The 288358-nt window shown below is 45.3% G+C and overlaps 1 protein-coding gene across 2 annotated transcripts; it reads left to right on the forward strand.

Moving 5' to 3' along the window:
* Nucleotides 1-341: 341 nt before the first annotated feature.
* Nucleotides 342-129567, forward strand: CFAP99 (cilia and flagella associated protein 99). 2 transcript variants are annotated; one of them, XM_075848965.1, is made up of 17 exons: nt 342-442; nt 921-1126; nt 20821-20931; nt 51899-52043; nt 52274-52374; nt 59040-59152; nt 59671-59845; nt 63263-63343; nt 75235-75303; nt 78238-78321; nt 83882-83970; nt 86344-86548; nt 89170-89311; nt 91678-91829; nt 92645-92850; nt 127948-128110; nt 129216-129567. In XM_075848965.1, the coding sequence occupies exons 3-17, from the start codon at nt 20821-20823 to the stop codon at nt 129375-129377; spliced, it is 1998 nt and encodes a 665-aa protein (XP_075705080.1). In that variant the 5' UTR covers nt 342-442; nt 921-1126; the 3' UTR covers nt 129378-129567. The 2 variants fall into 2 exon arrangements, with proteins under 2 accessions (XP_075705080.1, XP_075705083.1); XM_075848968.1 differs by lacking the exons at nt 342-442; nt 921-1126; nt 51899-52043 and having other exon boundaries at nt 20849-20931.
* The last annotated feature ends 158791 nt before the right edge of the window (nt 129568-288358 follow it).

The raw sequence follows: 288358 nt of genomic DNA on the forward strand, positions 1-288358 counted from the left end.
CTGTACCCAAAAATCTATATATTATATGTGCCATTATAATACAACTCGACCCGCAAAAAACAAGCCCTCACACGGCTATGTCGATGGAACATTGGAATGCGGCAATGAAAACACAAAAAAGATTGCTTGGTCAAAAGGGTTATCCGGGAAGTTCATTTTTTTTTTAGTAGGGTCTGGAAATGAATTAAATAAAAGAAAAAAGCAATACTTACCTATCCTTGTCCCCGGTGATCCAGCGGCACTCCTGTGGTTGTTTACATGCAAGTGGCATGTGACCACTGCAGCCAATCAGAGGGCTCAGCGGTGACGAATCGTATTTCTGGCATAATGCCAGAAATACAACATATGGCCACTAAGCCCCACTGATTGGCTGCAGCGGTAAAATGCTACGTGCATGTAAACAACCACAGGAGTGCCGCTGGATCACCGGGGACAAGGATAGGTAAGTATTGCTTTTTTCTTTTATTTCCAGCCCCTATAACCCCTTTATGGCCAAAATAGGCCTGGTCGTGAAGGGGTTAAAGATGCTTTCTGGCTGGCATTATTTTTGGGGGCACTCTCTGGAGGCTACTTCTATGGGGGCACTCTGGTCGGCACTATTTATGGATCACTCTGCCTCTGTTTATGGGGGCATTGTTTATGGCTCTGTTATGGAGGCACTCTGACACTGTTCTGGCTGTGTTTATGTCGGTTGTATCAGCAGTCATTGAAGGCAGAGCTTTAGCTTAGATGCAAATGTGTATTTCCCCTGAAGCCATTCAGAATGTAATTGTATAATAAGTGGCATTTTTTTTAATTCAAGCTAGAAATGACAGAATCCTAGTGTAAATCCAACTTTATCAACAACTAATTCTGACAAAAAAAATAGCAGCTAGCTCGCATTCCACCAATCACCATGCTCTATCTTTTCCGGTTGCTAGGGAGGCGATCAAACACACGGAGGGTAACCAGGCCGAGTTGAACTCTGGGAAAAGTAGTTTTCCTCTTTGAAGAAACCCTATTTAGAATGAGAGCGCTGTAAATGTTAGGACTACAATACCCAGAAGTCAGCGCACTGCATTACAAACGGCTGCTCAAGTCCCGTAGTGTTCCGAGGTCCTAAATAAACAGCGAATATCTCCAAAAGGTAAGTCGTGATGTTGACTCTAGTTTATACATGTATGGTCATCAAATGTCTCTACTCAGACATTACTAGTTGCGCCCACCTCTGTGTGCCTGATCTGTTTCTGGAAAAGCTGGGTGACAAACAGTATAATTCACATTGTGCTTGTCTCTCAGCTTTCCTTCATACCTGAACTTCACATCTTTATATGTGGTGGATGCATCACTGCGTGACTGGGTCGGTTTGTTTTTTCAGGGTTCTAGGAAAGCTGGGTGACAACCCTTTTTGGAAACTGCAATAGTGATTATTGGCAGGTGCAACAAAAAAAAGTTACTGATCTAAGGTTAAAAAATATGTTTCACAGCGGAAAAGACGCTACTATAGAGATAAATGTGGGCCATAATCTCTGGGTCAACGCCAGCGTGATAAAATGGTTAGACCGCCCACGTTCAGTCACAATTTATTCATTTTTGCCTCTCCGCATATCAGCAGCCATAGCTTTTTTATTTTTTCATTGACCTGGCTGTATGAAGTCTTGTTTCATGCAAAATAAATTGTATTTTTTTCCTGAGCAGTTGTGGTACGAATAAATTACTGTGTAATGTATGTAATTTATTTTTGCAGTGTAAATATATATATATATAAAAAGTGATATTCTGAATTGTTTTTTGGATTATTTTTCATCCCGTTCATGATTCACGCTAAATAACCTGTTAAACTAATTCTTCAGGTTATTACGGTCGCGTAGATACCTAATATGTGTAGGTTTTTTGTTTTTATGTAATGTATGGGTAATAAATATATTTTATACTAAATAATTACTATTTTTGTGGACATGTCTTTATTGTTTTATTTTTTTCACAGGTTTTTTTAATCCCAGGAAGAGATAACTTTTTAACAACTTTTTTTAAACTTAGAATGTAATAACCTAACAGCAGGCATACAGAACAGAAAGTCCCGGGTCCTTTCTAGGTCCCCAGGGCTGACTGCAGAGGGCTCCCCCAGTCTCTGATTGCGGTGACGCGATCAAAGAGGGGACTCCTCTTTGATCATGCCACGGTCACGAACCGCAGTGAACAAATAGTAAGGGCACATTCAGACGTGGTGGAATTGCTGTTGAATTCCGCGGCGGAAGGTCCGCAGTGGAATTCTGCAGCAGCCGTTTTTTTTTCATTTCTTTCTATACAATTTTAGGAAAGTTAGTTCAGACGTTGCAGAAAATAACTTTGCGGAAATTAGGCTGCGGTGCAGAATTTTCCCTCCGCAGCATGCTCATGACGTTGCGGAGAAGAAAAACGTCCCAAACGTCCCAAGAAGTGACATGCACTTCTTTTTCGCGGGCATCTTTTTACGCGCCGTATTTTGACAGCGACGCGTAAAATTAAGCCTCGCGGGAACAGAACACCGTAATTCCCATTGAAAGCAATGGGCAGATGTTTGTAGGCGTATTAGAGGAGTTTTTTCAGGCGTTATTCGAGGCGTAAAATGCCAGAATTAGTTCTGAAAACACTGCGTGTGAACATGCCCTAACTGTTCACTGACTCACCCATAGAATCCGTAGAACAGAGGCAAAACAAATTCTCAGCTTCACTGAGAGATCAGATTACAGCTGCACATAGAAGTCTTTGGAGAGGGGAAGGGGAGGAGGGAGCATCTGAAAGGGACACACACACACACACACACACACACACACACACACACACACACACACACACACACACACACACACACGCTGCTGCAGCTTCTAGTAAGGGCCAGTTTACACAGAGTTTTTTGACGCGGAAACCGCATCGGAAAACGCGTAAAAAAAAAACCAGAAAATGCCTCCCATTGATTTCAATGGGAGGCGGAGGCGTTTTTTTCCCGTGAGCGGAAAAACCGTCTCGCGGTATAAAGAAGCTACATGCCCTATCTTCGGGCGTTTACTTCTCTGACCTCCCATAGATGTCAAGAAAGCGTATTTCGTGAGGCAGAGAAAGCGTATTTCGTGGCGTTTTTTGCCCGCGGCGCTCAATGGCTACGGGCGAAAAACGCAGAGAAACTCGGCGTGCAGACAGAACAAAATCTGCCTCAAAATTCCAAACATAATTTTGAGGCAGATTTTTCCGCCTGCAAAAAACTCAGTGTGAACCCAGCCTAAGTGTTTTATCTCATTCCAGTGCTGGATTCACAGCTACACTGCTCATTACTTCTGTATAATCTCCTCCATGCTGCTTCTCCTTAGCTGCCATGATGTCTCCCATACACAGCACAATCTCCTTCCCCTCTGAATTCAGGGAACATTGTGAAATAGAGATAGTGCCAAAAGGAAAAAACTGCTGAAAAATGCAGAATACAAGTCATATAATGGCCAGAAATAGTGTTATTCCCATACCTGCCAACCGTCTAGGATCCGGCGGGACAGTCCCGATTTCTCATCGATGTCCCGCTGTCCCGGGCGGTCTGTAAATGTCCAGCTGGGCCCTGCATCAGAACACCTGATCGCTGCTGACTGCAGCAGTGATAAGAAGAAGGCAGGAGTATTGCGGCGATGTCCTCACTGGGATCGATGCCGGCCCGTGAGTGGACCAGTCCAGTCACCTGACCTGTCACCTGACCTGTCATCTGACCTCACCGGTCAGGCGACTGGACTGGTTCACTCCCGGGCCGGCAGTGAGAACGCCTCTGCAAGACTCCTGCCATCTTCTGACGGTGAGTGATGGGGCTATTCACACGACCGTTTTTTTGACGGCCCGGGAAACCTGGCTGTTAAAAAATGGGACATGCCATATTTTCAGCCGCTTACACGGCCGCCCGTCTCCCATAGAAGTCTATGGGGCCGGGTAATACACGGCCATCACCGGATGTGTCCCAAGTGACGGCCGTGTCTTCCGTTGCTCGCGCTCTCTCTCCTCCTCCTCCTCACAGTCAGAGTGCATGTGAGGAGGAGGGTATTTTTTTGCTCCCTGTAGGAGTCGGAATCCCCAATCCCCGGCCGGGGATTGGAGATTCCGCTACAGGAGAAGTGAGTGACTACACTGTCCATATATGGACACAGCGACGTCACTCACTTCTGAAGCGTAATCCCCGACCCTGTGGCTGGGGATTCCGCTACAGAAGAAGTGAGTGACCACACTGTCCATATATGGACACAGCGACGTCACTCACTTGTGAAGCGGAATCTCCGACCCTGTGGCTGGGGATTCCGCTACAGAAGAAGTGAGTTACCACACTGTCCATAGATGGACACAGTGACGTCACTCACTTGTGATGCGGAATCCCCGACCCTGTGGCTGGTGATTCCGCTACAGAAGAAGTGTGACCACACTGTCCATATATGGACACAGTGACGTCACTCAGTTCTGAAGCGGAATCCACGACCCTGTGGCCGGGGATTCCTCTCCAGGAGAAGTTCGTGACTACACTGTCCATATATGGACATTGAAGTCAGTGACTTCTCCTGGAAGGTGGGGGGATGGGTTCAACCTACAGGGGGCTGTGTGCCATTACCTACAGGGGGCTGGGTGGCATTACCTACCAGGGGGGCTGTGGCATTATCTACAGAGGGCTGTGTGTGGCAACAAATTTAAATGAAATTCATCCGATTCTAAAACGGACAGGGAAAAAAACGGATGAAAAACGTGTCAAAATCGGCCGTTAAAAACGGCAACACGGCCCGGAAGAATCGGAACAGATGCAAAACGGCCGGGAAAAACGGCCCAAAATGGCAGTTTTTATCGGCCGACACTCGGACCCTGTCGTGTGAATAAAGCCTACCCATACCGCTCTCCGCTCTGGCGGCAATGTGGCACCTATAGGGGGAAAAATTATTTTTGTGTAAATGGATCTTTAGGCCGGGTTCCCACGGGACGGATACACTGCGTAAAAACCATGCTGCGTATCTGACCTGGAACCTGCAGTACATTCCGTCCGAAAAATCGCACCACATTTTTCGAACTGAATATCCACTGCGGAAGAAAGCCGTTCATACTTACCCCCTCCCTCCTCTGACGTCCGCTCCGGCCTCCCTGAATGACGTTGCAGGCCACGTGACGCTGCAGCGGTCACATGGGATGAAACGTCATCCCAGGAGGCTGGACTGCAGGAAGAAGGAGGGCGTTCTGGATAAGTATAGTTTTTTTTTTTTTACGGAGTTGCGAGTTTTGCAGCGTAATTGCTGCGATTACGCCGCAAAAGTCACAACACTTGGCTTTCTGTTGCGGGTTCTGCATCCCCATTGAATTCAATGGGGAAAACCGTCAACGGAAAATCAACAAAAACGCAGCATAAATTGTCATTCTGTGGATTTAGACTCCGCACCGCAGGTCAATTTATTAATGTTGACGCTGCAGGTTTTTTCCGCAGGGTGGGCATGAGATTTTCTAAATCTCATCCACTTTGCTGCTACTGTAAATGCTGCGGAATTTTCGCACAGAACTCCGTTGCGGTAATTCTGCAGCGTTTATGCTACGTGGGAACCCGGCCTTAGGGTTTTGAAGAGCAAATCTGTCTATTTTTGCAGAAATATGGGCAGGAGAATATTGTCAGATTTGCTATTTATTAGTGTGGAAAAGTTGGATGACAACCTCCGTGATACGTAGCTGTAATGGATGTCACCCAGGTTTCCCCAGAAATATATAACTAGACTATGTTCACATAAGCATTATCTGGAACGGAGTCATGACAGATTTCACGGATCCGTTTCCAATGGGGTCCGTCAGGTTTCTGTCAAGGTTCCGGTATTTTTGACCGTATCAGTAGTACAAGTACACATATAGATAAGGGGCCGCCTGTAAACTGATCTTCTTATCACCGGGTTGCAATGAAAGACAGAGAGCCCGGAGTCCACCAAAATATTGTTTTCAATGCGTGCTGTAGAGTTCATTACAAGCCGGGAAGACGATACCCTGGCAGCTAACAGATTAGAGAAGAGACAGACAGCGTGTGGGCTGCACGTGGGCACACTACAAGGAAAGAGGAGATCAGATGGCACGTTGGTTTTCTAATATAATAGAAATACACAAAACCAAACATAGAGAAACTAGAATATCGGAAAAAATAGGGTCAAGTTCACAGCAGAAAGAGTTCAGCGGACGTGCGGATCAGCAATGTTCTTACTAAGAATTATTAGGCTGCGTTCACATGGTACAGATCGGAGGCAGAGGCTTTGGGATCTCTAAAAGATCCTGTTAACACAATGCGGGGGGCCTGCTGTCTTTTAGTTCAGCCTGCACTTGTCATATCTGTCTTCATCCGAGTTTTGTGACATTTTACCCACATAAAATAGCACATAAAAGTCTACGATTATATTTCCCTATAGGCGCAGTTTTAGGGTATGTTCACACTGCCTATTTACGGACGTAAATCGGGCGTTTTTGCCCCGAATTACGTCCGAAAATAGCGCCTCAATAGCGCTGACAAACATCTGCCCATTGAAAGCAATGGGCAGACGTTTGTCTGTTCACACGAGGCGTATATTTACGCGCCGCTGTCAAAAGACGGCGCGTAAATAGACGCCCGCGTCAAAGAAGTGACCTGTCACTTCTTTGGCCGTAATTGGAGCCGCTATTCATTGACTCCAATGAATAGCAGCGCTAATTACGCCCGTAATTGACGCGGCGTTTAAGCGCCTGCACATGCCGGTACGGCTGAAATTACGGGGATGTTTTCAGGCTGAAACATCCCCGTAATTTCAGCCGTTACGGACCCCCGCCGTGTGAACATACCCTTAGGAACATTTCCTATTAAAGGGGGTTCCCAATAATCAATATTTTCGGCCGCTCCATGGAAATGAACGGATCGGTGTTCAAGCATTTATACCTATGGGGCTGCCAGGAATGTCAATGTAAGCCCGTTCTCATGATCAGCAGGGGTCCCAGCGGCCGGATCCCCACCAATTACATATTTATCACCTGTCCTGTCCTGTGGATAGGTAATAAATAATGATTATGGGAAAACCCCTTTAACCCCTTCCCTCTTTAGCCACTTTTGACCTTCCTGACAGAGCCTCATTTTTCAAATCTGACATGTTTCACTTTATGTGGTAATAACGTTGAAATGCTTTCACCTATCCGGGCGATTCTGAGATTGTTTTCTCGTGACACATTGGACTTTAAGATAGTGGTAAAATTTGGTCGATACATTCAGTATTTAATTGTGAAAAACACGAAAATATAGTGAAAAATTGCAAAAATTAGCATTTTTCTCAATTTAAATGTATCTGCTTGTAAGACAGGCAGTTATACCACACAAAATTGTTGCTAATTAACATCACCCATATGTCTACTTTAGATTGGCATTGTTTTTTTAACATACTTTTATTTTTCTATGACCTCACAAGGCTTAGAACTTTAGCAGCAATTTCTCACATTTTCAAGAAAATTTCAAAAGGCTATTTTTACAGGGGCCAGTTCAGTTGTGAAGTGGTTTTGAGGGCCTTATATATTAGAAACCCCCAAAAAGTCACCCCATTTTAAAAACTTCACCCCTCAAAGTATTCAAAACAGCATTTAGAAAATGTCTTAACCCTTTACACATTTCACAGGAATTAAAGCAAAGTAGAGGTGAAATTTACAAATTTCATATTTTTTGGCAGAAATACATTTTTAATACAATTTTTTTTATAACACAGAAGGTTTTACCAGAGAAATGCAACTCAATATTTGTTGCCCAGTTTCTGCAGTTTTAGGAAATATCCCACATGTGGTCGTAGCGTGCTACTGGACTGAAGCACCGGCCTCAGAAGCAAAGGAGCACCTAGTGGATTTTGGGGCCTTATTTTTGTTAGAATATATTTTAGGCACCATGTCAGGTTTGAAGGGCTCTTGCGGTGCCAAAACAGTGAAAATCCCCCAAAAGTGACCCCATCTGGGAAACTAGACACCTCAAGGAAATTATCTAGGGGTGTAGTGAGCATTTTGACCGCACAGGTTTTTTACAGAAATTATTGGAAGTAGGCCGTGAAAATTAAAATCAACATTTCTTCAAAGAAAATGTAGGTTTAGCGATTTTTTTTCTCATTTCCACAAGGACTAAAGGAGAAAAAGCATCGCAAAATTTGTAAAGCAATTTCTCCCGAGTAAAACAATACCCCACATGTGGTAATAAATGGATATTTGGACACACGGCAGGGCTTAGAAGGGAAAGAGCGCCATTTGGCTTTTGGAGCTCAAATTTAGCAGGAATGGTTTGAGAGGCGATGTCACATTTACAAAGCCCCTGAGGGGACAAAACAGTGGAAACCCCCCACAAGTGACCCCATTTTGGAGACTACACCCATTGAGGAAATTATCTAGGGGTATAGTGAGCGATTTGACCCCACAGTTTTTTTGCAGAAAATATTGGAAGTAGGCCCTGAAAATAATAATCTACATTTTTTCAAAAAAAATCTAGGTTTAGCTAATTTTTTCTCATTTCCAGAAGGACTGAAGGAGAAAAAGCACCACAAAATTTGTAAAGCAATTTCTCCCGAGTAAAACAATACCCCACATGTGGTAATAAACGGCTGTTTGGACACACGGCAGGGCTTAGAAGGGAAACAGCACTATTTGGCTTTTTTAGATCACATTTAGCAGGAATGGTTTGCGGAGGCCAGGTCACATTTGCAAAGCCCCTGAGGGGACAAAACAATGAAAACGCCCAAAAAGGGACTCCATTTAGGAAACTACACCTCTTGAGGAATTCATCTAGGGGTGTAGTAAGCATTTTGACCCCACAGACGTTTCATAGAATTTATTAGAATTAGGCAGTGAAAATAAAAACAGTCCTTTTTCTTCAATAAGACGTAGCTTTAGCGCAAATTTTTTCATTTTCTCAACAAATAAAGGAAAAAAAGAACCCAAAATTTGTAAAGCAATTTCTCCCGAGTACGGCAATACCCCATATGTGGTCATAAACTGCTGTTTGGGCAAACGGCAGGGCTCAGAAGGAAAGGACCGCCATTTGGAGTGCAGATGTTGCTGGATTGGTTTCTGGGCGCCTGTGGGCCCAAAACAGTGGAAACCCCCCAGAAGTGACCCCATTTTGGAAACGACACCCCTCAATGCATTTACCAAGGGGTGTAGTAAGCATTTTAACCCTGCAGGTGTTTTGTAGAAATTAGTGTTCACTCGATGTTGCAGAGTGAAAATGGGATTTTCTTCCATAGATATGCCAATATGTGGTGCCCGGCTTGTGCCACCATAACAAGACAGCCCTCTAATTATTATGCGGTGTTTCCCGGTTTTAGAAACACCCTACATGTGGCCCTAATCTTTTGCCTGGACATATGACAGGGCTCAGGAGTGAAGAGTACCATGCGGAGTGGAGGCCTAATTTGGCGATTTACAGAGTATTGGTTCACAACTGCAGAGGCTCAGATGTGAAATAATAAAAAGAAACCCCTGAGAAGTGACCCCATTATGGAAACTGCACCCCTCAAGGCATTTATTAAGAGGTGTAGTGAGGATTTTCACCCAACAGGTCTTTTCCATAAATGAATGCGCTGCGGATGGTGCAAATTAAAAATTTATATTTTTCCCTAGATATGCCATTCAGTGGCAAATATGTCATGCCAAGCTTATGACACTGGAGACACACACCCCAAAAATTGTTAAAAGGGTTCTCCCGGGTATGACGATGCCATATATGTTGAAGGAAACTGCTGTTTGGGCACGCTGTAGGGTTCAGAGCCGAGGGAGCACCATTTGGCTTTTGGAGAGCGGATTTTGCTTGGTACTAAATTTGTTTGAGTATTGCTGGTGTTTTATAATGTGGGGGTACATGTAAGCGGGGCGGAGTATATAAGGGGCATAGTCAGGTGGTATGAAAAAATAATAATAATCCATAGATGTGTGTTACGCTGTGAAGCAATCCTTTCCGCACAGGCCGGTGTCGCACTGATAAATGGTGTAATTTCTTATCCCCCTTTTGGTCCACACTCTGCACCTTTGTAGTTTGAGGAATTTTGCTGGGAAGTGTTGTCCTGGTATAATACGGGCACCGTCGCTTCCAGCGGATATGTTTGGGCCCTCCCTTTCCTGGTTCCCTAATTTTAGGTCCTTGAAAAATCGCCTCTTCATACAGAAGAAATGTTCCCTTCGGGCACAACTGCATATTTTTTTATTTCCTGACTTATTGGAGCCATAACTAATTTTATTTTTCATAGACGTAGCGGTATGAGGGCTGGTTTGTTGCGGGACGAGCTGTAGTTATTATTGGTACCATTTTGGGGTACATGTGACTTTTTGATCACCTTTTATCCTATTTTTTGGGATGCCAGGTAAACAAAAAAATGCAATTCTGGCACAGCTTTTTTCGGTTTTTTTATACAGCGTTCACCATGCGTTATAAACTACATGTTAACTTTATTCTGCGGGTCAGTACGATTCCGGCGATACCTATTTTATAGCACTTTTTTATGTTTTACAACTTTTTTCACAATAAAATTACTTTTGTAAAAAGAATGTATTTTTTTTCTGTCGCAAAGTTGTGAGAACCATAACGTTTTAATTTTTTTGTCGACGGAGGTGTATGAGGGCTTGTTTTTTGCGGGACAAGCTATAGTTTTTATAGGTACCATTTTTGGATACGCGCGACTTTTTGATCACTTTTTATTCTAATATTTGTAGGGCAAAGTGACTAAAAAACAGAAACTCTGGTAACGTTTTTTACGTTTTTTTTACGCTGTTCACCGCGTGCAATAAATAATACAATATTTTGATACCTCAGGTCGTTACGGTCGTGGCGATACTAAATACATATGGTTTATTATTATTTTTCAATAATAAAGGACTTGATAAGAGTAAAAGGGGGATTGTGTTTTATTTGATTACTTGAAACTTTTATTGTTTTCAAACTTTTATTTTTTGCACTTTTTTTTACACTTTTTTACACTTTTTTATACTTTTTTTACACTTTTCTTCAAGTCCCACTAGGGGACTTGAAGGTCCAACGGTCAGATTTTTTTTTTTCTAATACATTGCACTACCTATGTAGTGCAATGTATTAGATCTGTCAGTCATTCACTGACAGCAAGCCGATTAGGCTTCGCCTCCCGGCGGGGCCTAATGGGCTTCCGTAATGGCAGAGCAGGAGACCATTGTGTCTCCTGTTGCCATAACAGCAGTCGCCAGTCCCGATTGCCTGTCAGGGCTGGCTATCTGCTAGTAACCGCTACGATGCAGCAATCGCTTTCGATTGCTGCATCGAAGGGGTTAATGGCAGGGATCGGAGCTAGCTCCGGTTCCTGCCGTTACAGGTGGATGTCAGCTGTACAGTACAGCTGACATCCACCGCTGATGACGCCGGATCAGCTCCTGACCCGGCGCCATCTTGCCGGCAGCTACGGAAGCCGATCAGGCTCCGCCGCCGGGCGGATCTCGACCGGCTTCGGTGCTAAGCAGACCGGGAGGCCAGTATTAGGCCTCCGGTTGCCATTGCAGCCACCGGAACCCCGGCAATTTCATTGCTGGGGCACCGATGAGCTGCAAACACCTTAAGTGCAGCGATCGCGTTTGAGCGCTGCACTTAAGGGGTTAATGGCGGGGATCGAAGCTAATTTCGGTCCCCGCCGTTACAGTCGGATGTCAGCTGTAAGATACAGCTGAGATCCGGTGATGATGGCACCGACTCAGTTTCTGAGCCGGTGCCAAACATTTGACGTACATGTACGGCATTTTGCGGGAAGTCAATGCTTTCCATGACGTACATGTACGTCAAATGTCGGGAAGGGGTTAACATACAGTATACATATAGTTTTATAGACGATGTAGTGTCATATTTCTGCCTCCACAGCCGGCCATACATTTCACATAGCTGTCGGATGAACACTCGTTCGGCCGACAGCTACTCCTCCCGACCCCACATATACATACAGGCTCGGCTCGGCATGTGTTCCCAATAGGGAGAAGGAGTAAAGCCATTGTCAGACATTTCTTGCAGCGACTAATATTCTTGAAAACAAAAAGAACGGGCAATTTTGGAAGCCAACATGCCGACCCTTCTCTCCCCCAACTTCTGCCATCGGGGAAAGTCGGGACACCGCCATATACATTAGAGGGTCGGCCAGTCCCTCAGAAATCGGTGGGTTCGGATAACCTACATCTAATGTGCACGGCCACCTTTAATCATAGTGTCTCCTGTATAGACGACACGTCGCAGAATGCAAATTACCAGAACAAGAATCAGCAGATAGTGCTGGGAGATTTCAGCTCTGAAGCCGACAGAATTATGAATGCAGCTCTGGAGTATACTACAGAATGTAACTCAGCACAGTATATGTAATGCAATGTATTTACAAAGTTACTCAAATGTTTCATTCCATAAGGAAACCGAAAAATGTTGGATGGAACATATACTTGAAAGGTGTTGTTCAGTCTTGCGCAAATAAGGTTAGGGCTAAGAGGCAACTTTGGCTGTCATACAGGTTGCGCGTCCTAAGATCGCTGTGTCGCGCTGCATACATTGCGGTAATGTAAGAGAATGTGGTCGGTTTACGACCTGCAAGTTGCCGTGACCACAAAACTACAGTCGCAAGAAGTCCAGGGGAATTGGGGTTGCGGCAACTTACGGATCTCAATTGTGAAGGGGATGTATAGCCCTAGCCATCATTGTTTCATGAAAAGTCCTGCAACCTTCTTATATAATAAGTGTTTCAGTACATCACACTTTTCAATGAATTTGCTTGCTGTCAGTGAATAAAAACATTCTTGTTTATACAGTCGTATTAATTCTCACAGATGTCGGTTTTCTACACTTCTCTGCTATACCTGCCACCTTGGCAGCTAAACCTATGCATATTATACCCATCATGCTTTACATTTGCACACTTCACTGAACATACACCGTGTTCCAAATTATTATGCACATTGGATTTAAGTGTCATAAACATTTAATTATTAGTTTTTCAATGAAACTCATGGATGGTATTGTGTCTTAGGGTATGTTCACACGGCCTATTTACGGACGTAATTCGGGCGTTTTTGCCCCGAATTACGTCTGAAAATAGTGCCTCAATAGCGCTGACAAACATCTGCCCATTGAAAGCAATGGGCAGACATTTGTCTGTTCACACGAGGCGTATATTTACGCGCCGCTGTCAAATGACGGCGCGTAAATAGACGCCCGCGTCAAAGAAGTGACCTGTCACTTCTTTGGCCGTAATTGGAGCCGTTATTCATTGACTCCAATGAATAGCAGCACTAATTACGGCCGTAATTGACGCGGCGTTCAAGCGCCTGCACATGCCGGTACGGCTGAAATTACGGGGATGTTTTCAGGCTGAAACATCCCCGTAATTTCAGCCGTAACGGACGCCCTCGTGTGAACATACCCTTTGGCTGGGTTCACACAACCTATTTTCAGACGTAAACGAGGCGTATTATGCCTCGTTTTACGTCTGAAAATAGGGCTACAATACGTCGGCAAACATCTGCCCATTCATTCGAATGGGTTTGCCGACGTACTGTGCAGACGACCTGTTATTTACGTGTCGTCGTTTGACAGCTGTCAAACGACGACGCGTAAAAATACAGCCTTGTCAAAAGAAGTGCAGGACACTTCTTTGGACGTTTTTGGAGCTGTTTTCTCATAGACTCCAATGAAAACAGCTCCAAAAACGGACGTAAAAAACGCTGCGAAAACGGCGCGAAAAACGCAGCGAAAAATGCGAGTTGGTCAAAAAACGTCTGAAAAGCAGGGTCTGTTTTCCCTTGAAAACAGCTCTGGATTTTGAGACGTTTTTGGTCACTACGTGTGCACATACCCTTAGGGTATGTTCACACGTAGTCAACCAAAACGTCTGAAAATCCAGAGCTGTTTTCAAGGGAAAACAGACCCTGCTTTTCAGACGTTTTTTACCAACTCGCATTTTTACCAACTCATTTTTTTACCAACTCGTTTTTGGAGCTGTTTTCATTGGAGTCTATGAGAAAACAGCTCCAAAAACGTCTGAAAGAAGTGTCCTGCACTTCTTTTGACGAGGCTGTATTTTTACGAGTCGTCGTTTGACAGCTGTCAAACGACGACACGTAAATAACAGGTCGTCTGCACAGTACGTCGGCAAACCCATTCAAATGAATGGGCAGATGTTTGCCGACGTATTGTAGCCATATTTTCAGACGTAAAACGAGGCATAATACGCCTCGTATACGTCTGAAATTTGGCCGTGTGAACATACCCTTAGGGCTCTTTGAATCATTGTAATCAATCTCAGACACCTGTGATAATTAGTTTGCCAGGTGTGCCCAATCAAAGGAAAACTTCTTAAGGCTGGGTTCACACGACCTATTTTCAGACGTAAACGAGGCGTATTATGCCTCGTTTTACGTCTGAAAATAGGGCTACAATACGTCGGCAAACATCTGCCCATTCATTTTAATGGGTTTGCCGACGTACTGTGCAGACGACCTGTAATTTACGCGTCGTCGTTTGACAGCTGTCAAACGACGACGCGTAAATGGACTGCCTCGGCAAAGAAGTGCAGGGCACTTCTTTGCCACGTAATTTTAGCTGTTCTTCATTGAACTCAATGAAGCACAGCTCAAGATTTACGAGCGTCTCAGAGCGTCTCAGACGCCTCGTAAATTATGAGGAGGAGCATTTACGTGTGAAACGAGGCAGCTGTTAACAGTCTGTCTTTTCACACGTAAATGCCTCTCATCGTGTGAAGATACCCTAAGAAGGACGTTCCACATTATTAAGCAGTCACAGGTTTCAAGCAATATGGGAAAGAAAAAGGATCTCCCTGCTGCCTAAAAGCGTGAAATAGTGCAATACCTTGGACAAGGTATGAAAACATTGGATATTTCAAGAAAACGTAAGCGTGATCATTGTACTGTGAAAAGATTTGTGGCTGATTCAGAGGACAGACGTGTTCGTTCAGATAAAGGCATAATGAGGAAGGTTTCTGCCAGACAAATTAATAGGATTAGGAGAGCAGCTGCTAAAATGCCATTGCAGAGCAGAAAACAGGTATTTGAAGCCACTGGTGCCTCTGGAGTCCCGCGAACCTCAAGGTGTAGGATCCTCCAGAGGTTTGCAAGTGTGCATAAAGCTATTATTCGGCCACCCCTAAACAATGCTCACAAGCAGAAACGGTTGCAGTTGGCTCAGAAATACATGAAGACTAATTTTCAAACCGTGTTGTTTACTGATGAGTGTCGTGCAACCCTGGATGGTCCAGATGGATGGAGTAGTGGAAGGTTGGTGAATGGCCACCATGTCCCAACAAGGCAGTGACGTCAGCAAGGAGGTGGCGGAGTCATGTTTTGGGCTGGAATCATGGGGAGAGAGCTGGTAGGCCCCTTTAGGGTCCCTGACGGTGTGAAAATGACCTCTGCAAAGTACGTAGAGTTTATGACTGACCACTTTCTTCCGTGGTACAAAAAGAAGAACCGTGCCTTCCGTAGCAAAATTATCTTCATGCATGACAATGCACCATCTCATGCTGCAAAGAATACCTCTGTGTCATTGGCTGGTATGGGCATAAAAGGAGAGAAACTCATGGCGTGGCCCCCATGTTCCCCTGACCTCAACCCTATTGAGAACCTTTGGAGCATCCTCAAGCAAAATATCTATGAGGGTGGGAGGCAGTTCACATCAAAACAGAAGCTCTGGGAGGCTATTCTCACATCCTGCAAAGATATTCAAGCAGAAACTGTCCAAATACTCACAAATTCAATGGATGCAAGAATTGTGAAGGTGATTTCAAAGAAGGGGTTCTATGTTAACATGTAACTTGGCCTGTTCAGTTTTTTTGGATTGAAAGTGCTTTTGATTTCTGTAAATATGACCTCCTGATGCTGCAAATCAACAAATTACCATTTTAGTCTCTTTACAACCTTTAAAATGTTGTGATCTCGGTTGTGCATAATAATGTGAAGCATTTTGAGTTTTTTACTTCTAAAAAAAAATCTGTTATCATTAGGAGATTTGTTCAATAAAATTTGCATTATACTCCCACGGTTGATGGCTTGAAGATTATACTGACTGTCATTTGCATCGTCTATTTAGGAAAATCAGCGAAAAATAACATTTGCATAATAATTTGGAACGCGGCGTATGAGAGCTTGAGTTGTTTCACAAGGCTGTGGAAATGATGAAATGTCTTCATGAGTTCAATGTCATCATTTATTTACACTTTGTTATTTGGTCGTCATCAATACGAAAAAGTCATTTTGTTCAAATACGACAATTAAATCGGTGCCATAATGCAGTAACGCAGGTAACATGGGCCATCCCCACCGCCAGTTACTGCAGATCTTGCGCCATTACTCACTTGCCGCATTACTTGCTCCCGCCTTTCTGCCGGCTCATTAGTTGTGGTCCAGTATTCGCAGGCAAAGAGACAATTATACAGTACATCACAACCCCCGACCGGATCAATGACCGCGACCGTCATCATAGGTTAAGACTGTCATATTCACTGTGGACAGGGATGGATGGTGTTTAATTACACGATAGAGAACATTGTGCTCAACTGCGCCATAAAATCCATTTATTCTGTAGTCACACAAACCACTTTCTTGCTTGGGGTCCTTGCATTAGCTTCAATGGTCGTGGGCGAAAAACACTGAAAAATAGATGAAAATTCCTGAAGAAATTTTGAGGCAGATTTCTTCTGCCTGCAAAAAAACCCTGTGTGAACAGGGCCTAAGGCTGGGTTCACACTACCTATTTTCAGGCGTAAACGAGGCGTTCTACGCCTCGAATTACGCCTGAAAACACGGCTCCAATACGTCGGCAAACATCTGCCCATTCATTTCAATGGGTTTGCCGACGTACTGTGCCGACGACCTGTCATTTTACGCGTCGCTGTCAAAAGACGGCGCGTAAAATAACATCCTCGTCAAAGAAGTGCAGGACACTACTTGGGACGTATTTGGAGCCGTTTTTCATTGAATCCAATGAAGAACAGCTCCAAATTACGTCCGTAATTGATGCCTCACAAAACACTAGTACGAGCACTTACGTCTGAAATTACGGAGCTGTTTTCTCCTGAAAACAGCTCCGTAATTTCAGACGTAAATGCAGTTATCGTGTGCACATACCCTAAGGGTATGTTCACACGGCAGTGTCCGTAACGGCCGAAATTACGGGGCTGTTTCCAGGAGAAAACAGCCCCGTCATTTCAGCCGTAACGTCATGTGCAGGCGCTTGAACGCCGCGTCCATTACGGACGTAACTGGAGCTGGTTTTCCATGGAGTCCATGGAAAACGGCTCCATTTAAGTCTGAAGAAGTGACATGACACTTCTTTGGCGCGGGCGTCTATTTACGCGCCGTCTTTTGACAGCTACGCGTAAATATACGCCTCGTGTGAACAGACAAACGTCAGCCCATTGCTTTCAATGGGCAGATGTTTGTCAACGCTTTCAAGCCGTATTTTCTGACGTAATTCCAGGCGAAAAACGCCCGAATTACGTCCTTAAATAGGCCGTGTGAACATACCCTAAGAGTTGATAAGTGCCAGATTATCAAATATGCTAAATTATCTGACAGTCGGATGAATTCTGCTGTTAGTCCTATGAAATTCCATATCATACTCTAGTACGGATTATCATTTTTCGGGCAAATTCTGCATAGATTTATTTTACCGTACTGTACATTTCACTTAGCGAATAAAGGCATTTCACTAAAAGATTTGGTGGTGAACATGTGGTAATTTCAAGTACAGTAAAATTCCTTTAATCCGGCATTAATAAGGGGTAGTTCACACAGAGTTTTTTAGGCACTGATTTTGATGCGGAAACCGCGTCGGAATCAGCGTCAAGTAACGGTTGAAATCACCCCCCCACTGATTTCAATAGGCGACAGTGGCGTTATATTCCCAGGCCGATTTTGGCCACTCGCAGGGAAGAAAAAGCGGCATATCCTTTTTTGCTACTGTTTCTGCCTCTGACTTCCTATTGAAATCAGTGGGAGGCAGAAAAAAACGTTTCTGAGTTTTTTTTGCGGCGTTTCTTGCTTGGGGTTCTTGCATTAGCTTCAATGGTCGTGGGCGTAAAACGCTGCAAAAAAACACTGAAAAATAGATGAAGGCAGTTCAAAATTTGCCTCAAAATTCCTGAAGAAATTTTGAGGCAGATTTCTTCTGCCTGCAAAAAACCCTGTGTGAACAGGGCCTAAGAGGTGATAAGTGCCAGATTATCAAATATGCTGAATTATCTGACAGTCGGAGGAATTCTGCTTTTAGTCCTATGAAATTCCATATCATACTCTAGTACGCATTATCATTTTTCGGGCAGATGTTTTTCCTAATAGTTTATCTTGGCTCTTACGCAGTGTTGGATTATCAGTCTGTTTGGATCGTCGGAAAGAAATTTATCTTTGCCTAAAAGTGTGGTAGAAATAAAAAAAATTGTGAATGACAAGCACGAATAGTAACAGGCTCTTCTTCCGCTGTGAGAAAATTTTGACCAAAAATTTGATTCCACAATTTTCTTTTCTTATATAAATAGACATTGAACCCTTTCATATGTGGCCACTGTTGTGTTTTCAGCTTCAGATGCCCTAAAGAATAATTATTTGTCCCTGTGGATTTCTAAGCAGGGGCCCGAAAATGTTTACACCATTGCATAACAATACAGACTGCCAATTGTAGATGGCGTGCTGGTGGAGCGGATCTCTGCATGCCACCTGCACTACCACTCTTGTCCTGCAGCGCAAGATGGCCACTGCGTCCCAGCCCTAGAATGAGGATATCTTCAAATATACAGTATATAATATACAATGTATCATTTTATGTCTCTTTAACCCCTTCCTATCCTATGACGTACATATACGTCATGGGAGCTCTACAGTTGCCCCAAAATGACATAAATGCACGTCATAGTGATGGTGCGGGCACAGCTCGCAGGTGCCAGGGGTAGTATAAAGCTGACACCTCGCTCTAGGGACCAGGCGGTAACAACGATCCCAGCTGTTTATCCCCTAAGACACCGAAGTCAATGCTGTAGTTAGAGGGAGGGGAGGCGATCACTGGGTGCCGATGGTTATATCGCAGCTGGGAGCCTAATAATGGCCATCTTAGCACACCTATTAGTTATGCTGACAGACATATAATACACTGCAATACAGAAGTATTGCAGTGTATTATATCAGCGATTAAATGATCACATAGCCTAGCCCTCTAGTGGGACTAAAAAAAGAATGTAAAAAATAAATGTAAAAGAGGTTAAATAAAATGTTTACATATATATAAAAAGTATACATAATTTGTATCCTTTATGTCCCTAACAACCCAAACTAAAGAAGTTACGCGGGCTCCGTGCGCTAGTATACAGGCTCCGTGCACAGGTCCCTGCTGTGTGCATGAGCCCCAACAGCCTAAGGCATCAATTCATCTCATGGTCAACTAATGATAAGCGGGGGCGTAAACATTACACAACCTGTTCTTGTATTTATACCTGATTGGCTGTTCTGGAAACCAGAAGTAGTAAAAGGGAGGTGCATGAGTTTACATATTGCGATAGGGCCCCATAGCAAAACTGCAATGAGTCTTCAGTACAAATGCCCTTCGGTCATATCCTAAGGATGCCAGTGAGATTACCTTTGGCCACATGAGAATGGCTGTTTGGCCCATAGCGGCTATCCCTGCTACTCCTGTGATTTTTCCCCAAAATAAATCCATACATGTTGTATGCTTCGCTCAAGGCCAGTAATTTACATTATCCAGGGGTAAAATACCCCAAAAATACCCCATGCTCCTACTTTAAATTTTGATATAAGGCTAGGGCTTGGTCTGCGAACAGCATGCACCATCATTTATTTTATTGTTATAAACTTACTCTCTTCCTATAGCGCCCCCTATGGGTAGCTTCTGTTTTAGCACATATGCCTTCTCTGCTCTTTACCGCTGGACATGCATGTTCTGTTTTTTTTTGCCAGTGGGATCCCTGCTGATAAGCAGGCTATCCAGTCATCAGCAGCTTCTTCTCTTTTTGTCAGAGAAGACGCCTGGCATCCACGCCTGGCATCCACACCTGGCATCCACGCCTGGCATCCACGCCTGGCATCCACACATGGCATCCACGCCTGGCATCCACGCCTGGCATCCACACCTGGCATGCCCGCCTGGCATTCACACCTGGCATCCACGCCTGGCATCCACGCCTGGCATCCACACCTGGCATCCACGCCTGGCATCCACACCTGGCATCCACGCTTGGCATCCACGCCTGGCATCAATGGCTTCTCTGACATTGTAGAAGTCGTCGCCGATGACTGGATAGCCTGTTGACCAGTAGGGATCACTCTGCTGCTGAGGATGATGAAGAGACAGTGAAGAGCACACATCGTAGTCAGGCTGAAAGGGCATGAGCAGCAACAGTAGGGGGCGCTAGAACAAGAAAATAGTTGAATAACTTGGAGTAGCAAAAATGTTTTACTAGGGTGTCAATTTGAAGAATGTTAATTAATGCATGTTCTGACATCCTAACTACAAATTGATTTGTGGGATAAACCACTAGTCACCCCGTTGTGATAATTGCAGCCCATATTATATCTACATAAAACCTGGGCCCCTGCTATGAGTTTAACTGTTACTGCATTGTTTTACTGACAGGGAAAATGTAACTTAATTTTTAGTGATAATAGTATGATAATGGCGGCAATTATGTTATTATACTGCAAAGTGCGAAGGCGATAAAAGAAAGTGTCACGCATCACGCTGCAAAAAGTTACAACAGTTATTTGCGCATTTCAGTGTTTCAACGTCATAGCGATGAATTACGGTTTAATGTCAGATTTGTGTGTTTACAGATGACTCATTATGGCCGATGCATTAACCTGATAGTCCGGCTCCTTAACAAGTATAATCCAAACGATCAGAGTCTTGAGCATTTCCTGGAAGAATCTGCAGAAGATTTGCAGGTAAGAGTATCAGCTCTGTTATATCTAAGGCCCTGTTCACATCAGGTTTGGGATGTATGTTAAGCTGTACGCCGGCCCCACGGAGGCCTCTGTCGGAAAGTATACATCAGTATACCTTTTTATTTTAGTTATGGAATAGCGTAGTAGGCTACACTATTCCATCCAACAGGAAACCTATGGGTGACGTATGCCACTGTATGGTATACGGCACAGGCACCGGTTAAAGTGTAACTAAACTTTTAACATGTCATAGTGACATGTCAAAAGTTTTGATCTGTGGGGGTCTGAGCACTGAGACCCCCATCGATCTCTAAAACGAAGCGGCAGAAGTGCTCGGGTGAAAGCTGTACCACTTTGTTTCTGATTGGTTTTCCTCGAGCGAGCGGTGTACGGACTGAAAGACTTTTTCTTGAGCCCGTACACTGCTCCAAGGAAAGCTGTTCACTGCTCATCCGAGCGCTTCTGCTGCTTCGTTTTAGCAATCGGTGGGGGTTTCAGTAGTAATAACCCATGATGAATCAGAGGTGATTAGCGACATCACTGATGGGACAAAAATATAACCTAATCTTCTACAGACATGGGTGACTGGGGCGCCCGCTCCCAGATACTTCTCAGACCTTCTTTGTGTAGAAATAATTCTACTATAGGGTCTCAGCATGACAAACCTTTATTTTTTAAATGAAGCCGGCCTGGCGATCAACTAACACTTAGCAACTCTCCACTCTAGCTCATAGAGTGGGGGTCCTGGGACACTATTATGCCCCAAAAGGGCAAATGGCAATCAAATTAAAGAAAAAAAACAGGATATTTGCCAGGGGGTAAATAATAAAAGTACTAAGCTTGCTTGCTGAAAATCATGCATCTGTGTGAAGATACCCACGGACCTTTGATCTGCAGGCACTGTAATATTAAAAGCTTCACTACAGTCTTTCTAGGATCTTTTGCACTATTCCTTGGCTTTAGGGTGTGACAAAAGCAACTCACGCTGTGACTGCCAGAGAGAGGGGAGGAGGGAGGAGAGGGAGTAGCAAGATCCAGCCCACTGACCAAACAACCCTTCCATCAATATGACCAACACTTCCAGCTTCTTAACCTGGTTGAGCTTGAACAGAAAGACCTAATTTTTAGTCAGAGTTACACTTTAGCGGCACAAGCCCAGGCTCGATTGGTGGATTTGAGCTGTTCCAGTATGGGGGTGGTGGAGCAGATACTGGGGGCAACAGACACGAAAGGGCTTATATCTTTGCTATATGGCACGCTGCTTCTCAAATTCCTAGGGGATCCGATGGCAGAGGTCAAATGTAAATGGGAAAGGGATGTGGGAACATTGACGGAGGATGAGTAGGAGGAAATACTGGAATCACCGAAAGCTCTTTCCATAAGTGTAGCGCATAGAAGGTCGCAACTCTTTCTTCTACATAGAGTATATAGAACGCCTAAGGTGCTTTGGCAAATGCGGCTTAGATCAACGATGGAGTGTCAGAGATGTTCGTTGGATGGGGCGGATTTGAAACATATGTTCTGGAGCTGCCCGAGGCTGTACGGGTATTGGGGGGAGGTTAGAGGAATGGTGACCCGGGTGTATGGTAGAGACTTTCCGCTGGACCCTAAGATATTTCTGTTGGGCTGTATGGGTGGGGTGGAAGAGGATAGAGCTGAAATACTGTCTATTAAAAAAGTATTATATCACGCAAGGAAACTGATTGCAAAATACTGGTTGCAAGTGGATCCCCCTGAGGTTTCTGAACTAGTGAGTTATGTTAATCATACGGTATCTTTGGAACAAAGAATCTATATGAAACGTGGGGCACTATATAAATATGATAAGCAATTGTAAAGGATCTGCCAGACACAACTTCTGTGTCGACGCCCATAGGTAATCAGTCTGCACCTGCTTCTATGTCTCTGAGACTGACTCCATCTTCCACCACCCAGGATGGCAGGCTTAGGAGTGGGAGAACCTATCACAGCCTGGCCAGACGGAGCTAGCTCCCGCCCTCTGTCTATTTATATCTGCCTTTCCTGTTCCTCCTTTGCTTGTGATTCTTCTCTGTTTGTTTACTGGCCCTGCTGCAGCTTCTTGAACTACTGACCCTCTGCTTGTGATTGACCTTGGCTTTTCTGACCACTCTTCTGCTCTGCGTTTTTGTACCTCGCTCATTTCCTGGTTTGACTCGGCTCGTTCACCTCGCTTGTTGCTCACGGTGTTCCCGTGGGCAACTTCCCCATTTCCCTGGTTTCTTTGTACCCTTGTCTGTTTGTCTGTCGTGCACCTATTGAGTGTAGGGACCGTCGCCCAGTTGTACCCCGTCGCCTAGGGCGGGTCGTTGCAAGTAGGCAGGGACTGAGTGGCGGGTAGATTAGGGCTCACTTGTCTGTTTCCCTACCCCGACATTACAGCAATGGTGCAAATGGACACACTACTATGGATCGGCAAGTCATTATGAGACTTCTCAGACTGAGGCGGCAAGGGAGTCTGCTACGTAGGAGGACTGTAGAGGGGAAAGGAGTGGGAAACACCAAGGAAAAGGAAGAAGAACCCGCGGGGTTAGGGTTGAGTGAGGGGGTGGGAAGGGGAGTTTATCTTCGGAGGTAGAAATTTTAGTGGAGATGTGTGTATAAAGTGTATAATGTACTGTATATACTGAGACCAAAGAGATGTTGTTGTATATACTGTATATTTTCTACTAGTGATGTACTATACCGGCTAATGAATGTATGTTATGTACTTTTAATAAACAGTTGTTTCATTAAAAAAAAAAAAGAGTTACACTTTAGGAAATGGCGAATTATAGCGACCAATAAAATACTTGCTTTAAATCGGTTGTCTAGTTTGGACAGACCCTTTTTCATAATGTAGTTCCCCTGGTGATGATTCTGCTGTTTGGACCTTTAGCTGCTATAATTATGAAAGTAAATCTTATTCATCCTATAATCACAGCTATGGAACTTTCTAGTACAGTTTTCAATACCTCTGCTTGATGTCAAAGAATAGCATTTTACTGTGTCGGCTACCCTGGTTATTAGCGGGGTGTCCTCTCGGGGACAACTTCCTCATTAACCTAAATAATACTATAATAGGACATTTTAAAGGGGTTGTCTAAACCAAACGGCTGAAAGGTGTTGTCCGACGGCCCATACAAATAACTCCCCCAAAACATGTATATAATTCCCCTTATGGTACTACATAATTTCCTGAAAGAAAATAGTAGTTTAGTGCCATTAACTTACCCATGATATCGCGGCACAAGCGCTCCTCTACTTCCGGGACTTAGTGATTCAGCTTGCGCTGATAAACTACATATCCCATCATGCTTTTCTTAGCTGACTGCTGCCTATTCCCCGCCAATTCCTTCCCTCTGATAGGCTGTGCATGCGGCCGTGACTAAGTAGGGGAATGGCTTAAGATAGCAGCAGTCGCATTGCCAGGCCCTCTAGGTCACCTGATTGATGATGCGCCGACACCAATAATAGGAGAAGAGAAGGCAGAAGTCACGTGGGGCTGTGTCGGCGCGTCATCATGTAGAAGGAAACTACAGAGCTTCCTGCATCACGTGATTGGGCTTTCGAGCGGCGTATATTGGTATATAAGTATATTGGCATATAAGTATATTGGTAAGTCACTTGGATTCCTATTCTAGGAATAACAGTGGGCAGTTTTAGGTCTCCGGATAACCCCGGGGTTTTCCGGGCGCAGAACGTTTTTAATAAGAATATTGGTAAATAAGCGCATATACATAAAGCGAGAAATATATTTATATATACACAATCAGTGGTGTAACTACCGCTATAGCAGCCGTAGCGGCTGCTACGGGGCCCGCAGCATGAGGGGGCCCATGACACCCGCCGGCACGGGCCCCCCCATGGCCGGAGGCTCCGCTATGGCTGCTACAGCGCGACGCCACTGAAGGGGTTGTTCCTACAAAAGACATGCATCCCCTATCCACAGGATAGGGGATGCATGTGTGATCGCTGGGACGCCCAGCGATAAGGAGAACGGGGGAACCTAAGTCCCCCGAAGTTCTCCATGACAAACCTCGGACTTCCGGGGTCTGTCTGCAGCTCCATAGAAATTAATGATGCACTGGTCGCACTTGTGTGCATGCGTGTCCAGCGCACCTTTCATTTTTATTGAACTGCGCAGACTCCGGAAGTCCGAGGTTAGTCATGGAGAACTTGGGGAGACTTTCGGTCCCCCGTTCTCCTTATTGCTGCCAGCGATCACACATGTATCCCCTATCCTGTGGATAGGGGATACATCTCTTTTGTAGGACAAGCTATGGGCCGTTTTTATTTTTTGGGGGGGGGGGGCTATATGGCATTATCTACAGGGGGGTTCTGTATGGCGTTATCTACAGGGGGGCTGTATGGCGTTATCTACAGGGGGGACTCTGTATGGCGTTATCTACAGGGGGGACTCTGTATGGCGTTTTCTACAGGGGGGGCTGTATGGCGTTATCTACAGGGGGGGTCTGTATGGTGTTATCTACAGGGGGGTCTGTATGGTGTTATCTACAGGGGGGTCTGTATGGCGTTATCTACAGGGGGGACTCTGTATGGCGTTATCTACAGGGAGGACTCTGTATGGCGTTATCAACAGGGGGGACTCTGTATGGCGTTATCTACAGGGGGGGACTCTGTATGGCGTTATCTACAGGGGGGGTTGTATGGCGTTATCTACAGGTGGTTCTGTATGGCGTTATCTACAGGGGGGGTTGTATGGCGTTATCTACAGGGGGGCTGTATGGCGTTATCTACAGGGCGGGGGGCTGTATGGCGTTATCTACAGGAGGGGCTGTATGGCGTTATCTACAGGGGGGGACTCTGTATGGCGTTATCTACAGGGGGGGTTGTATGGCGTTATCTACAGGTGGTTCTGTATGGCGTTATCTACAGGGGGGGTTGTATGGCGTTATCTACAGGGGGGACTCTGTATGGCGTTATCTACAGGGGGGTTGTATGGCGTTATCTACAGGGCGGGGGGGCTGTATGGCGTTATCTACAGTGGGCTGTGTATGGTGCAATCAATAGGGTGCGCTGTCTGGTGGAATCTATAAGGAGGCACTATCTACAAGGGGGGGGGGTTGTGTGATACCCAGCGAAGGCGGGCCCCAGTCAAAAGTTTGATATGGGGCCCAGCCTTTCCTAGTTACGCCCCTGTATACAATAATAAAAAAATATTCTATACCTAGAAGAACCCATTAATGACCTTGGTTTCAGTAGACACGAACTTGTGGTTGGTTGCTGTGTAGTAATGAACACGACATACCTAAGCAATACATGATTAACTGAGCCGGTCTGTGGCGCAGTGACGTCTGTTCTTGCACCAGTCTGGTATGTACTGAATGCCAACTGGGCACAGAATTTTGGCATATGAGAAAATCTTGTAAGATGAAGTGCTTGCTGTGGTGCGGTTGAGTTTTTTCATTTCTTCTTACATCCCGACACTATTACTGGCACAGATCTGGAGATATTACTTTTGGGATGTTTCAGAAGAAACACTCCTTACAATGTCATATTATCTATCCTATGCCCATGAAGGACTTTCCTGCCAATGTGTGGTGCCCGCACACTCTTTTCAGAAGGATTGCAGAACTATTGTTCACCACTCGCAAACTTTGATTTCGGGGAGGCTGCACAGTGGGTACTCTGAATGTCCACAGCTTTAAAGAGATTGTCCGGGACGGGGCGGTTTTTATACTGATGATCTATCCACCGGATAGGTCATCAGTATATGATAGGTGGCAGTCCGACACCCGCACCCCTCACAGATGAGCTGCCTCTGGCACCGGAAGTTTTCCAGTGGTCGGTGCCGGAAGTGGTCGGTCCCTAAGGGCATGACCACACGTGGCGGATTTCCTCCGCAACTGTCCGCATCAATGCCGCACAGAATCTGCGTTGCAGATTCTGCTGCGGATCTGCACAAAATGTGCAGTACATTGATGCGGACTAGCTGCTGCGGACTGCGGGAAAAGTGCTTCCCTTCTCCCTATCAGTGCAGGATAGAGAGAAGGGACAGCACTTTCCCTAGTGAAAGTAAAAGATTTTCATACTTACCGGCCGTTGTCTTGGTGACGCGTCCCTCTTTCGGCATCCAGCCCGACCTCCCTGGATGACGCGCCAGTCCATGTGACCGCTGCAGCCTGTGCTTGGCCTGTGATTGGCTGCAGCCGTCACTTAGACTGAAACGTCATCCTGGGAGGCCGGACTGGAGACAGACGCAGGGAGTTCTCGGTAAGTATGAACTTATATATTTTTTTACAGATACATGTATATTGAGATCGGTAGTCACTGTCCAGGGTGCAGAAACAGTTACTGCCGATCGCTTAACTCTTTCAGCACCCTGGACAGTGACTATTTACAGACGTCTCCTAGCAACGCTCCCGTCATTACGGGAACCCCATTGACTTCCTCAGTCTGGCTGTAGACCTAGAAATACATAGGTCCAGCCAGAATGAAGAAATGTCATGGTAGTAAAACCAATACGCTCCGCAGCACACATAAGATCTGCAGACTTCATTGCGGAATTTTGACTCTCCATTGAAGTCAATGGAGAAATTCCGCCATGAGTCCGCCACTGCTCCGCAACAGACAGAGCATGCTGCGGACACCAAATTCCGCTCCGCAGCCTATGCTCCGCAGCTGAATTTTACGCCTCGTCTAAACGAACACTGCTAAATTAAAGTGTAAGTCAATGGACAAACGGCTCCGCTGCGGATTAACGCTGCGGAGTGTCCGCAGCGGAATTTAAGTGAAATTCCGTCACGTGTGAACCCAGCCTTTGAAACAAAAATATTTTGTTTTTACATCGCCACATTCTACAAGACATAACTTTATTTATTTTTCTGTCGATGTCGCCATATGTGGGCTTGTTTATTGCGGGACAAGATGTCGTTTTTATTAGTACTATTTTATGGAATATGGAACTTATTTTTTTTACTTTTATTATTATTTTTTTGCAACGCTTCTGCAATTACGGACGGCTACGATGCACATCCATAGCCGTCCGTAATTGCGCAAGCACCCATAGACTTCTATGGGGAGTCTGTGCCATAACAAGTCCGGACAAGAATAGGACATGTTCTATAATTTGCGCATCATTTCTACGTCACTGACACCCATCCGTAAAAATTTGGAAAGGTGTCCGTAGCCCATAGAGATGAATTGGTCTTTAATAAAAGTCCGTAATTACAGATGAAAAATACGATCATGTGCATGGGGCCATCAGGGCAGAAAACTGGCATGTATGCTACCTGGGAGACCACATTTAGATACTGACCCAGCTTAGTAATAAGAGCCTGTAAAACCATGATAGTATACATTAGTATTGCAGTATATAGTGCAAGCGATCCAATGATCGATGGTTCAAGTCCCTTAGGGGCACAACAAAATTCAGTTCAAGATTTTTTTAAAGTACAAAAATATTACTAGTTAAAACAAAAAAGTTTTCCTATTTTTTTCCTAACGTTATGATAAAGAAATAAAACATTAATATAACTGGTATCGCTGCTTACGTAAAAGTCCAAACTATTAAAATATAATGTTATTTAACCCGCACGGTGAATGTCGTAAAAAAATAATAATATAAAAATGCCAGAATTGTTTTTTTTTGGTCACATTAGCAACCCCGAAAATCGAATAAAAAGTGATCAAAAAGTCACATGTACTCCAAAATGGCACCAATAAAAACTAAAGCTCGTTCTGCAAAGAACAAGCCCTCATAACGCTCAATTGATGGAAAAATAAAAAAGTTATGGCTCTCAGAATGTGGCGACACAAAAATGTTTTATTCTTAACAGATGTTTTTTTCTTTGTAAGGGCATGACCACACGTGGCGGATTTCCTCCGCAACTGTCCGCATCAATGCCGCACAGAATCTGCGTCGCAGATTCTGCTGCGGATCTGCACAAAATGTGCAGAAAATTGATGCGGACTAGCTGCTGCGGACTGCGGGAAAAGTGCTTCCCTTCTCCCTATCAGTGCAGGATAGAGAGAAGGGACAGCACTTTCCCTAGGGAAAGTAAAAGAATTTCATACTTACCGGCCGTTGTCTTGGTGACGCGTCCCTCTTTCGGCATCCAGCCCGACCTCCCTGGATGACGCACCAGTCCATGTGACCGCTGCAGCCTGTGCTTGGCCTGTGATTGGCTGCAGCCGTCACTTAGACTGAAACGTCATCCTGGGAGGCCGGACTGGAGACAGACGCAGGGAGTTCTCGGTAAGTATGAACTTATATGTTTTTTACAGATACATGTATATTGAGATCGGTAGTCACTGTCCCGGGTGCAGAAACAGTTACTGCCGATCGCTTAACTCTTTCAGCACCCTGGACAGTGACTATTTACAGACGTCTCCTAGCAACGCTCCCGTCATTACGGGAGCCCCATTGACTTCCTCAGTCTGGCTGTAGACCTAGAAATACATAGGTCCAGCCAGAATGAAGAAATGTCATGTCAAAAAAGCAAGACGCATCCGCAGCACACATAACATGTGCATGACAGCTGCGGACTTCATTGCGGAATTTAGAATCTCCATTGAAGTCAATGGAGAAATTCCGCCATGAGTCCGCAACCAGTCCGCCACAACTCCGCAACATCCATTGCATGCTGCGGACACCAAATTCCGCACCGCAGCCTATGCTCCACAGCGGAATTTTCCGCATCGTCTAAACGAACCCTACTAAATAGAAGTGGAAGTCAATGGAGAAACGGCTCCGATGCGGATTAACGCTGTGGAGTGTCCGCAGCGGAATTCAAGAGCAATTCCGCCACGTGTGGGCATGCCCTAAGGGGTCCTCCAGGAGCAAAATCCACAGCCAGAGCATTGGCGACACTCTTGCTGGGAATTACACCGTCTCAATGCTCTTAACGTCACTGTCCATATATGGACAACAATGTCAGAGGCTCCTCCTGGAGGAGAATTCCTGGCCAAAGTTTTGCTTGAGATTTGACCGGAAATTCCGGCATCTCAAAGCTCCGAAACGTCACTGTCCATATATGGAAAGTGACATCAGGAGCTCCTCCAGAAGCGGGAGCGAAATCCCCGGCCAGAGCGTTGCCGAAGCTCTGCATGGGATTTTGGCATCTCAAAGTTCCTAACGTCACTGTCCATATATTTGGACGGTGACGTCGGAGGCTCCTCCAGGAGCGGAATTCCCGTCTAAAGCGTTGCCGACGCTCTAGCCAGAATTCCGACATGGGAAAAAGTGGTTTTATTTTATTTTTACTGTAATCTTTTTCTTAGTTTTTTTTTTCATAAACTTTAACTGGTTTACATATTTATTTTTTTTGTCCAACTAGGGGGCTTCACTTTGCGATCTTTTGATTGCAGATATAATGCTTTGGTATACTTAGTGTACAAAAGCATTATTGCCTGCCTGTAAAACTGACAGGCAATCTATTAGGACATGGCTCTGGCATGGCTATCATAGGCCCCGGCTGCTATGGAATCCCATTGGCGCCTAGCGATCGCGTTGCGAGGGTGCCGATGGGGTGATAGCTCCCTCCTGAAAGGGGTGTCACTCCTGAAAGATCTCCCTTTGTCAAACACATTAGATGCCGCGGTCACATTAGATGCCGCAATCGGAGTGCTCTACATTTCCGTCAGATGCGGCAGAAGTCTGGCTGTGTATAACAGCCGTGCTCCTGCCTCTAATCTCGTGGGTACAGTGGTAGTACCCATGAGATCAGAGTGATGGATATATTCGTCACGATGCGGGAACTAGCACCTGCTTGTAAAGGATATATCCGGCTCTCGTGGTTAAAGGGTTAAATTGTCCAGAATGTGACGTCAGAGGCTCCTACAGGAGTGGGAATCCCCAGCAAAGCGTTACCAACGCTCTGGCTGGGCATTCTGATATCTCAAAGCTTTGAACGTTGGGGTAAGTTCACGCGGTTAACAAAATACGGCTGAAAATATGGAGCTGTCTTAGACTGGGTTCACACGAGCATGTTACGTCCGTAATGGATGGAACGTATTTCGGCCGCAAGTCCCGGACCGAACACACTGCAGGGAGCCGGGCTCCTAGCATCATAGTTATGTACGACGCTAGGAGTCCCTGCCTCTCCGTGGAACTACTGTCCCGTACTGACAACATGATTACAGTACGGGACAGTTGTCCCGCAGCGAGGCAGGGACTCCTAGCATCGTACATAACTATGATGCTAGGAGCCCGGATCCCTGCAGTTTGTTTGGTCCGGGACTTGCGGCCGAAATACGTTCCGTCCATTACGGATGGAATACGGCACATACATCCCCATAGAGAATGCGAACATGAGCCGTTCGCATTCACTATGGTGTACGCCGTCTGTGTGGAAACGGCGCATGCGCCGCTCCCACACAGTCCAAATGGAAGGTCTTCGGCCGTGCGACATCCGGCGCCATTTTCTTGTGGACTGGAAGCCGCGGCCGGACAGTAAGATGACTACTTCCGGTCTCATGTTCTGAAGCAAGCACTAGGAGCGAAGGGAGCAGACGGAGCGGCGGCAGCGGCGACGGCAGGAGCAGGTAAGTTATGTTTGTGTATGTTCGTGTTTTACTGTTTGATTACTACTGTATGTAAGCCTACTACACTGTGAATTCGCTCAAAAAATGGCGGCACACCGTGTAGGAGGTTTGACCGTTCAATCCCCTCCTTTCTCCTGGCACTAGCCAGGATAAGGGAGCGGGGATTCTGAGAGCTCACTAGAGCGAGTGTGTTTACACCAAATTTGCAGCATAAAGCAATGTGGTTGCTTTACCACATGCCAATGCTGCAATTTTGGGAATTGCTCCCTTTAGTGACCAGCACAGGGAAATGTTATAAATTAGAATCTAATTTATAATATTTCCTGACTTGTGAAAAAATTAAAAAAATTATAACAATGTCTAATTATGTATACAACTGTTTAACTAAAAAAAAATAAAAAAAAAATTTCTAGCGACATTCCCTTTAAGAGCAGAGTATTGTTATATTAGATTGTAAGCCCATAGGAGCAGAGTGTTATATTAGATTGTAAGCTCTTAGGGCTAGTTCACACAGAGTATTTTGGCGCTGCTTTTGACGTAGGAATTGCGTCAGAAAAAGTGCCAAAAATCGCCCGAAATCGCCTTCCATTGATTTCAATGGAAGGCGGAGGAGTTTTTTTTTCCCGTAAGCGGTAAAAAACGCTCGCAAGAAGAAGAGGTGACATGCCCTGTCTTCAGGCGTTTCCGTCTCTGACCTCCGATCAACATCAATGGGAGGCAAAGATCGCGTATATCGTGGCAGTTTTTTCCTAAGGCACTCAGCGGGCGAAAAACGCAGCGGAAAAACACGGCAAATATTCTACCAGCAGGTCAAAATCTTCCTCACAATTTCTGAAGGGGTTTTGAGGCAGATTTTTCCGCCTGCAAAAAACTGTGTGAACAGGGCCTTAGCAGCAGAGTGTTGTTATATTAGATTGTAAGCTCTTAGGAGCAGAGTGTTATATTAGATTGTAAGCTCTTAGGAGCAGAGTGTTATATTAGAGTGTAAGCTCTTAGGAGCAGAGTGTTATATTAGAGTGTAAGATCTTAGGAGCAGACTGTTATATTAGATTGTAAGCTCTTAGGAGCAGAGTGTTATATTAGATTGTAAGCTCTTAGGAGCAGACTGTTATATTAGATTGTAAGCTCTTAGGAACAGAGTGTTATATTAGAGTGTAAGCTCTTAGGAGCAGAGTGTTATATTAGAGTGTAAGCTCTTAGGAGCAGAGTGTTATATTAGATTGTAAGCTCTTAGGAGCAGAGTGTTATATTAGATTGTAAGCTCTTAGGAGCAGAGTGTTATATTAGATTGTAAGCTCTTAGGAGCAGAGTGTTGTTATATTAGATTGTAAGCTCTTAGGAGCAGACTGTTATATTAGATTGTAAACTCTTAGGAGCAGAGTGTTATATTAGATTGTAAGCTCTTAGGAGCAGAGTGTTATATTAGATTGTAAGCTCTTAGGAGCAGTGTATTGTTATATTAGATTGTAAGTTCTTAGGAGCAGAGTGTTATATTAGATTGTAAGCTCTTAGGAGCAGAGGGTTATATTAGAGAGTAAGCTCATAGGAGCAGAGTATTGTTATATTAGAGTGTAAGCTCTTAGGAGCAGAGTGTTATATTAGATTGTAAGCCCTTAGGGCATGTTCAGACGTGGCAGAATTCTGCAGACACTGTCCGCATCAATGCCGCACATAATCTGCGTTGCAGATTCCGTTGCGCCTTTGCCTAAAAAGTGAAGTAAATTGCTGCGGATTAGTCCTTGCGTATTCAGGTGAAGAGTACATCCTGCTCTCTTGTAAAACATTCCATCCCAGTCTGGCTATAGACCTGGAAACACATAGGTCCAGCCAGAATGATGAAACATCCTGTTCGTGAAAGCAATCCGCAACGCAACACACATAACATCTGCGGATTTCATTGCCTAATTTTGCAACTCCATTGAAGTCAATGGAGAAATTCCGCCACATGTACGCATCAAGTCCGCAACAGCCAGTCTATGCTGCGGACACCAAATTCCACACCGCAGCCTATGGTCCGCAGCGGAGTTGTCCGCAACATCTGCACGAAGATAACTAAAAAGATGTGGAAACCTATGGACAGACTGTCTGCTGCGAATTTCTAGTGCGGACTGTCCGCAGCGGAATTCCACAGCAATTCCGCCACGTGTGAACATGCCCTTAGGAGCAGAGTATTGTTATATTAGAGTGTAAGCTCTTAGGAGCAGAGTATTGTTATATTAGAGTGTAAGCTCTTAGGAGCAGGTTGTATGTGTCGCTTTCTCTCGGTTGTCGGCTCTCCTGAGCTTATAATTCTATTACGATTTTCAGCAATATTCAGCAGCATAGATTTGATCCAGGGTGATATCCGATCGCCACTTGTGGGGTCAGGAAGGAATTTTTTCCCCCCCTGAGGTATAACTCTCCGGGGGGTTTCTTCGCCTTCCTCTGGATCTCCGGGTCCAGTGGCTCTCAGCTCAGTACAATGGTGGACTAGTGATAATAACCGCAGCAAGTTCTGTGGTCCCCACCGTGCTGACCTGAGAGTCACTGTGATCCTTTATGTAATGGTATAAAGTGTCAGCAATATTTACATGACACTGCTGCTAATTTTAATTATAATAAAATAAAAATGTTAAAAAATGTTGGAGTTTGTTTTTTGTCTGGAACACAGTATTTTCTCTACACACAGTAACCATGATGAGTATGATCACCGCCACGCCGTACTCAATGGCAGAGGCGTAGCTAGGTTCTCCAGCACCCGGGGCAAAGATTCAGTTTGGCGCCCCCCCCAACCCTCTTTCCCGACATCTCCTTCCCCCGCGCCATGTTTGTTTTCTCTACCAATCGACGTGTCATTTCTTTTTATGTAACGCGAGCATAAAATTATTTCACAAGCAATATGGTTCTATACTCAACACCAGAACCAAGCTCGGTACATATATACAGCCCCAGAACAAATACAGCTCAATTTAGTGCAACCCCTGCCGTATAGGTGTGTACGGCGTAATACCTCAGCTCCCAGCATAGCCCGAACAATGATAAGGATATGCTGGGAGATGCCGTTTCACAAAAAATAAATCCTATCATAATCATACCACCCATTATCTCGCTGCAGATCATACAGTGACTACAGTGCTGATTAGAGGCAGAATGAACATTTACATTGAGTGACTCACTGGTGACGTCTCAGATTCTAGTTCTTTTTCTCCATTTGGTCCAGACCTCTATGATGAACTCTCCCGGTCCATTTCTGCAGTTTGCCGCTCACATGTCTTCAGCTTCTCACTTTTCCAACATTTCTGCATCTATAAATAAATATAAAGTTATCATTATACCACATACTACGACCCTAAATATAATAGCGCCAAACACTGCACCTCTAATTATAATAGCACCATACACAGTGTCCCACACACACACTCTGCCCCCTGTAGATAGTGCCTTCCATAGAGCCCCCTGTAGATAGTGCCTGCCATAGAGCCCCTGTAGATAGTGCCCCCATATAGACCACCCCTGTATATAGTGTCCCACAAATAACTCCCCCTATAGTGCTCTACAGATAGCCCACCCCTGTATATAGCCCCCTGTAGATATAGCCCACCCCTGTATATAGAGCTCTACAGATAGCCCAACCATGTATGTAGCCCCCCTGTAGATATAGCCCACCCCTGTATATAGTGCTCCACATATAGTCCACCCCTGTATATAGTGTTTCACAGATAGCCCACCCCTGTATATAGCCCCCCCTTGTACATATAGTCCACCCCTGTATATAGTGCTCCACATATAGCCCACCCCTGTATATACTATATACAAGGGTGGGCTATCTGTGGAGCACTATATACAGGGGTGGGCTATATGTACAAGGGGGCTATATACAGGGGTGGGCTTTCTGTGGAGCACTATAGGGGGAGCTATTTGTGGGATACTATATACAGGGGTGGGCTATATCTACAGGGGGACTATATACAGGGGTGGGCTATATCTACAGGGGCACTATATCTACAGGGGGACTATATACAGGGGTGGGCTATCTACAGGGGGACCATATCTACAGGGGGACCATATCTACAGGGCTGGGCTATACACAGGGCTGGGATATACACAGGGGGGCTATATCTACAGGGGTGGGCTATACACAGGGGGGCTAGATCTACAGAGGGGGGCTATATACAGGGGTGGGCTATACACAGGGGTGGGCTATACATAGGGGGGCTATATACAGGGGTGGGCTATATACAGGGGGAATATATCTACAGGGGGCTATATCTACAGGGCTGGGCTATATACAGGGCGACTATATCTACAGGGGGGGCTATATACTGGGGTGGGCTATCTATGGAGCACCATATACAGGGGTGGGCTATATCTACAGGGGTCTATATACTATATAGCCCACCCCTGTATATGGTGCTCTATAGACAGCCCACTCCAGTATATAGCCCCCCTGTAGATATAGTCCCCCTGTATATAGCCCCCCTGTAGATATAGTCCCCCTGTATATAGCCTAGCAGATACAGTCCCCCTGTATATAGCCCCCCTGTAGATATAGTCCCCCTGTATATAGCCCCCCTGTAGATATAGTCCCCCTGTATATAGTCCAGCAGATATAGTCCCCCTGTATATAGCCCAGCCCTGTAGATATAGTCCCCCTGTATATAGCCCAGCCCTGTAGATATAGTCCCCCTGTATATAGCCCAGCCCTGTAGATATAGTCCCCCTGTATATAGCCCACCCCTGTAGATATAGTTCCCCTGTATATAGCCCACCCCCTGTAGATATAGTCCCCCTGTATATAGCCCCCCTGTCGATATAGTCCCCCTGTATATAGCCCCCCTGTAGATATAGTCCCCCTGTATATAGCCCAGCAGATATAGTCCCCCTGTATATAGCCCAGCCCTGTAGATATAGTCCCCCTGTATATAGCCCAGCCCTGTAGATATAGTCCCCCTGTATATAGCCCAGCCCTGTAGATATAGTCCCCCTGTATATAGCCCACCCCCTGTAGATATAGTCCCCTGTATATAGCCCACCCCCTGTAGATATAGTCCCCCTGTATATAGCCCCCCTGTAGATATAGTCCCCCTGTATATAGCCCAGCAGATATAGTCCCCCTGTATATAGCCCAGCCCTGTAGATATAGTCCCCATGTATATAGCCCAGCCCTGTAGATATAGTCCCCCTGTATAAAGCCCAGCCCTGTAGATATAGTCCCCCTGTATATAGCCCACCCCCTGTAGATATAGTCCCCCAGCCCACCCCCTGTAGATATAGTCCCCCTGTAGATAGACACCCCCCCCCCGTAGATAAAGTCCCCCGTGTAGACAAAGTCCCCCCCGCAGATACAGCCACACTTCTATTACAATAAAAAAAAAAAAATTCAAACTCACCTTAATCCCGCTCCCACGCCGTCCGGCAGCCATGGAGACCTGCTCTCTTCTGCGCAGGTCTCCAGGGGGTTGAACACAGCGTCTATGAAAGCCGCTGATTGGCTGGGCAGGATGACTTTCCCTGCCAGTCAGTCAGCGCCTTTCATCGACGGAAGCGTCACTGGTACAAAAGGTACCAGTTGCTTCATTCGTGGAAAGGCGCTGAATGGCCGGGCACGGAACGTGCCCGGTCATTCATTGCTTCTAATTGTACCTGTGTCCTTGCGACACAGGTACAATTATAATGCAGGAGGAGGTGGCGCTGGCGCCCTACTCTGAACTGCGCCCATGGCACATGCCCCGCTTGCCCCCCCCCTAGCTACGCCCCTGTCAATGGAAAACGACAACATTACTTCACCGGTGAGGCCTAGTTCACACCACATTCATTTGCCTATGTTTGACATATATGCCTGAAGAAGCTCCCAACATATGCGTTAAAAGTAGGCTGTGACGGACGCGCTAACCGTGGCATCCAACCCTAAAGACTATAATAGTACATCCTAAACTGAGACATTATGACCTGGAGTCATGAGAGTTCATGACATATCCGTTAAACTAATACCATTATAGTCTATGGGTGACGGATGTAACTATCAGGCACTATCAGATACTGTCACCCATAGACTAATATGGAATCGGTTTCACATATACATCATGAAAATGTATTTAAAAGCCTGTGTTGTATACGTTAAACGTATGTTTGTGACGTGTGCCATACAGTCTTCGTCAGAAAAAGCGTGGTGAACAGCAGCACACGTCTCCCAAGTTTCAATCAATATGTTCTTTTATTATTCAAACATCCAGTAAAAAAATGGCAACGTTTCGACCCGTGACAAGTGGAGGGTCTTTATCAAGCCTAACAATGTGTCTAACAGGGTGAGTTTAAAGAGGCTCTGTCACCAGATTCTCAAATCCCTATCTCCTATTGCATGTAATCGGCGCTGCAATGTAGATAACAGTAACGTTTTTGTTTTTTTTAAAACGTTCATTTTTGGCCAAGTTATGAGCTATTTTATATTTATGCAAATAAGCTTTGAAATGGACAATTGGGCGTTTTTTTTCCAGTTATGTCCAACTGGGCGTGTATTGTGTTTTTAACTGGGCGTGTTCACGTGTATGACGCTGACCAATCAGTGACCAGTCAGCATCATACACTCCTCTACATTCATTTACACAGCAGCGATATGCAGCCACATACACAGAGATTAACGTTAATCGAGTGTCCTGATAATGAATACACATGACCTCCAGCCTGGACTTGATGTGTATTCAGAATCCTGACACTTCTGACTCTTTTCTTTGAGATTTCCAGCAAGGGAAACGAAATCTCGTTTACCTCCGTATTCTTGCGAAATTACGCGTGGCTTGCTGGAATCTCACAGAAAAGATTCAGAAGTGTCAGGATTCTGAATACACATGACGTCCAGGCTGGATTTCTTGTGTAGTCACATATCATAGCCGTGCCCTACCGGAGAAGATAAACATCTGGCAAGAAGCAGTGAGGTATATATGGTTTGGCTTTGATAAAACACTTGCTCATGTATACCTTATTTATGGACCAGGATCTGGATATGTTTAGGTTTGGAGCATCCTGACCGCTGTGCACAGTATAATCTGGTTTCCAGCAGTAGAACAGAGCAGAAGAAATAGTGTAATTGCTCCTGCGGGACATCTTAATCATTTTACAGTACATTTTTTGTATGTCTGCCAGCGGTGGAGTGACATTCATAATGACTCATTTAATTGTGCACTTGAAGCCTGCGCGCTCGTCTCATTTACAGCGAGCTTCAGAGTTGGAGATCTGATATTAGAATGTCAAACAGATGTAATTTAGAATCATAAATCTGTCACTGGTAAATCCAAAATATAATTGAAATCCTGACGAACATCTGAATCATCTGCTGTTTCCGAAATTCGAAGTATTTCTTTGTCTAATGACAGATGTTTAATCCACGTTCTCAAGGACTGAGCGAGGTGCTCGGCTGGATGTGATATACAGCTGATTACAATGTGACATCAGTTCTTATGTTATTAGTCAATGATTTACTCATGGAATATCTAAGGGCTTGTTCACATCACGTTTATGCTCTCCGATGATTTGCGTATACGCTTGAATATAAAAAAATATATACAATGAAAAAAGCCCTAATTTTACGCGTCGCTGTAAAATACGGTGCATAAAAAGACGCCCGCGAATAAGAAGTGCATGTCACTTCTTGGGACGTTTTTAGAGCCGTTTTTCATTGACTCCATTGAAAAACAGCTCCAATAACGGCCGTAAAATACGCTGCGAAAAACGCGAGTTGCTACAAAAACATCTGAAAATCAGGAGCTGTTTTCGCCTAAAAACAGCTCCGTATTTTCAGACGTTTTTGGTCACTGCGTGTGAACATACCCTTACTGAAATGACAGACTTGGCTCAGTATTGTATATGCTATAGACAACCTACAGTGTTAATGGGGGTTTACAGGATTTTTATATTGATGGTCTAACCTTAGGATAAGTTGAGATCAGATGGGTGGGGGTCTGACTCCCCTTCGCGCCCACCGATCAGCTGTTTGACAAGTGGCAAGTGAACAAGAACAGAAGTTTGACTTTAGACTCTAAGGCCTCATGCACACAGCCATATTATTGATCTGGGTTTTACGGATCTGTAAAATGGTGCCAGATTAAGGTTGGTGGAGGCTCCTAGGCAAAAAATGTATTGGCTGCCCACACCCCACCTTTGGTACCCGGTCCTCACCTGACCCCTAGCGCAGGCACATATAGGCATACCACCCTGTTTTTCACAGAATTTTCCCAAGAAACAGACCTCAAACGTGGGGGAGCACATGCAAATATGCCCAAAACTGGGTGGTTTTGTGGGCAATTGTGGGGGGATTAGGGGTGGAGCTTAATAACGTCCCGCAAATGGGGATTGAAATGTTGGGAGGTATGCATATAGGAGGGTGGCCTGGGATGCGTGTGGTCCTCTCCACTGCAGTCTGCGGGAGTTATGGAGATAGCCGAGCCACTTAGGCCCCGTACATACGTTCCATATCTTCATCCTCGTTCACAAGAAATAGAAAATTTCCAAGTGGATTTCATTCTATGCCACGTAAAACAAATAAGTAGCATGCTTAATTTTCGTAGATTCTGCACGGAATTCCATAATTCGGATTAGCCCCATTTAATGATTTGCGAGAGGGCAGCTGTGATTGACAGGTGGGCGTTTATCCCGCTCAGCACATCGATTAATGCTACCAAAAAAAGGGGGTTCCCTTTGTAATGTCCCTGTCAGGCCTGGCAATGCGGTCACCAGGGCTGAAGGTTTTACACTGACAGCAGTAGGCTTTACAAACGCCCTTCTGGGTTTTCAGTAATAATGCTTATTAGGGTATACCTTATTAATATATGACATATAGTTGAATAAAAATCTTTAAAAATAAAAGTCCCATAATAATTGAAATAATTAAATTTACAATTATACAAATAACACAGCAAAAGCTATAATAAGAATTTATTTTTTTTAAATCATTTTTATTACGTGTTTTTACTAGTTTTAATGGGTTTTAAATAAGCAGGCAAACTGTTCATTTGCAATGTACATAAATAATTTATTAGTGTCGCATATTTATGAATGCTGCATAACAGGCTGTCCAAGTTGAGGGAACAATTGGCCTTGAAATCAGAAATACGTCTATGTGCAATTTTAAAGAGGTTTCCCTGAAGGCCGCTGTATGAAGATGAAGCGTTGCTTTCTAATGAGATTCACGTTCTAGAAAAAAATATTTAATCTTCTCGGCCCATGAAAAGAATAACATAAGTGAAGACTGACGCACTCAGGCACAGTCAATGGAGGGAGAGACGGATGGTTATTATTGGTGTTATGATGTACAATTATAAAAAAAATATATGGAATAAAATAAAAATGTTAATACATGACACAAGACTCTTTTTTAATTTTTTTTATTATTTTTTTTTTAGGGGAAACTGATTTGCCTGTGTGGTTCACATCTTTGCATTCCACTTTTGGGGGTATAGAATAACTATATAGTAATAAAAAAAAAATCAATGCAAAACAGTTTATAACATTCCACATTTAAAATCGACATAAAATATTGAGTAACTTTGTGAAAATAAACTTTTTACATAGTAGTTTTCGGTTCACAGGTTTTCCAAGTAAAGTACATTTATTAACTAAACACATTAATGTGTTACTTTACCTAAATAATTGCTTACCAATAAAGTCCTATTAAATGAAAACTTCTGCCCTCGACTCTAGTGGGTACTACACTACGGTGGTTGGCCAAAACTACAAGCAAAGGAAAGTATTTGTAAAGTACCTCAATCATTTATGTAGGTTTAAAGTAATCTAACTGTAAAGGATCTGCCAGGCACAGCTTCGGGGTTAACTCCCATAATTAATCAGTCAGCACCTGAATCTACATCCCTGAGACTGACTCCAGCTTCCACCACTCAGGCTGGCAGGCTTAGGAGTGGGAGAGCCTATCGCAACCTGGCCAGACTCAGCTAGCTCCCGCCCTCGGTCTATTTAAGCCTGCCCTTCCTGTCCCTCGGTGCTTGAGATTCTTTTCGTGTGGTTTCCTGGCCCAGCTACAGCTCCTTCTATTTTGTTCCTGCTCCATACAGACCCTGGCTTACTGACTACTCTTCTGCTCTTCGTTTGGTACCTCGCACACTCCTGGCTTGACTCGGCTCGTTCACCACTCTGGTTGCTCACGGTGTTGCCGTGGGCAACTGCCCCTTTCCTTTGCTTGTATTCCCTTGTATGTTTGTCGTGTTTGTCGTGCACTTACTGAGCGCAGGGACCGCCGCCCAGTTGTACCTCGTCGCCTAGGGCGGGTCGTCGCAAGTAGGCAGGGACAGAGTGGCGGGTAGACTAGGGCTCACTTGTCCGTTTCCCTACCCCCCGTCATTACACTAACATTGTCTAATAGAAGTACTAACATAGCAGACCTGGGGACCTTCATTAGGCCCCCAGCTGCCATGACAACCCACGATCGTATTGCAGGAGGTCCGATGGGGTGACAAAGGGGCCTCCCCTGTCTAACAACTTAGATGCCACAGTCGCTATTGAACATGGTAGCTAAGTGGTTAAACATCTGGAATCAGTGTTATCTCTGATCCCAGCCGTTAGAGCAGGGTGTCAGCTGTAATATAGAGCTGACACCCGCTGCGCAGTGCCAGCCTTAGATTGGATGTTCTGTGTTGTATCTTCTGTTGGAACCCCTTCTCCATATGATGTTTTATCATAGTGTACAAATAACCATATCAAATACTGACTAATTGTAAGTGCCATATATTGCCATACGTTGGCCAAATAACACTTCCATACAGTTCCCTAATAAGCAATACTATACAGCCACCATACACTGTGAAAAATAATATACTGTACATTGCCTAAGCAAATAAATACCCCCATACAGTGCTCACATACGACAAAAATACAACATTGGGTAGATCACTTTACTTAAAGGGACACTCCGGCCAAAACAAAACTTTCCCATGTGTGCCATTATGGTATTCCATGTGTCAGTCTCTCACGTGTTATTTATCTCTATATATCAGACTGGGATGGTTGCTTAGCAGCAGAGTGAATCCAGCTCGGTGACGCGCTTTCTCTACTTGAGTCTATGGAGATCTATATGTCACCCATCACAGGCTTCAGCACTAGGTTTGCACAGGGGGGGGGGGGGGGGGACAGAAACTTCTATCATCAACCACCACTAATACTTAGACTGGTTCCTGTCACACATGTATAATGTAGAAGAATATAGTGCAGCCTCCCTGTCTGTATACTTATGGTTTCTCAGCTTATTTAGGAGAATAGAGAAAGAGAATGATAATCAGTGTCCCCCAGCATGCAGAAATGGTATAGTCTTTAGTTGGTCATGTGATGCTATGCTGAAGCATCATGGGATTGATAGCAAAGCAGAGAGGAAGAGAAAGCTGAGGAACTCTAAGAATCAAGGTGGAGGCTTTTTTTAGAGCACAGACAAGGCAGCAGTTCAAAACGTAAGTACAGAATACATAAAAGAAATGTAGAGTGTGGTATACAGCCAGGTGGGGGTGCAGACATGGAAAGTTGTGTTTCCACTGGAGGTGGAGTTTCCACTGGATATTCTTTAAATATGAGCTTTAGAACAAGATAAACTGAGTCTCAGCAAACACAATATTTCAATTCAATAATATATGTAACATATACAGTACGTCTTGAAGCTAAATAAAAGCAGCAAATATCATGGTCGTATTCATACAGCTCTAAGTAGCAGTATCTTTACAAATCTTACCACTCCACCGCTTTTCTAAATTCCAAGCAGATATCACCACCAACTTCTTTCGTCCTATGTCCTACTCAGAGGAAGTACGGATCCTCACTAAGGACAAACTTCCTCTAGTGCACGCAAAGCACTGGAAAGACTAATGAGCAGGACAACTCTCAATCCTGATACCATTTAACCGTGTTAGTCAGGGGTATCATAATCCTGACGAAGCCGGAATGGGCGAAACTAGTCCGGTATGATCCCGGAGTCCACATAGTTTTGCAATGATTTGCTAAGAAACAAGTATCTATCTTGTAAGTTTTTTTTAAAATAAATGCGCAAATATACCTTTCAAGCAGATTCCACCCAGCGGTTGTTTCTTTTTCCTATAAATTCCTCCCTCACGGCAACGAACCTGTTTTAATGGTATCAGGATTGGGAGTTATCCTGCTCTTTGGCCTTTCCAGTGTTTCACGTTCACTAGAGGAGGTTTGTCCTTATCCGTATTTTACCAGAAAAAGAGAAAGGCAAGTGTTGCAAATGCATCGCTCACATAATACCAACATACAGTCAACAAATAACAGATCCACGAGTCATTTAATAACAGTGCTATACAATTCATAATAATATTTCTGGTGGTTATAAATGCCCCTGGGGCGCCCCCTTTCAGCAAGGAGGGGCTGATGCGGTCTGTGCAGTCTCATATGTTGCACACCCCTAAGGCTGGCTTTTGGCCTTTGTAGAAACTAGGACATACAAAATTATAGGGATACTGTAGCAGACATTTTTTGGACAATGGGGCTGGTATTTGTAGCGTCCATGACCGTGGACCGTCGGTATTACTCCCCCCTGGTGGCTGCAGCCATGGATCTGTGAGCACTGGCCCGCATCTCCTCCCCAGGAGACGCCAGCGCTCACTTCCGCTCCGGTCCGCTGTGTCCCGTAGGGTGCGCGCACGCTTGTGCCCAGCCTCAAAGGGCCAGCGCGCGCACATGGCAATTATCATTAATTAGCCCATGATCATTCTGGACTATAAGAAGGGCCCTGCCCCTATGCTCATTGCCTGAGCGTTGTTGTGTTTTCCTATGTTAGTCTTGCAAATGGTCCCTTAGTGTTATCCTGTTCCCGTTGTTCCCGTGCCCTCCTACCTGTACCCTGTATCCCGTGCTATTTGTTCCTGTGCCTTAAACCTGTTGGAGTCGTGTTGTGCCACCGGTTCCGCCTGATGTTTTACCCCACGTCTGGTGTCTGCTGTTAAGGTCCCATCTGTGCCTAGCCATTGCTACTGTCTGAACCACTACAGGTACCCTTGTGCTTGGACTATTTATGTATTGACTTGGTACTCTGTTGGCCAACTGCTATCCCGCTACGTCGGTACGGCCCAATGGGCCCACATACCCACAGATCGTGACCGTATTATTATAAGGGCACTGTTACAGGCACTATTATAAGAGCACGGATGTCGTTTGATTGGCATTAAGGGTATGTGCACACGATGAGAGGCTTTTGCGTCTGAAAAGACAGACTGTTTTCAGGAGAAAACAGCTGCGTCGTTTCAGACGTAAATGCTGCTCCTCGTATTATGCGAGGCGTCTTTGACGCCTGTAATCTTGAGCTGCTCTTCATTGACTTCAATGAAGAACGGCTCAAATTACGTTGCAAAGAAGTGCCCTGCACTTCTTTGCCGAGGCAGTCAATTTACGCGTCGTAGTTTGACAGCTGTCCAATAACGACGCGTAAATGACAGGTCGTCTGCACAGTACGTCGGCAAACCCATTCAAATGAATGGGCAGATGTTTGCCGACGTATTGTAGCCCTATTTTCAGACGTAAAACGAGGCATAATACGCCTCGTTTACGTCTGAAAATAGGTCGTGTGAACCCAGCCTGAATGTTTATTTTTGGGACTGTTTGGCATTACTATTTGGGTTGTGTGGGGCTCTGCAATTTATGGATTAAGTAGACCATGGGCCCTGGGCTGTTACCCAAACTTGGGCCCCCCTTCCTCACCGCCGCCCTGCCGCACCGTAACTATTTTTAACACTACTTTTTTGGGCAAGCATTAACAGTGTTACGATTTCCCTTGTCACAGGGCTGTGTCCCTACATACTGACAGTATCACACTGTGCTAGGACACATCCTCCTGACAAGGGGAATTGTCTATCAGTCCTGGACTGCAGAAAGACTTTTTGTGAAATACAAGGATTTCCTATAATAAACATGTCAGGAGAGGTGACAGATTGTCTATAAATCTAGTGACTCACAGGTGACGACGTAGTTTTTTTCCACTTCTCCATCCAGTCCAGACTTCATGACTACTTTTCCCGGCCATGACCCATTTCTGCAGAATTTGCCACTCAGATGTCTTTGGCTCCTCACTTTTCCAACATTTCCACACCTATAAACAAAGATAATATTATCATGGTGCCACACACTGTGCCCCTAAATATAATAGCACCAAACACTGCGCCCCTGAATAAAATAGTACAAACACTGTGCCCCTAAATATTATAGCACCATAGACTGCGCCCCTGAATATAATTGTGTCAAACACTGTAGATAGCACCACACACAGCCCCCTGTAAATAGCGCTATACAGTCCTCCCCCTCTGTAAATAGCGTCACATAGCCCTCCCCCTCTTGTATATAGTGCTACACAGCAATCCCCCTTAGATATAGTGATACACAGCGCTCCCTTCTATATAGTGCTATACAACAATCCCTCCTTGTATATTGTGCTACACAGCGTCTCCCCCCTTGGACCTGCAGCTCTTGTAATTGCTTAGTATAATGTCCCCTGTAGCTGCCCCCACAGTATATTGCCACCCATAGCTGCCCCCACAGTATAATTTCCTTCATAGCTGCCTCTACACAGTATAATGCCCCATAGATGAGACACAGTATAATGCCCCCATAGCTGCTACACAGTATAATGCCCTTCATAGCTGCCTCTACCCAGTATAATGCCCCCATAGCTGCAACACAGTATAATGCCTCCATAGCTGCAACACAGTATAATGCCTCCATAGCTGCGACACAGTATAAGGGTATGTTCACACGGCCAAATTTCAGACGTATACGAGGCGTATTATGCCTCGTTTTACGTCTGAAAATACGGCTCCAATACGTCGGCAAACATCTGCCCATTGATTTGAATGGGTTTGCCGACGTACTGTGCAGACGACCTGTTATTTACGCGTCGTCGTTTGACAGCTGTCAAACGACGACGCGTAAAAATACAGCCTCGGCAAAAGAAGTGCAGGGCACTTCTTTCAGACGTTTTTGGAGCTGTTTTCTCATAGACTCCAATGAAAACAGCTCCAAAAACGGACGTAAAAAACGCCGCGAAAACGGCGCGAAAAACGCTGCGAAAAATGCGAGTTGGTAAAAAAACGTCTGAAAAGCAGGGTCTGTTTTCCCTTGAAAACAGCTCTGGATTTTCAGACGTTTTGGTTGACTACGTGTGAACATACCCTTATGCCTCCATAGCTACGACACAGTATAATGCCTCCATAGCTGCGACACAGTATAATGCCTCCATAGCTGCGACACAGTATAATGCCCCTATGGGTATGTTCACACGGCGGGGGTCCGTAACGGCTGAAATTACGGGGATGTTTCAGCCTGAAAACATCCCCGTAAATTCAGCCGTACCGGCATGTGCAGGCGCTTGAACGCCGCGTCAATTACGGCCGTAATTAGCGCTGCTATTCATTGGAGTCAATGAATAGCGGCTCCAATTACGGCCAAAGAAGTGACAGGTCACTTCTTCTACGCGGGTGTCTATTTACGCGCCGTCATTTGACAGCGGCGCGTAAATATACGCCTCGTGTGAACAGACAAACGTCTGCCCATTGCTTTCAATGGGCAGATGTTTGTCAGCGCTATTGAGGCGCTATTTTCAGACGTAATTCGGGGCAAAAACGCCCGATTTACGTCCGTAAATAGGCCGTGTGAACATACCCTCTAGCTGCGACACAGTATAATGCCTCCATAGCTGCGACACAGTATATTGCCTCCATAGCTGCGACACAGTATAATGCCCCATAGCTGCGACACAGTATAATGCCTCCATAGATGTGACACCGTATAATGCCCCATAGCTGCTACACAGTATAATGCCTCCATAGCTGCGACACAGTATAATGCCCCATAGCTGCTACACAGTATAATGCCTCCATAGCTGTGACACAGTATAATGCCCCATAGCTGACACAGTATAATGCCCCATAGCTGTGACACAGTATAATGCCTCCATAGCTGTGACACAGTATAATGCCTCCATAGCTGACACAGTATAATGCCTCCATAGCTGTGACACAGTATAATGCCCCATAGCTGACACAGTATAATGCCCCATAGCTGTGACACAGTATAATGCCTCCATAGCTGTGACACAGTATAATGCCTCCATAGCTGTGACACAGTATAATGCCTCCATAGCTGTGACACAGTATAATGCCTCCATAGCTGCGACACTGTATAATGCCTCCATAGCTGCGACACCGTATAATGCCTCCATAGATGTGACACCGTATAATGCCTCCATAGATGTGACACCGTATAATGCCTCCATAGATGTGACACCGTATAATGCCTCCATAGATGTGACACCGTATAATGCCTCCATAGATGTGACACAGTAAAATGCCCCATAGAGGTGACACAGTAAAATGCCCCCATAGCTGACACAGTATAATGCCCCATAGCTGACACAGCATAATGCCCCATAGCTGACACAGCATAATGCCCCATAGCTGACACAGCATAATGCCCCATAGCTGACACAGCATAATGCCTCCATAGAGGTGACACAGTATAATGCCCCATAGCTGACACAGTATAATGCCCCATAGCTGACACAGCATAATGCCCCATAGCTGACACAGCATAATGCCCCATAGCTGACACAGTATAATGCCCCATAGCTGACACAGCATAATGCCCCATAGCTGACACAGCATAATGCCCCATAGCTGACACAGCATAATGCCCCATAGCTGACACAGCATAATGCCCCATAGCTGACACAGCATAATGCCCCATAGCTGACACAGCATAATGCCCCATAGCTGACACAGCATAATGCCCCATAGCTGACACAGCATAATGCACAATAGCTGACACAGCATAATGCCCCATAGCTGACACAGCATAATGCCCCATAGCTGACACAGCATAATGCCCCATAGCTGACACAGTATAATGCCCCATAGCTGACACAGCATAATGCCCCATAGCTGACACAGCATAATGCCCCATAGCTGACACAGTATAATGCCCCATAGAGGTGACACAGTATAATGCCCCATAGCAGCAACACAGTATAATGCCCCATAGCTGACACAGTATAATGCCCCATAGCAGCAACACAGTATAATGCCCCATAGCTGACACAGCATAATGCCCCATAGCTGACACAGCATAATGCCCCATAGCTGACACAGCATAATGCCCCATAGCTGACACAGCATAATGCCCCATAGCTGACACAGCATAATGCCCCATAGCTGACACAGTATAATGCCCCATAGCTGACACAGCATAATGCCCCATAGCTGACACAGCATAATGCCCCATAGCTGACACAGTATAATGCCTCCATAGAGGTGACACAGTATAATGCCCCATAGCTGACACAGTATAATGCCCCATAGCTGACACAGCATAATGCCCCATAGCTGACACAGCATAATGCCCCATAGCTGACACAGCATAATGCCCCATAGCTGACACAGCATAATGCCCCATAGCTGACACAGTATAATGCCCCATAGCTGACACAGCATAATGCCCCATAGCTGACACAGCATAATGCCCCATAGCTGACACAGCATAATGCCCCATAGCTGACACAGCATAATGCCCCATAGCTGACACAGCATAATGCCCCATAGCTGACACAGCATAATGCCCCATAGCTGACACAGCATAATGCCCCATAGCTGACACAGCATAATGCCCCATAGCTGACACAGCATAATGCCCCATAGCTGACACAGCATAATGCCCCATAGCTGACACAGCATAATGCCCCATAGCTGACACAGCATAATGCCCCATAGCTGACACAGCATAATGCCCCATAGCTGACACAGCATAATGCCCCATAGCTGACACAGCATAATGGCCCATAGCTGACACAGCATAATGCCCCATAGCTGACACAGCATAATGCCCCATAGCTGACACAGCATAATGCCCCATAGCTGACACAGTATAATACCCCATAGCTGACACAGTATAATGCCCCATAGCTGACACAGCATAATGCCCCATAGCTGACACAGCATAATGCCCCATAGCTGACACAGTATAATGCCCCATAGAGGTGACACAGTATAATGCCCCATAGCTGACACAGTATAATGCCCCATAGCTGACACAGCATAATGCCCCATAGCTGACACAGTATAATGCCCCATAGCTGACACAGCATAATGCCCCATAGCTGCTACACAGTATAATGCCTCCATAGCTGTGACACAGTATAATGCCCCATAGCTGACACAGTATAATGCCCCATAGCTGTGACACAGTATAATGCCTCCATAGCTGTGACACAGTATAATGCCTCCATAGCTGACACAGTATAATGCCTCCATAGCTGTGACACAGTATAATGCCCCATAGCTGACACAGTATAATGCCCCATAGCTGTGACACAGTATAATGCCTCCATAGCTGTGACACAGTATAATGCCTCCATAGCTGCGACACTGTATAATGCCTCCATAGCTGCGACACCGTATAATGCCTCCATAGATGTGACACTGTATAATGCCTCCATAGATGTGACACCGTATAATGCCTCCATAGATGTGACACCGTATAATGCCTCCATAGATGTGACACAGTAAAATGCCCCATAGAGGTGACACAGTAAAATGCCCCCATAGCTGACACAGTATAATGCCCCATAGCTGACACAGCATAATGCCCCATAGCTGACACAGCATAATGCCCCATAGCTGACACAGCATAATGCCCCATAGCTGACACAGTATAATGCCTCCATAGAGGTGACACAGTATAATGCCCCATAGCTGACACAGTATAATGCCCCATAGCTGACACAGCATAATGCCCCATAGCTGACACAGCATAATGCCCCATAGCTGACACAGTATAATGCCCCATAGCTGACACAGCATAATGCCCCATAGCTGACACAGCATAATGCCCCATAGCTGACACAGCATAATGCCCCATAGCTGACACAGCATAATGCCCCATAGCTGACACAGCATAATGCCCCATAGCTGACACAGCATAATGCCCCATAGCTGACACAGCATAATGCCCCATAGCTGACACAGCATAATGCCCCATAGCTGACACAGCATAATGCCCCATAGCTGACACAGTATAATGCCCCATAGCTGACACAGCATAATGCCCCATAGCTGACACAGCATAATGCCCCATAGCTGACACAGTATAATGCCCCATAGAGGTGACACAGTATAATGCCCCATAGCAGCAACACAGTATAATGCCCCATAGCTGACACAGTATAATGCCCCATAGCAGCAACACAGTATAATGCCCCATAGCTGACACAGCATAATGCCCCATAGCTGACACAGCATAATGCCCCATAGCTGACACAGCATAATGCCCCATAGCTGACACAGCATAATGCCCCATAGCTGACACAGCATAATGCCCCATAGCTGACACAGCATAATGCCCCATAGCTGACACAGCATAATGCCCCATAGCTGACACAGCATAATGCCCCATAGCTGACACAGTATAATGCCTCCATAGAGGTGACACAGTATAATGCCCCATAGCTGACACAGTATAATGCCCCATAGCTGACACAGCATAATGCCCCATAGCTGACACAGCATAATGCCCCATAGCTGACACAGCATAATGCCCCATAGCTGACACAGCATAATGCCCCATAGCTGACACAGCATAATGCCCCATAGCTGACACAGCATAATGCCCCATAGCTGACACAGCATAATGCCCCATAGCTGACACAGCATAATGCCCCATAGCTGACACAGCATAATGCCCCATAGCTGACACAGCATAATGCCCCATAGCTGACACAGCATAATGCCCCATAGCTGACACAGCATAATGCCCCATAGCTGACACAGCATAATGCCCCATAGCTGACACAGCATAATGCCCCATAGCTGACACAGCATAATGCCCCATAGCTGACACAGCATAATGCCCCATAGCTGACACAGCATAATGCCCCATAGCTGACACAGCATAATGCCCCATAGCTGACACAGCATAATGGCCCATAGCTGACACAGCATAATGGCCCATAGCTGACACAGCATAATGCCCCATAGCTGACACAGCATAATGCCCCATAGCTGACACAGTATAATGCCCCATAGCTGACACAGTATAATACCCCATAGCTGACACAGTATAATGCCCCATAGCTGACACAGCATAATGCCCCATAGCTGACACAGCATAATGCCCCATAGCTGACACAGCATAATGCCCCATAGAGGTGACACAGCATAATGCCCCATAGCTGACACAGTATAATGCCCCATAGCTGACACAGCATAATGCCCCATAGCTGACACAGGTTCGGGCCGCGATGGGCCCCCTGGCAGCCTCGGGCCCCGGTGGGCCCCCTGGCAGCCTCGGGCCCCGGGCGACCGCCCGAAACGCCCATATTATAATCCGCCATTGTTTATATTCTTTTTATACATTAGTTTAATTGATTTTACAGAAGGGAAAATGTATCCTATCTTTAGCTGATCAATCTATGTATTTTGCATCTAATATCTTCTAGATTCTTAATGATGAAGAAGAACAATTTGTCATTGACGTTTTTTCTGGGTGTGTGCAATACAAAGATCTCCTAGATGTTGTTGTCCATTCTTTCTATGCCCGGGATGGGAAGCATTATCTACTGTCAGAGCAGTGTTTGTATGCTGGTAAGTATATTAAGGAGTATATTATGCAGGTATGAACTCCGACAATGGACTGACATGGTGCAGGGAAGGCAAAGTTGTTTAAAAAATTGCATGTCACCAAAAAGTTTCTAAAGACTTCCTTTGTTATATAGCATATAAATATCATCTTAGGGTTACATATTGGTATTTATGCTTTCTTCTATATCACACTGACTAATTTAGTATTTATTTCTATATTTTTTCTTTCACAGTGATAAGTTATATCGCCACATTTAAGCTTGAAGATCTTAGTCTTAGTTTTCAAACCTTTGGGAGAATTATTAGATGTCAAGATTTCACCAAGATGGGCAAGGTAAATATAACGTATATAAATAATTTCTAAAATTTGAAAAATCAGAAGCATTAAAAAAGATTTACTTCTTCAAAGGGACACCTATCACATCAAACATGATGGCCCATTATCTGGCATCATTTTATAGAGCAGGAGGAGCGGAGCAGATTGATATATCGTTTTGTGGGAAACGATAACCTGTTATTAATTGATTTAAAGGGGTTATCCAGGTTTTTAAAATTGATGACCTATCCTATATTGGATTGGTGGGGGTCTGACTCTCTGCACCCCTGCTGATCAGTTGTTTGAAGGGGCAACTGTGCTCGTATGAGTGAATAGGACGCAATACCTTTCATAGCCACCACAACTGTAATGGTGCATGCAAAGCACGAACAAGAAGGAAAACATGTAAACAATAAAGAGGCCCCTTCAAATAGCTGATCAATGGGGTGCCTAAGAGTCGGACCCCCACTGATCTAATATTGATGGCCTCTCTCTTAAGGATAGGCCAGTAATTTTAAAAACCCGGAAACCTGCTTAAATCTCTGCTCATTGTCAGCTTTAAAGGGAATGTGTTGCCAGAAAAACATGTTTGTTTTTTTTTAATTAAACATTTAGTGTGTAGGTGATTAAACATTGTTCAAATTTTTTTTATTTTTTTCACGAGTCAGGAAATATTATAAATTAATTCTAATTTATAATATTTCCCATTGCTGGTCACTAGATGGAGCTATTCCCAAAATCGCAGCATTGCAAAATTGGGTAAAAAGCCCTCGCTCTAGTGAGCTCTCAGCATCCCCCCCCTCCTTTATCCTGGCTAGTGCCGGGATAAACGAGGGGTTTGAACGGTCTAACCTCCTACACTGTGTGTCGCCATTTTTTGAGCTAACACACAGTGTAGTAGGTTTACATACAGTAGTAAACGTACACAAACACGAACATACATAGAAATCTCTTACCTGCTCCTGCCGCCGCGGCTCCCTCCGGCCCGTCCGCTCCCGCTGGTTCAAGTGCACAAGTCCGGAAGCCGAGACCGGAAGTAGTAATCTTACTGTCCGGCCGCGACTTCCGGTCCACAGGAAAATGGCGCCGGACGGCGCGCATTTCAAATTGGACTGTGTGGGAGCGGCGCATGCGCAGTTCCCACACAGACGGCGTACATGTTAGTGGATGGAACGGGCCCCGTTCACAGTCCCTATGGGACTGTGGCTGCCGTATTCCATGTCTGTATGTGTCGTTAATCGACACATACAGAAATGGAAAAAAAAATGGCAGCCCCCATAGGGAAGAAAAAGTGTAAAAATAAGAAAAAGTAAAACACAAACACACAAATAAATATAAACATTTTTAATAAAGCACTAACATCTTTAACATATTAAAAAAAAAATTGTGATGACACTGTTCCTTTAAGCTGGTTATACACATTTGGTTTTGATCGGCCAGAATGCGTGCGATCAATGATCCGTGGGATCGTTTGTATGAGTGATCACACTAGCAACACGCTAAACTAAACTGACAGAGCAGGGAGAAATAATAATAATTAAAAAACAGCAGACTGGGCTTGTGCAAAATGGCAAATTATTTTCCGATTTCATGCTATACTTGGCGGACCACGATCGAAAAAAATACAACCTGACAGATCACGTTTAGCCATAGCAAACGTATGTTCACGAATAAACGATGGACGGCCAAAATGACTAAAGTGCGATTTCACACGACAATCGTCTTTTGTTTCATAAGGTAATGTAGCAGTTTGGGGAATGTAGTTAGGCAAAGAGACACTCTCAGCGCAGTATTCTGGTTAAACAGGACTTAGAAGCTTTATTTCTCTTTCAAGCAGGCAAGTCCAATAAACACAAGGGTGGCATCGGCATACACAAAGTTAAGAACAAAAAGAAACGTTTCAAGTAACAAAAAACTCCAAGTATAAAGTACACAGTCCAGCCCTTTGCAGGGGTTAGCTCTCACCCCCCTGTTAATATCAGGTCTGAGCAGCAGACGACCAGTCTTCACACTCTTGCTCTCCTCACACACTCTCACAGCAGTGCTTATCTCTTATTTAATAACCCTGCACCTGTGTGGAGGGAAGAGCCTCTGTTAACCTCTTAATAGACGTCTAGGAATATATCTCACTTGACAGATTAACCCCCTCAACCTGTTACACTAAGGGTGTGTTCACACGCCCTATTTACGGACGTAATTCAGGCATTTTACGCCTCGAATTACGGCCGAAAAAACTTCTCCAAACCGTCTACAAACATCTGCCCATTGAATTCAATGGGTCTTACGGTGTTCTGTGCAGACGGGCTTTTTTTTTACGCGCCGCTGTCAAAAACTGGCGCGTTAAAAGACGCCCGCCTCAAAGAAGTGCATGTCACTTCTTGGGACGTAATTGGAGCCTTTTTTCATTGACTCCAATGAAAACCAGCTCCAATTACGTCCGTAAAAGACGCCGCGAAAAACGCGTGCACTTGTTAAAACGTCTGAAATTCAGGAGCTGTTTTCGCCTGAAAACAGCTCCGTAATTTCAGACGTAATTGGCGTTGCTGTGTGAACATACCCTAAGAAGTGAATAGGTGATAAATGTTTTTGGCCTGAATACCTCTTTAAATCACAAAGTCGAGTTCTACTACATCCGTATAAATGGTCCTTTGTAAGCACATAGGATGTCTCGTATTAGCAGATTTCTTAAGGACCATCTTAAGGACCATCAGAGTTGGCAAGACATTTACCTTGTGCTTCTCTTATGAGCAGTATTGTGTATTTTTGCTATTTTCTACGCAGTGTTTGATATATAACATACGAGTTCAAGGCTTACCTACCATAGATTCACTACCTGTAGTTGATATATGGTCCATATAAAGGGCTCCCCAGATCAGATTGGCTCAATCTCCTTTGCGTATTGGTCGTTATGAGCAAGGGAGCGGGACACTGGCCCCATGGACATGCCACCTCCCAACTGCAAAGGCTGGGAAGGAGGAACGAAGAATAAGTGCTAGAATGGAAGAAGGGGTGGTCGTTTGAACCAGGTCCGGGTGGATAAACTCCAATTGGTTTTGTGTTTTTCCTTTACGTGCATTCCGAATTGTATGTAAGTGACATAGGAACAGTAGTAATCACAGATCCCTTAGAATATATGGTCATTTCTATGGACTCTTTGTGTGTGTGCTCCATTATATATATATATACTTCTCAACGTGTCCTCATTCTGCTGCGGATAAGAGCTGCCGCTTCCTCTTAAGAGCTCTGAGTTCACGTGGAGTTGTTAATGTGCGGGCTTGTCAGCATCGGCGTGGATTGTTGTTGTTGCACTCGATGAGATGTGGAAACAGAACGAGCTCCCACAGATGTTGCTGCAGTAATAGGAGAAAAGATTGGTGCACCAGGTGGGATGCGAACCCACTCGCCAGTGACATCACACCCTACGCCACATCTCCACAGTAATGAACATATGCATCTCACTAATTAGTCACCTATAATTAGATTTCTCTGCCTCTCGGAAATTCTCATTCTGTACCAAAATAGCCATAGTCTGCCAGAAACAGAGCGCCCTTACGTCAGCACAGAGAAATCGTATGGAAACATATATGTGCCTAGAATTTATATGTGGCATCTGACATGGGAGCTCCAGCATCTCAGCGACAATATAAATGTTTGCATTTATCTAGATTTGTCTGTATGGCCCTTATAACAAATGTGCTGTGTACCATAGGCACCAGGTCTCCAGGAAGTTTAAGTTAAAACATAGGTTGACCTTTTGTCAAGAGCCTACATATTATGTTCAGTAACTTTACAGAATCTTTGCTTTACTTCTTAGGGTATGTTGACACGAGGGCGTCCGTTACGGCTGAAATTACGGGGATGTTTCAGCCTGAAAACATCCCCGTAATTTCAGCCGTAACGGCATGTGCAGGCGCCTGAACGCCGCGTCCATTACGGCAGTAATTAGCGCTGCTATTCATTGTAGTCAATGAATAACGGCTCCAATTACGGCCAAAGAAGTGACTGGTCACTTCTTTGACGCGGGCGTCTATTTACGCGCCGTCTTTTGACAGCGGCGCGTAAATTACGCCTCGTGTGAACAGCCAAACGTCTGCCCATTGCTTTCAATGGGCAGATGTTTGTCAGCGCTATTGAGGCGCTATTTTCGGACGTAATTCGGGGCAAAAACGCCCGAATTACGTCCGTAAATAGGCCGTGTGAACATACCCTTAGGCCTCATGCACACGACCGTAGCCATGTGCACGGCCATGATTTTCGGGTCGGCCGGGGGCAGAGTGTCACCCGCAAGCCGCTCGCAAATCACGGGCCGTGAACATGGCCGCAGCCATTATTTGCTATGAGCCTGGACCGCAGAACACAACCGTAATAAGACATGCCTGTTCTTTCTGCGGTCCGGGCTCCTGGGCCATGCACGGTCGTGTGCATGGCCCCATAGGAATGAATGGGACCAAAATTCTCCCGTGGATTTTCGTTGGAATTGTGGCCGCAAAAGCACGTTCGTGTGCATGGGGCCTTAGGCCTCATGCACACGTCAGTATTCTGGTCAGTATTTTGCTTCAGTATTTGGAAGCCAAAACCAAGAGTGGGTCCAAAACACGAAAGAGGTGCGAATCTTTTCATTATTGGTTCTCTGTTTATGTTCCATTACTGGTTTTGGCTTCCAAATACTGAAGCAAAATACTGACCAGAATACTGACTTGTGCATGAGACCTTAGGTTACATCAAGACTGAACTTCTAGAACTTATTGCTTGATCAGTGTCAATACAGAAAATTCTTTAAGAGATATTGTATAATCCTTACACCGGGCACTGTACAATAATATGTAAAATAAGATGCAGTGCAGTTTGATTAGGGGGTGTGTCTGTCAGCGCAGTGTTGACTGATTCCAGTAGAAACCAGCAGTATTGTGAGCGCAGCTATGGACTATTAGGGTAAGTTCACATGTAGCATAAATACTGCAGATTTTCCGCAACAGATTTTGTTGCAGAAAATCTGCAGCATAATACAGTAGCAGCAGATTGGATGAGATTGAAACAAATCTCATCCCCACGCTGCGTAAATGATGAGCGGAAAAAACGCTCAGGAATTGACAAGCAGTGCATTTTTTTAATCCGCAGCATGTCGAATATATTTGCGTAATCGCTGCTTTTTTTTTGCGGGTTTTCCTCATTGAATTCCATAGTAGATGCTGCAATTTTTGCGGCGAAAAAGCTGCGATTCCGCCACATAAATCGCAACTCAAGAAAAAAATAAAATCTTACCCAGAATTCTGTGCTTCTTCATCCAGCCCAGTCTCCTGGGATGACATTTCATCCCATGTGACCACTGCAGCCAATCACTTATGGGTTAAAACATCATCCCAGGAGGCCGGTCTGCAGGACGTCAGAGGGTAAGTATGTGTTGTTGGGTTTTTTACGTGCAGTTTTCCACAGTGGACATTCCAGCCGCAAAACTGCACTACAATATTGTGTGGTTTTTTTGGACAGAATTCCCTGCAGCCGCCAGGGCGGTTACACTTTGTACTTTTACGCAGCGTATCCACCCTGTGTGAACATACCCTAATACAGGTTGTAACTCAGGATCAGAACAAGATTGGTAACGCAATGTGTGCACAAAGTTACTAAAAAAAAATATGTAAATGACATCTAATTATGCATAATATGTTTTTTAATAGGCCCATTTAATATGAGGCACAGTTGTAGAATCATTACTCATCTGTCCATAATTCAGTGCCCCCAATGCCTCAATATTACTTCTGCCGGCTCAAGTCATGGGACACTTTGTGATACCATCATGATCATGAGTATTTAGATTTCCCTTTAAAGCCGGCCATTCACATGAGATAGCTTTCGGACTTCACCCAATTCCATCATTAACGTGGATACCCTACTTTGCCAAGAATACGTGTTTATTTCCATGGGAAGAGGGGAATAAGCAGATCTCCCACGGGAACAAAGAAATGGGCATGTTAAAATCCAACATGCCCTATTCCTTGTCTCGACATCTGTTGTCGGGGACAGTCGGGAGGCCACCAGACACATAAGACAGCAGATTGCTGATTTACCTTTATTTCTGTTATCAAAATAGCAGATATGTAGAAACAGTGGTGGAAATATATTAGCAGATTTACGCAAATTTTCCGGCGTAAAAAGGCACAAATTTTGGCGCATGTCATAGTCGCGCTAAAGTGTGTGACTTTTAAAGGGGTGGGGCTTAGCCAAAGGAGGTGGGACCCTCCTCTGTAAAACATATATTTTTTTCATAACTTAGTTACAGCGCAAATCTACATAACCTGCCCATAGCAGACGTAGATTTTGCATTTCTGTCACACAAACAGCCAAAGATGAGCCAAATATATTAAGATGTGTGGTCACAATTTCCGCCAACGTATATTAGTTTAAGACATGCCAGTCTTAATATATTTCCCCCAGTGAGTTGAGATGCCCCAGGACACATGATCATAAGGTTCCAACCTCGATGAATTCTTATCTGTCATTTAAACCTACATAGTTCTTCAATTCAATTTCTAGCCACCCACATTACCCGTAGTTCGCTTGCACCTTACCAAAATTTCCAACCAAACTGCCCATATTTGCTTGAAATCAATTGCACGAGACCAAAAGTACTTAGGAATGATGCATTTTTTTTTTCCATCTCCCCAATGATGAATTTGTCTTCTCAGTTTCTTAGGTTTTTCTTTAATACCCTGAACCTGAACACGTGGATAAAAGATGAATGGAGTCAGATATATGATTCATCCTATGTGATGGAAAACTGGATTAATCCATTGCTAAAGTAAGTATAACGTCTTTGTATATAGCATGCAAGCGAAGTCTGGGAATAGGACCAGAGAACAGATTCCCAATGGGCTATTCATTTATAGATAAAGGCCAAAAGCTCCTTAAAGGGGTTCAAGCGAATGAGCCTGAGCTGCAATACCAGACAGAACCCATGGACAAGAGTGGCGCTGTTTCTGGAAAAAAAGTAGAAATATATTTCTAATCTCATAAACCCCTTTACATTCTGATCAGGGGCTTCTTAAAGTAAAGGATAGCCAAATATCTGTAATAATCTACTAGGCACACTAGACGTACAAGAATAAATCATGTTCTTCAATGTATCGTGTGTATTACTGATGATTTTTCATTGTATTCCAGATGTTTTCATTTTACATATCATTACTTTTCTGATAATCCCTGAAATTCCAGTCATTGAATGTATTTATTACACTTGCTGAATTTGTAAAGAATGTGCAGCAAAGTACAAAATTATTTTGTAGTCAGGAATGAATGTGTGAGTTTTTTTCCCACTAGATGGCAACCTGAAGTCCTGAATTTAATAGATGCAATTGAAAATAAGATAGTAAATGGTCCTGATTTAGTAAAAGGCTCTAAAGTCACAGAGGTGAAGGAGTTCAGTATAACAAAGCCTAAGCCCAGAACCATACCGGTACCCCAAAAAATACCCGTCCAAAAGCCTCATCAACCGGTAAGTAATCGTCAGCTGGGGAAGTATTGTGCTACATTGTATGGGACAGGGCACACGATTCTGACAATTTTTCCAGAAAAATAACATAGTGGAGGAAAATGAGTTGGCCGTTTGGATACATAGCACAAAATAGTATTGGGATTGTATTCTCCTGGCTGTGGAATGCTGGTAGATTTCAGCTCTGAAGCCTGTAGAATTGTGAATGCAGCTCTGGACTATAATACAGGCTGTAATTCAGGATCAGTACATGATAAGTAATACAATGTATTTACCAAGTTTCTCAAATTTCTATGTAGAATAATTCTATATATTGACTAATATGGTACTCAAAGTTGAAGGTGCAGTTTTTTGCTGGTATAACTGATCAATGTTGACGTTGGGTCAGAAATCGTTCTGCAGCCCTGGTCTGTGTGGTACTAACAACAGGACTTCCATGATCAACTTGTCTTGAATGTCAACACTGAGATATGACAACAAGATCCAACCGTCCGATGGCTGTGACCCCACCGATTGCTAGAATGAAAGGGCAGTGGTTCTAGGAAAACCCTGTGCTACCTTATCTTCTGACAGCTCTGCTTGGCTCTTCCGGGTGGCTGCGTGGACGACCATTGTCTATAATGGACTGACCATACAGCCTCTGGAGAAAACCGAACAGAACCGCCAGAAGACGAAGTGCCATGTTGCTTTCCTAGGGTCTGGAAATTTGCACCACAATTTGGTGAGGTCTTTCGGACGGAATTCTCTGGGTGTTCTAGGTCGGATATGGTGTGTACTTTTACGCAGTGTGAACATAACCTTAGTATATTTTTATACATTTATACTTAAGCCTAGAGGTGGGTAAGTACAGCAAGGAGCACAACCTGACACTTTAGACTTTAGACTTTAGATGCAAGTCCCTTAGGGTATGTTCACACGCACTATTTACGGACCTAATTCGGGCGTTTTACGCCTCGAATTACGGCCGAAAATACTGCTTGAAAGCATCGGCAAACATCTGCCCATTCATTTGAATGGGTTTTACGATGTTCTGTGCAGACGGTAATTTTTTTTACGCGCCGCTGTCAAAAGACAGCGCGTAAAAAAGATGCCCGCATCAAAGAAGTGCCTGTCACTTCTTGGGACGTAATTGGAGCCGTTTTCCATTGACTCTATAGAAAAACAGCTCCAATTACGTCCGTAATGGACGCTGCGAAAAACGCCTGCACTTGCCATTACGTCTGAAATTCAGTAGCTGTTTTCGCCTGAAAATAGCTCCATAATTTCAGCCGTAACGGACGTGCACGTGTGAACATACCCTTATACAACAAGATTCCCATTGTCTATCAGCAGATAATCTGTAAAGTCAGCTGTACTGTTGTCTGCTGGATTACCAGATTACTGGACTTTCTTCCAGGAATACACATTTTAAAGCAAAACATGGGGCTAATTGTTCCTGATTTGACCTAATATTCACTATATCAGCGACACGGAGAATAATTACCATAATCATGATGATAGTTTGAATACACGTCAATGGTAATTTTCTATTGTCATGTCTGTAAATAATAATTGTATAAACTTCACTTTCTGATGTCATAAAGCCTCGTTCACATCAGTGTTGGAGGCTCCATTAGGGGCCTCCGTCGCAGATACAGCCGACAATACCAGAAACTACGGAAACTTGACGGAACTCATTGAAGTCAAGGAGTTCGTCGGCCGCTGGTGGTGTCTGTTGTGCAACGGAACCAGTGCTTCCGGTATTTCCGTTATTCAGCTCCTCTGACTGAGCAGAAAACGGAGAGCCGAATACAGGTGTGAACCCACCCCAACCTGGCGATTATACAGAGATAGGCCCCATGCACACGACCGTATATTTCATCCGTAATTACTGACCCATTAATTTCTATTGGCCACGGACACCTTTCAGTATTTTTACAGATGGGTGTCGGAGCTGAAAAAATGATAGAACCTGTCCTATTGTCCGTAATTACAGTACAGAAGTCCGTAATTACTCCCATAGAAGCCTATAGGCGCTTCCATAAATACGAACAGGATGTGCATCCGTAAGCCGTCCGTATTTCCGGAAGCGTTGCTATACAACATGCTGGTGACATAATTTGCAGCTTCCCTCTTTTTTTTACGGACTGTATTTACGGACAGCATTTCGGGTTAGATGAAAATACGGTCGTGTGCATGGGGCCATAAGCAGCGCTATATAGACACGACTTATCTGTCACACATCTCTTTTACAGGAAGTGCCTTCTCCTGTGTCAACCACTTATTGACCTACATGTAGTGCACTTCCTCACATTAAAAAAGATGTTCTTCAGCAGCTGTAGTCTGTATTGTACAATTCTGTGTTTAGCTGCTGCAGGACATCATAATACAAACATCAGATCCTGCCGGCCTTATTTTTGAAAAGGATGAGGACGTTTTTATAGTAATCAGGAAGCCCCCCCCCCCCTTAGGGTATGTGAACACGACCTCTTTTCAGACGTAATGGAGGCGTTTTACGCCTCGAATTACGCCTGAAAAGACGGCTCCAATACGTCGACAAACATCTGCCCATTGCTTGCAATGGGTCTTACGATGTTCTGTGCAGACGAGCTGTCATTTAACACGTCGCTGTCAAAATACGGCGCATAAAATGACGGCTCGTCAAAAGAAGTGCAGGACACTTCTTGGGACGTTTTTGGAGCCGTTTTCTCATAGACTTTATTGAAAACAGCTCCAAAAACGGCCATAAAAAACGCCGCGAAAAACGCGAGTTGCTCAAAAAATGTCTGAAAATCAGGAGTGGTTTTCCCTTGAAAACAACTCCGTATTTTCAGATGTTTTTTGCTAAGCGTGTGAACATACCCTTATTCTTCAAAAAGAGGTTCTGCAGCAGCTCAGGTGTGTATTATATGGAATAATTTATCCCCTACTATAAACAATAAAGAATATTAGAAGTCACCATGATTTTATATGGTGACAGAATTTCTTGGTGACTTCTAATATTCTTATAATTTACAGTTGGGGGGGGGGGGGGCGTATTATCCCATATATAATAATTCTAATCACGTATAATCTAATCATTAACAATGGTCTTTTCCGGTCATATCACAACTATTATTGTTATGGGCACATTTAGTTTTCCAGATTACTGGAATTTATCTAGAAGCTCCCCTGCAATGAAATCTGATAGTCCGGCATCATGCTGACGCTCTGGATGCCAGCTTGTCGGAGTCTTGCTGTACTATTTTCAGCACTTATATATGTAAAAGACATAGAAGAGGATAAGAGGGCTCCGAGGTGGGCATCCACATTAACACAAGGCATGGTAATGGCTGAGCTGCTGGGAGTATTTGTACATGGGATGGATCTTCTGTACAACAATAACTATTTTAGTATTTTCAGGAAAACCCATTGTAAATGTTCATCATGTCTGTGATCCAGGTCCCTGAGAGCACATACAAAAGTCCTAGAGAGCAAGAAGTTCTTCAAGGAAAGAAACGGAGAAATCGCCAGAAAGCAGAGGTACGTGAAGAAGATGACAGATTATCCACCGCTTCATCACTTGTATATTGTCATATTGTATTCTATTACACCTTCTGTTATAAATAAAGGGAACTGCGGGACCTCCCTCAGATTCCATTATATGCTACCTACTGTCTGCGTATTCGTTATATCCCGGCCGGTGAAATCCCTGATCCTGGACTACTTCTTTAGTGAAGAGATTAATCTAAGGGTATGTGCGCACACAAAATAAAAAAACATCTCAAAATACGGAGCTGTTTTCAAGGGAAAACAGGTCCTGATTTTCAGAAGTTTTTCAATCAAAGTCGCGTTTTTCGCTGTGTTTTTAATGGCCGTTTTTGGAGCTGTTTTTCTATAGAGTCTATGAAAAACGGCACCAAAAACGGCTGCAGAAGTGACATGCACTTCTTTTTCGCGGCTGTTTTTTTTTAAAAAAAAAAAGCCTCTTTGGAATGATTTTTTAGCCGTTTTTCGGGACGTTTACAGCCCGAAAAACAGCTGAAAACACTCCGTGTGAACATACCCGAATAGAGACAGACGATCGCAGTAACAATCATTGCACCTTGTAAAAGCTGTCGTGTCGACCTGCGCTCGTTTGTACGGTCCATGTTGGGCCGTTTAAAAAGACCTTAAGACGTATGCCGGGTTCCCACGTAGAGTTAACCCTGCGAAAATTCCGCAATGGAATTCTGTGCATTTATAATAGCAGCAAAGTGGATAACATTCAGAAAATCTCATGCCCACGCTACGTAAAAAAAACGCAACGTAAACGTTAATAAATTGACCAGCAGTTCAGAAATTAATTCCACAGCATTTCAATATATGCTGCGTTTTTCTTGATTTTCCATTGCAGGTTTTCTCCATTTAATTCTATCAGCAATTACGCCGCAAAAAATCGCAACTACGGAAAAAAAAATAAACATTATACTTACCCAGAACGCCCTCCTTCTTCCTGCAGTCCGGCCTCCTGGGATGACATATCATCCCATGTGACTGCTGCAGTCAATCACAGGCTGCAGTGGTCACATGGGGTGCAGCATCATCCAGGGTGGCCGGACCGGAGTGCGATGGACGGACGTGTTGCCTTAACAACAAGCTACGTATGAGCGTTTTTTAGCCTTACCGCAGTGGAAATTCCATCCGAAAAAGCAGTTTTCGGACGGAGTGTACTGCGGGTTAAATCGGAGACAATAGCCTCCGGGTTGCCATGTACGGAAGCCTCGGAGGAACAGCCTCCGGCCGGTCCTCCTCGGCTTCCTGTCAGTGTGACTGTTACGTCACAATGACAGTTAGAGTAAATTACACTACGTCTGTAGTGTAATGTACTCTAGCAGCGATCAAAGCTGCAAGTCTAAATGTCCCCTAGTGGGACAAGTAAAAAAAAGTAAAAATAAGTAATAAATGTTTTTTAAAAAAAAGTGTAAAAATGAGTTATAAGTTCTATAAACACAAAATGCATTTTTCCCTATAATAAGAATTTTATTATAGAAAAAAAAATGAACACGTTAAAAAAGTACACATATTTGGTATCACCGCGTTCGTAACGATCCCAACTATAAAACTGTAATGTTGTTTTTCCCGCATGGTGAACACCCCAAAAAAAATCAATAAAAAACGACAACAGAATCGCAATTTTTTTGGTCACTACCCCTCCCAAAATAAAGAATAAAAAGTGATCAAAAAGTCGCATGTACCCAAAAATAGTACCAATAAAAACTGCAATCCGTCCCGCAAAAAACAAGCCCTTACACAGCTTTTTTGACTAAAAAATTAAAAAATTATGGCTCTCAGAATATGGTGACACAGAAATTTTTTTTTTTAATAAATAAGTGATTTGATTGTGCAAACGCTAAAAAAAAGGACCAAACCTATATACATCTGGTATCGCCGTAATCGTACCGACCCGCAGAATAAAGTAAAAATGTTATTTATAGCGTATGGTGAGCGCCGCAAAAAAAACCTAAAAAACTTCAGAATTCCTGGTTTTTGGTCAGCCGGCTTGAAAGTGATCAAAAAATCGCATGTACCCCAAAATGGTACCAATGAAAACAACAGATTGTTCCGCAAGAAATAAGCCCTCACATGGCTCCGGTGGTGAAAAAAAAAAAAGTTCTGGCTTTCAGAATATGGCGATGCAAAATGTGCAGAGTGTTCCAAAAGCGGATAAGATCGGGCGCCATTTATCAGTGCGACACCGACCACATATCGGCGGATTATTATTTATTTACTGCATTATTATACCCTCTTATTATGCCCTGATGTTCTCCGCACAGATTACGTGTACCCCCACATTATAAACTGAAATAGCAGCAAAACCCCAAACAGAATTACTGCCAAGCAAAATCTGCGCTCCAAAAGCCAAATGGCGTCCCTCCCTTCTGAGCCCTGCAGCGTACCCAAACAGCAGTTTGCGCCCACATATATGGCATCGCCATACCCAGCAGAACCCGCTTAACGTTTTATGAGGTATTTGTTTTCTGTGGCACAAACTGGGCACAACATATTATGCACTAAAATGGCATATCAGTGGAAAATTGCAATTTTTACTTTGAACCATCCGCTGTGCATTAACCCCTTTGCGCACTATGACTTAATTGCCCGTCATGGTGCGGGGGTTGATGTATGGAGCGGGCTCACGTGCTGTGCCCGCTCCATATGCTGCAGGTGTCAGCTGTGTATTACAGCTGACACCTGGGACTAACGGACAGGTACAGCGATCGCTCTGTTACTGAAGCCTGTAAGAATAACAATATACTGCAATACATTAGTATTGCAGTGTATTGTACCAGCGATCCAATGATCGCTGGATCAAGTCCCCTAAGGTGATTAATAAAATGTGTAGAAGAATTAAAGTTATTAGTAGTGAGAATTTTTTTTAAAGTAAAAAAAAAAACCTTTTCCAATTTTTCTTCTAAAGTAATGTAAAAAAATGAATACAATTGGTATCACTACGTCCGTAAAAGTCCAAACTATTACAATATACCATTATTTAATTTGCATGGTGAACACCTTAAAAAAATTTAATAATGGAAACAGCCAAAATCGCAGTTTTTTTTTGTCACATTAGCTCTAAAAAAAAATAATTAAGTGTAATGGATTTGCCTGACACAGCTTCTTTGTCGACGCCCGTGGTTAATCAGCCTGCATCTGTGCCTAGGTCTGTTAGAGTGACTCGATCTGCTACCACTCAGGCTGGGAGGCTGAGGAGTGGGAGAGCCTATCACAGCCTGGCCAGACGGAGCTAGCTCCCGCCGTCTGTCTATTTATACCTTCATTTCCTGCTCCTCCTTTGCCTGTGATTCTGTCTGGTTTCCTGGCTCTGCTGCTCCTGCTTGTACTATTGTCCTCTGCTTCAAATTTACCCTGGCTTTACTGACTACTCTCCTGCTCTGCGTTTTTGGTACCTTGTACACTCCTGGTTTGACTCGGCTCGTTCACTACTCTTGTTGCTCACGGTGTTGCCGTGGGCAACTGCCCTATTTCCCTTAGCTTCTGTGTACCCTTGTCTGTTGGTCTGTCGTGCACTTATTGAGCGTAGGGACCGTCGCCCAGTTGTACGCCGTTGCCTAGAATGGGCCGTTCAAGTAGGCAGGGACTGAGTGGCGGGTAGATTAGGGCTCACCTGTCTGTCTCCCTACCCCGTCATTACAGTAATACAATTTTTTAATCGCTTTTTATGTACCAAAAAATGGTACCAATAAAAACTACAGCTCCTCCCACAAGAAATAAGCCCTCACACCACTCTATTGATGGAAAAATAAAAAAGTTATGGCTCTTGGAAGGCGGGGAGTGAAAATCTAAAATAAGAAAACAAAAAATGGATCAGTCCTGAAAGGCTTAATTCATTTCTAATGAAAAAACGTATGACCACATGTGGGGTATTTCCGTACTCGGGAGAAATTGCTTTATCCCTTGCGAAAATGAGAAAATTCAACATTTTAGTGGAAAAAAGTTTGATATTAATTTTCGCGCCCTAATTCTAATAAACTCTGCAAAAGACCCGTGGGGTCTAAATGCTCACTATACCCATGAAAAATTCCTTGAAGGTTTTTCCAAAATGGGGTCACTTTTGGTGGGTTTCCACTGTTTTGGTCCATCCAGTTCATTGCAAATGCGACATTGCACCGAAAACCATTCCAGCAAAATCAGAAATCCAAATGGCGCTCCTTCCCTTCTGAGCCCTGCTGTGGGTCCAAACAGCAGATTATTACCACATATGGGGTATTGTTGTAATCGGACAACATCGCTTTACAAATGTTGGGTTGCATTTTCTTCGTTATTCCTTGTAAATATTAAAAATTTCTATGTTGTTTCAGAAAAAAAGTAGATTTTAATTTTTACAGACTAATTCCAATATATTTAGTGAAAAACCTCTGTGGTAAAAATGCTAACTATACCCCTAGATAAATACCTTAAGTGGTCTAGTTTTCTACATGGGGTCGTTTATGGGGAGTTTCTATCGTTCTGGCAGCTCAAAGCTTCTCCAAATGTACAGTGGGGCCTAACACATTTTCAAGCAAAATATGAGTCCTGAAAGTCTCCGGGTGCTCCCTTTCTTTCGGGCCCTGCCGTGTGTCCAGGCAACGCATTAGGGCCACAATGTGGGTATTTTTGAAAACAGGAAAAACAGGGTGATAAATTTTGTGGTGTGTTTTTTCATTTTCATGTTCACGTTACAAGGAAATCGGTCTTCAAACTGATACTTTTATGAAAAAAGTGAAATTGTAATTTTTTTCACCTGCTATGTATTAAATTTAGCAAAAAAACTGTGGGGTCAAAATACTTACTATACCCCTGAATAAATACCTTAAGAGGTATTCTAAATGGGGTCGTTTATGGGGAGTTTGTATCGTTCTGGCAGCTCAAATCCTCTCCAAATGTACAGTGGGGCCTAAAACATTTTCAAGCAAAATATGAGTCCTGAAAGCCTCCGGGTGCTCCCTTTCTTTTGGGCCCTGCCGTGTGTCCAGGCAACGCATTAAGGCCACAATGTGGGTATTTTTGAAAACAGGAGAAATAGGGCGATAGATTTTGTGCTGTGTTTCTACATTTTCATGTTCGCTTTACAAAGAAATCGGTCTTCAAACTGATACTTTTATGCAAAAAGTTAAATTATTATTTTTTTCACCGGCTATGTATTCAATTTAACAAAACACTGTGGGTTCAAAATACTTACTATACCCCTAAATAAATACCTTAAGGGGTCTAGTTTTCTAAATGGGGTCATTTGTGGGGGTTTCCATCACTCTGAGACCTATGAGCCTCTGAAAACCTGGCTTGGTGCAGGAAAGCAAAATGTACTTCAAAATGTACACAATTATTATTCAATTTGTAAGTCCTCTAAATTGCTGAAAATTTAATTTCTTTTTTTCAAAAGTGCTGCCAAAATGGAGTAAAGAGATGAAAATACATATTTAATTAAAATATTGTACAGTATGTGTGTAATTAAAAATAGGGAAAATTTTTAATTTTTACAAAATTTCTTCCATTTTTCTATTAATTTCCACAAATTGTATCAGTCTACTTTTACCACTAAAATAAAGTACAACATGTGACGAAAAAACAATGTCAGAATTACTTGGATATTAAAAACTTTCACAGAGTTATTCTCTGATAAAGTCAGACATACCAGATTTGACAAATCTGGCTTGGTCATTAAGGTCCAAACAGGCCCGGTCATTAAGGGGTTAATGCATGTAATTTATAAATGTAAATACATTTGTAATATACTTACATTTTCCAAAGTGGCCCCGTTTCCAGATCCTGCCGTGGGGAACTTGACGGGTGACGTCACTCTCTGCTCTGGTCGCTTTGTTGATCTTGGATTCTTTGTCGGGTATACGACACGTCACTTGTCACGTGGTGTATATCGGCTTGTTCTGCTTTACAGCCCGTAACGCACATGCCCTGTCACTGCTGTTCTCGCGGTCACTGCTGTTCTCGAGATAACAGCAGGGGCCGCGCATGCGCGTTACAACAGAACAAGCCGATATACACCACGTGACAAGTGATGTGTCGTATACCCGGCAAAGAATTGAAGATCAACAAAGCGGCAGAGCCAGTGCAGAGAGTGATGTCACCAGTCAAGTTCCCCACGGCAGGATCTGGAAACGGGGCCACTTTGGAAAATGTAAGTATATTACAAATGTATTTACATTTATAAATTACATGCATTAAAGGGGTTTTTGAAAATATGATGGTATCTCGGACAACCCCTTTAACAAAACTACAGACAAGGATTATTCCACATCGCATATTCCCGGCGTTACTTTCACTGTTAATTATTTTGGCAGTGTCTTGTCAATGCCTCTTTTGCAATGTGTCAGCATATGTGATATACACAGTCTTGGCTGGGAACGCTGCAAGGACAATTGTTCTCGGTATAAAGGCTTTTAAATCAATAGAGCAGTTTGTCTATAGTAACACACCCAGTAATGCGAATACCAATAGACAGTAGAAAAAGTGTCCATGCAGCATGATCCAGGTCACACAATGGTCAGTCATCTCAGCTATTCTCAGGGATCATCACTCCCAATGATGACCGACCCACAATGCTGTCCGCTGTACGCAGCTCCCCATACAGACACAGCGAGTGAAAGGACGGCAGTACAAGGACAGAGAGGAGCTGTACAAGGAAAGACACAATTATAGAGACAAAATGAAACAGTAGTAAATACAGGTAGGACAATAGACAGTGGACGGAGGGTAGCGGTACAAGGAGGAATGTGCAGAGTATGGGCTTGTCCACACGTGGCGGAATTGCTGCGTATTTTCCGCAATTGCGGATGGAATATACACAGCAGAATACAGTAGCAGCAAAGTCGGTGAGATCTAACAAATCTCATCCACAGTCTGCGTTAAAATTCAGAGCAGAAATTCACCTGCGGTGCGTATTTTTCGTACCACAGAATGTAAATTCCTCCTGCGGAAAGTGGACTGAATTGCTGCGTTTTTCAAAGGATATGTCTCTATCTCCCAGCATTGAGCAAAACGCAGCAAAAGCCGCACCATTTTTTTGGAGCCATCTTGAGATTAATAAGTAAAATATATATTAATCTAAGGAGCAGTTGTCTTGAAACAATTCTATGTTATGTGTTCTTGAGTTGAATGTTTTTATTATTCTTGTTAGGAGCAGATCAATCATCCTTGGTAGAATGAAGAATGACATTGTTTACCTTAAGAGTATGTTCACACGCAGTGTTTTCAGACGTAATTCGGGCGTTTTACGCCTCGAATTACGCCTGAAAAAATGCCCCTAATATGCCTACAAACATCTGCCCATTGCTTTCAATGGGTTTTACGGTGTTCTGTTACCACGAGCCTTAATTACACGCGTTGCTGTCAAAATACGGCGAGTAAAATTACGGCTCGTCAAAGGAAGTGCAGGACACTTCTTGGGATGTTTTTGGAGGCGTTTTTCATTGACTCCATTGAAAAACGACTCCAAAAATGACCGTAAAATACGCCGCGAAAAACGCAAGTTGCTACAAAAACGTCTGAAAATCAGGAGCTATTTTCGCCTGAAAACAGCTCCGAATTTTCATATGTTTTTAGTCACTGCGTATGAACATACCCTAAGGGAGGGAGTGAGCCTTGAACAAGGGCTTTGTTTAAATGATGTAATGTTGTGCCATCTTATCTGCAGTCTCCATTTTCTAGAAAACTATGAGAAACAGGAGTCTTAAACCATTTGTGTACAAAGAAATAAATATACTTTTATTGTTACATAAAAAAATTCAAATATAAAAACACAAATACACAACGAGGTATTAAAATTGAAGGGTAAATGGGTAGATCAAATTCTAGACCTTCTACACAGGTATGCCATAAATACTACAGACAGAGAATTCTACTGACTGTGGTTTTAATGGAAGAAAGAAACAACGTGATGTTCAATACAGACAGTGCCGATACCCTGAAACAGCACTTCCTCATTCCACCAATGAAATAGCAAATGCATATCAAGTAAGCAGCATACAGATGAATGCCACAAGGAGTTATATCTAACCCCACCTTTTGCCTGGTCCCGGGTATAAGACAAGAGAAAAGTATAACCTGAAAAAGACCCGGTGTATTATTAGGAACCAAAATCCACCTGGCAAGAATCAGGGAAATGAGTAGATAATAGCTTACCCATGAAGTTTATGGGAATAGAATGATCCACCTAATGTTTGAGGGGTGCCTCAAACATTAGGTGGATCATTCTATTCCCATAAACTTCATGGGTAAGCTATTATCTACTCATTTCCCTGATTCTTGCCAGGTGGATTTTGGTTCCTATTTATACACCGGGTCTTTTTCAGGTTATACTTTTCTCTTGTCTTATACCCGGGACCAGGCAAAAGGTGGGGTTAGATATAACTCCTTGTGGCATTCATCTGTATGCTGCTTACTTGATATGCATTTGCTATTTCATTGGTGGAATGAGGAAGTGCTGTTTCAGGGTATCGGCACTGTCTGTATGGAACATCACGTTGTTTCTTTCTTCCATTAAAACCACAGTCAGTAGAATTCTCTGTCTGTAGTATTTATGGCATACCTGTGTAGAAGGTCTAGAATTTGATCTACCCATTTACCCTTCAATTTTAATACCTCGTTGTGTATTTGTGTTTTTATATTTGAATTTTTTGATGTAACAATAAAAGTATATTTATTTCTTTGTACACTCATGGTTTAAGACTCCTGTTTTTCATAGTTTTCAAGGTTATTCTTGGAGTTTCGCTATCTATAGTGACGTTTTTGGAGGTGTTGTTACTACCACTTAGTGGGTGACACCTAGCGAAATTACCATACCTGCGAGACATTTTGGTTGTTAATTCCATTTTCTAGTGAGATAAGAAGTAGAGACCCATTAACTTGTGTAACTGAAGTGTGTCTCCCCCATGTAACAAGGGACAGGGCACCTGGGAGACCTTGAAATGGGAAGAATTATTATAATGCATTGAAATATTCTCATTGACTGAATCAGAGTTACTATCATATTGTAGATGATTGGCTGAAATCAAAGCCTACACCTTTTCTGTCATCATACTTACAGTGGAGGAAATAAGCATTTGATCCCTTGCTGATTTTGTAAATTTGCCCACTGTCAAAGACATGAACAGTCTAGAATTTTTAGGCTAGGTTAATTTTACCAGTGAGAGATAGATTATATAAAAAGAAAAACAGAAAATCACATTGTCAAAATTATATATATTTATTTGCATTGTGCACAGAGAAATAAGTATTTGATCCCTTTGGCAAACAAGACTTAATACTTGGTGGCAAAACCCTTGTTGGCAAGCACAGCAGTCAGACGTTTTTTGTAGTTGATGATGAGGTTTGCACACATGTTAGATGGAATTTTGGCCCACTCCTCTTTGCAGATCATCTGTAAATCATTAAGATTTCGAGGCTGTCGCTTGGCAACTCGGATCTTCAGCTCCCTCCATAAGTTTTCGATGGGATTAAGGTCTGGAGACTGGCTAGGCCACTCCATGACCTTAATGTGCTTCTTTTTGAGCCACTCCTTTGTTGCCTTGGCTGTATGTTTCGGGTCATTGTGGTGCTGGAAGACCCAGCCACGAGCCATTTTTAATGTCCTGGTGGAGGGAAGGAGGTTGTCACTCAGGATTTGACGGTACATGGCTCCATCCATTCTCCCATTGATGCAGTGAAATAGTCCAGTGCCCTTAGCAGAGAAACACCCCCAAAACATAATGTTTCCACCTCCATGCTTGACAGTGGGGACGGTGTTCTTTGGGTCATAGGCAGCATTTCTCTTCCTCCAAACACGGCGAGTTGAGTTAATGCCAAAGAGCTCAATTTTAGTCTCATCTGACCACAGCACCTTCTCCCAGTCACTCTCAGAATCATCCAGATGTTCATTTGCAAACTTCAGATGGGCCTGTACATGTGCCTTCTTGAGCAGGGGGACCTTGCGGGCACTGCAGGATTTTAATCCATTACGGCGTAATGTGTTACCAATGGTTTTCTTGGTGACTGTGTTCCCAGCTGCCTTGAGATCATTAACAAGTTCCCCCCGTGTAGTTTTCGGCTGAGCTCTCACCTTCCTCAGGATCAAGGATACCCCACGAGGTGAGATTTTGCATGGAGCCCCAGATCGATGTCGATTGACAGTCATTTTGTATGTCTTCCATTTTCTTACTATTGCACCAACAGTTGTCTCCTTCTCACCCAGCGTCTTACTTATGGTTTTGTAGCCCATTCCAGCCTTGTGCAGGTCTATGATCTTGTCCCTGACATCCTTAGAAAGCTCTTTGGTCTTGCCCATGTTGTAGAGGTTAGAGTCAGACTGATTAATTGAGTCTGTGGACAGGAGTCTTTTATACAGGTGACCATGTAAGAGCTGTCTTTAATGCAGGCACCAAGTTGATTTGGAGCGTGTAACTGGTGTGGAGGAGGCTGAACTCTTAATGGTTGGTAGGGGATCAAATACTTATTTCTCTGTGCACAATGCAAATAAATATATATCATTTTGATTATGTGATTTTCTCTTTTTTTTTTTAAATATAATCTATCTCTCACTGGTAAAATTAACCTAGCCTAAAAATTCTAGACTGTTCATGTCTTTGACAGTGGGCAAACTTACAAAATCAGCAAGGGATCAAATACTTATTTCCTTCACTGAATATACTTGTTTGGATCAATAAAGATCAGAGGAGTCTTTTGAGCATACCAGCAGCGTCTATGTGTTATTTCTCCTCTGCGATATATCGATAACCAATAACCACTGAGATTATTTGGAACTGAACAGGTGTACTGATACAGGTGTTGGTTGACACACCTACCTAAATCTTCAGTCTAATATACTTTTGGCCGAATTTGCGTCGACATATAGTAAGGGTGCACACGTGGCAGGAAAAATGTAGTTGCTGATCTTGCCGGGAATTCGTGGGTTTTCTGCAGCAATATCCGCATCTGTTACATGCTGATTTTGCTGCGGATTCACTGCACATTTCACCCTATAATATTGAATGGGTGCAAGAAATATTTCTGTGCTGAGTTTTTTTACACAACATGTGGATGAGGTCTTTAAAACACAATACTCATGCACCAAACTGAAAACTGCTGCGGACTTGTGGTGCGGAATCTGCACCGCAAATCCACAATGTGTGAATTGAGCCGAATAGTCCCAGCAGTGAGATTAAATCATTTATTATTTAATGTTTATCAAACCGCTTTAGGAATATTTATTTATTCACACCATGAGGCTAGCGGCACAAGAAGTATCTGGTAGCTGCTCCCCCATTCCTTCCCCATCAGTTGTGCAGTTCACATTGTCCCTTTATAACTGCAGTCCGTTCTATTGCAATTTCATCCATACAATAAATACCACAGAGCTGCGCCATCTAGTGGGCAAATCATAAGTTGCGGAATTTTTAGATTTTTTGATAAATTAAAGTTAGGCTGTAATGTTAAATTGCCATCAGATGTGATCAATTTTTATTATTTTTATTTCAGTCCTAAACCATCAAAAAACGTATGTGAGGGTCAGTCACGATCAGTTGTGTTCAGTTAGGTATCTGTATCTTTTTTGTTTAGGTCCTATAATTTATTTTTTTAAAGGGGTTCTCATGGAATCTATATATATGTACAGTATAGAGTTAAAGGAGACTAGCATGTGTAGCACTCCAGTAGACTAAGATTCGGTCCCCAAATAACACTTCTTGGCATTAGGTGAGACATTATTTACAGCTTTCTTGTTTATTAGCAAAAAAACACATGGAAAAAGCCTCACCCGCAGCATTAATCCAGGCAAGAGTTTTTGGGGATAGGATCTTAACACGGGCAACACTGTATACTGTATGTGATCCCGGGGATCCCCCCCTTAGTAATGTGCACTCCCCTAATGTCTTTACTATGAGGATTTATCTCATTCTTAATTTCAGGAGCTGTTGATTGAAGCAAATATGGGGCAGTTTAAATGTGCCAATCCCGAGAAGTCAGAGAAAACCCAGGTATGTTATGTCCAGCTGTGTACCGTATGTTCATGCTTCCGTGGTGGTCTTTTGTGTAGGTTGGTAAAATACTGCAGTGGCCAGATGTTACATTGAACCGTGTGTTTTTTAGGGCATTTAAATGGGTTAAATTGTTAGGATGTGCCATCACTTACTGACTGATAGGGGTCTGACTGTCTGGACCCCCACATATCCTTAGAATCACTAAAGTAGTTCACCAATGCGGCTACTTTACTGATCTTCCATACACAGTGACACGCCCGACCACCCCTACACAGCAGGTGACCAAGACCGTCGCTGTGCAAGAGAACTACCGGAGAATCATCTGTCCCTTTGGTCTTGTGATCAGCGGGGGTCCCAAATGTCGGAATCAGAACATTTTGACATATATTAGCAATATTCCGAAACATTAAATGATGGGAATACCCAATGACTGGGGTATTTTATGCCTCCATGATCAGTTGCTAAAAATATCAGATGATTTTCTGCTAATCTTGTATTACGATACTTAGTCTCAAATGTTAGAAATCTAACAAGATGGAAAAAAAACTAATTTTAGGGAAGGGGAAATGTTCAATCAGGTAATAATATCTGCCGAGACACAAGTTCTAAGAAAAGATGGGGGTGGAATGTAGGGAGTTGTGGAAAGTGGTTGGGGGGCTTTATAATGTGGCAGTCAAAGGGGGTTAGTTTAGGGTGCACTTATCAATAGGATTAATTGTGGAGGTCCAACCCATGGAACAACTACTGATCTCAATTACCGGAGGATTTTAGTCCTTGCTGTCAATTGAGAGCAGACTTCACACCTATAGTCGCTCTCCATTGCAATGAGTGGGAGTTGTGGAAAGTGCTGTGTGCCCTCTGTCGGGGGCCAGGATTAAAACCGGTCCGTTATTGTTATCATGGTCAGCGCCTCCAGATAGGGCACATGTCCTGTGATTTTGTTTTTATACACGATTCCCAACGTTTATTGCACAGCTAGAAATTCATTACATTCTGCACTCAGTGCACTCCTGTAGCGTTATTATGGCTTTTTGGCTTTTGAATAGTGCTCTAAAAACATATACGGAAAAATACACTAAAAGGTTTTCAGACGCAGATCAGTGCAGCACAGGATAAGTATTACAGCTGAGGAAAAATAACATTTCATACATGCAAGATATTTTATTACTTCTGACACTGTGTACATATCAGTCTAGTGGAACGGCTTGGTTCACAACAAAATAGCATTGTAGAAGGAGTTATTCACTTTTAACATTTAAAGAGGATCTGCCAGCTCTCCTGACATGGCAAATTTAGTAAATACTTATATTCCTAATAAAATATAAATGTAATAATTTTGCATTGTGCTGTTTCTCTGTTTTTCCTCTTGGAAATGTATGAATACATTTATAACTCGGCATTACCATTCGCCTTGTTGCTAGGGTGTGTCCATAGACAGTCTGGTACTGTCAGCACTGAGTGAAAGGGACACCCCCTATTGGCAGGTATGCTCCCTAATAAGGATGGGGGTGATAACATGAACAGAAGTTAATGTTACCCCTCCTCTGGGGTCATCTACAGCCATACAGGGACAGGAGGGGAATCTCTGCTTCTCCTCCTCCCACTGCACGCTGCCAGCCGGTTTTCCTCTGCACACCCCTTCTCCTCCACACAGGGTCAAGTAAGATCTAGACCTAGATTACAGCTATAGCTGCGTTCTAGCCTGAGCTAGAGCCTTTGGATTAATTTTTTAGCAGTGCAGCTACTGGACAGTGCAGAAACTCAGGTTTTAAGCAACCAGGGAGCATGTACAGCAGAGAGGGTTTTCTCTGCTGCTGCTTGGGCTGTCTGATGAGCCCTAGTTAGGCTCCACCTGAGACGGCTCTTTATATCAGGTGTGTGCAGTCCATACAGGGCTCTCAGTCTGGGGAAGACAGGCATGCTAGCCTGTGAGAGTCACCACCGTGTGAGGTAAAACGGAAGGTTATGAGGTGCTGGGCACAAGGCTCAGTGTCACATATTGAGGGACACTGAATGTGTTAGTTAGAGGCTGGACGGCCTAGGGTTTATTTTGTATGTTTATTGTTGTACCACTGACTGCTGTTGTGAAGACAATAAAGCTAGCTGCGGCTGGTTTAAACCTTTTTTGGAGTGAACTTTCTATGTGTGCCAACCATCTCACATTGGAGATGTCGAGCCCATGAGCTAAGTGGTCCCCAGGTTGTCACAATGGGTTGAAGTTAACCTGCTCTAACTAAGGCTAAATTGCAGCTAGATCTGCAATCTAGAGCCCTTATAGTCAAGGATGTATCAGATACTTCCTTGGCTACTGAAGCTAGCTGGTTTTCCTCTTGATTCTGACATAAATGGGAATGGCGTTTTTGAGGGGTGTGGCTTATATAAAAGGATGTGGCCAAATAAATTCAGACTCCCTATATTAATATTAGACCCCAGACCAGATACCTATATTAATATCAGACTCAAGACCAGACCTCAGATCTAACCGCTAAATATATTCAGACCCCAGAACAGACCCTCTAAATATATTCGGACCCTAGAACTCCTATTTTAATATCAGTCTCAAAACCAGACCTCTTATTTAGTTTAGGCCCCAATTAAAAAAATAAATATTCAGACTCCTGGCCAGACTATATACTTACCTTCCTCGAACCCGGCTCTTGTTTAGCTCCGGGCGCCGTCCAGTATCAGGACGTTGTGTGTGCCACCCCATACTTTGTTCTGATGCAGGATCCAGCGCGGTGGCGCCCGGAACAAACAAGATTCAGGAGCGAGGAGGGTAAGTATACAGCCCGCTATATATTAAATTAATCCTTGTACAGAAAATATACTGATAATATTATCCTCTCTCATTTGGAGGAGATGCATGTTGATATAACAAAAAGTGAATTCTTCATAGTAATATTATGTGACATCTGGTTCTTGTCTTTACAGCGTGTTTTGTCAGAAATAACGAAAGAAGAAGATAACAAATTAGCTTTTAATAGAATGAAAGTGCAGCAAGCTCCAATAAAGAAGGTAAGAGCCTATTACCACTTCATCACCTATGAGTTTGTTTTCTATAATGGAAATAAATGTACTGAATACCAACCATTTTTGTAAGGTGTTTTGCATCAACTAAATGGCCACCAGCGACGTTGAGGGATGGGGTTATAGCATTTCTTTATCCATGACACCATAGAAGATGGAATTGTCTTGTGTAAAAAGCCACAAATCTGTTATATGATTAAATTATTTGGGCTTGTAGCCGCCACTAGGGGGGAGCTCTCCTACATATAGTGTTAAAGGGAAGGTGTCACGTAATTTTTAATTTTTTTTTGTTATTGCTTTTAGTATGTCATTAAAATACATTTTATTTACTTGTGTTTTTGTGTTGTACTTTTTTCTTTCTTTTACTTCTCTATGGGGGCTGCCATTTTTTTTTTCATCTCTGTATGTGTCGATTAACGACACATACAGAGATGGAACACGGCACATACATCCCCATAGAGAATGCGAACGGGAGCTGTTCCATTCACTATAGCATACGCCGTCCAAAAGGAAGGCGTTCGGCAGAGCGACACCCGGCGCCATTTTCATGTGGACCGGAAGCTGCGGCCGGACAGTAAGATGACTACTTCCGGTCGCGGCTTCCGTCCATATGTTCAGAAGCAAGGACTGGGAGCGGAGGCAGCGGCGGCGGCAGGAGCAGGTAAGTTATGTTTGTGTATGTGATGTGTGTGTATGTTCGTGTTATACTGTCTGATTACCACTGTATCTAATCTTCCTACACTGTTCATTCGCTCAAAAAATGGCAGCACACAGTGTAGGAGGTTTGAACATTCAACCCCCTCCTTTCTCCTGGCACTAGCCAGGATAAGGGAGGGGGGATTGTGTGAGGACACTAGAGCGAGTTTGTCTTTTCCAATTTTGCAGCATAAAGCAATGAGGTTGCTTTACCACATGCCAATGCTGCAATTTTGGGAATTGCTCACTCTAAGGACCAGCACATGGAAATGTTATAAATTAGAATCTAATGTATAATATTTCCTGACTTGTGAAAAAGTTAAAAAAATTAGAACAATGTGTAATCATTTTTATACTAACTGTTTAACTAAAAAAATATATATATATTTTTCTAGCGACACATTCCCTTTAAACAGCTAGTATTGAATTCAATGAGAGCTGTAAGCTCCCCCTAGTGGTGAATGCAGGCAGTCAGAATTTCATCCTTTTACTCTATAGCTATGTAAAGGAAAGCAGGGAATTCAAATCAGCATAGAGTTATGTAACTATTTAGATGAAATAAAATGAAATACGGTAATATGTACACCTTCGTCCTTCACTGCCCTAGTCCACCACAGATCATACTGACATACTGATAACTTCTCCATCATACTAAATCACTAGGAATATTAGGTGTTAACCTCTAACCCATCCTAGACTTCATGAATATTAGGAATTATTTCATAATCACCCTAGAGCACCATGGATATTTTGGACCTATTTAGATATATATTTAAAAAAAGAAACGATTCATTACTTTTTTTTATCTGTGTTTTTATTTTGCAATAAGTTAACATTACAAATAAAGAGTGAACAAACAAAATGTCCTATGGCAAAAGCATGTCTAAACATTATACTGTTATAGTACACGTTGCACAGTACACCGTACACTACATGACTTGCCTAAGTAGAGTCATGTGTTATTGAACATTTTATTTCCCCTTTTCCACCCATTCACCCAAGAAAAAAGACACGTGACAACCGAGGTTGGATGTGAAATGGCCACAGCAGCCGTTTATTAATTTACATTGTTTATAAAATGCAATTTAATCCGAAACATTCGGATAACTACTTAGGAAGTCAACCAGAGAATTCCTCCTATAATTCACATGACCCAACATGGGTCAGAATCCGTAAAACCAATCAACATTAACACTAAATCAGAGCAGGGGAAGTCCTTGAAGCCATTTTTCCGATATTTTTACCTCGAGTTAGCCATCTGCAACCACCACCAACTATTTACCTCCAGCCATAAACCAGCTCGGAGGCACGGCCCACCTCTGCAGATGGCTCCAACCACCAAAAGACCACTTCAAAGGGATAACACCCTATGAAGTCTTCAAATTATATACCTTTTTGGGGGACGCATACCCCCGATGCGACCCCCCCACCATTTCGTACTGACCAACCTCAAGGACTCCCCCCGCCAGTCACTATGACACCTGGACCTGCTCCTAAAATTGAAAAACAACAAGTTACATGAGAATACAACATAAATACGAATGAGCATAGACAAACACACACATAAAAGACAAAACGCAAGGGACACAACCCAATTAAGGCCGGGATTGTGGGAGCTTGTGATTTTTTTGTGTTCTTCCTCCCGCTGCTTCCGGCTCAATGCCGAAAACAGCGGGAAGAACAGATACCGTCCCCTAACTCCTCCCTTCCCCAACTCCTCCTTATCCTCCCTCACTTCCCTAACTAATTAACGCTTTCCCTCCTATGTCAGTCATGGAGGCTTCCCCTTAAGCCCTCCGTGCTGCGTCCAGCCTCTTCTTTAACACTAACACCTTACACTAACAGCCGGGAGCAGCAATCGCGCTGCTCCTGGCTGTTTAACCCCTCAAAGGCTGCGGTCAATCGCGATCGCATCAACTGAGGCGTTGAAAGAATGAAAACTGCAGCTCGTCACGCAAAAAATAAGCCCTCACAACACGCAATCGGTGAAAAAATAAAAAAGTTCTGACTCTCAGAATGTGGTGACACAAAACATTTTATTTTTTAACAAAAAGTTTCTTATCAATAAAAGTAGTCAAATATAAAAAAAACTATATAAATTTGGTATCACCGTAATCGTATTGAGAATAAAGATATTTTGTTGTTTCAACCGCACGGTGAAAGCCGTAAAAACGAAACCCAAAAACTATTGAGGAATAGCAGTTTTTTCCATTTTTATCCTGCAAAGAATTTTTTTTCAGTTTCCCAGTACATTATATGGAACTATAAATGGTACCAAAAGAAACTACAACTCCTCCCGCAAAAAATAAGCCCTCACACCGCTCCATTGACAGAAAAATAAAAAAGTTACGGCTCTTGGAATGTGGGGAGTGAACAACGAAAATCAAAAAATGGCTTCGTCCCGAAGGGGTTAAAACCTAAGTGTTGTCTGACCTTGGTCAAAGTCCTCCATGAAGACATAACTAGAGGGTTAGCTCGTTGATCAGATAACAGAGCCGAGTAAGGAGTGTGTAGGAGGCACGTATAGGAAATGGGTCTATTGATCTAATGTGAAATCAGTAAAGCAGGAGCTACCAGTTATCCAGTCTCCAATCACTCGTAGTTGAGCTGCCATATTATATAAGTGAATCTGGGGAAAGTTAATCCCACCATGTTCACGATGTTGCTGTAATATGCACATGTTTACTCTAGGCCTCTTGTAGTTCCAAATGTAGCCACGAAAGAGAGCGTACAGCCGCCTAACGTCCACTGGTATCAAGTATATAGGCAAGGATTGCAGCAAGTATAACAGCTTAGGGAAGATAACCATTTTTAACAAATTTGCCCTTCCCAAGAAAGATAGTACTCCAATCACGCAACAAAGGGATCTAGGTTTTGCTTATATAAACGTGATGGTTGTCTTGTGATACGTACCCCTAAATAGAGGGTGTAGTCCGAATTGCATTTAAAGTCATGTCTCGAGGACCAAAGTGGCCTGGAGGGACCTTTCAGGATCTCCGATTTCTGTATATTGATTTTGAAACCTGACTGGGAGCCATAACACTAAATGTCCTGAAGGATCAGTCTGAGAGTAGGAGCAGGGTTAGATATGAATAACAAAATATCATCTGCAAATGCCGATAGCTTAATTTGATAATCCCCAATCTGTATACCCTGAAAGAGTGCAAGGGACTGTAGATGATGAAGAAGTGGGTCTAGGGACAAATTAAACAATAATGGGAAGAGAGGGCATCCCTGGCGTGTACCCCTGAAAATCGGGATAGGAGGTGAGTTAAGCCCATTAATGGTAAGGGATGTGGTGGAGCACGCCTGGGAGCGCGTTAAGGCCCGAGACTACAACACCGCCGTGAGAAATGGCCATGATACAGAGTCAAATGCCTTTTCCACGTCAAGCCCCTGCAACATTGTCACTGGGGAGGAGGGATCAGATGCAGATACCGTGGCTTCTACAGCCTGATGGATACCTTTAGTAGAGTGTCTGTTTTTCAAGAATCCCAATTGGGTTGGGGCTATAATCGGTCCGAGCATGGTTTGGAGACGATTTGCCAAAATTTGTGTTAATTGTTTATAGTTTTGGTTCACAAGGGAAATCGGGCGATAGGTGGAAATAAGGGTTGGCTCCCTGTCAGGTTTTAGAAGAAATATGGTCCTATACTCATGAAAGTTAGGTATGTCAATCTCCCCACTATATATGGCCTGTAACGTTCTAGTCAATGTTGGGATAATGTCTGGTAAAAGTTTGTAGTATTCTGCAGACAGGCCATCAGGACCAGGCGTTTTGTTATTGGGTAGCTCCCAGATCGCTGAGGCTATCTCCGCCTCTGTGATATTATTGTTTAGGACTGTTCTACATTCTTCGGTTAGTTTGGGCAGATGAAGCTTTGAGAAGAACGATTTAGTTTCCTCCTGATCATAGAACATCATCCGGTTAAAGTCCGCAAAATAGTTCACAAACTCCCGTCGTATGCGGTCAGAGTCTAAAATTTCGAAATGAGACACAGGGTCCAACAATTTTACAATATTGTGGTTCGAGTGTTTAGGCCTATGAATTTTTGCCAGTAGTGAACCAACCCGATTACCCGATTGAAAATATCTATTATTGGTCATGTCCACTCCCCATCTTGCCTGACCCTGTACATAGGTCTCCAGTAAGGATTTGATCGCCAAATACGCAACTTCTTGCGATATTCCCTTCTTTTAAAATTTACATAAGAGATAATCTGTTCCTTCATAACTGCCTTGGACGTGGACCAGAAAAGGGCTGTCTCATCTAGGTGGGCAATATTGTCATCTACATAATGAGACCAGTGGACAGTCAAGAATCTGTGAAAGTCTTCAGAGGTCAACAGATAGGAACGACTGCATTACTTAATTTAATAATTGGGAAACGGCTATAAAGTAATCGTCCATTGTAACAGTCACTTTAGATATGATGTTAGGGCTGACATTGCCATGACTTTCAGGCTTTTGCTTCTCTCCAGTGACCATATTAGATCTTTAATAGACATCAGCACAGTGTGAGTGAATGGAGCAGACGGGCACAGCTGGTGACATCACTCGCCTGAGCCTGAAAGAAGGAAATGGAGCTGTGTTACCTTTTCTGCACAGCGGGTGGGTGGGAGCGCCACTGTGAAGCGGCTACAACACTAAACCAGCAATGTGGCCCCTTCATTTTCACTATTGGCATGGGTTCCAGAGGTCAGACCCCCACCAATCAATCCTAGCAATAACGTTGAATGATGGGAATACCCCTTTAAAAGTCATGGCTTCCAAAGAGCTGATATACAGTTGTACCTGATTGAAACAGTTCTGTTACTGCTTTTCCTATTTTCTTAAATATTTTTCCTTCCAGGTTGATAATGTCCCAGTTAGACTGAATGCGGCAGCCATACTAAGAGAGGGCGCTCTTTACCAGCGAAAGGTGGAAGAAGAGCTGAACAGGTAGAGTACACAGAGCAGTCTCATGTAGTGCAGCACCCTTTTATATGGTGGCTGGGAACTATACTGGTTGCCATACACAAGCACAGTGGCCTTCTGGATCCGGATGGATGGCAGTAGCTTCCCTAGTGACTCACTGCCCCTGTGTAAGGCCCCATGCACACGACCGTATTTTTCATCCATAATTACGGACCCATTCATTTATATGGGCTACAGACACCTTTCCGTATTTTTACGGATTGGTGTCCGTGCAGTAGAAATGATACAACATGTCCTTTTTTTTGTCCCTAATTACAGCTTGGACTATCCATACATGTCTATGGATGCTTCCGTAATTACGGACGGCTACGGATATGCATCGATAACCGTCCGTAATTACGGAAGCGTTGCTATGTGATGCCAGGAGACTACCCTAGATTCCTCCCTGTTTTTTAGTGGATCTGTAAATACGGGTGTATTACGGATGAAATTAGGACCATATTTACGGACACCCTTCCGTATACGTGGATGATTTACGGATGACTATAAATTACTACAGATCCGTATTTACGGACAGCATTTACGGATGGATGAAAAACACGGTCGTGTGCAAGGCGGGCTCCAGTGGCTCTATATTTGACAAATTGGCACATGGCTATTATCTGGATATATAGGATTTTATAAACTCAAATATTTTAATTTCACTTAATTCTAGAAATCACATCACCAGCAATTACTCATTTTCTGCCGATATTATAATTTTTTTTTACAGCCACAAAAATGCTAGAAAATTTGTCTCACTTGATTTGTGTCACCATCTGGCGCTAACTTCTGCAGACAGAGGCATACATTTTAGATCATTAAAATTGTATACTGGCTTATACCAGCAAAGAGGGGAGATACACTAGAAAGGTACGTAGACACAAGAAGGCTCTGGCCATAATGAGCCACAAGGATTTAGAAATGCTAACTGATGCTGGTGAACCGGGATGCTGTGTATGTTGACTAGCATATGTGGCAAAATATTTCCTGCCTCCCCCATCAGTTATATTGTTTGGCCATCCTCGAGCTTTGACAGGGTGTTTGCTAATCCTGGTAATAGATACCCTTTAATGTGACATCAACATGAGTTAAAGGGGTTGCCCAGGAATAGAAAAAAAGTGTTTTGGTTTGTTTTTTTCTAGAAACAGCACCACCCTGTTCAAGTTGTGTGTCTGATATTGCAGCTCATTCCTATTCAAGTGAAAGTGGCTGAACTGCAATTCCAAGCACAGCCCGTAGAGAAGAGTGGCGCTGTTTCTAGAGAAAAAACAGACCTTTTTTTCCCCAATCCTGAATAACCCCTTTAATGGGTGCTGAACTATAAAAGGGGATGTCCACGCATAGAGGAATCGTGCCACGTCTATTTATGGCTGTGCTTGGTATTGTAGTCTCATACACTTGCATAAGGATAAGCTGTAATATCAGATGCAACCTTAGCGCCCTTTTACACGTGCCAATGATTGGGCAAACGAGCGTTTAATTAACAGGGCAACGATCATCCGATGAACTAGCGTTTGCACGTGCATCGGCTGATTGTATAGTTTATGCAGCGATAAATATTATCGTTGTGGGCAGCACATCCTGTGTAAATATAGAGACGCTCTGGCGACATGATTGAAATGTATGGGGACGAGCGATCGTAGTAACAATCGCTCATCCCCATACATTACTGATCATAGCTCCATGTGAAAGTAGCAAATAAGCGCCGATCAACGAGTTGCCTCGTCAATCAGCGCTCGTTTTCACGGCCCATATCGGGCCATATAGGACTTTTAGGACAGAAGTAATATTTTTCCTGGAGAAAAAAAGTCAAACAGATAAGATATGTATGCCGACCACGTCATTGGAACTAGACGCCTTAACATTGCGCTGACAAAATCAAAATTATAATTTTACATTTTTTACACTTTTGTAATAATAGGATATTTATGGGAGAGTTTACTTGGTATAATTAGGTGTAAAAAAAAATTTTTATTTATTTATTATACTTTTTTTCTATACTAAAAATGAATAAAGACTTTTTTTTATAAATAAAAAAAAAGAAGGTAATTTTAGCCTTGTCTATGACCAGGGCTGGTTTTATAGCAAAAGGGATCTTGAGCAACGAGCAAAGTAGCCCAACAACTCCTTATATCACCCTATTTCCCTTTCCTTCTCATAATTTAAAAAACTCTGGTGACCTTGGGCAATAAAAGCGTTTATTGTAAATTCTTGTTGCTCCTGAAGGTTCCCTCCTCAGTTTGCCCCCAGGAGGTGGGGGCCATAGGCAGTTGCCCAGTTTGCCATTTCCTGAAATCGGCCCTACCTTAATGCATACAGTTAACAAAATCTACTTATCTGCAATGTATTTTCTAGAATAGAGAAGCTGGTGGATGGGGCCCGGGACCCTAGCGAGTTTCTGGAATGGCAGCGCCAAATGCAGGCAAAAGACCTGGAAAATCAACTAGCCGACATAGAATGCCGACGTCTGGAAGGGAAGCTGAGCCGCGAGGAAGCTGTACTGGCGCGGCAGAACCTCATCCAGGAGAACAAGAAAAAGGCTTTAATGAAGAAAGAGGAGGTAAGACGTAGACACGGGCAGATTTGTGAAGCTACTATCAATGCTTAAAGACATAAAGCACATTGGCAGCGTCGTGCGGGCGTCTAATTAATCTAAACTAATGTATGGCTTTAAGGCAGAGGGAATTCAATTATCTGTACACTGTTTCCATTCTATCCACACGGCATTAATCCTGTGAAACTTTATTCTAATTTCTAAGACAAACAACTTCGCTTCAAATGTGACGATGATAAATAAATATAAATTGGGAGTATCCGCACGGCGATCATAAACTACTGCTCTAGTTTTTCAATGCATTAGGGGTTTAAAGCAACAATAAAAGAGTAGAACAGGAAGATGTCAGATGGGATATAGACGAATACATGGCCGGTTACTCATTGTAGGCAGTGACATAGGTTGCTATACAGGTAACATAAAAACGAAACCTTATATTATGTCCCTGTCCATAAACCGAGGCGTTGAAGGGAGATCATAAATCCCTGCTCCGTACAAGACTTTATGTAGTTGTGCTCACAAAGTTCTCAAACTACTAAGTCATCCCCTAAACCCTCAGTCAGGGAGTTGCTAGGCTAAATAACACCTGAGGCGCTGGTTGATGGTGGAGGGAGTAGTAGCAGGAGGATAGGCAGTTTTAGTGCCGGACATAGTTTAGCTTTAGCCCGACCCGTAATAATTTGCTCCGTCATAAATACATATAGCACCAAAAGATCCAGGGCACATGCTCTTGGTGCCCAGCCCTGATGACGTCACTGATCGCCCATTATGGAAAAATAGGCAGAATGTAGGGTCAACTTATGAATGTTTATCCGCTTGACACATGAGGTCCTGCTTCTGTTGTAGATACTGGTTAGACAGAGAACATAACATTCATTGCTTCGTAATATAATACAAAAAGATGTTCAGAAATGACTTTGATCTATTGACTGCGAGAGGCAATAAAATGACACAATGATGTGACAAGATGAATCCCACTGGAGATCGCGGCCCCGCAGCATCACTCGCCCTCACTAGAACACGTATCCTCTTTTTCACCTCGTCCTTCACATTATTATAATGCTTTGACTTTTGAAGTATATTATTATGTTTTTCAATTATCATTTCGCTAAAAGTCTTCTAAAAAAAGGCCGGGTGCACGGAGCGCTGACTTTGAGTCGTGCTTTAGAATTACCATCTCAGCAATTCCAGGGGATATTAATGACCAGCTCTCTGGTAATGTTCAATTCTATGTAATTGTACACAATGTTTTCAAGCCCTTCATTCTGTGATAGTTATAATGAAGTGACCGGTACCATGGGTTTCTAGTTCTTTTACCAATATCCAAGATTATATATACATAGCATCCAAGGCTGTCGTATACATATACATATAGCCTTGATTAGATGAATGTGTCCATTATCAGAAAAACTGTCCCATTGATAGTTGTAATAATTCTGCCTCAATGGATATTAGTAAGTTGGAGCACTACATACACTCAGCTCTTTTAAAGGGAGACTACGGTGAACAAAAAAAGGCTTCCTAATGAATCATTTTAGTAAGGGCTGTGATTGTAAGGCAGCATCTGAATAAGTTTGGAATGTTGCCTAGCAACAGGGGCTGCAGCGAGTGGGTGACTACACTAAATTCCTATGTTCCTATCTGGAGACCAACATAGTCAACCACTGGTATGTTAAACAGCAAACATCAGAAGGGTGGAAGGAATCTTATAAACGGGATCCCATATTTTAGACAGAACATATAACCCTTGCAAAGAATGACAGGAATAGCACCTGCTTAACAATAGGGATTCTCACCCCCTTTGTAACTTCTATGGGCAAAAAATGTTGGTGCACGCCACCCTTTTACTAACACATTACCTGTGTACAGCAAAGAGGGGCCTAACCCTATTACCACCCTGCATTCCTGAAGTTGTGGCATCCTGCCTCCATCTTCCCACACCTAGAGGGCCTGTTGGCACAACAGGCCCTCTAGGTGTGGGAAGATGGGGGTAGGATGCCACAACTTCAGGAATGCAGGGTGGTAATGGGGTTAGGCCCCTCTTTGCTGTACACCAACCTCTCTTCCCAGGCCGATCCTCCTGACTGACCTTGGTGGCTGTGCAAGCCAAATATGTACCACGGGTCTACTATAGATCATACCTCCCCATATAAGAGATCTTCATGCTATGTAGTTTTTGGGACACTATCCATGGCCATTAAGTACCAATACTGCCAACCATTGTAGTGCAGAGCCGCGAACCGGGGCCCCACAACAACAAAAAACACTGGTCTGCTGTTGCTGGTGGGGCACAATAATGATGTGACACTGGCACTTTTGCCTCCAGGAACTCATCTGGGAAAATGGCTGCCAATCTCCGGTGCTCGAGAAAATGAGCTGGTAGAAATCTATGGACTGAGCACGTGCCTTTCAGATTAAAGGAGACTGTTGACTCCAAAGAATGAATCAAAGATAAATCAAATCTATTTTTCTGTTATTAACCATTTTAGCCAACTCTAGTTTCCATCTATAGGATTACTCAGGAAGAAAATAAAAATGACTACCCCCATGATCACGACATCCCCATGTCTCTATATATGTGAATTCTCTTGATTATTTCTATACTCATTTGGCTGTTTGTTCTGTAGACAGAGAAGCTGATGCGGCAGTACGCAGAGAAACGCCTGAGAGAAGAGAAGGAGATGAGGGACCTCGTGGAGCAAGTGTCTGAGGGACACAAAAACACTAAACAAGCAAGACTGAAACTCCAGAAATACAAGCAAAAAATAGGTATAATCCAGGAATTCCCAGAGGAGGGGAACATTGCCAACCGTCTCCATCTGAGATCGATTCCTATTTTTAGAGAATGACAGATGGGAGAACGGATCTTCCAAACACCAGTGTGAATGAGGCCTTAAGTGTTTCTCCCCCATTACAGTCAAAAACACAAAGACATCTTGATCAATCATGATTTTTTTTAAATTAAAATCAGCCTTATATATTATTTTTCCTAAATGGTTCTATCCAAAATGGCAGCTTTAAGGGTTTTTAAGATATAACCAATAATGGGTGTGAAATACACAGAAGCAACCAGAGTTCTGCTTTCACATCACGGTTAGGCTATGTTCACATTTCGTATTTTACTATGCGTCCGGCATGTATGCCGGGATAGGCTTTAACTGACCCGATGAATGTCCTTTTGGCACTCGGCGGTGTATGTTGCATACCTTTTTTTTTAAACTGTATTGAAAAGAATAGATTAGTTTTTTTACAATGGGAGTCTATGGGTAAGATTGGCAACTGTATGCCTTAAGGCCCTTTTACACGGGCCAATGATCGGGCAAACAAGCATTCATATGATTACTCGTTCCCGATCCTCGCCCTGTGTAAACAGGGGAACGATCAGCCGATGAACAAGCAAACGTTTGTTCATTGGCTGATCGTATCATCTATGCAACAAGAAATACCATCGTTGTCGTCAGCACATCATCCTGTATCCCAGGGAGATGTGCTGCCGACATGATGGAAATATATGGGGATGAACGATCGTAGTAACAATCGCTCGTCCCTATACATAGCCAATCATTGCTCCTTGTGAAAGGAGAAAACGAGCGCCAATCAACTAGCTGCCACTTTGATCAGCACTCGTTTTTACGGCCCATATTAGGCCGCGTAATAGGACCTTTACAGTTGCATACATCTATATGTCCAGCATTTTCATTGGAAGATTTTCCCAGTGCATTCGCCAAGCATAATGAAAGTGTGAACAGAGCCTAATTCAATGATGTTACCATAAGACATCAATGTACAGGTATATATGGTCATAACAGCAATCCTAGCTTAGAAACTGGACAGCACACATAGATTTATAATTTCTGACTGCCAAAAGAGGTGTAATGATCTGTGATTCCTGCGAGACTCAGACAGAACCAACCGGATAGCACAATTTCACATATAGCTGCCGTCTTTCCTTGTACTTTGGTTAGGGTTGGGATACTCAGCTGGCCCCAGGACTTAGGTATCTCTAGCTAGACTGGTGGTCAAAAGTTATTCCCACCTTAGACATTTATGGCATACCCATGACATATACCATATATGTGCGATAGGTTCAGATCCCCGCTCTGACTACTCAGCTGCTTACGTCACTCCCATAGGAATCAATGGAGAGAGCCTGCGCATATTAAAAAGTTTATCACCAGGTTAAACTATATTATTATTTTTTTCTTTATTTTTAATTTTTTCTTTAAGTGGAGATCTTGAAAATGGTGAATTGATATACAAAGTACATGAAAATGTTTTATACTAAATAACGGGCTGGTCTCACGGAGCCGTCTTTTTCAAAAGAAACCGGCGCACCGATCGGCTTATCAAAGCGGCAAAAGCTTTTCTAAACCCTGGAGTGATCGCCAGGGGAAGCTGCATTAAACCACACATTTCAGCTGCAGCGGCCACTTCAGGAGAGATGGAGCATTGCATCCCAGTCATTTGGATGAATGGCTGTCCGTGTAATACATACATCCATGTATGCTGTACAATTTATCAATGTATGTAGAATCCCCTAAAAGTATTAGGGTATCATCTTGGTCAACCCAAAGTGGTACGATTATTTTAATATATTCTAGGACTCGAGTCCAGTATCAGTGCAATTTGGGGCATCTCCAAAGTCGGTGTACAAGGTCTGTGTCGGGTGTGCCACACTTAGGTCAGTCGTTAACGGTTCTATGGCCCATTTTAACTAATTTCGTGCGTGGTCGAAACGCGTTGCAGCACTGTCTATTTCTTGTTTTAAACAGTCTATTGAATAAAATCGTTGTTTTAAACTCTGACGATTTTGTGAAAATACCATCCCATTCACACCTGAGCGCCCGTCTAGAGGAGCATCCTTTTTTTTTCTTCCAAATCAGGAAGGACAACAAACAAAATCTTTGCCTAAAATGTGCACCGTGACGTCCTAAAATGTCTTATTCTTCTTATATCTGTGTACAGAGATATTTTACTCTAATGGGAATGATGGTTCTTATTTGCTGATCTCCAAAACATGCCACATATGTTACTGAGCACTACATTGATAACTTATTCATAGGAGTTATTACTTACAAGTCTTGTCTGGTCTTCTCGGAGAGCGCAATCTACTGTCTGGTTTTATCTTTCTCTAGTACAAGAAGTAGCAGAGGAAAGTCGGGAGCTGTTACGCCAAGCCCTAGAGGAGGCCCAGGAGGAGCTGAGGAAGAAATTTGAGCTGATCCGTGAAATACGAGCCATGGAGTCAATACCGATTATTAAACAAAATTTTGTGGATCTAACACAAGTGAGTGTACTGTAATGTTTGTACTTTTAAAGGCAAACACCTTTTGTAAACAATTTTTTAAATTAAGTTAATGTATTTGCTGTTTTTAAGCAACTTTTAAATTTACTTTTATTAAAAAATTGTTTTACTTTTTAAGATACAGCTTCTATGTATCCTGTATACATAAAAGCTGTATCATTCTGTCTCAGCCGATTCTGTCAGTTCAGCTGAACTGACAGCTCAGCTGAGAGCGGGTCCTGCCTGTCTCTGACACACAGGATCCACCTAATATCAATTACATCTAAGTTATGAGCTTAGATATGATCGCTATCAGCTGGATTATATGTATCAGAGACGTCAGTTCAGCTGAACTGATAGAATCGGCTGAGACAGAACGATACAGCTATGTATACAGGATGCATAGAAGCTGCATCTTTTTTTTATTTTTTTTTAAAGTGAATCCTAAAGATGCTTAAAAACACAAAATACATTCATTTAAAAAAATAAAAAAAAAATGATGGTATGGCTATTTGAACTCTGAATGACAGTACATTATATTGGAGGTCAAGAAAAAGTATCAGGCATCATCCAAGGTACCCTATGTAGATTGGTGGGGCTAAGGCACATGGCGGATGGTGGCTGTCAGGGGGGGCGCCCACAAGCCAGTCTGCTTTGCCCCCGGTTAGTTAAATACAAGCTGAGGGGCAGCGAACTGAGTGAAGGAAAAGCTAACTACAACTTATATTGTTTGATTATTAATTCACACTTCAGGACCTTGCTGTGTTGAGAACATTAAACTATAGGTTACTAATAGTTTGGGTTACCCCACTCTTCAGACCGCTGGACATGGATTAAACTGTGAGATGTCAATAGTGGAGCTCCGGGAACGTCTGGCTTTACTAAAAGAAGCTCAGAGCAAAGACGAAGAGGAAAAGAGAGACCAAATCCTGGAGGAAAAGCAGTCCAAACAGCAGCATCTTCTAGAGACTCTGGAGCAGATCTCTCTACACAGAGCAGCCCAAGGCAAAGCTGCTCTCCTCCGGTCAGTGAGGTGTTTCCATCTCTACTATGTGTAGTCTTATAGATAATGAAAAGTTGGTTGAATGTGAAAAAGTGTGCTCTTGTCCGCCATTGTTCTGAAACCATATGTATGTGCGCAAATATCGTTTTCTTAGGATCTTCTGTATATTCCATTGTGCAGAAGATTAACTGATGTCATTGATATATAGGTGCTATATTTTTGAGAACTCAAGAATGGAAGAACATGGGAAAATCGGATTTTTGGACCTCACTTAGATCCTGGCCAAAACCTTTCTTGTAGCGATTGTCAGATACATCATTGGAAATTAATATTCTGTAAACAATAATACTTCTGTTAATCATGGATTAGGCCTGGTTCACATCTGCGTTTCAGACACCCCTATGGAACCCATTAAAATCAATGGGTTCCGTCGGGCGCCAATGGTGTCCGTCGTACAACGGAATCGGCGCTTCTGGTAACAGATCAGTACAATGGAAATACCAACGGAGATGTGAACTAGGCCTTATTGTTTTCATTCCTATGGTTTACAAGGATATTCTCAAGATATTTATATATTTCCCATTGCTTATATAGTTCCAACATATTCTGCAGCCTGTACAGATATAGTCATCAGTCACTGTCCCCAATGTGGCTCACAATCTAATTAACCCTTAGACACACACACATTCACACAGTATGTTTTTGGAGTGTGGAAAGAAATTGGAGAAAACTTACACGTGGGGAGAACATACAAACTCAATGCATGTTAGAACCCAGGACACCAGTGCTGCAAGACAACATTGCTAACAACAGAGCCACCGTACTGACCTGATATTCCTAATATGCTAAGGCCTCATTCACACGGCAGGGTTTCCCGGCCGGGTGCCGGCCGTTCATAAATCGGCCGGCACCCGGCTGCATTAGGAATGATAGACCCCTAATGGGGCTATTCACACGACCGATTTTTTGACGGCCGGAAAATCCGGCCGTCAAAAAATAGGCCATGCTCTATCTTTGCCCGGGCACCCGGCCGCCCGGCTACCATACAAGTCTATGGGGCCGGGTATTACACGGCCATCACCGGAATGTGTTCCGAGTGATGGCCGGGTTTCCCGGCGCTTGCGCTCTATCTCCTCCTCCTCACAGCGCAGAGTGCATGTGAGGAGGAGGAGTTGATGCCATTCTGACGAATGGCATCGCTGTACACTGTGCTGCAGGGCCGGGGTGTACAGCAGGTGGAAGGGAGCGCTGCGCTGGCTCCCTTCCCCTGCTTGTTAAAAGCACCCTGGCTCGGCGACACCTTCGATGGCGCCGCTAGTAGTAGTAGCAGCAGCTGCTGCTGCTGCGGCTGCTGCTACTGTAGCGACGCCACTATAGCAGAGCAGGGAGGTATCTCCCCGCTCTGCTATGTGCTAGCCGCACTTTAGCTCCTTGAAGGAGCGGAATCCCCGTGCTTTCGGGGATTCCGCTCCTGGACAGAGCGCTTGATGTCTCTGTCCATATCTGGGCAGTGACATCAGGGGAAACTCCTGAAGCGGAATCCCCGAACACATGGGGATTCCCCTTCCGGAGCTGCCGCTGATATCACTGTCCGGATCTGCCCGGCCCGGCACGGATGCATAACTTTATGCAAACCGGCCGGGCAAAATGGCCGATTTTACCGGCCGACACTCGGGCTCGGGAACGACCCGGTCGTGTGAATCCCGCCTAAAGATTAGATTATTTACCTGCAATACTCATAGAAGTTAAAGGAATTGTCCAGTTTAGAAAACCCATTTTCATAAACCCTTTTAGGGAATTCTGAGTTAATAGAGGGGGGGTCCTCTGTTCAGAATCCTAATTTTTTGGCCAGAGAGGAGAGTGGTAACAAATTACGTCACTCATTCTGGAGGACTTATCTTGTCTTGCATTACACAGACAACCCATTGCTTTGAATTAGCCACTGTGTAAAGCTTAATTTCTCCTGTGGTGGCGCTGCAGGGAAATTGAACACTTACTTCAAGGTTTTCCCACTGATTACAGCTGATCGCTGGGGACCCCAGCAGGAGGGCACTTTGTCATCAGCTTAATGTCCAGGGACCCTTCTAAGAAGTAGGGATTGTCCAAAGCGGAGAACTTCTTTAATGGTTGAGGTCAGGCTCACATTCATATATAAGCTGGGTTACTTCTATATAGACAATAAAATTCATTAAAACAGACGTCAATTATTTTCATGTAATTTTTGTCCTACCAGAAATGGGTTGTTAATCTATTTTGGGATTTTTCTGAAATATTATTTCCACAATATGCTCTGAGATCACTGGAGCATGTAATTCATCAGCATGTGCCTCATTGTCCAACAAATCTCCCCAGTCACAAGGGTATCACAGCAATGTTAATCATCTTCTGTACTGTGGCTGGCAAATAATTAAAGTCTTTACTAGGAAAAATGGATTATTCTGCAAAGAAACAAGTTGTGTCTCTCTCTAATATAACGTAATCCTTTTTATAAAGGTGTGGCTGAGATCTTCTTTAGATGTTATTCTTTTAACCGCTCAACAGCCCTCACTAATTTTGGTTACACCTCTGGAAGAATTTTTTTCCCCCCACTCTTTAAAGAGGCTTTGTCACCAGATTCTCAAATCCCTATCTCCTATTGCATGTGATCGGCGCTGCAATGTAGATAACAGTAACTTTTTTTTTTTTTTTTTTAAAACGTTAATTTTTGGCCAAGTTATGAGCTATTTTATATATGCAAATGAGCTTTGAAATGGACAACTGGGCGTGTTTTTTTTTCGTATGTCCAACTGGGCGTGTATTGTGTTTTTAACTGGGCGTGTTTACTTGTTTTACTAGCTGGGCGTTGTGAATAGAAGTGTATGATGCTGACGAATCAGTGACTAGTCAGCATCATGCACTCCTCTCCATTCATTTACACAGCAGCATCACGTTCTTACTAGAATGATGTGCAGCCACATACACAAGTGTCCTGATAATGAATACACATGACCTCCAGCCTGGACGTCATGTGTACTCAGAATTCTGACACTTCTGAATCCTTTCTGTGATACACATGACGTCCAGGCTGGATGATCATGTGTATTCATTATCAGGACACTTCTGAATCTTTTCTGTGAGATTTCCAGCAAGGGAAACGGAATCTCGTTTACCTCCGTAATCTCGCGAGATTTCGTTTCCCTTGCTAGAAATCTCAAAGAAAAGAGTCAGAAGTGTCAGGATTCTGAATACACATGACGTCCAGGCTGGATGATCATGTGTATTCATTATCAGGACACTTGATTAACGTTAATCTCTGTTTATGTGGCTGCACATCACTGCTGTGTAAATGAATGGAGAGGAGTGTATGACGCTGACTGGTCACTGATTGGTCAGCGTCATACATGTAAACACGCCTAGTTAAAAACACAATACACGCCCAGTTGGACATAACGAAAAAAAAACGCCCAGTTGTCCATTACAAACCTCATTTGCATATATATAAAATAGCTCATGACTTGGCCAAAAATTAACGTTTTAAAAAAAACAAAAACGTTACTGTTATCTACATTGCAGCGCCGATTACATGCAATAGGAGATAGGGATTTGAGAATCTGGTGACAGGGCTCTTTTTAAAGAGGCTCTATCTCTTACCAGGCATAACAAACTCCTATCATTGTCATCTTTCTTGGACATGCTTGGAGAGCCACCTGTGCTACCACCTACGCGGTTCTACTGGTAAGCAGGCACTGTATACAACCTGATGAATTCTGGTTTGGGGGCTGCATAGTGGGTGCTTCTGGCACTCACAGGTTAATTTATGACTTCTTTCTGGAAGTATTTATTCCAATCACAGTAGGGTTCTTTACCATCGACCATCTCTGTAAGGCCTTGGGCACTGTCATGGTGGAATTAATTATTTAGTCTTAAGATTTGAACATTTCAGGGTGCATTGGTAGTGTTGAAAGCACTAGAAGGGACAGTACACACTCAGTGGCCACAATGCAAGGGATGGAACCGGATTCTCTCACCGTGATTGACTGCCAGGAAGGCCTGAGAGAGGAAGGGGAGGATCCTCTGGGGGGACAGAGAAATTAACCCCATGACAGATAATATACCTGACAGTGTTTTTTTGCCAGACAGCTGCTTTCTGTCTTAGGAACTTGGAGCAGGAGATGATTGAAGCACAAGCAGCTGAGTTTATAAGAGAAGGACTGTACACAGTTACCAGACATAAGAACACAATTTATATCTGGAAGTATGCTTTAAAGTAAATATCCACCTTTGAATGCTGTTTTTTTACTAATCTTAAAAGATTTAATAATCTGTGCAGATTGATTTCTTAAATATCTTTATAGCGACTGGCGCTTTGTTCATCTGATACAGAGCACTAGATCTCCTGCATAGGCATAGATTACAATCATAAAATTTGAGTTTCCTGTAGCCACCACTAGAGGGAGCTCAGGAGCTTACTGCATACTGCTTATACTTTGAATTCAATAATAACACAGTACGCAGTATGCTCGTAAGCTCCCTCTAGTGGTGCCTGTAGGTAGCCAGCATGTTATCTTTTAAAATCCATGTCTATGCAGTAGATTTGGAGCTCTGTTTCAGAAAAACGGAGCTCCGACCACCATAAAGATATATTAAGCAATTAATTAGCACAGAATTTTGAATCTATAAATTACATGATGATAAAATTTGGAGATTCACTTAAAGGATATAAATATTGAGTGAAGACTCCTCCACGGAGCTCAGGACTCTGGTTTTACTAGAGAAACGCAACTCTGGGCGTGGCTTAGCGGCGTATGTGAGTGGACGCATAAACCGGAGCTCCCGCTGCCGATATCCTGCAGAACATCCTGGGACTCAATTCTCCTACCGGAGACATACCTGTGGAGAGAGGGGAAACTGAGGCGATCAGGGAGACGCAATTCTGGACTCATCGGAGGCTGTGATGACCCGGTCCAAGAGATCTAAAGCGGCAGAGGACGGTGAGCTGGGGGCGCAAGATGGAGCTGACATGTGCTCATATGCAGTGAGCAGAGATGTGAGAGGGGCAGCGGCATCTCGGCTGGAGCGCTTTGCCAGGAAAACCCCTGTTTAAGGTGCTGAGAGTGAAAGGATGGCGGAAGGAGGAAAGGAGCAGGCTGGCCGCTCAGGATCAAGATTTGAGCCCTTGCGAGCGCAAATGGAGGCAGAGGAGGAGGAGAACGGGGAGAATGTTTCGGACGACTCAGGAGGAGGATTAGATCGGGGCGCACGGACCCTGGACAAATCGGGCCCAACGCTGGCAGATGTCTTTTCGGCGGTAAGCCTGAGCAATACCACACTAGCTAAACTTACCTGCCAAGTGGGGGGAATTAAGGAAGATTTATCCATAATACGTCATGATCTGCAGAAAGTGTCGGAACGTACGACAGCGGTGGAGGGCCGAGTCAGTGAATTAGAAGACAGAATACTACCCATGAGAAGGGATGTAAATGCTGTGGCGGTGGATGTTACGTATCTTTTATCCAAAACCGATGATTTGGAGAACTATTTACTTCGAAACAATGTAAGAATGGTGGGAATACCGGAAAAAGTTGAGGGGTCCAATCCAGACGCCTTCTTCGAAAAATGGCTATTGGAGGTTTTTGGCAAAGAATCGCTGACCCCATTGTTTGCGGTGGAAAGAGCCCATAGAGTGCCCACGCGACCGGGCCCACCTGGAAGGCCACCACGACCTGTGCTAGTGAAATTGCTTCATTATAAGGACAGAGATCTGATCCTTCGACAGGCCCGGGAAAGGCAAGACATAAGAGTGAACGGGGTGAAAGTGTCGTTCTATCCGGATTTCTCTGCAGAGATACAGAAACGGAGGATGCAATTTCTGGACATTAAAAGACGACTGAGGAATCTTCGAGTTCAGTACTCCATGTTGTATCCTGCTAAGCTTCGGGTGGCGGCGTTGGGATCCGTACAGTTCTTCGAAAACCCGAAAGATGCGTTACGATGGCTGGACAGTCACGAGGCTCGCCTACGGCATGATCCGGAGGAAGCGGCGGTGTGATCAACAGGTGGATGGATGAAGTTGGGACTCTGCTATGGCGGGAGGAAGATGAATCGCACAGGAGAATAAGGCACTGTTTTCTGCATTTGTATGATGGGGTTTTTGGTTGAGATGATGTCTATATATCATTGTTGGCGGGAGGAGAGGAAAAATGCTGTCAGTTTAAGGGCAGAATTGGATATAGGAGTCATAAAAATGCTACTTGTTTAGGCCCCATGCACACGACAGCAAAAAAACTCAGTTTTTGCGGACCGCAACTGCGGTCCGCAAAAACGTAGCCATTCACTTTCATTGAACACTGACACCTTTCCGTAGCACTACGGAAGGGTGTCAGTGACGTGGAAATGTTCCGGGAATTATGGAACATGTCCGTTCTTTCGCATTTTGCGGGCCGTGCTCCCATACTTTGTATGGGAGCACGGCCCGAAAATGCGGCTGTCAGTCAGCGGCCGGCCGTGCCCGCAATTGCGTGCCGTGATTGCGGGCACGGTCGTGTGCATGGGGCCTTATTGAGGAGAAGGTGGTGGGAGGTTCTTGGTTTTTAAGGTTAAATTTTGGAAACTGATGGATTTCTACAATGTGAATGGGAAGCTGTATGGTCATAGTGGTGAAGTTTTCTTCATCAGCCCGGGCCCTCTGAGGAGGGGATGTTTATGGAAAGCTGAGTGGGATAGGGTGGTGGGAGGGGGGATGTTTGGGAGGGACAGGGAGTTTGAAACGCAGTACGCTCTGATTGTCACTGGGAGTAACGGAAATAGCCACTGTCAAATGCAAGAAATGTTCAGATGGGGGGTGGGGTAAATCTTCTGTCCTGGAATGTGAGAGGTATGGGGGAGGTAAATAAAAGGCGAGCTATCTTTGACTACCTGAAGGGGCAGTTTGTTGGGGTGATGGGCTTACAGGAAACTCATCTTACTACTGACACGGTGCAACAGGCGCATAGGGTTTGGATCCGGCACAGCTTCCATTCCTTTCATTCTACATACTCAAGGGGGGTTAGCCTCCTGATCCATAGGGATCTACCGTTTAGCTGTATAGATTCCTTTAAAGATAGGGAAGGTAGATATGTTGGGGTGCATTCTAAATTGTTTAACTGGGAATGTATAATTGTGGTGTTATATGTGCCTCCTCCGTACTCTGTGCGTCCGATGAGAGAGGTGCTGGAGAAACTGGCTGGGTGGCCTATGATACCGACTATATTGATGGGAGACTTCAACAACATAATGAATAAAGGGTGGGATAAATTTCCAAAAGGGGGGGGGGGTGGGGGATGTCGGCCTGACGAGATTTGGAAAGTATATGATGGAAGTTGGGTTTACGGATATTTGGCGGGCAAAATGGCCCTCTGCTACGCAATACTCGTGTGTATCATCTACATATGGATCATTATCCCGAATAGACCTAATGTTTAATAATGGAATGGGGATGGAATGTGTGGAAGGGGTGGAATACTTACCACGATCACTGTCTGATCACTCTCCGATGCTACTTAAGATCCGAACATGTTCGCAGATGGGGGGTTTGAGAATGCACTGGAGGTTAAATCCGTTCTGGATACGATTGGTGGGAGAGGAGATAATAAATATGAGTCTGCGAGAATACTTTGAGTTCAATAAGGGTACGGTCCCTACGGATATTTTATGGAATGCTATGAAGGCGAATATAAGGGGAGTGTATATACGGGAGATCACGCTCATTAAAACTAAGTCAAGTGGGTCAACATCTGATAGATAGGGTCACAGTAACAGAGGAGAGTCACGTCACTAATAACACTGCGGAAACACTAGCCCAATGGAAGGTTGCTCAAAAATTGCTTAGGGAACATCAGCTGGAACAAGCAGCTAATAAAAGATAGTTTTTACAACAAAAATACTGTGAGGAGGGCGAAATGGCGGGCAGACTGTTAGCGAATATTGCACGGCCGACGCGGGAGAGTGCATTCATTCACCAGTTGCAGACAGCAAATGGGACTCTGGTTTGGAGAAACAGGAGATATATTAGGGGTGTTGACATCATTTTACACGGAACTGTATCGCACTAAGGTGGACTATTCGGAGGATCTGCTGTCAGAATATCTGGCAGAAATAACATGGGTTACTCTGGGGGAGGAGGAGAGAGAGGGGTTGGAGGAGTCAATTACTTTAGAGGAAATACAGGAAGCGGTAAGTTCTATGGCAAATGAAAAGGCTCCAGGGATAGATGGTATACCCACTGAATTGTATAAAACATATGGAGGGACGGTTCTGCCGGAGTTACTGGAGGTGTTCCAGGATGGTTTCGCCAGGGGGCGCCTACCGCAGATGATGTACGAAGCCGCTATAGTCGTAATTCCCAAAGATGGGAAAGACCTGACGCAACCTGACTCTTACAGACCGATATCTCTGTTAACCACGGACATTAAAATTTTAGCTAAAGTACTGGCTAATAGGTTGTCGCGAGTAGTGACTAAAATTGTGGGGATGGATCAGTCAGGATTCATGCCATCGCGCTCTACAGCAGTTAATCTACGTAGCCTTTTCTTGAATTTGCAGACAGATGCTCCGGATGTGCGGTGTAGAGCAATGCTGTCTTTGGATGCCGCCAAGGCGTTTGATAGTGTGGAATGGGGGTATCTGTGGGCTGTCTTGGAGCGGATTGGCTTTGGAAGGAAATTTATAAAATGGGTACAATTATTATATAAGGAACCGGTAGCTAGGATTAGAGCAAATGGAAGGATGTCAGACTCTTTCAGGCTGGAGAGGGGGACGCGACAGGGATGCCCACTTTCGCCGCTACTATTTGCGCTGGCAATTGAACCCCTAGCAAATATGGTAAGACAACATCCGAGGATAGAAGGGTTTCGTTGTGGGGAGCTGGAGGAGCGCATAGCATTATATGCGGACGATATCTTGATGTTCCTGGGGGAGATAGATTATTCATTGCCAGTGATAATGAATGTACTGGAGCGGTTTGGTCGATTTTCAGGGCTAAAAATTAATTGGAATAAGTCGGTGTTGTTGCCACTCCAGCCAGTGGATACGCCGTTGGTGATTGGAGGAATTGAGGTACCGTGTGTACAGAAATTTAAGTACCTGGGAATTACGATATCGGCGAGGGTGCATGACTTTATTGAGTTGAATGTGATACCATTATTGAACAAATTAACGTATAAGACCAAAGTATGGCTGGGGTTACCGCTGTCAGCGCTGGGTCGAGCAAATCTCATCAAAATGATTCTGATGCCCCAGGTTCTTTATGTGGTGCATAATGCCCCAGTGTGGTTGCCTAAATACTGGTTCAGGAGAATACATAATTTGTTTAGGGACTTGGTGTGGAAAAGGGGGATCCCCAGGATAAAAATGGAAAAGCTACAACTACCAGTGGAACAGGGAGCGTTAGCTATCCCGAATGCATGGATATATTATCTAGCGGCTCAATTACAACACTTTAAGGGCTGGAAGAATAGGGAGGAGTGGGATTCTAGTGGGAAATTGGTGTACTACTTGGGTCAGAGAACGCATGGACTAGAGGCCATGGAATCTCATAAATTAAGGAGGGAGGCGAGAGGGAAACCGACTTTGCTATTAATACATAGAGTTTGGTCGAAAGTAAGAAATTATTGGGGGTTACAGGATGCTCCAATTATATGCCTTTATGGGACAATACATATCTATGGGAATTTAATAGTCTGGGAGGATTTCAGGATTGGGAACAAGCAGGGATCAGATATGTATACCAGTTGTATGACGGAGGTACTCTTAAGCTCTTTGCTCAAATACAGGAGGAGTTTGGACTCTCACACCGGCTGTTCTACCAATATCTTCAGTTAAGGCATGCGGCGCAGGCTCAAGAGAGACTGGTGGACTTAAGCTGTTCCACCATGGGAGGGATGGAGCAGGTACTGGGGGCAAAAGACACTAAAGGGATTATTTCGGTGCTATATAGTACGCTACTCTCCAGATTCCTAGGAGATCCGCTGGTGGAGATCAGGCGTAAATGGGAAGAGGATGTAGGGACTATAGTGGATGAAGAATGGGAGGAGATACTTGGATCATCTAAAATACTCTCTATTAGTGTAGCGCACAGGAGGTCACAACTTTTTCTATTACATAGGGTGTATAGGACGCCTAAGGTGCTATGGCAAATGCGAATTAGATCAACTAAGGAATGTCCCAGGTGTATGTTTGATGGGGCAGACATAAAACATATGTTTTGGAGCTGCCCGCTGCTAGATGGCTATTGGAAGGAAGTTAAAGGAATGGTGTCTAGAGTATATGGTAGAGATTTCCCACTAGAACCTAAAATCTTTTTACTGGGCTGTATTGGGGAGGAAGGAGGGGATGGAGTGGAATTACTGTCTATTAAAAAGGTTTTGTATCACGCTAGGAAACTAATTGCAAAATATTGGCTGCAGGCGGATCCCCCGGAGGTGTCTGAGCTGGTTGGATATGTTAACCGCACAGTATCACTGGAACATCGGATATATCTGAAAAGAGGGGCAATTCATAAGCATGAGAAACAATGGGGTAAATGGGTACACGCCTATGATAATGCAGCTCACTAGATGAGATTTGGAGGGGGGCTGGCACACGTATATGGTCAAGGTATGGTGGAATATCTGTTTACTATGCAGGAAGCATGAAGGAGGAGGAGTGGTTTGACGAATCAGAAAAAAGAGGGGGTACTGCGGGGGGGGGGGAGTTGATAGGGGAAGGGAGGGGGACGCATGTGGAGATGCAACCAAAGATGCTGTATACATGTCATAATGTACTTGAAGGGATTTCGCATTAATCAAGAGATGCTTTGTTATTTCTTTCTGTTATTTATTGTCGGAAATGTAAAGGCTGTATAACAGATGTTGTATTATCAATAAAAACTTGTTTGATTTAAAAAAAAAAAAAGGATATAAATATTTGGCACCAAAAATATCAATACATTATTGTAAAGGGTTTGCCTGACACAGGTTCTGTGTCGACGCCCGGGGTTAATCAGCCTTCATCAGCTCCAAGGTCTGCTAGAGTGACGTGATCTGTTACAACTCAGGCTTGGAGGCTGAGGAGAGGGAGGACCTATCACAGCCTGGCCTGACGGTTCTAGCTCCCGCCCTTGGTCTATTTATACCCTCACTTGCAGCATGTTCCTTGCCTGTGATTCTCTGGTTTCCTGGCTCTGCTATTTACCTGATTGACCGCTGTAACTGTTTGACCCTGGCTTGCCTGACTATTCTCCTGCTCTGTTTTGCTACTACGTACTCTCCTGGTTTGATTCGGCTCGTTCACCACTGCCTGTTGCTCACGGTTTTCCGTGGGCTACTGCCCCCACTTCCCCTTTGATTCTGTGTGCCCTTTTCTTGTGTTGTCTGTCTTGCACTTACTGAGCGTAGGGACCGTCGCCCAGTTGTACGCCGTCACTTAGGACGGGCCGTGCAATTAGGCAGGGACTGAGTTGCGGGTAGATTAGGGCTCACCTGTCGTCTCCCGACCCCGATTCATATATAATCACAGGCCCTATACCTTTTCTTACTCTGGTCCCTGGCTCAGCAGATGCAGGGTCTCTCCTTACAGGTCCAAGACCTGGCTCAGAGGTTCAACCAGTGTGATGCTAACCAGGTAGTACCCTTCACCTCACCGCTTGAACCCCACCTCAAGTTTCCTGACCGGCTCTCAGGGGACCGGAGGACTTTTTTCTCTTTTCGGGAGAGTTGTAGACTCTATTTCCGATTAAGACCCCACTCCTCAGGTTCTGAGAGCCAGCGAGTGGGTATAATTAGGTCCCTGCTCCAGGACAGTCCCCAGGAATGGGCCTTCTCCTTGGCTCCTGACGCCCCTGAACTTTCTTCTGTTGACCTTTTTTCTGCTCTCGGGCTCATCTATGACGAGACTGACAAGACTGCCTTTGCCGAGAGTCAGCTGGTGACCTTACGTCAGGGTAAGAGACCCGTTGAGGTGTATTGTTCTGATTTTAGGAAGTGGTGTGTAGCTTCTCGGTGGAATGACCCTGCCTTGAGGTGCCAGTTTAGATTGGGTCTGTCGAACGCCCTTAAAGACCAGTTAGTTAGCTATCCCACCTCTGACTTTCTAGATCAGGCTATGGCTTTAGCGGTACGTCTTGACCGACGTCTCAGGGAACGACGACTTGATATTTCTGGTGCCTTCACCTCTGGCTCCCCTATGATGGCTCCAGAGGTTCCGCTGCTTCGTTCTTCCACGGAGAACTCGGATGAACAGATGCAACTCGGGGTCCCTGCGTCTCCCCAACAACGTAGAGATTTCCGCAGGAAGAATGGTCTCTGCTTCTACTGTGGGGATGACAAGCATCAATTGAACTCCTGTCCCAGGGGCAAGAATAAGCAGCCGGAAAACTTCAGCGCCTAAGTGACCATCAGGGAGGTCGCTTGGGCGCACAGGTATTTCCCGTTAACATGAAGCCTAATAAAATCTTGCTTCCCTTTTAAGTCTCTTTTGATGGAAGGTCTGCCACCGGCAGTGCCTTCGTGGATTCAGGGTCTGCTGCTAATATTATATCTGTGGAATTTGCCATGTCTCTAGCTATGCCACTAATTGATTTGCCTAAACCTGTCCCGGTAGTGGGTATTGACTCCACTCCGCTTACTAATGGTTACTTTATGCAGCATACCCCTGTTTTTAAACTCATTGTTGGCTCTATTCATTTGGAGCAGTGTTCTGTGTTAGTGATGCAGGGGTTATCGTCCGATTTGATTTTAGGCCTGCCTTGGTTGCAGAAGCATAATCCCACTTTTAACTGAAATACTGGTGATCTTACTAAATGGGGTAATGAATTCATGATGTCATGTTTTTCTATTAATTTGGTTTCTCTCGCAGAGGAGGTGATCACTCTACCTGAGTTTATTCAGGACTTCGCGGATGTCTTTTCTTAAAAGGCCTCCGAAGAGTTACCTCCTCATAGAGAGTACGATTGCAATATCGACTTGGTACCAGGAGCTCAGTTCCCTAAAGGAAGGATATTTAATCTCTCTTGTCCTGAACGTGAAGCCATGAGAGAATATATCCAGGAAAGCCTGGCCAAGGGTTACATTCGCCCCTCTACTTCTCCGAAAGGTGCTGGTGTAAAGGATCTGCCAGGCACTACGTCTGTGGATACTCCCAGGATTAATCAATCGACACCTGAGGCCGGACCTCTTAGACTGACTCCGGCTCCCACCAATCAGGGTGGCAGGCTCAGGAGTGGGAGAGCCTATCGCGGCCTGGTCAGTCGGAGTTAGCTCCGGCCCCTGTCCATTTATACCTGCCGTTTTCTCTTCCTCATTGCTTGTGATTCTTCCTGGTTTCCTGGCCCTGCTACAGCCTTGCTCCAGCCTGCTACTGCCTTGCTTCAGCCTTGCTACAGCTTCCGCTTATCCTGCTTATCCTGACCCCGGCTTGCTTCCTGCTCCTTGCTCTGCGTTCGTATACTTGGTGACATCCTGATTCTGACTGGCTCGTTGACCACTCTGGTTTCCTCACGGTGTTCCGTGGGCTACTGCCCCTTCCCTTGCTTGTTCCCTGTTTGTATTCCCTTGCACTTAGTCAGCGTAGGGACCGCCGCCCAGTTGTACCCCGTCGCCTAGGGTGGGTCGTTGCAAGTAGGCAGGGACAGGGCGGTGGGTAGATTATTGCTCACTTATCCCCTCCTTCCTGCCATAACATAATCACAAGCCGCTACCTAGTCTACCCTTTCTTCTACTCTATCATGGACCCCCTTGAGACCCTGACCCAGCAGATGCAGTGCCTCTCCCTACAGGTCCAGGCCCTGGCTCAGAGGGTCAACCAGCCTGACGCTGCCATAGTAGTACCCCTCGCCTCACCTCTAGAACCTGACCTCAAGTTACCTGACCGGTTCTCATGGGACCGTAAGACTTTTCTCTCCTTTCGGGAGAGTTGCAGACTTTACTTCCGTCTAAAACCTCACTCCTCAGGTTCCGAGAACCAGCGGGTGGGAATCATTATATCCCGACTCCAGGAAGGGCCCCAAGAGTGGGCCTTCTCCTTGGCTCCTGACGCCCCTGAACTTTCCTCCGTTGATCGTTTTTTCTCTGCCCTCGGACTCATTTACGACGAGACTGACAGGACTGCCTTGGCCGAGAGTCAGCTGGTGACCTTACGTCAGGGTAGGAGACCTGTTGAGGATTACTGTTCTGACTTTAGAAAGTGGTGCGTAGCTTCTCGGTGGAATGACCCTGCCCTAAGGTGCCAGTTTAGGTTAGGCTTATCTAACGCCCTGAAGGATCTGCTTGTTAGCTACCCCTCTTCTGACTCCCTAGACCAGGTTATGGCCTTAGCAGTACGACTTGACCGACGTCTCCGGGAACGACAGCTTGAACGTTTCAGTGTTTTCCCCTCTGACTTCCCTGCGATTCCCCCCGAGGTCCCGTCTCCTCGCTCTTCCACGGAAGACTCGGAGGTACCTATGCAACTCGGGGCCTCCGTGTTCCCCCGACAACGTAGAGAGTTCCGCAGGAAGAATGGTCTCTGCTTCTATTGTGGGGATGACAAGCATCAACTGAACACCTGTCCCAGACGCAAGAATAAGCAGCCGAAAAACTTCCGCTCCTAAGTGATCATCGGGGAGGTCACTTGGGCGCACAGGTATTTCCCGTTAATATGAAACGCAATAAAATTTAGCTTCCCTTTCAGGTCTCGTTTGGTGGTCTGTCTGCCACCGGCAGTGCCTTCGTGGATTCAGGCTCATCTGCTAATATCATGTCTGTGGAATTTCCTATGTCTCTAAAAATGCCTTTTATTGATTTGCCTAATCCTGTCCCGGTAGTGGGTATCGACTCCACTCCTCTTGCTAATGGTTATTTTACTCAGCATACTCCTGTTTTTGAACTCCTTGTTGGCTCCATGCATTTGGAGCAGTGCTCTGTACTGTTGATGCAGGGATTATCGTCCGATCTGGTATTAGGTCTTCCCTGGTTGCAGTTGCATAATCCCACGTTTGATTGGAATACTGGGGATCTCACCAAATGGGGTAGTGAATGCCTGACGTCATGTCTTTCGGTTAACTCTATTTCTCCCCGTGAGGAGGTAAACACGCTACCTGAGTTTGTTCAGGACTTTGCTGATGTTTTCTCTAAGGAGGCCTCCGAGGTGTTGCCCCCTCATAGAGATTACGATTGCGCTATCGATTTGGTACCAGGTGCTAAGCTTCCTAAGGGTAGGATATTTAATCTTTCATGTCCTGAACGTGAAGCCATGAGGGAATATATCCAAGAATGCCTGGCCAAGGGTTTCATTCACCCCTCTACTTCTCCTGTAGGTGCTGGCTTCTTCTTCGTGGGGAAGAAGGATGGTGGTCTTAGGCCGTGCATTGACTATCGTAACTTGAATAAGGTCACTGTAAGGAACCAGTATCCCCTTCCTTTGATTCCGGATCTTTTTAATCAGGTTCAGGGGGCCCAATGGTTCTCTAAGTTTGATCTACGGGGGGCGTATAACCTTATCCACATCAAAGAGGGGGATGAGTGGAAGACTGCGTTCAACACGCCCGAAGGTCATTTCGAATACCTGGTCATGCCCTTTGGGTTGTGTAATGCCCCTGCTGTCTTCCAGAATTTTATTAATGAAATTCTGAGAGATTACCTGGGAAATTTTCTTGTAGTGTACCTTGATGACATACTGGTGTTTTCCAAGGACTGGTCCTCCCATGTGGAGCATGTCAGGAAGGTGCTCCAGGTCCTCCGGGAAAATAATCTGTTTGCGAAAAGCGAAAAATGTGTGTTTGGGGTACAGGAGATACCATTTTTGGGTCAAATCCTCACTCCTCATGAATTCCGCATGGACCCTGCCAAGGTTCAGGCTGTGGCGGAATGGGTCCAACCTGCCTCCCTGAAGGCGCTACAGTGTTTTTTGGGGTTCGCTAACTATTACAGGAGATTTATTGCCAACTTCTCGGTCGTCGTTAAGCCTCTTACGGACCTCATTCGCAAGGGTGCTGATGTCCTCCACTGGCCTCCTGAGGCCGTACAGGCTTTTGAGACCCTCAAGAAGTGCTTTATCTCGGCCCCTGTGCTTGTTCAGCCCAACCAAAGGGAGCAATTTATCATGGAGGTTGACGCGTCCGAGGTGGGAGTGGGGGCTGTCTTGTCCCAGGGTACCAGGTCCCTCACCCATCTCCGCCCCTGTGCTTACTTCTCCAGGAAGTTTTCGCCCACGGAGAATAACTATGATATTGGCAACCGCTAACTTTTAGCCATTAAATGGGCTTTTGAAGAGTGGCGTCACTTCCTGGAGGGGGCCAGACACCAGGTAACGGTCCTTACTGACCACAAGAATCTGGTTTTCCTAGAATCTGCCCGGAGGCTTAATCCGAGACAAGCTCGATGGGCGCTATTTTTTACCAGATTTAACTTTTTGGTTACCTATAGGGCTGGGTCCAAAAATATTAAGGCTGATGCACTGTCACGTAGTTTCATGGCCAATCCTCCTTCTGAGAAGGATCCTGCTTGTATTTTACCCCCTGGGATAATCGTTTCTGCCACTGATTCTGATTTAGTCTCTGATATTGCGGCTGATCAAGGTTCAGCTCCCGGGAACCTCACTGTGGACAAGCTGTTTGTCCCCCTGCAATACCGGCTAAGGGTACTTAGGGAAAACCATGACTCCGCACTATCTGGTCATCCTGGCATCTTGGGTACCAAACACCTCATTACCAGAAACTATTGGTGGCCTGGGTTGCCTAAAGACGTTAGGGCTTACGTCGCCGCTTGTGAGGTTTGTGCTATGTCCAAGACCCCTAGGTCCCGACCTGCGGGCTTACTACGTTCTTTGCCCATTCCCCAAAGACCTTGGACCCATATCTCCATGGATTTTATCACCGATTTGCCTCCATCTCAAGGCAAGTCGGTGGTGTGGGTGGTAGTAGACCGCTTCAGCAAGATGTGCCACTTTGTGCCCCTTAAGAAACTACCTAACGCCAAGACGTTAGCTTCTTTGTTTGTTAAACACATTCTGCGTCTCCATGGGGTCCCAGTCAATATCGTTTCTGACAGAGGGGTACAATTTGTTTCTTTATTTTGGAGAGCCTTTTGTATAAAGTTGGAGATTGATCTGTCCTTCTCCTCCGCCTTCCATCCCGAACCTAATGGCCAAACGGAGAGGACTAATCAATCCCTGGAACAATATTTAAGGTGTTTTATCTCTGACTGTCAATTTGATTGGGTCTCATTCATTCCCCTCGCCGAATTTTCCCTGAATAACCGGGTCAGTAACTCGTCAGGGGTCTCCCCGTTTTTCTGTAATTTCGGGTTTAATCCACGGTTCTCCTCCGTTTCTCCTGGTAGTTCTAATAATCCCGAGGTAGAGGTCGTTCATCGGGAACTGTGCACAGTCTGGGCCCAGGTTCAGAAGAACCTAGAGGCGTCCCAGAGCGTACAAAGAATTCAGGCTGATAGAAGACGTTCTGCTAACCCCCGGTTTGTCGTCGGGGATCTGGTGTGGTTGTCGTCTAGGAACTTGCGCCTTAAGGTCCCGTCCAGGAAGTTTGCTCCCCCATTTATTGGGCCTTATAAGGTCATTGAAGTGCACAACCCTGTATCCTTCCGTCTGAAGGTGCCCCCATCCTTTCGCATACACGACGTCTTTCATGCCTCCCTCCTTAAACGCTGCTCCCCGTCCTGGTCCCCCTCGAGGAAACCTCCTGTTCCCATTCTCACCCCTGAGGGGGTGGAATTCGAGGTGGCCAAGATTGTGGACAGTAGGATGATCCAGGGCTCCCTCCAGTACCTGGTCCATTGGAGAGGATACGGGCCGGAGGAGAGGACTTGGGTACCTGCTCGAGATGTTCACGCTGGGGTATTGGTCAGGAGGTTCCACCTTCTCTTCCCCACTAAACCAGGTCCTCTTAGTAAGGGTCCGGTGGCCCCTCATAAAAGGGGGGGTACTGTAAAGGATCTGCCAGGCACTACGTCTGTGGATACTCCCAGGATTAATCAATCGACACCTGAGACCGGACCTCTTAGACTGACTCCGGCTCCCACCAATCAGGGGGGCAGGCTCAGGAGTGGGAGAGCATATCGCGGCCTGGTCAGTCGGAGTTAGCTCCGCCCCCTGTCCATTTATACATGCCGTTTGCTCTTCCTCATTGCTTGTGGTTCTTCCTGGTTTCCTGGCCCTGCTACAGCCTTGCTCCAGCCTGCTACTGCCTTGCTACAGCTTCCGCTTATCCTGCTTCGCTCTGACCCCGGCTTGCTTCCTGCTCCTTGCTCTGCGTTCGTATACTTGGTGACATCCTGATTCTGACTGGCTCGTTGACCACTCTGCTTTCCTCACGATGTTCCGTGGGCTACTGCCCCTTCCCTTGCTTGTTCCCTGTTTGTATTCCCTTGCACTTAGTCAGCGTAGGGACCGCCGCCCAGTTGTACCCCGTCGCCTAGGGCGGGTCGTTGCAAGTAGGCAGGGACAGGGCGGTGGGTAGATTAGGGCTCACTTATCCCCTCCTTCCTGCCATAACAGCTGGCTTCTTCTTCGTGGGGAAGAAGGATGGTGGTCTTAGGCCGTGCATTGATTACTGAAGTTTAAATAAGATCTCTGTAAGGAACCAGTATCCCCTTCCTTTGATTCCTGATCTCTTCAATCAGGTCCAGGGGGCCCAATGGTTCTCTAAGTTCGATCTTCTGGGGGCTTATAACCTTATCCGGATCAGAGAGGGGGATGAGTGGAAGACTGCGTTTAATACAACCGAAGGTCATTTCGAATATCTCGTCATGCCCTTTGGGTTGTGTAATGCTCCCGCGGTCTTCCAGAATTTCATAAATTAGATTTTAAGAGACTATCTGGGGGTATTTCTTGTAGTGTACCTTGATGATATACTTGTGTTTTCCAAGGACTGGTCCTCCCATATTGAGCATGTCAGGAAGGTGCTCCAGGCCCTTCGGAAAAACAAACTCTTTGCAAAAAATGAAAAATGTGTGTTTGGGGTGCAGGAGATACCATTTTTGGGTCAAATCCTCACTCCTAACGAATTCCGCATGGACCCTGCCATGGTTCAGGCTGTGGCAGAATGGGTCCACCCTGCCTCCCTGAAGGCCTTACAGTGTTTCCTGGGTTTTGCTAATTATTACAGGAGATTTATTGCTAACTTCTCGGTCATCGCTAAGCCTCTTACGGACCTCACTCGTAAAGGTGCTGATCTCCTCCACTGGCCTCCGGAGGCGGTCCAGGCTTTTGAGATCCTTAAGAGGTGCTTTGTCTCTGCCCCAGTGCTGATTCAGCCTGACCAAATGGAGCCATTCATCGTGGAGGTTGACGCCTCCGAGGTGGGAGTGGGTGCTGTCTTGTCCCAGGGTACTAGGTCTCTCACCCATCTCCGTCCCTGTACCTACTTCTCCAGGAAGTTCTCCTCCGCTGAGAGAAACTATGACGTTGGCAACCGCGAACTCTTAGCCATTAAATGGGCATTCGAAGTGTGGCGCACTTCTTGGGCTTACTGACCACAAGAATCTGGTGTTCCTAGAATCTGCCCGGAGGCTAAACCTGACGCAAGCTCGATGGGCGTTGTTTTTTTACGAGATTCAACTTTGTGGTTACCTATGGGGCTGGGTCAAAAAATATCAAAGCTGATGCTCTGTCGTGTAGCTTAATGGCCAGCCCTCCTCCTGAGGAGGATCCCGCTTGTATTTTGCCCCCAGGTATAATCATATCCTCTGTGGATTCAGTCTTAGCCTCCGAAATTGTGGCTGATCAAGGTTCTGCTCCCGAGAAGAACCTTCCTGAGAACAAGCTGTTTGTTCCCCTGCAATTCCGGCTAATGTTGCTCAGGGAGAATCATGACTCCACACTATCTGGCCATCCAGGCATCCTGGGTACCAAGCACCTCATTTCCAGAACCTATTGGTGGCCTGGGTTGCTTAAAGACGTTAAGGCCTACGTCGCCGCTTGTGAAATTTGTGCTAGGTCCAAGACTCCCAGGTCCCGACCTGCGGGCTTTCTATGTTCTTTGCCCATTCCCCAGAGACCTTGGACCCATATCTCCATGGATTTTATCACCGATCTGCCTCCATCCCAAGGCAAGTCGGTGGTGTGGGTTGTAGTAGACCGCTTCAGTAAGATGTGCCACTTTGTGCCCCTCAAGAAACTACCCAATGCCAAGATGTTAGCCACCTTGTTTGTCAAACACATCCTGCGTCTCCATGGGGTTCCGGTCAATATTGTTTCTGACAGAGGGGTACAATTTGTTTCATTGTTTTGGAGAGCTTTCTGTAAGAAGCTGGAGATTGATCTGTCCTTTTCCTCGGCCTTCCATCCGGAAACTAATGGCCAAACTGAGTACTAATCAGTCTCTAGAACAATACTTAAGGTGTTTTATCTCAGACTGTCAAAATGATTGGGTCTCCTACATTCCCCTCGCCGAATTTTCCCTTAATAACCAGGTCAGTAGCTCGTCGGAGGTCTCCCCCTTCTTCTACAATTTTGGGTTTAATCCACGGTTCACCTCCATTACACCTGGTGGTTCCAACAATCCAGAGGTAGATGTCATTCATCGGGAACTGTGCACAGTCTGGCCCCAGGTTCAGAAGAACCTTGAGGCGTCCCAGAGCATTGAAAAGACTCAGGCAGATAAAAGACGTTCAACTTACCCCCTATTTGTGGTGGGGGATCTGGTGTGGCTGTCTTCTAAAATTTTGCGCCTTAAAGTTCCGTCCAAGAAATTTGCTCCCCGGTATATAGGGCCGTACAAAATCATGGAGGTCCTCAACCCTGTCTCCTTCTGGCTGGAGTTATCCCCAGATACATAACGTGTTCCATGCCTCCCTCTTGAAAAGCTGCTCCCCATCCATGGCTACATCGAGGAAACCTCCGGTCCCTGTTCTCACTCCTGATGGGGTAGAATTTGAGGTAGCCAAGATTGTGGACAGCAGGATGGTCCAAGGCTCCCTCCAGTACCTGGTCCATTGGAGAGGATACGGGCCTGAGGAGAGGACTTGATTACCTGCCCGGAATGTTCACGCCGGTATATTGCTCAGGAAGTTCCATCTTCGGTTCCCCAACAAACCATGCCCACCTAGGAAGGGTCCAGTGTCCCCTCATAAAATGGGGGGTGCTGTAAAGGGTTTGCCTGACACAGGTTTTGTGTCGACACCTGCGGTTAATCAGCCTTCATCACCTCCAAGGTCTGCTAGAGTGACGCGATCTGTTACCACTCAGGCTTGCAGGCTGAGGAGAGGGAGAACCTATCACAGCCTGGCCTGACGGTTCTAGCTCCCGCCCTTGGTCTATTTATACCCTCACTTGCAGCATGTTCCTTGCCTGTGATTCTCTGGTTTCCTGGCTCTGCTATTCCTGCTATTTACCTGTTTGACCGCTGTAACTTTTTGACCTTGGCTTGCCTGACTATTCTCCTGCTCAGTTTTGCTACTACGTACTCTCCTGGTTTGATTCGGCTCATTCACCACTGCCTGTTGCTCACGGTTTTCTGTGGGCAACTGCCCCCACTTCCCCTTTGCTTCTGTGTGCCCTTGTCTTGTGTTGTCTGTCTTGCACTTACTGAGCGTAGGGACCGTCGCCCAGTTGTACGCCGTCACTTAGGACGGGCCGTGCAAGCAGGCAGGGACTGAGTTGCGGGTAGATTAGGGCTCACCTGTCATCTCCCTACCCCGATTCATTATAATTATAGGGGGAATTTATTAACTTATTTTATGCCAGTTTTGAGGACATAGAAAAGTCAAATGGCATAATGGTACCCATCTTTTAACTAAAAAGTGGCCGCAGTTTAGCAAAAAGGGCATGGTCTCCTGTGGCTCCACAAATGTACTATAACTTATGCCAGAAACTGGCATAAATTATAGCGCAAATCTACTCCACCTCCTAGCAGGAGTAGATTTGACATTCTCACGCATGGACAGCTAGAGATGCAGCTAATTTATTGAGAGGGGTACAATAAATTAGGCGGATCTTACTCCAGGGCTACTTAGATTAAGACTAGCATCTAAAGGATTGTCATCACTGATGGTACCAGGGGTGAATATTGCCTGGAGTCACAGACTCTTTGATCCTCTCAGTTTGGGCAGGATATACTGTATAGAATCTATATACACCGCCAGATCTATAAACTAATACATATGCATGTTTTATATTATTCTGTGTTTGTTGATTATTTACTTAGTTCATGTTTTATTTAACATGGAGCAATAATGACAGATATGTAATTACCCCGTGCATGCCGCGAGCTGCCCGTGACCCAAATCTTCAGGTGTTAAATTGCCAAGCACATTACTTATGTTAAAAGGTTTTAAAAAAGCAGCTCATTTTAAAATATCCCGTAAAAATCACCCCATTACCTGATTTATCTAGCAGTGGCAGCATAATTAGCTAATTTTCTAGACAGCTAATTTACATGCAGACGCGGTACAGCTGCACTAATAAATACAGTGAAAAGCTGCAGAAGAGACTTATTTACATATCACAGCTGCAAGAGCCTCCATATAGCGCACACGTAAATCGCTGGCGTGCGCCTTTTGATAAAATAGCCGCATCTTACTCCTGCAGGCTTCGTATGAAATGCCCCTTAGTACGTCTGCCCCTTAATATTTATTAGGACTTTTTTATTTTTAGTCTGACAATTATGTGACTCATTATATGCTAAGGGTCTGAAGATATTTCCGTAGTTGAAAATGGTTTCTGCGAGCTCTATCCAGCATGAAGCCACGTAGACTGGATAGGTTTTTGATATTTTTACATGGTGTAGGGCTGTGCAGTGACCTTTTTCTACATTAGAGGATGCAGCACAAGGGGTATAGGCGCTAAGTCTGATGGCAGGGGTGCTGTTGAGTTGTTGGACCCCTCTCCCTGTGGCGGTGTGCTGTGATGGTGTAGGTAACTGATACGTCCTATGCTCAATTTTACATAGCAGTATTAGACCAGTGTTTGGAGGTGCAAGCAATTTCTTTCTCATTTTACTAACGTATAGTCTATCATGCTATCTTGCATGTTTGTAAATGGGAGTACATAGATGAGATACATAGGGATGCGCATTAAAGGGGGTTTTCAATCGCTTTCCAGTCGGAAGGATATGCACTCGGCAGGGGTCCAACCACTTGTTGATGCCTAGAATGAAGGGGCACAGGCCCAGGTAAGGCACAGTGGCTTCTTTGGATTTTTTTTATCCTACACAGCGCGACTCCCGAACCTGGCACCGTGTGCAACAGCCCCATTTACTTGAATCATGTGAAGATTACGGTATATTGCAGCCTTTTGTAAATACATTGTGACAAGTTGGTTGTCAAACCCAAAAGTTTGTGTACCCATAGTCTAGAGATTCATCACTGCTCTATCTGGCAATGCTTATTCACTGCCATCTTATATCGTCTATTTATCCATTCACACTTATTACTGTCACTTCACTCTAGACTGTTGGTATCTGTCCATTCTCCGCACTTTACTCACATCTTCTGGTTCCATACCTCATGATAACATCGGAATTTGGTATTGAATCTGCAATTCTTCACATCTTCTGGTTTATAATCTCCTGGTAGAACCACCCCCCCACTGCACCTCCTTACGTACAAGTATCTTTTGACACTTTACCACCTGCTCAGCGTCTAAATCTACTTATTCATTTCCACCTATTAATGTCTATCCATTCATTATATCCAGACCATAATTTCTGGCAGCTTCTGCCCCCTCCACCTTCCTTGCAAGCATCTTTTGATCTTTGGCAAAATCTATGTCTGCTTATTAATTTTGCTAAATCATAAAACATGACATCACCTTGTACACATGCGATCCCAGAGGCTAAAGGCCTTTTTACATCGGCCGCACTTGGCCGGTGCAGCGAGCACCGATCAACTAAACATGGGGCCCGTGCCGTTCCGTGCCTGACCATTCAGCGCCTTACAATGACGCTGATTGGCAGGGAAAAATGACTTACCTCGCCAATCAGCACCTTTCAATGATGCTAGTGTCGCGATGACGCTTTCGTTGTTGAAAGGTGCTTATTAGTGGGGCAAGTCACTCTGCCTTGCCAATCAGCGCCTTTAAACGACGCTAGCGGCGTGATGACGTCATCGCGCCGCATCCATTGTTGAAAGGCGCTGACTGACGGGGCAAGTCATTCTGCCCTGCCAATCAGCGCCTTTCAACTACGCTAGCGCCCCAGCAGACCTGCTCAAAAGAGAGAAGGTCTGCTTTGCCACCGGGTGGTGCGGGAACGGGATCATGTGAGTATGTAAAGTTTGTTTTTTTTTAAATAAAACTGTGAGTAGCATTATCTACAGGGGGGCTCTATCTACAGGGGGTCTATATGGGGGATGTGGAGCTCTATCTACAAGGGGAGCTATATGTACGGCACTATCTACAGGGGTGGGCTATATGTGGGACACTATATACAGGGGAGCTATATGTGAGGCACTATCTACAGGGCTGGGCTATATGAGGAGCACTATCTATAGGGGGAGATATTTGTAGGGCACTATCTACAGGGGTGGGCTATATGTGGGACACTATATACGGGGGGGGGGGGTTACCTGTGGGGCACTATCTACAGGGAAGGCTATCCGTAGGGCACTGTTTACAGGGGGAGCTATATGTGAGGCACTATCTACAGAGGTGGGCTATAAGTGGAGCACTATCTATAGGGGGGACTATATGTAGGGCAACATGGTGGCTCAGTGGTTAGCACTATTGCATTGAAGCTCTGGAGTCCATATGTGGGCACTATCTACAGGGGCTTCTATGTAGGGCACTATCTGCAGAGGCTCTATGGGGGTCACTATCTACAGGGTGCTATGGGGGGCACTATCTACAGGGGGTATGGTGTGTGGGACACAGTGTATGGTACTATTATAATGAGGGAAACAGTGTATGGTGCTATAATAATTAGAGGTGCAGTGTATGGCACTATTATATTTAGGGGCATTAAGAATTTTATCTTCGTTTATAGGTGCAGAAATGTTTTAAAAGTTAGGAGCTGAAGACATCTGAGCGGAAAACTTCAGAAATGGGTTGTGTCCGGGAGAAGTCATCATAGAGGTCTAGACCGGATGGAGAAGAAAAGAGAAAAAAGAACTAGAATCTAAGACATCACCGGTGAGTCACTTAATGCAAATGCTTATTCTGCCTCTAATCAGCACTGTAGTCACAGCATGTTCTGCAGCGAGATAATGGGTGGTATGATTATGATATGATTTTTTTTTGTGAAACCGCATCTCCCAGCATATCCTCACTATTGTTCGGGCCATGCTGGGGGCTGTAGTTTTACGCCATAAAAACCTATATGGCAGAGGTTGCACTAAATTGAGCTGTATTTTTCTGGTACCGTATATATGTACTGGGCTTTGTTCTGGTGCTGTATTTATGTACTCAGCTTGGTTCTGCTGCTGTATTAATGTACTGAGCTTGGTTCTGGTGCTGTAAATATGTACTGAGCTTTGTTCTGGTACTGTATATATGTACTGGGCTTTGTTCTGGTACTGTATTTATGTACTCAGCTTGGTTCTGCTGCTGTATTTATGTACTGAGCTTGGTTGTGGTGCTGTAAATATATACTGAGCTTGGTTCTGGTGCTGTATATATGCACTGAGCTTTGTTCTGGGGCTTTATATATGTACTGAGCTTTGTTCTGGTGCTGTATATATGCACTGAGCTTTGTTATGGGGCTGTATATATGTACTGAGCTTTGTTCTGGTGCTGTATATATGCACTGAGCTTATATGTACTGAGCTTGGTTCTGGTGTTGTATTTATGTACTGAGCTTTGTTCTGGTGCTGTATTTATGTACTGAACTTGGTTCTGGTGCTGTATTTATGTACTGAGCTTTGTTCTGGTACTGAATATATGTACTGAGCTTTGTTCTGGTGCTGTATATATGTATTGAGCTTTGTTCTGGTGCTGTATATATGTACTGAGCTTTGTTCTGGTGCTATATATATGTATTGAGCTTGATTCTGGGGCTGAATATATGTACTGGGCTTGGTTCTGGGGCTGTATATATGTACTGGGCTTGGTTCTGGGGCTGTATTTATTTACAGAGCTTGGTTCTGGTGTTTTATATATGTACTGAGTTTGGTTCTGGTACTGTATGTCAGAGCTGATTAAGCAGACCATAGACCATGGGCTGTTCCCCAAACTTCGGACCCCCTTCTGATCAAGAACAAAAAGATCAATAGGATTCCCATCATTTCTACTTATAGTGAACTAAGTCAACCCATTTCCAAAATAATCCGCAAACATTGGTCGATATTGGGGGACTATTTTGGTAATGTACCCGAATTTAAGGTGCCTCCGCTTTTCTCATACCGTCGACCTTGTAATTTGGGAGACAAACTGGTTAGATCGGACCTGGGTTCGAAAAAGAAGGATACACAAACGTTTCTTGCCCCTAGGAAAAAGGGATGTTTTCCATGCCTGAACTGTATAAATTGCAAATTAATGATGAAGGGTGATACATTTTCACATCCCGTTACTAGTAAGGTTTATAAGATCAATTACTTACTGACATGTTACACGGATTTCGTGATTTATTTATTAAAGTGCCCACCCAATTTGTTGTATGTGGGAGAAACAACATTAGACTTGAGAAATAGGATTAACCAGCATTGGTACACAATCCGATGTAAACGTTTAGACTTACCAATCTTGAAACAATTTTTTTGAGGCGAAACACTCTGAAAAACAGTTGAGATTCCGTGTTATCGATAGTGTCCCCCCCTCCTCCTGAGACGAGGAGGAGACAGAGCACGTCTATTAAAAAAGATAGAACTAGAGTGGATTTTTCGGTTGAATACTCTTAGACCCCACGGTTTAACTGGTTCCCGACCGCTGGCTGTGTTTTTACGGCCAGCGGTCAGGGTCCTTAAAACCCGAGCCATAGACTTTTTACGGCTCGGGTTTTAACTTGCTGCCCGCGTGATCGGGCAGCTGAATGTCGGGTCTCCGGCTGTCAGTGACTGCCGGGGACCCTGAGGAGAATATCGAAGCAGCTTTCGCTTCCTCTGTCTTCTCCGATCTCTTTTACATAGCGCTCAATGCGCGCTGTGTATATGAATAGAGGCAGCGGCCGCGCCGCTGTCTCTGGTGGTCCCGGTGATCATGTGACTGGTCACATGATTGCCGGGTGCCGTTACAGACAGACTGCTGCTGGGTCTTACTAGACCCAGCACAGCCCTATTAGTGACAATAGTCACTATGAGAGGGCTGATTTCCCCTGTAACTGGGGCTGAAAAAAAATTAATAATAAATACACATAAAATACCCACGCCAAAAAAAACGTTCCCCCGCCAATCATTGTTGTAATGCTAGCGTTGACCCAAAAACCCTAATATAGACATGTAATGTATTCAAATTTACGGTAGACAATGACTATCACAAATAAAAGGTATATTTTAGGGTAAAACTATGTTATTACCAAAAAAAATTGCTGAAACTTGAAAAAGCTTATTTTTTTACTATTATTTTCAAAATTTATGAATAAAAATTCTAAAGTAGCAAAAAGGATGTGTATAAAAAGATAAAAAAAAGAAACCTGCATTGTCTACAGAAAAAACATCTAAAAAAATCACACTGTTAGCCCAAAAAATAAAAAAGTTATAGCCATTTAACTAACACGTGCTAAAAAGGGCTAAACAGTGTCTGGTCTTGAAGGCTCAAAATAGTCCGGTCCTGAACTAGTTAAATATTGATTATAAATTGGGTAGTGTGACCTAAGTGGGTTGACTTGCCCCCCGGTAACTAGTGGATCTGGTACCATGATCTTGACTGCAAAGGAAGGAGTAGACAATGTGTTTTTTTAACGATAAACTTGAATTTGTAAAAAGACTATTCATTTTCCATATGCGATCCATTGCTATTTTTTCTTTTCTTTTGTAGATTGTCAATATGAGGATTTTTTTGTCTGAATATCTGCCATATCAAATTCTGGACACATCATGGTTGACCTGTTTCAAGATTAGTTGTTTAATACACTTTCCGGTATAACGGCTAACTTTGCCTATGTACACACGGACTAAAACAAAGAGAAAACGGCGCCACATAGTGCAGCTAAGTAGGGTAATGTAGGAGAGCAAGAAATGAATTCGTGCTCACCTTGTAAATGTGAATACTGGCAGGTATTACACTCGTAATATGGAGGTACACTGTATCACGAGGAAAAAAGCTGCTGCCCGGTGTCATACGCAACGACCATAAGGAGTTGCCGGTAATGATTAAGTGGGAAAAAAAAGGGAAAGAAGGGACCACAATGGCGCTGCTTAATAATATAATGAACCGCAGTTCATGTTTAATGAAGGATAAAATTGATATGAAAAAATGCTATGAAAAAATGCTACGCGTTTCCAACAGCAGGCTATCACAGCTCAGTGTGCAGGGACCGATCGCGGTGGTCCCCGCAGATTAACCCCTCAGAAGCTGCGTTCAATAGCGATCTCTGCTTCTTAGGGGTTAAACTGTCATCGACGGCCCGCTACACGATAGCAGGCGGCGATGGCTACTATGGCAACCAGAGTCCTAACAATGGACTCCAGCTATGCCATCGACGGATGCCTTGTGGGTCCTGACAGTCAGGACCCACTATGCTTACTGTCAGCGAGTAGCTGACAGCTCTAATTCACTGCACTACGCATGTAGTGCAGTGTATTAGAATTGTGATTAGGGCCTCCTGCCCTCAAGTCCCCTAGTGGGACAAAGTAAAAAAGTAAAAAAAAATTGTGTGAAAATAAACGTTTTAAAAGTAATAAAAGTAAAAATCCCCCTTTTCCCTTATCGATCTTTATTATTAAAATAAACAAATAAATAAACTATAGATAATTGTTATCGCAGCGTCCGTAACGACCTGATCTACAAAATTATGTCATTATTAATCCCGGGCGGTGAACGCCGTAAATGAAAATAATAATAAACCGTACCAGAATCACAGTTTTTTGGTCACATCCTCGCCTAAAAAGTGGAATAAAAAGAGATCAAAAAGTCACCTGTACCTAAAAATGATCCTGATTGAAACTACAGTTCGTAACGCAAAAAATAAGTCCTCGCACGGCTTTCTTGGTGGAAAAATAAAAAAGTTATGGCTCTTAGAATATGGCGAAAGTAAGTGAATTTTTATAAAAAGTATTTTATCGTGCAAACGCTGTAAGACATAAATAAACTATAAACATCTGGCATCGCCGTAATCGTATCGCTCCGCAGAATAAAGTGAATATGTCATTTATAGTGCACGGTGAACGCTGTAAAAAAAAATAGAATAAAAAACAATAGTAGAATTGCTGTTTTTTAGTCACCACGCCTGTTAAAAAATAGAATAAAAAACGATCAAAAAGTCGCATGCACCCCATAAAAACCACAATGAATTCCTCAAGGGGTCTAGTTTCCAAAAGGGGATCACTTTGAAGGGGTTTCCTCTGTACTGGTACCTCAGAAAGTCTGCAAATGTGACATGGCACCCAGAAACCAATCCAGCAAAATCTACGTGCCAAATAGCACTCCTGCCTTTCTAAGTTCTGCTATTTGTCTAACCAGCAGTTCATGACCACATATGGGGTATTGCCGTAATTGGGAGAAATTGCTTTACACATGTTGGGGTGCTTTTTCTCCTTTATTCCTTGTCAATATTAAACATTTGTACCTTTTATCGGAAAAATTTGATTTTCAATTGCACAGCCTAATTTCACAAATTGCAGCAAAAAACCTGTGGGATCTAAATGCTCACTATACCCCTCGATACGTTCCTTGGGTGTAGTTTGCCAAATAGGGTCACTTTTCTGGGGTTTCCACTGTTTTGGCACCACACGACCTCTTCAAACCGGACGTGGTGCCTAATAAAAAGGAGGCCTCAAAATCCTCTAGGTGCTCCTTTGCTTCTGAGGCCGGTGCTTCAGTCCATTACCACACTAGGGCCACATGTGAGATATTTCTAAAAACTGCAGACTCTGGGCAATAAGTATTGAGTTGCGTTTTTCTGGTAAAACCTTCTGTTTTACAGAAAAAAATGGAATAAAATGGATTTTCTGACAAAAAATGAAATTTGTAAATTTCACCTATACTTTGCTTTAAATTCCTGTGAAACACCTAAAGGGTTAATAAACTTTATAAATGCTGTTTTGAATACTTTAAGGGGTGGAGTTTCTAAAATGGGGTATTTTATGGGGGTTTCTAATACATATGCCCCTCAAAGCCACTTCAGAACTGAACTGGTACCTAAAATAAGAGGCTTTTTAAATTTTATTCAAAATAGGAGAAATTGCTGCTTGTGGTCTAAGCCTTGTAACGTCCTAGAAAAATAAAAGAATGTTCAAAAAATGATGCCAACATATGTTAGACATATGGGAAATGTGAACTACTAACTATTTTGGGTGGTATAACCATCTGTTTTACAAGCAGATGCATTTGAATTCAGAAACATTTTTTCAAATTCTCTCCAAATTTTGCCATTTTTCACAAATAAACACTGAATATATCGACCAAATTTTACCACTATCATAAAGCCCAATGTCTCACGAGAAAACTTTCTCAGAATCGCTTGGCTAGGTATAAGCATTCTGAAGTTATTGCCACATAAAGTTAAATATGTCAGATTTGAAAAATGGGCTGTAGGTAATGCGACACAGCCCCCCTGTAGGTAATACCACACAGCCCCCCTGTAGGTAATGCCACACAGCCCCCTGTAAGGTAGTGCCACTTCCCCCTGTAAGTAACGCCAAACAGCCCCCTGTAGGTAATGCCACACAGCCCCCTGTAGGTAGTGCCACTTCCCCCTGTAAGTAACGCCACACAGCCCCCTGTAGGTAATGCCACAGAGCCCCCTGTATGTAATGCCACACAGCCCACTGTAGGTAATGCCACACAGCCCCCTGTAGGTAATGGCACACAGCCCCCTGTAGGTAATGCCACACAGCCCCTTGTAGGTAATGCCACACAGCCCCCTGTAGGTAATGCCACACAGCCCCCTGTAGGTAATGCCACAGAGCCCCCTGTATGTAATGCCACACAGCCCACTGTAGGTAATGCCACACAGCCCACTGTAGGTAATGCCACACAGCCCCCTGTAGGTAATGCCACACAGCCCCTTGTAGGTAATGCCACACAGCCCCCTGTAGGTAATGCCACACAGCCCCCTGTAGGTAATGCCACACAGCCCCCCTGTAGGTAGTTCTACACAGCACCCATTTACATAGTACCCCTCCATACATGGCACCCCCCTACCTTCTTGTAGATAGCGCCACTGTAGGGCACCATTCCAGGAGAAGTCCCTGACTTCACTGTCCATATATGGACAGTGAAGTCTGGGACTTCTCCTGGAGCGGAAACATCAGCCACAGCGCTGGGGATTCCACTTCAGAAGTCCCTGACGTCACTGTGTCCATATATGGACAGTGAAGTCAGGGACTTCTCCTGGAGCGGAAACACCGGCCACAGTGTCGGGGATTCCGTGCCAGGAGTAGGGGACCATGCCAGGAGAAGTCCCTGCCGTCACTGTCCATATATAGACCGTGAAGTTGGGGACTTCTCCTGGAGCGAAATTCCCGGCCACAGCTTTGGCAATGCTGTGGCCGTGGATTGGGTATTCCGCTCTTACATTGCGCAAAAAAAATATCCTCCTCCTCCTCACATGCACTTTGAGGAGAAGAGAGCGAACGAGAGGCAGAAAGAACAGCCGTCTGTCGGATCACATCCGAGTGACAGCCATTCTTTACACGGCCCATAGACTTCTATGGGAGCCTTGCGGCCTAAAATAGAGCATGTCCCATTTTTTAATGGCCTGGTTTACCGTGCCGTCAAAAAATCGGCCGTCACACGGCCGGGAATCCATGTTGTGTGAATAGGGTTCTAAGTCTATAACTCTTTGTTCAGATATGGAGTGCTATGATCTAGTCGGCACCCTGATGTGAACTCCTACTTTGACTTCCTGCACATCTGAGATCCAGGTTGAGGTTGACTGCTGAGGAGGCTTGGTACCCTTGTGAAAGGGACCAGCTGATTCAGCCTAGAATGACATAGGAGAACTAATCTGGCTATGTCTTTATATAAGTATGAAAGAAAAGAAACCTCATGTAACTAGGGATATCCTGACCCGTTCTCTATACTGTTCTTAGGCATTTTATTAAATATTGAGTAATCACGTATATGGGAGAAAGGGTATAATTGCCTTTTCTTGAGATGGCCACAACTCCGATAAACTACTTTCTGCACATGCGTGTGCGGAGTAAACACGCGCGGTCCAGTAAGGTAGTTCACCGGCCCCTCTAATGACTACGTCACAGGGCTCGAGCACTGGATCAAAACAGGTGTGTTGACATGCGCAGTATGAATAGTTAGACGCCGAAATTTGGCCTCGAGACACAGTGCACTATGACTGTCATGGACTTCCGGTCAGTGAGTTATTAATTGAAATTTAGATTATAACGTGTCTATATGGAATTGTGATTGATCAATGATATATTGAGAACGGATTAAATGGGTCAGCTCATGTATATAACTTTTAATATATATTATTATGCACTTGGCACTTTTGTTCTCACTTGGGAGATATATCCAATATGTCTTCACATTTCAAAATGTATATATTTATGCTGTTTTTCACTTAATGGGGATAATTATATAATTACATGTCATATGATACCTAAACCCTATGTTGCACATTGTTGAAATTGCTTGAGAAAGGCTGATGCTGGGGCGGAAACATCACATCTCCTATCTATCTATCTATCTATCTATCTATCTATCTATCTATCTATCTATCTATCTATCTATCTATCTATCTATCTATCTATCTATCTATCTATCTATCTATCTATCTATCATCTAATTCAAAGAAGCTTTATTGGCAGGACCAAATACATATTAGCATTGCCAAAGCAAGTAAGAATAAGGGAATGAGGGATAGGGACTGGGGGGTTTGGGGGATAGGGACACATCTAGGGTCGGGTATACAAGTCCATGGCATATCATGTCTCTCTCAGTCTATGGCATGCAGTGACATATTGTGCCGCTGTGCCCACTGTGTTTTCCTCTTCACCCAGCAGGATGTATAGTTTCTCTTCCTCTTCCATGGAGCTGAAGTCTGGTAAGAGATCAGAGAGTCTCCTGAAGTGAGTGTCCCTCACTGCTGAGTATTTGGAGCAGTGTAACATGAAGTGGGCCTCATCCTCCACGGCCTCCTGGTCGCACTGTTGGCACAGTCGGCTCTCCCTGGGCTTGTAGGTTTGTCTGTGTGGCCCGGATTCGATGACCAGGTTGTGGGCGCTCAGTCTGTAGCGGCTCAGGATCTGTCTGTCTCTGGGGTTTGGCAGTTCCTCCAGATATGGCGCCAGTTTATATTCCCGCTGTAGACTCCGGTATATTGTCAGTTTCTGTGATGTTTTTATGTCGTTCCTCCAGTCACTGATATATTCCTCTTGGCCCTTGTTTATTATATTCTTGATTTCGGCTTTTGTGAGGCGTTCCTCAGTCACACTTTGGTCAGGCTGGGTCAGGGTGAATTGTTTCAGGGTGCCTGGTTTACCTGGGGCCCATTGGTGTAGCAAGGCTTTAAAGTGATAGGAACTGTGCCTGCTGCTATGTAGGTGGGCCCAGAATGATAGCGCCCTCTTCTGTATTGTGAGGTGTAGTGGGAATCTGCCCAGTTCTGCCCGACAGGCACTATTTGTGGTGCTCCGATGGACTTTGAGAAGGTGTTTGCAGAATTCCAGGTGGAATATTTCTGATGGGCTGGAATCCCTCCTTGACCAGTCTGGGTATGTGTCCGGACCCCAGACTTCACTACCATACAGGAGGATTGGGGAGATGATGCAGTCAAAGATTTTAAGCCAGACCGTCATTGGTGGTTTGAGGTGGTAGAGTTTTTTTCTGATGGCATAGAAGATTTTGCACGCCTTGTCTTTTAGCATCTCAATGGCTTGTTTAAAGCTTCCCGATTGGTTGATTTCTAGGCCCAGGTAGGTGTACCGGTCGGTTTCTATAAGTGGGCCATTATTTAGTGTGAAGGTCGGGTGCCTGGGGGATCTTGAGTTTCTACTCTGGAACACCATGATGTTGGTTTTCTTTGCATTGATGGGTAGTGCCCATGTGGAGCTGAATTTTTGTAGGATTTGCAGGTTGTCTTGGAAACCTTTCTCGATTGGTGATAGCAGCAGAAGGTCATCTGCATACAACAGAAATGTCACCTGGGTGTCATGGAGGGCGAGACCTGGTGCTGAGGAGGATTCCAGAGCTGTGGCCAGTTCATTGGTGTAGATGTTGAAGAGCGTTGGACTGAGGCTGCAGCCTTGTCTGACTCCTCGGCTCTGCTGGAAATCAGCCGTTCTTCTCCCGTTCACCTTCACGCTGCATCTATTCTCAGTGTAGGAGCTTCTGTTGACATCATATGTTTTTCCCCCTATTCCGCTCTCTAGCAGTTTCAGAAATAGGCCCGGGTGCCACACTGAGTCGAAGGCCTTCTTAAAGTCCATAAAACAGGCGTAAGTCTTCCCATGCTTTGTATTGTGGACGTGACTCTTGATGAGGCTGTGCAGGGTGTAGATGTGGTCAGTGGTGCGGTGGTTTGGCATGAACCCATCTTGGCTTTGGTTGAGGACATTGTACTGGGTGAGGAAGCTGAGGATTCTCTTATTCAGGATGCTGTTGAACAGTTTCCCCAGGTTGCTGATGCATCTATCTATCTATCTATCTATCTATCTATCTATCTATCTATCTATCTATCTATCTATCTATCTATCTATCTATCTATCTATCTATCTATCTATCTATCTATCTATCTATCTATCTATCTATCTATCGTGAATTGGTTCTGATTTATATAGTGATCTCTGAGGTCTCCAGGATTTTCCCATCTAAGAAAAAACGATATACTAAAATGAGCAAATATTTTCCAGACAGATAAAGGGAAGGGATGGAAACCTTGTTCTCGTGCATTTTCACAGGCAGGCGATGTAATTTTCCACTTCAGCTGCCTCCTTAACTCGAAGCTGCAGAGTCAGGGTAAACTGGGCGTTAAGTGTAACAATGAATCACCCGCCTGACGGCCCAAAGTGTGATGCTATTTGTGAGCCCTCACCTGATTAAAACAACCTTGCTTTATTAGGAGAAGAAAAATATACTTTTTCATCTCTTTTTTTTTTTTTAGAAGTATATAGTGGATCTGTTTTATTTCATTTATCTTTTTGACAGGCTGGAAGAGAAAAAATATAAATCTCAGCTTGGAAAAGCTGCTGTGTCAAACAATGATCGTGTCACCGAACTGCAGAGGAAACTCGAAGAGAAAATGAGCGAACGCAAAAGACAAGCCGAAGCCTTAAAGCTGAACCCGCAACGTAATACCATCAAATCTAAGGTAAGTGGATGGAATATGACCGAACATCAGTCCTGAGTGATTGACAGGGGCTTTGAGCTTGGTGTGTGCCCTCCTGCCACATGAACCTAAAAGGGTTTTCCCAAAACACATGTATCCCCTATCCACAGGATAGGGGATTCATGTGTGATCATTGGGGGTCCTACCATTGGGGCCGCGATGAGGAGAACGGGGTACTGAAAGTCCCCCGAAGTGCTCCATGAAAATAGAGCACTGGTGCGCATGCTCGACCTGCACTCTGTTTATTTCTATGGGACTTCCGGGACCGCTGTCTCTGGCAGCTCCATAGAAATGCATTTGATATGTCTTTGGCAGCTCTCATTTCTATGGAGCTGCCAAAGACAGCAGTCTCGGAAGTCCCATAGAAATTAGTGGAGCACTTTGGGGGACATTCGGTACCCTGTTCTCCTCAACGCTGGGGGTTCCAGCGGTCGGACCCCCAGCGATCACACATGTATCTCCTATCCTGTGGGGTTGTCCAGTTTAGAAAACCCATTTACATGTACCCTATTAGGGAATTCTGAGTTAATAGAATTTCAATTGAATGACAGCAAGCAGAGATCTTGAAAACCATAAGGAATTGATACAAAAAGTATATTGGATAATTTAATAACTTTTCATTATATAAAGATGAAGATTTATTTGCTGAAACCGGAATATCCCTCTGAGCGATAAATAAAAATATAACATATTTTACTGTCCGATGTATTGCTACTGTGAAGATTGTGGCGTAACTATCGCAGCCTGGAGGAAAAGGGGGCTCGTCCTGGATCCCCACAGGCTGCTATATCAGGCTCTCGCACACCTGGTCTGTACTGTGGTGCATAGAAGGTCCAGCGTCAAGACGTTCTGTGCTGCGTTGCATATATTGTCCTGACGCCACCCGACGTCAGGATCTTCTATGCACTGAGGCACAGAAATTGTTAAGAAGCCTGGGGTGTTGAGTAAATGGCTTTGTTTTTTTAAATGTCTGATCTGGGGGCCTCATTCAAAAGTGTAGCATGGAGCCCGCACCCTTTAGTTACGCCCCTGTGTGGAGCAACTGCTGTTTTTGTAGATCTGTTTCAATGAATCCTCTTTCTTACAGAACTCCTATGAAGAAAAGCACTGGAAGGAACTGGAAGAGAGCAGAGAGCGCCAGGCTCAGCTACTCCAGTACGGGGTGGTGTCAAGAGAAACTGCGCACAGGATGGCCGCTTATCAGGCTGCAAGAAATGGGACCTCACAAGCTTGTGTGATGAAGTCATAAACTATTCTCTCCAATGGACTTTATGTTCTCCTATATCCAACAGACTGTAAGGCGACCGCAGATATAGTAATAAATAGAAAGATGCACATAGTAAAGACATATAGACACAGATGTATCCTGCTGCACAATTGTTAAAGGGAATGTATCAACCATATTTTTTTCCTAATTAAAACCAGATAGTAAAACATAATCTTTTTTTCTGATCTTTTTTTATATTTTGATTATAGATTTTAGCAAATGGAGACACATTAGAGTAATCGGATAGACATGTGCTACTAGAATGACTTTGAAGTGATGTTTTGACTTCCATATTATTCCCATCTGCCTGTCCAGGTGCGATGTAAAACCTACAAAAGAAGGAACAAAGGGGTTTTCAGTTCGTTCCTGGAACATGAGTGTAAACACATAGTCACACTGTATATATCTACAAAATGTCCGGTTCACTCACGAACATTAAAAAGTGCAAACGCTGTGTGTGTCATCAAGTGCCCAAGTGTTTTTACAGATAAGCACATGGCATTACAGGCATTTATAACATTGTCTATATAGGCAGATACAGATCACATCCCTATATCTTACCGTCCAATTTCAGGAGTCATCTTGTGATTATTCTTTGCTAAATGATAGAAGAGATAGCCCACCACATCCATGTATTACACAAACATCCTACTGATTTTATTGAGAACTGTGTAATGCTTAATTTCCCCCTGTGGTGGCGCTGCAGGGAAATCTAACACTTGCTGCCAGCTTCTCTTACAGGTTACAGCTGATCGCTGGGGCTGTCAGCATTGGGACACCCTGTGATCTCCTAGTTTAGCAATCATCATAACCAATCATGACTGTGCATGCTACTACTACTGTATTTGCAAGACCATTGAGGGTTTACATTTAAGCACAGCGATCTGCTGATCTCACAATCAAAATGATTATTACCGGAGCGTGTAAAGCCACCCTAAGTATCACAACTAGTGTACTAGTCACAACCAGTAGCAGTCTCTTCAGGGTGCACAAAAGGCGTATCCTGCCTGCAGAGCAGAGTTGGGTGTAAGGTGGAGAATAGGGGAATTGTCATTAAACTCTGATCTCTATGTGGGGGAAAAAAGCAACGTTTTCTGAAGAACTACAAGTCTAAGCGTCTGTGTGACCCAGCTGTGGACGTTTATGGCGTGTGGTGGTCCTACTCATTTAATGCTGCATCAAATATATTTTAATATCTTTATATGTGTGAACCTAAAAGTGCTCAATATGTACTGCTATGGACAGTTGTCACTGGAGCTCACAGATTTGCTGACACAACAGCCTACAGGGGGATGGCTATTCTATTCTAAGTAGTTTGATTTATGGCTTTGCATTCAGCTGTAACAAAGGCAACGTGACAAAACGTGATGACATTGTATTTCTTATGGCTAAAGATATATACTGAAGAGAGGATATTACCATATCTAGAATGTTTATGTGCAAGTTGAGGTTACCACCTACTCTGATTTTCCTAGGGGCAGAGACTCTTTGAACACTGACGCTGCGTGTCATGGTCTCTCTCCGGCCGGCCTCTCTCAGATCCACCAGTGAGAGAGCATTCATTAACTTAGAACTCATAGGCAAATGCAGATAATGTCCAAAGTTAACGGACAAAGTAAATTCTGCAGCGACATTACTTAGGGGCTCTTATCCGGGATTCTCAACACAGATCGAAGGCGACAATCGAAGGTGGATGACCGCTAAGATAACGGAGAACTGCACACAAAATCGTTGAGTAAGAAATTTTATTCTTACTGTGCACTTCTCTCTTGTTTTAGCTGCCGTCCAGGTATTGTCTCTTTTGACTAATTGGGAACCATGAACACCATTTGTCTATGAGTTGTATGTGTATAGGAAGAGGTGTGTGAGTAGAAATGAATCTGTGAGTGTATCTGTGATTGGCTGAGATAAGGGAGCATTTGTTTTCTGATCCCAAGACATACAAAAACTTAACCAAATACCGAGATAACACTACACGGCCTGTCCGAAGTGTTCCCTCCGGCCCCTGGGTTTAGTCTGTATTAAGATCAGATTGCAAATTGATCCTTGAAGATGTGACGGGTAACCATCCCCGCCCAAGTGATTGTTAGGACTTTCGCGCATCCAGACTGTGACCCATAGGAGGCGCACCTGGCCGGAAGTAAGAGTACGTATGTGGGCTAAACCTCGGACACCCGATCTGAATGAGTTGCTGATTACTAAGTAACATCTCTGTAACTAGAAAGTATATGGAATATCCGTGGGACAGTTAGACAGTTATAAATCACACCCATCCCTTTAAATACAACATAAAGTAGATTAAAGTATATTATACTAAAGGACTTGTGCTTGTTGACACTAGTTATTTGGCTGCTGTTTAGAATTAAACAGATCAGATCTACGTGGTTGCCCTACTGATCAGCAGAAGTGCATAGGGAACCCCCATGACAGACTAAAAGATTTAGCAGAGTGCATAGGGTAACCCCAATGACAGACTAAATATAGGCCAAAGGGTTAAAGAGGCTCTGTCAGCAGAATAAAAATGCTCTATCTCCTACATCAGTTTATCGGCGCTGGAATGTAGTTACTAGCAATGTGTTTTTATTTAAAAAACGATTTTTTTTTAACAAAGTTATGGCGTTTAGAACATTTATGCAAATGAGGTCCTTAATGCCCAACTGGGCGTTTTTTAATTTTCAACCAAGTGGGCGTATGACAAAGAGGTGTATGACGCTGGCCAATCCGCATCATACACCTCTCTGTCTTACACCCAAGCTAGATTCACTGAGCAGCGTGATCTCGCGAGACCGCGCTGTGACGTCACTTCTGCCCACAGGTCCTTTATCCCTGTGTCTGAAGACAACATCTTTCGTCTCCCTCCAGGCTGCTTCTGCTGCTACTACCGATCCGATGACTGGGACTTCTCATCGGCCTGGACGGAGACGAAAAATGTTGTCTTCAGACGCAGGGATGAAGGACCTGTGGGCGGAAGTGACGTCACAGCGCGGTCTCGCGAGATCACGCTGCTCAGTGAATCTAGCTTGGGTGTAAGGCAGAGAGGTGTATGATGCGGATTGGCCAGCGTCATACACCTCTTTGTCATACGCCCACTTGGTTGAAAATTAAAAAACGCCCAGTTGGGCATTAAGGACCTCATTTGCATAAATGTTCTAAACGCCATAACTTTGTTAAAAAACATCGTTTTTAAAATAAAAACACATTGCTAGTAACTACATTCCAGCACGATAAACTGATGTAGGAGATAGAGCCTTTTTATTCTGGTGACAGAGCCTCTTTAAGTAGGCCAGGATTGAAATAGACTGAAGAGTTAGTGCGGATGTGGCCAGGTTTGTCTGGACCCTGATAACTTGCTGCAGTGTGACATCACACAGCAAAAGCCATTGAAAAACTCAAGATAAGGGTGGCTACATTAGTAAGTCTGGGATTTAGCAGAGGGGCATGGGGAAATCTGGATCGAAGTATGCCCAAGGTAAAGGCAGGGGCGTAGCTAGGGGGGTGGGCAAGCGGGGCATGTGCCCCGGGCGCAGTTCAGAGGGGGGCGCCAGCGCCCCCTCCTCCTGCACTATAATTGTACCTGTGTCGCAAGGACACAGGTACAATTAGAAGCAATGAATGACCGGGCACGTTCCGTGCCTGGCCATTCAGCGCCTCTCCATGAATGAAGCGACTGGTACCTTTTGTACCAGTGACGCTTCCGTCGATGAAAGGCGCTGACTGACTGGCAGGGAAAGTCATCCTGCCCAGCCAATTAGCGCCTTTCATAGACGCCGCGTTCAACCCCCTGGAGACCTGCGCAGAAGAGAGCAGGTCTCCATGGCTGCCGGACGGCGTGGGAGCGGGAATAAGGTGAGTTTGAAATGGTTTTTTTTTATTTATTTTTTTTAAATTGTAATAGAAGTGTGCGGCTGTATCTGCGGGGGGGGGGGGGAACTTTGTCAACTCGCGGGGGGCTTTACGGGGGTGTCTATCTACAGGGCTGGGCTCTCTTTATACAGGGGGACTATATCTACAGGGGGGCTATATACAGGGGGACTATATCTGCTGGGCTATATACAGGGGGACTATATCTGCTGGGCTATATACAGGGGGGCTATATACAGGGGGACTATATCTACAGGGGGACTATATCTACAGGGGGGCTATATCTACAGGGGGGCTATATACAGGGGGACTATATCTACAGGGCTGGGCTATATACAGGGGGACTATATCTGCTTGGCTATATACAGGGGGACTATATCTACAGGGGGACTATATCTACAGGGGGACTATATACAGGGGGACTATATCTACAGTGGGACTATATCTACAGGGGGCTATATACAGGGGGACTATATCTACAGGGGGGCTATATACAGGGGGACTATACGGGGCTGGGCTATCTACAGGGGGACTATATCTACAGGGGGACTATATCTACAGGGGGACTATATACAGGGGGACTATATCTACAGGGGGGCTATATACAGGGGGACTATATCTACAGGGGGCTATATACAGGGGGACTATATCTACAGGGGGACTATATACAGGGGGACTATATCTACAGGGGGGCTATATACAGAGGGACTATATCTACAGGGGGCTATATACAGGGGGACTATATCTACAGGGGGGCTATATACAGGGGGACTATATCTACAGGGGGACTATATCTACAGGGGGGCTATATACAGGGGGACTATATCTACAGGGCTGGGCTATATACAGGGGGACTATATCTGCTGGGCTATATACAGGGGGACTATATCTACAGGGGGACTATATCTACAGGGCTGGGCTATATACAGGGGGACTATATCTGCTGGGCTATATATAGGGGGACTATATCTACAGGGGGACTATATCTACAGGGGGACTATATCTACAGGGGGGCTATATACAGGGGGACTATATACAGGGGGACTATATCTACAGGGGGACTATATCTACAGGGGGGCTATATACAGGGGGACTATATCTACAGGGGGGCTATATACAGGGGGACTATATCTACAGGGCTGGGCTATATACAGGGGGACTATCTGCTGGGATATATACAGGGGGACTATATCTACAGGGGGACTATATACAGGGGGACAATATCTACAGGGGGGCTATATACAGGAGGACTATATCTACAGGGCTGGGCTATATACAGGGGGACTATATCTGCTGGGCTATATACAGGGGGACTATATACAGGGGGACTATATCTACAGGGGGGCTATATACAGGGGGACTATATCTACAGGGCTGGGCTATATACAGGGGGACTATATCTGCTGGGCTATATACAGGGGGACTATATCTACAGGGGGACTATATCTACAGGGGGGCTATATACAGGGGGACTATACGGGGCTGGGCTATATACAGGGGGACTATATCTACAGGGGGACTATATCTACAGGGGGACTATATCTAAAGGGGGACTATATCTAAAGGGGGGCTATATACAGGGGGACTATATCTACAGGGGGCTATCTACAGGGGGACTATATCTACAGGGGGACTGTATCTACAGGGGGACTATATACAGGGGGACTATATCTACAGGGGGGCTATATACAGAGGGACTATATCTACAGGGGGCTATATACAGGGGGACTATATCTACAGGGGGGCTATATACAGGGGGACTATATCTACAGGGGGACTATATCTACAGGGGGGCTATATACAGGGGGACTATATCTACAGGGCTGGGCTATATACAGGGGGACTATATCTGCTGGGCTATATACAGGGGGACTATATCTACAGGGGGACTATATCTACAGGGGGACTATATCTACAGGGCTGGGCTATATACAGGGGGACTATATCTGCTGGGCTATATATAGGGGGACTATATCTACAGGGGGACTATATCTACAGGGGGGCTATATACAGGGGGACTATATCTACAGGGGGACTATATCTACAGGGGGACTATATACAGGGGGACTATATCTACAGGGGGGCTATATACAGGGGGACTATATCTACAGGGCTGGGCTATATACAGGGGGACTATCTGCTGGGATATATACAGGGGGACTATATCTACAGGGGGACTATATACAGGGGGACTATATCTACAGGGGGGCTATATACAGGGGGACTATATCTACAGGGCTGGGCTATATACAGGGGGACTATATCTGCTGGGCTAAATACAGGGGGACTATATACAGGGGGACTATATCTACAGGGGGGCTATATACAGGGGGACTATATCTACAGGGCTGGGCTATATACAGGGGGACTATATCTGCTGGGCTACATACAGGGGGACTATATCTACAGGGGGACTATATCTACAGGGGGACTATATACAGGGGGACTATATCTACAGGGGGGCTATATACAGGGGGACTATATCTACAGGGGGGCTATATCTACAGGGGGACTATATACAGGGGGACTATATCTACAGGGGGGCTATATACAGGGGGACTATATCTACAGGGCTGGGCTATATACAGGGGGACTATATCTGCTGGGCTATATACAGGGGGACTATATCTACAGGGGGACTATATCTACAGGGGGACTATATACAGGGGGACTATATCTACAGGGGGGCTATATACAGGGGGACTATATCTACAGGGGGGCTATATCTACAGGGGGACTATGTCTACAGGGGGACTATATACAGGGGGACTATATCTACAGGGGGGCTATATACAGGGGGACTATATCTACAGGGCTGGGCTATATAGAGGGGGACTATATCTGCTGGGCTATATACAGGGGGACTATATCTACAGGGGGACTATATCTACAGGGGGACTATATACAGGGGGACTATATATACAGGGGGGGCTATATACAGGGGGACTATATCTACAGGGCTGGGCTATATACAGGGGGACTATATCTGCTGGGCTATATACAGGGGGACTATATCTACAGGGGGACTATATACAGGGGGACTATATCTACAGGGGGGCTATATACAGGGGTGCTATATACAGGGGGACTATATCTACAGGGGGACTATATCTACAGGGGGACTATATACAGGGGGACTATATCTACAGGGGGGCTATATACAGGGGGACTATATCTACAGGGGGGCTATATCTACAGGGGGACTATGTCTACAGGGGGACTATATACAGGGGGACTATATCTACAGGGGGGCTATATACAGGGGGACTATATCTACAGGGCTGGGCTATATACAGGGGGACTATATCTGCTGGGCTATATACAGGGGGACTATATCTACAGGGGGACTATATCTACAGGGGGACTATATACAGGGGGACTATATCTACAGGGGGGGCTATATACAGGGGGACTATATCTACAGGGCTGGGCTATATACAGGGGGACTATATCTGCTGGGCTATATACAGGGGGACTATATCTACAGGGGGACTATATCTACAGGGGGACTATATACAGGGGGACTATATCTACAGGGGGGCTATATACAGGGGTGCTATATACAGGGGGACTATATACAGGGGGACTATATCTACAGGGGGACTATATCTACAGGGGGACTATATACAGGGGGACTATATCTACAGGGGGGCTATATACAGGGGGACTATATCTACAGGGCTGGGCTATATACAGGGGGACTATATCTGCTGGGCTATATACAGGGGGACTATATCTACAGGGGGACTATATCTACAGGGGGACTATATACAGGGGGACTATACGGGGCTGGGCTATATACAGGGGGACTATATCTACAGGGGGACTATATCTACAGGGGGACTATATGCAGGGGGACTATATCTAAAGGGGGGCTATATACAGGGGGACTATATCTACAGGGGGCTATATACAGGGGGACTATATCTACAGGGGGACTATATCTACAGGGGGACTATATACAGGGGGACTATATCTACAGGGCTGGGCTATATACAGGGGGACTATATCTGCTAGGCTATATACAGGGGGACTATATCTACAGGGGGACTATATCTACAGGGGGACTATATACAGGGGGACTATATCTACAGGGGGGCTATATACAGGGGGACTATATCTACAGGGGGGCTATATCTACAGGGGGACTATGTCTACAGGGGGACTATATACAGGGGGACTATATCTACAGGGGGGCTATATACAGGGGGACTATATCTACAGGGCTGGGCTATATACAGGGGGACTATATCTGCTGGGCTATATACAGGGGGACTATATCTACAGGGGGACTATATCTACAGGGGGACTATATACAGGGGGACTATATATACAGGGGGGGCTATATACAGGGGGACTATATCTACAGGGCTGGGCTATATACAGGGGGACTATATCTGCTGGGCTATATACAGGGGGACTATATCTACAGGGGGACTATATCTACAGGGGGACTATATACAGGGGGACTATATCTACAGGGGGGCTATATACAGGGGTGCTATATACAGGGGGACTATATCTACAGGGGGACTATATCTACAGGGGGACTATATACAGGGGGACTATATCTACAGGGGGGCTATATACAGGGGGACTATATCTACAGGGGGGCTATATCTACAGGGGGACTATGTCTACAGGGGGACTATATACAGGGGGACTATATCTACAGGGGGGCTATATACAGGGGGACTATATCTACAGGGCTGGGCTATATACAGGGGGACTATATCTGCTGGGCTATATACAGGGGGACTATATCTACAGGGGGACTATATCTACAGGGGGACTATATACAGGGGGACTATATCTACAGGGGGGGCTATATACAGGGGGACTATATCTACAGGGCTGGGCTATATACAGGGGGACTATATCTGCTGGGCTATATACAGGGGGACTATATCTACAGGGGGACTATATCTACAGGGGGACTATATACAGGGGGACTATATCTACAGGGGGGCTATATACAGGGGGGCTATATACAGGGGTGCTATATACAGGGGGACTATATACAGGGGGACTATATCTACAGGGGGACTATATCTACAGGGGGACTATATACAGGGGGACTATATCTACAGGGGGGCTATATACAGGGGGACTATATCTACAGGGCTGGGCTATATACAGGGGGACTATATCTGCTGGGCTATATACAGGGGGACTATATCTACAGGGGGACTATATCTACAGGGGGGCTATATACAGGGGGACTATACGGGGCTGGGCTATATACAGGGGGACTATATCTACAGGGGGACTATATCTACAGGGGGACTATATGCAGGGGGACTATATCTAAAGGGGGGCTATATACAGGGGGACTATATCTACAGGGGGCTATATACAGGGGGACTATATCTACAGGGGGACTATATCTACAGGGGGACTATATACAGGGGGACTATATCTACAGGGGGGCTATATACAGAGGGACTATATCTACAGGGGGCTATATACAGGGGGACTATATCTACAGGGGGGCTATATACAGGGGGACTATATCTACAGGGGGACTATATCTACAGGGGGGCTATATACAGGGGGACTATATCTACAGGGCTGGGCTATATACAGGGGGACTATATCTGCTGGGCTATATACAGGGGGACTATATCTACAGGGGGACTATATCTACAGGGGGACTATATCTACAGGGCTGGGCTATATACAGGGGGACTATATCTGCTGGGCTATATATAGGGGGACTATATCTACAGGGGGACTATATCTACAGGGGGGCTATATACAGGGGGACTATATCTACAGGGGGACTATATCTACAGGGGGACTATATACAGGGGGACTATATCTACAGGGGGGCTATATACAGGGGGACTATATCTACAGGGCTGGGCTATATACAGGGGGACTATCTGCTGGGATATATACAGGGGGACTATATCTACAGGGGGACTATATACAGGGGGACTATATCTACAGGGGGGCTATATACAGGGGGACTATATCTACAGGGCTGGGCTATATACAGGGGGACTATATCTGCTGGGCTATATACAGGGGGACTATATACAGGGGGACTATATCTACAGGGGGGCTATATACAGGGGGACTATATCTACAGGGCTGGGCTATATACAGGGGGACTATATCTGCTGGGCTATATACAGGGGGACTATATCTACAGGGGGACTATATCTACAGGGGGACTATATACAGGGGGACTATATCTACAGGGGGGCTATATACAGGGGGACTATATCTACAGGGGGGCTATATCTACAGGGGGACTATATCTACAGGGGGACTATATACAGGGGGACTATATCTACAGGGGGGCTATATACAGGGGGACTATATCTACAGGGCTGGGCTATATACAGGGGGACTATATCTGCTGGGCTATATACAGGGGGACTATATCTACAGGGGGACTATATCTACAGGGGGACTATATACAGGGGGACTATATCTACAGGGGGGCTATATACAGGGGGACTATATCTACAGGGGGGCTATATCTACAGAGGGACTATGTCTACAGGGGGACTATATACAGGGGGACTATATCTACAGGGGGGCTATATACAGGGGGACTATATCTACAGGGCTGGGCTATATACAGGGGGACTATATCTGCTGGGCTATATACAGGGGGACTATATCTACAGGGGGACTATATCTACAGGGGGACTATATACAGGGGGACTATATATACAGGGGGGGCTATATACAGGGGGACTATATCTACAGGGCTGGGCTATATACAGGGGGACTATATCTGCTGGGCTATATACAGGGGGACTATATCTACAGGGGGACTATATCTACAGGGGGACTATATACAGGGGGACTATATCTACAGGGGTGCTATATACAGGGGGACTATATCTACAGGGGGACTATATACAGGGGGACTATATCTACAGGGGGGCTATATACAGGGGGACTATATCTACAGGGGGGCTATATCTACAGGGGGACTATGTCTACAGGGGGACTATATACAGGGGGACTATATCTACAGGGGGCTATATACAGGGGGACTATATCTACAGGGCTGGGCTATATACAGGGGGACTATATCTGCTGGGCTATATACAGGGGGACTATATCTACAGGGGGACTATATCTACAGGGGGACTATATACAGGGGGACTATATCTACAGGGGGGGCTATATACAGGGGGACTATATCTACAGGGCTGGGCTATATACAGGGGGACTATATCTGCTGGGCTATATACAGGGGGACTATATCTACAGGGGGACTATATCTACAGGGGGACTATATACAGGGGGACTATATCTACAGGGGGGCTATATACAGGGGTGCTATATACAGGGGGACTATATACAGGGGGACTATATCTACAGGGGGACTATATCTACAGGGGGACTATATACAGGGGGACTATATCTACAGGGGGGCTATATACAGGGGGACTATATCTACAGGGCTGGGCTATATACAGGGGGACTATATCTGCTGGGCTATATACAGGGGGACTATATCTACAGGGGGACTATATCTACAGGGGGACTATATACAGGGAGACTATATCTACAGGGGGGCTATATACAGGGGGACTATATCTACAGGGCTGGGCTATATACAGGGGGACTATATCTGCTGGGCTATATACAGGGGGACTATATCTACAGGGGGACTATATCTACAGGGCTGGGCTATATACAGGGGGACTATATCTACAGGGGAGCTATATACTGGAGTGGGCTGTCTATAGAGCACCATATACAGGGGTGGGCTATATAGTATATAGCCCCCTGTAGATATAGCCCACCCCTGTATATGGTGCTCCATAGATAGCCCACCCCAGTATATAGCCCCCCTGTAGATATAGACGCCCTGTGTATAGCCCAGCCCTGTAGATATATTCCCCCTGTATATAGCCCACCCCTGTATATAGCCCCCCTATGTATAGCCCACCCCTGTAAATATAGCCCCCTTGTGTATAGCCCACCCCTGTATATAGCCCCCCTCTGTAGATATAGCCCCCTGTGTATAGCCCACCCCTGTATATAGCCCCCCTGTGTATAGCCCACCCCTGTAGATATAGCCCCCCTGTGTATATCCCAGCCCTGTGTATAGCCCACCCTTGTAGATATGGTCCCCCTGTAGATATAGCGCACCCCTGTATATAGTCCCCCTGTAGATATAGCCCACCCCTGTATATAGTATCCCACAAATAGCTCCCCCTATAGTGCTCCACAGAAAGCCCACCCCTGTATATAGCCCACTTGTACATATAGTCCACCCCTGTATATAGTGCTCCACAGATAGCCCACCCTTGTATATAGTATATACAGGGGTGGGCTATCTGTGGAGCACTATATACAGGGGTGGACTATCTAGTGGAGCACTATATACAGGGGTGGACTATATGTACAAGGGGGGGGGCTATATACAGGGGTGGACTATCTGTGGAGCACTATATACAGGGGTGGACTATCTAGTGGAGCACTATATACAGGGGTGGACTATATGTACAAGGGGGGGCTATATACAGGGGTGGGCTATCTGTGAAACACTATATACAGGGGTGGACTATATGTGGAGCACTATATACAGGGGTGGGCTATATCTACAGGGGGGCTACATACATGGTTGGGCTATCTGTAGAGCTCTATATACAGGGGTGGGCTATATCTACAGGGGGCTATATACAGGGGTGGGCTATCTGTAGAGCACTATAGGGGGAGTTATTTGTGGGACACTATATACAGGGGTGGTCTATATGGGGGCACTATCTACAGGGGCTCTATGGCAGGCACTATCTACAGGGGACACAGTGTGTGTGTGGGACACGGTGTATGGTGCTATTATAATTAGAGGTGTAGTGTATGTCACTATTATATTTAAGGGTGTAGTGTGTGGTATAATGATAACTTTATATTTATTTATAGGTGCAGAAATGTTGGAAAAGTGAGAAGCTGAAGACATGTGAGCGGCAAACTGCAGAAATGGACCGGGAGAAGTCATCATAGAGGTCTGGACCAAATGGAGAAAAAGAACTCGAATCTGAGACGTCACCGGTGAGTCACTTAATGTAAATGTTTATTCTGCCTCTAATCAGCACTGTAGTCACTGTACGATCTGCAGCGAGATGATGGGTGGTATGATTATGATAGGATTTATTTTTTGTGAAACGGCATCTCCCAGCATATCCTTACCATTGTTCGGGCTAAGCTGGGAGCTGTAGTTTTACGCCGTACAAACCTATACGGCAGGGGTTGCACAGCTGTATTTGTTCTGGGGCTGTATATATGTGCCGAGCTTGGTTCTGGTGTTGTGTATAGGACCATATTGCTTGTGAAATGTACAAATAATTTTATGCTCGCGTTACATAAAAAGAAATGACACGTCGATTGGTAGAGAAAACAAACAGGGGGCGCGAGGGGGGAAGGAGATGTCGGGAAAGAGGTTGGGGGGGGGGGGGGCGCCAAACGGAATCTTTGCCCCGGGTGCTGGAGAACCTAGCTACGCCTCTGGTAAAGGGCTGGCCAGCCGGGAATTGGGGCATAACACCCAAGGTATAGGGTGTGGAAAAACAGCAGCAGATATAGTTGGAAAACTATGCGGGGAAAGGGTTAGTTTAGAACCTGGAGAAAATAACGTAGAAAGTGAGAATGTCCAAGCTGGGGAGTCCTCAGTTGTACTAGATGGGATGGTTTCTTGAGATGATGGGACCCGGATTAATAGACAGAGTTGCAGAGAACAGATAGAAGTGATTGAATGTAGCAGAAATAAATATATAAAAAATACACAAGGAAACACAGTTGTCAGTAAGAATTAACCAGCGTCTAATTCTATATATAGAGACATTCTAGTAGAAAAGAATGTGCCAACGTATAATTCTTCTATGTACAGCTTTATAAACCAAAGGTTTACAGAAACAGGAGGTTTCCAGGGGTGACATGTCCGCAGTTATTAGCCATACATTGAGAGATAGGCGTCATCAGAATTCATAAAGGAATCAATTAACTCTTCACTTCCTAAAATACAAACATTGGGTGAAATGTTCAGGGATTATTGATGGATAGAGAGAGTAAAATGTGGATTAGGAATTGGCTAGAAATAGAAATAAAGCCAATAGGATAATTATAAGTGTAATGACCATGGATTGTAGAAGGAGAAGTGAGATTGATAAAGTGAAGATTCTTATGGATTTCTATCCAGATATGATTGTTGGAATATACTGTATATCATCTGTCCTAAATTGTCACTAATGAAATTTACTCTCGTTATAGGAGTTTTTCCAAGACATTTTAAGGGGGGATTCACACGAGCGTGTATTCGGTCCGTGCGGGCCGCGTGGTTTTCACGCGCCACGCATCGACCAATACAAGTCTATGGGGCAGTACAGACAGTCCGTGCTTTTTGCGCAGCGTTTGTTCGCTGCGTACAAAACGCGACAGGCTCAATAACTCTGCGTATTTCGCGCATCACGCACCCATTGAAGTCAATGGGTGCGTGAAAACCACGCAGGTTGCACGGAAGCACTTCCGTGCGAACCGACTGAAACAGCGCACCAGCTGTCAAAAGGATGAATGTAAACAGAAAAGCACCACGTGCTTTTCTGTTTCCGAACATCCAAACGGAGTGTCTTTGAGATGAGCGAACCCGGACAAGCGAACCGAACTTCACCGGGTTCGGCCGAACTCGTTTTGGCCGAACCCGGCAAAAAAATGTCCGGTACGCGACGTCAGGACATAGTCACTGTCCAGGGTGCTGAAAGAGTTAAACTGTTTCAGCACCATGGACAGTGACTACCGATCCCAAAAAACATGAACCTGTAAAAAAAAACGAAGTTCTGACTTACCGATAACTCCCGGCTTCTTCCTCCAGTCTGACCTCCCGGGATGACAATTCAGTCCAAGTGACAGCTGCAGCCAATCACAGGCCAAGCACAGGCTGCAGCGGTCACATGGACTGCCGCGTCATCCAGGGAGGTGGGGCCCGATGTCAAGAGAGGCGCGTCACCAAGGACGCGTCACCAAGGCAACGGCCGGGAGGGCAGATCTCGGTAAGTACGAACTTTTTCTTTTTTTTTAACAGGTTGCTGTATATTGTGTTCGGCATTCACTGTCGAGGGTGCTGAAAGAGTTACTGCCGATCAGTTAGCTCTTTCAGCACCTTGGACAGTGACGGACGTCGACTAGCCTCATCTCTATGATGGCGGCTGCGCGAAAATCACGCAGCCGCGCATCATACACTGATGACACACGCAGCTGTCAAATGGTTTTTGCGCGCGCAAAACGCTGCGTTGTTTGCGCGCGCAAAAACGCAACGTCCGTCTGTATCTGCCCTAAAGGGAATGTGACGCTAGAAAAAAATGTCTTTTTTTTTAGTTAAACAATTAGTGTATAGGTGATTAAACATTGTTCTAATTTTTTTAATTTTTTTCACGAGTCAGGAAATATTATAAATTAGATTCTAATTTATAATATTTCCCAGTGCTGGTCACTAGATGGACCAATTCCCAAAATTGCAGCATTGCATGTGGTAAAGCAACCACATTGCTTTATGCTGCAAAATTTTAGAAAACTCACTCGCTCTAGTGAGCTCACAGAATCCCCCCCTCCTTTATCCTGGCTAGTGCCGGGAGAAACGAGGGGATTGAACGGTCAAACCTCCTACACTGTGTGTCGCCATTTTTTGAGCTAACACACAGTGTAGTAGGTTTACATACACTAGTAAACACACAGTAAAACACTTACATACACAGAAATAACTTACCTGCTCCAGTCGCCGCCGCTCCCTCCGGTCCGTCCGCTCCGTCTGCTACCGCCGCTCAAAGTGCACAAGTCCGGAAGCCGCGACCGGAAGTAGTAATCTTACTGTCCGGCTGCGACTTCTGGTCTACAGGAAAATTGCGCGGACGGCGCACAATTCAACTTGGACTGTGTGGGAGCGGCGCATGCGCCGTTCCCACACAGACGGCGTACACAGTAGCGGATCCCCATATGGGCGTTTCGGGCGGTCGCCCGGGGCCCAAGGCTTGCAGGGGGCCCATAGCTTCCCACACCGCACACAAGTGAACCAAAACTCTCCAGGGCTGCTGCTGCCGGCCGCATTCTAGTGATCATCGGTCCCACAAGAGGCGGGGGGAATGTGCAGGGGGAGTCAATTGCGGCCAGGGAACAGGGGCACAGCACATCAGCTGTAGAGAGCAGACTGTCAGAGATTGTGATGGGCAGGTGCTGGAGTCTCCCTGACAGTCTGCTCCTCTGTGCTGCTGTGCACTCTCCCTCCTGTCTAAACCTCCAGCAGCTGCCTGATAACGGCAAAACTGAAACTAGAGGGTGAAGGACCTGTGGTGACGTCACAGTCACATGATTAAGGTCCCGGAGGCTGCCAGAGACAAGCACCGCAGAGGAAGAGACTGTGGTAAGTGTGTGTGTGTGTGTGTGTGTGTGTGTGTGTGTGTGTTAATGTAAGTCTATATAGTGTGTGCTGTGTATATAGTGTGTGCTGTGTATATAGTGTCTATAATGTAAGTCTATGTAGTGTGTGTGTGTGTCATAATGTAAGTCTATATAGTGTGTGCTGTGTATATAGTGTGTGCTGTGTTTATAGTGTCTATAATGTAAGTCTATGTAGTGTGTGTGTGTTTATGTGTGTGTGTCATAATGTAAGTCTATATAGTGTGTGCTGTGTATATAGTGTGTGCTGTGTATATAGTGTGTGCTGTGTATATAGTGTATATAGTGTGTGCTGTGTATATAGTGTGTGCTGTGTATATAGTGTATATAGTGTGTGCTGTGTATATAGTGTGTGCTGTGTATATAGTGTGTGCTGTGTATATAGTGTGTGCTGTGTATATAGTGTGTGCTGTGTATATAGTGTATATAGTGTGTGCTGTGTATATAGTGTGTGCTGTGTATATAGTGTATATAGTGTGTGCTGTGTATATAGTGTATATAGTGTGTGCTGTGTATATAGTGTGTGCTGTGTATATAGTGTGTGCTGTGTATATAGTGTGTGCTGTGTATATAGTGTATATAGTGTGTGCTGTGTATATAGTGTGTGCTGTGTATATAGTGTATATAGTGTGTGCTGTGTATATAGTGTGTGCTGTGTTTATAGTGTCTATAATGTAAGTCTATATAGTGTGTGTGTGGTTTGAATATATAGTGTTTGGTGTTAGTGTGAATTGTATATAGGGTGTTTAATCTCACATTTTTTGTGTGCAAAATAATTTCCCACCCATAGAGCCCTCTGCAGTAAGTCAGATGCTCAGAACCCCCCCCTGCAGTATAATCTCCCCCATAGAGCCCTCAGTAGTTATTATACTGCAGGGGGGGGAGGGGGGGGGCAGAGCGTTTGATTGACTGTTCAGGGTTCTATAGGGGAATAACTCCTTCCCCCCAGAGCCATAAGGGCGGATTTACACGAACGTGTAATACGTCCGTGCAACGCGAGTGCTTTTCACGCGCGTCGCACAGACCTATGCAAGTATATGGGGCAGTGCAGACTGTCAGTGATTTTTGCGCAGCGTGAGTCCGCTGCGTAAAACTGACGACATGTCCTATATTTCTGCGTTTTTTGTGCATCACGCACCCATTGAAGTCAATGGGTGCGTGAAAATCACGCATGCCACACGGAGGCACCTCCGTGGGACGTGCGTGATTTGCTCAACAGCAGTATAACTATGATTGCAAACAGAAAAGCACCAGGTGCTACAAACATACAAACAGAGTGTCATAATGATGGCGGCTGCGCGAAAGGCACGCAGCCGCGCATCATACACTGATGACACACGGAGCTGTTAAGTGCCTTTTGCGCGCGCAAAACGCCGCATTTTTTGCGTGCGCAAAACGCACACACTCGTGTAAATCCGCCCTAAGTGTCAGACACTTAGACCCTCCCATAGGGCCCTCAGCAGTCAGTCAGATGCACTGGGGAGGGGTGTCTGACTGCTTAAAGGGTAACTAACGAAACTTTTTACAAAAAATTACATGTTATAGTGACATGTCAAATGTTCTAATCGGTGGGGGTCCGGGCACTGAGACCCCACCAATCGCTGAAACAAAGTGGCAGAAGCGCTCAGGTGAGTGAGGAGCCACTTTGTTTCTGATCGTCTTTCCTCTGATAGCCGAGCATGGGGTCTATGGGCACAACAGAAAGTCTATGAGTCCGTACACCGCGCAGAGAAAAGACAGTCAGAAATTAAGTGGAACAGCGCTCACCCGGGCACTCCTGCTGCTTTGTTTTAGTGATCGGTGGTGGTCTCAATGCTGGGACCCCCATCAATCAAAACTTCTGACATATCACTCTCACTATGACACGCCAAATGTTTTTTAAAAGTTTAGTTACCTCTTGGGGACTGAATTTATTGGTTTGAGTTAATGTATGGGCCTGGGTCTTAATTTGCTTAGGGGTCTGGGGTATAAGATAATTTATGGTGTTTATTTCTGAATTTTTATGTTGCTATAGATGCTGAAAATGGCTACAGAATCAAGGGGAAAAGATTTCTCATCAGGAAACTCTGCAGTCATCAGGAGAAGTCGCCATAACGGTCTGTGTCAGATGGAGAAGAAAAGAGAACGACTCATCAGTGAAGACATCTCCTGTGAGTCATTGCATTTATAGATCTGTCACCTCTCCTGACATGTCAGTTATCGGAAATCCTTGTATTCCACATAAAGTCTTTGTGTACCCAGGACTAATAGACAAATGCGTGTTACCATTCCCCTTGTCAGGAGGATGTGTCCCTACACAGTGTGATACTGTCAGCGATGGTTGGAGACTGTCAGTGTGTAGGGACACAGCCCTTTGACAAGGGGAATCGTAGCACTCATTTGTCAATGCTCACACAGAAAGGTGGTGTTTAATATAGACATGACGTGGCAGGGCGGTGGTGGAGAAGGGGGCCCAAGCTTGTGGAACAGCCCAGGGCCCATGGTTTACTTAATCCGCCACTGGGCGTACAGCATAGTGGATGGAACGGGTCCCGTTCGCATTCACTATGGGACTGTAGCTGCCGTATTCCATGTCTGTATGTGTCGTTAATCGACACATACAGAAATGAAAAAAAAATGGCAGCCCCCATAGGGAAGAAAAAGTGTAAAAATAAAAAAAAGTAACACACAAACACACAAATAAATATAAAAGTTTTTAATAAAACACTAAAATCAAACTGATGTAAAACATTTTTTTTTCGTGACACTGTTCCTTTAAACATTACTGTAAATCTTTTTCCTTTTTGGTTTATTTAACAGTCATTTTAATAATTGCATGGGATGTCTAACAGGATAGATTTTTAATCTATAGTAACCGTGTTAAACTAATAGAACTAATGATAAGAGAATATCGTGTGTTACTTACAAGAGCAGGATATTTCAGATATAAAAAAAAACCATGTGAAGATGCCGGTCATTGATTGACAGGAGCACATGGTGACATTTTGACCTTGTAGCTCATAAGTTTTAGCTAGTAAGGGGTTAATGCTACATTCTCTGTTATCTGTTAGGGCAGATTCAGACGAACGTTGCGTTTTTGCGCGCGCAAACAACGCTGCGTTTTGAACGCGCAAAAACCATTTGACAGCTGCGTGTGTCATCCGTGTATGATGCGCGGCTGCGTGATCATAGAGATGAGGCTAGTCGACGCCCGTCACTGTCCAAGGTGCTGAAAGAGCTAACTGATCGGCAGTAACTCTTTCAGCACCCTCGACAGTGAATGCCGATCACAATATACAGCAACCTGTTAAAAAAAAAGAAAAAGTTTGTACTTACCGAGAACTTCTCTCCCGGCCGTTGCCTTGGTGACGCGTCCTTGGTGACGCGCCTCTCGACATCTGGCCCCACCTCCCTGGATGACGCGGCAGTCCATGTGACCGCTGCAGCCTGTGCTTGGCCTGTGATTGGCTGGAGCTGTCACTTGGACTGAATTGTCATCCCGGGAGGTCAGACTGGAGGAAGAAACCGGGAGTTATCGGTAAGTCAGAACTTCGTTTTTTTTTTACAGGTTCATGTTTATTGGGATCGGAAGTCACTGTCCATGGTGCTGAAACAGTTTAACTCTTTCAGCACCCTGGACAGTGACTATCTCCTGACGTCGCGTACCAGAATTGTTTTTGCCGGGTTCGGCCAAAACGAGTTCGGCCGAACCCGGTGAAGTTCGGTTCGATTGTCTGGGTTCGCTCATCTCAAAGACACTCCATTTGGATGTTTGGAAACAGAAAAGCACGTGGTGCTTTTCTGTTTACATTCATCCTTTTGACAGCTGGTGCGCTGTTTCAGTCGGTTCGCACGGAAGTGCTTCCGTGCGACCTGCGTGGTTTTCACGCACCCATTGACTTCAATGGGTGCGTGATGTGCGAAATACGCGGAGATATTGAGCATGTCGCGCTTTTTGCGCAGCTGACAAACGCTGCGCAAAAAGCACGGACTGTCTGTACTGCCCCATAGACTTGTATTGGTCTGTGCGTGGCGCGTGAAAACCACGCGGCCCGCACGGACCGAATACACGTTCGTGTGAATCCCCCCTAATAGTATAGCTGTCTCTGCAGAATGCACATGTAGTGCAAACTAAGAACTGTAACTTAAAGATTAAGAAAAGAAAACCAAAAACACCTGATACGATCACAAGATTGAGTATTATATGTCTTTATGTTTATATGTTATATGTTACGTTATATGTGTTTTATGTGTCGACCACAATGAAAAACTTCATTCATATTTAAATTTAATATGATGCAGATTACTAAATGAAGATTATAGTTTGTTGGATGAATAATACAAGAATAGGAGTTTATACACAGTCATTCTGGTTATATACTTGTTTTACCAAAGGTGGGACAGTATGACATGTAGCGGTCTGTGTAGATCTGTTCTCCGGGTGGCCTGAAGCGTGGCCAGTAACGAGGGCCACAGTAACTGCAAAAATATTGCTCCCAGAAGTGGTATGTAGATATGGGGTCCCTGAGACAATAGAAAGTGATAGAGGAACTCACTTTACTGGAGAGGTACTCCAAGACATCCTGCAGGCCCTGGGCATAGAGCAGCTTTTTCACACCCCGTATCCCAAGAGCAGTGGGAAGGTAGAAAGGTGGAATGGGACTTTGAAGTTAAAAACCCAGAAGGTCATGTCTGAAACCCATAAACCCTGAACTGAGCGTCTGCCTATTGCACTCTGACCTCACCAGTTACGTGGGAGCTCTGTAAAAACGCAGATGTATAAATATGTTTATGATTCCATTCCAGATCCTAAGTGAAAGGAGGACATTGTTTACAGCCGGGAACTGGACGTGTTTAAAGAGACACCATAAAGCACCACAGCCACACTGTGACGCTCCGTACAAAAGTCCAACTCACAACTTCCACATCCGTTAAATTGGAAGGAAAGACAATTGGATACATGCCAGTCACTGCTAAAAGGTCCTCAATCCCGATACTGAACTGTGGGTCTCGTCAAGCTCCGGCTGACCTTCATCTTCTCCGTCCTCTCCACTTTACCTATGGTCTAAATGATGAGCTAGAAGAAGAGTAAGAACAAGCTTATGAAACATCAAGGGATATCAGTATTGACTAAATTCTAAATTACTGGACTGTTGTATATGCCTCCATTTCCCTCTTTCTTCAAAAACGATGCCAGATCTGAAGATAGATGAAGTTATTGCCTTGGCCTTTCAGTCCCATCTCTTTTCTCTAGCGCATAACCGTAACTCTCCTGGAGTTGTCCCTCTTGTAATAGCAGCGTTGGGGCATTGGTTCCCTGTCTGTTTTACCGTGTAAGATATTCAAAGAGGGAAGCGCTGTGGAAAATAGATCTCAGGCCAGGAATACCGCCGTCCATGATTAGATGTTACTCCAATGACACCGTGTGATGTGTAAACATGGGTCAGGTTAATAAAAATGACATGTTTGATGCTGTAAACCTCAACGACTGTGAGGGAAAAGACACAGAATATGTATAGTCTGGGGATAAAAGCAACTGGCAGCTCCCAGTGCTCCGAGGCAGCTAGAAAATGGATGATGCAGGGTCTAGAAGGTGCAATACGAGGTTATCTAAGGGGTTGGCGTCGATGAAAGCCACCGGACGGCACATAATCTTGTCCTCCTGGATTGCAGGAGTGTTTTATCACTCCAGGAATGTGCTTCAACCCAACATGTACTTCATATATGTGGGTTTAAAGCATATAAGTGGTTGCCACCCGGGAGACCAGGAGTATGTACCTTAGCTTAGGCCACATTTAGCTACTTAGATATATTATGTTTAAACTTGTAATATGTTTGATTGCAAAAGTATCAGCAGTTAAGAAAACAGCACAAGATATTAAAGTGCATGAGGTCCAGACCACCCAAAGAACCGAGGAGGAAGGAAACATTCAGAGCCACCTGCTTACGTGACACTAAATGCTTCCATACCTGATAAAGTTATCTGTCAAGCCGTAGCACGACACCAAGGTAGATGGTATTGCCCGAATTGTGAAACCTGTAATTCCCTAAATCTTCAGGTGTGTTCAGTATGTAACGCTGTACACACACCTATTGCTAGACACGTATACGGAGTACCCATCCGAAGGTGAATGGCATGAGATGCCCTGGTTCAGAATAGCTGACCAGAAGGTAGCCTCGGATGAGTATTCTAATACATGGCTAAGCAAATTTATGTTCAAAAGAAAGGAATTGTCAAAAATATTTTAATATCTTTATATGTGTGAACCTAAAAGTGCTTAATATGTACTGCTATGGACAGTTGTCACTGGAGCTCACAGATCTGCTGACACAACAGCCTACAGGGGGATGGCTATTCTTTTCTAAGTCGTTGGTTTATGGCTTTGCATTTCAGCTGTTACAAAGGCAACGTGACAAAACATGATGACATTGTATTGCTTATGGCTAAAGATATATACTGAAGAGAGGATGGGGATTCGGGATATTACCATATCTAGAATGTTTATGTGCAAAGTTAACGGACAAAGTAAATTCTGCAGCGACAGCTGCACTTCATTCTCCTATTAAACTCCCAGAGACTTCTCCCTGCCCCAAAGATCGCAGCCGATTTATAGCTGTTTTTTTGTACTGACAAGACTCTCAAATAATTGACATACTGTAACAGTTAATAGGCAGGAAACTTCCCTATGCTTCTACTACTTAAGCCACCAATCTGCAGAAAAAATGTGGGTTTCGTTGTTTTTAATTTCTCAATGGATTTAAATTGACGTTGAGATTCACTGAATTCTCAAAATTTCGCTCATCTTTAGCTCCAATGTATAGGCCCTTATGGCCCGTTTCTAATGGCATTGCACTTACTTTACTTATGTGCCTCAACCTTACTAAAAATTACCCTCCCCCACCGAGTTTCTTATTCCACTTAGGAGAGGAACAAGACAACGCGTCCCACTTTGTCGTGCCCTATTTGTTCTAGCTATAGTACCCCTTACCGTAGTCCACCGCTCCAATACATATACTGTATATTAAGCAGGCAATAAACTGTTAATTTAAAATGAGCCTTTTTGCAGATGAACTTCCGCTTACCCGCCCAGACCTTGACCTCCTAACCCCACTTTATCTCTGTTCTAGATAAGTCTGCATTGGTTTCCGGCCTTATGGTAAACTATGAGAAATCTGAAATGATATTTGCCAACACCCCAACTCCAACTATCGAAATGGTTGTACTTAAAGGCAATGTATCGTCTATATATTATTAATTTTTTTACTAATTAAAACCAAATAATAAACCAAATTCTGATCTGTTCTAATTCTCTGATTGTAAATATTTTTTATTCTATTTTTGTACATGATTATAGGGACAGTGAACTTGCCTGAGCTGCTGTTAACAGTACTTAGAGATATGCTTTACAGCAGTCAAATGGACCATAGGAACCTGTCAACAGGAGGTGACCCATTGACTTCTATCAGAGTTTTCTAGGCATGCTCTGTGACCTGTGCAGAGGTCATTGTGCAGGGAGAGGGAGGAGGGGAGCTGTGTCCATCACCTATTGTCCCTGGTGCATCTTGTGTTATCTATATATAGGTGTTACCTGCCATTGTAATCCTGCCTGTGATGATAATGAGATGACTGCTGAGAAGTGATCTCTACAGGAAGGGTTAGTCTATTATGAATGGTGGATCCTGTGTTATCTATATATAGGTGTTACCTGTTAGTGTAATCCTGCCTGTGATAATAATGAGATGACTGCCGAGAAGTGATCTCTACAGAACAGGAAGGGTCAGGCTATTATGAATGGTGGATCCTGTGTTATCTATATACAGGTGCTACCTGTCAGTGTAATCCTGCCTGTGATAATGAGATGACTGCTGAGAAGTGATCTCTACAGAACATGAAGTGTCAGTTTATTATGAATGGTGGATCCTGTGTTATCTATACATAGAAGTGTTACCTGTCAGTGTAATCCTGCCTATGATAATAATAAGATGTCTGCTGAGAAGTGATCTCTACAGAACAGGAACAGTCTATTATGAATTGTGGAACCTGTATTATCTATATATAGGTGTAACCTGTCAGTGTAATCCTGTCTGTGATAATAATGCGGGGACTACTGAGAAGTGATCGCTACAGAACAGGAACAGTCTATTGTGTGGCCAGACTGAAAACTGCAAGATTTTAGGATAACTTTTTTTAATATGAATAATCTCTACAGTGGGGGCTGTATGGCGTTATCTACAGAGGGGGCTGTATGGCGTTATCTACAGAGGGGTCTGTATGGCGTTATCTACAGGGGGGCTGTATGGCGTTCTCTACAGGGGGGGCTGTATGGCGTTATCTACAGAGGGGGCTGTATGGCGCGAACGCCATACAGCCCCCCCTGTAGAGAACGCCATACAGCCCCCCCCTGTAGGGAACGCCATACAGCCCCCCTGTAGGGAACGCCATACAGCCCCCCTTTAGGGAATGCCATACAGCCCCCCCTGTAGGGAACGCCATACAGCCCCCCCCTGTAGAGAATGCCATACAGCCCCCCCCTGTAGGGAACGCCATACAGCCCCCCTGTAGGGAACGCCATACAGCCCCCCCTGTAAGGAACGCCATACAGCCCCCCCTGTATCACAGATCCAGCAATTAGAAGATAAGTTCGGGAATATTTTCGGCAATCTATTTGGGGTTTAGTGCCATCTATAGAATATTTTTCTCGCATTCTCTATATGGTTGGCACACCTGGAATGTTGCGGTAGCCATGATGGCGGAATCCCACTGGTCATCTGTAAATGATAGAGATAAATCCGATTCCCACAACGTTTTAATATGAAATAGGTGGTCCGAGGCTGGGGTATTCAGGATTTTGTAACATTTAGACATTTAGACAATCCTTTATCGGATCTATTAGAATAGGTAAGCCATCTCTCCAAAGAGGAAGGAGAGTGAAGGTCCAATGGGGGAGAAGGAATTTTATGTAGAGCATGTCTGACCTGAAGGTATTTGTAAAAATCCTTGTTAGGAATATTATATACAGCGTTCAATTCTGAGAATAAGGCAAAGTTACCATTATGCCATAATTTATGAAGCTTATCCAATTTTTTATCCTTCCAGCTAGTGAGATCAAGATTGGGGATTGCAAGTTCCAACACATCTAAGGAGCTATTAGAAATGTTCATTTGAATTCGTTTTTTTTGCGGGTAATGGTAGGCCAAAGGGATATTATGGCTTGTATGATAAACAAAGAAAATTGGGGTACATATTTTAAATGCGAGACAGCTAATAGAAAATTCTTAAGATGCATAGTTTTCAGAGAGTTCATTTCTATGTGGACCCATCGTTTAGATTGATTATTGGACCATAACGGGCGTCGTTGATCCATAATAGCTGCTCTATAATATTGAAATATGGAGGGACAGCCCGAACCTCCTAAGTTTGGATGTAAATACATTATGTCTGCTTTGAGTCTTGCTTTCTTTTTGATCCAAAGAAATCCTAATATTAAGCTTTGGATTTGTTTTAGGAATAAAAATTGGCATATTACGAAATAGATAATTTTCGGAAGAATCATCATTTTTACTGCCACAATTTTAACTAACCACGATATGCCTTGTGTACGGAGATTGGATATGTCTAGTTTGATTGTGTTCAGTAAAGGGGAGAAGTTAGACTTAAACAATTTTGAGGGGGGGGGGGGGAATGCAAGTTTAATTCCTAAGTAAGTCATTTCTGATTTAACCCAATTGAATTGGAATTTTTCTGTCAGGAGCTTTTTTTGACCCCAATTGTTCTATCGAAGGCCTTCTCCGGGTCCAGAGATAGGAGCAGAGAAGGCGTCCTGCGAGAATGCACAACATCAATTATATCAACAAATCTCCTTGTGCCATCTACAGTTTGATGACCTTTAATAAAGCCTACTTGGTCGGGGTGAACAATTGAGGGGAGAATGGTTATGAGTCTGTTCGACATCAATTTAGCCATTATTTTAAGATCAGAGTTTAATAAAGATATTGGTCTGAATTTTGCCGGTGTATCTGGAGATTTCCCTGGTTTAGGGAGAGTAACAATTATTGCCTGTAGCATCTCAATAGGAGTGCTGCCGGCAGACACAATAGTAGTTAAACATTGTAATAGATAAGGAGATAGTATGTGAGAATTTTTTTTGTAGAATTCATTCGGGAGTCTGGTCCAGGAGATTTGTTGAGTTTCAAAGATTTTACAACTTCTGTGATTTCCCTAATCGATAGGTCCCTGTTCAGAATTTTTAATTGATCACTAGAAAGTGAGGGTAGATCCATGCCTCCCTAGACGTAATTTATACCCTCTAGGGAGGGTTGGGGAGTACTGGGATCGTCTTGTAAATTGTATAAAGAGGAATAGTAGCTAGCAAATTCGTTAGCGATATCAAAAGGGTTAAGGAGTTTTTGTTTGTTTTTATCAAAAAGGTAAGGGATTCTGGATTTAGCAGCTTTTTTCTTTAACTTTTTTGCCAAGAGTTTGGAAGCTTTGTTATTTTGCCAATAGTTTATCAATTTAGATTTTCTGAGATGGAGTTCATAATTGTTTTGAAGAATAAGATATAGTTGGTGACGAAGGGATTTGATGTCTTCGGTTAGTTTAGACTAAATGGTAGATTTGTTTTAATTTTCTATAATTGCTAATTTATCTGAGAGTTCTTTGACACTAGACGATCTGTTAAGTTTTTCTAGCGCTGCTATCTTAAGAAAGTGGCCTCTTATGACAGCCTTATGGGCACACCACAAGGTGGTTGTAGAAATGTTATTAACATTGTTTAGTGAAAAATATTCAGAAAGCGCTTTTTCTATGGCAGATACGTTCACGTCATTGTTAAGAAGATAATTATTCAATCTCCAGGGAGCGGTTGGAGGAGAGTTAAAGGGAATGTGTCGCTAGAATTTTTTTTTTTCAGTTAAACAGTTAGTATATAAGTGATTACACATTGTTTTAATTTTTTAAATTTTTTCACAAGTCAGGAAATATTATAAATTAGATTCTAATTTATAACATTTCCAAGTGCTGGTCACTAGAGGGAGCAATTCCCAAAATTGCAGCATTGACAATGTGGTAAAGCAACCTAATTGCTTTATGCTGCAAATTTGGTGTAGACACACTCGCTCTAGTGTCCTTACAAAATCCCCCCTCCTTTATCCTGGCTAGTGCCAGGGGATGGAGGGGGTTGAATCTTCAAACTTCCTACACTGTGTGCCGCCATTTTTTGAGTGAATGCACAGTGTAGGAGGATTATATACAGTGGTAATCAGACAGTATAACACGAACATACACACACATCACATACACAAACATAACTTACCTGCTCCTGCCGTCGCTGCCGCCTCCGCTCCTATACCTTGCGTCTTCGCTGCCTTGAACATATGGCCGGAAGCCGTGACCGGAAGTCGTCATCTTACTGTCCGGCCGCGGCTTCCGGTCCACATGAAAATACCTTCCTTTTGGTCTGTGTGGGAACGGCGCATGTGCCGTTCCCACACAGACGGCGTACGCTACAGTGACTGGAACGGCTCCCGTTCGCATTCTCTATGGGGATGTATGTGCCGTATTCCATCTCTGTATGTGCCGTTAATCAACACATACAGACATAAAAAATAAAATGGCAGCCCCCATAGAGAAGTAAAAATAAAAAAAAAGTAAAAAGTACAACACAAGCACACAAATAAATAAAATTTATTTTAATGTCATACTAAAAGAAATATTAAATAAAATAAAAAATATTTCGTGACACCCTCCCTTTAAAGGATTCTTGAAATGTAATGGATGTCGGTGCATGATCTGACCACGTGATCGTATCAATTCTTGTGCATGATATTCTGTGTAATAGCCATTTATCTACTAGTATCAAATCTATGCGAGAGTATGTATTATGTGGATTAGAAAAAAAAAAGTATAATCTTTTTCGGACGCATGAGTGACTCTCCTTGCATCATATAATTCTTCCGTGTGTAGTAAGTTACACAAGTCACAATTTTTGTCTCTAGGATGAGACGGGTTTCTGTCCACAATAGGGTCTACAGTCCTATTAAATTCTCCACAAATGATTTTACCTTTTTTCTTTGACTGGACTAAATCGAATAATTTTTTCGTAGATTTATGTTGGTGAGTGTTGGGTGCATAAAGATTAACTATGGTAAATGGTACATTATTAATGAGACATATAATCACTAGGTATCTACCATCTTGATCAGAGATAATAGATGTTAGTTGGAACGCAACAGTATCCCTGAAAGCTAGCAAGACTCCTTTTTTTTTCTTCGTTGCATGAGAGTAAAAGATGCGTGGAAAATGTCTATTATATATTCTGGGAGCATCACTTTCATTTAACTCTTTAACGCCAAAGGACGGATATATCCGTCCTCAGCAGCTGCTAGTTCGCGCAGGAGGACGGATATATCCGTCCTGTGATCGCGCGGGTACTGACAGCGTACCCATGCGATCAGCGGCAGGAGCCCAGCTGTTATACACAGCCTGTCTCCTGCTGCAACTGCCGGAATAGAAGCGCGCGCCGATTCCGGCAGTTTAACCCATTAAATGCCGCTGTCAATAGTGACAGCGGCATTTAATGTGTTTGACAGAGGGAGGGAGCTCCCTCTGTCCCCCGATCGGCGCCCCCGCAAACAAATCGCGGGTCGCCGTCGGGTTTCCATGACAGCCGGGGGTCTAACAAAGACCCCCAGGTCTGTCTTCAGCATCTGCCTGTTAGGCGATGCCGGAGGCATGACCTAACAGATACTAAGTATACCAAAGCATTATATATGCGATCAACAGATCGCATAGTGAAGTGTCCTGATGGGACTTTAAAAAAAAAATGACAATCAGTTAAATAAAGTTTGTGAAAAAAAAAAAAAAATTACAGTCAAATTCAAATAAAACTACTTTTTTGGCCCAAAAAATGGTTTTATTTAGTAAAACTGTCAAAACAAATCACACATACACATATATGGTATCCCCGCGATCGTAACAACTTGACCAATAAAATGAACATATTAATTAAACCGCCGGATGAACTTCCGGTTCCGGCGCTGCCATGCGAGGAGAGTGAAAAGGAGCTCTCCAGCCCTACAACACCCAAATCGACTGACATAGCCAGCAAACTTACGGAATTGACCGGGGAAGGGCACACATCTCACCGGCAGACTGCGTGGAGTGTAGAGGAAGAGTCCCGACATCAGCGCGGCGGCCATAGCAACCCTCAAGGTACCTTAGGTGTGAGATGGCATAGACGCCATTAAAAGAGCAAAAACAAAAAAGGAAAAACTCATACACCGAGCAGTGCTGACTGAGGAGAGGTGGAGGAGGGGCACGGAAGGCAGAGGGACACGGCACGGGGTGCAGCGGACATCAAGAATTTCCGCGATTTGGCGCCAAAATTGCCGAAGCAGCACAGAGGAGAGAGGCCACGCCATCTTGCAGGTTTGGGCGGAAGGAGTTACTAGCGCACAGATAAGACGACAAAAAACACACTGATATACCCGGAATAAAAGCAGAATCTGACACAGAAACATTTATTGTGAAGCACTTATAGCGATGCCACCGGTCACCAGAAAAGATAAACAGACGGTGAGTCACCCGTCGTCAGAACAAGAGGATGAAATGTCGGAGGGGGAAGGGGGAGGGGAGCCCTCGACCTCGATGAAGATTGATTACAAAAGACTGGCCATGGAAGTGGCTAAACGCATTACGCCTGATATACAGGACACCCTAGCCAGTACTATATCAGCCTCTCTGAAGGAGATACAGGCGGACCTTGTGCAACATGGTACACGACTAGATGAGGTGGAACAGCGAATCTCGATGCTGGAAGATGAGGCAGCAGAGACTCATGGCACACTGCAGGAGCTGGTAGCAGAGAAGGAAAAAATGCTGGCCAAAATAGATGATCTGGAGAACAGATCAAGGCGAAATAACGTCCGGGTGGTGGGAATACCAGAAACAGTGCCGGCAACGCATTTAAAAAACATCTGTGAATATGACCTCCCGAAGATGCTGAACATGGATGGTCCGTGCAAGGTGGAAAGAGCGCACAGGGTGGGCCCAGACAGACAAAAGCAGGCACAGCCACAAGGCCAGATACAGAGGGCAAGACAAGTCATAGTTCGCTACTTGGATTACTCTGACAAGGAAGCGCTGTTACGTCAGTACAAGACCATAAGAGGGCCGGTAAAATTAAATGGGGTCACAGTTCTGTTATTTGGAGACTACTCAGCGGAAGTTTCGAAGAAAAGAAAATTGTTTAGCAAAATCTGCACAGCATTTCATCATCGAGGCATGAAGTTTCAGCTTCAGTACCCGGCGATTTTAAAAGTAACAACGCCAAGTGGCACATTGCAAGTTTACACGGACCATCGGGAAGCGGAAGCAGTATACAAGGACATACTCAAAGGTCCGGGATCTACCGCGGCAGAAAACAACCCCGCAAGAAGTGGAACGCAACAAGAGACGTCGCACCAGAAAGGACAACCGCCAAAAGAAAAAAGGCTGACGCAGACGCCGAGGCATTGATAACCTGGGCACATAGCCAGAGAATGGTGGACTGTCCTATTTATGGGAGTAGTGAGTAATACAGATGTTTAGCTCCAGATATATTTTGTTGGCGGGAACTCTCTCTGGGATAATTAAAGGTGGGAAGTGGCAAAAAAAGGATGACAAAGTGGGATGGATAGATATATATCTGTGAACCCGGGAAATATGTTATGTTACAAATGTTAATCTAGTATGTGATAAAGAAAGTTAAGCTGCTCAGGACAGATTTAAGAGTAGGTGAAAGAAGAACACATGGCAGAAAAAAGTGAAGTCAAAAGGAATAAAAGCAGGGGGAAGGGAGGTTGTCAGAAGACAACAAAAAAAGTTAAATTGTTGGTTTGTAATGGGAGTTCAAGGTGGAATGGTAGCCATATTGAAGGGAATATTGTGAAGTGGTTCCTCCTAGGGGATGAGGATACATCAAATGTTAACACAGGCACATATCATAAGAATCCTATATGAAAGTAGTAACATGGAACGTTAAGGGGCTCTTGTCCCCACACAAAAGGTCAATGGTTCTGAGGCATCTTGGTAAAATGAAGGTAGATTTGGCCTTACTCCAGGAAACGCACCTGGAAGAAAAAGATTTCTTCAGGATGCGAAAATTTTGGGTGGGACAGGTATACGGCTCTCCGGCGATAAAAAAAAAAACGGGGTCCTGATTTTAATAAATAAAAATCTTGCTGCAACGATGTGCTCACAGGAGGTAGATTCGGAGGGACGCATGATGAGATTATTATTAGACACGCAATTGGGAGAGATCAGTGTCTATAATATATATGCACCTAACACAAATAACCGCACCTATTTCCAGACCCTGCAGACGACATTACTAGCGGACACGTGTGCAATGAAGTTAGTGGGAGGGGACTTCAACTCAGTGCAATGTGTGGCTGAAGATAGGAAGAGAAGTATTCAGACATCGGCATTAGGCACAGATGGTATTTTAGCGAAATTTGCGCAAATTTACACAAGTAACGGATGGGTGGAGATATAGTCATCCAGATGATAGGGAATACACTTATTACTCACCATACCATAAATCCTGGTCTAGGATAGATTACATATATCTGAGTCAACAACTATTACAGTACTTGGATCAAATAGACATCACTGACATGATCATATCGGACCACGCGCCAGTGAGACTGGTACTGATAGATAAACACCCCAGGGGGGATTTCACGCAGTGGAGATTCCCAACTCATCTGGCGGAGGAGGAAGATTTCCAACAGAAGTTAAAAGGATGGTGGATGGAATATTCGATAGATAATGCAGAACATGTCACTGACCAGGCACTTTATTGGGAAACAGCGAAAGCGGTATTAAGAGGGAGGCTCATATCGTATGCAGCGTTTAGGAAAAAACAAGCACAGCAGAAATTTAGAGAATGCAGTGACGAGCTTAGAGCTGCATACTCTGCCTTTCTGGCTGACCCTATAACAGGAAAAAAGCTAAAATGGATAGAGGCCAGAAGACATTTTGAGACATGGTTGGAAAACAAAGAAAGGTTCGGGAGATCACTCTATGAAGCCAAGCTTTTTAGGTTTGGTAACAAAGCTGGAAAGATGCTAGCAGGGTTATCTAGAGGGTTCCGACCGCAGACGCACATCACTAAAATGAAGGATAAGGAAGGACAAATTCATTCAGACCCTAAGAAAATAAATGCTGTACTAGAGGAATTCTACCAGCAGCTATATACTTCCACAGCGGGACCTGGGGATTTACAAGGTAGCCAGTTTTTGGCTAATCTCCCCATGCCCACACTCACCCAGGAACAATTAGGGGAATTGAATGCACCTATCACACAGGAAGAACTACAGCAGACGATTAAGACATTGGCAAATGGAAAGGCGCCGGGACCTGATGATTACCCGGCGGAATTCTACAAAATATTACAAGACCAAATCACCCAGCCGTTACTAACATACTTCAATTCATTGTTAATGGGAGAAAGCATTACTATAGCAGCAAACATGGCGTATATAAAAGTGTTGCCCAAAGAGGGAAAAGATTTGCTGCTGCCGGGCTCCTATAGACCAATATCTTTAATTAACCAGGATCTTAAGCTAATCTCGAAAATCATGGCGACCAGACTGGCTCAGATAATGAGTATTAAAGGGAAGGGAAAGAGAAAGATGTGGTCTAAACTAAATGGTAAAAAAAAAAAAAAAAAAAAAAAAATTAGCTTTATTAGGTATGCAGTAAAATAATTGTTAAAAGTCCATTGGTGCAAACGGTATATGTGAGTGACCCCCCAACTCACATACCTGGGCCTGAATAGGAAATAGATATTGTATGAAAGATGCCACTATTGTAATATCAAATGATTGCACTACCGCTGTTAAGCACTAGGTGGCACGTGTCACTGCACTGAACTGAGAAGATAGCTCCCGATAGGACAATGGAATCAGTGATGATATGGACCAATAGATCAGCTAGTAGGGCTAGCCCGTGCTGGAGAGTGTACCGATACCAACGGGCAGCTGAGGAGACCGGTGTGGCCCACCACAGGTATTAATTGATTATTGAATTATTGGCCGCATTCACACACAACGTTGTGCTGCGTTATAAATCGGCAGCTATCTGGACTTGATTGGAGTGAGTGTGATGTAGGTGATTCCACTGTAAGGGAAATAAGGTATTTCCACTGATTCTAATTGTATTGTACAATTTATTAGATTGTAAATAATTGAAGGAGTATAGAGCTGCGCTGGTGTGACAGCCAGCAGCTGTGGAAAAGTTGATAGATAGTATTGATACGAGCCGCGCTGTTAAAACAGCGAACAGCTAATAGGGTTCAGAATTGACCCTACATTAAGTGGGTGACCAGATGTAATCTGGCCACTTGCACATTCAGCGTTTATTATTACGTTTGTATTGGACAGATTGTGAGTGCAGGTAAACCTGACCGCCGCTGTCTGCCTTGAAAGCAGCGAGTTGGAAGGCGGCTATGAGGTGTGTCGCTGTCAGCTGGATGTGAACCCAGACACGGTAAAGAGCAACCGTTCACTGGATTTAGTCTTATACTGGAGCGGTTAAGATAAATCCGCCCAGTAAACTCGGTGTGTGGATCGAGCTGATTAATAGAGCAGTGAGGGTTCGATTAATTAGACCCCACTGGCTCGCTACGCCTCACCTATGGTCAGACTCGAGGAAAATAAATTGCAACCTCGGGGAGACTGTGCCTGGAGTTACCAGCCGTCAGACCGTATCATGGTGAAAGGTGAGGGAGATAACCCAGCTGGTCTGGGTAGGACAGCGAGACACGCTAGTGGTATAGCGCAGTGAGACAGCTGACAACTGACAACTGTCAGACGTATTGTGTGGCGTGATCTATTGAGAGCTGAACAGGGACAGCTCTGGCCATGTGTAGGCACCAAGGATAATAGATTAAAAACCCGACGCGCGTTTCGCCAGCATTCTGGCTTCTTCCAGGGGTGGGAGGCCGCCATTGAAGTGCCCTATAAATAGGGTCCTTCCTGATTGACAGTCTCAGAAACCAATCAGAGACCTCAGTCTCGACTGGTATAATATGGGTAGGATTCTCTATAAATTATTACGAGAAATTGCAAAAATTATTAGCAGGACACCATGACTGCAAAAGACTATGACAGGTTGATAGAAAAAGAAAGAGATATGGAGGATAATGAATGAATTTTTACTTTCTAAAAAAACTGTCATTTTAATTTTATTATAAATTTAAAAAATAAATAAAATGGATTGTATATTGAATGGCATGTAAATCCTATGATGGTAATGACGGTATACCTCGGACAGCGAAGAAAAAGGAAAATATAAATATATATGAATATAAATTGAGTGGCAGCACGAAAGGTATAAACTAATATAAATCTATTACAGAAAACATCCGAAGCCAAAATTTTCGTTGAGTCCAAATGGACTCACTGTTTTCATGTTGAAAATCCATTCGCTTTCCTTTTTCAAGAGTACTTGATCTAAATTGCCCCTTCTGATGCCCATGCGTATTTCACACAAGGCCCAGCCTTTGAGGGTTGTCCAGTTGGAATTATGAACATTCCCGAAGTGTCTGGCTATGGGGGTTGGATTAAATGGCTTATTTTTGATCCTGAAGTCCTGCTCATTTTTTGTAAAGTTAATTATGGAGTTAATGTGCTCACGGATCCGTATGCGCAGTTCTCTCTTGGTTTTCCCAATATATTTGAGACCGCATGGGCATTCGAGGCAGTAAACTACTCCAGAGGTGGAGCAGCTCATATGGTCAGAGATCCGATGGACATTACCAAAGGCATCTGTGAACTCTCGTTTGTCCACTAATACCCGACAGGCTCTACACATTTTACAAGGGTAGAAACCAGGATTAAGTACTGGCCTATTCTTGCTTGTTCTTGAAAAATGACTCTGGACCAGAATGTTTGAAATGGTCTTGCATTTTCTGTATCCCAGAGAGACCCTACTGGTGAGAAGGTTGTTGAGTACTGGGTCACTCAGTAAGATGTTCCAGTGACGGTTTAGAATGAGTGTCATTTCATCCCAACAGTCATTAAAGTCAGTGACAAATCGTGGTTGAGACCGTTCTGTATTAGTCTTTATTTTTGGGGTCAGCAGGGTTTCCCGATCTGTCCTCAGCGCCCAGTTGTAAGCTTTCTTGATGTTCCTTTTACTATAGTTCCTACATAACAGTCTGTTCTTCAATTCTGTTGCCCGAGTCTTGAAGAGCTGAAAGGTGGAACAGTTTCGTCTGAGCCTCAGGAATTCTCCCTTTGGAATGCCTCTGATGGTGTTAATGGAGTGAGCACTAGTGGCATCCAGAAGGCTATTGGTGGCTGTTTTTTTGCGATAAAGATCTGTCTCTATTATGCCCCGCTCGTTGGCAAAAAGCCTAACATCCAAAAAGGGAATGGACTGATGGTCATATGTTAAGGTCAATTTGAGGTTAAAGTTGTTGGTGTTCAACACCTCTACAAATTCTTCAAGTTCCCTAGAAGAGCCATTCCAGATGAGTAAAATGTCATCTATGAATCTGCGCCAGATATTAATCCTGGAGGTAAACTTCTCCATTTCGGGACAGAAAACGTGACATTCTTCCCACCAACCCAGATAAAGATTGGCAAAGGTGGGTGCCACCGCTGCTCCCATGGCTGTTCCTCGTAGCTGCAAATAAAACCTGCCATCGAAAAGGAAATAATTGTGTTTCAAAATAAACTTAAGTGCACGTAGGACAAAATTCTTCCGAGATGGATTATAGCCCTCCTTTCTTTGCAGGAAAAATTCAACCGCTGCACAGCCTACCTTGTGGTCTATGCTCGTATAGAGGGACTCCACGTCGCAAGTGGTGAGCCATTCATCCACCTCCAGGGAACTACCATTCAGGTCTTTGAGCACCTGCATGGTATCCCTGGTGTGGGAAGGTAACTGGTATACTAGTTCACGTAATTCTTCGTCTAACCAATGGTTACATTTTTCGGTCAGATTACCCACACCAGAGACAATTGGTCTCCCTGGGGGGTTAATGGGGTTCTTGTGCACTTTTGGGAGGAGATAAAATGTTGCGATCCTAGGGTGCTGTACCTTCAAGAAATCCCTCTCTCGAGCAATAATGGCCCCCTCTTCAAAACCATCCTGGATCATCTCATTATATTCCTTTAAGAATTGTTCAGTTGGGTCGCCCCAGAGTGGACGATAACAGGCTTTATCTAGTAGTTGCTTCTTGGCTTCCAGTAGGTATTTTTCTTTGGACCAGATGACAACATTGCCCCCTTTATCTGAATTCTTAAAGACAACGTCTTCCCATCTACGTAATTCCTGGAGTGCCCTTTCTTCATCTGGGCTGAGATTATGAGAAAGCTGTTGCCCAGATAATGACAATAGATCCTGGGATACTAGGTCAACAAAGACTTTGATGGCCGGGCAACCTTCTAAGGAGGGCATGGTAAGGGTTTTGGACTTAACCTTTGATTTTTTATGAGGGGTGGTCAGAGAATCAAAAACACCTTCACATTGTTGGGTAGAATTTTCCAACAGAAGTTCCTCTAGGTCTCCCAGTGTGTTTATTTCTACTTCTGAAAGACAATCAAGGTGAGCAGTATTTGACTGTCCCCCATTAATGATCTTATTTGGTCTATTAAACATTTTTTGGTAGAACAGTTTCCGCCCAAAGAGGTGAAGATCCTTGATTACGGTGAATTTATTAAGCTTCGTGGTTAAACAAAAATTAAAGCCCTTTCTAAGGACTGATAGTTGGGGACCCGTGAGGACATGACTAGAGAGATTGATGACTCTCAAACATTCCTCACTGGAATTTGTGTTACTATGAATCACTTTTTGTAGGGTCTCTGAGGTTCCTTCCTCCGTTGTTGTGAGCCCCTGAAACCCCACCTCCCTCTGTCCCGTAAAAAAGGCACCTCAGTGGTGGTGTTGTCAATGTTTCTATTGGGATTTCTACTCCTGCTGAATTGTCTACCCTGGGTTGACTGTGGATCTGATTCCGGGTCTGATATATCTGTCCCATCTGTACCTGTGTCAGAAAACTCATGTGGGTCCAACGTCTCTTTGTGAGTTTGTATGTTAGTAGGTCTCCCAGTTTTGAACCTCTGGGATTTTTTCTTTCCCCAGTCATATATATCTCCTCTGGAATAATCTCCCTTGTCTCGTGAGAATTTCTTCCTTTTCCGGTTTTTGATTTTAACTTCAACAGCATCTATATAATCTAATGTCTTTTTGAAAGCCTCTGCAAACGGTGTAGAGCCCTCATACTTCTCCAAGCTGGGTGTAAGTACTGTAAGGTCTTTCTCTACCAAATTAAGAATATGGGTTTCGTCCTCAATAAGTATGCCCATAAGTGTATTGGAACACACTGTAAGGGCTGATTCCCATTTCTCTTTGAGTCCTGGTTTGGACAGATCGTATGAGGGAAAGAGTGGGATACGCAGGCCTCTTGAGATAAGGCCCTGTTCTAGATATTGTTCCAGTGTTATTTTGGTCCAGGTGGATTGTACCTGCCTTATCTGAAGGTTTTTAAAGTTTTTAATGAGATCGTCCATATGTAGCTCCATTGATTGCGTCTCCTGAGTGTAAGTTCCACTATCTGAAAAAATACTGCCAACATCCTCCTTCTGGCGTAACTGTCTCTGTTTGAGTTGGTCTATAATGCTCGTCTGAGTCATGGTGTCCTAGAAAAATTGATAAGTGGATATGGTGATCGAAAAGTGTCCAAGCAGGACACGGTAGTATATAGTAACTGGTGAAGATCACCCGTCTCACTAGAAAGAATAGGTCAGGAAGACCACATGGGTGTACACCACCGTATATTGCTGAGTATTAAAGGGAAGGGAAAGAGAAAGATGTGGTCTAAACTAAATGGTAAAAAAAAAAAAAAAAAATTAGCTTTATTAGGTATGCATTAAAATAATTGTTAAAAGTCCATTGGTGCAAACGGTATATGTGAGTGACCCCCCAACTCACATACCTGGGCCTGAATAGGAAATAGATATTGTATGAAAGATGCCACTATTGTAATATCAAATGATTGCACTACCGCTGTTAAGCACTAGGTGGCACGTGTCACTGCACTGAACTGAGAAGATAGCTCCCGATAGGACAATGGAATCAGTGATGATATGGACCAATAGATCAGCTAGTAGGGCTAGCCCGTGCTGGAGAGTGTACCGATACCAACGGGCAGCTGAGGAGACCGGTGTGGCCCACCACAGGTATTAATTGATTATTGAATTATTGGCCGCATTCACACACAACGTTGTGCTGCGTTATAAATCGGCAGCTATCTGGACTTGATTGGAGTGAGTGTGATGTAGGTGATTCCACTGTAAGGGAAATAAGGTATTTCCACTGATTCTAATTGTATTGTACAATTTATTAGATTGTAAATAATTGAAGGAGTATAGAGCTGCGCTGGTGTGACAGCCAGCAGCTGTGGAAAAGTTGATAGATAGTATTGATACGAGCCGCGCTGTTAAAACAGCGAACAGCTAATAGGGTTCAGAATTGACCCTACATTAAGTGGGTGACCAGATGTAATCTGGCCACTTGCACATTCAGCGTTTATTATTACGTTTGTATTGGACAGATTGTGAGTGCAGGTAAACCTGACCGCCGCTGTCTGCCTTGAAAGCAGCGAGTTGGAAGGCGGCTATGAGGTGTGTCGCTGTCAGCTGGATGTGAACCCAGACACGGTAAAGAGCAACCGTTCACTGGATTTAGTCTTATACTGGAGCGGTTAAGATAAATCCGCCCAGTAAACTCGGTGTGTGGATCGAGCTGATTAATAGAGCAGTGAGGGTTCGATTAATTAGACCCCACTGGCTCGCTACGCCTCACCTATGGTCAGACTCGAGGAAAATAAATTGCAACCTCGGGGAGACTGTGCCTGGAGTTACCAGCCGTCAGACCGTATCATGGTGAAAGGTGAGGGAGATAACCCAGCTGGTCTGGGTAGGACAGCGAGACACGCTAGTGGTATAGCGCAGTGAGACAGCTGACAACTGACAACTGTCAGACGTATTGTGTGGCGTGATCTATTGAGAGCTGAACAGGGACAGCTCTGGCCATGTGTAGGCACCAAGGATAATAGATTAAAAACCCGACGCGCGTTTCGCCAGCATTCTGGCTTCTTCCAGGGGTGGGAGGCCGCCATTGAAGTGCCCTATAAATAGGGTCCTTCCTGATTGACAGTCTCAGAAACCAATCAGAGACCTCAGTCTCGACTGGTATAATATGGGTAGGATTCTCTATAAATTATTACGAGAAATTGCAAAAATTATTAGCAGGACACCATGACTGCAAAAGACTATGACAGGTTGATAGAAAAAGAAAGAGATATGGAGGATAATGAATGAATTTTTACTTTCTAAAAAAACTGTCATTTTAATTTTATTATAAATTTAAAAAATAAATAAAATGGATTGTATATTGAATGGCATGTAAATCCTATGATGGTAATGACGGTATACCTCGGACAGCGAAGAAAAAGGAAAATATAAATATATATGAATATAAATTGAGTGGCAGCACGAAAGGTATAAACTAATATAAATCTATTACAGAAAACATCCGAAGCCAAAATTTTCGTTGAGTCCAAATGGACTCACTGTTTTCATGTTGAAAATCCATTCGCTTTCCTTTTTCAAGAGTACTTGATCTAAATTGCCCCTTCTGATGCCCATGCGTATTTCACACAAGGCCCAGCCTTTGAGGGTTGTCCAGTTGGAATTATGAACATTCCCGAAGTGTCTGGCTATGGGGGTTGGATTAAATGGCTTATTTTTGATCCTGAAGTCCTGCTCATTTTTTGTAAAGTTAATTATGGAGTTAATGTGCTCACGGATCCGTATGCGCAGTTCTCTCTTGGTTTTCCCAATATATTTGAGACCGCATGGGCATTCGAGGCAGTAAACTACTCCAGAGGTGGAGCAGCTCATATGGTCAGAGATCCGATGGACATTACCAAAGGCATCTGTGAACTCTCGTTTGTCCACTAATACCCGACAGGCTCTACACATTTTACAAGGGTAGAAACCAGGATTAAGTACTGGCCTATTCTTGCTTGTTCTTGAAAAATGACTCTGGACCAGAATGTTTGAAATGGTCTTGCATTTTCTGTATCCCAGAGAGACCCTACTGGTGAGAAGGTTGTTGAGTACTGGGTCACTCAGTAAGATGTTCCAGTGACGGTTTAGAATGAGTGTCATTTCATCCCAACAGTCATTAAAGTCAGTGACAAATCGTGGTTGAGACCGTTCTGTATTAGTCTTTATTTTTGGGGTCAGCAGGGTTTCCCGATCTGTCCTCAGCGCCCAGTTGTAAGCTTTCTTGATGTTCCTTTTACTATAGTTCCTACATAACAGTCTGTTCTTCAATTCTGTTGCCCGAGTCTTGAAGAGCTGAAAGGTGGAACAGTTTCGTCTGAGCCTCAGGAATTCTCCCTTTGGAATGCCTCTGATGGTGTTAATGGAGTGAGCACTAGTGGCATCCAGAAGGCTATTGGTGGCTGTTTTTTTGCGATAAAGATCTGTCTCTATTATGCCCCGCTCGTTGGCAAAAAGCCTAACATCCAAAAAGGGAATGGACTGATGGTCATATGTTAAGGTCAATTTGAGGTTAAAGTTGTTGGTGTTCAACACCTCTACAAATTCTTCAAGTTCCCTAGAAGAGCCATTCCAGATGAGTAAAATGTCATCTATGAATCTGCGCCAGATATTAATCCTGGAGGTAAACTTCTCCATTTCGGGACAGAAAACGTGACATTCTTCCCACCAACCCAGATAAAGATTGGCAAAGGTGGGTGCCACCGCTGCTCCCATGGCTGTTCCTCGTAGCTGCAAATAAAACCTGCCATCGAAAAGGAAATAATTGTGTTTCAAAATAAACTTAAGTGCACGTAGGACAAAATTCTTCCGAGATGGATTATAGCCCTCCTTTCTTTGCAGGAAAAATTCAACCGCTGCACAGCCTACCTTGTGGTCTATGCTCGTATAGAGGGACTCCACGTCGCAAGTGGTGAGCCATTCATCCACCTCCAGGGAACTACCATTCAGGTCTTTGAGCACCTGCATGGTATCCCTGGTGTGGGAAGGTAACTGGTATACTAGTTCACGTAATTCTTCGTCTAACCAATGGTTACATTTTTCGGTCAGATTACCCACACCAGAGACAATTGGTCTCCCTGGGGGGTTAATGGGGTTCTTGTGCACTTTTGGGAGGAGATAAAATGTTGCGATCCTAGGGTGCTGTACCTTCAAGAAATCCCTCTCTCGAGCAATAATGGCCCCCTCTTCAAAACCATCCTGGATCATCTCATTATATTCCTTTAAGAATTGTTCAGTTGGGTCGCCCCAGAGTGGACGATAACAGGCTTTATCTAGTAGTTGCTTCTTGGCTTCCAGTAGGTATTTTTCTTTGGACCAGATGACAACATTGCCCCCTTTATCTGAATTCTTAAAGACAACGTCTTCCCATCTACGTAATTCCTGGAGTGCCCTTTCTTCATCTGGGCTGAGATTATGAGAAAGCTGTTGCCCAGATAATGACAATAGATCCTGGGATACTAGGTCAACAAAGACTTTGATGGCCGGGCAACCTTCTAAGGAGGGCATGGTAAGGGTTTTGGACTTAACCTTTGATTTTTTATGAGGGGTGGTCAGAGAATCAAAAACACCTTCACATTGTTGGGTAGAATTTTCCAACAGAAGTTCCTCTAGGTCTCCCAGTGTGTTTATTTCTACTTCTGAAAGACAATCAAGGTGAGCAGTATTTGACTGTCCCCCATTAATGATCTTATTTGGTCTATTAAACATTTTTTGGTAGAACAGTTTCCGCCCAAAGAGGTGAAGATCCTTGATTACGGTGAATTTATTAAGCTTCGTGGTTAAACAAAAATTAAAGCCCTTTCTAAGGACTGATAGTTGGGGACCCGTGAGGACATGACTAGAGAGATTGATGACTCTCAAACATTCCTCACTGGAATTTGTGTTACTATGAATCACTTTTTGTAGGGTCTCTGAGGTTCCTTCCTCCGTTGTTGTGAGCCCCTGAAACCCCACCTCCCTCTGTCCCGTAAAAAAGGCACCTCAGTGGTGGTGTTGTCAATGTTTCTATTGGGATTTCTACTCCTGCTGAATTGTCTACCCTGGGTTGACTGTGGATCTGATTCCGGGTCTGATATATCTGTCCCATCTGTACCTGTGTCAGAAAACTCATGTGGGTCCAACGTCTCTTTGTGAGTTTGTATGTTAGTAGGTCTCCCAGTTTTGAACCTCAGATAATGTCATTATTGGTGTGTCCTTCACAAGTGGGATTTATAAAAGGTAGGTCGGCAGTGATAAACATAAGAAAGGTATTGGGAGTCATGGACGGGATAAGGGCCGAGGTAAAGTCACACAACCAGGCAGCGATAGTGTTACTGGATGCTGAAAAAGCATTTGACAATGTTGAGTGGAGGTAGTTAGATATGGTCATGGATAAATTCAATATACAAGGAGCATTCAGAGTATATTTGAAAACGCTATACAATAATCCAACAGCAGCAGTTTGCACTCCGGGCATTAGATCAAAAATGTTTAAGTTGTCAAAGGGCACACGACAGGGGTGTCCCTTGTCACCACTTTTATTTGACCTTGCTTTGGAGCCTTTGATACGGGTCCTGGAGCGAGGGCAGATATACTCAGGGATCCAGGTAGGCGAAATGGAAGTTAAAACAGCGGTTTTTGCAGATGACATTCTGTTGTTTCTTTCCCATCCGTCCAGACACTTGCCTAGAGTATTTGAAGTGATTCAGGAATATGGAAAACATGCGGGACTGAAAATTAACACAAGCAAGTGTGAACTTTTAGGTTTAACGCATCATAATCACACAGCAGACGAGAACCTTCAGAGACTGGGAATTAAAATAGCAAAAACACTAATAAAATATCTGGGAATACATATAGGGCGGAGCACAGGAACGCTATACCAACTGAATTACGAACCCATTTTCAGCAAAATAAAAGTAGAATTACAAAGATGGATGGCTTTACCATTGTCCATGTTTGGGAGATGCCATTTGGTCAAAATGATTTCCTTTGCGAGATTACTATATCCACTGCAAACACTGCCGTTGTTGCTAAAACATAAAGATGTAAATGCCTTCAATTCGGCTATAACGAAATTCATATGGATGAATAAGCGCCCTAGAGTGTCATTGCTAAAATTACAGGGATATCATTGGCAAGGGGGGGTGAACATACCACACTTGAGAGGTTATAACATAGCTAGCCTTTTCCGCCATGTCCTGGACTGGATACATAAAACTAGCCACTATTCGAATAGAGACTTGGAGTCGGCTCTGGCGGGAGAATATGATCTCCGGGCTTTGTTACACACTAAGCTAGGGCACCTACCTCAAAAGGTCAAGTCCTCAGTCATATTACGTGACACGATAATGTGTTGGAAGGAAGTGAGGAAAAAACAGGGCCTTTCCTTCCAATTATCTAAGTATTTGCCCCTTTGGAATGATGCCCGGTTTCCGGCGGGGCAGTCTAGCAGTCTATTTAAGGCATGGAAAAACAAAGGGATAGACACAGTAGAACATGTATTGCATGGGACGGAACCAAGGTTAAAGACACTAACAGAACTGGGGAGTGAATATGGAATTCAGCAAACTCATTTTCTGCAATATATGCAAATTAGAGCTTTTTGTACGAAGTTGGTGGGGAATTTAGAAAAAGAAATAATAGATAACCCCTTTGATGCACTAGTGGGAGAAGATTCCCATAGGAAGTCCCTATTGGAATTATATCGGGCAATGAAAGGTATTTATGTACGACTAGAAAATAAAAATCAATTCCCATATTGGAGACGTATTTTCAAAACCCCAGATATAAATGAACAGTTACTGGAGGGATGGCAAACAGTGAGAAAACATGTGATTAATGAAGTGTGGAGGGAGACACAATTTAGACTGATACATGCAGCCATTTATGCTTTTAATATACCGCCCACAGCTGGAAATCCAAATAGGATACATTCCTGCCCAAAGTGTGCTCAACCACACACAGACTTATATCATGGTATCTGGTTGTGTTCGGCTACTCAGGGATATTGGACGGAAGTATTGGCATACATCAAGAAGCTATGGGGTAAAACTATTCCATTGAGCCCGACGCTGTTATTATTTCATTCAATAGCGTTATTAGACACTGCAGAAGAGGGAATATTGCAACGCATACCACCGTTAGCACACATAATAATACTTATAGCCAAGAGGTGCATCCTGAAAAATTGGTTGGAAACTAGCACCCCAAAGATGGAACAATTAGTCCAGCAACTACATAGATATTTACATTCGGACAGAATGGAGGCACTGAGGCACAAAGAACGGGGGACGGTGAAATTTTTTAGAAAATGGAAGCCATTTTTAGAACAAATGACAGAATCCGATATAGCAAAAACGATGGAAGGTTTTAGACAAACTAAATGGTATCTCATCGAAGATATTAAAGGGACATTAGGGAGGCTAAAAACAGCAGAATCAAACAGTCAGATAGGAACACATTGAAAGCAAGACATAAATGGAAACAAGAGAAGAGACAAATGAGGAATTATTGGTCAGGCTACCATAGTTACCGTGTTAAATGTTTTTGGTTTTTTATGTGTAATCTGTGGCCAAAGCTGCAATAGCTCTATAAATTAGAAAAGTTTGGACTTACCAGCGGAAGAAAGAATATGTAGAATAGCTGTACCAGTTTCAGGGTATGAATAATGCGATGTATTGTCCATTTCTGCTATAATATTATATGTATGTTAAAGATATATGTAAAACTCAATAAAAAAGTTTAAAAATAAAAAAAACGCCGGATGAACGGCGTCCAAAGAAAACGCAAAAAACAATGGCAAAATTCTCTCTTTTCTCCCATTCCCCCCATACAAAAAAAAAAAAAAAATGAATCTATAAGTCCTATGTACCCCAAAATAGTACTAATGAAAACTACACATTGTCCCGCAAAAATCAAGCCCACATACGGCCACATCGACGGAAAAATAAAAACGTTACGGCTCTTGGAATGCGGCGATGCAAAAACAAGTAATTTTTTTCTAAAAGGGTTTTTATTGTGCAAACGTAGGAAAAACATATAAAACCTTTACATATTTGGTATCCCCGTAATCGTGCCGACCCATAGAATAAAGGTAACATGTTATTTACGCTGCATAGTAAACGGCGTAAATTTATAACGTGAAAATCAATGCTGGAATAGCTGCTTATTTTCAATTCTCTCCTAAAATAAAGTTAATAAAAGTTAATCAATATATTATAAGCATCTAAAAATGGTACAATTACAAAATACAACTCGTCCCGCAAAAAACAAGCCCTTATACGGCTATGTCGACGGAATAAAAAAAAAGTTACGACTCTTGGAATGCGACCATGAAAAAACAAAAAATAATCCTTGGTCATTAACGTGCAAAATGGCCCGGTCATTATGGGGTTAAATGTGTTTCTTGGGCAAAAATAATATTGCATTTTTGTTTGACACATTCTTTCCAGAACAAGGACCTCTTAAAAATTTTGGGTAAAAAAGTCTTGGTTCTAAGTGAACCCGTCTGGACATCCTAGGATAGTCACTTGACATCGAGGGGACTGGAAGTATGAGAACCGAGTAAAGTAAAAAGTAAAAGGATCAAAAATATAATCTGCATCAGCAGGATACATGAAGGCATTGAGGTTAATAGAGCACGTGACTTTTCGGAAGACAAGTATTGCAGCGATTGAAAACTCCAGTTTGGAGAAATATTTATTAAGTATCTGGACGAGAAGGAGACGCATGACGTTCTGCCATGGACCATTCCTGTGGAATAGTAGTTGATTTCTTCTTTTTTGCAGCTGTGTTGTCGCCATCTAGTGGGAGATCCAGATATCACTTCTTGAGTAAACTAGCTGCTTCTTTGGGAGAGGAGACAGAGTGAGTCATTCCCTTGTTCCGAATTATCAATTTGACTGGAAAGCCCCACTTGTAGGGAATGTTGTGTCACCTTAAAACCTGAGTAGTTGAAGCAAATTCTCTTCTTCTGGCTAGTGTGGCTATTGATAAGTCCGCATATAGTGAAATGTCTTGAAATCGTTCAGGAAGATTTTTTTTGTAGTAGCTGCAGTTCTAAGCAGCGCATCTTTGAAATTTTTTTATTTTATTCTAGCCAGAACATCCCGCGGAATTGCAGGTGCCAGGTGTTGGGTTTAGGGACCCTGTGGGCCCTGTCGATGAGTAGATCTCTTTCCAAGGCGTTGGGAATCAATGCTGTGAATAAGTCAGTTAAATATTCTCTCTGTTTGTCATTTGTGATATTTTCAGGGATGTTCCTGAATCGAATATTGTTTCTCCTAGAACGGTCTTCTAGGCCAGCAAATTTCAGCTTGATAAGTGTTAAATCATCTTCTGCAGCTCAGTGTGGAGAGAGGATATTGCATACCTCCCAACTTTTGAATTAGGAAAAGAGGGACATTTAAGCCACGCCCCTAACCACGTCCAATATCCTGCATAAGCCCATCAAATCACGGCCAGATCCTTCTGCAAATAACGCGTGCACATTCTCACTGCGGATCTCTAGACTGTCTGGATATCACAGATATTATGGATCCGGTTATGTCGTCTTTATGTTGCTTTTCCTAACTTAGGTATAACATTTGCTCATCACGGCGGCGGCAGCTGCAGGACAAACCAAAAGGCTGAGAACAATGAAAGTCAAGAGGGAGACCCTGTGGTGGATGACTTTTCAATTGACAGGTAGCAGAGTTACATGATGGGGATTTTTTTTCCAGTTGTGGAACTCTGCTACCGGTCAATGGAAAAATCATCCACCAGAGCCCCCTTGTAGATCGCTCCACACACAGCCCCCTGTAGATAGCGTCAAACACAACCCCCCTGTAGATAGCTCCACACACAGCCCCCCTGAATATAGCTCCACACACAGCCCCCCAGTAGATAGCTCCACACACAGCCACCCTGTAGATAGCTCCACACACAGCACCCAAGTAGATAGCTCCACACACAGCCCCCCTGTAGATAGCTCCACACACAGCCCCCTATAGATAGCTCCAGACACAGCCCCCCTGTAGATAGCTCCACACACAGAACCCCTGTAGATAGCTCCACACACAGAACCCCTGTAGATAGCACCACACACAGCCCCCTGTACATAGCGTCAGATACAGACCCCTGTAGATAGCGCCACATACAGCCCCCCTGTAGCTAGCGCTAGATACAGCCCCCCTGTAGATAGCTCCAGACACAGCCTCCCTGTACATAGCGCCAGACACAGCCCCCCTGTACATAACGCCAGATACAGCCCCCTGTACATAGCGCCAGATACAGCCCCCTGTAGATAGCTCTACACACAGCTCCCCTGTAGATAGCTCCACACACAGCCCCCAGTAGATAGCTCCACACACAGTCCCCCTGCAGGTAGCGCAACACAACCCCCTTATACTTTGTGCCACCCACACAGCCCCCCTGTAGATAGCGCCACACACAGCCCCCTGTACATAGCGCCAGATACAGCCCCCCTGTACATAGCGCCAGACACAGCCCCCCTGTACATAGCGCCAGACACAGCCCCCCTGTACATTGCGCCACACACAGCCCCCCCAGTAGATAGCTCCACATACAGCCCCCCTGTAGATAGCTCCACACACAGCCCCCCTATAGATAGCTCCACACACAGCCCCCCAGTAGATAGCTCCACACACAGCCCCCTGTAGATAGCTCCACACACAGCCCCCCAGTAGATAGCTCCACACATAACCCCCCTGTAGATAGCACCACACACAGCCCCCTGTACATAGCGTCAGATACAGACTCCTGTAGATAGCGCCACATACAGCCCCCCTGTAGATAGCGCTAGATAGAGCCCCCCTGTAGATAGCTCCACACACAGCCCCCCTGTAGATAGCTCCAGACACAGCCTCCCTGTACATAGTGCCAGACACAGCCCCCTGTAGATAGCTCCACACAAAGCTCCCCTGTAGATAGCTCCACACACAGCCCCCCTATAGATAGCTCCACACACAGCCCCCCTGTAGATAGCTCCACACACAACCCCCCTGTAGATATCTCCCCACACAGCCCCCCTGTAGATAGCTCCACACACAGCCCCCCAGTAGATAGCTCCACACACAGCCCCCCTGTAGATAGCTCCACACACAGCCCCCCTGTAGATAGCTCCACACACAGCCCCCCAGTAGATAACTCCACACACAGTCCCCCTGTAGGTAACGCAACATAACCCCCTTATACTTTGTGCCACATTGCCGCCAGAGCGGAGAGCGGTAGAGGTAGCCGGCCCTACTGCTGCCACTCTCCGCTCTGCTTTGACGACACTCACCGTCAGAAGGCAGGAGTCTTGCAGCGGCGTTCTCACTGGTGTCGATGCTGTCCCGGGAGTGAAGCAGTCCAGTCACCTGACCGGTGAGGTCAGATGACAGGTCAGGTGACTGTACTGGTCCACTCCCGTGCCGGCATCGATCCCAGTGATAACACCGCCGCAAGACGCCTGCCTTCTTCTGATCGCTGCTGCACTTTCTATATGGGTGGGCTATATGTGGGACACTATATACAGGGGTGGGTTACCTGTGGGGTACTAGCAACAGGGTGGCTATATGTAGGGCACTGTCTACAGAGGTGGGCTATACATGGAGCACTACCTATAGGGGAAGCTATATGTAGGGCAGCACGGTGGCTATGGGGGCACTATCTACAGGGGGCATGATGTGTGTGGGACACAGTGTATGGTACTATTATAATCAGGGACACAGTGTATGGCGCTATTATAGTTAGAGGTGTAAGAGGTGTTGAGAATTTTAACTTTGTATATAGGTGCAGAAATGTTTTAATAATGAAAAGCTGAAGACATCTGAGCGTAAAACTGCAGAAATGGGTCATGGCCGGTAGAAATCCATCATAGAGGTCTGGACCGGAGGGAGAAGAAAAGAACTAGAATCTGAGACGTCACCGGTGAGTCACTTAATGTAAATGTTTATTCTGCCTCTAATCAGCACTTTAGTCACTGTATGATCTGCAGCGAGATGATTATGATATGATTTCTTTTTTGTGAAACAGCATCTCCTCACCATTGTTCGGGCCATGCTGGGAGCTGTAGTTTGACGCCGTACAAACCTATATGGCAGGGGTTGCACTAAATTGAGCTGTATTTGTCCTGGTGTTGTATATATGTACTGATATTGGTTCTGATGCTGCATGTAAGAACTGAGCTTAGTTCTGGTGTTATATATACGTATGAGATTGGTTTTGGTTTTGTGTATATATGTACTAAGCTTGGTTCTGGGGATGTATTTATGTACTGAGGTTGGTTCTGTTGCTGTATTTATGTACTGAGTTTGGTTCTTGTGCTGTATATATGTACTGAGCTTGGTTCTAGTGCTATATTTATGTACTGAGGTTGGTTCTGGTGCTTTATTTATATACTGAGGTTGGTTCTGGTGATGTATATTAACCAAATATACAACTCAGCTCTCTACTCACTGAAATATCTCAACAAGGAGATGAACAACCGGAGCAGGTAAGCCCCAGAGGAAGCCAGAAGGGTGAAACCCAGGGTCGTGTTGCATTATTTGGCGTGTTACAAGAGCTTATCTTATGCTTTTATCTATATCTGTTTTTGTAAGTATGGAATAATCTCGTGGAATTTGTAGTTTCCAAAAGGTAGTGCCCGATCTCCTTTTTCTCCCTTGTTGGAGATTAGGAACATCAAGTACGAGGATATACACAGCACGCAGTTGCATTTCTGCAGTTTCATTTCTGTGTGGAACCACAAGTACCAGCGAGATATACACACCTGTGGAAATTTGGATTGTTTTTTCTGCATGCTAGCTGGGGGAAGGTCAAACCCTTGATGGACACTTCAGACTTTACATCTACAACCGTCTGAGCGGTAAAAAACGATCAATTTGGTGCTGTATATTGTAGCGTCCATGGCCGCGGGCCGTCGGGTTTACTCACCTCCCGACGCCCGCAGCCATGGATCCGTGAGCGCTGGTCCCCGTCTCCTTCCTAGGAGACGCCAGCGCTCACTTCCGCTCTGGTCTGCTGTGTCCCGTAGGGTGTACGCGCACGCACGTGCCTGGCCTTAAAAGGCCAGCGTGCGCACAAAGGAAATCGTCATCATCATCAACTGTCACGATTTCCTGGTCTATAAGAAGGCCCCAGGCCTTCTGATCCTTGCCTGAGCGTTGTTAGTTTTCCCAGTCTGTCTTGCAAATGGCCCCTTAGTGTTTCCCGTTCCAGTTGTTACCTGTGCCTTGTTCCCTGTTCCTGTTTCTCGTGCTGTGCCTCTAGTATAGAGTCATGCCACGTCCTGTGTCATCTGCCACGCCCGGGGGAATCCGCCATGTCCAGAGGAATCCGCCACTTCCTGTGTCATCTGCCACGTCCGGACAAATCCGCCACGTCTGGTGCAACCTGCGGCGCCTGTATCATCCGCCACGTTTGGCGTTATCTGCTGCACCCATCTCCTCCACAGTGCACCTCCTCCACTGTCTGGACTATCCAGGTACCCTTGTGCGGGACATTGTATTGCTGGGGTTTCCTGTTGTTTGGCCAACTGCCTCCCCCCTATGGCGGGCGGTACAGCCTAGTGGGTCCACTAACCCGCTACGTGATATATATATGTATGGGATTGGTTCTAGTGCTGTATTTATGTACTGAGCTTGGTTCTAGTGCTGTATATATGTCAGAGCTTGGTTCTAGTGCTGTATTTATGTACTGATCTTGGTTGTGGTACTGTATTTATGTACTGAGCTTTGTTGTTGTACTGTATATACAGTGGAGGAAATAAGTATTTGATCCCTTGCTGATTTTGTAAGTTTGCCCACTGTCGAAGACATGAACAGTCTAGAATTTTTAGGCTAGGTTAATTTTACCAGTGAGAAATAGATTATATAAAAAAAAAAAAAAGAAAATCACATAGTCAAAATTATATATATTTATTTGCATTGTGCACAGAGAAATAAGTATTTGATCCCCTACCAACCATTAAGAGTTCAGCCTCCTCCAGACCAGTTACACGCTCCAAATCAACTTGGTGCCTGCATTAAAGACAGCTGTCTTAAATGGTCACCTGTATAAAAGACTCCTGTCCACAGACTCAATTAATCAGTCTGACTCTAACCTCTACAACATGGGCAAGACCAAAGAGCTTTCTAAGGATGTCAGGGACAAGATCATAGACCTGCACAAGGCTGGAATGGGCTACAAAACCATAAGTAAGACGCTGGGTGAGAAGGAGACAACCGTTGGTGCAATAGTAAGAAAATGGAAGACATACAAAATGACTGTCAATCGACATCGATCTGGGGCTCCATGCAAAATCTCACCTCGTGGGGTATCCTTGATCCTGAGGAAGGTGAGAGCTCAGCCGAAAACTACACGGGGGGAACTTGTTAATGATCTCAAGGCAGCTGGGACCACAGTCACGAATAAAACCATTGGTAACACATTACGCCGTAATGGATTAAAATCCTGCAGTGCATGCAAGGTTCCCCTGCTCAAGAAGGCACATGTACAGGCCCGTCTGAAGTTTGCAAATGAACATCTGGATGATTCTGAGAGTGATTGGGAGAAGGTGCTGTGGTCAGATGAAACTAAAATTGAGCTCTTTGGCATTAACTCAACTCGCCATGTTTGGAGGAAGAGAAATGCTGCCTATGACCCAAAGAACACCGTCCCCACTGTCAAGCATGGAGGTGGAAACATTATGTTTTGGGGGTGTTTCTCTGCTAAGGGCACAGGACTACTTCACCACATCAATGGCAGAATGGATGGAGCCATGTGCCGTCAAATCCTGAGTGACAACCTCCTTCCCTCCACCAGGACATTAAAAAATGGCTCGTGGCTGGGTCTTCCAGCACGACAATGACCCGAAACATACAGCCAAGGCAACAAAGGAGTGGCTCAAAAAGAAGCACATTAAGGTCATGGAGTGGCCAAGCCAGTCTCCAGACCTTAATCCCATCGAAAACTTATGGAGGGAGCTGAAGATCCGAGTTGCCAAGCGACAGCCTCGAAATCTTAATGATTTACAGATGATCTGCAAAGAGGAGTGGGCCAAAATTCCATCTAACGTGTGCAAACCTCATCATCAACTACAAAAAACGTCTGACTGCTGTGCTTGCTAACAAGGGTTTTGCCACCAAGTATTAAGTCTTGTTTGCCAAAGGGATCAAATACTTATTTCTCTGTGCACAATGCAAATAAATATATATAATTTTGATTATGTGATTTTCTCTTTTTTTTTTTTTATATAATCTATCTCTCACTGGTAAAATTAACCTAGCCTAAAAATTCTAGACTGTTCATGTCTTTGACAGTGGGCAAACTTACAAAATCAGCAAGGGATCAAATACTTATTTCCTTCACTGTATGTCAGAGCTTGGTTCTGGATCTGTAGTTTATATAGGATATATATTTATAATAACAAAATTGCAGGGCAGATGGAATTGTTTTCAATTCATTGTATATTTAATTGGAATCTTACTCAGGTAGTTTTAACCCCTTGAACCGCCACCACGCGGTAATACATGACCTGACAATATTTCCAAACATTCCCTTGTATGTTTTTTTCAGATGCAGCAAAATTCTTAAAATCCACTTTTAAAAGGACGCACACTATATGCTAATTACTCATTAGAGGGTCATGGGGCAGTGCCACTATCCTAAAGAGTCACATAGTCCTGCCTCCAAACCCACCTTTCCATGTTTGAGTGACATCTGCCTGGCTGATACAACTTTCTCGAATGCGCCATTGCCTTGTGGCACTATACACAAGGGGGTGGGGGCCGTGTGGCACTATACACAAAGGGGGGGGGGGCTGTGTGGCACTATACACAAGGGGGAGCTGTGTGACACTCTACACAAGGGGGAGCTGTGTGGCACTATACACAGGGGGGATCTGTGTGGCACTATACACAAGGGGGAGCTGTCTGGCACTATACACAAGGGGGAGCTGTGTGGCACTATAAACATGGCGGAACTGTATGGCACTATTTACAAGGGGGAGGGCTGTGGCTCTATCTACAGGGGGCTGAGTGTGGCGCAATCTACAGTGGTCTGTGTGTGGCACTTTCTACTAAGGGGGGGCTGTGCTGCACTTTCTACTAAGGGGGGGCTGTGTGGCACTATATACAGTGGGAGCTGTATAGCGCTATATACAGTGGGGGCTTTATGGCAATATCTACAGGGGGCTGTATGGCACTATCTACAAGGGGGAGGTGGGGGCGCTATCTACAAATAGGGTGTGACACTGTCTATAGGCGGGGCTATATAGCACTGTCTACAGGGGGGCTGTATGGCACATTCTACAGGGGGCACTATTTATAAGAGGGCTGCTTGTGGCACCCGGGGGTGGGGCCCGGTCAAGAGTTTGCTATGGAGCCCAGTGTTTCCTAGTTACGCCCCTGTTGTAGTTGTTACCATCCCCCTAGAGGAGGCGGTTGTTCAGTAACCATGTCCATGCTACTGGAGATTGTCATATATATAACACCACATTTCCCGTAGCAATAGATACAGTCACTTATGTTTGGCTGTCTCCAGGAGAATAATCACATAGCAATTCTACCAGAACTCACCGTAAATGGTGCCAAGGTTAAACCAAAGGTGAGTGGTGGGCAGTCGTCTGGAAGATTGGCAATCCCGTTCTGGAGTCCGTGCTGTTTAGCTCACAGTGTGAGGATTGCCTATACTGGTATCAACTGTAACAAACTCTTAGCTGTGAGAAGTATCAAGCTTTGCTCACATTAGCGTCATGGTTTCCGTTCTTTGAAAGATCCATTTGGAAACAGATCCTAATGAATCCTGACAGATTCCACCAGCTTCTAATAGGGTCTAAAGAGGATGTCCCATCAGGACAACCCCTGTCTATATGTCTTATTAAGGCATATGAACGTTATAGATGGGAAGTATCAGCGGCTCCTGCTCTGGCGGACACGTTCCATGCATGTATTACATAGCCGGCTATTCAATTCACTTTGTAGGGGAAATGTATGGCTAGGCGCATCTTCCCCGGTGACCCACAGCAATTAGCAAATCTCTGTGCTGGCTTCATTTTCAGCAGGGGTTGTCATGGTGAGACCACCCCTTTAAGAATAATGTTTCTATTCACTGACAGCAAAAAGAGATCTTAAAAAAATTTAGAAATTGAAACACAAAATATATTAAAGTTTTTTTTATTATACAAATGATTAAAGGGGTTCTCCAGGCATTTTATATCGATAGGCTATCCTTAGGATAGGTGACCAATATCAGATCGGTGGGGGTCTGTTCGTCGCCGCAGCCTCTTAAGTCAGCTGATTGGTGGGGGTGCTGGGAGCACCGATCTGATATTGATAACCTATCACAAGGATAGGCCATAAATAAAAAATGCCTAGAGAACTCCTTTAATCTTTATTCACATACAACCAGAAAACCCAGAACTAGGCCAGAAATGCATTGCTATCTATATGTTTTCCCATATTTTTCTTTTACCTTTAAATCCTATGTTTCTGAAAACATAATGTTGTGTGAATAGAGCCTAATGCTGGAACAAGGTGTTGAGAAATGACACCCGGCTGCCAGGCTTAGGAGCACACAGTCCTGCTTACTCTGAAAGCATTGCATTTAAACCCTGATGTTTTATGTCACTTTCCATCTCCTGGGCTGTAACCCCGATGTAAGGAGATGTCACAAGAGCCCTCGGCAGTAATCCCTCATTATTTGTGTCAGGTACAATGTGGAGACAGATGCACTGCGGCTGATTCCTGCCCTAATACCTTTGGTGCGCTCGTACTAATCTGTAAACAATGTGAATTGGCTTTATACCCTAGATGAGAGAAGAAGCTGGGATAAAGGTGACAAATTTTCGGCTCAGTTTTATGGCCGGCCTGCATTTGATCGATACGTGATCACACAGCCCGGATGTTTTCAAAGGAGGCTGTTTTTTTAAATCATTTTTTACAATAGCGGATCACTGCTCAGCTTGTAAAGATAAAGAGGATGAGGCGTATTATGTACTAATTTGTAAGGCTAAGTTCACACTACTGTTAATATACGTTTACCTCTCTTCCGTCAGAAAGAGGATCGAAAGATGAAACAGAAAGCTACTGTGAGGCCTTATTCACACGGACGTGTCCGTTTTGCGTGCGCAAAAGGTCCATGTGTGGAATCAGCATATGCTGCGTGGCTGCGTGACACCGTGTTTTTATGTTTACAAACAGAAAAGCAGGAGGTGCTTTTCTGTTTTTATTCATTCTTTTTACTACTGTTGCGCAAATCACGCGCGGCACCCGGAAGTGCTTCCGTGTGCCAAGCGCAATTTGCACACACCCATTGACTTCAATGGGTGCGTGCTGAGCGAAACACGGGCAAGTATAGGACATGTCGTGAGTTTTACGCTGCGTGAAATTGAGACTGACCGTCTGAACGGCCCCATTCACTTACATAGGTCCGTGCGTTTTACGCCTCAAATTACGCCTGAAAAAATGCCCCTAAAATGCCTACAAACATCTGCCCATTGCTTTCAATGGGAATTACTATGTTCTGTTCCCACGAGCCTTTATCTTACGCGTCGCTGTCAAAAGACGGCGCGTAAAAAGACGCCCGCGAAAAAGAAGTGCAGGTCACTTCTTGGGACCTTTTTGGAGGCGTTTTTCATTGACTCCATTGAAAAACAGCTCCAAAAACGGCTGTAAAAAACACAGCGAAAAACGCGAGTTGTTAAAAAAACGTCTGAAAATCGGGTGCTGTTTTTGCCTGAAAACAGCTCCGTATTTTCAGACGTTTTTGCTCACTGCGTGTGAACATAACCTCTCGGTAGAATTACAATTTACTTTAATGGTAATTCTTTTGTTTCAGTTGCTTTCCGTTTGTCTCTGTTCGCTGGGTTTCCGTTTTTTTGCCGGAAGCAAAAGTGCAATCTGCAGAACGTTTGTTTCCATGAAAAAACGGTAACCTAGCGAACAGAGAAAACGGAAAGAATTACCATTAAAATCAATTGTAATTCTACCGTAAAAGTTGCTTTCTGTTTAATCTTTCAATCCTCTCTTCCTCTGACGGAACTACTATAATACTGCCCCCTATGTACAAGAATATAACTACTATAATACTACCTCCTATAATATAATACTGCCCCTATATACAAGAATATATCTACTATAATACTGCTCCTATATACAAGAATATAACTACTTGTAATGGCAGGAAGGAGGAAGGGAAAGTGAGCCCTAATCTACCCACCGCCCTGTCCCTGCCTACTTGCAACGACCCGCCCTAGGCGACGGGGTACAACTGGGCTGCGGTCCCTACGCTGTCTAAGTGCACGGGAGAACAAACAGGGAACACGCAAGGGAAGGGGCAGTAGCCCACGGAACGCCGAGGAAACGGAGCGGTGAATGGGTTGTCTGGACCAGGATGAAGAGGAGTATACCCAAGTGAGCACGGAGGAGGAAGCAAGCCGGAGGCAAAGCAAAGCGGGATAAGCAGAACAGCAGCAAGGCAGAAGCACGGCAGGAGCAGGCTGGAGCAAGCAGCAGTGGGGCCAGGAATCCAAAAGAATTACAAGCACTGAGGAGGAGAACACAGCAGGTAATAAAGGACAGGGGGCGGAGCTAACTCAGACTGACCAGGCCGCGATAGGCTCTCCCACTCCTGAGCCTGCCACCCTGGTTGGTGGGAGATGGTGTCAGTCGAACAGGTCTGGCCTCAGGTGTGGATTGATTAATCCCAGGAGTACACCTAGACGTAGTACCTGGCAGATCCCTAACACTACTATAATACTTCCCTTATGTACAAGAATATAACCGCTATAATACTGCTCCTATGTACAAGAATATAACTACTATAATACTGCCCCCTATGTACAAGAATATAAGTACTATAATACTGCTCCTATATACAATAATATAAGTACTATAATACTGCCCCCTATGTACAAGAATATAACTACTATAATACTACCTCCTATAACATAATAATACTGCCCCTATATACAAGAATATATCTACTATAATACTGCTCCTATGTACAAGAATATAACTACTATAATACTTCCCCTATGTACAAGAATATAACCACTATAATACTGCTCCTATGTACAAGAATATAACTACTATAATACTGCCCCCTATGTACAAGAATATAAGTACTATAATACTGCTCCTATATACAATAATATAAGTACTATAATACTGCCCCCTATGTACAAGAATATAACTACTATAATAATGCCCTCTTTGTACAAGAATATAACTACTATAATACTGCCCTCTATGTACAAGAATATAAGTACTATAATACTGCCCCCTATGTACAAGAATATAACTACTATAATACTGCCCCCTATATACAATAATATAACTACTATATTACTGCCTCCTATATACAAGAATATAACTACTATAATATTACCCCCTATAAACAAGAATGTCATTACTATAATACTGTCCCTATGCACAAGAATATAACTCCTATAAGGGTATGTTCACACACAAACTCGAAAACGTCTCAAAATACGGAGCTGTTTTCAAGAGAAAACAGCTCCTGATTTTCAGACGTTTTTTGTGCCACTCGCGATTTTAGCTGTGTTTTTTCTGGCTGTTTTTGGAGCTTTTTTCAATAGAGTCTCTGGAAAACGGCTCCAAAAACGTCCCAAGAAGTGTCATGCACTTCATTTTCGTGGCCGTTTTTTAAGCATAAAACGCCGCGAAAAACGCTCCGTCGGAACAGAATGCTGTTTTCCTATTGAAATCAATGGGCAGATGTTTGGAGGCGTTCTGCTTCCGATTTTTCAGCCGTTTTTCGGGCGTTTACTGCACGAAAATAGGCCGTGTGAACATACCCTAATACTGCTCCTATGTAGAAGAATATAACTACTATAATACTCCTACCTATTTACAAGAATATAACTAATATAATACTGCCCCCTATGTACAAGAATATAACTACTATAATACTGCCCCCTATGTACAAGAATATAACTACTATAATATTACCCCCTATAAACAAGAATGTAATTACTGTTATACTGCCCCTATGTACAAGAATATAACTACTATATTAGGCCCCATGCACACGACCGTGCCCGCAATCCCGGCCCGCGATTGCGGGCACGGCCGGCCGCTGACTGACAGCCGCATTTTCGGGCCGTGCTCCCATACAAAGTATGGGAGCACGGCCCGCAAAATGCGAAAGAACGGACATGTTCCATAATTCCCGGAACATTTCCACGGCACTGACACCCTTCTGTAGTGCTACGGAAAGGTGTCAGTGTTCAATGAAAGTGAATGGCTCCCTTTTTGCGGACCGCAATTGCGGTCCGCAAAAACGGAGGTTTTTTGCTGTCGTGTGCATGGGGCCTTACCCCCTATAAACAAGAAAGAAGAGGCTGGACGGCAGCACGGAGGGCTTAACGGTAAGCCTCCATGACCTGCCTAGGTAGAGTCGTGTGTTAACCTTAAACCATACTATCCCCCACCCCCATTTAGTAACGACACATGACACCGAGGTTGGATGTGAAATGGCCACAGCAGCCGTTTATTAATTTCACAGTTTTATAAAAACAATTTAAATCCGAAACATTCGGATAACTAGTTAGGAATCCACCAGAGAATTCCTCCTAATAATTCACATGACCCAACATGGGTCAGAATCATAAATAACCATTAAACGTTAACATTAACCCGAGCAGAGGAAGTCCTTGAAGCCCCTTCAGATGTTCCTTTCAAGAACACACCGAATTAGCCATCTGCAAACCACTAATTACCTCCAGCCGTAAACCAGCTCGGAAGCACCGTTCACCTCTGCAGATGGCTCCACCCACTAGAAGTCCACTTCAAGGGGATAACACCCGTTGAAGCCCTCAAGTGATATACCGACCACTAGAAGTCCACTTCAAAGGGATAACACCCGATGAAGCCTTCAAGTGACATACCTTCTACCAGAAGACCACTTCAAAGGGATAACACCCGATGAAGTCTTCAACCATGTACCTTTTTTGGGGGACGCATACCCCCGATGCGACCCCCCCACCATTTTGTACTGACTGGCCTCAAGGACTCCCCCCGCCAGCTGCCATGACAACAGAACCTACTCCGGAAAAAAGAAAAACATGTTAAATAAACACACAAAATAAAACACAACGCTCATATACGGACGTACAGAAGACCTAAGGAGTAACAAAACAAGGGTGGGAGGGTGGGAGCTTTGCTTCTTGTGTACTACTCCTCCCGCTGCTTCCGGCTCAATGCCGAGAAACAGCGGGAAGCGCAGTAACGGCCCCCCCGTCCCCCCTAGCTCCTCCCCGTCCCTCCTTCAGCTTCTTCACCTTTCCCTCACCTCTTAACATTAACCCTTTCCCTACCAGGACGGTCATGTCGGCTTCCCTCAAGCCTGCAGCTGCGTCCAGCCTCTTCTTGACCTGCCTAGGTAGAGTCGTGTGTTAACCTTAAACCATACTATCCCCCACCCCCATTTAGTAACGACACATGACACCGAGGTTGGATGTGAAATGGCCACAGCAGCCGTTTATTAATTTCACAGTTTTATAAAAACAATTTAAATCCGAAACATTCGGATAACTAGTTAGGAATCCACCAGAGAATTCCTCCTAATAATTCACATGACCCAACATGGGTCAGAATCATAAATAACCATTAAACGTTAACATTAACCCGAGCAGAGGAAGTCCTTGAAGCCCCTTCAGATGTTCCTTTCAAGAACACACCGAATTAGCCATCTGCAAACCACTAATTACCTCCAGCCGTAAACCAGCTCGGAAGCACCGTTCACCTCTGCAGATGGCTCCACCCACTAGAAGTCCACTTCAAGGGGATAACACCCGTTGAAGCCCTCAAGTGATATACCGACCACTAGAAGTCCACTTCAAAGGGATAACACCCGATGAAGCCTTCAAGTGACATACCTTCTACCAGAAGACCACTTCAAAGGGATAACACCCGATGAAGTCTTCAACCATGTACCTTTTTTGGGGGACGCATACCCCCGATGCGACCCCCCCACCATTTTGTACTGACTGGCCTCAAGGACTCCCCCCGCCACCGCGAAACAGGCCTTGACCACCTTAAGCCTGTGAGTTCCTCCACACCACCACCGCCCTTTCTATGCCTTCTGCTATAGCCAAGCTCCAAATATCAATGCCAACCTCGGTCAGATGAACCCCGTCACTCCTCCAGAAATTCCCCAATCCTGACTCCAAATCCCTATGCCTCACGCAAATGCCCCCGTTCTTTGCCACAAAACGGGACACCGCCCGGTTAACTTTTATCCGAGCCTTATTGACTCTCTCCACCGATCTAGCTAACCGCCAATGCTTCCTTGGGACTATGTCCGACCACACTACCACCAACTTGGGATAAGATACCCACAAACACAACAAATCATGTTTGATATCCCGCACCAACTCACGAAAAGGGCGGACTCCTAAGTCATTCCCACCCACGTGCAACACTAAAACCTCCGGAACCCTATCAAGCCGCACATATGTCTGGAATTCCGCCAACACCCTGTTCCACGACATACCTCTAAACCCCAGCCAATGCACAACCGCATCCTGTCGCGGAATGCGCAACTGGCGACCATCCGGGCGGACGTCCGCCCTCAAAGCCCCCCAGTGCACGTACGAATGACCCATCAACCACACCAGACAAGGAGGCGAATCTGAAACGGAAAACACAGTTAGGCACCACCATATACATTTGCAAGCATAAACAACAAAATTACAACATATGGGGGCGGACATAGGACTTAAACCTTTTAGACTCCCAACGACCAATACGCCTCACCCCCTCATCATCCAACCCCCAGCGCCCTGCTTCCGTTGCTGCGCCAATCCGGAAGGAATGAGATGAATATGAGCCTGCTGCAACCCCAACCGCCGTCAAACATTTTTTAAAAACAGCTCCAAACTGAAACCTGGACAAGAACGACCCGTCCACATGACATAACAAAGGCAAATCTGGAGACCCCCTGTTTTTTGTAAAACCATGCATGCACTCTACTGGGCACATGACCGACCCCGGGAGAGCGAACAAAACTATCAGTTTTCCCTTCCCTAATTGGTCAGTTTTTGATCTACGCAACCATACCTCCAACCGATCTGCAAAAAGGCTCACCTCCCCAGATCTCAGCCCCCCTGCCTGTTTAGTACTTGGCGACACCAACTCACCTATTCTAAATGCTCCGAAGAACGCCAACGAGAAAGCCAACCGAAACAAATCCATTTCATCTGAAGAACGACATACCGATGCCAATGAACCACCCAACAAGCCCAGCAAAGCAAACGACACCGGCCTTCTACTGTCCGCCTCCACCCTACCTCTGCGCAACCCCTTCAAAGCCTGCGATACCAGAAATTCCTTCGATACATCCCGCAAGCCCCGCAACTTAAGCCCAAACGCCACCGCGGATATAAACCGGTTCACCTTCGCTACTGAAAACCCCGCCTCCCAGGCATCCCCTAACCAATACAAAAGTGCCACCAACCTGTCTCTATCCGTATTGACATCACCCAACTCTCTTACCCACTCCTCCCACTGCCTCCAACAAGCAGCATAAGCCCTCCACGTCGTGCCCGCCAAAGACCTTTGTAACAGCTGCTCTACGGGACCGATACCAGATCCCATAGATGATCCGGACACGCCAAACCAATACGTTCCGCTCCCGGAGCCAATTGCCGAAACCGGTCCCACTGCGAGCGAGAAAGAGCATCAGCAACACAATTCCGTACACCCGGGACATGCACCGCCACCACCCACGCGTTCAGCGACAAACACACCAACACTAAATGTCGCAACAATTGAACTACCGGAGGAGAGGACGCCGTGATGTTATTAATGGCAAGCACCACACCCATGTTGTCGCAGTAAAAACGGACCTTCTTATCCCTGAGCCTGTCCCCCCAAATGGTAGCCGCCACCACGATGGGAAACAGCTCGAGCAGGGCCAGATTCCGCGTCAATCCACTGGACACCCAGCTAGCCGGCCATTGACCTGCGCACCACGGACCTCCCCCGTAAGCTCCAAAGCCACCCGCCCCAGCCGCATCCGTGAAAATATTCAGATCACTCGTATCCTGCGCTGGGGCCATCCATAGCGAGCGACCATTGTACTGGCCCAAGAAGTCATCCCAAACCTGAAGATCAGCTCGGTGCTCCTCCTTGAGCCTCACAAAATGATGCGGCGCCCGCACTCCCGCCGTTGCCGCCGCCAACCTTCTACCAAACACCCTCCCCATCGGCATAATCCGGCAGGCGAAATTCAACTTCCCCAGCAGCGACTGAAGCTCCCTCAACGACATTTTCTTCCTTCTACAAGCCCGTCGCACCTCCAGCCTCAAAGCACCCAGCTTATCCGCCGGGAGCCGACACTCCATTGCCACCGAGTCAATTTCGATTCCCAAGAAACAAATCGTCGCTACCGGGCCCTCCGTTTTTTCCGGCGCCAAAGGGATCCCAAAATCCCTCGCCACCTTCTGCAGGGCATGAAGCAAGTTACCGCAAACCGGCGAACCCCCCGGGCCAACGCACAAAAAATCATCTAAGTAATGGATCAATGAATCGACCCCGGATACTCCCCTCGTTACCCACTCCACGAAGCTACTAAACGCCTCGAAGTATGCACAAGAAAGAGAACACCCCATCGGAAGGCACCGATCCACGTAAAAGGCCCCATTCCAAAAACAGCCCAACAGCCGTTGGCTTTCTGGATGCACCGGCAACAACCTGAACGCCGCCTCGATGTCGGTTTTTGCTAGCAGCGCCCCCGGACCCGCAGCCCGCACTAACCCCACCGCCTTATCGAATGAGGTATAAACTACGGAACACAACTCGTGATCAATCCCGTCGTTTACCGACGAACCTTTGGGATACGATAAATGTTGAATCAAACGAAACTTTCCGGGCTCGCGTTTAGGGACAATACCCAAAGGGGACACAACTAAATCTTTCACCGGCGACTCCACAAATGGCCCCGACATGCGCCCCAACGAAACTTCTTTTAACAACTTTTCCGACACGACTTCCGCATGCACGTAAGCCGATTTTAAATTTCTCCGCGTAACCGGAACCTCATAAGGAGGCGGAGGAATAACAAAACCAACACTAAACCCTTCATAAAGCAACTTAGCCGCCGCCCTATCCGGATACTCATTTAGATAAGGGGCCATCCTTTCCACCCTCACCGGCGACACCCCCTTGACCAGCCCCGTGCTGGTTCCCGGACCTCTTTTTACGCAGACATTTTGCCGCCCCGTGTGATGCACCATTACACTCGGAGCACACGTGCTTGAACTTGCACGTGGCCCCGAACTTACACTGGCCTTCATTGAATTGCCAGCAAAACCCCGCCTTTCCCCCGCCGCTTGGTCCACTCTGACTAGTCTGGCCTCCCTGGCCACCGCTCCCGGGAAAGGGCTGCCTAACCGGAACCGTAACCCGTAACCAGAGAGCAATATCCTTCTGGTCCCACCGAATCGCCGGCCGAACCGCCTTCCGCTGACGGAATTGCTCATCATATCGCAGCCACGCCTGACCCCCATACGCCCTATGAGCCTCCCCAATAGCATCAAAATAACAAAATAACGCCGAACAATTTTCCGGCGCCTTTTCCCCTATCACACTAGCCAATATGGCGAACGCCTGCGACCAATTAACGAACGTCTGCGGGATAAGCCTATACCGCCGCCGTTCCTCCTCGTCCTTTTTACTCTCATCCCGCTTGCTCTTATCCAAATTGAATTTAGCCAGCGGCAAGAGAGAAAAAATTTCAACATATTCATCTTTCCAGATCCGATCACGCACCTCCTGCTTTAAATGCGCCCCCAACGGACCCTCAAAACAAACATACACCTCCCCCCGAGCACGATCGTCCATGCGCACTCGATCGCCGTCCTTCTGTGCCTCAGTCTGCACCGACACCGCGACCGCCTCTCTAACCGCCACCACAGGACGCGCCTGCAACGATCCCACTTCCCTGGGGCCTTCCCAAACTACCGCAGGGGACACTTCCGTTACTACCGGCGCCGCGGCCCTATCCAGGCGCCCCACCAGCTCCCGTAAGCAACCCACTAAATCTGCCAAACCCGCTCCGTCGCGTCCGCCCGCGCCACTACCGGCCCCCGATGCTATGCTAGCAGCCCCCCCGCCGACACCCGACATAAAAATCGCTGGATAAGACAATAAAGGAGTTATACACTCACCGGGCTGCACAGGCGCTGTGTTCCCGTCAGCCGGACCATCCTGACCTCGACGATAGACGTCCAGTTCACCTTCCTCCAGTTCTTCTCTCGCCGACGACTGTCCCTCCCAACGACCTCTTCGGAAAGGGGATGAGGACGCGCTGACCGATGGGCCGGCAACCTGCCGCCCGACCGCCGGGACCCAGACTTTCCGACCGGACCTGTTGCCTCGACGTCGCTGCAGATCTAGTCGTCCGTCTAGACGATCCTGACGAAGCCTGCCCCCTGGCCGGAACATCACCATGCGGGGCGGCCGTACCTTGCTCTTGACATCTTCCATCTGATGGGGGAGGGGTGACAGGGAGCCCGGCCTGCGACTCCCTGCTTACCGCCGGACCCCGTCGCGGCCTGGGATTCCTGCCAGGACGCAGGGCCTGGGAAGGGGCGGTCCTCCCAGCTGCCTGGCCTGCAGCGTCCGGGATCGGGCTCCCTCTGCGACGCCGTGTCCGCGGGACTACCTCCGGACTCAGGCGCTCTGGAGGTCGGGACCGCCGAGAGGGACGGGTCGACACAGCCTGCATCGCCGTCACCCCTGCTACCGCTCTCTGCCTGCCCAGCGCAGGAGCGGTTGTTCCCGACTCCCCCCCCGCCGCCATAGCCATGCTCGTAGGGGGGCCGGGGGAGGGGAGCCTGTCCCTTACAACAGACCCCGAACGCCGTGCCCGACGTGGCGAAACGGCGTCCGGGATCCGCGTTAATGCAGCCACGGTCTCCTCCAGCCATCCGGGACCGTGGTGCACAGCAGCGGCACGCAGCCGCTCTAAAATCAGGGCCTCTGCCATACTAACAAAACCGGGCAACGGGGAGCTTTGCTTCTTGTGTACTACTCCTCCCGCTGCTTCCGGCTCAATGCCGAGAAACAGCGGGAAGCGCAGTAACGGCCCCCCCGTCCCCCCTAGCTCCTCCCCGTCCCTCCTTCAGCTTCTTCACCTTTCCCTCACCTCTTAACATTAACCCTTTCCCTACCAGGACGGTCATGTCGGCTTCCCTCAAGCCTGCAGCTGCGTCCAGCCTCTTCTTGACTGCCGTAGGAGGGACAGCCAATAGGGGAAGAGAGGGTTAGTGGAGGCAGGGAGAGGGAGGGGATGGAGCGGGGAGGAGCCAGGGGTGTTATCTGTTCCTCCCGTTGTTTTCGGCATTGAGCCGGAAGCAGCGGGAGGAACAACAAGTAAGATAATATCAATACCTATACCAGACTGTGAAGACTACTAGTATATCCAGAAAATGAAACACACATAGCACAAGTCATGTACCATGACAATATAAAATAAACTTTATTGAAATATACATAACACATTGGCCATCAAAATATAAAAACAATATAGCACACAGTTAAAAAGGAGAGTATGGAGGATCTGCGTGAATAATCCAATATATATGCTACCATACTATAAACATCCTGTGATGTGGTAACAAATGCAGATATCTATAGAAAAAAATAATCATATAGATCAAGTATTTGGACAACAGAAGCACATAAATATATTTAGCACCTGACAGAATAGCACACAATTGTGCATGCATATAAAAGTATACAGCTAGAGCTCCAAGTTGCACCAAAAACAAAGACCATGCTTTATAAATAGAGGCTATTGCACAAACCCATGGACTGCATGATAGGAAGCACGCAGGAACACTCCACACTGACTGATATGATTATTTTTTCTATAGATATCTGCATTTGTTACCACATCACAGGATGTTTATAGTATGGTAGCATATATATTGGATTATTCACGCAGATCCTCCATACTCTCCTTTTTAACTGTGTGCTATATTGTTTTTATATTTTGATGGCCAATGTGTTATGTATATTTCAATAAAGTTTATTTTATATTGTCATGGTACATGACTTGTGCTATGTGTGTTTCATTTTCTGGATATACTAGTAGTCTTCACAGTCTGGTATAGGTATTGATATTTGCTTTATGATTTGTGTGGACGCATTATTGTTTGGCGCATGCCAATGGTATTCAACAAGTAAGATAATCAGCTCCCCTGCTTCTTGCTTACCTGATGGTGTCTCCGGTCTTGCTGCTTGAGCAGCTGCGGGCAGCAGCTGCGTACCACGATCCGGGCTGTCTGGAGGAGACAGTGGCGACGCTGGCCCGGATCCCTCGGGCGGGCCCGTCTTCGCGCCGATCCCGGCGCTCTGTGTCAGCGGCCCGCATGGATGCGCTCCCCTCCCCCGCCCCCCTCTTAGACGCTGGTGACAGGGGGGAGAGATGATGATTCCTGCCCCTGCTACGATAAAGCAGAGGGCGTCGGCGGGAGGTCCTGCCCACCCGAACGGTTGAGTCCGGATGTGGCCCCGCGGGCCCGGCGTCGCAGGGGGAGCCCTTCTAAGGAAGCTGCAAGCCAGGCTGCTGGAACGGGCGCCTCCTCCCAGGGCCTGCGTCCTGGCAGGAATCCCCAGCCGCAACGGAGCTCGGCGGTTAACAGGGAGTCGCAGGCCGGGCTCCCTGTCACGCCTCCACCTTCAGATGCAGTTTTCGGAATGCAGTCCACGGCCGCCCCGCATGGTGATGTTCCGGCCAGGGGGCAGGCTTCCTCGAGAGCATCGGTGAGGACGTCAAGATCGGCAACGACGACGCGGCAACAGGTTCGGTCGGAAATCTGGGTCCCTGCGGTCTGGCGGCAGGTTGTCGGCCCCTCTGCCAGCGTGCCGGGATCCCCGTGTCGGAGATGTCGGTGCGAGTACCAATCGGCAGCAAGAGAGGATCTGGAAGATGGAGAGCTGGATGAGTCGCAATGCGGTCAGAATTTTCCGGCTGGCGGGAACACAGCGCCTGGGCAGCCTGGTGAGTGTATAACTCCTACTCTACCGTATCCAGCAATTTTCATGTCGGGTATTGGGGGTGGGGCAGCGAGCATGGAGGTATCGGCTGTCGGTGGTGGCGTTGTCGGGCGCGATGGCTTATCAGATTTAGTGTGTTGTTTGCGTGAGTTAGTCGGGCGCTTAGATAGGGCAGCGGCGCCTGTAGTTCTGGCGCCGTCCCCGGTGGTGGTTTGGGAAGGTCCTCGGGAGGTACAGTCGCGGTCCATGGGTAGTGACGTTCCGGGGATGGCCAAAGACGCGGTAGCAGTGTCTGTCCAAACCGAGGTGCCGACGGATGGGGATAGAATTCGACTTGACGATCGGGCTCGTGGCGAGGTTTATGTCTGTTTTGAGGGCCCTTTAGGGGCTCACCTTAAACAGGAGGTCCGTGACCGGATTTGGAAGGACGAGTACGTGGAAATTTTTTCTCTTCTGCCGCTTGCTAAATTCAATTTGGATAAGGGCAAGCGGGATGAGAGTAAGAAGGAGGAAGAGGAACGTTGGCGGTATAGGCTTATCCCGCAGACGTTCGTCAATTGGTCGCAAGCTTTTGCTATTTTGGCAAGCGTGATCGGAGAAAAGGCGCCGGAAAATTGCTCGGCGTTGTTTTGTTATTTTGATGCCATCGGGGAGGCCTATCGGGCGTACGGGGGTAAGGCGTGGTTGCGGTACGACGAGCAATTTCGCCAGCGGAAGGCGGTCCGGCCGGCGATCAGGTGGGATCAAAAGGATATTGCGCTGTGGTTACGAGTTAGGGCCCCAGTTAAGCAGTCCTTTCCCGGGAGCGTTGGGTCAGTCTAGTCAGTCCGGACAGGGCTCTGGGTCAAAGTTGGGATTCTGCTGGCAATTCAACGATGGCCAATGTAAGTTCGGTGCCACGTGTAAATTTAAGCACGTCTGTTCGGAGTGCAACGGGTCCTCGCATGGGGCCGCAAAATGCATGCGGAAAGGTAGGCGGTCGGGCCCACAGTCTTCTGCCGTTGGTCAAGGGGCGGTCGCCGGTGAGGGTGGAAAGGATGGCCCCGTATCTAAGTGAATATTCGAATAGAGTTGTAGCCAGGTTAATTTACGAAGGGTTTTTGTTTGGTTTCGTTATCCCCCCTCCTCCACATGAGGTTCCGGTTACACGACGCAACCTTAAATCGGCTTATTTGCACTCGGCGGTCGTCTCGGAAAAGCTTTTGAAAGAAGTGTCGTTAGGTCGCATGGCCGGGCCTTTTTGCCGAGCCGCCGATAGAGAATCTAGGGGTATCCCCCTTGGGAGTTGTGCCAAAGCAGGAGCCTCATAAATTCCGGCTGATTCAGCATTTGTCTTTTCCCAGGGGATCGTCTGTGAATGACGGGATAGATCACGACTTATGCTCGGTTGTTTACACGTCATTCGACAAAGCGGTGGCGTTAATGCGGGAGGCGGGGCCAGGGGCATTGTTGGCAAAGACTGACATCGAGGCGGCTTTTCGGTTGCTGCCTGTACATCCAGAGAGCCAACGGCTGTTGGGTTGCTTCTGGAACGGGGGGTTTTATGTCGATACGTGTCTTCCAATGGGGTGCTCTCTTTCTTGCGCATACTTCGAGGCATTTAGTAGTTTCGTGGAATGGGTGACGAAGGGCGTAGCTGGGGTGGATTCATTAATACATTATCTTGATGATTTTTTGTGCATCGGCCCTAGCGGTTCCCCTGTTTGCGGTAACGTATTGTATTCATTGCAGAAGGTTGCAACGGATTTTGGAATTCCTCTGGCGCCTGGTAAAATTGAGGGCCCGGTCTCTACCATTTGTTTTTTAGGGATCGAAATTGATTCAGTTGCAATGGAGTGCAGGCTTCCTGAGGATAAATTACTGCCATTGCGGCAGGAGGTGAGGCGGGCTTGCCGATTGAAGATCACTTTGCGCGATCTCCAGTCGCTGCTGGGGAAGTTGAACTTTGCCTGTCGGATTATGCCAATGGGTAGAATTTTTAGTAGGCGATTGGCGGCAGCGACGGCGGGTATCCGGGCGTCACACCATTTTGTGAGGATTGGTTTGGATCACAGGGCGGATCTGCAGGTCTGGGAAGCGTTCCTCGGGCAATATAACGGTAGATCGATGTGGATGTTACCGGTACAGGATATGGGCGAGTTGGAGCTGTTTACTGACGCGGCAGGGGTCCGGTGGTTTTGGCGCATATGCAGGAGTTCAATGGTGTGCGGGGAACTGGCCGGACAGCTGGGTGATCAGTGGTCTTACGCGGAATCTGGCCCTGCTCGAGCTGTTCCCCATAGTGGTTGCGGTGACCATTTGGGGGGACAGGCTCAGGGATAAAAAGGTTTGTGTCCACTGCGATAATATGGGGGTGGTGTTAGCAATTAACAACTTATCAGCATCTTCTCCACCTGTGGTTCAGTTGTTGCGTCACCTAGTTTTGGTGTGCTTGTCTTTAAACACGTGGGTAGTTGCGGTGCATGTACCAGGGGTTTTCAATTGTATTGCTGATGCTCTTTCTCGCTCGCAGTGGGATCGATTTCGTCAATTGGCACCGGGAGCGGAGCTGTTCGGTTTGGCTTGCCTGGAACATCTCTGGGATCTGATTTCGGTCCCGTGGAACGGTTGATTGAGCGGTCGCTGGCTAGTGCGACTTGGAGCGCTTATTCGGCTTGTTGGCAGCAGTGGGAGGAGTGGGTAAGAGTTTTGGGTAACGTCAGCTCGGAGCAAGACAGGTTGGTAGCATTGTTGTAGTGGTTGGGGGATGCTTGGGAGGCGGCTGGCTAAAGTGAATCGTTTTGTTGCTGGTTTGGCGTTTGGATTTAAATTACGGGGTTTCCAGGATGTGTCCAAGCATTTTTTAGTAAGGCAAGCTTTGAAAGGTTTGCGTCGCGGCAGGGATGAAGCAGATCAGAGGCGACCCGTGTCATTTACCCTCCTTGGTTTGTTGGGCGCATCGCTGGGGGCTGTTTGTAATTCGCCTTATGAGGTAGAGTTGTTTCGTTTGGCTTTTTCCCTCACGTTTTTTGGAGCACTCAGAATTGGGGAGTTGGTTTCTCCTAGTGCGGCGAGGGCTGGGGGATTACGACAGGCGGATGTGGGTCTGTATGGGGATAGATTTGAGTTGTTTTTGCGGCAGTCCAAGACTGATCAAGTGGGTCGGGGTAAGCGGATAGCGTTGTTTGCCCTCCCGGCGATGTGTCCGGTTGCTTGTATGGTTGCTTTTAAGCCACGGGGTGGGGTGCCTGAGTCGCCATTGCTCCGTCATGAGAATGGCTCGTTTTTGTCCAAGTATCAACTTGTTCTTTCTTTTCAGATCATCGCCCTTGTTTAGTGTGGCTTTTAGGACACTCTTTTGTGCACTGGGGGGCACTGTGGGCGGACGTTCGGCCAGATGGCCGCCAGCTTCGCATTTTACACTGGCTGGGATTCCGAGGTATGTTATGGAGCCAGGTACTGACCGAGTTTCAAACATACTCTCAGTTAGATAGGGTTCCGGAGGTTCTGGTGTTACATGTGGGGGGGAATGATCTGGGGGTGCGCCCGTTTTGGGAGTTAGTGCAGGATATTAAACACGATTTATTGTGTTTATGGGCATCTTATCCTCACCTAGTGATTGTTTGGTCGGACATAGTTTAGAGGAAGTTTTGGCGTTTAGCGAGATCAGTCGAGAGGGTGAACAAAGCCCGCATTAAGGTAAACCGGGCGGTGTCATGTTTTGTTGCCAAGAACGGGGGCATTTGTGTTCGACACAGGGACTTGGAGTCAGGAGTCGGAAATAATTGCAGGAGTGATGGGGTACATTTGAACGAGGTTGGAATTGATTTGTGGAGCCTGGCCTTAGCAGAAGGAATTGAGAGGGCGGTGGTGGTTTGTAGGGCCTCACAGGCTTAAGGTGGTCAAGGCCTGTTTCACTGTGGCGGGGGGAGTCCTTGAGGTTGGTCAGTACAAAATGGTGTGGGGGTCGCATCAGGGGTATGCATCCCCCAAAACTGTAGATCATTTGAAGACTTCATAGGGTGTTATCCCTTTGAAGTGGTCTTCTGGTGGTTGGAGCCATCTGCAGGGGTGAGCGGTGCCTCCGAGCTGGTTTACGGCTGGAGGTAAATAGTTTTTGGTGGTTTGCAGATGGCTGATTAAGAGGAAATCAGAAAAATGGCTTCAAGGACTTCCCCTGCTCTGTTTAGTGTTAAAAATGTTAATTGTTATTTATGATTCTGACCCATGTTGGGTCATGTGAATTATAGTAGGAATTCTCTGGTCGAATTCCTAAAGGAGTTATCCGAATGTTTCGGATTAAATTGCATTTAAAAATAATGTCAATTAATAAACGGCTGCTGTGGCCATTTCACATCCAACCTCGGTTGTCACGTGTCTTTATTGGAAGGGAAAGGGGAATAAAAGGTTAACATGGTTAATTAGCACATGACTCTACTTAGGCCAGTCATGTAATTACTATTATACTGCCCCTATGTACAATAATCTAAGTACTATAATACTGCACACAGCAATTCTCAACAGTTGGCAACTAAGTCATTCACATTAGATCTGTGAGATCCACAGGCAAATATCTAAAGAACTGGGCCAGCTTTATATTTAATAGCATTTAGATCGACATTTGGCAGTTCTGCAGAGGACAACATTTTTAGGTGATCCTTGAGTAAAAGACACATAGGTAGTTGCAGAGTATTTATGTTGTATTACAATAAAACTAGAATACTACTATTACTATGAAACACTGTAGACCTCAGGCATGTCCGTCCTCTGTACGCCTCATTTAGCCCTCTCAAGGCCTACAGAGTCATGGTGGACGTGGAACCTTCTGAGGATTTTCAGACTAAAGCTGGTGCTATATTAGGGGGCGTGGCTTATGTGAGTGGACACATAAACCGGAGCTCCCGCTGCTGATATCCTGCAGAACATCCTGGTCTCAATTCTCCTACCGGAGACATACCTGTGGAGAGAGGGGAAACTGAGGCGATCAGGGAGACGCAATTCTGGACTCATCGGAGGCTGTGATGACCCGGTCCAAGAGATCTAAAGCGGCAGAGGACGGTGAGCTGGGGGCGCAAGATGGCGCTGACATGTGCTCATATGCAGTGAGCAGAGATGTGAGAGGGGCGGCGGCATCTCGGCTGGAGCGCTTTGCCAGGAAAACCCCTGTGAAAGGTGCTGAGAGTGAAAGGATGGCGGAAGGAGGGAAGGAGCAGGCTGGCCGCTCAGGATCAAGATTTGAGCCGTTGCGAGCGCAAATGGAGGCAGAGGAGGAGGAGAACGGGGAGAATGTTTCGGACGACTCAGGAGGAGGATTAGATCGGGGCGCACGGACCCTGGACAAATCGGGCCCAACGCTGGCAGATGTCTTTTCGGCGGTAAGCCTGAGCAATACCACACTAGCTAAACTTACCTGCCAAGTGGGGGGAATTAAGGAAGATTTATCCATAATACGTCATGATCTGCAGAAAGTGTCGGAACGTACGACAGCGGTGGAGGGCCGAGTCAGTGAATTAGAAGACAGAATACTACCCATGAGAAGGGATGTAAATACTGTGGCGGTGGATGTTACGTATCTTTTATCCAAAACCGATGATTTGGAGAACCGTTTACGTCGAAACAATGTAAGAATGGTGGGAATACCTGAAAAAGTTGAGGGGTCCAATCCAGACGCCTTCTTCGAAAAATGGCTATTGGAGGTTTTTGGCAAAGAATCGCTGACCCCATTGTTTGCGGTGGAAAGAGCCCATAGAGTGCCCACGCGACCGGGCCCACCTGGAAGGCCACCACGACCTGTGCTAGTGAAATTGCTTCATTATAAGGACAGAGATCTGATCCTTCGACAGGCCCGGGAAAGGCAAGACATAAGAGTGAACGGGGTGAAAGTGTCGTTGTATCCGGATTTCTCTGCAGAGATACAGAAACGGAGGATGCAATTTCTGGACATTAAAAGACGACTGAGGAATCTTCGAGTTCAGTACTCCATGTTGTATCCTGCTAAGCTCCGGGTGGCGGCGTTGGGATCCGTACAGTTCTTCGAAAATCCAAAAGATGCGTTACGATGGCTGGACAGTCACGAGGCTCGCCTACGGCATGATCCGGAGGAAGCGGCGGTGTGATCAACAGGTGGATGGTTGAAGTTGGGACTCTGCTATTTCGGGAGGAAGATGAATCGTCATAAAAATGCTACTTGTTTATTGAGGAGAAGGTGGCGGGAGGTTCTTGGTTTCTAAGGTTAAATTGTGGAAATGGATGGATTTCTACAATGCGAATGGGAAGCTGTATGGTCATAGTGGTGAAGTTTTCTTCATCAGCCCGGGCCCTCTGAGGAGGGTATGTTTATGGAAAGATGAGTGGGATAGGGTGGTGGGAGGGGGGATGTTTGGGAGGGAAAGGGAGTTTGAAACGCAGTACGCTCTGATTGTCACTGGGAGTAACGGAAATAGCCACTGTCAAATGCAAGAAACGTTCAGATGGGGGGTAGGGTAAATCTTCTGTCCTGGAATGTGAGAGGTATGGGGGAGGTAACTAAAAGGCGAGCTATCTTTGACTACCTGAAGGGGCAGTCTGCTGGGGTGATGGGCTTACAGGAAACTCATCTTACTACTGACACGGTGCAACAGGCGCATAAGGTTTGGATCCGGCACAGCTTCCATTCCTTTCATTCTACATACTCAAGGGGGGTTAGCCTCCTGGTCCATAGGGATGTACCGTTTAGCTGTATAGATTCCTTTAAAGATAGGGAAGGTAGATATGTTGGGGTGCATTGTAAATTGTTTAACTGGGAATGTATAATTGTGGTGTTATATGTGCCTCCCCCATATTCTGTGGGTCCGATAAGAGAGGTGGTGGAGAAACTGGCTGGGTGGCCTATGATACCGACTATATTGATGGGAGACTTCAACAACATAATGAATAAAGGGTGGGATAAATTTCCAAAAGTGTGGGGGGTGGGGGATGTCGGCCTGACGAGATTTGGAAAGTACATGATGGAAGTTGGGTTTACGGATATTTGGCGGGCAAAATGGCCCTCTACTACGCAATACTCGTGTGTATCATCTACATATGGATCATTATCCCGAATAGACCTAATGTTTAATAATGGAATGGGGATGGAATGTGTGGAAGGGGTGGAATACTTACCACGATCACTGTCTGATCACTCTCCGATGCTTCTTAAGATCCGAACATGTTCGCAGATGGGGGGTTTGAGAATGCACTGGAGGTTAAATCCGTTCTGGATACGATTGGTGGGATAATAAATATGAGTCTGCGAGAATACTTTGAGTTCAATAAGGGTACGGTCCCTACGGATATTTTATGGGATGCTATGAAGGCGAATATAAGGGGAGTGTATATATGGGAGATCACGCTCATTAAAACTAAGTCACGACAAGTGGGTCAACATCTGATAGATAGGGTCACAGTAACAGAGGAGAGTCACGTCACTAATAACACTTCGGAAACACTAGCCCAATGGAAGGTTGCTCAAAAATTGCTTAGGGAACATCAGCTGGAACAAGCAGCTAATAAAAGATTGTTTTTGCAACAAAAATACTATGAGGAGGGCGAAATGGCGGGCAGACTGTTAGCGAATATTGCACGGCCGACGCGGGAGAGTGCATTCATTCACCAGTTGCAGACAGCAAATGGGACTCGGGTTGGAGAAACAGGGGATATATTAGGGGTGTTGACATCATTTTACGCGGAACTGTATCGCACTAAGGTGGACTATTCGGAGGATCTGCTGTCAGAATATCTGGCAGAAATAACATGGGTTACTCTGGGGGAGGAGGAGAGAGAGGGGTTGGAGGAGTCAATTACTTTAGAGGAAATACAGGAAGCGGTAAGTTCTATGGCAAATGAAAAGGCTCCAGGGATAGATGGTATACCCACTGAATTGTATAAAACATATGGAGGGACGGTTCTGCCGGAGTTACTGGAGGTGTTCCAGGATAGTTTCGCCAGGGGGCGCTTACCGCAGACGATGTACGAAGCCGCTATAGTCGTAATTCCCAAAGATGGGAAAGACCGGACGCATCCTGACTCTTACAGACCGATATCTCTGTTAACCACGGACATAAAATTTTTAGCTAAAGTACTGGCTAATAGGTTGTCGCGAGTAGTGACTAAAATTGTGGGGATGGATCAGTCGGGATTCATGCCATCGCGCTCTACAGCAGTTAATCTACGTAGACTTTTCTTGAATTTGCAGACAGATGCTCCGGATGTGCGGTGTAGAGCAGTGCTGTCTTTGGATGCCGCCAAGGCGTTTGATAGTGTGGAATGGGGGTATCTGTGGGCTGTCTTGGAGCGGATCGGCTTTGGAAGGAAATTTATAAAATGGGTACAATTATTATATAAGGAACCGGTAGCTAGGATTAGAGCAAATGGAGGGATGTCAGACTCTTTCAGGCTGGAGAGGGGGACGCGACAGGGATGCCCACTTTTGCCACTACTATTTGCGCTGGCAATTGAACCCCTAGCAAATATGGTAAGACAACATCCGGGGATAGAAGGGTTTCGTTGTGGGGAGCTGGAGGAGCGAATAGCATTATATGCGGACGATATCTTGATGTTCCTGGGGGAGATAGATTATTCATTGCCAGTGATAATGAATGTATTGGAGCGGTTTGGTAGATTTTCAGGGCTAAAAATTAATTGGAATAAGTCGGTGTTGTTGCCACTCCAGCCAGTGGATACGCCGTTGGTGATTGGAGGAATTGAGGTACCGTGTGTACAGAAATTTAATTACCTTGGAATTACGATATCGGCGAGGGTGCAGGACTTTATTGATTTGAATGTGATACCATTATTGAACAAATTAACGGATAAGACCAAAGTATGGCTTGGGCTACCACTGTCAGCATTGGGTCGAGCAAATCTCATCAAAATGATTCTGATGCCCCAGGTTCTTTATGTGGTGCATAATGCCCCAGTGTGGTTGCCTAAATACTGGTTCAGGAGAATACATAATTTGTTTAGGGACTTGGTGTGGAAAAGGGGGATCCCCAGGATAAAAATGGAAAAGCTACAACTACCAGTGGAACAGGGAGAGTTAGCTATCCCGAATGCATGGATATATTATCTAGCGGCTCAACTATAACACTTTAAGGGCTGGAAGAATAGGGAGGAGTGGGATTCTAGTGGGAAACTGGTGTACTATTTGGGTCAGAGAACGGATGTACTAGAGGCCATGGAATCTCATAAATTAAGGAGGGAGACGAGAGGGAAACCGACTTTGTTATTAATACATAGAGTTTGGTGGGAAAGTAAGAAATTATTGGGGGTTACAGGATGCTCCAATTATATACCTTTATGGGACAATCCATATCTATGGGAATTTAATATTCTGGAAGGATTTCAGGATTGGGAACAAGCAGGGATCAGATATGTATACCAGTTGTATGACGGAGGTACTCTTAAGCTCTTTGCTCAAATACAGGAGGAGTTTGGACTCTCACACCGGCTGTTCTACCAATATCTTCAGTTAAGGCATGCGGCGCAGGCTCAAGAGAGACTGGTGGACTTGAGTTGTTCCACTATGGGAGGGATGGAGCAGGTACTGGGGGCAAAAGACACTAAAGGGATTATTTCGGTGCTATATAGTACGCTACTCTCCAGATTCCTAGGAGATCCGCTGGTGGAGATCAGACGTAAATGGGAAGAGGATGTAGGGACTATAGTGGATGAAGAATGGGAGGAGATACTTGGATCATCTAAAATACTCTCTATTAGTGTAGCGCACAGGAGGTCACAACTTTTTCTATTACATAGGGTATATAGGACGCCTAAGGTGCTATGGCAAATGCGAATTAGATCAACTAAGGAGTGTCCCAGGTGTATGTTTGATGGGGCGGACATAAAACATATGTTTTGGAGCTGCCCGCTGCTAGATGGCTATTGGAAGGAAGTTAAAGGAATGGTGTCTAGAGTATATGGTAGAGATTTCCCACTAGAACCTAAAATCTTTTTACTGGGCTGTATTGGGGAGGAAGGAGGGGATGGAGTGGAATTACTGTCTATTAAAAAGGTTTTGTATCACGCTAGGAAACTAATTGCAAAATATTGGCTGCAGGCGGATCCCCCGGAGGTGTTTGAGCTGGTTGGATATGTTAACTACACAGTATCACTGGAACATCGGATATATCTGAAAAGAGGGGCAATTCATAAGCATGAGAAACAATGGGGTAAATGGGTACACGCCTATGGTAATGCAGCTCACTAGATGAGATTTGGAGGGGGGCTGGCACACGTATATGGTCAAGGTATGGTGGAATATCTGTTTACTATGCAGGAAGCATGAAGGAGGAGGAGTGGCTTGACGAATCAGGAAAAAGAGGGGGTACTGCGGGGGGGGGGGGGGGGAGTTAAGTTGAAAGGGGAAGGGAGGGGGACGCATGTGGAGATGCAACCAAAGATGCTGTATACATGTCATAATGTACTTGAAGGGAGGGATTTCGCATTAATCAAGAGATGTTATGTTATTTCCTTCTGTTATTTATTGTCGGAAATGTAAAGGCTGTATAACAGATGTTGTATTATCAATAAAAACTTGTTTGATTTAAAAAAAAAAGCTGGTGCTATATTAGGGATTCCAGATGGCAGTTTTCTGAACTTGTCATTCATGGTTGGCCTGTGGAGTTTATTTATTTTAGTGCAGAAGAAACAGAAACCTAGAGGAAAAAGAATTAACACAGGATGATGGCATAAATTGGGCCCAGTTATAATAAGTTGTCTTCAGTGTGGAGCCCATTCTTTTATGAGAAGCTGCAAAGTCCTGTATATGAACCCTTGTCAATCAGTAGAACATGTTTGTGATTAGACTATAGTGCCATCTGCAGGCCATGTGATGCAGCTCACAGACTAAAATCCAGAATATTCAGGACCTAATGTAAGGCCATGTTCCAACTTGGCGGAATTATATAAATTTAGTATTGCCGTATTCGTATTGACTCACAGAATAATGTGAACGCCGTAAAAATGAAACACAAAAAATAATGGAGGAATGGTTGTTTATTCTCCATTCCATCCTAGAAAGTAAAAAAGTTTCTCAGTACATTAAATGGTGCTATTAAAAACTACAACTCGTCCCGCAAAAAACAAGCCCTTATACGTCTATGTCGATGGGAAAAATAAAAAGGCAATAGCTCTTGAAAGGCGGGGAAAAACTGGAAAATAGAAAATGAAAAATGGCTGCGGAACGAAAGGGTTAAATAAAATTAACAATCATGAAAAAATGATGTCGTAACACAAAAAAATACAATAAACACAATTTGATAAAAATCCAATAAACATTTAAACATATACCTATTATAAAGCCCACGTGGATAATGACCCCCACAATTAGGTTATGCTATCAATTTATTTTACTGGTGAACACCATAAAAAACAATTAAAAAAAACAATAGCGGAATTGCTATTTTATGCGTTCTGCCATTATAAAAAAATCATATGAATTAAACACTACCATATACGTACCCAAAGACGATGCCTTAAAAATGTAAGACTTGTTCTGCAAGACAAGTCCTTAAATAGCGACAGTACGCAGCCTAAACATTTATAAAGTTATGGCTGATGGATTACAATGAGGCAAATACGAAAAATTCCCTTGGTCCTTAAGGGGTTAATAGATACCTCCCAACTTTCAACTATCGCAAAGAGAGAGAACAGATGAGGCATATGTAACGCGTCTGTTCTTTTTTCCTTTTAACCGGTTAAGGACTAGGCTGTTTTACAGCTAAATGACCAGAGCAAATTTCACAATTTTGCTATGCGCTTCTTTAGATGACTATAACTCTGCAGGTGAATAAAGTTCATCTTTGAATTTGACACTCTTTTTAAAGGACAGATAGGGCTTTGTTTTAGTGGCATTTGTCAGTATATATCATTTTTATTTTTTTCTCTAAAGTGGGCAAAATTGGAAAAAAAATGCAAGAATTTAGCATCTGCGTCAGTTTATACCAGCATTTTTCACACACAGTATGGACCACGGACAAAATTCATCTCCTTTCACATTCTGCCACTTCTCCCGTGCATGGGGATACCAAATATGTGTGCCTTATTCACTGTGCGGGCATGTGCCAGGGCTTGGCATAAAAGGAGGCTTTTTGGCCTTTTCGGTCCAGGAATTTTGCATTTGATTTTATAGCAGCATATTGTTTTCTGGGGGGCGTAATGCTGCTGAAACATTAGAAACACCCCATAAATGACTTCATTCACACAAGTAGACCCCACAAGGTTTCCTTCAAGGGGTTTATCATATTTTTAGACAGTCCAGTTTTCTTCTGAAAGTTTCTTGAATAAGATGGATCAAAATAAAATGAGCAATTTTTTAGCAAATGCGTCAGTTTATACCAGCATTTTTCACACACAGTATAGACCACGGACAAAATGCATCTCCTTTCACATTCTGCCACTTCTCCTGAGCATGGGGATACCAAATATGTGTGTCTTATTTATCACATAGAGAAGTAGGAGGGCGGACGATAGAAGAAGATTATTTCACAAATCGCTTTTTTTCAAAGCTGGTTTTACAAAACTCAACAGAGTTTCTATAACACGTCCAAAATATCTGCTCTTGAAGCAGAAATCCCAAAATATTCATCTAGGGGTATAATGGGAATTTATTTTTTGGGGTTTTCTAAAATAAGAAATTGCAGGTTTATGCAAATGGAGCTATCCAGCAGATGAACTTTAGAGAATATGCAAACATGACATCCACCCCCCACCCATTCCCTCCCTCACCCTTGGAGTAAAATCAGGGGGAAAATAAAAAAGTAATGAAGGGCAAATATATTTTCAACAAATTAACTAAAATCTAATAATGCAGAACAGTGTGGTATTTTTTAAAACATGGCTCAATGCACAGGCCTGGTTGCGAGGGACATGAGGGACAGAAATATCGGGAATCTTTGCGGTGCCCGTCTTTTCTGCAGACGCGGCACTTTTTCTGGGGGTTGCTTCTGGTTGGTGTTGGGGGAATCCGAGTGATGAAGTGTCTTTCAGTCAGTCGCGTGACATCCTCAGACTGGGGGCATTCTCGGGTGTCCTGAACATCAAAAATGAGGCCTTCAATAATTTTCTCCGGGAAATCCAGGTATGTGTCTCTGCCTCTGTTTTTTTTATAGAGCACAAATGAGTTGTGGATGGCCACCTGTAACAAATAAATGGCCACCTTTTTTGTACCAGGTTTTTGTTTTTCGCTTTACTAAATAGGGCTGTAAAACCTGGTCGCTTAAATCCACCCCCCCCATGTACTTGTTATATTCGGACACGCTCACTGGTTTGTGCTTGTCCGATGTTGCCCCTCTTTCCCTCACTGCCACTGTTCCTGCGGTATGAATCGTGCTTAGCACATACACATCTTTGTGAATCCTGAACTTGACCGCCAGCAATTCTTCAGATGCATAAGCACAGGAGTCCCCCTTTACCATGCGCTTCCCCACTAATTGCTGTGGAAAACAAATTCTGTTTTTGCGCATGGTACCACATGCCCCAGTCCTTGCAGCATGCAAATGCCTAAACAGGGGCACACTCGAATAAAAATTATCACAGTACAGGTGGTACCCCTTGTGAAGCAGAGGCTGCATGATCTCCCACACGATCTTACTGCTGGTGGAAAGATCAGGGGGGCATCCAGGAACATTTATTGAGCGGTCCCGCCCTTCATAAATTCTGAAGGCGGTGGTATATCCTGACCCGCTTTCACACAATTTGTAGAGCTTAACGCCATATCTTGCCCTTTTGGAAGGTAGATATTGGCGAAAGCTAAGTCTGCCATGGAAGTTGAGGAGGGATTCGTCCACACTTACAATCTGCTCAGGGGTGTAGAGTTGCAGAAATAAATTATTCAGGGAATTTATTAGCGGTCTTATTTTGAACAACCCATCTACTTGGGGGGGCCTGTGCGTTGTCGTTGAAGTGGAGGAACCTCATTATTGTCTCATAACGAGACCTGGGCATTACTCCAGAATATACTGGGGTGGCTTGGGCGGGTCTTGTTGACCAGTAAGACCTAATGGAGGGCTTTTTGACAATACCCATATTTAGGGTGAGCCCCCAAATTTTTTTTCATTCCTGCAAATTGGTGGGCGTCCAATCTCTGGCATGGGTGGATGAAGATTTCTGCCTTATATATTGAGTGGCATATAAATTTGTTTCGTGGACAATCTGATGTAGGATGTCGTCCGTTATAAATAAATGGAAGTAATCCATTTGGACAAAATTTGTATTGTCCACGGTTATGCCAGGAGTGGCAGTAAATCCGTGGATTCTAGGCCCAAAAGATGGGGCAGGTGCCCATACAAGAGCCAGGACTGGAGGGACCAGCATGTCCCGTGCTACAGCGCTACTTGGCCCTGCGCTTTCATGTTCTGCAGTTTCAACTGCATCAGGGACAACGTCCCCTGAAGATGAACCTGAAGTGACGCTGTCATCGTCACTGCCCAAAACAGGTTCCATCTCTGACGCCATCTCTGATGCGGTCTCTGACTCAGACCACAGCATGGCGTATGCCTCCTCGGCGCTAAACAACTTCCTCGCCATAACGTCACTAACACTAACTAAACAAATTTTTTTTAATTTTTTTTTATAAAACACACAAACTAACTGGTATATATATCTACACTACCGCTAACAAAAAAATAAACCGCTATTGCTATATATATTATATATATGTGGATATATATATAATTATATACTCCCTACCTGCCTATTCTAATAGAATAAAAGAAAGAAAGGTAGATAGATAGAAAAAAAGATAGATGGATAGATAGATTGTATAGATAGATAGAAATCTATCTATACAGAGAGTGTTTTACAGTGTAAGGCTGGGTTCACACGACCTATTTTCAGGCGTAAACGAGGCGTATTATGCCTCGTTTTACGCCTGAAAATAGGGCTACAATATGTCGGCAAACATCTGCCCATTCATTTGAATGGGTTTGCCGACGTATTGTGCAGACGACCTGTAATTTACGCGTCGTCGTTTGACAGCTGTCAAACGACGACGCGTAAATTGACTGCCTCGGCAAAGAAGTGCAGGACACTTATATACATTATATGCAGGACACTTATATACATTATATGCAGGACACTTATATACATTATATGCGGGACACTTCTTTGCCACGTAATTTGAGCTGTTCTTCATTGAACTCAATGAAGCACAGTTCAAGATTTACGAGCGTCTCAGACAGCTCGCAAAATGCGAGGAGGAGCATGTACGTGTGAAACGAGGCAGCTGTTAACAGTCTGTCTTTTCACACGTAAATGCCTCTCATCGTGTGAACATACCCTAACACTTTTTTTTCACAGTATTCTGGCAGCAATTCTCTCGAGTCTCTTCTTCTCCTCAAACTGAAACAATGTTCGAGGAGAAGAAAAGAGGCAGGAGATTTGCTGCCAGAAAAGTCAAAATAAAACAAATGTGGTCGCTGTGATAGGTTTTCACAGCGACCACATGTTCAGGGACCATCAGATTTGTCCCTGATACTCTGCCCAGTGCCCAGAGCTGTTGGTAACAGCGTGGGCACAGAGCTGTGTGCACGCGATCGCGTGCACACTGTTTTATACGTACAAATGCATGTGATCGCTGTGATTGGTTGTCACAGCGATCACATGTTCAGGGGCCAAAAGATTGGCCCCTGACATTCTGCCCAGTGCCCATGGCTGTTAGCAACAGCCAGTGCATAGAGCTGTGTGCACGCGATCGCGCGTGCACAGTCTCTGAAGTGCCGCCGTAATTAGTCTATAGGGCGGACTTCAGAGACCCTGACCGCTGGCCGTATAAATACATCCAGCGGTCGGGAACCTGTTAACCCGCACGGTGAATGTTGGAAAAAAATAATAATTAAAAAATGCCAGAATTGTTGTTTTTTGGCCATATTAGATACACAGAAAATGGAATAACAAGTGATCAAAAAGTCGCATGTACTCAAAAATGGCACCAATAAAAACTAAAGCTCGTTCTGCAAAGAACAAGCCCTCATAACGCTCAATTGATGGAAAAATAAAAAAGTTATGGCTCTCAGAATGTGGCGACACAAAAATGGTTTATTTTTAACAAATGTTTTTTTCTTTGTAAAAGTGGTAAAACGTAAAAAAACTAAATAAATTTGGTATCGCCGTAATCGTATTGACCCGCAGAATGAAGTGAACATTTTACCACACAGTAAACGCTGTAAAAACTAAACTTAAAAAAACATCTTAGTAATCACTGCTTTTTCCCCATTCCACCCCACACATAATTTTTAACCAGTTTCCCAGTATATTATATGGTACAATAAATACTGCCGTAAAAAAACTACAGCTTGTCCTGCAAAAACAATCCCTCATGCAGCTATATCAACGCAAAAATAAAAACACGACTGCGGAGGGAAGGGGTTAATGTATTACCGTATTTTTTACAGTTGAATTGTTAATGAATTGGTTATCTATACATGTGTATGTTGATTTATTTTTATATATCTGAGAGGTTGTAGATTTTGTATGTTTATTATTCTGCTTATTTGTTTATTTAGCTACTTTTGTCAAATTACATATATAATATATTATAATTATTTCCACATTGAATAGCAAATCAACTGTTGCTTTAATCGTAATACAAAAATTTAAGTAGAACACATGATGACATCACCAGACACATGACATCATAGACACCCCAGAGCACTACATGACCTCACAAGGCTCATTACATCACAATTAGTCACCTATAGTTACCGGATGTGTAAAGTTCTAAAACTGAAGCAGGTCGTTTCACTTGACAGCTTGAGCAGGACACGTCCAGGTATGTACTCGCTCCCCATTCATGGGCCTCATTCACACATAGTGTAGACACTGCACCATTCAATGGGTTGTGTCATCACAGACGGCCCCTTTAATAAGGAAGCTCCTGCCGCAATCATCTGGTCAGCGCAGGTCCGGCTCCCGAGACCCCCGGAAACAGCTGATTTTGCTGGGTGAAGCCAGACATTTCCCCTGCAGCAGCCGTGCACTTTATGCATAGACGTCCCAAATCTCCCAGATCCTGATCCCCAGTTTGTTAGCGGCTCATCACTCATAGAAGGGGTCCCGAAACTGCAGGACTATAGGACAGGAGTTGTACTGATAGGACTACTACACCTATTATGAGATTAGGAAAAGCAGCAGAGTCTGATCTTACATGACTGTAATGTGGCTCAGCTGCAGCACCAGACACAGTCTCGCCACAAGACTGCTGATGTTTTTAAAGTAAAAAGTAGACCCCTTTCTCTAATATCACAGAACCCCTTTAGTGCACCAAATTTATAATTTTTTTTGCAGTGCTTGTCAGGGCATTTTTTGTACCTAGGTGTATTTCTATGGGAAAATGTGCAGTAACGTATGTAAACTGCTAAAAATGCCATGTGTGAACCCAGCCTTTTAGGGTATGTTCACACGGAGTCACCAAAAACTTCTGAAATTACGGAGCTGTTTTCAAGCGAAAACCGCTCCCGATTTTCAGACGTTTTTGTAGCAAATTGAGGCGTATTTTACGGGTGTTATTGGAGCTGTTTTTGAATGGAGTCGATAAGTTCACACGCACTGTTTTCAGACGTGATTCGGGCGTTTTACGCCTCGAATTACGCCTGAAAAAACGGCTCCATTACGCCTACAAACATCTGCCCATTGCTTTTAATGGGTTTTACACTGTTCCCACGAGGTGTTATTTTACGCGTCACTGTCAAAATATGGCGCTTAAAAAGACGCCCGCGAAAAATAAGTGCATGTCACTTCTTGGGATATTTTTGGAGCCGTTTTTCATTGACTCCATTGAAAAACAGCTCCAATAACGTCCGTAAAATACGTTGCGAAAGGTCATCAGTATGAAAAACCACCCCCTGCCCAGACATCCCCTTTAAAGGGGTTCTCCCATGAGCACAACTCTCCTTTTGTAGCTCCCCAGTGCTCAGCTGGCATTGCCTGGAGAAGCTGCTGTCACTTGTACATTTTCCTTGATCGATGAGGTATTACACAGCAAATACTAAAATCAATGGGCTACCATGTAATATATGGTGGCGCCAAGTCTTTTACATCAAAGGCTGCTCTTTTCAGCAGCTTTCCACTCTACCTAATAGACATAGGTCCTGAGCACGGGACTTCCTACTAATAGTGCATTCAAATGTGGCGTTAAAATACGCCACAAAATCCACAACAGTGATTCCGTAGCAAATTCAGCAGCGGAATTACTGATTTTGTGCTGTATTTTCTAGCAGAATTTCATATAGAATTGAAGTCTATGCTGAAATTCCCCATCCAAAATCTGCAACATATGCAGAAAATGATGCAGAAAATATTTTGAAATATTCTGCACAGAAAGTTAAAATGTATGTATGTGTTACATAGGAATACATGATGTCAATTCCCACAGCTGATTTTTCCACAACAAAAATGATGCCACGTGTGACTGCACCGTTATAGGGCAAATGGATAAGGAGTTGTCCTGATGGTACAACCTTTATAACATGAGGCTCTATTAGGGCAGCTTTGCCTATATTGTGGAATCAAGATATTCTGTAACATAAATTATTTGTAAAATTCCCTCATTTTTTGGTGTCAGATGTTTTTGGTCCTTTTTCGATATACAAAAAATAGCTCTTAAAATTAGAATCATGACTTATCGCAATATATTGTCTAGTATATCACAATAAATGTCTTAATGTCTCTTATTGTGTTAATTTCCATCCCTAGGACTGATTTCAGAAATTTTGCAGATGCAGGGTGTTTGAAGAAGCTGTCAAAGCAAGAGTCCATCTGGTCTAGGCTATGTTCACACCACAGATTTTGTTTCTATTTAACATATGCACCGGAAAAAGCTCCCGACGTATCCATTTAACGGGTGCCTGTGACGTATGCCATACAGTGGCATCCGTCACCAGTAGGCTAACATGTTAAAATAGCGTATACGTTTAATGTGTACATTTTGTATTGCAGTCACCGGCCAGACGGTGGGCAATAGGACTCTCTTTTGGCCTCTGTCTGACAATATGGTCCTATAAACATGTTTAGCCTATATGTCGGGAATTTTCCTGACTTAGCTTAAATAAAAACGTGATGTGAACAGGGGGACAAGGCCCTGTTCACATCACGTTTTTTGGCCTAGGTTTAGTGTATATACCAGCAGTGGCGGCTTATCATATGGGCGTTTCGGGCGGCCGCCCGGGGCCCGAGGCTCCCACGGGGCCCATGGCAGCCCGAACCGCACATCATCTCCTAAATCTATTCAGCGCGCTAGCGCTGCTAACTGCCGAAGATGAGGAGGAGCAGGGAATTGGCCGGGAAAGGGGTAGGACACGCCTCCGTAACAAGTGCGGGCCGCCGCCATTGAGTAACAGAACAGCGACGGACGGCTGTTCTGTTACTCCAAAGCAGCAAGAGAAGAGCCGGGCGGGCGGTCACCGGCGCTGAGGTCAGTACAGGCTTATCCTCCTGCCCAACTGGTTCCCAACTGGTCAGGGACGGGTCCTTAAAACCCGAGCCATAGACTTTCTACGGCTCGGGTTTTAACTTGCTGCCCGCGCGATCGTGCAGCTGAATGTCGGGTCTCCGGCTGTCAGTGACTGCCGGGGACCCTGAGGAGAAGATAGGAGCAGCTTTCTCTGCTTCTGTCTTCTCTGATCACTTGTACACAGCGCTCAATGAACGCTGTGTAAAGGAATAGAGACAGCAGCAGCGGTGCTGTCTCTATTCCTCCCGGTGATCATGTGACTGGTCACATGATCGCCGGGTGCCGTTAGTGGCAGGCTGCTGCTGGGTCTTACTAGACCCAGCACAGCCCTATTAGTGACAATCGTCACTATGAGAGGGCTGATTTCCCCTGTAACTGGGGCTGCTGTGCAGTCCCAGTTACAGTGGAAAAACATGGTGTAAAACAAAGAAAAAAAATATATAAAGTTCCCCAAAGGTCTTCTTTGACCTTTGGGGGACAGACCATAGTAATAAAAAAAATAGTAAAGTGCAAAAAAAAAATGAAATAATAAATACACATAAAATACCCACCCCAAAAAAATACCGTTCCCCCCGCCAATCATTGTTGTAACGCTAGCGCTGACCCAATTACCCTAATATAGACATGTAATATATTAAAATTTACGGTAGACAATGGCGATCACAAATTAAATGTCTATTTTAGGGTAAAACTATGTTATTACCCAAAAAAATAGCTGAAACGTAAAAAAGCTTATTTTTTTACTATTATTTTCAAACTATGAATAAAAATTCTAGAATAGCAAAAAAGGTGTGTATAAAAATGATAAAAAAACGAAACCTGCATTGTCTACGGAAAAAACGTCGCAAAAATCACGTCGGTTTTATTTATTTTTTTAATAAAAATGTGTGTTTGGGGCAACTTTGTAATTACGTTTTATTAAAAAATATTTTCACTTTTTGAGATACAGCTGCTTTGTATCCTGTATCCGTCAGGTCAGCAGGACTGACGGGATCAGTGAAACAGGCCCTGCGCTAAATTATAATCTTAAATGTGATAGATTTGAGGTGGATGCTGCGTGTCACTGATCCTGTCAGTCCTGCTGACCTGACGGATACAGGATACAAAGCAGCTGTATCTCAAAAAGTAAAATATTTTTTAATAAAATCAATCAATCACACGGATACACACACATACTATATATATATATATATATATATATATATATATATATATATCTATAATTATAATATAAAGTTTTTAAATGTGTACATAACCTTGTGGCACTATATACAAGGGGGAGCGCTGTGTGGCACTATATACAAGGGGGAGCGCTGTGTGGCACTATATACAAGGGGGAGCGCTGTGTGGCACTATATACAAGGGGGAGCGCTGTGAGGCACTATATACAAGGGGGAGCGCTGTGTGGCACTATATACAAGGGGGGCTGTGTAGTGCTATCCACAGTGGTATGTGTGTGGCGCTCTTTATAGGGGGGGATTTTTGGTGCTATTTACAAGAGGGGGAGGGCTGTATGGCACTATCTATAGGGGGCTGTGTGTAACGCTCTCTACGAGGGGGATGTGTGATATATAGAGGGGCTGTGTATGGCGATATCTATGGGGGTGTGTAATATCTACAGGGGCTGTGTGTGGCACTATGTACAGGGGGCTGTGTGTATGTGGTGTTTTACAGTGTGTGGTATTATTATATTCAGGCACGCAGTGTTTGGTGCTATTATATTTAGGGGTACACTATGTGGCACCATGATAACTTTATTTTCGTTTCTAGGTGTGGAAATGTTGGAAAAGTGAGGAGACGTCTGAGTGGCAAATTCTGCAGAAATGAGTCATGGCCGGGAGAAGTCGTCATGAGCGCTGGACCGGATGGAGAAGAAAAGAGGAAAAAAACTACTAGAATCTGAGACGTCGTCACCTGTGAGTCACTAGATTTATAGAGAATCGGTCACCTTTCCTGACATGTTTATTATAGGAAATCCTTGTATTTCACAAAAAGTATTTTTCCCCTTGTCAGGAGGTTGTGTCCCTGCACAGTGTGATACTGTCAGTATGTAGGGACACCGCGCTGTGACAAGGGAAATCGTAACACTGTTAATGCTTGCCCAAAAAGGTAGTGTTAAAAATAGTTACGGCGCTGCAGGGCGGCGGAGAGGAAGGGGGGCCCAAGTTTGGGTAACAGCCCAGGGCCCATGGTCTACTTAATCCGCCACTGTATACCAGGATAAGCTCCCAATGTCCACGTTAGACGTAGCCTGTGACGGATGCACCAATAGACTATTATGGCATTTGTTTAATATTTACGTTGTGAAAAGTCCATGACGTATATGTTTAACTGATGTCTGTGATGTATGCCATACAGTGTCGTACATCACCCACAGAATACCATGTTAAAAACCGTATACTGTGGGAATATTAACACTCTTTTGACCTCTGTTGGGCTAATGGAGCCCTACAGACACATTTTATGTCGAGAGCTTTCCTGGCATACATGCTAAACAAATGGGACAAACGTGATGTCAATGTCAATACCATTGTCAATACCAATTAGATTGTGAGCTCTTAGGAGCAGATTATTTGTTATTATATGAGATTGTAAGCTCTAGAGAGCAGAATATTTATTACATTAGAGTGTAAGCTCTTAGGAGCAGGTTGTATGTGTCGCTTCTCTTGATTGTTGGCTCTCCTGAGCTTAAGGGGTCCTCCAGGAGCAAAATCCCCAGCCAGAGCATTGCCGACACTCTTGCTGGGAATTACACCGTCTCAATGCTCTTAACGTCACTGTCCATATATGGACAACGATGTCAGAGGCTCCTCCAGGAGGAGAATTCCTGGCCAAAGTTTTGCTTGCGCTTTGACCGGAAATTCCGGCATCTCAATGCTCCGAAACGTCACTGTCCATATATGGAAAGTGACATCAGGGTCTCCTCCAGAAGCGGGAGCGAAATCCCCAGCCAGAGCGTTGCCGAAGCTCTGCCTGGAGAGTACAGCATCTCAAAGCTCCTAACGTCACTGTCCATATATTTGGATGGTGACGTTGGAGGCTCCACCAGGAGCAGAATTCGTTGCAGACGTTCTAGCCAGAATTCCGACATGGGAAAAAGTGGTTTTATGATATTTTGTACTTTTTCTTAGATTTTTTTTTCATAAACTTTAACTGGTTTACATATTTATTTTTTTGTCCCACTAGGGGGCTTCACTTTGCGATCTTTTGATTGCAGATATAATGCTTTGGTATACTTAGTGTACAAAAGCATTATTGCTTGCCTGTAAAACTGACAGGCAATCTATTAGGACATGTCTCTGGCATGGCCTATTAGGCAGTTGCTGAAGGCAGACCTTGGGGCCTTTCATAGGCCCCGGCTGCCATGGAAACCCATCGGCGCCCAGTGGTCGCGTTGCGAGGGTGCCGATGGGGTGATAGCTCCCTCCTGAAAGGGGTGTCACTCCTGAAAGATCTCCCTTTGTCAAACACATTAGATGCCGCGGTCACATTAGATGCCGCAATCAGAGTGCTCTACATTTCCGGCAGATGCAGCAGAAGTCTGGCTGTGTATAACAGCCGTGCTCCTGCCTCTGATCAGTGGTAGTACCCATGAGATCAGAGCAATGGATAGATGTTTGGAGGCGTTCAGCCCCCGCATTTTTTAGCCGTTTTTCGGGGTGTTTACGGCCCGAAAAACTATCAAAAATAGGTCGTGTGAACATGTTCTTACTGACCATGTATGGACAGTGACATCAGGGGCTCCTCCAGGAGCAAAATCGCCAGCCATAGCGTTGTCGACTGTCTGGCCGGGAATCCCCTATCTTAAAGCTCTTGACATCACTGTCCAGAAAGCGATGTCTGGATCCTTCAGGAGCGGTATCCCTGGCCAGAGCATTGCTGACGTTCTGGTCGGGAATTCTGAAAACTTAAAGCTTGTAATGTCACTGTCCTTGTATAGACAGTGACGGCAAAGGCTTCCCCAGAACCGGAGTCCCCGGCCAGAGGGGTTGCGATACCTGTACAGTGGGATACATCGCTACCTCACTGCGGAGGTATATGTCGGGGCTCCTATCGTTTAATGTGTCAATTTTTTTTGCTGGACTTCGTGGGATGCCTCTCGAGTCGGACGGTGGGCAAAAGGACTCTCTTTTGGCCTCTGTCTGGCATGGCTTGCCTAAGTAGAGTCATGTGTTATTAAACATTTTATTACTCCTTTTTCCAACCCATTCACCCAAGAAAAAAGACACGTGACAACCGCAGCCGTTTATTAATTTACATTGTTTATAAAATGCAATTTAATCCGAAACATTTGGATAACTATTTTGGAATTCAACCCGAGAATTCCTCCTATAATTCACATGACCCAACATGGGTCAGAATCAGTAAAACCAATCAATATTAACACTAAATCAGACCAGGGGAAGTCCTTGAAGCCATTTTTCCGATATGTTTACCTCGAGTTAGCCATCTGCAACCACCACCAACAATTTTACCTCCAGCCGTAAACCAGCTTGGATGCACCGCTCACCTCTGCAGATGGCTCCAACCACCAGAAGACCAATTCAAAGGGATAACACCCTATGAAGTCTTCAAATAATGTGCCTTTTTTGGGGGATGCATGCCCCCGATGCGACCCCCTCCACCATTTCGTACTGACCAACCTCAAGTACTCCCCCCGCCAGCCGCTATGACACCTGGACCTGCTCCTAAAATTGAAAAAAACATAAGTTACATGAGCATACAACAGAAACACAAATAAGCATAGACAAACACACACATAAAAGACAAAACACAAGGGACACAACCCAATTAAAGGGCGGGAGGGTGGGAGCTTGTGATTTTTACTTGCTCTTCCTCCTGCTGCTTCCGGCTCAATGCCGAAAACAGCGGGAAGAACAGCTAACCGTCCCCTAACTACTCCCTTCCCCTACTCCTCCTTAACCTCCCTCCTTCTCTAACTCCTTAACCCTTTCCCTCCTATGTCAGTCATGGAGGCTTCCCTCTAAGCCCTCCGTGCTGCGTCCAGCCTCTTCTTGACTTGCCTAAGTAGAGTAACACCCTATGAAGTCTTCAAATAATGTACCTTTTTTGGGGGACGCATACCCCCGATGCGACCCCCCCCACCATTTCGTACTGACCAACCTCAATGACTCCCCCGCCACAGCGAAACAGGCCTTGACCACCTTAAGCCTGTGAGTTCCGCCACACCACCACCGCCCTTTCGATTCCTTCGGCTAGTGCCAGGCTCCACAAATCAATCCCAACCTCGGTCAAATGCACTCCATCACTCCTCCAGTAATTCCCCTCTCCCGACTCCAAATCCCTGTGCCGCACACAAATGCCCCTATTCTTGGCCACAAAACGTGACACCGCCCGGTTCACTTTAATGCGGGCCTTATTAACCCTCTCCACAGATCGTGCCATCCGCCAATGCTTCCTCGGAACTATGTCGAACCAAACTATCACTAGGCATGGATAAGATGCCCATAAACACAACATATCGTGTTTGATATCCCGCACCATCTCCCAAAAGGGGCGCACCCCCAAATCATTCCCCCCCACGTGCAATACCAGAACCTCCGGAACCCTATCCAGCTGAGAGTATGTCTGAAACTCGGACAAAACCCGGCTCCATAACATACCTCTGAATCCCAGCCAATGCAAAACTGCATCCTGCCGCGGAATGCGCAGCTGACGTCCGTCTGGGCCCCCCAATGCACATAAGAGTGTCCCAACAACCACACCAGGCAAGGGCGCTGATCTGAAACGAAAAAAAAAGCCAAAAAAGGACAAGCACACGCGCATTTTACCTCCAAACAAGCAAATAACAACACGACTCATAACAGATGAGGGCGCACGTAAGTCCGAAACCTGTTGGACTCCCAACGGCCAATGCGACGCACCCATTTGCCGTCCAACCCCCAACGCCCAGCCTCAGTCGCTGCGCCAATCCGAAAGGAGTGAGAGGAGTAAGGACCCGCCCCGACTCCGACCACAGCTAAGCATTTCTTAAATACTGCGCCAAATTGATATCTGGAAAACGATCCATTTTCGTGACGTAGCAACGGCAACTCGGGCGCCCCCACCCGTGTCTTGAAAGCAAGCATACAAGCGACCGGACACATCGCCGATCCTGGGAGGGCAAACAAAACTATCCGCTTCCCCTTACCCATTTGGTCAGTTTTTGACCGCCGTAAAAACAACTCGAGTCTATCCCCATATAGACTCACATCTTCCAGTCTCAACCCCCCTGCTCGCTCGGTACTAGGAGAAACCAACTCACCAATTCGAAGCGCACCAAAGAATGCTAAAGAAAATGCTAACTGAAATAACTCAACCTCAAAAGGCGAATAACAAACCGATGCTAGCGATAAACCCAAAGAACCGAGGAGAGTAAAAGACACAGGACGCCTCCGATCTGCTTCGGACCTGCCTCAACGCAAACCCTTCAAAGCTTGCCCTACCAAAAATTCCTTGGACACATCCCGTAGACCCCGCAAATTAAAACCAAAAGCCAATGCCGAGACTAAACGATTGACCTTAGCAAGGGAAAACCCCGCCTCCCAAGCGTACCCCAACCAATACAAACGAGCCACCAACCTGTCTTGATTCGTGCTGATGTTACCCAAACCTCTTACCCACTCTTCCCACTGCCTCCAACAAGCAGAATAAGCACTCCATGTCGCCTTCGCCAACGACCTTTCAATCAACCGTTCTACGGAACTGAAACCAGATCCCAGAGATGTTCCGGACAAGCGAAATCGAGCGGCTCCGCTCCCGGTGCCGATTGACGGAATTGATCCCACTATGAGCGAGAAAGAGCATCAGCGATACAATTTCGGACCCCCGGCACATGCACCGCAACCACCCACGCGTTTATGGACAAGCACACCAGAACTAAGTGTCGCAACAACTGAACCACAGGAGGAGAAGATGCCGATATGTTATTAAAGGCTAACACCACCCCCATGTTGTCGCAGTGGAAACGAACCTTCTTATCCCTGAGCCTATACCCCAAATGGTCACCACAACCACGATGGGGAACAGCTCGATCACTGCCAGATTTCACGTAAAGTCCACTGACCACCCAGCTAGCCGGCCAGTTCTCCGCAAACCATGGACCTCCACCATACGCGCCAAAACCACCTGCCCCAGCAGCATCAGTAAAAATATCCAACTCGCACGTATCCTGTACTGGAGACATCCATAAAGATCGACCATTATAATGACCGAGAAAATCATCCCATACCTGAAGATCAGCCCGATGCTCCTCCCTGAGCCGCACAAAATGATGTGGTGCACGAAACCCCACCGTCGCTGCCGCCAATCGCCTACTAAAAACTCTACCCATCGGCATAATTCGACAGGCAAAGTTCAACTTCCCCAGCAGAGACTGGAGATCGCGCAACGAGATCTTCTTCAATCGACAAGCCCGCCGCACCTCCTGACCCAATGACCTTAATTAATCCTCGGGAAGTCGACACTCCATCGCCACCGAATCAATCTCGATCCCTGAAAAACAAATGGTGGAGACAGGGCCCTCCGTCTTTCCCGGTGCTAGGGGAATCCCAAAGTCCTTCGTAACTTTCTGTAAAGAATACAATAAATTACCGCAAATAGGCGAACCCCCAGGGCCGATGCCCAAAAAGTCATCAAGATAATGTATCAAAGAATCAACCCCGGCTACGCCCTTCGTCACCCATTCTACGAAGCAACTAAATGCCTCGAAATATGCGCAAGAAAGGGAACTCCCCATAGGAAGACACCTATCCACATAAAACGCCCCGTTCCAGAGACAACCCAACAGCCGCTGGCTCTCTGGATGAACTGGCAACAAACGAAAAGCAGCCTCATTGTCGGTTTTTGCTAACAACGCGCCAGGCTCCGCCTCACAAACTAACACTACTGCCTTGTCAAAGGACGTGTACACTACCGAGCATAAATCATGATCAATCCCATCTTTCCTGATGAGCCCCTGGGAAAAGATAAATGCTGAATCAAACGAAATTTATGGGGCTCACGCTTCGGCACAATTCCCAAGGGGGACACCACTAAATTTTTTATTGGCGGATCAACGAATGGCCCCGCCATGTGACCCAACGAAACTTCCTTCAAAAGTTTTTCCGACACGACCTCCGAATGCAAATAAGCCGACTTAAGATTGCACCGAGTAACCGGAACCTCATAAGGAGGAGGAGGAATAACGAAACCAAAACAAAACCCCTCATAAATTAACTTAGCCGCAACCCTATTTGGATATTCATTTAGATACGGGGCCATCCTTTCCACCCTCACCGGCGACAACCCCTTGACCAGTTGAGGAGGACTGGTTACCTGACCGCTTCCCTTTCCGCATACACTTGGCAGCCCCATGCGAGGATCCGTTACATTCTGAACACACGTGCTTGAATTTACATGTAGCCCCACACATTTACTTTAACACCCCAACCTCACGAGGACCTTCCCAAACTACCGCCGGGGAACCCGACAGAACTACAGGCGCCGCAGCCCTATCTAAGCGCCCGACTAACTCCCGCAAGCAACACACCAAATCCGATAAGCCGTCGCCGTCACGCCCGGCAACGCCACTACCGACAGCCGATACCGCGCTCGCTGCCCCACCCCCGACACCCGACATAAAAATCGCTGGATATGGCAAAGAAGGAGTTACGCACTCACCAGGCTATCCAGGCGCTGTGTTCCCGCCAGCCGGAAAATCCTGACCGCGCTGAAACTCGTCCAACTCGCCATCCTCCAGGTCTCCTCTCGCCGACGACTGGCCATCCACCGACATCTCCGACACGGGGACACTGGCATGCTGACAGATGGTCCGGCAACCTGCCGCCCGACCGCAGGGACCCAGACTTCCGACCGGACCTGTTGCCTCGTCGCCGCTGATGATCTAGGCGTCCTCCCTGAAGGTCTCAAGGAAGCCAGCCACCTGGCCGGAACATCACCATGCGGGGCGGCCGTGGATTGCTCCCTGGATACAGCATCAGAAGGAGGTGGGGTGACAGGGAGCCCGGCCTGCGACCGCCGGACCTCGTCGCGGCTGGGGATTCCTGCCAGGACGCAGGACCTGGGAGGAGGCGGCCTTCCCAGCTGCCTGGCCTGCAGCATCCTTAGAAGGGCTCCCCCTGCAACGCCGTGCCCGCGGGACCACCTCAGGACTGAGTCGCTCTGGCGGGCGAGACCGCCGGGAGCGGCGGGGAGACCGAGCCTGAGCCACCGCTGCTCCCGACGACACCCTCTGCTTCATCCGAGCAGGAGCACTGGGTGCCGACTCCCCCCCCCCCCACCGCCATAGCACCAGCACTAGAGAGGGGGCCGGGGGAGGGGAGCCTGTCCCTCCTATTAACAGACCCTGAGCGCCGGGCCTGGCGTGGAGACGAGCCAGCCTCCGGCATCCTGGACAGCGCTGCCACGGTCTCCTCCAACCATGGCCGGCCTTAGCTATGTGCGACACGTGCGGTCGCACAGGGCGCCGGCCGCCATGCTGTAAGGGGGGCGCCAGTGGGTACGAGCAGAAGAGAGGAGAAATGTTCCTCCCTCTGCACTGCTGTGTGACGTGAGCGCTGATTGGAGGAGCAGCAGGTGCTTCTGTCTGCTCCACCAATCGGCACAGCCTGTACTGCAGTGTCACACACACTCAGCATCTCACGCAGCTCCTTCCTGCTGTGCTACTGCCCCAGTGAAGACTCCTCCACGGAGCTCCAGAGTCAGGTAAGAAGAGCAGCAGCCTTAGGTTAATCTATGTTTATTTATGTGCTGTGTGAGGGAGGGGGAGAGAGGGGGCTTTATTTGATGTGTAACAGGATGTTTTTTTTTGTAAAGATCAATTTTGTGGGGGAGGGGAGGCTAGGTAATAGGTACTTTGAGTGTGTATTTTTTACAGATCGATTTTGAGGGTGAGGGAACATTGCCCTAAATGCTATAGGAGTGTGGGGGGATTCTTTATACATGTATTTTGTGGGGAGGGGGACTTCTGTATAGTTTATTTTGTGGTGTAGGAGCTTATTATGAATCATGGGGGAGGGGAACTTAGCGTTATGTATGGGGAGAAAGGATTCTTTAGGGTACGGCCACACGGAGCGGCCCTCACACTGTCGCAACGCGGCCAACAACCGAGCTGGCACTATGTAGGAGCGGCTGTCAAATACCTCGTTAAGGGGTATTACGGTTACATTCGCATGCGCACTGCCGCTCCATTCATTCTCTATGGGAGCGCCGGAGATAGCCGAGTGCAGTGTTCTGCTTTTTCCGGCGCTCCCATAGAGAATGAATAGGAGGTAAGTTGTTGTAATTTGCAAAATCGTGCGGCCATAAAGGGTGTATTAATTCATGGCCGCACGTTAACGCGGGTAAACCGTCCCTTTATCTGCAAAATCGTGCGGCCATGAATTAATATACCATTTATGGCCGCACGATTTTGCAAATTACAACAGCTTACCCCCTATTCATTCTCTATGGGAGCGCTGGAAAAAGCAGAACACTGCACTCGGCTATCTCCGGCGCTCCCATAGAGAATGAATGGAGCGGCAGTGCGCATGAGCGTGTAACCGGAATACGTGCGGCCATTAACAGGCTGTTTGACAGCCGCACTGAACATGGTGCCGGCGTGGTTGTTAGCTGCGTTGCGACCGTGTCAGGGCCACTCTGTGTGGCCTTACCCTTAGGCTAGATTCACACGAGCGTGTGCCTTTTGCGCACGCAAAAAACGTGGCGTTTTGCCTGCGCAAAATGCATTTGACAGCTGCCTGTGTCAGCCCCGTATGATGTGCAGCTGCTATTTCCGGCATCATTATGACACTCCGTTTGGATGTTTGTAAACAGAAAAGCACGTGGTGCTTTTCTGTTTTCATTCATCCTTTTCACAGCTGTTGCGCGAATCACGCTGTTCGCATGGAAGTGCTTCCGTGTGGCATGCGTGGTTTTCACGCACCCATTGACTTCAATGGGTGCGTGATGCGCAAAAAACCCTCAAAGAACGGACATGTCGTGACTTTTACGCAGCGGACTCACGCAGCGTAAAAATCACACACATGTCTGCACGGCCCCATAGACTAATATAGGTCCGTGCAACGCGCATGAAAATCACGCGCGTTGCACGGACGTAATTCCCGTTCGTCTGAATAAGCCCTTAGAGATAATATTTGTGGGGAGAGCAACTTGATTATAAGGGTAGGAACACACAGGGCGGATACGTAAAACCACACAGTGTATACGTCCTGAGAACCGCAGGGAATTTCACCTGAAAAACGGCACCAAATTTTGGTGTCGTTTTTTGGGCGGAAAGACTGCAGAAATAAATTTAAAAAAAAGCTAATACTCCCAGCAGTAGTCCCTCTCTCTCTCTGAGCGTAGCCCCGCCTCCTGCGATGACGCTGTAGTCCATGTGACCGCTGCAGCCTTTGATTGGCTGCAGCAGTCACATGGGATGCATCATCATCCCTAGAGGCCGGGCTACGCTCAGAACAGTATACGCATCGCTATGACTACGGCCGGGTGTACTACCCTTTTTTTTTCTCATTAGAGATTAACGATAAGCAAAGTTTTTATCATTGATCTTCCCCTTTGTTAACACTGACCAAATATCATTAGAATTGGTCAGAAACTGGCGAATCATGATGATAATTGGCTAAACTAAATAGGCCTTTAATGGGGGTATATTCAGGCTTAGTGCCTAGGGCAGCGTGAGTTGTAAATACGGCCCTGCTAAAGACGCAGATACTATTGAACACTATAGCGGAGCAGGGAGGTATCTACTAGGTTGGTGGTTCTCAACATGAGGTTCCCATGAGAACCCTCCAGGGGTGCCGCGACACTCCTCTGGACAACTGCCATGGCCGTGCTTTCTCTCCTCCTCCTCATAGCGCAAAGTGGATGTGAGGAGGAGGAGGAGATTTTTTTGCAGAACCCCTGTAGATGGCACCCCCGACTAAATGGACAGAGACGTCAGGGGCTTCTGCTGGAGTGGAATCCCCGGTCACAGCGTCGGCAATGCTGAGGACAGGGATTCCGCTTCAGGAGTTAGTTGCCCCTGATGTCACTGTTCACATATGGACAGAGACATCAAGCACTCCGTCAAGGAGCGGAATTCCCATCCACAGGGAGCTACAGTGGCGCTATCTACAGGAAGGGAGTGCTACCTACATGGGGGCTGTGTGGCACTACCTACAAGGGTGTGTGTGGCACTACAAGGGATCTATGTGGCACTACCTACAAGGGGGCTGTGCGGCAAGGGGGGGATTTGTGGCACTACTTACTAGGGATGCACAATGCATCGAAACTTCGATACTGTGCATCCCCAAATGGTTCGAGCCACACAGCTAAGTATAGTAATACATGATGAATGAGAGCGGGGCTGCGGCTGTGTAATACAGCCATTGCCCCGCTCCTGAGTCCTGACAAGAGTGCGCCGCGAGGATGATGCGATGCGGCCAGCGCTGCACTAATGAGCGGCGGCACTGAAGACAGAACATGGCGGCCGCATTGCAAAACACCCCCATGTTCTGTCTTCGGTGTCTGCGCCGCCGCTCATTAGTGCAGCGCCAGCCGCATTACCTCATGCTGACCGCGCACGCACTTCTGTCAGGAGCGGGGCAATGACTGTATTACTCAGTTTCAGCCCCGCTCTATAACGGCGGAGATCAGAGAAACCGCTCATCTCCGCCGCTATTCTCCTGAATGCTGCGATCAAAGCTGACTGCAGCATTCAGGGGAAAGTGAGGAGGGGGGATTACCCTTGGATCGCGTCACAGGGAATTCCTGTGACGCGATTGAGGGCCATACCGTATATGGGCAGACAGCCCAGGGTCCATTGAAGGACCCCCAGGGCCGTCTTACCATATTTCCTGTTGTTAGGGCATACTTAGGTATGTCCTAACAACTGCCTGTGTGCTATACAAACACAGGCTAATGTACTGGCATATATCTGATATATGCCAGTATATTAAAGTTTAAAATAAAGTAAAAACATAAAGTAATGTTAAATTTAAAAAAATACACATACGCCTTTTTTACAATAAGCATTAAAATAAGTCTCAATACATAAAATATACACATTCAGTATTGGCGCAGCTGTAATAACCTGCACAACAATTTTTTTGCGTCATTTATGATGTGTACTCTGCAAAAAAACAATAAAAACTTATTAATGTGAGGCACGAGGTGTGATGAATTTAACCTCCATGTGCCTCAAATTAATAGTAATTAACCCCATCATGTACTGTTATGGTATAAATATATGTATAATGTATCTGGGGCCCCAAGGAGTGAAATGTTATAGAGGAGAACATGTGTTACAATAGAATGGGTATGTTAGAAAGGTTAAGAGAGGAAATAGTTTGCAGCTGCTTCTGCCGTCTCTTGAAATTGCGAACAGATGGTGGTCAATCACTTGACCAACCCCCCTAAGCATAAAAGGAAACCTAAGGGAATACCTTGTGTTCCACCAATGGGTTTTATGGGAAAGAAGGATGTAAGGATTGAATATACAGATGACTCATATGTTATGGAATGTTCTTTGTTCTGATGCTATAAAAGCGACCACTACGGTTAAATAAAGTCAGAAGGATTTTTACTTTGAGAAACGTCTCAGTGTATCTGTTGCTTCTCCGAGCTCGCCCCCCCCACCTGATTTGAACCTGCATGGAGATCAAGGCGTAACGTGACTCAAATTGCGATCACAGAAATTGGCGCCCGAACAGGGACTTGACCAGAAGGACGGCACCCCACCTAGGGGATCTCCCGGGACTTGAATGGCGACCACCCGGACGAAGGAACGTGCAGACCACTGCTGCAGCAAGGTAAGAAGACTTAATTCTTACAAACTCTGCTCTGCACCTTCCTGTCTGGTAGGTCACCTTCCCGGTAGTACTCCTGAGGGATAGAGGGGCCACATGAGGGTATTTTTAGTGTAAAAATCTGGTCAAGTCTATATGTAATCCTACCCTCAGGATAAAGTGCCTGATCTCCATGACAGTATTTGTATGAATGTTGTAGAAACCCAGTTTTGTGTCACAAATGCATTTTAGAATAAGGAAATTGTTTTTGGAAAAAACTTCCGATAATCCAGCAAATTACCAAAAACATGTGTACATGCTTCAGGTGACTACGGGGATTATGATAGGCTAAATTTTAGCCCGAAAATCGAAAATTTTGTGCAATCTGATAATCCAGCAAAATACTGAAAATGTGTGTACAGCATTGAGGTACTTGCGGGGATTATCATGCACTGATTTTCAGCTCAAAATTCCAGAATTTTCTGCAATCCGATAATCCGGCATGTCAAATGAACAGCTTGATTTTACGTTTGCCTTATTATTTGGATCAGGAATATTTGTCATATTACTGTTATGGTGTGGAGGATATCTCCTTGAGTGGTGTTTAAAGTGAATAAGAAGAAAGTAAGCTAGTTATAAAAGGAATTTAATTCTCTGGCCAGAGTAGAAGAAGGTTTAAAAGGGTTTTGAGGGGATAAGTAACTGTATAAAATAGGTGAGAAAGGTAGTGTGGGACTTTCCCTAACAGCCAATAGCCATAGTGTTTGTTAGTGAAGATAAAAACTGAGAGAGAAGGGTAAGAGTCCCCTCCATCATAGCAGGGCTATGGGAAACAGTCACGGCAAACGAGAGTTTGAGGTATGGCATATGGGTGAGCAAGCACCTGTTAAAAGGGTGTAAGCTTACTAGGGGATCGTAAATCCAGAGATTCACCTATCAGGAAAACTACCCCCTACATAACTTAGGGTCTGCCTATAGGCGACCACTTATAACTAGACAATGGGGAACTTGGTGTCCCTATTAAGTACGGAGACTAGAAACTGTCTAAAACAGATGAGAATGGAATTCGTCTGTCAGCTAGAATCTGTAATAAGAGTAAGTACGGAAATTAGAAACTGTCTAAAACAGATGAGAATGGAATTCATCTGTCAGTAGCTAAAATCTGTAACAAGAGTAAGTACGGAAACTAGAAACTGTCTAAAACAGATGAGAATGGAATTCATCTGTCAGTAGCTAGAATCTGTAACAAGAGTACGAGATGAGCACCCCAAAGGACAAACCGCCAAACAGGTAGTAGCAGAAAGAGAAGGTAAAAAGGCAACGCAGGGAACAAAAAATAAAAAAAATAAAAAATAAAAAATTAATGAAAGCATGTGGTCTAGAATCCCATGGACGGTTAGACGCAGAAAAATGGAATGAATGTTGTGACACAAAACGTGGATGGCTGAAAGATGAAAAGTGTCAGAGGAAATTCATATTTTATAAAGTAAAGTTTAAAGCAAAGGAAGTGATAGAAGTAGTAGTTGTTTTAATGTTGCAAATGACCTTATAGTAAATTCCCATATGGTATAATTTAGAATCAACTAGTGTGATAAGAGAAGGGGGAGGTGAAGAACAGCTGCTAGTGAGATAAGAAATGTAATCTTGTTCTTGAAATGAATGGACACAACATTAAATGCTGATATAGATATTTTGTATGACTTTGTGTCATTTTGTAGATTGAATCAGGAAAAGTGATAAATGTAATAATGTATAAGCAGTCCTTCACAGCCAAACCACCAGACACCTCTGTCTTATATTATGAGACCCTTGATCCTGTCATACATTCTGTACAGAGTGCAGAGTTGCTTGCCCTGATCAAGGCATGTAAACTGGCAGAGGGAAAAAGAGGAGGGCGGCTCCAAGCCGCAGATTGGGCAAAAGGTATTCTGGAGAACAAAGGGAAATTGGAAGGTAGAAAGTTGATGGAAAGTGCTTTAGAGGGATTTGCAGAAGAGGAAGTTAGGAATAAGAAAGGTATTGTATGTATTAGAGAACAGGACCAGCCGACGCCCGGTAATGGCGTCCGTACCTCATGTTGAGTGTGTCCTCATTGTTGGTGGGAAACCCCCTGCGCACTGTTTCCAATGGGAGAGGCTGCCCCCCCTGCCCCTGATGTGGCCACGCCCGGCCCATCCAAATCAGTATGAAATAATCACCTTGTTAATTTTGTCATTTGTAGTGTTTTTTCTATTTACAGAAGTTCCAGTCTAGTTCACTGATGAAACAACACGTAATCATAATATAGAGATGGTGGCCGACAGATTGTACGGTTAAACATTAACGTAGATAATTCCTATACAATGGTGTGATGAATGATTGCAGATACGTATGTTGTTTTGCCGGCATTGAAAGTGTTAAGATTGTGAGAGAAGAAGTTGTGAGAAGCTGCGAGTTTGTGACCCCCCTCCCTCCCCCCTAAAGTGTGCTGTGTTTGGGAGGAGGAGGAGGGGGGCTGACTGGGTGCAGTCTGCAGGGCTGATGAGACAAAGGGATCTCAATATGCACTGCTGAGATATATATATATGTCAGTAATGTCTACAAACCGAAATAAATTTCTTCTCTTTTGCGCAAGCGCTGTTGGTTATAAAAGTTACGATATTTATGTGTTATGATGGGATCAGATTTCATGTGTTTTGATGTTAATTCAGATGTATTAAACTACAGATACTGTGAGACACGGGGGTTTTGAAAATGTATGTGCCCCCACCGTTATACTGGTTATTGGTTTGCAGTAATTAATGTTATCAGAGATAATATTTTCTGTTTTATTGAATAACTAACTACAATTGTTCTATTTTTGATTTCACACATGAGTTATGTCATTGTAAAGATCAAATGTTTGTCAGGAAAAAGTCATTTTTGTTTCAGGCTGTTGTACATTACAGGGGGTTAAATTAGTGTTATGTTGAGATGTAGTTTTGAACTCTGCTACATCACTCTCGCAGAGTCCACAAAGGGGGGAAGGGTGAAGGGACTGATCAGGTACAATTGTGGTTTATGTGTAAGAGACCATCCCCCTCCAGCAAAGTTACACAGGAGGCGATGTGACATCACTCACAGGAGTTTTTATGGATTTAGATGAGGGAGAAGGCAAAACAAAACTTGTCTGGACATTGTTAATTTGATGTAAAGTTTTTGGGAATGTTTTATTTTTATTTGTTTTTGTATTAATCAAGTATTTGCAGAACCTGATAAAAGTGAGATTCTAAAAGTATTCTGGATTATCAGCTGAATGAGGAGGAGTTGTGTTTGGTAGCGGCTTGTGACACCAATCCATGGAGTACCTCTACGCAAGCATATACTTTGTACTGTACTGAACAAAATGGACATGACACTGCGGTTCTCACACAAAGTCATGGACCACAGCAGCGCCCGGTAGCATGTTATTCAGCTAGACTAGACCCTGTGGCCCGAGGTTCCCCATCATGTGTGAAAGCTATTATTGCTGTAAATTCAATGTTAAACAAGGCCTCAGATTTGGTCCTGGCATTTCCACCACATGATATTACTGCTATTCTAACTCAAGTACAACCTAAGCATTTGTCAACTGCAAGACATTTGAGATTAACCTGTGCTCTTCTTCTTCCTGAGCAGGTTACTTTACACCGCTGTACTACATTGAACCCAGCTACCTTACTGCCTTTGGAGCAAGGGGGAGAAGACGTAGGTAAAGTATGGTCACAATTTTTGCCTGAAACTGATGAACATGATTGTATGGCCCTTATGGCCCAGGAAACAGTGGGCTTTGCACATATGAAAGATACCCCACTCCAAAACCCAGACCTAAGACTCTTTGTGGATGGTTCAAGGTATTGTGTAGAAGGATCTTTTCTTACAGGATATGCAGTAACCACCGAAGATGTAGTCCTAGAAGCAGCCTCCTTACCAGCGTCCCGCTCAGCACAAGAAGTGGAGCTTAAGGCCCTGGCAGCAGCATGCCAACATGCAGAAGGAAAGACAGCAAATATATACACTGACTCTCGATATGCTTTTGGGATTGCACACGATTATGGCCCCATATGGAAGGCTAGACAGTTTTTGACCCCTGCAGGTACACCTGTAAAGAATGCAGACTTTGTAAAATACTTGATGGAGACCATGATGTTACCCACAGAAGTAGCAGTAGTAAAAATTAAAACTCACACTAAGGTGAGTTCACCAGAGACAAAAGGGGAAATGCCCTGGCAGACGAAGCAGCAAAGCAAGCAGCACAGAAGCTACCCGTGTTAGCAGCCGTATGTCAGATAAAAGATCCAGAGGAAACAAGACCAGCTGTAAGCCCGGAACTACTGCAAAAACTTCAAGGACAAGCAACAAAAGAAGAAAAAGACAAGTGGACGGCCCAAGGAGCAACGCTACGAAAAGATGGCCTCTGGCAGTGCCAGAATAAACTGTGCCTGCCTAAGACAATGTTCCCAATGATGGCCCAGATAACACATGGAGAGACACACCAGTCAAAAACGGCAATGATGGACTTGGTAAACAAGGTGTGGTATGCTGCAGGGTTTAGTGTGATGACCAGCAGTTTTACACAAGGATGCATGATCTGTGCAACACATAATATTGGAAGAACTGTAAAAGTACCACAGAAGCACACACCCAGACCAATATATCCGTTCCAGAGACTGCAGATAGACTATATTCAATTACCAAAAGTCGGTACCTATGAGTATGTGCTTGTTTGTATTGATCTCTTTTCAGGATGGCCAGAAGCTTTTCCAGTAACCAAAGCTACAGCCGTAGCCACAGCAAAGAAACTGATCAACGAGGTGGTGTGCAGATATGGAGTTCCAGAGGTGATCAAGAGCGACAGAGGAACTCATTTTACGGGTGAAATCATGAACTATGTGTTGTCAGCTCTAGGCATAAGTCAAGCCCTACATACACCATACCATCCACAAAGTAGTGGGAAGGTTGAGACACTAAATGGGACTCTCAAATTGAAAATCCAAAAAGCAATGGTAGAAACCGGGAAACCATGGACCGAGTGTCTACCATTAGCCTTGTTCTCAGTAAGATACACGCCCACAAAAAGAACAGGTCTCAGCCCATATGAGATGTTATTTGGGTCGGCTCCCAGATTAGGATGTTATTTTCCACAGGTGCTCCAAATGCAGTATGGTAGACTAACAGATTATGTATCAACGCTGAACAAACAATTGACCAAGGTGCATGCACAAGTTTTTGCTTCCATTCTAGATCCCGATTCAGTTGAAGGGACGCATAAGCTAGAACCAGGAGATTGGGTCGTTGTCAAAAGACACGTGAGGAAAAGTCTAGACCCAAGATTTGACGGACCTTTTCAAGTCCTACTCGTTACAAGCACCTCAGTGAAGCTCGAAGGAAAGGCAAGCTGGATTCATGCCAGTCATTGTAAAAAGGTTCTTCAGCCAGAAGAATGAAGATCTTTGCTGTTGTTGCGGCGGTTGTTGCGTGTGCTCTTATACAAAAAGGCAGAACTGCTACTCCTGTACACGTAATCAGTACAGAATCACTGGAACAGTTCAGGACAGGGTGGGCGAATGCCACAGTGGATAGAAAGCAGGGTAACTACACCTGTAAGGCCAATGACCCGTGTTATACTACAAATGTGACTACAACCGAAGGGACTTGGAGAAAAGAACCACATGGAGGGACTGTGTACCTTCACATAGACAAAACAGCCAACATTAGCATACAAGAAGAGACGCCGGGGCTGTTGTTTTGTTGTTATGAACCAGATTTACAGTATCTATAGAAATATACAACCAGTAAAAATAGAAATGAAATGATAAATAAGATTTATGAAAGATGCAACAAGGAGAGGCTCAACTCTACGATTGTAATAAAAGAAACTGATGGGATGATATTATGTATGAATAATAGCCAAATAAGAAATAGAAGATATTTTGTATTCTTGATAACAATTTTAAGAGATAGTTTTAAGCCACATATAACAGTACAAAGTCTGGAAAGAATCCCACACACTTGTAAGAGCGCTGTAACCCAACAGCAGAAAAAGAATGTACACTTCAATATTTCCTTCCCTGAATCCCCCAGCTGTCATAGACAAAAAAGAGAATGGTATGACATGCTATTAGGAGGGGTAGGAACGGGATTAGGAGTATAGAAGAGGCTGGACGCAGCAGGGTGAAGGGAGGCCGACATGACCGTCCTGGTAGGGAAAGGGTTAATTAGTGAGGGAGAGTTGGTAGGAGCTGAAGGAGGGACGGGGAGGAGTTAAGGGGGACGGGGGGCCGTTACTGCGCTTCCCGCTGTTTCTCGGCATTGAGCCGGAAGCAGCGGGAGGAGTAACATAGAAGCAAGTAAGCTCCCCGTTGCCCGGCTTTTAGTAATGGCAGAAGCCCTTATGTTAGAGCGGCTGCGTGCCGCTGCTGTGCACCACGGTCCCGGATGGCTAGAGGAGACCGTGGCTGCAATAACGAGGATCCCGGACGCCGTTTCGCCACGTCGGGCACGGCGTTCGGGGTCTGTTGAAAGGGACAGGCTCCCCTCCCCCGGCCCCCTTACGAGCATGGCTATGGCGGCGGGGGGGGGAGTCGGCAACAACCGCTCCTGCGCTGGGCAGGCAGAGAGTGGTGCCAGGGGTGACGGCGACGCAGGCTGGGTCGACCCGTCCCTCTCGGCGGTCCCGACCTCCAGAGCGCCTCAGTCCGGAGGTAGTCCCGCGGACACGGCGTCGCAGAGGGAGCCCGATCCCGGACGCTGCAGGCCAGGCAGCTGGGAGGACCGCCCCTTCCCAGGCCCTGCGTCCTGGCAGGAATCCCAGGCCGCGACGGGGTCCGGCGGTAAGCAGGGAGTCGCAGGCTGGGCTCCCTGTCACCCCTCCCCCATCAGATGGAAGATTTGGAGAACAAGGTACGGCCGCCCCGCATGGTGATGTTCCGGCCAGGGGGCAGGCTTCGTCAGGATCGTCTAGACGGACGCCTAGATCTGCAGCGTCGAGGCAACAGGTCCGGTCGGAAGTCTGGGTCCCGGCGGTCGGGCGGCAGGTTGCCGGCCCATCGGTCAGCGCGTCCTCATCCCCGTTCCGAAGATGTCGTTGGGAGGGACAGTCGTCGGCGAGAGAAGAACTGGAGGAAGGTGAACTGGACGTGTATCGTCGAGGTCAGGATGGTCCGGCTGACGGGAACACAGCGCCTGTGCAGCCCGGTGAGTGTATAACTCCATCAATGTCTTATCCAGCGATTTTTATGTCGGGTGTCGGCGGGGGGGCGGCTAGCATTGCATCGGGGGCCGGTAGTGGCGCGGGCGGGCGCGACGGAGCGGGTTTGGCAGACTTAGTGGGTTGCTTACGGGAGCTGGTGGGGCGCCTGGATAGGGCCGCGGCGCCGGTAGTAACGGAAGTGTCTCCTGCGGTAGTTTGGGAAGGCCCCAGGGACGTGGGATCGTTACAGGCGCGTCCTGTGGTGGCGGTTAGAGAGGCGGTCGCGGTGTCGGTACAGACCGAGGCACAGAAGGACGGCGATCGAGTGCGTATGGATGATCGTGCTCGGGGGGAGGTGTATGTTTGTTTTGAGGGTCCGTTGGGGGCGCATTTAAAGCAGGAGGTGCGTGATCGGATCTGGAAAGACGAATATGTTGAAATTTTTTCTCTCTTGCCGCTGGCTAAATTTAATCTGGATAAGGGCAAGCGGGATGAGAGTAAAAAGGATGAGGAGGAACGGCGGCGGTATAGGCTTATCCCGCAGACGTTCGTTAATTGGTCGCAGGCGTTCGCCATATTGGCTAGTGTGATAGGGGAAAAGGCGCCGGAAAATTGTTCGGCGTTGTTTTGCTATTTTGATGCCATTGGGGAGGCTCATAGGGCGTATGGGGGTCAGGCGTGGCTGCGATATGATGAGCAATTCCGTCAGCGGAAGGCGGTTCGGCCGGCGATTCGGTGGGACCAGAAGGATATTGCTCTCTGGTTACGGGTTACGGCTCCGGTTAGGCAGTCCTTTCCCGGGAGCGGTGGCCAGGGAGGCCAGTCTAGTCAGAGTGGACAAAGCGGCGGGGGAAAGGCGGGGTTTTGCTGGCAATTCAATGAAGGTCAGTGCAAGTTCGGGGCCACGTGCAAGTTCAAGCACGTGTGCTCCGAGTGTAATGGTGCTTCACACGGGGCGGCAAAATGTCTGCGAAAAAAGAGGTCAGGGAACCAGCACGGGGCTGGTCAAGGGGGTGTCGCCGGTGAGGGTGGAAAGGATGGCCCCTTATCTAAGTGAATATCCGGATAGGGCGGCAGCTAAGTTGCTTTATGAAGGGATTCGGGTTGGTTTTGTTATTCCTCCGCCTCCTTATGAGGTTCCGGTTACGCGGAGGAATTTAAAATCGGCTTACTTGCATGCGGAAGTCGTGTCGGAAAAGTTGTTAAAAGAAGTTTCGTTGGGGCGCATGTCGGGGCCATTTGTTGAGTCGCCGGTAAAAGATTTAGTTGTGTCCCCTTTGGGTATTGTCCCTAAACGCGAGCCCGGAAAGTTTCGTTTGATTCAGCATTTATCGTATCCCAAAGGTTCGTCGGTAAATGACGGGATTGATCACGAGTTGTGTTCCGTAGTTTATACCTCATTCGATAAGGCGGTGGGGTTAGTGCGGGCTGCGGGTCCGGGGGCGCTGCTAGCAAAAACCGACATCGAGGCGGCGTTCAGGTTGTTGCCGGTCCATCCAGAAAGCCAACGGCTGTTGGGTTGTTTTTGGAACGGGGCCTTTTACGTGGATCGGTGCCTTCCGATGGGGTGTTCTCTTTCTTGTGCATACTTCGAGGCGTTTAGTAGCTTCGTGGAGTGGGTAACGAGGGGAGTATCCGGGGTCGATTCGTTGATCCATTACTTAGATGATTTTTTGTGCGTTGGCCCGGGGGGTTCGCCGGTTTGCGGTAATTTGCTTCATGCACTTCAGAAGGTGGCGAGGGATTTTGGGATCCCTTTGGCACCGGAGAAAACGGAGGGCCCGGTAGCGACGATTTGTTTCTTGGGAATCGAAATTGACTCGGTGGCAATGGAGTGTCGGCTCCCGGCGGATAAGTTGGGTGCTTTGAGGCTGGAGGTTCGACGGGCTTGTAGAATGAAGAAAATGGCGCTGAGGGAGCTTCAGTCGCTGCTGGGGAAGTTGAATTTCGCCTGCCGGATTATGCCAATGGGGAGGGTGTTTGGTAGGAGGTTGGCGGCGGCAACGGCGGGAGTGCGCGCGCCGCATCATTTTGTGCGGCTCAAGGAGGAGCACCGAGCTGATCTTCAGGTTTGGGATGACTTCTTGGGCCAGTACAATGGTCGCTCGCTATGGATGGCTCCTGCGCAGGATACGAGTGATTTGAATATTTTTCCGGATGCGGCTGGGGTGGGTGGTTTTGGAGCTTATGGGGGAGGTCCGTGGTGCGCGGGTCAATGGCCGGCTAGCTGGGTGTCCAGTGGACTCACGCGGAATCTGGCCCTGCTCGAGCTGTTTCCCATCGTGGTGGCGGCTACCATTTGGGGGGACAGGCTCAGGGATAAGAAGGTCCGTTTTTACTGCGACAACATGGGGGTGGTGCTGGCCATTAATAACATCACGGCGTCCTCTCCTCCGGTAGTTCAATTGTTGCGACATTTAGTGTTGGTGTGTTTGTCATTGAACGCGTGGGTGGTGGCGGTGCATGTCCCGGGTGTTCAGAATTGTATCGCTGATGCTCTTTCTCGCTCGCAGTGGGACCGGTTTCGGCAATTGGCACCGGGAGCGGAACGTCTCGGGTTGGCGTGTCCGGAGCATCTGTGGGATCTGGTATCGGTCCCGTAGAGCAGCTGTTAAAAAGGTCTTTGGCGCGCGCGACGTGGAGTGCGTATGCTGCTTGTTGGAAGCAGTGGGAGGAGTGGTTAAGAGAGTTGGGTGACGTCAATACGGATAGAGACAGGTTGGTGGCACTTTTGTACTGGTTAGGGGACGCCTGGGAGGCGGGGTTTTCAGTAGCGAAGGTGAACCGGTTCATATCTGCAGTGGCGTTTGGGTTTAAGTTGCGGGGCTTTCGGGATGTATCAAAGGAATTTCTGGTATCACAGGCTTTGAAGGGGTTGCGCCGAGGTAGGGTGGAGGCGGATAGTAGAAGGCTGGTGTCGTTTGCTTTGCTTAGCTCGTTGTGCGGGTCATTAGCATCGGTATGTCGTTCTTCAGATGAAATGGTTTTGTTTCGATTGGCTTTTTCGTTAGCGTTCTTTGGAGCATTTAGAATAGGTGAGTTGGTGTCGCCAAGTACTAAACGGGCAGGGGGGCTGAGATCTGGGGAGGTGAGCCTATTTGCAGATCGGCTAGAGGTATGGTTGCGTCGATCTAAAACTGACCAAGTAGGGAAGGGTAAGCTGATAGTTTTGTTCGCCCTCCCGGGGTCGGTCATGTGCCCTGTAGAGTGCATGCGGGGTTTTACGCAAAACGGGGGGTCCCCAGATTTGCCTTTGTTGCGTCATGTGGACGGGTCGTTTTTGTCCAGGTTTCAGTTTGGAGCTGTATTTAAAAAATGTTTGACGGCGGTTGGTGTTGCGGCAGGCTCATATTCATCTCATTCCTTCAGGATTGGCGCAGCAACGGAAGCGGGGCGCTGGGGGTTGGATGATGAAGGGGTGAGGCGTATTGGTCGTTGGGAGTCTAAAAGGTTTAAGTCCTATGTCCGCCCCCATATGTTATGATGGGGGTTGTTTACGCTTTACAAATGTTATATTGGTGGTGCCTAATTGTTTTTTCCGTTTCAGATTCGCCTCCTTGTCTGGTGTGGTTGATGGGTCATTCGTACGTGCACTGGGGGGCTTTGAGGGCGGACGTCCGCCCGGATGGTCGCCAGTTGCGCATTCCGCGACAGGATGCGGTTGTGCATTGGCTGGGTTTTAGAGGTATGTCGTGGAACAGGGTGTTGGCGGAATTCCAGACATATGCTCGGCTTGATAGGGTTCCGGAGGTCTTAGTGTTGCACGTGGGTGGGAATGACTTAGGAGTCCGCCCTTTTCGTGAGTTGGTGCGGGATATCAAACATGATATGTTGTGTTTGTGGGTATCTTATCCCAGGTTGGTGGTAGTGTGGTCGGACATAGTCCCAAGAAAGCATTGGCGGTTAGCTAGATCGGTGGAGAGAGTCAATAAGGCTCGCATAAAGGTTAACCGGGCGGTGTCCCGTTTTGTGGCAAGGAACGGGGGCATTTGCGTAAGGCATAGGGATTTGGAGTCAGGGGTGGGGAATTTCTGGAGAAGTGACGGGGTTCATCTGACCGAGGTTGGCATTGATCTTTGGAGCTTGGCGATAGCAGAAGGCATAGAAAGGGCGGTGGTGGTGTGGAGGAACTCACAGGCTTAAGGGGGTCAAGGCCTGTTTCGCTGTGGGAGTCCTTGAGGCCAGTCAGTACAAAATGGTGGGGGGGTCGCATCGGGGGTATGCGTCCCCCAAAAAAGGTACATGGTTGAAGACTTCATCGGGTGTTATCCCTTTGAAGTGGTCTTCTGGTAGAAGGTATATCACTTGAAGGCTTCATCGGGTGTTATCCCTTTGAAGTGGACTTCTAGTGGTCGGTATATCACTTGAGGGCTTCATCGGGTGTTATCCCCTTGAAGTGGACTTCTAGTGGTTGGAGCCATCTGCAGAGGTGAACGGTGCTTCCGAGCTGGTTTACGGCTGGAGGTAATTGGTGGTTTGCAGATGGCTAATTCGGTGTGTTCTTAATAAGGAACATCTGAAGGGGCTTCAAGGACTTCCTCTGCTCGGGTTAATGTTAACGTTTAATTGTTATTTATGATTCTGACCCATGTTGGGTCATGTGAATTATTAGGAGGAATTCTCTGGTGGATTCCTAACTAGTTATCCGAATGTTTCGGATTTAAATTGTTTTTATAAAACTGTGAAATTAATAAACGGCTGCTGTGGCCATTTCACATCCAACCTCGGTGTCATGTGTCTTTACTAAGTGGGGGTGGGGGGGATAGTATGGTCTAAGGTTAACACACGACTCTACCTAGGCAGGTCATGAATGGTATACAGGTAGAAACAGTTATGAACAAATTAAACTCAGTGGGAGACGACACATCTACTGCATTAAGGATAGGTGCCTCATGGTTACCTACTACCTTTGCCATACAGCAAAAAGGGTTAGCTATAGATGAACTGTTTCTAAATGTTTTTAATGAAAGTATTCTAACCGAATATAGAACATTACAGAATGTATCAACTTTTGTAAATTGGACAGTATGTACGCTTAAAACGATGTGGCAACAAGAACAGATGAATAATTTTAAGAATAAATTGTTTAGTAGTCATGTTAGGCAATGGACAGACATTCTGCCCATAGGAGAGAGAAATGATACGTGGTTATTGTTACAGCCTGAGTATACTGAGTGTACACCTAAATGGTGCGCAGGAAGACTAATAGCATTTAATGTGAAAAATCCTACTCTATTATGCAAATTTATTGTTATGCCAATGGTAATGATTGATCCGGTGACATTATTAGGGCAATATTGGATGCCGGAAATGAAAGGAACACACATAGATTCTCAAAATAAGACGAGGAATATAGATTTGTGGCAATTAACAGAGCCAGGATAATGTATGCGCACTCACTATAATCCCAGAAGCTAACCTACAGGTTTATATTGAAGTAGGTCCACAGCATGTATGTTTAATAACTAACGACAAGCAGACCCTTAGCCAGTTTAATCTCATAGGACCATTTTCAGGATGTCTATACAATGTGACGCATTTGACTTGGGGGAACAAAACTATAGTGTTCCTGCCTACTTTAGAAGAAATAATGTCCACTGTATGGGTACCTGAACCTTTGCCCTATGGAAATTTTAGTTTGCCACTGGAAGAGTTAAAACAAGTGTTACAAAAGTCTAAAGACGTAAAGAAATTGATAGCAGCCCATAATGTAACTCTAAGTAAAGTGAAAGTATTGGCTACAATAGCAGCTAGGGAAGTAATAAATTTATCGTCAGCAATAAAAGATGCTAGTGCCCATCATTGGTATGACATATTTACAGGATTTTCCCCCACTGCCACTAAGATACTGCATGTGTTATTCCAACCGTTGATATGTTTCATAATATTGTTTATATTGCTTACATGTTTTAATTGTTATACATTTTGCAAAATAAGGGAAGCATTCAGTCAGAGGCCTATACATTATGATGAAAGAATGTTGTGAGATTACCCCACCTACATACCTGTGTGAATCAAGTGAAGAAATGGATCGAAGCCTTGCTATCAGGAGATAGAAGTAGCATTGGAATTTAGGTGTTGGTAAAATCACAAAAGGAGGGATTGTTATGGTATAAATATATGTATAATGTATCTGGGGCCCCAAGGAGTGAAATGTTATAGAGGAGAACATGTGTTACAATAGAATGGGTATTTTAGAAAGGTTAAGAGAGGAAATAGTTTGCAGCTGCTTCTGCCGTCTCTTGAAATTGCGAACAGATGGTGGTCAATCACTTGACCAACCCCCCTAAGCATAAAAGGAAACCTAAGGGAATACCTTGTGTTCCACCAATGGGTTTTATGGGAAAGAAGGATGTAAGGATTGAATATACAGATGACTCATATGTTATGGAATGTTCTTTGTTCTGATGCTATAAAAGCGACCACTACGGTTAAATAAAGTCAGAAGGATTTTTACTTTGAGAAACGTCTCAGTGTATCTGTTGCTTCTCCGAGCTCGCCCCCCCCCCACCTGATTTGAACCTGCATGGAGATCAAGGCGTAACGTGACTCAAATTGCGATCACATGTACCTCACACATTAACCCATTATGACTGAGAAACATGATGGGGTTAATTACTATTAATTTGAGGCACATGGAGGTTAAATTCATCATCACACCTCGCGCCTCACATCAGAAAATGGAAGAACTTTTTTTTATTACTGTTGGCAAAGTATCGTTTTGGTATCGAAATTGCAATACTACACAAAGTATCGGTATCGAAGTCCAAATTCAGGTATCGTGACATCCCTACTACCTACAAAGGGGCTGTGTTGCACGACCTACAGGGGGCTGTGTGGCACGACCTACAAGAGGGCTGTGTGGCACTACCTACAGGGGGCTGTGTGGCACGAACTAAAAGAGGGCTGTGTGGCACGACCTACAAGGGGGCAAAACAGCAAGGGGGCTGTGTGGCACGACCTACAAGGGGGCTGTGTGGCACGACCTACAAGGGGGCTGTGTGGCACGACCTACAAGGGGGCTGTGTGGCACGACCTACAAGGGGGCTGTGTGGTACTATCTACAGGGGGCATCTGTGAGTGGCGGGCTGATGGTCATTTTACTGTGAGTGGGGGGCTGATGGTCATTTTACTATGAGTGGGGGCTGATGGTAGTTTTACTGTGAGTGGGGGGCTGATGGTCATTTTACTGTAAGTAGGGGGCTAATGGTAGTTTTACTGTGAGTGGGGGGCTAATGGTCGTTTTACTGTGAGTGGGGGGCTAATGGTCGTTTTACTGTGAGTGGACGGGCTGATGGTCATTTTAGGGTATGTTCACACAGCAGCGTCCATTACGGCTGAAATTACGGAGCTGTTTTCAGGAGAAGACGGCTCCGGAATTTCAGACGTAATGGCATGTGCAGGCGCTTTTCGCTGCATCCATTACGGATGTAATTGGAGCTGTTTTTCCATGGAGTCAAGGGAAAACGGCTCCAATTACGTCTCAAGAAGTGACAGGCTTTTCTTTGACACGGGCGTCTCTTTTACGCGCCGTCTTTTGACAGCGGCGCGTAAAAAAAATGACCGTCGCCACAGAATATCGTAAGACCCATTCAAATGAATGGGCAGATGTTTGCCGACGCTTTTGAGCCGCATTTTCGGACGTAATTCGGGGCTAAAACGCCCGAATTACGTCCGTAAATAGTGTGTGTGAACCCAGCCTTACTGTGAGTGGAGGGGCTGATGGTCATTTTACTGTGAGTGTGGGGCTGATGGTCATTTTACTGTGAGTCCCCCACAAGTGGTTTCCACCTCTGACCTCCAATTGAAATTAATAGTAGGAAGAAAATAGCTGTGGCGCTCGTTTGAAACTTTTTTTGCTGCGTCTTTTGCATTCGCTTCAACGGCTTAAAAAAAACCGCTAAAAAAAAACCATCACATAACGCTGTCAATTCAAAAGCAGATTTTTTCTGCCTTACAAAAAACGCTGTGTGAACATACCCTAAGAATGTAGTGCTTATTTTTAGCTATTTTCTGTCTTTCTCTAAACAATTTTTGGTAGGGGGGCCCTGAGGAATTTTTTTTTTCCAGGGGTGGCTCAAGTCCGAAAAGGTTGGGAAACTCTGTAGCAGGCTACAGCTGCGCCTGCAGCCTATGAGGCGCAGGGACAGGATCCCTGCGCAGTAGGCGTGATGACATCTCTGGATCAAGCCGGCCTACGCAAGGATCCTGTCAGGTGGAGGTGGGGGGCAGTATGGCACTGTCTACAAGGGGGAGGTGGGGGCTGTATGTCACTGTCTACAAGGGGGCGGTGGGGGGCACTGTGTACAAGAGGGAGGTGGGGCTGTATGACACTACAAGGGGCAGATGGGGGGCTGTATGGCACTACAAGGGGCAGATGGGGGCTGTATGACACTACAAGGGGCAGATGGGGGCTGTATGGCACTGTCTACAAGGAGGAGGTGGGGGATTATGGCACTGTCTACAGGGAGGCTGTACGGCACAATCTACAGGGGGCACTTTCTACTAGGGGGGCTGTGGGTGCATTATACTCTATGGAGGACATCATACTGTGTAGGGGCACTACAGGGGGCAATATAATGTGTGTGGCACTTAGGGGGCATAACACTGTGTGGGCACAATTAGAGGACAAAATACTGTGTCCTTGAAGGCGTTATAACATATTACATTATTAAATATTATTATTATACTGTGTGTGGGGCACTAAAGGGGCATTACACTGTGTGGGGCACTAAAGGGGCATTACACTGTGTGGGGGCACTATATAGGGCATTATACTGTGGGGAGGAATTATGCTTTTTTATGGGGTATTTTTTATAATGGCGTGGGGCGCTGAAAGATAATTTCGCACGGGGCGCCATCTACCCTAAGGCCGGCCCTGCCTCCAACCACCCCGGACCGTGAAACATGCAGACCTCAGACGCCATGGCACAGGTAATCGCAGGAGCAGAGGGAGCTTGTGATTTTTACTTGCTCTTCCTCCCGCTGCTTCCAGCTCAATGCCGAAAACAGCGGGAAGAACAGCTAACCGTCCCCTAACTCCTCCTTAACCTCCCTCCTTCTCTAACTCCTTAACCCTTTCCCTCCTATGTCAGTCATGGAGGCTTCCCTCTAAGCCCTCCGTGCTGCGTCCAGCCTCTTCTATATAGTCCTATGAACATGTTCAGCTTGTGTGTTAGGAGTATTCCTGACATACACGCTAATCGTAGACAAAAAACTTAATGTGAACATTGTTCACATCATGTTTTTTGGCCAAAGTTTAGTGTATATACCGGGATAATCTCATGACGTATACGTTTAACGGATGCCTGTGACTTATGCCATACGGTGTCATACGTCACACAGAGGATCCCATGATACAAAAAGGTATATAGTTCAAAACAAGTTTTGTTTTTTTACGGGATCCTGTTGTATAGAATAGCGTAGTCTACTACACTATTCCATACCAAAAAATAGGCATACTGACGTATACCAGATGGACGGAGGCCAAAAGAAGATACCCTTTTGGCCTCCGTTGGGCTAATAGTGCTCTATGGACACGTTTAGCGCATAAGTCGGGAGTTTTCCTGGAGTACATGCTAAATGTAGGGCAAAAACGTGACGTCAATTGCGCCGAAAATGATTTGATTGCTAAAATGATGATGATTTGTAAGCTCTTAGGAGCAAAGTGTCTGTTATATTAGACTGTAAGCTCTGAGGAGCAGGGTATTAATTGTTACATTAGATTGTAAGCTCTTAAGTGCAGAGTATTGTTAGATTAGATTGTAAGCTCTTAGGAGCAGAGTGTTATATTAGATCGTAAGCTCTTAGGCCTAGTTCACACAGAGTATTTTAGCGGACGTGGGAATTGCGTCGGAAAAAGCGCCAAGAATCGGCCAAAATCGCCTTCCATTGATTTCAATGGAAGGCGGAGGCGTTTTTTTTTCCGCGAGCGGAAAAAAAGCTCGCAAGAAGTAGAGGTGACATGCCCTGTCTTCAGGCGTTTCCGTCTCTGACCTCCCATCAACATCAATGGGAGGCAAAGATCGCGTATAATGTGTCAGTTTTTTCCTAAGGCACTCAGCGGGCGAAAAACGCCGCGCTAAAAACACGTCAAATATTCTACTAGCAGGTCAAAATCTTCCTCAAAATTCCTGAAGGGGTTTTGAGGTAGATTTTCCCGCCTTCAAAAAAACTCTGTGTGAACAGGGCCTTAGCAGCAGAGTGTTGTTATATTAGATTGTAAGCTCTTAGGAGCAGAGTGTTATATTAGAGTGTTAGCTCTTAGGAGCAGTGTGTTATAGTAGATTGTAAGCTCTTAGGAGCAGAGTGTTATATTAGAGTGTTAGCTCTTAGGAGCAGTGTGTTATAGTAGATTGTAAGCTCTTAGGAGCAGAGTGTTATATTAGATTGTAAGCTCTTAGGAGCAGAGGGTTATATTAGTGTGTAAGCTGTTAGGAGCAGAGTGTTATATTAGATTGTAAGCTCTTAGGAGCAGAGTGTTATATTAGATTGTAAGCTCTTAGGAGCAGAGTATTATATTAGATTGTAAGCTCTTAGGAGCAGAGTGTTATATTAGATTGTAAGCTCTTAGGAGCAGTGTGCTGTTATATTAGATTGTAAGCTCTTAGGAGCAGTGTGTTGTTATATTAGAGTGTAAGCTCTTAGGAGCAGAGTGTTATATTAGATTGTAAGCCCTTAGGAGCAGAGTGTTATATTAGATTGTAAGCTCATAGGGCATTTTCAGACGTGGCAGAATTCTGCAGACACTGTCCGCATCAATGCCGCACATAATCTGCGTTGCAGATTCCGTTGCGCCTTTGCCTAAAAAGTGAAGTAAATTGCTGCGGATTAGTCCTTGCGTATTCAGGTGGAGAGTACATCCTGCTCTCTTGTAAAACATTCCATCCCAGTCTGGCTATAGACCTCGAAACACATAGGTCCAGCCAGAATGATGAAATATCCTGTTCGTGAAAGCAATCCGCAACGCAACACACATAACATCTGCGGATTTCATTGCCTAATTTTGCAACTCCATTGAAGTCAATGGAGAAACTCCGCCACAAGTACGCATCAAGTCCGCAACAGCCAGTGTATGCTGCGGACACCAAATTCAGCACCGCAGCCTATGGTTCGCAGCGTCTGCACGAAGATAACTAAAAAGATGTGGAAACCTATGGACAGACTGTCTGCTGCGGATTTCCAGTGCAGACTGTCCGCAGCGGAATTCCACAGCAATTCAGCCACGTGTAAACATGTCCTTAGGAGCAGAGTATTGTTATATTAGAGTGTAAGCTCTTAGGAGCAGAGTATTGTTATATTAGAGTGTAAGCTCTTAGGAGCAGAGTATTGTTATATTAGAGTGTAAGCTCTTAGGAGCAGAGTATTGTTATATTAGAGTGTAAGCTCTTAGGAGCAGAGTATTGTTATATTAGAGTGTAAGCTCTTAGGAGCAGAGTATTGTTATATTAGAGTGTAAGCTCTTAGGAGCAGGTTGTATGTGTCGCTTTCTCTCGGTTGTCAGCTCTCCTGAGCTTATAATTCTATAACGATTTTCAGCAGCATAGATTTGATCCAGGGTGATATCCGATCGCCACTTGTGGGGTCAGGAAGGAATTTTTCCCCCCCCTGAGGTATAACTCTCCGGGGGGTTTCTTCGCCTTCCTCTGGATCTCCGGGTCCAGTGGCTCTCAGCTCAGTACAATGGTGGACTAGTGATAATAACCGCAGCAAGTTCTGTGGTCCCCACCGTGCTGACCTGAGAGTCACTGTGATCCTTTATGTAATGGTATAAAGTGTCAGCAATATTTACATGACACTGCTGCTAATTTTAATTATAATAAAATAAAAAAATTAAAAAATGTTGGAGTTTGTTTTTTGTCTGGAACACAGTATTTTCTCTGCACACAGTAACCATGATGAGTATGATCACCACCACTCCGTACTCAATGGAAAACCATAACATTACTTCACCGGTAGTTCACACCACGCTCATTTGCCTATGTTTGACATATACGCCGGAAGAAGCTCCCAACATATTAGTTAAAAGTAGGCTGTGACGGACGCGCTAACCGTGGCATCCAACCCTAAAGACTATAATGGTACATCCTAAATGGAGACATTATGACCTGGAGTCATCAGAGTTCATGACATATCCGTTAAACTAATACCATTATAGTCTATAGGTGACAGATGTAACTATCAGGCACTATCAGATACTGTCACCCATAGACTAATATGGAATCCGTTTCCTCGTATACATCATGAAAATGTATTTAAAAGCCTGTGTTGTATACGTTAAACGTATGTTTGTGACGTGTGCCATACAGTGGCATAGACCACCCCTAGGCTCGCTTGTAAAAAATAAATAAATAATAAATACATATACTGCATACTATAAGATTTTTTGGGATCCCTGGGATGGAATAGAGAAGTCTTCCATGGTATATAATACCAAAAGAAAAAATATATGATAACGTATACCTGCCTGATGGAGGCCAAAATGTACGTCTTTACAGTGTACGTCTGGAGCTTTCCGGACATAATCGCTAAATGTAACGCCCAAACATAATGTATAGGGGTCCTTATTCTTTGTCCATCCTGCAGAATAAATGGCCCAGGTAAAGTTCTGTAGGAGCAACGTTTGAGCCTCAGAGCTTTAGAGTATGTTAAAATCAAAGTCTGAGGATCCGGAGAGTATACAGTACAATAGATGATCTGTCTGGTAAAGAACACATATGGGCCGGGGGGTTATTAATACAGAAATTTCATACGCCAGTCTTAATACACAGTTCACTGGAATACGATGCAACACATTTATCAAGAGACGAACGCTTCTTAAAAAAAAGTGTTGCGTCTTTCATGTGGCGGTCTACCGCAATCGCTGTCTCACTACCCCACATTATCCCCCGGTTGGATATAAAAGAAAAAATAAATTACTCACCTCAAGGCTCCGCTCCTCCCCCAGATCTCCTCAGGCTCCCACATACAGGCCGTAGTGCATACAAGGATTTGACGCCAGACAGTGTCAGAACGAGGCCATGACGCTACCGGGGGTCAGGACCTTGTACGCGACACGGCCTAATGTAAGAGCCTGAGGAGATTAAGGGGGGGGGGCAGATTAATTTGATGAATTTATTTGATTGATTATGGGGGCAGTACAGGGCTTTCCTCTACCATGTTATGCTCTTGGCCATGAAATGAAATCTGCGACAGCTAGGAGCTGGTGTAGATTTCTACTATAATTTACGTCAGAAAACTCGTGTAGAAAGGTTGATAAATTCACTCCATTGGCTATAGAAGTCCAGATCCAACAGGTATAAATACATAAAATGTTTTATCGGCCCCCGAACAAATGGATGCAGCGGCTTCAGGACCAGTAATTATAAGGTACTCCTTATGCCGACTGCTAATAAAACATCACTCCATCCATTTATATGTCATAATGTTAACTCCCGTTCTAAATATCACTTCTACACATACTACCTGAAAGAAGACGGGTGAACAAGAACAACGGAATACAGTAAGACTTGAGGTCCACAGGTCTTGTGGGGTGTTCCCGATATGTAGTGTTTAGTACCTACCAAAAGTGGTCAAATGAAGGACAACCGGTAACCGGCAACGGAGTCACGGGCACCTAAGTCTCATTGAGGCACGTGAGATGTGAAGGCTAGCCCGTCTGCTGTGATAACACCGAAGAACTACAGTAGCACAAATTCCTGAAATAGTTACTGCTGGCTATGATAGAAAGGTGTCCGTACACACGGAGCATCACAGCTTGCTGTATATAGGGCTGCGTAGTTTCAGACTGGTCAGTGCCCATGATGACCCCTGTCCATTACCGAGGGCATCTACAATAGACACCAGAACTGGACCTGGTTCTGATGAATCACGTTTTCTTCTAAATCATGTGGATGGCCATATGACTAAGAGATGGCACCAGGATGCATTATGAGACGAAAACAAGCTGGCGGTGGCAGTGTGATGCTCTAGGCAATCCTTGAGTCCTGGCATTTCATATGGATGTTACTTTGACATGTACCACATACCTAAATATTGCTGCAGAGCAAGTACAGCCCTTCATTCAGTGGCGTAATTATAGGGGTCGCAACGGTCGCAATTGCGGCCCCCCCTCAGCACATCTATAAAAAGTTACTATAGTAATTAAGGCCTATATAATAAATATTAATAATAAACTTTATTTATATAGCGCCAACATATTATGCAGCACTTTACAATTTAGAGGGAACATGAAACAGACAATATCAGACATTACATAGTGACAAAGTTAATTTACAATTCAAACCAGAGGAGTGAGGACCCTGCTCGCAAGAGCTTACAATCTACGAGGAAATAAGGGAGACACAAAGTGTAACAGTATTTGTTCTGTACAATGGTCCAGCCATTTTTTTTTATACACATGGGGTGGTACACATAAAGCTGCACAGCCGGTCACCAGCCAGTATCCGTGTATGACGTACATGAAGAGAAGGAGTGTGAGGGAATCTAATTTTGATGACTAATATAAAAGGGGGCCATGGAAAGGAGTCAGATGTTGTGGGATGTTATAGGCCTGTCTAAAAAGATGTGTTTTGAGGGCACGTTTAAAAATATGGATATAGGGAATTAATCGCATTGTTCGGGGTAGCGCATTCCAGAGGACGGGTGCAGCACGAGATGAGTCTTGGAGATGGGAGTGGGAGGTTTGGATTATGTAGGAGTTTAATCTGAGGTTGTTGGCAGAACGTAGAGCGTGAGTAGGGTGGTAGATGAGGGAGGAGGTGTAAGATGGTGCAGCACTGGGGAGAGATTTGTGGGTGAGAGTAATAAGTTTGAATTTTATTCGGAAGGGGATGGGCAACCAGTGCAGTGACTGGCACAGTGTAGAGGCGTTGGTGTAGCCTTTGGTCAGATAGATGAGCCTGGCTGCTGCATTGAGGATAGATTGGAGAGGGGAGAGTTAAGTGAGGGGAAGACTGACTAGTAATGAGTTAAGGTAATCAAGACGAAAGTGAATCAGAGCGACAATGAGAGTTTAGGCTGTTTCCTCAGTAAGAAAAGGGCGGATTCTGGAGATGTTTTTGAGGTGAAAATGACAGGAACGTGAAAGTGATTGAATGTGAGGGGTAAAAGGTAAGATCTGAGTCAAAAATAACCCAGAGACAGTGGGCGTGCTGCCCAGGAGTTATGGTAGTGCCACACACTGAGATGGAGAGATCAGGTTTAGGGAGGTTAATAGATGGTGGGAACACAAGGTGCTCAGTTTTAGAAAGATTCAGTTTCAGATAGAGAGAGGACGTGATGTTAGAGACAGCGGACAAACAATCACTGGTGTTTTGTATTAGAGCAGGGGTGATGTCATGGGAAGAGTCGTATAATTGGGTGTCATCAGCGTAGAGATAGCACTGGAAGCCAAATCTGCTGATGGTTTGTCCAATAGGAGCTGTGTAGAGAGAAAAGAGAAGCAAACCTAGGACTGATCCCTGAGGAACCCCGATAGCAAGGGGAAGAGGAGAAGAAGTGGAACCAGCAAATGACACACTGAACGAACGGTCAGAGAGATAGGAGGAAAACCAAGAGAGCAGTGTCCTTGAGGCCAATAGAGTGGAGCATGTTAAGTAGGAGTTGGTGGTCTATGGTGTCAAAGGCTGCAGAGAGATCCGGAAGAATCAGGAGAGAGTATTTACCGTCCAATTTAGCCGCCAAGTGATCGTGTGAGACTTTAGTAAGGATCACTAGGGCAGGTAGTAGGACGAGAAGAAGACAGGAGCCTGGAGACTTCTTCTTCTTTTATTGGGTCAAATGTTGAAAGTGAAGAAGAGGGAGTGCGGGAGGAAAGGGGATCGATGTTACTAGGGGACTGGGAGATAATATCATGCCAGATATTGTCAATTTTAACTTTAAAATAAGTGGCCAGGTCTTCAGCACTGAGATCTGTGATTGGTGTCTGCACTTTAGGACTAAGGAGGGAGTGAAAAGTATCAAAGAGGCATTTTGGATTATTAGATAGTGTGAAGATGAGAGAAGTAAAATAGACTTGTTTGGCGCGGTGAAGGACAGAGTTGTAAGTTTTGAGCATAAATTTGTAATGGAGGAAATCTGCATCCAAATGCGATTTTCTCCACAGTCGTTCGGCACATCTCAAGCACCGCTGAAGAAAGTGGGATTGAGGCGCGTGCCAGGGTTGTCGTCGCCTTTGTCTGGTGGTTCGGAGTGTAGGGGGGGGGGCTGCTTCAATTCAATGCATTTTTGAGAGTGTTATTGTAATGTTTGGCAGTCATATTGGGACAGGAGAGGGAAGAGACAGGGGACAATGAGGACTGTAGACTGTCTATGAGTTGCTCAGTGTTAATGGCATGTAGATTTCTGTATGTCTGACAGGTATGCATGACCTGAGGAAGCAGAGAATATTTGATAGTAAAGGAGAGAATGTTGTGGTCAGAGAGCGGGAAAGGAGAATTAATAAAGTCAGAAACGGAGCAGAGACGGAAGAAGACCAGGTCAAGTGAATGGCCGTCTTCATCTGTAGGAGAGTTAGTAAGTTGTGACAGACCTAGGGAGGAGGTTAAGGATAGAAACTGGGAGGCAGATGAGGAGATTGGGTTATCAATGGGGATGTTGAAGTCACCCATGATGAGAGTGGGTGTTTCAGAGGATAGAAATAGTGGAAGCCAGGCAGCAAAATGATTCAGGAATTGGCGGGGTGAGCCCGGGGGGGCGGTAGACAACTGCCATTCTGAGGGAAAATGGGTGAAAGAGTGTGAGGGTGTGGACTTCAAAGGAGGGAAATGTGAGTGAGGGCACCGGGGGAATAACCTGAAAAGTGCAGTGTGGGGAAAGAAGTATACCTACTCCTCCACCCTGCCTGTTCTCAGGTCTGGGGGCATGACAGGGAGCTTAGAACAGAAAGACCTAATTTTTAGTCAGAGTTACACTTTAGGAAATGGCGAATTATAGCGACCAATAAAATACTTTAATTCGGTTGTCTAGTTTGGACAGACCCTTTTTCATACTGTAGGTCCCCTGGTGATGATTCTGCTGCTTGGACCTTTAGCTGCTATAATTATGAAAGTAAATCTTATTCATCCTATAATCACAGCTATGGAACTTTCTAGTACAGTTTTCAAAACCTCTGCTTGATGTTAAAGAAAAGCATTGTACTGTGCCGGCTACCCTGGTTATTACCTCTCAGGGAAACCTTCCTCATTAACCTAAATAATACTATAATAGGAGTATAATACACACACCCGCCGGCGCCCCTCTTGCCGTGTGGCGGCTGGCGCCCTGGGCGACCGCACTTGTCGAAAATAGCTAAGGCCGGCCATGGGCGTGACTGTACGTCCGGAATCAAAGTGATTTCCCGCAATAGGCGTACAGTTATGACCAAGCTTTAAACGGTCACCATGTCAACAGACATGGTGATCGCGTTCTGATCGCAACTGTCATAGACAGTTGCTGAGCAGGACTCACGGCACAGGACCAATCAGAGTGGTACCGTGCCGGCACGAGCTATGATTGGCCAGTCAGTACTGAGAGGCAAATCACAGCGCAGGAGCAGTGTTTTGTCGGCATCGCCGTCTCTGACAAGCTCATTCCTGTCAGAGAGCTTGTCAGAGTCGGAAGCCAGTCAGAATACAGTGAAGATTGTTAAAAAAGACCCCAAAAACCCAGTGATCTGCCCCTTTTGTCCCCACTAACCAGTGATCACCCCCTTTGGTGCCCACTGGTTAAGAAAAGGGTATATATATATATATATATACACACACACACACACACACTACCGTTCAAAAGTTTAGGGTCACTTAGAAATTTCCTTATTTTTGCAAGAAAAGCACAGTTTTTTTCAATGAAGATAACATTAAATTAATCAGAAATACACTCTATACATTGTTAATGTGCTAAATGACTTTTCTAGCTGCAAACGTCTGGTTTTTAATGCAATATCTACATAGGTGTATAGAGGCCCATTTCCAGCAACCATCACTCCAGTGTTCTAATGGTACATTGTGTTTGCTAGCTGTGTTAGAAGGCTAATGGATGATTAGAAAACACTTGAAAACCCTTGTGCAATTATGTTAGCACCGCTGTAAACAGTTTTGCTGTTTAGAGGAGCTATAAAACTGACCTTCCTTTGAGCTAGTTGAGAATCTGGAGCATTACATTTGTGGGTTCGATTAAACTCTCAAAATGGCTAGAAAAAGAGAGCTTTCATGTGAAACTCGACAGTCTATTCTTGTTCTTAGAAATGAAGGCTATTCCATGCGAGAAATTGCCAAGAAACGGAAGATTTCCTACAACGGTGTGTAATACTCCCTTCAGAGGACAGCACAAACAGGCTCTAACCAGAGTAGAAAGAGAAGTGGGAGGCCCCGCTTCACAACTGAGCAACAAGACAAGTACATTAGACTCTCTAGTTTGAGAAGACGACGCCTCACAGGTCCTCAACTGGCAGTTTCATTAAATAGTACCCGCAAAACGCCAGTGTCAACGTCTACAGTGAAGAGACGACTCCGGGATGCTGGCCTTCAGGGCAGAGTGGCAAAGAAAAAAGCCATATCTGAGACTGGCTAATAAAAGGAAAAGATTAATATGGGCAAAAGCACACAGACATTGGACAGAGGAAAATTGGAAAAAAGTCTTATGGATAGACGAATCGAAGTTTGAGGTGTTTGGATCACACAGAAGAACATTTGTGAGACGCAGAACAACTGGAAAGATGCTGGAAGAGTGCCTGACGCCATCTGTCAAGCATGGTGGAGGTAATGTGATGGTCTGGGGTTGCTTTGGTGCTGGTAAAGTGGGAGATTTGTACAAGGTAAAAGGGATTTTGAATAAGCAAGGCTATCACTCCATTTTGCAACGCCATGCCATACCCTGTGGACAGCGCTTGATTGGAGCCAATTTCATCCTACAACAGGACAATGACCCAAAGCACACCTCCAAATTATGCAAGAACTATTTGGGGAAGAAGCAGGCAGCTGGTATTCTATCTGTAATGGAGTGGCCAGCGCAGTCACCAGATCTCAACCCCATAGAGCTGTTGTGGGAGCAGCTTGACCGTATGGTACGCAAGAAGTGCCCATCAAGCCAATCCAACTTGTGAGAGGGCATTCTGGAAGCATGGGGTGAAATTTCTCCCGATTACCTCAGCAAATTAACAGCTAGAATGCCAAAGGTCTGCAATGCTGTAATTGCTGCAAATGGAGCATTCTTTGACGAAAGCAAAGTTTGAAGGAGAAAATTATTATTTGAAATAAAAATCATTATTTCTAACCTTGTCAATGTCTTGACTATATTTTCTAGTCATTTTGCAACTCATTTGATAAATATAAGTTTGAGTTTTCATGGAAAACTCAAAATTGTCTGGGTGACCCCAAACTTTTGAACGGTAGTGTATATATATATATATATATATATATATATATATATATATATAATTTCAGTACCACACAGTGTCCTTCTGCCGTGCTGCAATCTGTGCCCATCTATCACCTGTCGCAGTACCCGGTAGCCATCACCCTACTGTGTCCCTAGATTGCCCACTGCTCGAGTTCCCTGTTAGGTAGCAAATCCACGTCTCATTTAGTTTTTCCCCTGGTAGATAGGGTACCCTTACTAATTGAATACAGAAGTCTGTTCTCATTCCACATTGAGAGTAGCAGTTTATTTTTTGATTTAAAAAAAATGTAAAAAAAAATTCCCAAAAAAATGTTACCAAAAAAGTTACAAACATTTTTGGGGGTTAGTTAGGTAGCAAGAGTAAGCTAGTATGGCCAAAAGAGTCTTCTCAGCCAAGGAAGCATATGAAATGCTGTGTTCCGATACGGACAGCGCGAGTGAAGGTGAAGCAGTTCGTGCTTCCATCTTCCTCTGCATCCGGTGACTCTGAGTCTGCACCCACCAGTCGGTGCTGAGAGCCGTAGGTCCTGCTCTGCCTGAGCTGACCTGGGAAGCTGCGGACAATTATACCCCCCTGGTGCCTGAATTTACACCCCTCTCAGGCATTCAAATTGAAATTACGGGTTTCAGCTCCATTGATTATTTTAAACTTTTTTTTTCAGACGCCCTTTTAGAATTAATAGTCCAGCAGACCAACATTTATGTGGAACAATTTATCGCCCAGTGGGATTGCGGAAGTTTTGGGGGTTATTTTTAAGTTTTGGTCTCATAAAAAAGCCCAGTATTAGAGACTATTGGTCCCCTGATATTTTATATAACACCCCCCTTTACCGCACAGTAATGACAAGGATGCGATTTAAAGACATCCTGAAGTTCCTGCATTACATTAACAATAGTCACAGCCCACCCCCACAGGACCCAAATTTTGATAGGCTATATAAAACAAGACCATTAATTGCCCACTACGCCCAATTTTTTTCCCAAGTTTATACCCCCCCAACCAAATATTTCGGTGGATGTATCACTAGTCAGCTTCAAGGGTAGACTGCACTTCAGGCAGTATCTACCCAATAAAAGAGCCGGGTACGACATAAAACTCTACAAGCTATGTGAAAGTGCCACCAGTTACACCTACTCTTTTAGGGTCTATGAGGGAAAAGACTCCCATATAGATCCCCCAGAATGCCCCCCCTTCCTAGGAATTAGTGGAAAGATCGTATGGGATCTTATCCATCCTTTACTTGGCAAAGGATATCATCTTTTTCTGGACAATCCGCAAAAATCAGAAAGGCCTCCCCAAAACTTTGCTGGGTCAGATCCTAAAATTAGGATAGAGTATAAGGATAAAAGGGACGTCCTTATACTGACCAGCATTCATGACAGCAGAGGCAGCCTTGTCCCTGTACGCGGATCCACCACCCAAGTCCCAAAACCATATTGTGTACAGGAGTACAACAAATATATGGGTGGCGTTGACCAAAAGACCGGGAAATCAGCGCACGTCCTAATAGCCCCCACCGGATCCCTCCCTTCTCCTGGACCCATCCCCTCTACTAACCCTCCCCTTTACGCTGTGACACGATTCTCCTTCCTATCACTGTCATGTCTGGCCTACCCTCCACTGTGGCAGGGTCCGTCCGGCCTGTGCTTGACTTGGGGTAAGTCGAGTGATGTATGTGTATGCAAATTAAACTTCCCTACTATCTGTTACCCAGTCATAACCCACACCTTTCTCTCAAGAAGACTCGACACCGAGGGTTTGGATAAAGTGGCCACAGCAGCCATTTTATTAAGAAATAAATGGAAAAAGTTAGTTAACTCAATTAACCATAAATAAATAATATTCATATTATTTATTAACAAAACAATTATAAATCAATAATACACAAACAATAAATTATAACCCAAACACGTCAGACACCACTGACAAACAAACATTGACACATAGACTAGGAGAAGTCCTTGGAGCTATCATTACCCTTTCTTATGTTACCGGCTATCTGCCCCACCATTTTACCCCCAACCGTAAAAACCCGGTTCAGAGGCACCAATATTCCTGGCAGATGCCGTAAGGTAACTGACACCTCTCCCAAGGGATAACACCCTAAGGAATCCACACTATCAATCCGCCAGAGAGTGTCCTTTCATCTTTAAAACCTGGGGGGATCCATACCCACGATGCATCCCCCCCCCATAATTATTTGTATAACTCCAAAGACTCCCCAGCCACAGCGAACAGGCCTTGAACCCCTTAAGCCTGAGAGTCCCGCCACAACAAAATAGCCCTCTCAATGCCATCCTGCAAGCCCAAGCACCACAAATCCGTTCCCACATCATTCAGGTGAACACCATCTGCACTCCAAAACGCTCCAACTCCAGCTTCCAAGTCCCAATGCCGAACACATATGCCACCATTCCGCGCAACAAATGCAGACACCGCCCTGTTAACTTTTATTCTGGCTTTGTTGATCCGTTCCACCAACCGTGCCAAGCGCCATGACTTCCTAGGCACAATATCCGACCATACCGTGATCAAGTTCGGGTACAACGACCACAGGTGCAACAGATCGTGTTTTATGTCCCGAACCAACTCACTGAACGGGCTGGCCCCAAGATCGTTGCCCCTAACATGGAGAACAAGGATGTCTGGAGTGCGATCCAATTCCGCATAAATGTGGAACTCGTGTAATACCCGGCACCATGGCATCCCATGGAATCCGAGCCAATGTATAGCCGCAGTGCCCCGTGGAACCCCCAGCTGCCTGCCATTTGGCCTAACATCAGCCCTGCGGGCACCCCAATAAACATAAGAATGCCCCAGGATCCAAATGAGGCCAGGTCTGTTACCTAGAATAAGACAACAAACAAACCAGTGGTTGGGAACACACACAAACACACACACACACACACACACACACACACACACACACACACACAAACAGACTCAGACAACCATACATCAAGATAACAGCATTATACACCCTCAACAGTCAACAGGTGAGGACGCACGTACGAGCGGAACCGCACCGATTCCCATCGACCAAAACGCAGCACGCCAGCCTCATCAAGGCCCCACCTGCTTGCTTCCGTCGCCGCCCCGATCCGAAACGAGTGAGATGAAAAATCTTTTGTGTCAACACCCCCAACCACTAAACATTTTTTAAAGTCGGCAGTGAACTGGAATTTTGACAAAAAGGAACCATCCCTGTGACATAACAGGGGCGCCCGTTGATCCCCCGCAGACTCACCGAAAACCCGTAAACACCGCACCGGACAGACCTCACTCCCCGGGACCGCAAAAAGGATCACCCGCCTACCCCTGGCAAACAGATCCGTCTTAGAACAACGAAGTCTAAACTCAATTCTGTCCTCAAACAAATCAACATCCTCCCGCAAAAGCCCCCCAGGGCGCCGTGAGCTGGGTGAAACAAGTTCCCCAATCCGAAGTGCCCCAAAAAACGCCAGTGAGAAAGCGAGGCGAAATAAACAAGACTCATGAGCAGGACTGCAAACTAAACCGACCCATCCCCCCAATTGTACTAACATATGAAACGAAACCCGACGCCTAGTGTCTCGTGTTCTGCACCCTTTACGAAAACCTCTCAGTGCCTGCCACACCAAAAACTCCTTAGTCACGTCCTTCCAACCCCGCAATTTAAACCCAAAAGCGAGAGCTGCCATCAGGCGATTGACACGAGCAAACGACCATTGCGATGACCTAACACGAAAATAAAAGCCACTAACCTGTCCTCCTCTAACCCGACATCACCCAAAGATTCCAACCACTCCTCCCAATACCTCCAATTAACCATGTATGCCGTCCACGTGCTGTCCACCACCGAACGCCTAATAAACTCTCCCGCCGCTCGAACACCAACTCCCACAGATGGCCCGGACAAGCGATACCCACTTCCTCCGCATCTGGCACCAAGGACCGGAACCGATCCCACTGCAAACGAGAGAGAGCGTCAGCAATAGAATTATCAACCCCCGGCACATGCACTGCCACAACCCAAGCATTCAATTCCAAACAAACCAACACCAGATGACGTAACAGGCGCACCACCGGAGGAGAAGAGGCCGTAATATTGTTAATCGCCAAGACCACCCCCAAATTATCACAATGGAACCTCACTTTCTTGTCCCTGAGCCTGTCCCCCCAAATGGTAACCGCTGCCACGATGGGAAACAGCTCGAGCATGGCCAAATTCCTTGTGAGTCCCGATTCCACCCATCTAACTGGCCAAGACCCGGCACACCACTGCCCATGACAAAAAGCCCCGAAACCCAACGCCCCCGACTCATCCGTGAACCAATCAACATCCACGTTCTCTACCACAGAACTCATCAAATAGGAACGGCCATTATAGTGTTCCTGAAAATCCCCCCAAACACTCAAATCCGCTTTAAGCTCGGCCGCCAGATGTATAGAATGATGCGGCTCACGCACACCAGCCGTAGCCGCCACCAGTCGACGACAAAAAACCCTGCCCATTGGCATATTGCGACATGCAAAGTTAAATTTCCCCAGAAGGGACTGCAGTTCCTTCAAAGTAATTTTTTTAAGACGACACGCCCGAGCAACTTCTAACCGCAACGCCAATAAATTGTCAACCGGGAGCCTGCATTCCATTACCACGGATTCAATAGTAAGGCCTAAAAACTCAATTGTAGTCATTGGCCCCACCGTCTTATCTGGAGCCAACGGCACCCCAAAATCGCACGCCACTCTGTGCACCACTTGCAACAAATTAGCACATACTTTGGATTGTACCGACCCTACGCACAATAAATCGTCTAAATAATGAATGATCGAATCCACCCCCGCCACCGATTTGACCACCCATTCTAAAAATGAGCTAAACGCACAAGAAATGGAACAACCCATGGGGAGGCAGCGATCCACATAAAAACCGCCCCCCAAAAAACAACCTAGTAAACGCTGACTATCCGCATGCACCGGTAACAGCCGGAAAGGCGCCTCGACATCAGTCTTGGCCATTAACGCCCCCTTACAATGGAAACGCACCCACTATACCGCCGCGTCAAATGACATATACACGACCGAGCAAAGATCACGATCTATCCCGCCATTAACCGACAAGCCCTTCGGATAAGACAAATGGTGAATGAAACGGTATTTGTTCGCCTCCTTCTTCGGGACAACCCCCAGAGGGGAGACGACCAAACCCGGGATGGGGAGAGAACTGAATGGCCCCGCCATGCACTTCAATTCCACCTCCTTAGCCAATTTTACCCTAACCACGTCAGGATGCTGGTAAGCTAAATTCATTTTTTATTGAGAAGGGGACCCTGTGAGGAGGGGAGGGGATACAAAAACCCACGTTAAAACCGTCAAACAACAACTGCGCCTTGGCCCTGTCCGGATAACTATTTAGAAACCTGACCATCCTTTCCAGCTTCACCGGCGTCACCCCGATGACTGGCGTTAAAATCCCCTCCCCCACCTCGTTTCCCCTTGCGCAAGCATTTAGATGCCCCATGTGACGCCCCATTGCATTGAGAGCAAAGGTGCTTGAACTTGCAACCTGCACCGAATTTACACTGCCACTCATTGTGTTGCCAGCACAGCCCGAGCTTTGCGTTGCCCCCTGAGCTAGATTGACCAGCCTGGCCCGCTGCCCCCCCCCCCGCTCCCGGGAAAGGACTGGCCCGGTCGAACTGGAGCCGTAACTCGTAATCAGAGGGCAATATCCTTGTGATCCCATCTAATATTGGGACGAACCGCCTTTCGTTGTCTAAATTGCTCATTATAACGTAGCCAAGCTACCCACCTGTAAACCCTATGGGCCTCCCCAATGGCATTCATATGGCAAAAAAAGGGGGGGGAACAATGTTCCGGCGCCTTTTCACCAATAACACTGGCTTAAATGGCAAACGCTTGAAACCAGTTAACAAACGTCTTAGGTATAAGGCGATAACAACGCTTTTCCTCCTCCTTCTTCTTACTCTCATCACGCTTCCCCTTCTCCAGATTAAATTTTTCAAGGGGCAATAATGAAAAGATTTCCACGTACTCATCCTTCTAAATTTTTTCCCGAACTTCCTGCTTTAAGTGTGCCCCCAAAGGTCCTTCAAAACACACATAAACCTCCCCCCTGGCTTTATCATCCAACCGAACACCATCAACCGCCGCCGCCGAATCGGTCTGAGCTGACACTGCCACCAATTCCGTATTCCCCCCTACACTTCCAGCGACTGCCGCCAGGGGCAGTAAACCCCACCCCACCATCCGGCCTAGACGCACCCACCCACGCTGCCAAAGGAGACCGCGTATGAGGCTCGGCGACCCCCATCCCGTCGAGCCGGCCTAACAATTCCTTTACGCAACCGACCAGATCTCGCAGACTATCACCCCCTCCCCCAACATTCAAAAACCCAGACCCCACATCACGTACACTTTCCCTAGGACCCCCAACCCCAGAACCCTCCCCAGAGACAGGAGACATAAGTATAGCAGGAACAGGTAAAAACAGAAAAAACGACTCACCGAGCTGCACAGGCGCTGTGGACCCATCAGCTGGAACGTCCTTGAAGCTCCCCATCCTCAAGGTCTTCTGCAGATCTGGTCTCCGATCCATGGCAGCACGCACATGCGTGCTCAACAGCCGGAACCAAGGTGGGGGAGGGGCCGGCTCCCAAGCTCCCTCTCTGGCAGTCAACAGGCACAGGAGGGCCAGCAGCTCGCTGCCCGGAAGTCACCAGCGACACGGACGACCTAGGCTTGCGGCCCAATGCACGTCCCTTTCTTCTTACGGATCTCCGGGGGGCTCCACCCCCAGCCGGCACATCACCGGGGGCGGCCATCCAGACCATGGAACCTGGCATGGAACTGGAGAGTGGAGGGGTGACCGGAAGTAGAGGCCTCAACCCCTCCACCTCCGCTGGACTCCGCCGCGAAGCGGGATTCCTCCCGACCCTGGAACCGGCTGCAGTAGCAGAGCTGCCAGAAGCCCGAGCCGGAGGTTCCCTCACAGGGCTCCCTCTGCAGCGCCGAGTCCGAGGAGCCACGTCAAGGCTCAGCCTTTCCGGAGGACGTGAACACCGGGCCCAGCGTGGGGGAGAGACAGCTGATGGACCCGGAGCATTGGCCACCACCGCTGCTTGCTCCTCCAACCAAGTGGGCCGAATGCAGCAGCAGCAGCTCGCATCTATTCTATGAACAGCTGCGCCAACATGATGTCCCCCACAGGTAAGATGGCTGCCGGATGGGAGATGTCCTTACGGAGTGTGGGGATGTCTTTATAGTGCGCTGCTCCCGTCCAAAAGACTGGGAAATCAGCGCACGTCCTAATAACCCCCACCAGATCCCTCCCTTCTCCTGGACCCAGTGGCGTAACTACCGCGGCATGATGGGGCACGCGGCATGATGGGGCCCGTGTCGCCCGCCGGCACGGGCCCCCACCATGGCCGGAGGCTCCGCTAGCTGCCGCTATGGCTGCTACAGCGCGACGCCACGGAACACTACGGCAGAGCAGGGAGGTATCTCCCCGTTCTGCCATTAAACAAAAGACATTATCCCCTATCCACAGGATAGGGGATACATGTGTGATCGCTGGCAGCAGTAGGGAGAACTGGGGACTGAAAGTCCCCTGACGTTCTCCATCACAAACCTCGGACTTCTGGGGTCTGTGTCGGCAGCTCCGTGAAAATGAATGGAGCGCCGGTCGCGCTTGTGCGCATGCGTGACCAGCGCTCCTTTCATTTCTATTGAACTGCGCAGACGCCGGAAGTCAGTGGTTAGTCATGGAGAACTTGGGGGGACTTTCGGTCCCCCGTTCTCCTTTTCGCTGCCAGCGATCACACATGTATGCATATGGATACATGTCTTTTGTAGAACAAAAACAAACTGTAGGTCAGATTTTTTTGGGGGGTTGGGGCTGCATGGCGTTACCTACAGGGGGGGGGGGGTCTGTATAGCGTTACCTACAGGGGGGCTGTATAGCGTTACCTACAGGGGGGCTGTATAGCGTTACCTACAGGGGGGACTGTATAGCGTTACCTACAGGGGGGACTGTATAGCGTTACCTACAGGGGGGACTGTATAGCGTTACCTACAGGGGGGCTGTATAGCGTTACCTACAGGGGGGGCTGTATAGCGTTACCTACAGGGGGGGCTGTATGGCATTAGCACCATACAGCCCCCTCTGTAGAGCACGTCATACAGAGTCCCCCCTGTGGATAACGCCATACAGCCCCCCTGTAGAGAACGCCATACAGAGTCCCCCCTGTAGATTACACCATACAACCCCCCTGTAGATTACGCCATACAGCCCCCTCTGTAGATAACGCCATCCAGCCCCCCTGTAGAGAACACCATACAGAGTTCCCCCTGTGGATAACGCCATACAGCCCCCTCTGTATATATCTACAAAGGGGGCTGTATGGCGTTATCTACAGGGGGGCTGTATGGCGTTATCTACAGGGGGCTGTATGGCGTTATCTACAGGGGGGACTCTGTATGGCGTTATCTACAGTGGGCTGTATTCCGTTATCTACAAAGGGGGCTGTATGGCGTTATCTACAGGGGGGACTCTGTATGGCGTTATCTACAGGGGGGCTGTATGGCGTTATCTACAGGGGGGCTGTATGGCGTTATCTACAGGGGGGGCTGTATGGCGTTATCTACAGGGGGGGCTGTATGGCGTTATCTACAGGGGGGGCTGTAAAAAAGGCACTATCTACAAGGGGGGGTTGTGTGACACCCAGGGGAGTGGGGCCCCAGTCAAAACTTTGCTATGGGGCCCAGTCTTTCCTAGTTATGCCCCTGCCTGGACCCACCCCCTCAACTAACCCTCCCCTTCACGCTGTGACACGATCCTCCCTCATATCCCCGTCATGTCTGGCTTACCCTCCACTGTGGCAGGGTCCGTCCGGCCTGTGCTGTTCATCCGGTTCTTCCGTCAGCAGGCTAATTCCCGGTCAGCATTTCCCCACAGAAATCCCCCCACTGAAAAAAAACAGAAGCCCCCCAAAAAAATGCTGTGTGTGCGCCAAGCGAGGCATTCGTAAGGATACCACATACCATTGCGAGACGTGTCCCACAAATCCCAGCCTGTGCATGAAACAATGTTTCAAAATATACCATACCTCCTTGGATTTTTAATTCATTTATTCTTCATTCACCTTTTCTGTCTCCCATATTGGCCATGACCAATTATTCATTTTTTTACAGACCAGCCCCATTTAAAATTTGTAAAAAAACACCTAAAACAAAACTAAAAATTCTCACTATACCAAGGACCCGAGGGAGTGTCTTTCTCACCTAGGTTGCAAATCTGGGTGAGAGGAATAAATCCAGATGAGATTGGTTGTCTCAGCAAATGATTTTTTGATGAGGCCTTTGATTTATTTTTTGGGCTGGATTTTATGGAATGGTGGGTAGGTTGGTAGTGGGACCTGCCATTCCCTCTCCCTCCATTGCGGGTTTTCTAGGTTGTCCTCCTTATTTACTAAAATTAAAGTATTTCTTATTATACCCCTAGATGAATACCTAGAGGGTTGTCACTTCACAAATTAAAAATTCTCACTATACCCCTAGATGAATACCTAGAAAGGTGTTACATTACAATCTAAATCTTCTCACTATACCGCTAGATTAATTCTTTGAGGGGTTTAGTTTCCTAAATGGGGTCACTTTTCTGGGTTTCTAATGTTTTGACACACCAGAGCCTCTGTTTTCATGACACAGGGCAGTAAATGCGATCGTAGTAGGCATCAGATGTTGCATGGTGCTCTTTACCTTCTCAGCCCCGCCACGTGCTCAAACAGCAGTTTATCTCCACAAATGGGGTATTGCCGTATTCCGGAGAAATTGCGTAACAAACTGTGGGTGATTTTTCTCCTTTAACCCCTTGTGAAAATTATGAATTTGGGGCTAAAGCAACATTTTCTTTGGAAAATCTAAATTTTATTATTTTACTGCCCGGTGTATGAAACACCTGTGGGGTCAAAATGCTCACTATACCACTTGAAAAATTCCTAGAGGGCTGTAGTTTCCCAAATGGAGTCACTTTTGGGGGGTTTCCACTGCACTGGTACCTTTACAAATGAGACATGGGGAGGAGAAATCAATCCAGCACTCCAAAAGCTAAATGGCGTGCCTTCCTTTCCGAGTCCTGCCGCTTGCCCAAACAGCAGTTTATGACCATATGTTTGGTATTTCCGTACTCTGGAGAAGTTGCTTTACAAATGTTGGGGTGCTTTTCCTCATTTATTTGTTGAAAAAATTAAAACTCTTGAGGTAAACTACATCTTATTGGAAAATAATGTAATTTTTCATTTTCACTGCCCAATTCTAATGAAATCTATGAAACACCTGTGGGGTCAAAATGCTCACTAGACCCCTAGATGAATTCCTCAAGGGGTGTAGTTTCCTAAATAGAGTCATTTTTGAGGGGTTTCCACTGTACTGGTACCTTAGAAGCTTTACAAATGCGATATGGTGCAGAGAAATGAATCCAGCAAAATCAGCGATCCAATAGCTAAATGGCGTGCCTTCCCTTCCGAGTCCTGCCGCTTGCCCAAACAGCAGTTTATGACCACATGTTTGGTATTTCCGTACTCTGGAGAAGTTGCTTTACAAATGTTGGGGTGCTTTTCCTCATTTATTTGTTGAAAAAAAAAACATTTTGAGGTAAAGCTACATCTTATTGGAAAATAATGTAATTTTTCATTTTCACTGCCCAATTCTAATGAAATCAATGAAACACCTGTGGGGTCAAAATGCTCACTATTGTAAATAACTAATGTGCCAAAGGCACAATGAAAACCATTTTCCCAGCTACCAACTAAATTAGTATAAGATATAACTTTTAATGGTAAATTGATTAAAAAGTCCAAGAGGGACAGACCAGCACACAAAAAAGTTAAAATTAGCTAGAGACCATTAGCACATGCTCTTTGGAAATGCTGCCAGGGAAGGCAGAATTTAGTGTATATATCCTGTTACGATAGGATGCCTGTGTCAGCAGCTGCAGACTGCTCGACAAGCGCTAGTATGCCAGAGGACAACGAAACATGTCGGGGGGGCTATACACTTAGCAATTTTAACTGCTATGACCTACTAGCCTTCATCTCTTATACTCTGGCATACTAGCGCTTGTCGAGCAGTCTGCAGCTGCTGACACAGGCATCCTATCGTAACAGCATATATACACTAAATTCTGCCTTCCCTGGCAGCATTTCCAAAGAGCATGTGCTAATGGTCTCTATCTAATTTTAACTTTTTTGTGTGCTGGTCTGTCCCTCTTGGACTTTTTAATCAATTTACCATTAAAAGTTATATCTAAGGCCTCATTCACACGACAGGGTCCGAGTGTCAGCCGGGAAAATCGGCCGTTTTTGGCCGATTTTCCCGGCCGGTTTGCATCCGATTTGCATCCGTTCCGATTCCGTTCCGGGCCGAGTTGCCGTTTTTACCGGCCGATTTGGACCCGATTTGCATCCGTTTTTTTCCCTGTCCGTTTTAAAATCGGATGAATTTCATTTAAATTTGTTGCCACACACAGCCCTTTGTAGATAATGCCACAGCCCCCCTGGTTGGTGATGCCACCCAGCCCCCTGTAGGTAATGCCACCCAGCCCCCTGCAGGTAATGCCACCCAGCCCCCTGTAGGTGATGCCACACAGACCCCTGTAGGTGATGCCACCCTGCCCCCTGTAGGCGATGCCACCCAGCCCCCTGTAGGAATACCACCCTGTCCCCTGTAGGTAATGCCACCCAGCTCCCTGTAGGTAATGCCACCCAGCCCCCTGTAGGTAATGCCACCCAGGCCCTGTAGGTAATGCCACCCAGCCCCCTGTAGGTAATGCCACCAAGCCCCCTGTAGGCGATGCCACACAGCCACCTGTAGGCGATGCCACACAGCCACCTGTAGGCGATGCCACACAGCCACCTGTAGGCGATGCCACACAGCCACCTGTAGGCGATGCCACACAGCCCCCTGTAGGTGATGCCACACAGCCCCCTGTAGGTGATGCCACCCTGCCCCCTGTAGGTGATGCCACCCTGCCCCCTGTAGGTGATGCCACCCACCAGCCCCCTGTAGGTGATGCCACCCACCCTGCCCCCTGTAGGTGATGCCACCCACCCTGCCCCCTGTAGGTGATGCCACCAAGTCCCCTGTAGGTGATCCCACACAGCCCCCTGTAGGTTGCACCCATCCCCCCCCCCTTCCAGGAGAAGTCACTGACTTCAATGTCCATATATGGACAATGTAGTCACTGACTTCTTCTGAAGAGGAATTCCCTGCCACAGGTCGGGAATTCCGCTTCAGGAGTGAGTGACGTCACTGTGTCCATATATGGACAGTGTAGTCACTCACTTCTCCTGTAGCGGAATCCCCGGCCATAGAGTCGGGGATTCTGCTGCAGAAGTGCGTGACTTCGCTGTGTCCATATATGGACAGTGTAGTCACTCACTTCTCCTGTAGCGGCATCCCCGGCCATAGAGTCGGGGATTCTGCTGCAGAAGTGCGTGACTTCGCTGTGTCCATATATGGACAGTGTAGTCACTCACTTCTCCTGTAGCGGCATCCCCGGCCATAGAGTCGGTGATTCCGCTGCAGAAGTGCGTGACTTCGCTGTGTCCATATATGGACAGTGTAGTCATGCACTTCTCCTGTAGCGGCATCCCCGGCCATAGAGTTGGGGATTCCGCTGCAGAAGTGCGTGACTTCGCTGTGTCCATATATGGACAGTGTAGTCATGCACTTCTCCTGTAGCGGCATCCCCGGCCATAGAGTCGGGGATTCCGCTGCAGAAGTGCGTGACTTCGCTGTGTCCATATGTGGACAGTGTAGTCACGCACTTCTCCTGTAGCGGCATCCCCGGCCATAGAGTCGGGGATTCCGCTGCAGAAGTGAGTGACTTCGCTGTGTCCATATCTGGACATTGTAGTCACGCACTTCTCCTGTAGCGGAATCCCCAATCCCCGGCCGGGAAACCCTGTCGTGTGAATCCCGCCTTATACTAATTTAGTTGGTAGCTGGGAAAATGGTTTTCATTGTGCCTTTGGCACATTAGTTATTTACAATTGTTGGTCTGACCTGCCAGCTACCAGGGTCTTCTCTAATATTAAAATGCTCACTACACCCCTAGATGAATTCCTCAAGCGGTGTAGTTTCCAAAATGGGGCCTTTTTTGGGGTGTTTCCTTTATTTTTGCACCACAAGACCTCTTCTAACCTGACATGGTGCCTGAAATATAATTTAAGAAAAGGAAGGCCCAAAAATCCTCTCTAGGTGCTCCTTTGCTTCTGGGGCTTTTGTTTCAGTTCAGTAGCGCACTAGGGCCACATGTGGGATATTTCTAAAAACTTCAGAATCAGGGCAATAAATATTCAGTTGTGTTTCTCTGGTAAAAACCTTCAGTAATACAGGAAAAATTTATTAAAATGGAATTTCTGCAAAAAAAAAAAAATGAAATTTGCAAATTTCCCTTCCACTTTGCTTTAATTCCTGTGAAACGCATAAAGGGTTAAGAAACTTTCTAAATGCTGTTTTGAATACTTTAAGGGGTGCAGTTTTTAGAATGGGGTGATTTGTGGGGGTCCTAATATATAAGGCCCTCAAAGCCACTTCAGAACTGAACTGGTCCCTAAAAAAATAGGCTTTTGAAATTTTCTTGAAAATGTGAGAAATTGCTGCTAAACTTATAAGCCTTGTAACATCCTAGAAAAATAAAAGGATGTTCAAAAAACGATGCCAATCTAAATTAGACATATGGGAAATGTTAGCTAGTAACTATTTTGTGTGGTATAACTATCTGTCTTACAAGCAGATACATTTGAATTTAGAAAATGCACATTTTTTGAAAATTTTCTCTAAATTTTGGTGTTTTTCACACAAAAATATTGAATATATCGACCACATTTTTTCACTAACTTAAAGTACAATATGTCACGAGAAAACAATCTCAGAATCGCTTGGATAGGTAAAAGCATTCCCAAGTTATTACCACATATAGTAACACACGTCAGATTTAAAAAATGAGGCTCTGTCATATGGTCCAAAAGTGGCTGCGTCCTGAAGGGGTTAAAGAGGTTGTCCGTGACGGGGTGGTTTTTATACTGATGATCTATCCACAGGATAGGTTATCAGTATATGATAGGTGGCGGTCCGACACCCGCACCCCTCACAGATGAGCTGCCTCTGGCACCGGAAGTTTTCCAGTGGTCGGTGCCGGAAGTGGTTGGTCCCTAAAGCTTGGACTTCACAGAATTTAACCTTTTAGTGACCAGCCTATTTTAGGGCCTTTTTTAAAAATTTTAAAATATTTTTTTCATTGTCTCATTCAAAGGGCTTATTCAGACGAACGGGATATACGTCCGTGCAATGCGCGTGATTTTCACGCGCATCGCACGGACCTATATTAGTCTATAGGGCAGTGCAGACAGTTGCGTGATTTCTCCGCAGCGTGAGTCTGCTGCGAAAAAGTCACGACATGTCCGTTCTTTGGGCGTATTTCGCGCATCACGCACCCATTGAAGTCAATGGGTGCGTGAAAATCACTCGCACCACACGGAAGCACTTCCGTGGGACGAGCGTGATTCGCGCAACAGCTGTGAAAAGGATGAATGAAAACAGAAAAGGACCACGTGCTTTTCTGTTTACAAACATCCAAACGGAGTGTCATAATGATGGCGGCTGCGCGAAAAGCACGCAGCCGCGCATCATACGGGGCTGACACACGGAGCTGTCAAGTGCCTTTTGCGCGCGCAAAACGCCGTGTTTTTTGCGCGGGCAAACGCACACGCTCGTGTGAATCCGGCCAAAGAGCTAGAACTTTTTTTTATCTTTTCTTCAGCACAGCTGTATGAGGACTTATTATTTTATGTGGGATGAGTTGTATTTTTTAATGGCAGCATTTTAAGGTGCATATCATTTTTTGATGACTTTTTGTTAACTTTTTTTTATTGGGAAGTGAATGCAATTCCACGTTAGTTCTTTGCGTTTTAAAGTTATGCCATTCACCGTAAACAACGTTACTTTTATTCTGTGGGGCGATACAATTACGGCCATACCACGTATGTATAGTTTTTTTTATGTTTTACTACTTTTGCACAATAAAAACACTTTTAAACAAAAGTATTTTGTTTTTACATCGCCACATTCTACAAGACATAACTTTATTTATTTTTCTGTCGATGTTGCCATATGTGGGCTTGTTTATTGCGGGACAAGATGTCGTTTTATCGGTACTATTTTATGGAATATGGATCTTATTTTTTTTACTTTTATTATAATTTTTTTGCATCCATAGCCGTCCGTAATTGCGCAAGCACCCATATACTTCTATGGGGAGTCTGTGCCGTAACAAGTCCGGACAAGGATAGGACATGTTCAATAATTTGCGGATCATTTCTACGTCACTGACACCCATCCGTAAAAATTTGGAAAGGTGTCCGTAGCCCATAGAGATGAATTGGCCTGTAATAAAGGTCCGTAATTACGGATGAAAAATACGATCATGTGCATGGGGCCATCAGGGCAGAAAACTGGCATGTATGCTACCTGGGAGACCACATTTAGATACTGACCCAGCTTAGTAATAGGAGCCTGTAAAACCATGATAGTATATATTAGTATTGCAGTATATAGTGCAAGCGATCCAATGATCGATGGTTCAAGTCCCCTAGGGGCACAACAAAATTCAGTTCAAGTTTTTATTAAAGTACAAAAATATTACTAGTTAAAAAAAAAGTTTTCCTATTGTTTTTTTTTCCTAAAGTAATATTAATAATTTTGTTATATATAACTGGTATCGCTGCTTACGTAAAAGTCCAAACTATTAAAATATAATGTTATTTAACCCGCACGGTGAATGTCGTAAAATTTTTTACAAATGACAGAATTGTTGTTTTTTTGGTCACATTAGCTACACAGAAAATGGAATAAAAAGTGATCAAAAAGTCGCATGTACTGCAAAATGGCACCAATAAAAACTAATGTTCGTTCTGCAAAGAACAAGCCCTCATTACGCTCAATTGATTGAAAAATTAAAAAAAAGTTATGGCTCTCAGAATGTTTTATTTTTAACAGAAGTTTTTTTTCTTTGTAAAAGTGGTAAAACGTAAAAAAAATGAAATAAATTTAGTATCGCCATAATCGTATTGACCCGCAGAATTAAGTGAACATTTTACCACACAGTAAACGCTGTAAAAATGAAACTTAAATAAAACATCTTAGGCCCCATGCACACGACCGTGTTTTTGCGGCCGCAATTCCCCCGAAAATCCACGGGAGAATTGCGGCCCCATTCTTTCCTATGGGGCCATGCACACGACCGTAGTTTTTGCGGTCCTTGCACGGCCCGGGAGCCCGGACCGCAGAAAGAACGGGCATGTCCTATTACGGCCCGGTTCTGCGGTCCGAGCTCATTGAAAACAATGGCGGTGGCCATGTGCATGTCCCGCGATTTGCGGGCGGCCTGCGGCTGATAGTCCGCTGACAGTCCGCAGCCGGCCGACCCGAAAATCACGGTCGTGCACACGGCTACGGTCGTGTGCATGAGGCCTTAGTAATCACTGCTTTTTCCCCATTCCACCCCACACATCATTTTTAACCAGTTTCCCAGTATATTATATGGTACAATAAATACTGCCGTAAAAACGACAGCTTGTCCCGCAAAAACAATCCCTCATGCAGCTATATCAACGCAAAAATAAAAACACGACTGTGGAGGGAAGGGGTTAATGTATCACCGTATCTTTTACAGTTGAATTATTAATGAATTGGTGATCTATACATGTGTATGTCGATTTATTTTTATATATCTGAGAGGTTGTAGATTTTGTATGTTTATTATTCAGCTTATTTGGTTATTTAGCTGCTTTTGTCAAATTACATATATAATTTATTATAATTATTTCCACATTGAATAACATATCAACTGTTGCTTTAATCTTAATACAAAAATTGAAGTGGAACACATGATGACATCACCAGACACATGACATCATAGACACCCCAGCGCACTACATGACCTCACAAGGGTCACTACATCACAATTAGTCACCTATAGTTACCGGATGTGTAAAGTTCCAAAACTGAAGCAGGTCGTTTCACTTGACAGCTTGAGCAGGACACGTCCAGGTATGTACTCGCTCCCCATTCATGGGCCTCATTCACACAGTGTAGACACTGCACCATTCAATGGGTTGTCTCATCACAGACGGCCCCTTTAATAAGGAAGCTCCTGCTGCAATCATCTGGTCAGCGCAGGTCCGGCTCCCGAGACCCCCAGAAACAGCTGATTTTGCTGGGTGAAGCCAGACATTTCCCCTGTAGCAGCCGTGCACTTTATGCATAGACGTCCCAAATCTGCCAGATCCTGATCCCCAGTTTGTTAGCGGCTCATCACTCATAGAAGGGGTCCCGAAACTGCAGGACTATAGGACAGGAGTTGTACTGATAGGACTACTACACCTATTATGAGATTAGGAAAAGCAGCAGAGTCTGATCTTACATGATTGTAATGTGGCTCAGCTGCAGCACCAGACACAGTCTCTCCACAAGACTGCTGATGTTTTTAAAGTAAAAAGTAGACCCCTTTCTCTAATATCACAGCACCCCTTTAGTGCACCAAATGTATTATTTTTTTTGCAGTGCTTGTCAGGGCATTTTTTGTACCTAGGTGTATTTCTATGGGAAAATGTGCAGTAACGTATGTAAACTGCTAAAAATGGCATGTGTGAACCCAGCCTTTTAGGGTATGTTCACACGGAGTCACCAAAAACTTCTGAAATTACGGAGCTGTTTTCAAGCGAAAACAGCTCCCGATTTTCAGACGTTTTTGTAGCAATTCGCGTTTTTTGAGGCGTATTTTACGGCCGTTATTGGAGCTGTTTTTGAATGGAGTCGATAAGTTCACACGCACTGTTTTCAGACGTGATTCGGGCGTTTTACGCCTCGAATTACGCCTGAAAAAACTGCTCCATTACGCCTACAAACATCTGCCCATTGCTTTTAATGGGTTTTACACTGTTCCCACGAGGTGTTATTTTACGCGTCACTCAAAATATGGCGCGTAAAAAGACCCCCGCGAAAAATAAGTGCATGTCACTTCTTGGGATGTTTTTGGAGCCGTTTTTCTAAAAATGCCATGTGTGAACCCAGCCTTTTACGGTATGTTCACACGCAGTGACCAAAAACTTCTGAAAATACGGAGTGGTTTTCAGGCCAAAACAGCTCCTGATTTTTAGACGTTTTTGTAGCAACTCGCGTTTTTCGCTGCGTATTTTACGGCCGTTATTGGAGCTGTTTTTCAGTGGAGTGGGTATGTTCACACGCACTGTTTTCAGATGTAATTCGGGCGTTTTATGCCTCGAATTACGCCTGAAAAAACGTCTCCATTACGCCTACAAACATCTGCCCATTGCTTTTAATGGGTTTTACGGTGTTCTGTTCCCACGAGGTGTTATTTTACGCATCGCTGTCAAAATACGGCGCGTAAAAAGATGCCCGCGAAAAACAAGTGCAATTCACTTGTCTTGGGACGTTTTTGGAGCCGTTTTTCATGGACTCCATTGAAAAACAGCTTCAATAACGTCCGTAAAATACGCCGCGAAATACGCGAGTTGCTACAAAGACGTCTGAAAATCAGGAGCTGTTTTCGCGGGATAGGTCATCAGTATATCATCCATGGTGGACCAAAACCCCGGACCCTGCACAGATCAGCTGTTACGGCTGCCACCGGCGTTGGAAGTTATGCAGTGGTCTGTAACGGAAGCATATGACACCGACCACAGCATAATATCAAGCGTACGGAGCCAGACGGAACAGCTGATCGGTGCGGGCTCCAGGTGTCAGACCCCCACCGATCATATACTGATGACCTATCCTGTGGAAAGGTCATCAGTATGAAAAACCACCCCCTGCCCAGACAACCCCTTTGATGACACACGCAAAACGCAGCGTTTTTTGCGTGCGCAAAAACGCACACGCTCGTGTAAATCCGCCCTAATAGACATAGGTCCCGAGCAAGGGACTTCCTTCTAAATGTGCATTCAAATGTGGCGTGAAAATACGCCAGAAAATCCACAACAGTAAATCCGTAGCAAATTCAAGAGCGGAATTACTGATTTTGTGCTGTATTTTCGAGCAGAATTTCATATAGAAATGAAGTCTATGCTGAAATTCCCCATCCAAAATCCGCAACATAGGCAGAAAATGATGCAGAAAATATTTTGAAATATTCTGCACAGAAAGTTAAAATGTATGTATGTGTTACATAGGAATACATGGTGTCAATTCCCACAGCTGATTTTTCCGCAACAAAAATGATGCCACGTGTGACTGCACCGTTATAGGGCAAAAGGATAAGGAGTTGTCCTGATGGTACAACCTTTATAACATGAGGCTCTACAAGGGCAGCTTTGCCTATATTGTGGAATCAAGATATTCTGTAACATAAATTATTTGTAAAATTCCCTCATTTTTTGCTGTCAGATGTTTTTGGTCCTTTTTCGATATACAAAAAATAGCTCTTAAAATTTGTATCATGACTTATCGCAATATATTGTCTAGTATATCACAATAAATGTCTTAATGTCTCTTATTGTGTTGATTTCCATCCCTAGGACTGATTTCAGAAATTTTGCAGATGCAGGGTGTTTGAAGAAGCTGTCAAAGCAAGAGTCCATCTGGTCTAGGCTATGTTCACACCACAGATTTTGTTTCTATTTAACATATACACCGGAAAAAGCTCCCGACGTATCCATTTAACGGATGCCTGTGACGTATGCCATACAGTGGCATCCGTCACCAGTAGGCTAACATGTTAAAATAGTGTATACGTTTAATATGTACATTTTGTACTGCAGTCACTGGCCAGACGCTGGGCAAATGGACACTCTTTTGACCTCTGTTTGACAATATAATCCTATAAACATGTTTAGCCTATATGTCGGGAATTTTCCTTACTAAGCGTAAATAAAAACGTGATGTGAACAGGGGGACAAGGCCCTGTTCACATCACGTTTTTTGGCCTAGGTTTAGTGTATATACCAGGATAAGCTCCCAATGTCCACGTTAGACGTAGCCTGTGACGGATGCACCCATAGACTATTATGGCATTTGTTTAATATTTACATCATGAAAAGTTCATGACGTATATGTTTAACTGATGTCTGTGACGTATGCCATACAGTGGCGTACATCACCCACAGAATACCATGTTAAAAACCGTATACTGTGGGAATATTAACACTCTTTTGACCTCTGTTGGGCTAATGGAGCCCTACAGACACATTTTATGTCAAGAGCTTTCCTGGCATACATGCTAAACAAATGGAATAAACGTGATGTCAATGGGGCCTAATACCATTAGATTGTGTGCTCTTAGGAGCAGAGTATTTGTTATTATATGAGATTGTAAGCTCTAGAGAGCAGAATATTTATTACATTAGAGTGTAAGCTCTTAGGAGCAGTTTGTATGTGTCGCTTCTGTAGATTGTTACCTCTACTGAGCTTAAGGGGTCCTCCAGGAGCAAAATCCCCAGCCAGAGCATTGCCGACACTCTTGCTGGGAATTACACCGTCTCAATGCTCTTAACGTCACTGTCCATATATGGAAAACGATGTCAGAGGCTCCTCCTGGAGGAGAATTCCCGGCCAAGCTTTTGCTTGCGCTTTGACCGGAAATTCCGGCATCTCAAAGCTCCTAAACGTCACTGTCCATATATGGAAAGTGACATCAGGAGCTCCTCCAGAAGCGGGAGCGAAATCCTCGGCCAGAGCGTTGCCGAAGCTCTGCATGGGATTTTGGCATCTCAAAGTTCCTAACGTCACTGTCCATATATTTGGATGGTGACGTCGGAGGCTCCTCCAGGAGCGGAATTCCCGTCTAAAGCGTTGCCGACGCTCTAGCCAGAATTCCGACATGGGAAAAAGTGGTTTTATTATATTTTAACTGTAGTCTTTTTCTTCGATTTTTTTTTTTATTTATTTATTTTTTTTCATAAATTTTAACTGGTTTACATATTTATTTTTTTTGGCCCACTAGAGGGCTTCACTTTGCGATCTTTTGATTGCAGATATAATGCTTTGGTATACTTAGTTTAGAAAAGCATTATTGCCTGCCTGTAAAACTGACAGGCAATCTATTAGGACATGGCTCTGGCATGGCCTACTAGGCAGTTGCTGAAGGCAGACCTTGGGGCCTTTCATAGGCCCTGGCTGCCATGGAAACCCATTGGCGCTCAGCGATCGCGTCGCGAGGGTGCCGATGGGGTGATAGCTCCCTCCTGAAAGGGGTGTCACTTCTGAAAGATCTCCCTTTGTCAAACACATTAGATGCCGCGGTCACATTAGATGCCGCAATCGGAGTGCTCTACTTTTGCGGCAGAAGTCTGGCTGTGTATAACAGCCGTGCTCCTGCCTCTAATCTCGTGGGTACAGTGGTAGTACCAATGAGAAAGGATATATCCGGCTCTCGTGGTTAAGGGGTTAAACTGTCCAGAACGTGACGTCAGAGGCTCCTACAGGAGCGGGAATCCCCAGCGAAGCGTTACCAACGCTCTGGCTGGGGATTCTGACATCTCAAAGCTCCGATCGTCGGGGTAAGTTCACGCGGTTAACAAATTACGGCTGAAAATATGGAGCTGTCTTAGGCTGGGTTCACACGAGCATGTTACGTCCGTAATGGACGGAATGTATTTTGTCCGCAAGTCCCGGACCGAACACACTGCAGGGAGACGGGCTCCTAGTATCATAGTTATGTACGACGCTAGGAGTCCCTGCCTCTCCGTAGAACTACTGTCCCGTACTGAAAACATGATTACAGTATGAGACAGTTGTCCCGCAGCGAGGTAGGGACTCCTAGCATTGTACATAACTATGATGCTAGGAGCCCGGCTCCCTGCAGTGTGTTCGGTCCGGGACTCACGGCCGAAATACGTTCCATCCATTACGGACGTAACATGCTCGTGTGATCCCAGCCTTAAGGGAAAACAGCTCCTGACATTCAGTTGTTTTTTAATCAAACTAGCGTCTTTCGTGGCGTTTTTTATGGCCGTTTTTAAAGCTGTTTTTCTATTGAGTCAATGAAAATCGGCTCCAAAAACTGCTCAAGAAGTGGCATGCACTTCTTTTTATGAGCCGTTTTTTTGCACGGCTGTTTTTTTAAAACGGTTGCGTAAAAAACGCCTCGTGGGAACAGAATGCCGTTTTTCCCATTGAAATCAATGGACAGATGTTTGGAGGCGTTCAGCCCCCGCATTTTTTAGCCATTTTTCAGGGTGTTGAACGGTTGAAAACAGGTCGTGTGAACATACCCTTACTGGCCATGTATGGACAGTGACGTCAGGGGCTCCTCCAGGAGCAAAATCGCTGGCCAGAGTCTTGCTGACCTTCTGGTCAGGAATTCTGAAAACTTAAAGCTTGTAATGTCACTGTCCTTGTATAGACAGTGACCGCAAAGGCTTCCCCAGAACTTGTGTCCCCGGCCAGTGTGGTTGCGATACCTGTACAGTGGGATACATCGCTACCTCACTGCGGAGGTATATGCCGGGGCTCCTATCGTTTAATGTGTCAATTTTTTTCCTGGACTTCATGGGATGCCTCTCGAGCCAGACGGTGGGCAAAAGGACTCTCTTTTGGCCTCTGTCTGACAATATAGTCCTATGAACATGTTCAGCTTGTGTGTTAGGAGTCTTCCAGACATACACGCTAATCGTAGACAAAAATCATGTTTTTTGGCATAAGTTTAGTGTATATACCGGGATAATCTCATGACGTATACGTTTAACGGATGCCTGTGACTTATGCCATACGTCACCCAGAGGATCCCATGATACAAAAGGTATACCGTTCAAAACAAGTTTTGTTCTTTTACGGGATCCTGTTGTATAGAATAGCGTAGTCTACTACACTATTCCATACCAAAAAATAGGCATACTGACGTATACCAGATGGACGGAGGCCAAAAGAAGATACCCTTTTGGCCTCCGTTGGGCTAATAGTGCCCTATGGACACGTTTAGCGCATACGTCGGGAGTTTTCCTGGAGTACATGCTAAATGTAGGGCAAAAACGTGACGTCAATTGGGCCGAAAATGATTTGATTGTAAGCTCTTAGTAGCAAAGTGTCTGTTATATTAGACTGTAAGCTCTGAGGAGCAGGGTATTAATTGTTAAGTTAGATTGTAAGCTCTTAAGAGCAGAGTATTGTTAGATTAGATTGTAAGCTCTTAGGAGCAGAGTGTTATATTAGATCGTAAGCTCTTAGGAGCAGAGTGTTATTATATTAGATTGTAAGCCCTTACGAGCAGAGTGTTATATTAGATTAATAGGACATGGGGAGAGAACCTCCAGCTCACCTGACACACTCCAGTGTGTCATAGATAGCGCCCGGATCCTCGTGTCGGCACACGGATAGCAACGAGAGAAAAGGAAGGGAGGTAGGATCCAGCGCTGAGTAGCGTTAAAATGGAAAAATATTTTCCAAGTTTAATTGGTTTAGATTAAAAGGAAAGTCCAGTTGTATTGGGTCCTGGGCGTGTAAGAAGTGGAGGGGTGGTATCCTCTAGGCCTACGCGTTTCGGACGACTGCCGCGTCCTTAAACTTGGCTTACCAATATTTTTCCATTTTAACGCTACTCAGCGCTGGATCCTACCTCCCTTCCTTTTCTCTTGTTATATTAGATTGTAAGCTCTTAGGGCTAGTTCACACAGAGTATCTTAGTGCTGCTTTTGATGTGGGAATTGCGTCGGAAAAAGTGCCAAGAATAGCCCGAAATCGCCTTCTATTGATTTCAATGGAAGGCGGATGCGTTTTTTTTCCACGCAAGGTAAAAAACGCTCGCAGGAAGAAGAGGTGACATGCCCTGTCTTCAGGCGTTTCCGTCTCTGACCTCCCATCAACATCAATGGGAGGCAAAGATCGTGTATAATGTGGCAATTTTTTCCTAAGGCACTCAGCGGGCGAAAAACGCAGCGAAAAAGATAGCAAATATTCTACCAGCAGGTCAAAATCTTCCTCAAAATTCCTGAAGGGGTTTTGAGGCAGATTTTTCCGCCTGCAAAAAAACTCTGTGTGAACAGGGCCTTAGCAGCAGAGTGTTGTTATATTAGATTGTAAGCTCTTAGGAGCAGAGTGTTATATTAGAGTGTAACCTCTTAGGAGCAGTGTGTTATATTAGATTGTAAGCTCTTAGGAGCAGAGTGTTATATTAGAGTGCAAGCTCTTAGGAGCAGAGTGTTAGGCCCTGTTCACACAGAGTTTTTTTTTTACAAGTTTTTTGACGCGGAAACCATGCCGCAAAACTTCTCAAAAACCACCCGAAAATGTCTCCCAATGATTTCAATGGGAGTTGGACGAGTTTTTTTACCGCGAGTAAAAAAAATGCGTTGTGGTAAAAAGAAGCGTCATGACCCATCTTCAGGCGGTTTTCGCCTCCAAAACCCCATTCCAATCAGTCAGAAAGAGGAAAACAACGCCTCGACGAGTGTTTTGACGAGTTTTTGTCAAACCACTGTGCAAAAACCGTCTGGAGCAGTTTTTACTGGAGGAATTTTCCTCCTGAAAGAAACCCTGTGTGAACACAGCCTTATATTAGATTGTAAGCTCTAAGGAGCAGAGGGTTATATTAGATTGTAAGCTCTTAGGAGCAGAGTGTTAGGCTGGGTTCACACGACCTATTTTCAGACGTAAACGAGGCGTATTATGCCTCGTTTTACGTCTGAAAATAGGGCTACAATACGTCGGCAAACATCTGCCCATTCATTTGAATGGGTTTGCCGACGTACTGTGCAGACGACCTGTCATTTACGCGTCGTCGTTTGATAGCTGTCAAACGACGACGCGTAAATTGACTGCCTCGGCAAAGAAGTGCAGGGCAGTTCTTTGCAACGTAATTTGAGCCGTTCTTCATTGAACTCAATGAAGAGCAGCTCAAGATTACAGGCGTCAAAGACGCCTCGCATAATTGAGTGTAAGCTCTTAGGAGCAGAGTGTTATATTAGAGTGTAAGCTCTCAGGAGCAGAGTGTTATATTAGATTGTAAGCTCTTAGGAGCAGAGTGTTATGTTAGAGTGTAAGCTCTTAGGAGCAGAGTGTTATATTAGATTGTAAGCTCTTAGGGCATGTTCAGACGTTGCAGAATTCTGCAGGCACTGTCCGCATCAATGCCGCACATAATCTGCGTTGCAGATTCCGTTGCGCCTTTGCCTAAAAAGTGAAGTAAATTGCTGCGGATTAGTCCTTGCGTATTCAGGTGGAGAGTACATCCTGCTCTCTTATAAAACATTCCATCCCAGTCTGGCTATAGACCTCGAAACACATAGGTCCAGCCAGAATGATGAAATATCCTGGTCGTGAAAGCAATCCGCAACGCAACACACATAACATCTGCGGATTTAATTGCGTAATTTTACAACTCCATTGAACTCAATGGAGAAATTCCGCCACAAGTACGCATCAAGTCCGCAATAGCCAGTGTATGCTGCGGACACCAAATTCCGCACCGCAGCCTATGGTTCGCAGCGGAGTTGTCCGCAACATCTGCACGAAGATAACTAAAAAGATGTGGAAACCTATGGACAGACTGTCTGCTGCGGATTTCCAGTGCGGACTGTCCGCAGCGGAATTCCACAGCAATTCCGCCACGTGTGAACATGCCCTTAGGAGCAGAGTATTGTTATATTAGAGTGTAAGCTCTTAGGAGCAGAGTGTTATATTAGAGTGTAAGCTCTTAGGAGCAGTGTATTGTTATATTAGAGTGTAAGCTCTTAGGAGCAGAGTATTTTTATATTAGAGTGTAAGCTCTTAGGAGCAGAGTATTGTTATATTAGAGTGTAAGCTCTTAGGAGCAGGTTGTATGTGTCGCTTTCTCTCGGTTGTCGGCTCTCCTGAACTTATAATTCTATAACGATTTTCAGCAGCATAGATTTGATCCAGGGTGATATCCGATCGCCACTTGTGGGGTCAGGAAGGAATTTTTTCCCCCCCTGAGGTATAACTCTCCGGGGGGTTTCTTCGCCTTCCTCTGGATCTCCGGGTCCAGTGGCTCTCAGCTCAGTACAATGGTGGACTAGTTATAATAACCGCAGCAAGTTCTGTGGTCCCCACCGTGCTGACCTGAGAGTCACTGTGATCCTTTATGTAATGGTATAAAGTGTCAGCAATATTTACATGACACTGCTGCTAATTTTAATTATAATAAAATAAAAATTTTAAAAAATGTTGGAGTTTGTTTTTTGTCTGGAACACAGTATTTTCTCTGCACACAGTAAACATGATGAGTATGATCACCACCACTCCGTACTCAATGGAAAACCATAACATTACTTCACCGGTAGTTCACACCACGCTCATTTGCTTATGACATATACGCCGGAAGAAGCTCCCAACATATTCGTTAAAAGTAGGCTGTGACGGACGCGCTAACCGTGGCATCCAACCCTAAAGACTATAATGGTACATCCTAAACGCAGACATTATGACCTGGAGTCATCAGAGTTCATGACATATCCGTTAAACTAATACCATTTTAGTCTACGGGTGACGGATGTAACTATCAGGCACTATCAGATACTGTCACCCATAGACTAATATGGAATCTGTTTCACGTATACATCATGAAAATGTATTTAAAAGCCTGTGTTGTATACGTTAAATGTATGTTTGTGACGTGTGACATACAGTGGCATAGACCACCCCTAGGCTGTCTTGTAAAAAAATAACAAAAAAAAATACATATACTGCGTACTATAAGATTTTTGGAGATCCCTGGGATGGAATAGAGAAGTCTTCCATGGTATATAATACCAAATGAAAAAATATATTATAACGTATACCTGCCTGATGGAGGCCAAAATGTACGTCTTTACAGTGTACGTCTGGAGCTTTCCGGACATAATCGCTAAATACAGCGCCCAAACATAGTATATAGCGGTCCTTATTCTTTGTCCATCCTGCGGAATAAACGGCCCAGGTAAAGTTCTGTAGGAGCAACGTTTGAGCCTCAGAGCTGTAGAGTATGTTAAAGTCAAAGTCTCAGGATCCGGAGAGTATACAGTACAATAGATGATCTGTCTGGTAAAGAACACATATGGGCTGGGGGGTTATTAATACAGAAATTTCATACGCCTGTCTTAATACACAGTTCACTGGAGTACGATGCGACACATTTATCAAGAGACGAACGCTTCTTAAAAAAAAGTGTTGCGTCTTTCATGTGGCGGTCTACCGCAATCGCTGTCTCACTACCCCATAATACCCCCCGGTTGGATATAAAAGAAAAAATAAATTACTCTTCTCAAGGCTCCGCTCCTCCCCCCAGATCTCCTCAGGCTCCCACATACAGGCCGCAGCGCATACAAGGTTTTGACGCCAAGCAGTGTCAGAACGAGGCCATGACGCTACCGGGGGTCAGGACCTTGTACGCGACACGGCCTAATGTAAGAGCCTGAGGAGATTAAGGGAGGGGGGTCAGATTAATCAGATTAATTTATTTTATCTGATTATGGGGTCAGTACAGGGCCTTCCTCTACCCTGTTATGCTCTTGACCACGAAATGAAATCTGCGCCAGCTACGAGCTGGTGTAGATTTCTACTATAATTTACGTCAGAAAACTCGTGTAGAAAGGTTGATAAATTCACTCCATTGGCTATAGAAGTCCAGATTCAACAGGTATAAATAAATACATAAAATGTTTTATCGGCCCCCGAACAAATGGATGCAGCTACTTCAGGACCAGTAAATATAAGGGCCTCCATATGCCGACTGCTAATAAAACATCACTCCACCCATTTATATGTCAAAATGTTAACTCCCGTTCTAAATATCACTTCTACACATACTACCTGAAAGAAGACGGGTGAACAAGAACAACGGAATACAGTAGACTTGAGGTCCACAGGTCTTGTGGGGTGTTCCCGGTATGTAGTGTTTAGTACCTACCAAAAGTGGTCAGATGAAGGACAACCGCCAAACCAGCAACGGGGTCACGGGCACCCAAGTCTCATTGATGCACGTTAGATGTGAAGGCTAGCCCGTCTGTTGTGATAACACAGAAGAACTACAGTAGCACAAATTCCTGAAATAGTTACTATTGGCTATGATAGAAAGGTGTCAGTACACACGGAGCATCACAGCTTGCTGTATATAAGGCTGCGTAGTTTCAGACTGGTCTGTGCCCATGATGACCCCTGTCCATTACCGAGGGCGTCTACAATAGACATCAGAACTGGACCTGGGTCTGATGAATCACGTTTTCTTCTACATCATGTGGATGGCCATATGAGTAAGAGATGACACCAGAATGCATTATGGGAAGAAAACAAGCCGGCGGTGGCAGTGTGATGCTCTAGGCAATCCTTGAGTCCTGGCATTTCATATGGATGTTACTTTGACATGTACCACCTACCTAAATATTGCTGCAGAGCAAGTACAGCCCTTCATTCAGTGGCGTAATTATAGGGGTCGCAGCGGTCGCAATTGCGCCCCCCCCCCCTCACCACATCTATAAAAAGTTACTATAGTAATTGGGGCCTATATAATAAATAATAATCTGTATTTATAAAGCGCCAACATATTACGCAGCACTTTACAATTTAGAGGGAACATAAAACAGACAATATCAGACATTACATAGTGACAAAGTTAATTTACAATTCAAACCAGAGGAGTGAGGACCCTGCTCGCAAGAGCTTACAATCTATGAGGAAATAAGGAAGACACAAAGTGTAACAGTGTTTGTTCTGTACAATGGTCCAGCCGTTTTTTTTATACACATGGGGTGGTACACATAAAGCTGCATGAGCCGGTCACCAGCCAGTATCTGTATGACGTACATGAAGAGAAGGCGTGTGAGGGAATCTATGGAAAGGAGTCAGATTATGGGATGTTATAGGCCTGTCTAAAAAGATGTGTTTTGAGGGCACGTTTGAAAATATGGATATAGGGAATTAATCAGATTCTCCGGGGTAGCGCATTCCAGAAGATGGGTGCAGCACGAGATGAATTTTGGAGATGGGAGTGGGAGATTTGGATTATGGAGGATGTTAATCTGAGGTTGTTGGCAGAACGTAGAGCGTGAGTAGGGTGGTAGATGAGGTGTAAGGTGGTGCAGCACTGGGGAGAGCTTTGTGAGTAAGGGGGGATTCACACGAACGTGTATTCGGTCCGTGCGGGGCGCGTGGTTTTCACGCGCCACGCACAGACCAATGCAAGTCTATGGGGCAGTACAGAGAGTCCGTGCTTTTTGCGCAGCGTTTGTCAGCTGCGCAAAAAGCGCGATATGCTCAATATCTCCGCGTATTTCGCGCATCACGCACCCATTGAAGTCAATGGGTGTGTGAAAACCACGCAGGTCGAACGGAAGCACTTCCGTGCGAACCGACTGAAACAGCGCACCAGCTGCCAAAAGGATGAATGTAAACAGAAAAGCACCACATGCTTTTCTGTTTCCAAACATCCAAATGGAGTGTCTTTGAGATGAGCGAACCCGGACAATCGAACCGAACTTCACCGGGTTCGGCCGAACTCGTTTTGGCCGAACCCGGCAAAAAAATTTCCGGTACGCGACGTCAGGAGATAGTCACTGTCCAGGGTGCTGAAAGAGTTAAACTGTTTCAGCACCATGGACAGTGACTACCGATCCCAATAAACATGAACCTGTAAAAAAAAACGAAGTTTTGACTTACCGATAACTCCCGGCTTCTTCCTCCAGTCTGACCTCCCGGGATGACAATTCAGTCCAAGTGACAGCTCCATCCAATCACAGGCCAAGCACAGGCTGCAGCGGTCACATGGACTGCCGCGTCATCCAGGGAGGTGGGGCCCGAAGTCAAGAGAGGCGCGTCACCAAGGACGCGTCACCAAGGCAACGGCCGGGAGGGAAGTTCTCGGTAAGTACGAACTTTTTCTTTTTTTTTAACAGGTTTCTCGATTTTGTGTTCGGCATTCACTGTCGAGGGTGCTGAAAGAGTTACTGCCGATCAGTTAGCTCTTTCAGCACCTTGGACAGTGACGGACGTCGACTAGCCTCATCTCTAGGATGGCGGCTGCGCGAAAATCACGCAGCCGCGCATCATACACGGATGACACACACAGCTGTCAAATGGTTTTTGCGCGCGCAAAACGCTGCATTGTTTGCGCGTGCAAAAACGCAAAGTTCGTCTGAATCTGCCCTAAGAGTAATAAATTTGAATTTTATTCCGAAGGGAATGGGCAACCAGTGCAGTGACTGGCAGAGGGTAGAGGCGTTGGTGTAGTGGTTGGTCAGATAGATGAGCCTGGCTGCTGCATTGAGGATAGATTGGACAGGGGAGAGTTTAGTGAGGGGAAGACCGACTAGTAATGAGTTACAGTAATCAAGACGAGAGTGAATCAGAGCGACAATGAGAGTTTTGGCTGTTTCCTCAGTAAGAAAAGGGCGGATTCTGGAGATGTTTTTAAGGTGAAAATGACAGGAGCGTGAAAGTGATTGAATGTGAGGAGTAAAGGTAAGATCTGAGACAAAAATAACCCAGAGACAGCGGGCGTGCTGCCCAGGAGTTATGATAGTGCCACACACTGGGATGGAGAGATCAGGTTTAGGGAGGTTAGTAGATGGTGGGAACACAAGGTGCTCAGTTTTAGAAAGATTCCGTTTCAGATAGAGAGAGGACGTGATGTTAGAGACAGCGGACGAACAATCACTGGTGTTTTGTATTAGAGCAGGGGTGATGTCATAGGAAGAGGCATATAATTGGGTATCATCAGCGTAGAGATGGTACTGGAAGCCAAATCTGCTGATGGTTTGTCCAATAGGGACTGTGTAGAGAGAAAAGAGAAGCGGACCTAAGACTGATCCCTGAGTAACCCCGATAGCAAGGGGAAGAGGAGAAGAAGTGGAACCAGCAAATTACACACTGAACGAGCGGTCAGAGAGATAGGAGGAAAACCAAGAGAGCAGCGTCCTTGAGGCCAATAGAGTGGAGCATGTTAAGTAGGAGTTGGTGGTCTACAGTGTCAAAGGCTGCAGAGAGATCCAGAAGAATCAGGAGAGAGTATTTACCATCTGATTTAGCCGCCAAGTGATCGTGTGAGACTTTAGTAAGGGCAGTTTCTGTAGATTGCAGAGTGCGGAAACCAGATTGGATCACTAGGGCAGGTAGTAGGACGAGAAGAAGACAGGAGCCTGGAGACTTCTTCTTCTTTTATAGAATCAAATGTTGATAGTGAAGAAGAGGGAGTGCGGGAGGGAAGGGGATCGATGTTACTAGGGGACTGGGAGATAATATCATGGCTGATGTTGTCAATGTTAAATTTAAAATAAGTGGCCAGGTCTTCAGCACTGAGATCTGTGATTGGCGTCTGCACTTTAGAACTAAGGAGGGAGTGAAAAATAGCAAAAATATATTTTGGATTATTAGATAGTGTGAAGATGAGAGAAGTGAAATAGACTTGTTTGGCGCGGTGAAGGACAGAGTTGTAAGTTTTGAGCATAAATTTGTAATGGAGGAAATCTGCAGCCAAATGCGATTTTCTCCACAGTCATTCGGCACATCTCAAGCACCGATGAAGAAAGCGGGATTGAGGCGCGTGCCAGGGTTGTCGTCGTCTTTGTCTGGTGGTTCGGAGTGTAGGGGGGGCTGCTTCAATCCAATGCATTTTTTAGAGTGTTATTGTAAAGTTTGGCAGCCAAATTGGGACAGGAGAGGGAAGAGTTAGGGGACAATGAGGACTGTAGACTGTCTATGAGTTTCTGATTGTTAATGGCATGTAGATTTCTGTATGTCTGACATGTACTCATGACCTGAGGAGGCAGAGAATATTTGATAGTAAAGGAGAGAAGGTTGTGGTCAGAGAGCGGGACAGGAGAAT

Source organism: Rhinoderma darwinii, chromosome 1 (assembly GCF_050947455.1).
Source record: "Rhinoderma darwinii isolate aRhiDar2 chromosome 1, aRhiDar2.hap1, whole genome shotgun sequence".
Lineage (NCBI taxonomy): Eukaryota > Metazoa > Chordata > Amphibia > Anura > Rhinodermatidae > Rhinoderma > Rhinoderma darwinii.

Bases quoted from the DNA above. Each gene is read 5' to 3' on its own strand.
- CFAP99 (XM_075848965.1), top strand. From the start codon at position 20,821: ATGACTCATTATGGCCGATGCATTAACCTGATAGTCCGGCTCCTTAAC. The intron at 20,932-51,898 runs GTAAGAGTATCA...AATATCTTCTAG, and splicing joins AATCTGCAGAAGATTTGCAG to ATTCTTAATGATGAAGAAGA. The intron at 78,322-83,881 runs GTAAGAGCCTAT...TTTTCCTTCCAG, and splicing joins AGCAAGCTCCAATAAAGAAG to GTTGATAATGTCCCAGTTAG.